This window comes from Astatotilapia calliptera, chromosome 8 (genome assembly GCF_900246225.1).
Source record: "Astatotilapia calliptera chromosome 8, fAstCal1.2, whole genome shotgun sequence".
NCBI lineage: Eukaryota > Metazoa > Chordata > Actinopteri > Cichliformes > Cichlidae > Astatotilapia > Astatotilapia calliptera.
The window spans coordinates 11,448,147-11,726,166 of record NC_039309.1 but is presented as its reverse complement, the minus strand read 5'-3'; the positions used below and the strand labels follow the sequence as shown (position 1 = coordinate 11,726,166).

Sequence of the window (278,020 nt, the reverse complement as noted above, 5' to 3'; positions counted from 1 at the left end):
CAGGATTTAGGCTGATCCTTTATATTGCAGCTTAAAGGTACAGGCTTTGGGCTCTTAAAATGTTCCAACATTTCTTAGAACAAACACAATCATGATTTAGAAATTTCTGTCCACGGGTAGACTTTTCAAACTAAATTAAACTGAACAAAAAGTAACAGGATAAAAATATTTTAAATAGCAGAGCCTGTGCATGTGGGTCGCACATGGCTATTTATGCAATGACATTTAGGTGTGGTTGTGTGAGTATTAGCGTAAATATAAGCACAGTTGATATAAATCAATGGCCCCAGTGTGCACTTGTGTGAGGTATGAATATAAGCTGTTTAGTGCATTTCCCCCAAACACTCCTGTTTTCCCTCACATGAAATATGCTTATTCACTAACTACAAGTGCCAGAAAATAAACCGCCCTAATTTTGAAATAAATAATTTATTTACTAAATAAATAAATCATAACAACCTGTAAACATATCACTCTTGAGCAAACATTGTTTTTCACATCTCATGAATGATAGGATGTCTTTGTGTTTAATGTTGTTGCACTGTTACATACTGTTTGCTTGTTCCATTTTGCAGGTACCTTGCACAGAATATAGCTCCACAGTTGTGCCATAGGGTACAATGCATATTTATTTTTGTGCACTTTTTTCCAGTCAGGCCATTGCTTTTTGGATTTTTAACATGAACTTTTGCTCAGAAGTGTTTTGCTTTTTTTGTTCTTAAGTGCTTGCAATAGTAGGGTGGTACCTCTGTAGTTATTTCTAACAGGTCTCCAATAGTACTTATGTACTCTGCTCTCTTTCCAGCCCTCCTCTCCTCGTGGTGTGAGGAGCTTGGACGCCTCCTCCTCCTCCGTCACCAGAAGAACAGGCAGAACGAGCCTCCAGGAAAAGTGCCCATGCAGCCCCCCATGAGTTCCATGAAGCCCAGCCTCTCACATGGGTCAGTGTTCACTGCTGTGCTTTTTGGCTTGTGTGTGAGATGTGTTTGTGTGTGTTGGGTATGCGAACAGACAGACTGGGCCCTTGGGGAAAGCCCTTCCTCTCTGTGTGAGGCCCGTTGTTCCTTATGGATCAGTGGCTAGACAAACTGCCAGACAAACTGCATTTAGCACAGTCAATAGTGGCAAACAGTAACTCAACCATTTGCCTTTCAAGAAGAAGAAGAAAAAGACGCATTCATATTTTTTTAAGCTTAACCACATAACTTGCCTTTTCCTGTCTTTCAGCAGTTGCAAACATACTTACTAGAACTATACTGTAAATACTTGTGCTGCTTGGCAAACCATTTTGTTTTGCTTAAGTGAAATGTGTTTTCTATTCCCTGCAGAGATGGGTCTTTTCCCTATGACTCAGTTCCCTGGCAGCAAAACACCAACCAGCCTCCTGGTTCAGTGTCTGTGGTGACCACTGTGTGGGGTGTGACCAACACTTCCCAGAGCCAGGTGAGATCCCCTTTTTGCTTGAGAGTAAAAATGTGCCTGTTCCAAGTCTTTATATTTAATAGCTGTAATAATACCACCTGCAGATTTGTGTATTTGGCAGTGGTATTCTGAATTGAACCTCATCTGAAATCAGTGAAACATTTACATGTGTTTTTCCCTCTATTCCTAATGTGTAACAGGTGTTGGGGAATCCCATGGCCAACAGTAACAATCCCATGAACCCTGGTGGTAACCCTATGGCCTCGGGTATGTCTGGTAACACTCCAGGTATGAACTCTCCTCAGTTCCCCGGTCCGCAGCAGCAGTTCCCCAACAAAGGCAACTCAAACCCGGCCTATATGCAGCAGGGGATGTACGGTCGACCCAACTACCCTGGAGGAGGAGGCTTTGGTGGCAAGTAAGTAACCAGTAGATGGATTGCTGATGGTCACTGGAGTGATTAAAAATGCTTAAAGAACTAATTCAGACAATTACTTTAATTAATTCTCTTCTCTAGAACTTCTTTAATATCTTTTTGCTTATTCTTATAGTTACCCTGGAGGGCCGAATCCTGGACCCGGTGGAATGGGCATCCCTCCGCACTCCCGTCCTCCCTCTGACTTCACCCAGCCTGCCGCTGCTGCCGCCGCAGCTGCAGTTGCTGCTGCTGCTGCCACCGCAACTGCCACTGCAACAGCAACTGTAGCTGCCCTGCAGGAAACCCAGAATAAGGACATGAACCAATATGGACCGGTAGGATGACGCACAAACTGATAGCATAAACTGTTGCCTTTTGTGCACGTGTGAGACTACGGTACTTAGAATTCATCAACTTTGACTTTTGGCTCTATCCCTTTAATGCTAACAATAGCAAGCTGGAGTACCACATTTATTTGCAACAGAAGCAAACAAACTGTTTCTCAGATGTTGATACCATTTTGTTTCTTTCTGGTGGAGTTTTTTTGTTTGTTTGTTTGTTATCTATAAAATCTTTTGATTCAACAGAAACTGCGTAATATTGACAGTCAAGTCTGAGGTGGTTGATCAAATTCTTTTTGTCTTTCAGATGAGTTCCTCTTTCCAGATGGGGCCAAATCAGGCATACAACAGTCAGTTCATGAACCAGCCAGGACCCCGCGGCCCTCCATCCCTTCCTGGAAACATGGGCACAGGCATGAATGCATCCAACATGAGCGGGCCTCCAATGGGAATGAACCAACCCAGGGGCCAAGGCATGGGGCCTTTTGGGGCACACGGTCAAAGAATGCCTCAGCAAGGCTATGCAGGTCCTCGGGCTCAGGGCATGGTTATGCAAGGCATAAAAAGACCGTACCCAGGGGAGGTGAGTGGATTCAACAGTGTCACCTTAAATATGTAGCTCCGTTGCTATATGCTGAATGTATGTCCCGGTCACTGATTCCACAGCCAAACTATGGTGGGCAGCAGTATGGACCAAACAACCAGTTCCCTAACCAGCAGGGCCAATATCCCACACCAAATGCCTCCAGGCCGCTGCCATCCCCCAACTACCCTGGCCCGAGGATGCCAGGACAGCAGCTGCAAGGCCAATACCCACCACCCAGTGGTGCCATAGGCCAGTACTATAAGGTGCAGTGTTAAAGCTATTCAATAAAATGTGATGGTGTATTTCATATTGTATATGCAGTTTTATCAAAGTCTCACTGACATTTTTTTTTAGCTAATAATGGTGTAAATTTGACAAATTATTTGTTTAATTAAAATCACAGCAAGAGCCACCTTTCAATGGCCAAACAAATAACTTCTCTGGGAGTGGATATCAGTACAACCAGGGAAATATGAATGGGGTAAGTCTACTTTGGTACCAGTTTATTAAAATTTAAAATTACATTATACTTGAATGTACTCTTTAGTGATTTAAGTAGTTGATTTACAACTCAATTTGTGTTTTATATAGCCTCCAAGGCCAGTGGGGAACTACCCTCACTCGCCTGTGCCAGGGAACCCTACTCCTCCAATGACACCAGGAAGTAACATCCCGCCGTACCTGTCGCCAAACCAGGATGTGAAGCCACCCTTCCCTCCTGACATTAAACCAAATATCACCGCACTCCCTCCCCCACCAGGTCAGTAATTAATCAATGAACAGTAAGTTCAAGCGTTTTAAACTTTTTTTTAAGTCTGTGATTTAAGGTTGGTTCTTATCTCCAAAAACAGCAAGCCACAACGAGGAACTGCGTCTGACGTTCCCAGTGCGGGATGGAGTAGTCCTAGAGCCCTTCAGGCTAGAACATAACCTGGCTGTCAGCAACCACGTCTTCCATTTACGGCCCTCTGTACACCAGACACTCATGTGGAGGTAACGCATATTTATGTGCTACTGCTTTTTTCCCCCATCCACTTTAACAGTTATATGGGTCTTTTAGGCTGTAAATATTCTCTTATTGATTTTCATTAGTAGCCAAGAACATTAGATTAATAAAAAAAAACAACCCTTTTCCCAGGAACGTGACAAGTAAGGATCATTAAGGCATTAATTTTCAGAATTTTCTGGAGTATTGCAATTTCCTTCATCACTATCTTAAGTAAAAGTCAATTCAAGTCAAGAGTCCTGATATGAGGATTTCTCCTGCTGCCAAGCTGAGATTATATCCTAAGTTTAGCATCCAATTAATGTTATATATTACCTCAAAAAATTTCCCTGTTAATGTGTGAGAATGAATTCCCGTTATTCTAACTCATGTATTGCATACAGTAACCCTCCATAACTGTAACCGCTTTATATTTTATCTGTGCAGGTCGGACCTGGAGCTGCAGTTTAAGTGCTACCACCACGAAGACCGTCAGATGAACACGAACTGGCCGGCATCTGTCCAAGTCAGCGTCAACGCCACGCCGCTCACAATCGAGCGGGGAGACAACAAGACCTCCCACAAACCCCTGCACTTGAAACATGTATGCCAGCCTGGAAGGAACACGATCCAGATCACAGTCACTGCCTGCTGCTGTGTGAGTACACACATTTCCAGAGCTAATGAAAAAAATAAACAGGTTCATACAAATCCACTCAAGTCAAATGCAAAATGTTTCCCATCAGATGATATTTAATGCTAAAAGAAAGAAAATAACAAAAGGGATCTGTCATGTCTCCTTTTTTTTTTTCACAACTGATCAAACAGTAAAGAATGGATAAAACAGATACACCTTAGGAGAATGTCTTTGATAGTCACTTAGATGTTTTTTCCCCCCAGTCGCACTTGTTTGTGCTACAACTGGTCCATCGGCCCTCAGTTCGCTCTGTCCTCCAAGGCTTACTGAAGAAGAGGCTTCTGCCTGCAGAGCACTGCATCACCAAAGGTATTCACATTCATTTTGCACCCTTATGTCCTCATTGCTCTGTACTTGTTTACTCACTGCATGCCACTGTAGCTCATGGCCACTAGGGTTCACTCTGGGCCTGCAAATGAATTCCAGTCCTTCCCTTCTCCCCACCTACCTACCACTTGGTTAGGTAGCTACCACAGAGTGCGTTTGATCGAATCATATGCTTTTCATCTGCAGTGCATGTGTTTGTACTGTGCCAACTACAAAAGACTCACTTTTCCCTTTTCTCTCCCTCTCACTTCCTCTGCCTCCTTCTAGCCTCTCTCTGTGGCTGTCTGAGGAGAAAGGGAATGTGGATTCAATCAAAGAGCAGGGCAGCCACCTCCTCTTATGATTCACAGCACTTCTAGGCTGAGTAAGGAGCGGGAGGGGTGGGTGAATCAGAGTGCTTGGTGATTTCAGCTGCGGTTCGCGCAAAAAAGCCACGTCAATATGACAGCAGACAGTGCGCGCTGTCCTCGCAGGCAGATGCACCCTGCTGCCACATGCAAGGGTGGGCTGCCACATATTACACGCACACACACACACACATACAGATGCAGACGCACAAGGGAGAAACAACCGAGATTAAAAATAAAGAAAATACAGAAGGCTGAATGAATCAGCGAGAGAGGAGACATCAGTCTAATGGGGCTGATAGGAAGGAGGAACAAACAAAAGCTTCTGACTCCCATCACAAACATGGCAACCCAGACATCTGACCACACATGGCTGCTTGCAAACCATACAAGCTTACCAGCACACTCAGACAAGGAAAGAAACAGCACGAGCTTATAATAACACACACACACACACAGGCGTAAAATAAATAGGACACAAGATGTCCTCTGAGTGTGGCGAATTTTCCGAGGACAAAACTGAGTTTCTGCTTCGACACACAAACACACACCTTCTCCTCTCAGAGCACTGCACCCCAAAAGGCACCTCCTATCCTTTCATTTGAACACTGAGCACACCAGCCTCACTCTGTGTAAAGATGAGGGCTGGAATACAAAAGACATGTACAGATGGTGCCAGCAGTCTCCTTGCTTCTCCCTCTCCTCTCCCTCCCACTCCTTTAAAAGCAGCACGGGGCTCAGGCACAGAGGCAGCTGGGTTTTTCCTCTTTCCCACCCGCTCACGCTCCCTCTCTTTTTCTCTCCTCCTCTTCCCCCTCCTCTTCTTGGCAAGGCAGGTGCCAGGAGACAGGCTGTGCTGTTCCTCCAGAGAATTGATCTGACTTTACCACGGCTGTGCTTTAGTTGACGGAAAAGGCCGCTCAGGTGCACTTTCTGCTAAAAGCATCACGCTCAAAGGTAAAGGCGCAGATTCCTGAGTTACTTTTAATTTGATAAAAACCGGATCCAAGTGTGGCTAATAGGTTTACGGGTTTCACATCTATGTTAGTACGTCCTGCAGTGTTTTTAACAGCACCCTCCCTCTCCTCAGACCCCCTTCTGATGGAGAGAGTTTTCAATTCAAGGGCCTGGCGACCAGCCAGCATGTTACAGCTCAATTAGGTCCCATTATTCTCTTCCAACAAGGGGTAACTTGCACTTCTTCTATGTTGATAAACATGTCTCCACAATTTATCCCATAGCTGTGCCACTGTGGGGCCGTCTGGGTAAGCAGACAGCGTCCCTGTTTCACGCCGACATCAACAGCCGCAGGACATAAACAACAACCGTGTGGAACATAGCAGAAAGATGACAATACATCGGCTATCTGAGAGAAACAGGAAAAAAAAAAAGAGAGAGAGAGAAAAGGAATCACAAGTGTTGCCACTTAAAGAATTATTCTACCCCATCATTAGATAAAGGGCTTATCTCTGCACAAAATTACCACCTCCACTAAGCACCAACCGGTTTAAAGGAGAAGCCCTGTCATTGACTCAGAGGATAAACTTCAGGTTTCAGATGACGGGAGGAGGAACAGCCAACTCGTTTCTCTTCAGTCGCTCCCTCCTACTCGTCCTACACCCAAACACGGCTCAGGACAGTGCAGATGAGGAACACAAAAGGATTACTGTTTCTCCTCTCCACTCCTCCCACAGACGGCCCTTCAATAGACTCATCTGTCTCTCTGAGAAGAGCCAAATCTGGAGATAATTGTCTCAGGTGTTGCACTTCCAAATCTCAAAGACCATTCTGGAGTGAATCAAACTGGCATTTTGTGCTAGAGAGCATCCTTCTGCCATGTTTACATTGGTCTCCCTGGCGGCAATGAGTCTCTGCCTTCCATAAGGAGACAAGGCTATCCTGTTTGCCTCGTAGATGGTCCCAGGGGCCCAGCTGAGTCTGAGCCGTATTGATATTCTGGTGCTCAGCTGCCCAGCCTGATGGTCAACCATGGCGAAGGGTGGTAAACGCATCTGCTGGGACTAGATGGGTGGTTCAGTGATTGGGTCTGCAGCTTCCAGCTTCACTTGCTGTCATAAAGCCCCAGGGAGACATGACAAATGACATGGACTGCATCCCTGACAGTTATTCAATGCTCTATCCAATGATAGCCTAATGCTCCCCCAACCTTCCATCCATGGCCCATGCAGACACGAGGCAGAGAGATAAACTGTGCTGATTAAACACTCTGATTTGGGCTCTGCCGTGCTCTCCCGAAAACAAAGAGCTTTTAATAAAAGGTCAGTTAACCCAGATTGCAACATTAATATTTTTGTCATTTGACTGCAAAGTTAGATGTTCATCTTTCGAGATATCTGTATGGAGGTTGATAGAATTTATTTTGTGCTGTTAAAAGATTCTTAAAATTTTGCTCATTTCTAAGAGTTTCATGTATCAGTTTGCTGTAGGCAACAAGGCAGCTATATAGGCATGTGTTAAAAAAATGACAGTGACTACCATATACTGTTATGTAGGCCAAGTGGCTGCACTGTAGTACCTTAACATGTGACTATCAGTGCTAGAGAGATCTCAATTAAAATTTCAATTGCAAGGTTGTGTGTAAAGTTATTTGCTTTTTGGGACATTAGCTTATTTTTAAGGTCTACTTTCTTTCTGCACTAACAAGGTAATTAAACAAAATATTCTAACACAGTTAAACCAATAAAGGTCGGTTATTTAGTGAGTTAGCTTGCTGCTAACCAAGCTAGCCAGCATTACCTTCTAATCTCAGTTTAGTAAACCGTATTGATTTTACACAGTACATGTGCACGTGCAGTCCTTTTACACCACAAGGCATTTTCCCATTCACACACGTGTATACAGCACATTATTCTATGCATCAGAAGCAATTTGGAGTCCAGCAGCTTACTCAAGAACACACTGACATGCAGACTGGAGGATTCAGACATTGAAACGTCATCTTTCCACTTGCACAGTTGCCCCACTGTAGCCACCACAGTGGTGATGCCCATGCCCAACATACCATGGACTCATCTATAAATACAACACAGACCAATCAATTTACAAAATCTGGAAATAAACTCGGCAGATGTTCCTGTGTCAATATCATTCATCCAGTAAAATCATCCCCAACGCAAAGCTTCTGCCCGCCAGACAGTACCAACTTACCAACTGTCACTCATATTACAAAGTAAGTCAAAGTATGCAAAAACAAATACCGTGATGAATAATAATATTAAATTAATAAGAACAAAATACATCTTTTTTTGCAGTTGCTACTGGATGGCAAAAACTTCCATGCAGACTTCATGTATGCTACAGACATTAACACTGTATGTCATTACACAGTGTATATTAGTGCTTTTAAGAAATTGTTAAAAAATAAAAAAATTGAGCACCATAATGATTAAGGACCATGTGCTACAAGGGAGAATATAACCTTAAACACATGAATAGCTGCTATTACAAAGGTCACCCCTACACTTGCTGCTGCCTCAAGAATAGTTTCCTCTACTCCTTTTCATTTTCTACCTCCCTCCTTTTCCTTCCATTATTGGCAGGGCACTGCAAGGGAGGCAGCAGGTAACGCAGATGCCAAGAGTTTCTATGATCCTCATCCGCACCCGTTCTCTGCCTCCCCCTCCCTCTGCTCTGTATGTAATAGACACCTGCTCCCTTGTCAACCCTGGAGTCCCACCTGGCATTGTCCCACATGGTTTGGTCACTAACTTCCCCACAAACGCACAGCACATATCCTGTCATCACGTCAGAGTCACATTATCGACAGTACTTCCTCGCTTATTCCCTTATTAGCCATAGGAGTGAAGTCCAATTTTCGCAGTAAACCTGTCGTAGAGAATCACGACCCCTAAATGGCTTGTTTGAAGACGTTTAGCCAGAAGGGCTGAAAGGAGAACAAAGACCATGAGCAAACTAACAAGAGCAGCTCTAGTGGGCTGCACTCTTTGGTTTCTGAGAGCGCTCTATTCACATTCGATTCCGCCCACCCTCCCTCCTCTGCCCAGAAAGGATTGAATGGACACAAGCCTCCTGCAGGCCAAAGTCAATTAAAAGAAGACAGAGTCTAGGGAGCCCCGGTATCCCTGGTTACTGAAAGCACCTAAGAAGCCATGCAAAACAACCACTTTTAGTTTTAGCCAAAGAATCCCTCACTTATGTGCCTCATGTAGGTTTCCCAGAACTATAAAACTCTGGGATTTTCTTCAACATATGTATGGAAAACTACATGAATAAGTAGTTGCTATGGCGTCGCTTATGAAGGCCCAGTCACCGCTGAGCTCTCCTGCGTAAACTGCAAGCTGCATCGTAAATCATCTCCCGCTCTGCCTGACATGCACACAGTAACCAAAGAGCCACGGATGCCAGCCTGGCAGGCATCAGGTCTCTCTTTGTCTTCACACAGATGCCACGAATTATTCATTGATGCCAATTTGATAATGAAATGGAAGCGACATGTTCGTCATGCAGGCTTTTTCACCAGCAAGGCGAGTGTATAACAGGTTACGGACCTGTCACCCCACGACAGGCCAGAAGATTGCTACTTGTTCATCCATGTCTGGATAATTAGGTAGAAGCTCACAGGTGAAACACCTTAAACACATGGTGCACATTTCACTCCCTTAAACTGTTGACATTAGAGGCAAACTCGAAATGGGGGCTGTCAAATTAGTTTGAGATTTTAAATTTGGGTGGCTATGCAACATATTTGAGGGTTTTCATAAACCCAATGAGGTGGGGATGATGTATAAAGTAGGCACATGTTGGTATCATGGCTGCTACACGGCATCAAAGTTAAGGGGCGATTTCAAAATGACTGCTATGCATCTTTCATTGAAAGAAGAAAGTTAGTGTTAGCAATGCAAGATCAGCTTTGATGTGGATTGAAAGTATTAGTGCTAACAGCTATAAAACAGCATGTCTGTGTAGGCCAGACAACTGCCTCCTGTCTGTACCTCTTCTTTTTTTTTTAAACATTATTCCCTCTGCCACTCTCCCTTTCGGTAATATTGGAGTCTTGTCAATGAGTACTTAGGCCCGTTGCCTCACGGGGAGCCAGACTTGCTGGCTAGGTTTTATGGCCCATTTCAGAGCTGCCCTGGCTTAAATACAGCCTCCTGCTGGCCACATGGCCACAATGTCGTGCCATGTCCATCCGGCGAAGTGAAGAGGGGGGGACGCTTGGACTCCCGCCAAAAAGGTTTTACTGAGGCCACAAGCATATGTGGCCATGTGGAGGCAGGAAGACAAGGAGGTTGCTGTTTTAACATCCTGTGTTCCTTAATGTCGCACCAATGGTGCTGTAGTACATTTAAAAAAATAAAGTTTATAATAAAATATCCAGCTAACCTCTTTGACATGCAAATTTATCTATCTATATAGAAAATGCAGGAAATTTAAAACATGTATCTTCAAAATAATAGCAGTGCTCTCAGATTTCAGATAAGGATTTTCAGATAGGATTATGATTTAGGACTAACTGGATGCCAACTGGAACAAGATACAATATATGCCACAATCTCCAGATGATTAATGCAGATCTCATCAGTGGGACTGTCATTTCTTGGTCATGGTAACACAGAAACCAACCCTTGCCTAAGCAGGGCAGTGTTTTAAAAGATAATCTCCTTTGGCACATGCAACAAATCTCTTCCATTTAAAACAGGGCACGCCATTCAGTGTCTCTTTTAAGCATGAAGGTGGAAATCTAGCATTGCACCCCCTGCTGAGGATTAGTACTCTATGCATTAAAGCCAAACATCTCCCCAGCGTCAGTGTTTAGTCTGTTAAAATATACATTAAGCTGATTGGCAGCAAAACTCCTTCCAAACCTACATCTTTATGTCTTAATGTGGGAGTTAAGGTCTGGCAACAAAAGTGCCTGAGGTCAAGTTTCATAGCTTTTTTGAAAAACTGTTCTTAAGATCTGTCACAACTAAAAACGTGGACATTTTTTTTTAAATTAATCTTGTGCTATAAAAATCAACATTTTGTTAAAGTCACACTTGCATTGCATGGCTCCTTAGCCAGAAACGAATAATCAGGACTGGATTATCACACAGTTATAATGCTGTAATTTTATTCTATTGTATTGTGCTGTGTGAATAAGTTAACTAAACTGAAGTCTCAAGACATGCTAACTATACCGAAATTGGTGGAAATCAAAGGAAATATGCAGAAGAAAGAAAAGTAAAACAGCAAATATGTTTATATTACTTCTAGTTTAAGTAATTACAATTTGAAAACAAGTAAGACCCAGCAAATGATGGAAATCCTCTTTATTCGATGAAACGCATTTCACTGACTAAAAATGGCCAATATACCAACAGAGTGTTGATCTAACTGTAGAGTTCTCCAACCAGATTATCAGTTGAGCAGACCTGCAGAGAAGCAGCTTACAGGGGCCAGACTGTTTCCCCAAGCAACAGGCTGCTATTAACAAAGGCCCAGCCTTAAGCCCTTGTCTACAATGATACTAATTAGCAATGGAGCAGATGTGCCTGGAGTTGTGCCCACCTCAGGGTGCTGGGCATGGCCGGCAGTGTCGCGACTGCATTCGCTGGTGGCTGATTCACCTGTGACCTTTACACAGTAGGCCTGGGGTCAAAGCTTCTTTATAAATACAGTAGAAGCTGACACTAGTGGAACCTGGGTCTGGTCTTGGCACCCCTCTAGGCTCATTAGAGACTTCCATATGTGCAACAGATCAGGATTTGAATAAAAAGCCCCCTCGTGATAAACATTCAAGCCAAACGGAAACAATGAAACTCAAACCTGATCCAAGCCGACATTATTCTGACACTGAGTGCTTCTTGGTCTTTGATGATTTTTTAAAATATTATACAGTGCTGTCCTGAGCCACCCCTTATTTCTTTATATTTTGCTAGCAAAATGCAAAATGGGTCCTGTGATTTACCGACACATTTACATATACATGGAAATAGAGTACACAGGGCAATTCTAACAAGCTTGTAAGTCAATACTTGGTATGGCCACCTTTATTCTTTAACACAGCCTCTTATGCAAGCTTCCTTATAATTTCTCTGGGAAGTCTTCTGACAATTTTTGGCGTTCTGACAGTGGGCTGTCAGAACGTTCTGACAGTGGGCTGTCAGAACTCTTAATGTTAATTAAGAGTGTGAGCAGGCTTCTCCCATACAGTCATTCTGTCGCTGCTATTGATTGGCTATGTTGCTGCTATTGCTACTGACTGTGTCCCGTCCAATATCTTGGCAGATGTGCAATTGCCATCCCTATCTTTAATGACCATGGCCCTTCCACCCTTATTTATTATATTATATTATGATGCCCTTGTATACACCCCCACAATGTTTCCTGTAACTTCTACATAGTGGAGGTTTTTTTTGCACCTTTGTGGTCTTGTTATCTAATTTCGCTGTGCAGGCAACTGTACAATGACAATAAAAAAAGTTCAAGGTCAAGTTCTAGTTTTCCAGGCTTTCTGAAGGATAATCCTGTAGCGCTTCTATGGATGTGGACTATCTTTTGTTGCATTCTCTGAGAAGATGATCGCAGGTTTAATACATTAATAGTGTGTGTGGGATCATTGTGATGCTGAAAAATGAAGCTAATTGGACACTTTCTATATGATATTTTATAGTATATAAAAAAATTTGATGCTACTTTTCTGCATCAGTTTTGACAAGAGCTCCAAAACCACTGACTGAAATGCAGCCCCAAACATGACAGAGCATCTACCATGCTTTACATATGGCTCTAGGCACTCACTTTTTACCTCTCCTTAGACCTCCTCAGTACATATCGAGGAAAATTTGAACCAAAAATTTCAAATCTGGATTCATTATTACATAAAACCTGTTGCCACTGATTTTCAGTCCAGTTCTTATGTAATTTGGCCTCCTTTCCTTAAGAATGACCTCTTGGTAGCTACCCTTCCACAAAGACTATTTCTGATGAGATTTTGGTGAACTGTAGATGGATCAACTGAAGTGCCAGATGCATCTCTCAGGTTCTGTGTCTGGTCTTTGCTGGATTTTTCCCTATTTCTTAAGGACATGACTTTCAGATACTGTTCACCTGCTGCAGATTTGTAGCCGTGCCACTTCTTCCTTTGCCCTTCATTTATCCAGTTTCCTCAAACTTTTTAAGGATGCACTGCACACCATGTCAAGTTTTTGGGTAATAGGTCTTTAGGAATCAGCTTGTTGATGCCAAAATACTTCTTTATGTCTATCAAACAGTTTTCTTTACATTCAACTGAAGAAATGGCAACAAATTACGTGTTCTGTGACAGGCTGATAGTAAGAAAGTGCTTAAAATACAGTTCAAAACGTTTTTTTTTTTAGTTGACTGTTATTTTTAGACACAAGCTTTGAGTTAGGTGTTTTTTTCATGTTTGAACAGTTAGGCCAGTGGTGTGTTTTACCAAAGAAAAAACATTCCTTTGAAAATAGTCAGGTACAGGGACTGGACTGAAAAGGAATGACAGAACAATAAAAAGTCCAAATGAAAAATCAAAAGACCTTCAGAAAGCCTGTAAAACTACTTTAAAAAACCTTTTAAAATCACTTACAAGAAAGTCTGACTCCTTGGAAACAAAATATAAAGAAATGACGGGTAGTTCAAGAGCAGTATTGTACAATTGACTGATAGTGTGGAATTTTAAACTAGATTCCTGCAACAATTTTATCATCTTTTTTCATCTATCCTATTCTATACAGTCCATTTATTTCACAAAGTGTATTTTGTATTACTATTTTCACATCCTCTACTCATATCCATTTTACTATTATCTACATATAAAACGTCAGTATGCTTGTTTCCGATCGATAAAGTTTCATTGCATAAGTCTGAGGTACGTGCAGCTTACCCAAGTCTTACTAACTTGTTTACAAAAGTGGGTATGGAGAGGTATAATGACTTCAGGAACAGCTGATTATGGTTTGGACAAAACGCCGAGAACATAAACATGAACTGTGACACAAGCAAGATGGCAATACATGTGCGACATGCTTCATACTGTAAAACTCAGACAGACAACACAACAGCAGCTACAACATGAGTATGTTTGCTTGGACTGAGCCAATGGGTTTCTGTGCACCACTTTAATATATGGCAAGTACCTGAGTCAGACTGACATCTCCTGCAGCAGCTGGTTTCTGTAGGGTTCAAATTTTACAATTTACTTCACAAAATATTCATTATATGACACACATTTGATTGTGAATTGCTCCCCTTTACAAACAAAAACACACGTCAGTGACCAGATGGTAAAATATATCTTGTACGCCACTGACTACCTGAGAATCAGCTATGACTGAAAATACTACTATAAGCAAAATTATAGACATTTCTTACTGTTACGTCATGTCATTCCCACCTGAATAAGACATTTCCCTAATTTCTTCAGTACATGAAGATGAAGTGCTTTCCACCTTCGCACAACTCCCTAAAAAAGGACCAAATGTATGATTACTCGGGGGAACTAATCAAAAATTAAGATAAAATTAGCTGCTGCAGTCTGCTCTCAGTTGGTCTTGTTTGTTCTGTCAGATAAAGAACAGCAAGTAGGCGGAGGCCCTCGTGTCCCGCTTTGACATGAGGAGGAGAATCCACCCACAGTAACACCTGGCAACTACATGCAAATTTAAAACTAAGATTATCTATATTTTCAGGTGCGGATCACACCATGAAATAAGCTTTGGTTTTCTAAAACAGTACAAAAAAAGTCTAATTATTTTCATAAGAGGCCCAGTGTTTTCCTTCAGCAGCACTTATAATATCACAAACTGTATAAACCACTACAAAACTTGAGACTCTTTTCCTCATTCTGTCTTCAGTCACAGTTTAACATCTGTTATTTGGAAGATTCAATATCAAATGCGATCAAAGTCCCATTTGAGGTTTCACAATATAACGAGAAGTGTAAACACACTACAGCCTATAATTACCTACAGTGCATTTTCTTTGATTAAAGTAAAGCAACAAAGGGCCCTGCACTTTCCACGAGTATACAAATGGCATCAGCAATCGGCATGCTCCAGCGTGCTGTTATTTTGATTTGGAACTCGAAAAACTTCAAAGAAAAAAGTCCAAAAGTGCAATTTCACAACTTGGTGTGAACCCCCCCCCCCCCAAACATGTTCAATACAAAGAACAAGAGATTCATTGAAGGTGACAAAGCAACAGTTATGAACAGTTGGAAGTGTGGATGCCTAGTTTTTGTCTTACCATGTTGGTAATTGTCCCAAAGACACATTTTTAGCAAAGAATTACTTGAATAATTGCCCAAATGCTGTACTGACTGACTGACTTTGCTGCACTGCTAAACAAAAACCCTCTCAGTGGAGAGAAAGCCAACAATAAACAACCGAAATTCTGGAGACCGAAGTGTTCGATTGGCGTCAGTGGGAGAAAATAATTACACCTGACTCTTAATCGTAACAAAAACTTCATTTTGCAGTTTGTGCTAAATACACGGCGTTGGGTTTGACAGGTGACGCAGAAAATAAATATAGTACAGGACACCACTTAATCACCACATTAATAGATATGTAATTTTATATTAGATTGTATTATTTTATTAATTTAAATCACAACAGCTGTCTCATGCTTTATATTGTAAGTTATGATCCTACAATAATAACACCAAGAACCCTTCAGTGCCTGATACTGGATAATGGGAAGTCTGCGATACCCACAATAGTGCTTTTACTGGTATCTCACTTGAGTCGCTGCAGTCAGATTTTTAAACTGAAACCTGTTGCTCCCGTTTAAACTCTTGGACCGTGACAGAACAGTGAACTGAACCCAGTGAATTCCTTCATGTGCCTCAGCAGTGAGCCTGGCTGGTTGCACTGTGTGGCACTGAGGGGAGTGGGTGTGATAAACTGCCAAGAGTCTCGTGGAAAAACGCTGCCTCAAGTAGGTCAGAGCAACTCAGAGAGAGATAATCAAGGCCATTTTGACCCCCTCTGTGTGAGCTGTAAGTGGGTCAAATGCAGCAGTCAGCTGTTGCAACTCTATCACGCGGGGCGCTGCGAGGCACTCGTCATACTGTCAAAGCCCATTCCGTTAGTTTAAGACATGGCAGGGTGCCTGCTTGCACCCACCAATGCAGGAGTCAGCCTTCTATCTGCCCCCCTAGGGGTGAAATAATGTGAAGTTCCTGTGAGTAGCAGCAGCAGCAACAGCAGTGGCAGCAGATCCACCTTCCCTCTTGTCACTGAGTACACCCTCTACAAACACAGCAGTCTTTATCTGTTGTCTCCTCCTTTTGACAGCTCACAGCTTTGCAGCCCGGTCCTCTTCGCTGTGGCAAAGACTCTTCCTCAGTCTCCTCTCCATGTCTAAAATGCCACCCACATTTCTACCAGACTAACTCCAGCAATGTCCCTGCTTATTTCTCACTCTTCATTGAACAGAAAAAAAGGGAACTCATGTGTCTAGAAACACTTCTGAGCACAAATCTGCAACAGCAGAACAAAGACAGCCTAATCTTTGCACTACTGAGGGGCTATTTTAAAGCTCTTGCTCTGTGTTTCTCTCCATCCCTCCCACCTTTCTCTCTTCTCTATAACATTCTTCCTCTCTCCGAACCCCTCTCCTCCCCTTCCCTCCTTCTTTCCCCCCTTGTTTCCCTCGGTGTCTGAGGGCAGCAGCTTCTGTTTTCCTCTCTTCTCTCCCTGCGTGTCCAGTGACTGACTGCACAATACACATCAATTATTCATGGCTGCTCTCTGTGTTTCGCAGGCAAAACCAATCACAGATGGAGTCACTGCTAATGGGCTCCTGCTGTACTTGCCACCGGCTTCTTTGCACTCAAGCAACAAATACCCCAGAGACAATGAGAGGAAAAACAGGGATAAGCTGTTAAAAAAAGAAAAAAGAAAAACAGCAACTTCACACAGCACTAACAGCAACGAGAAGGAGAGCAGGACACGCGTTTGTGGTCAGAGGAGAATGCAGGTACGCATCGTGACAAAAAAAAAAAAAAAAAAAAATCACCAAAATTAGGAACCGGCTTCTGCTGCAGGAAAGGGTTAAAAGACTGAGAAGGGGGTGGGGAAGGGGTGATGGTGGTGGTGGTGGGTGGGTGGGGGGGGGACAGAGAGCTTGAGAGAGAGGGTGGGAGGACAGGCAGAGAGGGAGAGAGAGAACCAAATGCTTATCTCCTCACCTCGGATGTATGCAGCTGTTATTGATGTATCTTCTTTTTCTGTCTAGTGATCCATTGCTTGCTCTCCCAATACACACATCACACAGAAGCAGCCACAGCCACTTCGCCAGAAGGGAGAGGGAGAGAGAGAGGGAGGGAGAGAGAGAGAGAGAGAGGGAGGGGAGGAGAGGAGAGGAGAGGGGAAAAAAATGCAGGCAGCTCACATTTCAAACTTGCAAAGGGGGGTGGTGCCTAATGTGCTAGACAGCCTGTATCTTGGCCTGAGTCCAGAGCAACGAGTAAAAGAAGCCTCAATCAATTCATTTAAAGCAACATTTGTTGCAGTGGAGAAACACTGCGGGCCCCGTCAGAAACGGTTCAGGCAGGTACACGAATCTGCGGTTTCAGCCCTCGAACCTTCTCTTTGCAATACAGTCGACTTAATCCATCAAACTAGTCATTGTAATTAAGGGGCATGGAAGAGGAGGGGGGGAGGAGGCTGGGCGTTGTGGCTTCCTGATGCGCAGAGGGTTGGTATCAGCGAGGGAGGGGCCAATTAGACCACATTTGTCTTTCAGCACACATGAGCCCGGGTAAGCTTTTGGATAAATAATTACACACTTATAAAACATGTAAACTGTGAGTACACAAGCCACCTGAGGCAGCGCAGGGGCTTCCATTGTCATCCGCTAATAAAAGTACTTGCACTCACCACAAGCGAGTCAAATCGGGTGTCAAATTAATGAAACTGATCTCTTGCTAAAAAAAAATTGCAATAAGCATTTAATTAGAGACATAAGGTACAATGTAAATCAATTTTAGTATGCAAACAACCAGTTTTCTTGTACAGTAAATTACTGAGCCATATGGGGCATAGCTGAAGATGCTACACCTCCTGCTGCCACAGACATAATAACTGCAACAACTACAAAGGAGGAAGGACAGACAAGCTCAACAGCTCTTATCTCTAGTCTCTCCTGTCTGTATTTGCTCTCCTGGTATTTACTATCAGCTAAGTGCACGGCGGGTGACTTACAGCCCAGCACCCCTGCTGCAAGTTAACACATCAATCACGGTTGGCTGGAAGACTTTCACGTCTAAGTGATTACAAAGTACAAAAACCCCCCACACAGATTGTCCAAAGTGGATACAGTGTGGATTTAGTGATTCTGTAACCAGGCCTTTAAAACTCATCTTTAAAATACCACAATAACTGGAGCCAAAGTCTGTTTTCATATCCATCTCCCTTATTTTACCCAAAAGTTCCCCTAATGTGGTTCCCCGAATCTGTATTTGGCTTTCTTTATGTTTATGTTAGCTTGCTTGAGAATGATAACAATAATGGGTTTAAGACTAGGTATCACAATAGTGTTTATCAGTGCTACCTGCTTCAGGATCTGTGCACGCTTACATAAAAAAGGGGTATGTCATGCATCATGTGACTCTTCTTCTGTACAGAATAATGCCTATGAGTGCTGTGTCCTCCAAATCATTAAAAAATGTAACAGTAAAACGCAATGCTGATGCAAATAATATGAGATAAACGCAGCAGAAAGTCGTTAATCATGGAATTTAGTGCACAGAGCAGTAAAATAAACATTTTAATTTCAGTTAATATAGTTATTTTAACGCTGAGTGCACTCTCTGTGCTGCTGTTCATTTCTACTGTGAAGGCTGCACATTAGAGCTCTGAAACTTTCGACTGGATAGATTTCTTCACGTATTTAAACATTAGAAACGGTTACTGTCTCATAGGCTACTTAAGGAGATGTGGAACTCTTTAGATTGTCATCAGATCAAAGTGAAATTTAACGTATTGATTAAATTTAGTTATTTAATATGTGTTCTAGTGCCTGTAATTTCAGCAGTGTGAAGTAGACTTAGCAGCAGATTAGAACCAAGTGTAAACAACATCTATACATTTTCTATGTCACCAAGTGAACACATACAAACTCCAGTGCTGAGCATCATTCTTTACTTTCACTAAGGTACGGGTTAATCAAGTTGCGCATTTAAAATGTATTCCCTCAGCAGAAAATCTATAGTTCTAGTGACTCCATTGCACTTATAACGTGCTGAAAATAATACAATTAGTAAAAATGTGGTTCTTCCAGCCTAGACAGGCTGCGCTCAGCATAAGTTAGCCAGATAAAAAAAAAAAAAGAGAGAGAAAGAGCCACTTTTCTGGCACAGAAAACTCTGACTTTAAGGTCGCCATAGCTTGCTAACCCATTAGTCCAGCTTTGTAGCACACAGGTCCCTCAGGTAATGGTAGTGATGGCTCTACCTTGATAGAGAGAAAAACAAAGCCCATTTTCCAACTTCTATTACTGGCACACTGTTACCCTGGGTACGAAATCACCACCAGTGCCAAGATCTGACTTCCAAATGAAAAAGAACGCAGCACAACTTCATTCATGAAACATGCTTCTAACAATTGTTATTGTTTGAAAACTCGTGCCACTGACAGCGCATGTATCGTCAAGCAAATATTCAGCAAGTATTAGCAGGCTCCTGTCATTTCAACGGCAGAATCAGATTTCTTTTAAGAAAAATTAAAGCATACAAGTGTTATTTAAAACTTTCCTTTTTGCTAAAGCATATAGTTAGGGCTGGACCAGGTGACCCTGAATCCTCCCTTAGTTATGCTGCAATAGACGTAGGCTGCCGGGGATTCCCATGATACATTGAGTTTTTCCTTTCCAGTCACCTTTTTTACTCACTGTGTGTTAATAGACCTCTCTGCATTGAATCATATCTGTTATTAACCTCGGTCTCTCTTCCACAGCATGTCTTTATCCTGTTTTGCTTCTCTCACCCCAACCGGTCGCAGCAGATGGCCCCGCCCCTCCCTGAGCCTGGTTCTTCCGGAGGTTTCTTCCTGTTAAAAGGGAGTTTTTCCTTCCCACTGTCGCCAAAGTGCTTGCTCATAGGGGGTCATATGATTGTTGAGTTTTTTTCTGTACCTATGAAGCGCCCTGAGGCGACTTTTGTTGTGATTTGGCGCAAGATAAATAAAGTTGAATTGAATTATTTGAAATCATATTTATTATCAAGATATTATTCATATTTGTAATAATGAAAAACATTTTTTATTTTTTGCAGAAGCTCATTTAAGCAGCTTTTTAGCTCCACCAAGACCCTGAAATAAAGCCACCAATTGTTTCTTGAATTGACATCTCAGTTTGATTAACCATCCATCCATTCGCTTATCCTTTTTCAGGGTCTATTTTTTCTGGAGCCTATCCCAGCTGTCATAGAGCAAGAGGCGGGGTACACCCTGGACAGGTCGCCAGTCTGTCACAGGGACAGACAACCATTCGTGTGCAATTTGGATTAATCAATTAACCTATCCCCACAAACTGCATGTCTTTGGACGGTGGGAGGAAGCCAGAGTACCCGGAGGGAACCCATGCAAACACAGGGAGAAGATGCAAACTCCACACAGAAAGACCACGGCCTGTTGTGGTGGAATTGAACTCAGGACCTTCTTGCTGTGCGGCAATAGTGCTAACCACCGTGCCACCGTGCTGCCAACCAGTGATCTTAATTGGATAGATTGTTGGTTGCTTGGTTGGATTCATTTAACCCATTAACCTCTGAGTCATACAAGGTCACCAACAATGTTTTTAGCCTTCTGTGTTAATCTCCATTTAGGAAAAGCCACAGCTAAACTATATGTTGAAACCCGTTGAGTGAAAGGAGACAGAAAAAAATATTTTGGTGTGGAAAGCTCCAAGAGTAGAAATTATAGCCCTGCAGAAAGGCATGTGTATATTCAACTTCTCTATTATGTGTAGAAACTGAGACCTTTCCACAGCTCACCAACAACATATCTGACCTCATCTTAAGCACCGCTTAACTGGAAGGCATAAGCCGCTGAATGATCAGCACTTGAAACGACAGTTTTAAAGGAAATTTACACATGCACCCAAGAATACAAAGGAATTCAACCAAGTCAGTACTTAGAATAAAAGTCTTAGACATGTTCATTTTAACCTTAGCTTTGTCTATCTTCATCTTTGTTCTTTGAAAAGAATATCCCATTCAGGGGAATTTCCATTTAAAAAACAAAGTTCACTTGAAATAAGTTACATTCCTTGCATCAGTATTATCCTCCGCTTTTCATTTAACTCTTGCAACACAGCTTTGGGGGGCAAGACTTGCAAACTTTTGAACTCATTTGACTTGAAGGTTTTTGCTTTTTCAAGCCAAGTTTACATTATTTCCTATAAAACTGACTTGACTTACAAATTGTGATAGAAAATGTAAACAGAGCTTTGACTTTTCTACACGTGGCCACATTTCCTTGTCTTTAGCAAACAAACCCAACACCCCTCCTACACTGTCTCCTGCTTGTTTATGCTTGAACCGATTAAAAAACTGGGAAACCACCTTTTGATTTTAAACACGATGAAACAAAAGCAAAAATTGCTTGGATATTTTTTTCTATATCAAGCTGACACTAATAACTAAAACCAGCAATGTCTACTGATCGTACTTGAAAAACAGCCTGGCAAAAAGGTGTAAAAATGAGTGTAACAAGCCCAACTAATTATCTGCTGAATAGCTAGTTCACCAGGCGTTTGTTACATGAGAGAATGAAAAGCTTCAGGGGCTGAAAAACTTCAGCTGGAACCTCCTTTCACTCTTTAGAGCTGAGGAATTCCCAAAGTTTGCTGAAGCGCAAACGATTGGGAATGTGCCACTCTGTCTCTCTTGCAGGAAAAATCGTCATTAAGCATTTTGCAGAGGCTCTCGAACCGGAATGAACCGCCGGTGACGCTGATGAAACAGGCCTAACGGGGCTTGTAATGTACCCTGTGGATGGAGAAGGGGAGAGGTGAGGCCCTGATGAGTTTTTGCAGACTGAGCAAGTGATGTCTTTGCTTTGAAGTCCTCAGAGCTCCACGTGCATCGCTTTGCCCTGCAGTAAGACAGTCCGAGTAATCACAGATTAATAGAGCAGGCTAATCCCATTGACAAAGAGGTCACTACTAGCAGACAGACGCCCCTCCCCCAGATCTGTTCCAACACTGTGGGCCACAAAGGGAAAAGAACTACAACCGGACAACCCCCCTGAGTCCATCCATTACAGAGATCAACTCACAAAAATCACACTGCATGATGGGTTTTCCAATTCCAGTCTGCTGGATAGTTTTACAATATCTAACAAACATTGTCTAAACTTCTTATACAGCTACATTTTGAAATCAATAGGATATTATAGCTAAGTTTTGCTCAGGTGTCATGAAGATAAAGGTCTATTTCTTTAGCGCTTTGCCTTCCTAAGCTTTTTTTTTTTCCTAAGATGGAAAAAAAAGAACAAACTAATGCCTTAAATTGTTGGAGGCATTTCATGATTAATCAATTTGTCAAAGCTACAACCTATTTCAGCTGTAAGCTGACTGTGAACATTGATTTCCTACTGCTGAAATCAGCTCAGCCTCCCCTTCTGCTCAATTTTCGAACATGTTCAGGAGAGGAATTTTAGATGACATAACAGAAATGTAATAGCTTGACCGCGCCGTGCGTCAGAGCCAAGACAAGTTAGGTCTGGTTAAAATGGGATGCCAAATCTGATTTACTTATTAGCACTCATCCGCTGACCTGATGTTTTCTGAGGCAAACAGCCCAGCTCGTAACCGCCAAAAATCGTGTTTTTCGCCCACTTTTAACGGAGACATTTCAGAGCAGATTACAAAATGCATGATGAGACTGAGCAGGCCAGCAGTTACAGGATATTCCTTGAAAGCTCTCGGGGCTTGGTGTAGATAGGTTGTTTTGTATATATATAAAAAAAAACAGTGCAGAGAATTTATAAAACACCCTCAGTACAAAATGAACATTCACCTCCAGGGACACAATTCTGCAAAAACACAGGAGACTATATTCATTTCAGCTCTTCCTCATATCCTCTCAACACATAAAATCTTTTCAGATTTGTTCTCAGCTGTTCAAGGCTTCCCAAAGTCTCCTCTGCCTACACTAACTTGTCTGTCTTTGGTCTTGTATGGCTGACCCCGCTGTTGCCACTCTGGCCCCCGTCATGTGACTTACTCCCTTCGTTTGTCGCTCAGCAACACCGCTGCAGGATGTCGGGGAGCAGGTCCTCCCTGGGGCCCCGTGGGAGTGTCTTTTAAGAGCTATCTCCCCTGGCTGCCAGAGAGGGTATTCTCTCCACTTTAACACCCTCCTTGACTCAGGCCTCCTCTCTAAAGGACCTGGGAGCTTTGCAGGAGAATGCCTCTGCATTGGTTTCCACTGCTCTCTCTACCTCTCTGCAGGCCTCTCCTCTGGAAATATTCATGCATTTACAGGTACATAATTGTCCATGAAATGTACTTTGGGATGCTGCCTAGACTCGAGAACTTGCCGCTTTCCAAATAACTACTGTTACAGGAAATTACTCAGACAGAGAATCAATTGGCAATTTTATCTAAGCCCATAAAGTAGGCCCTGAGATTTGATTTAGCATTAAGTAGAATTAGAACATTTGGCAATGTGAGTTAACTGCAGGCAGGGAAGGATTCCCCACCCATGCCGACATAATAGTGACATTGCATGATTTGAAGCCTCTTATAATAGAAAAAAGGCAAACATGAGTGAAAATTCAAACAATATGTGCCTCTGACTTTCATGTCCTGGCACACTTAAGAGGGCTCAGTGTAGCGGCCGAGCACACAGAAGCAAATGCACGACCCAGCTTTCCCCGTAACCCAAGACAGGTGGAAACCACAAATCACAAACTGTAAAACAGCACAAAAATATTTCTGTTATCTCCTCTGAGCTGCTGACAGCCTATGCGTCTTCATTCTCATTGTGCTTCAGCATGCTTTTGCCAGCTCGATAACAACATTTAGCAGTCTGCATCTGCTCCAATAATCCATCACAGGACCGGGATGATAGAGGCGTATGAAAACAGGAACTCGTCATCACTGATACAGTAGTTCTTGCCGCATGTGACAAATGGAATATTCTGCTGTACGCACTTTATCTAAAACCCCAGAAAAGGTAACAAATTGAGTTGTAGTTCCCAATGTTGTGAACAAGTTCAAAGAAAACAGGTCAAGTAGATATTAAAGGGTAATGTTCAGTTGAACCTGGACTAAAACTATGAAGGGATTTTCTTGGATTGCTCTTTATATTGAATATTGAACTGTTGGTCTTGTTTAATCTTAAAAGTCATAAATAGTCAAGACTTAAAGGAATGAATTTAAAAAGATCAGTGCCCATACATCTGTGAGGGGAACTAGTCTAGAAGCAATAAGTGGAGGAAAAGCGGCAAAGAATGCAGAAATAAACTTGAGCGGGCCAGCATGGCCAGATGGCCTGAGACGGCGGTTGAGAAAACTCCGGTCTTACCTGCTGATTTTGGAGTGAACTTGTCCCTGTTGGCAGCGCACACAGCCAGGAGCCGATAGCCCAGGTCCAAGTCAAAGCCCTGCTGCGCTGCTACGCGGCTAACCACCTGAAAACAACAACAGCATGCAGCACAGAGTCAGTATGGCCTGAGGTATGTTTTCTCTGAAGAAAAAGCTGAACGACACCAAGTCTAAACCTCTTTTATTTCTCAGAAAACTTCACTTTCTAAGCATTATGATAGCTTACACCTACATATAGGTCAACAGAAGAGAGCAGAGGTCAGCATACAGTGCTGAATAGGGACATTACTGCAGAAAGGTGTTTCTGCAGGCTGTTTCATTATATTTCCAGCTCACAAACAACATTTTAAGAGCAGATTTTGGGAAATTTGCATAAACTCAATATTTCCCTTTGTCTCTAGCAGGGAGTTCCTAAAAAGGCCAGCTGAATAACAGTGGGGGCAACTATGAGAAATTTCCTCACTTGTTCCAAGCCCACACAAACATTCTAATGTGCTTATTTTCCAAACAGAAAATGTTTACATTTTTGATTTACCATCTGCAGCGCCATTTGCTTTGACATCCACATACAGAGAGAGCATCACGGCCTCATGCACACGCCTCCTTTTACTCACTCCAGTGCAGCAGCTGATGGCAACAAGCTTTGTTTTCATGATAAATATTGCAGATCGCCATCATAATCTGCTCAGTTCTTTCGTTCCTTCTCCTAAAATTTCCACAATTGAATCTTGAAAATCCTGCAAACTAATGACAGACACTCGCAAAGCTGTACGACTGCATCCGTATCTACTCAATACAGATCTGTGCTGGGTAGTTAAATCCACCACATGACGACTTTTCCCACAATCTGACTGTTAAAGGACAACCTCATTACAAGTTTATCAGTTCCATATGAGTAAGTGGACAGCAAGATGAGGAAAAAAATACTGCCTCCAGTCCAGAGATGCCGACTGAGAGGAAACATTAAGGGGAAGCATCAACATGCCACAGGAGGCCGTGTAAATCACCCTTACATCCCACATGTTGCTTTGATTTGCTGTCATCATTATCAGCTCAAAAAGAGCCACTCAAATCGTTTAGACCTTTAGGACATACTAAGGTCTGTGTGGACCAACGGGCCCCACTAGATTCCCCTCGCTGCCTGGCTTTTCATAGCAGCGATCCCGCTGTCACACGCCAAACTTCAGTACAAGCCCTGAGGTAGCACTGCTGCTGGGACCGTATCATTATCTTCTGTAAGTATAGTCTGGATGTGACACCAAAACAGATTATGTATATCTGGCCTTTATTTATGGGAATCCCCCATTAAGAAGAAGAAATATAGAGTACAGGCTGCCTAATTAGAATCTAAACTTGCGAGGGACATTTAAATGGTATTTTTAGTGTAAGAAGTTACAGTTCTAATTTCAGGACTTTAATTGTACACAGTCAGAGGAGTTGTGGTGAACTGTCTACCATAAGGCAATCATCTAAGCAGGCACTGCAAGGCTTGAAGGCAGGGAATTGCTACTCAGCTGTACATGTTTCTGTAGTTTCAAGCTCGATGAAATGAATCTTTTTGTTAAATTTGCTTGTTTTTTCCCCTCTTAAATATTTTGGAGATTAATCAACTTGAAACAAGCTTAAAAAATCAATACTGCGTCATACATGAATGCTATATATTGTCATTAAAAATACGATTTTAGAGTTATAACATGATAGCTTAATTGATTTGGGGTTTTTTTTCAAGAAAAAGCAATTCAACATCCAACAGAAGCTCCAGTCATAATTAAACATAAAAAGCCTTATTAACTCTTACATTGAGATGAATTAAAAGACTAGTTTTGAGTACCCATCTCCTGTTTTGAATACTGTATTACCTTATTAAGTCGTTTATTTTTTTTTTTTAAAAGTCCTGTAATTTCCTGGGGTTTTTTTCCTCACTGCTACAGCAGCAAATTTCTACAAATGCTATCACCAGTGTTTAAGTGCAAGCATGCAGGCAAAACTGTAAAGTGTTTACCATTAAAGTCTGTGACCAGGTAATTTCACAATCACATCAGATTCTCTGTGCTTCCTCCCAGTGTGGTTCACACCAAGGTTTACACAACCTATAAACTAAAAGGAAAAGCTTTGAGATTTTCACGGCGGGAAACAAATTGAAGTGGCGAAATGGAGGAGAAGGCACCTGCTGCTGCACATTAAAGCAGGAACACAATCGCTTGAATGGAAGGACGTGTCACAGTAGTTTCGCTGAGGTCCACAAGCACAAACCTCTCGGGCTTCTTCACCTGCTGCAGCCGAGCTCGCTTGATGGGGATACAAATTACACCTAACAGGTGTGTCTGTTATGTAATGCTGGAGGCAGCATGTTAAAGCACAGTCAGGCCCACTGTGACAGGTGATTGACACACCCACTGTCTATTCACTGTTCTTTTGGCTGTTCTTTCTCTTGGTACTTGATTAGCTAAATTTGGAATCAGTGCATCAGCTCTGAGCATTAAAGGTTTTTGTAATAGTCAATGGTGAATGTTGGTTAAAACGTGGCATGGACAGCTATAATTATACTGGTTTTAATGGTGGCAAAATGTCATAAAAACAAAAACTTTCAAGTGAAATTTCACATAGCACAAATCTGCCTACGCATTTGCCTCGTATGGTTCATATATATATGTATATATAGCGTTAGCTCTGGTAGTTGTTCCTCACACATCTAAGCTAGCATAGATAAGTGCCGCATATTACAAAGTAAACAGGCTGTGTAAGCAGTGTGTTAAGTTTATCTTTCAAATTCTATATGTAATGCAAAACAAAACAAAAACAAATAAACACCACATATAGCTAAATGGACAATTTTTCAAGAGAAATTAGTCTACTATGTCAGTTTACCATTATCATATAGAGCTACACTTGCTAACTGGCTAAGGGTCATAGCAATAAACGACTATGTAGTTGTTCAAAAAATTAATTGCTAACTTCCAATTCAAGATTAAGCTATTATTCCCAGTGGAGCATTTTATTAAGTGAACATTAAACTCACTAGTATAAACAATATTCAGTCAGGGTTAAGAACTTAGCTCTTGACATATTGGCTGTGTCTGATTAAATTTAGTTGAAAATATACAAACCCTGACTACTTTGGGCTAAATGTTTTCTCCAGAAGCCTTAATTTCAGATGTCATAGGACAGTAATTATTCAATCAATCAAAAATCCATAGGCATTTGGTAAAGACACAGAGAAGATTGAGAGCTGATTGCTTTGTGGTTTGAGAATGTTTTTGACCTTGTGGATTTTATATCAAAGGCTGGAACTAAAGCAACAGAAAGGTGGCTAAATGGGAGCAGTTTCTACAAGGTTAAACACATTTTACATTTTCAGTGACCTCACGGATGATCACCAGGCTAAACATGAGTATTCTTGCATCCCCGAGGAGGTTATGGAAAGAGTGCAGCAGTTGTTCAAGCGGCTCATTCTTGAAACTCTGAACATGAGATTATGGAAGGTGCTCACGACTGGTGACTTACCGTTAGGCATCCCATCAGGCTTTGCTCGAAGGGGCGCTGGAAGGCTCTGGGGTCACCACACCAGTCCAGCAGCTCTGTGGCTGCTGTTTGGAAATTTGCTGGATTTTGTAGGTGCTATACAGAAGAGGAGAAAGATGGAAATCAATGTGATTCCAGTAATATTCAAATACTTTAAGAAAATGGGACAGATAACAGGTAACTGCTGTAAGTAATAAGCATTAAACAAAACAATAAAACAAATAAGATGTTATGCTTGAAATAGAAGCATGACAATAAAAAATTGTAATAAATTTGTGCTGTCCTCTATGTTCATTTAGTCATTAATAAAATGTATTATCTTATTAGAATTCAATAAAAGCATTTGCTCGTCTAAAATGTGTGCAGTTACATGTTTTCCCACCTGCTCTGAAAAAAAAATCTAACCAGCTTTTAATATTTAACTTTTAATTATGAGCTCTCGGAGTTGAGCAAATGAGAACAGCATTTTTATGACCAAATGTTCTGAAATTTTGCTTATGATGCTTTGGATTAATTATTTTAAATGGGTTCAAATATGACCGCTCTAGGCTGATAGTATGTCCCAGTTCCACTCAGCTACTATCTCAGGTTTCTGTTGCAATAAATCTTCCTTGTATGGCTGCATGAATCCACGAGGAAGCCCTATTTCAGTAGCCAACCCTTGGCTGTTCTCTGACTTTATCTGACAACAAACTCCTTGACCTACGGACACCCTTTTATGGCATTCGTTCCCCTCCTGCAGCCAGCACTAACCTGCATTGTCTGTATTGCTGTAGAGCAGCACAGAAAACTGAAAAAGGACCTCTCTGGGTCTCGGTATCAACCTTACTGTTGGTCATTTCTCCTCTAAAAGCTTTCGAACCACAATACAAATCACTTTATACATAGCAGAGCAGATGCACCACCACCACCACTCTGCTGTAATCTGTTGCCTTTGGAAAGATTATGCACACAAGCTTTTGTAGTGCACTTGTACAAAACAGGAACAAATGGACTCCCACTCCATGGCATCAAAGGTAAATAGAGCGGTTTGTCAGCTTAAAGTGAATGGCTGCCTTCCTAATACGTCTGCGTGCTTTGATTTCACTGTCAGAGAGAGAAGAAGAAGAGGAAGTGACAGGGGTACAGTCACTGCTGTGCAGTGCTTTTTTCTTGCTTGCTCTTTAGGGGGCAGCAGAGGTTAGGATTTGATAAGGCTGCTTTCATATCAATTTACAAAGCTGGTGTTTGACAAGCAGTGGATGAAACCAGTCTTGTTTATTTCATACTCTGTCCAAGACCGTTCCCCACTCTTGTGATATGTCTTTGTTGGGGGAGACTAAAAGGAGATGTGGTGGGGTAGCAGAGCATTCAAATTCTACTGGTGGATAAAAAGTCTCCTGGAGAAGCACACACATCCCCAGATGCTAAATTTAGATGAGTCTGGAAGCTAGACAACACACGCAATCAGTGCACCAAGGATGGAAAAAGGGAGAAAAGGGGGAGGGAGGGAGAATATGTAGAGGGAAGAAAAAAAAATACACACCACCACTTGGGCTTGAAGTGATTACTGTTCTTTGCACTCAGAACAATTGGTCCCACCAGTGTGGCTGTCACACGGAGAGCTTGGCACTACCACGCCACAGATGTTCCCCTTTCTCTGGCCAAAACCCACCAATCAAACCTAAACTAGTGGCCAAGAGACCCTCTCACACTCTCCTATCCCCGTCCCCTGGGTAAGAATGATCCTCCAACACGTACACTCTTGTTAATGCTCGGTTCAGTTCAAGGGAAACAAAGAGAGACGGCACTTGCAGAGTCCTGAGAACATAGCTTTTTTCTTCTGACACAACTGGATCTGGATATAACTTCATTTATGTATCAGAAGTGATCGGGCAAAGACTCTTTCCATTCAGAATCACAGTTCGTAGTTTGCTGCTGTTGTTGCTCTACATTCATCGACACCCCCAGAGCACTGAAAACACGTTAATGGAGACAATTAACACTGGAAAGAACACAGCGGCAGACAGAAACAGCTGCACAAGCAGTGTAGGAGCGGTGCAAAGAGGACAGTCCTCCAGTTTGTCTTGAAATATCGCCGCTAAGAATGTGAGGAAGTGTTCCTGCGGCGAGAGGATGGTTCATAGTTTCTGGCGAACCCCTGTATGTATCAGCGAAAGGAGAGTCTGACAGAAAACTGGCTTCCCCACCGTGAGAGGAAAATACTGTCTCTGAAATAGATACCAACATTATCAGGCAAGCCATCTTCCCCAAAGTGCTCGCAATGGTGCAGTTCTGAGATGCAGGAGGAAAACAAACAGGCTCTGAGAAAAAACGTGTTGGGGGAAAAATCAGATAACTGTTTTTATAAATCACTTTTTAAGCATACTTGTCTGTTTGGAGGTTAAACAGGCGAACATTTGTTTTTCTGTATCACTTTCGAATAAATACAGATATATATATTTATATTCTAGGGTTATACTGTACCAACATCTCAAGCATTTTGTCTTTGTAACCACAAGACCCGAAACAGGCAAATTCTCACATCTGGAAGCTGTTTTCTTAAATTCTCCTTAATAAATAATAACCAAAACAAATATTCAGTCTTGCTGAGCAAATTTCTGTCTGCCAACCTATTAATTAGTCCCTTATCTTTCCCATTAACTGCATAACCTGAAACCAAAACAAAGTCACTCATTTTAAAGTCAGATTTAGCGCAATGTGGCAAAAAGAAAAGAACGAAAGAAACAAAAAAATCCCCCAAGTGTTTGGTCGAGTTTGTTTAAAAATCATATTATTGCAATTTTACAACAAGACAGTAATTTAAAAATTACCACAGTAATGATTTTCTGATTTAACTTTCAACCCGTGATTCAATCAGGTTGACGGATTCCAATTTCCTCCACTTTATCATCGCGCTCAGCAGTAATTTATCATTTGAGCAACAAAATCAATTTGTTCCCCTGTCCGCTGCACTGGCTGGGAGTACTCAGAGAGACATGTCACATCTCCCAGAAAACAACAACACAATGGAGGAGGCTTCATTTATATTCCTGCTCCAAGTCGGTACTGCCTTCGAGATGCCAAATTTCAGCATGTGCACACTTTCAATTAAAGCAAACAGCTGGATTGGTTTACAATATTTCCTTAATTATTTTAATAGCTTGGATATTGGACAATGGGGAGCAGGGGGAGAAGATAGTGAGTTAATTGTTCTGATCTCCCCTGATGATCATCTTTGTGTGCGGGGAGGAGAATAGACGGTTGGCTGAATGGGCTCGCTGCTAGTCTAATTGGCAGGACATAAATGGTATTTATTATGCGGGCCTTCCAAACCCTGATTGTCTGCGGCACAAAGCTGCCTCTATTAGCAGGGTGCTGGCTCTTACTGGTTGGTTTGAAATGACCCAGCGCTTAACCATTTATTAGTTGGACTGAAGGCCTCCTTGTACGCCATGGATCTCTCTAATTGGCATGTTTACCCATGTGCTGCTTTCCTGGGTGCTAACATTGGGATGTATTTGTTTACATTTTTGACTTGAGGGGTCAATACATTTAACCCCACAGCATTTGGGATTGTGTAAACTACTCTCAGACAAACACAGGTTCCCTTTCAAGTTCTGTCAACTTCCTTTACAGACCAATTCACCTGCTATTAGTAATACAGCGCTTTAATAGAATCAATTTTCTCTCCTCTTACAAGTAAAGGAGGGGAAATTGAATTATTTAATAGCCTGCTGTGAAGAAGGTAACCAGACTGAAGACAGAGAGTGTTTACCTCTCCTTTTCTCTGTACCTTATTACTTAAGAACAAAAGGCCTGTTTCTACACATAGAGAAGCTTCGCTCTTTTTACTCCCCAAATGCTTGCCTTGTCTCTCTATCCGCCTCACCTTGCCTTATTTTTGGATAGCTGGGATAAAGCAGTTTACCACGTCCACATTTGCATTTAAGTGCAAGCCCCCATACAATGTCCCCCGAAGGCTTTCTGATGCACTTTTCAAGGAGGTGGACTTTGGCAGCACAGAGCCCAGAAACAAAATGGACCAGCAGTTAAGAGAAGAGATCAAAGGAAGATCCCTGTAGCCTGGGGTTACACAAGTATGCCTGCCTAATTCTGCCGAAGATTTGTCCTGCAGTAAATGGTGCTGAGAGGAGAACAAAAGGACACGCTGGGAGTCAGCAGCGGTGGAGGCAGAAAGCAGGGCGATGACGGGGGGAGGGAGGGGAGCCTCTGCTCTTTGACCCCAGTCGGTAACCTGAGTCACACCAGAGTCCTGATAATAGGAGCTGAACAGATTAGTCACTTAACTGTGGCCAAACAGGAAGATAGAGAGGCAGTCTCACCGTGGATGTGACTCACTACATGTGTGTACTTGGAAAGGTGAACAGGGCTGGTGAGGGTTTTTTTTCCCTGCTTGTGTTTTTCCACCGGTAGCAGCAAAAAGTCCAGTACCTTACTAACTTACTGAACATGCTTTAGCCTGAAGGCTTTAAATGAACTATAAAACTTCATAATCAGTGTTAATAAATGGCAAATTAAAAGAGCTACTTTACTGTTAACAGACCACAACATGATAATCAGGAGGCTTACTTATTGGCTAATAATTCTTTTGTAAACCATTTATGTAATTCATCTGTAAAACCGCAGCTAATGTTTATAATATACCATGCAGTGTGTTTATAAAGTTTTCACAGATGTGTATAACACTTGTTTTTAAAAGCATATAAACAGATGTGCTGTAAATCACATGAATGTGAACCTGCAGGCTGCTGCCTGTGTGCTGTTTCACCCACCATAGACTTTCATATTCACTAGCAGTTTTTTGGGTCTACGGAGTAAAAATGTTGGATTCCAATGCACCCCTTCCCTTTATTAACCCAGATTTAAAAAGACAGAAAAAAAGGGGCCCTGTCACAAAATCAAGGAATAGGCCACAGTATTGCACAGACGTGTATGTCTCTGACACACCAGACTGAATAAGAAGCTCTCAAACTGCAGGGGCATGGCACCGCTGTGATTTTTTTTTAGAGAAGTAAACAAACAAGAGTTTGCTGATGCTATTGTGTTGATCTTTATTTTGCTCACATTCAACTTGGATCCTTTTTTTACTGTTAGCAGTCAGTTAAAAATTGTGTGTGTGTGAGTGCAGGGTGAGATTTTCATTAGTGCGACAATTAAGAGTTTTACAACCGCTGGACTAAATGGTTGTAATCGAGGCCCTGGTAATGAGAACTGAGACATTTACAAAACGACTGGATGATTTACTAACCATTAATAAATATAGCACAAGCACACATATGTGCTAATGAAGTTACAGCCTACAGTATATAATTTAAAATCTGTCATTTTATATTTAAGAAAATAACAAATACATTAATAATGATGCTTAATTATTGGAAAAAGTTATTAAATATCAACTTGTGATGATGCTAATCGCTGTCGTTGTCATCATCACAGTTTATTTATTTCGTTTTTTAATTGAAATATAATATTAATGTCTGAGAGCCAACACCTTCAACACCTCCTCACCTGTTTGATACACTGCAGACGGTCATTGGTCTGCTGTATGTGTCTGTCCATCGACGGAATCGAGTTCATGTTGATTGTCCCTCTTTGGCCTCTACCTGCCAGCCATTAAACTGGAGACTTCTGTAACACAAACACAGACAAATGTTAAGGCTCACCTCTTCCAAGTGAAGCTGCCAATTCCATCACCACCAGGATATTGCTGTTATAGTGTGTTTGTGTGTGTGTGTGCTGGGTGCTGTGAGCTGAGCAGGGAGATATTGATTTGGCAGGTGACAAGCACCTCAGAGAGCCCAAAGGATGACATTCCTCTCAGCTCCTGTGACACCCTTAACAAGCCCTGGCGGTTGCCCCGAACGGTGCCATACACCTTTGGAAATGACACACTGGACGTAGACAGGATGTCTGACTGTGTTTAAAGCACCTTGGGGTGAAAATGAACAGAGGTAGAGGGACACACACACACACACACTGAGTCGTAGCACCTCAGTCTGTCAGCATTACCTCAGAAAGCTGCACGAAACCCTTCCATCCTGGCCTGTGAGAACATTAACTTGGCATGTGGTTCTCTGTTTACATTACTTAGCCATTATGTAATCTTTGGTTAACAATTATCTGTACCCTGGGCCCAGACTTGCTCTACATTTTACTCCCCTTTCTCCTCCCTTCTCGCTCCAGCTACATAAGAGTTCCTCTAACAAAACCCCTTACAGCGCACTATTGATTTTGGAGTAGCAGCTTATAGAAAACCTTCTTCTTTTAGCAGAGAGAATAATATTTTATGGAAGGCAAACAATGAGGCTGTGAGCTGACATGCTACATACTATTATCACGAGTTAAAAAGTATCACCGGCTACATTAAAGGTTATCAATTTCGCCTCTAGGGGGTTTGATTTAATGTTGCATTCAGTGTCAAATAAATATTACACAAGGCTGTCGGCCAGAACTCGTAGTGACCTGCAGCTTGAAGTGGAAGGTTTAGTGAATTAATAAGCGCGTTTATGGGTGGTGAAAAGTGTAACCTCCATCTTCTCCTCCGCCTCACTCCCCCTTTATCTCATCCTGTCTCAATCTTTCCTTCTCGCTACTGCAGGGGCATCTCGTCCTGCGGTGCATCATCTCTCACTCAAACGCTCTTTCAGACCCCTCCCTCTCCACGCCATCCTTCTCCATTACCATCACACAGTGAGAAATTTCGCCGTACAAAGTACCTGAGAGATGAGGGAGCGAGGGGAGGAAAAAAAAAAAAGGAGAGCGGGAGAGAGAGGAGGCAGCATGCTGCACCATACTGATAATGCTCACTTAGGGGTCTCTAGCTGGATTTAACGGCAGGGCCAGTAATCTACTCCACTAGACAGCTAAAGAGCTTTTATGCTACCTATTGGAGCTGCTCATGCCTGTACTTGAGAGGAGAGAAGGGCACACTAGTGCATTCCTCTCCATAAATTAGAAAGCTCATAAAGGGGGGGGGGGGGAGATGTCCGAGTATTTTTTCCACTCCTCTTTGCAGATGGAAAGTGTTTTGTTTGTTGACATGTCTGATGTCTCACAGACTTACTGAATCCTCAGATGAAACATTTGAAGTGGGCGTGGCTGAGTTCTGATAATGATTTGAGGAATTTAGCATAAAAAAAATGATTGGGCATGGGTTTAAGTGACTTTCAGATATCTATAGCTTAATCAAATAACGTTCACATTTTATAACATGTGGTCATGGATACTCCTGTCAAACAACAGCTTCCTTAGTGACACATGTTTTATACATCCATCAGGTGTTTGCTGCTATAATACTCCCCCCAGTCACCTCCTTCTGCCAGCTGATAGTGAGCTGATCCTTGGCAAGGGTGTCCCCAGACCACTGTGCTCCTCAGCCACCAGCAGGTGTCTCCCTGGCCCTTCAAAGGCCTGGCTTGTGGCACAAAGAAGGCGGAGCAGTGTTGCTTTAAGCCTTTACAAGCTCTACAAATCCTCAGCTGCTGCTTCCTAACAGGGCCCACTCAGCCCGGCACTGCCTGTCTGACCTTGTGGTTATTGATGAGCGAGTCGACCTGCTCCCTCCGACTCTCTCTCTTTCTCTTCCCTCCTGCCCTTCCCCTTGCTCTCGCTCTCTCACTCGAGCTCTCCCCCTGTCATCTCTCTTACCTCCAACAGTGAGTTAAAATGAGGGGAAAGAAAGGTTGGGCTGCCATTCACCTCCTCCGTTTTTTAACCGGTTAAACACACGGTGCAGGAATCGCTGTAAAGCCTACGTGTGCACACATTTACATGCATTTTCTTCCTAAGATAATGACTTTTTTTTTTTTAAATGGCATGGCAGTGTTGAGGTGTAATTTAATTTCCAGATATTCATTTGTTCTAATTAAACACTAGTCCTTTGTTATATCTTTGATGACTAACAAGAGCCAATTTACAGATTAAACCCATGATGCTATGGAGATATGACAACAGTGGCAATTATGAGCCCGCCTCTATTTACAAGCTCTCATCTATCTTACAGATGCTATCGCTTATTATTTTCTGTGTGCTGCTACCTTTACGTGATGTTATTTGCCTTGATTCAGATAGTAACTCCGGCAATCCTGCCTGACGCTTCTGAGCGTGTGAGGGGAAATCGCTGCAGATATGTGCCTTACTTGAGCTTAATTTACTGCAAATTGCACAGCAGGCGTTACACAACAAGTTGAGCTGTGGATTCCTGCACAACAAAAGACTCGTGGGTGTGGGGGGAGTCGGAGAGTGGGACGAGAGCAGGGAGACCCGCTTCCCTCTCCTATTCAAGGGGGAGCTAAAATATATGTATTGAGTGGGAGCTGTAATAAAACGAAACGGGTGAGGAGATGCAGGCTGGGAACAAATATGAAAGGCAGTGGAGTATGGCGGCAAGGCGATGGAGCACCACCGGAGGATTGGATGAAATTATCTCTTTATAATCAGGGGGCTTCTGCATGGCTGCCTCCTCCATTGCCCAGTGACAGATGAGGCCTACCTCTTCAGATGGGCTTTTCACAGTGCTATCAGCCCACCTCTAGGGTAAAACAATGTTTTTCTTCCCCCTGTAACACTACTTTAAAGCTTTGTTTTTGCACGGCACCCCGCGGAGAGAGGACCGTCTCCTGTCAGACGGGGTCCATGTTTGTCTCATTACGTGATCATGTTACGTAAGCGTACCTTGAAAAGGGCTGCGGATTTAATTTGATGACAAAACTGTGCCACAGGAAGGGCTGGAAGAGGGTGACGCTAAACAATGTTGAATGAAGACACTAAAGTGCAACATTATCTGCAGTAAGTAAGAGGGAATTGCTTTTTGAACTGTCACAATCGCACAGTTTGGAATCTAAACATTATTTCAGACACCCAAAAACCTTCAAAGAGAGTTTCTAGCTTGTTAATGTAACGTAGATGAGCTGCGCGTCTCCGCTCTGCAGGATAAAAACAGTCGGAGAGGGAGAAAAGTAGACAATGATTAGCTTTATCCCGCCATCACAGCAGAACAAATGGATCACGAACCCGCGCCGCTTTACAGTCTCTCAACTGAGCTGTTGAGGCGCAGGGAAGTGGTAAACAGATTTAATTTATTCATATAAATGGCTTGTGAACCAAAACAGTCAGGCCACTCTGGGAGCGAGCAGTCTTGTTAAAGGATATTTCCAGTTTATTACATTTCTTATTTCCGTAGTTTTGGCCATTGCTCGTGATAATATTGTGCTCTCCAAAGTAATTGCTGAGATCTGGAAGCACAGTGACAATGCAACTACAAAGTGTGATAGGGCAAGAAATAAGATGTCAGACAAGTCGACAGGCCATCAATTCAGAAAAGATATTTGAAGGTAATAAAGTGTGCATACCTATGATATGGATTAGAGCGTTTTACTTCACAGAGAAAACAGCACATATAATGCAAGAGCAGTGAATCAAAGCTGAACTGGCACATCAGTCACTAAACTATGATGGATGCTGATAACACACAGGCGGGGTAATAATTTTAGCTCATGTGGAAGTTTGCTTAAAATCTATACAATCGCCTGAGAGCGTTTCCTTCGTGCCCTCCTGACTCATGTACCACATTTGAATGGAGACATTTTTCTAAAGCGCATCTCCCGAGGCGCTCAAAGTATTCGTCGACATGAAAAGGTGAGAGAGTGAGTGCGGCTACAGGTGTAGAAAGACAGCAAACCACGCTGGCTACCATCCCGACCACACGCGCGCACACACACAAGCACACAGATCTTCTCACCTTCCCTTGAGTGCTGGGCCGGCATCATGATACCATAACAACACCCTCAGTCACTCGTAATGTGCTTTACAACAACACTACAGGCAGGGTGTTACACCTCCGCAGAGCAGTGTGAAACACCCCCCTCTCCTCGACACACACCAAAACACATGCACGCACACACACCTCGCTAATCGAAAGCTACTAAGCTAAGCACTGCTGACACTATTAAATCTGAACACGGTGGCCTCAGTGAAGAAATCAGCATCATTCTCATACCTTATGGGGACATGTCAAGACTCAAGGTGATCCAAGTCTCCATGAGTCATCTGTTGTAGGTGAATTAGGCAATAAAGGACTAATCTGCACCATCATTGACTAGGGGTCTGCTGTTTGCAGCACTTGCTTAAGGGTGATAAAGATGAGGGAGTAGGAGGAGAGAAGGAAGAAGAGGAGGAGGAGGAGGGGGAGGAAGCATCTCTTTACCCTCATGATTTTAATGAGCTTTGATTCCGAGATATGTCTTGTTTTCTTCCGACTGTCGGCTGAGGCCGGCGTGAAAGCTCTCCTTTAATTATCTCAACATTGTAGAGAAGACCGTTTTTGTTTTTTTCGCACTGAGGGATGGGCGTTCAGTTTAGAGAGGGCACCTCTAGGACTCCAGGTGTCTGCCTGGTAAGTGGCCAGGCAGGCAGCGAGGACAAAGCTGTGTTTGTTCGACGGAGGAAAAAGCAGAGAGGATGGAAATGTGTACGTAACAGTGCTTCTTCCATTGTTGCCTCACAGAATGTGCCATAATCCCCGGCAGGCTCCATCCAGAGCTGGCACGGAGGATAATATGAGCTGCCTCCTGCCTGTCCCACCTCCCTGCTCTACCTCCCCTCCCCTCAGCCCTTCTCCAGCACCTCCTCCTCCCTTCCCCCATGTCTCTGCTGCACACACACACATATGGACACGCAGCCACTCGAGTGCACACACACGCTCACACCTCCCCACATGGCTCCTTAACAGGCTTGGGAATGGATTTCTTTTATTTAATGTGGTTTGGTCTGTAGCTCCAGAGGCAACCGTGAGCGAGGGCGGGCTCGCACTTGTGCCACCCGCTCTCGTGCGTACACGCGCGCACACACTCAATCCAAAGGAGCCCTGCTGTGTTGGTCGCTGTTCACTGATCTCTCCCTCTTTCCCTCTGTCTTTCTCCATCTCCCATTCTCCCTCTAACTCACTCCACTCCCTCGCTCTGTCTTTCACGCAGATCCACATTCACTCTCTCCCTCCCTTTTTGCCCTCTCACTTTTTTTTTTTTCATGACAGCTCACATAAGCAAGCCTCCTGGATTCCTGCGGGAGCCCCACGTTCAGTACACAGAGATTGTTCAGCCATCAGGCACATCTGCAGCATGATTAGAAAAGCAAAGGGAGCATGGTATTGGAGGCAGGAGGCCGGGGTGGCAGAGACACCCCCCACCCACCCTTCATGGCCACCAGCAGAAGCAGAAGAAGAAAACAGAGGGTTGGGATCATAGAGGGGCCTTAGCAATATCTCCTCTCTAACCAAGTGTAACATTTCACCAAGTCTCAGAGGCTGATCTCTGACTACGATTAAAAAAAAAGGAGAGAGAGAGAGAGAAAGGACAAAGGCAAACGGGAGCCAGTCTCTCTTCACTGCCAAGCCACCATCCATCCGCTAGCCTGCCTCCCTCATGGAGCTGGCAAAAACTAGAGGAGAACCTGCAAACATGAGTAGCATCATTGTTTCTCCTTCTCCTTCTCTTGTTTGCTCTGCACTGCCTCTTCCAAAGAGCTACTCTTTTAATTTCCTTCCACCCTTACACTAATAGCAGACAAGGGGGAGGGTCAATTCCCCCATGGCGCTAGAGGCAGCACAGATGAGCCACATGACTGTGCGAGCCCCCACCAAATGCAGAGCAGCGCGAGGTGAAACGGCTAGGCAGCTAGCCCCGCTCTGTCTCCCTGTGCCTGTGGTGCTCCATCAGCCTCACTGCTCGCTGCCAAGCTCCTTTCTCCTTCACAATCCTCCTGGAATTTCGGAGGCATGTGACGATGATGATGATGGTGATGATGAAACCAGTGAGCCAAAGTGTAAACCTGCAGCCATTGTTGAGATATGAGGTAAATTCAGAGTCTCACAAAAGAGAGCCATCACTACCACCCCTTGGAACACTTTGTCTTAAAAATTGCCTTTGATTGCGAGCATAGAGGAAAAGTCAAAGAGGCATTTTATTTCCATTTCTGTGAGTGATATTGTTGCCACGAAGGTGCCGACACTGCCTCAGACAACTTCTGAGCCCCCCCACCTTCCTTTCTCAGTTTTTTTTCCTGCCAGTCTCCTGGTTTATTATGCATTCAGCTCATGTGTCCCTCCTGTGAGTGGCTGTTCATTTTCCACATACCATGCTTAATCCGGCCAGCTAAAACTTTGAAATAGCGGGAGCTGCAGACGCAGCCGCTACCCAAGAGGAGCCATTATGAGGTCTGGGAGAGAGAGACTGATAGCGCTGGGGGGAGGAGTGACAGGCGAGCTGCAAGATACATGGGAAGGAATTCAAAGAAGGCTGAGAGCAGAACAGGAGGGGTGTGCGTGTTTGTGTGTTCGCTGCTTTACAAGCATACACTGCGTGAGAGTAGCTGTGATAAGTTAGAGGCAGTTGTGGGTGTTTGTTAGCTGGCGTGTGTGTGTTTGAAGGAGTTGTTGGTGTGGGCAGGGGGATGGAGGACCTCCTTGTCTCCATTGTGCCAGTGACCTTTGGCCTTTTGTGACTTTGAGTGAATGGGAGGAGAGAAACAGAAAGAAACAGAGAGTGAGGGATTTTAAATAGTGCATGAGCTCAACCTGCCTAGACACTGATGGACAGCGGCAACATGAGCTTTCTCTGTTTCACCAAAGGAGTCTGTGAAGACATACCATCAAACTGCCAGACCTTATAATGACCTCGCTAACATCTCCATTTGGAAATTTCATCAGCAGGAATATCGGCTTGAGAATATGTCTTAAAAATCCTGATTTATTTAATCAAAAGTCCAAAACCTGAATTAAAAAATATACATAGGAAAACAGCAACTGTGACCCTGTGACCAGTTATTTTGGATGTTACATTTTTAGAGAAAGTTTCATTGTTAAATAAAAAATACAGTCAACATCTGAAAGAAGGAATGCCACAACCTTCATCTTACAAATCAATAAAGCAACGATTCCCTTCACAACCATTTTCTGTTTTGTTTTTTGAACACTAAAAGCCATCTGAGATGTTACTTCATCTTTTTTGTTCCATTTTTCCAGAAAAACCCCCCCCCCCAAAACATTTTCTCCTCCAGTCCACAGACGTGAATTGGAGTGATCTAGCTGGCATGGCTCATAGAAATATATTCTTTTTTAATATTTGCAGATTGTTTGATAACCTTGCTGGGCGGACTGATCCCGTGTTAACAGCTTGCTAGTATCTACAGCCATCGGTCCCTCCGGGGAGAAGCCTCTCATTCCACAAATGTGCTCAATTAAAAAGAGCAGAGTGCTTAGAGAGGGCCAGTGAGAGGCCATTCCCTGCACCCGTTTGATCTGGATTTCCTAATTGGTCAATGACAACACATTACCAGACAGGCGGATGCTTGATCTGCAGAGAGGAGGCTTTTTGACTAGGGCAGTTCGACCTCTCTTCCTTTCCCTTTCGCCCCCTGCACCTTCGACGTCCTACCCGCCCCCTCCGTGACCACGCAGAATGCGTGTGAGTCCGAGTGTCTCTGCATGTAAAAAGGGAGTATGGGTCTGACGTGTAGGAGGAGGCTGATTTAGAGGTTAGACAGCACAGGCTGCAGTAAATCCGTGTCACAAATCTTCCTTATGGAACCGTGGGGGGACACACGCGAGCATGTGATGAATCCCATGCAACACGCAGACCTCTGCCTCCCCTCCTCGGCCTCTTCTGGAGCCCACACCACACTGCTTGCGCTGCACTAATTTGCCAGATATCGTGGGCTGTTATGTTTTGATTGCCTTTGTGTAAATGAATCGGGAAGCCTCTCATTTCACGTGCAGCTGTGAAGAATTCCAATGTGTCAGGGAAGAAAAAGGAGATTCTCCAGGGAGAAAAAGACTTAGTGGAGTCTTCGATCAAGCACTGAAGACATTTATTCATTTATTCATCTTTCTTTCTTTATCCAGGCATCCTTGGATCATTTCACTCAGTGTATATTATTTCCCTATTGTGTGCGGCCCTCTTTAGGGAGTCGCTACAGCATAAAAACACCAAAGGCAAACCGTATCGCATGCAAGGAGTCTCAGCGATGCAGATCAGATGCTTGCACAACAGTATGGTCTCATTTTATATAATCCTACTGCTAGCTAAAAATAGTATCAAATTAATATTGAATGTTACTGTAGGAGAGGGTGGCAGAGTTCCAGCTTATGGAAATATGCTGTCATATGGAGCGATAACAGTCTATCCTTTAACACACCCATGTGAAAAAGAAACAAGTTATTAGGAATTTCCCACTGCCTCTGAAGTAAAATGTTTATATTTCATATATAGCTCTTATACTTGTGAAAGTGTCCCCTTGTTCATACAACACAATGTTTACTTATTCATACATAATTCTTAAAATTACGTTTTTATGAGGGAAAAATGCAAAAGGAGCCCGTTTCGTAAATAAATCACAGTCTTATGAGACATTAAATGGATATAAAACATAAAATTAGCTTTTAAAATCTCTTCCATACGGACATATACACTTTATATGCATAAACATCATCTGCATATACACCCCTAACAAAAGAAAAAAAAAGCAACCAATTAACAAACTTTAAAATGTGAGGACCTACCAAAGTGCTTAAAGCTTATGCCTGCATATAAACTCTTTATAAATAGGGTCAGTGGTCGGTCTGGAAACCCATAAGCTTCTCTGCTGACTTAGCCTCTGGGGACAACAGCCAATTTCTCGGCGCTTCCAGTGTAGCCGGCGGATATCCAGGCTAAGAGTTCCTGTTCCAGTCATTGTTTATGAATCCAGATACATTTGAAAAAAGCTAATAAAAAGCTAAATGAGAAGCAGTGATCCAGAGAGTACATTTTGGCAAGTGGAATCCCTCGTTTTGCTCTCTACACAGACCGTTTACCTCCATGCAACCAAAGACTGTTCAAACAAACTGATCAACTTAACTTGTATCACAAAAGGACTACAAATGAAAGGCTTCTGGTAACAGAAGAGTTTGCCAACATTCGTCTGCATATTCAAATGTGGATATCACTTTATAAAGATTGGGCAATATCATAATATATCCATATCACATTTAAACATACAGGTGCAACTGCTGATCATTTAAAATGAATTTGTTATGAACTGAGAGCAAAACATCACATTTGGGAATTATGGCAACAATGAATACAGTTTTGACTAGGGCTGAACGATATATCGCATTTGCGATAATATCGCGACATGATCAAGTGCAATTTTCTAACCGCAAAGGCTGCGATTATACTCTGGACATGTCCAAATTCATGGGCTGCATCCTCCTGAGGCCGCATTTGTAGACCGATTACGTCACAGCGACGCGCCGAAGGCTGTCCAAATTACTACCATATCCCAGAATTCATAGCGCGGCCCAGCCAAACTCCAGTTTCCAGCAATGGCGGCCGCTACTAAGTTTTAAAATTACTCATACTAATCTTTCTGGGTCACAAAATAAACTTTTAACATATTTTCAGGCGAGAAAGTAGTTGTGTAAACATCAAATATCTGCTCGGTTTATCAAGATATCCCATATTTGCAAAAGTGCTTCGACGTTTTCAGAGGCGTCTGCTACCCACCAGCTCGACAGCTAGCCGGGAGCTCGAGGGTTACTGATGCGGCCGAGAACGGCACAACTCCCGGCACATCATTTTCAGATCACCGCGGAGTTTCGCTGCTCGGGTTAAACGTAATATATAAGTCACTTAGACAACCTAAAAATGTTATTGTTGGGCTTTTTTCAGTGTTTTGTTTGTTCGTGAGTAAATCGGTTTGGCTGAGATTAAAGTTATTAGATTAGATAAAATAAAACTTTATTAATCCCCCGGGTGGGTTCCTCCTTGGTTTTCACACAGCTGACTAAACGTCAAACAGAAAACTTATTAAACAGAAGTATGAGACAGTCGAGAATTTACACCAGTGTCTGGTTATATTTTAGATAGCAAGAAGCAGACGGCCGAGTTTATTAAACTCCACCGAGACAGCGGTGACGCTAATCAGAACTAGACCGTCCAATTTCACGCCTTTAAACTTTAAAGGCGTGTTTGTGTGTGTGTTTATACAATTGCTATTATGTTTGCACTTTATGTGTAATGTTACTGACTGCAGAGATCAGTAAGATGTGTGTATTTTTTATTTATTAGTTTTATTTATTTAATATTATTTTTTAATTGAATGACTGTCTAGTAGTTCACAGATGTCGAAAAACTGAGTGTGGTAAAGCCACTGATTTTTTTTATGTATATTTCTGCAATCTGCACATTGTACTGACTTTCATTATAATGTTTACACCAGGGTTCCTTGTCAGCACTTTATGCTCAGATGTTTGTAAGCTAAAAATAAACTATTGTGTATGTTCAAATATACTGTTGTGATTGAAGAAGTTAAATAAAAATGTCAGTCATCAATTCATGCATCACCTCATGTCATCATAACAGAGGTCTGTCTTCCAGGAAAGAACAGTTTAAAATTAATGTAATATAGTATTGGCCATACTATATGATGTATTGCTTGTCTTTGTTTAATAATACAGAAGACAAAGACCTTAAAAAATAATCGCATATCGCATCGCAATTGCAATATTGGGGCAAAAAATCGCAATTAGATTATTTTCCATAATCGTTCAGCCCTAGTTTTGACTGAAAGTCCAGTCAATTAATCAATTTCCCAGCAGCAGTTCACCTTAGTTTTGTAGACAGGTATGTTGTTTGGGGGTATAATTTAGCAACAACTTGTCTCTAGCTGTTGGCAAACAACAAGCTCCACATCATCCATCAGAGAAGTTGAGGTAGCTTGACAGGTGAACATAAACAAAGCTGCCTGCAGTAGCATTTCCAGAAGTGTGCGGGAAACACACAGAGACACGCACATAGCTAAAGACAAACATGCACAAAAAGACAGAGTGGGAAGGTCTGAGAGGCAGCAGCACATTGAGGAGGGAGAAAGAGAGAAGCACTGGATCAGAAAGGCTGAGGAAATGAGTGCTGCAAGAAATGGAAAAAGCTGAGAAATTCTGTATCCTCCTGTTTCAGCCCCTGAAAACTGCTGAACCATCAGCAATTACAGGCTGGCTGGGTCATGAATCTCCCTCTGCAGTGGTCTGCTCTCTCTCTGCTGGCTGATAGTGCAGAGGTGTGTGGCCCAGTCACCTGGCCAGCAACAAACACGGAGACACGAAGCTACGTGGCGCTGCAGCTCCTATTAAGACTGTGCAAATCGCGCCCACACTTTGCATCTCCTTTTTCCATGACAGCAAAGTTTACGATGTTGGCGGTGCGAGCTCACATGCAAAGCAGATGTGTTTTTTTCAGGCGCACAGGTGAGTGCGATCCACGAGTGGCGGACCAAACATTACAGGCAGCCATGGGACAAAGGCGACAGAGGGCACACGCACATATGTCCGGGCACAAGTAAAAAGTGCTGAACATATAATTAGCTGCTCCAGTAGAAATCCCAGATAGGCAGTCACTTAATTAAAATGACTAATTACGGGCAATAAAAACTTCTTTCCAAACTGCTGTCTATAATTACAAGTCACTCCTTTTCTCTGTGGCAGCGTGCTTCAATATGTGTGCGTGTGAGCTTGCAGCCGAATGTGTTTGTGTGTGTGCACGTGATTGTCGCATCTCAATGAGTCCGTTTCTGCCGCTCATTCAGCGTTAGGATCCTCGGCTAATGAGATTAGTCAATAATGGATTGAAAGCAAGCAGCCTCCCTTCCCTAACACAATGGCCGGAGAAGCCGTCCCTGTCAGTGACACGTCGATATTCACGCACGCATACACACATACACAAACACACTCACACTTCCAAACACATCTAAACAACAGGGGCCTCCTTTTTAACATACAAATTGCGTTATAATATCGAGCGGCGCCTTTTTTGAGACAGTGACGTGCCTTGCAGACCACAGACAATTCCCCAGGATTTGAATTTAAATTGGGAGTATATCTAGTCTTGATCTACAGAAAAATGGATATTCCGGACGTCACGCCGGGCCCTCGAAAGCCCCGGATCTCTTTCATCACATTAATGAAAACTCCGTAGAGAACACCGAAAGAAAACAGTCCTACTAGATCTACGACTGCTGAGTGTCTGAGCCCAGGAAGGACAAACAAGTCTTGAGAGTTGAGAACTCTTCTCTTCTCAGATAAACAAAGACATGAAACAAGCTTTAAGGCCAGCCACAGCACAAACAGAGCTCCTTTCAAACGTGCGAACAACCTGTTCGCAAGGGTAAAATAAACCTTGCACAAACACGACACAGCGAGCTGCCGCCACTGTGCAGAACCCTCGTGCATTTACAAGAGAGACTTAAAGAAAAAGGAACTTGAAAGTGCAACTCAATTGCTTTTTTTTTAATGTCGACAATCACAAATCTGATGTTGCATCTAGTCAAAGTTCCTTTGAATGGCACCTAGCAGTCGATAACCACAGCCGTAATTTAGATTCAGACAGATCCTTTTTCTTTGTCGGCCCTTAACTTTTATAGTTCCAGTCCAATTTACTCAGTAAAATCACTTACTATCCTGCAGTTATAATCCCATTGACGAGTGGCTGAGTTGACAAAAATGCTAATTCACTCATCTTTTTTTTCCCTTTTCTTTTTTTTTTTTAACAATTGGCTCACACAATAAGCTTTACAGGCAGCAGAAAGTGCTCTTTTGGCAAATTTTATTAGATCCCAACTGACACTGACTTTCTGGGGCCAAAGTCAATATAGAAATGCTGTTATCCATATGCCTGCAGGTTTCACTTACATGTATGCATACATATACTGTACATACTGTGTTAGAGCTAACCTAGCATCTAAATAAACACACACACAATCCTCACCACCATCTGCCTAACTGTGATGTATGGAAGTGTGTTTCTGCCACTGGAAAAAAATGGAACAAAACTAAAAACACGAGAAAACTCAGCGAAACACTCAAGACAGCTACACATGATAAACTGCTTTGATATGTTATTACATTACATTTAATGTTAATTTATAAGTTAATACTATTTTTTTTTAATTGTATAATTTATTTAGCAAATTACATTTATTAAATATATCAATAAATAGGATATAACTAAATCTATTTATACCGCGCCAAATTATTTGTTCTTAATTTAGTGTTAAAAGTTATATATTGCCATTAAAAAAGCCTTAAAATTGCAGAGGATATCTGCATTTCCTGCGAAATTGAAAACTTAGTTAGCTTTTAAGTAAAAATTTAGATATATGCAACTCAGAATTTCAAATTACTGGCCTGAAATTTTGACTTATGGATGGCAATTGCTTTTCTTTTCTCTCTTTTTTTTAAACTGGTTGAAACAGCTTCCTTAGAGATGCTACTGTGCTACATGTGCTGCGACAGAGCTAATAGGGTAAGGTACTCTAGTGGATAAACGACTTCCAAACAACTCAAAATTTGTTTTATCTCTGTAAATAAAAGATGGTAATCAACATAAACACTATCTGTCACATCTGTGGGACACTGAACTAGCCTTGGGCTATATGCACGCTGCCCTGTGATTGGTAGATTGTGTTAGAGCTTTGCATAGCCTGTGTGTAAAATGTGTTCTCACCATTTAAGGCTGAAAAATGTTATTTAGACTATTTTATCTACATTTTATTCAGAAATGATGTATATGTATGCTCACGTATAAGGCAGAGTATGTAGCCGAAATAAAAAGGCCAATGCATTAAAGCAATTAACATTTCATAAAACACATATGTGTGCAATTTGCAGTGTAATTTGCTAGGGTGATACAATGGTATATAAATGTCGCAGACAGTATAATAACTAAACCGACACCCCTGTATGTAATATCCAGACTGGTTTATGTGGCACTGTGGTGTGTTAGTGTTCCTGTCATGCAGCCTCCCTGCCTGGGGTCAGCACGGCGCTACAAAAGGTCAACCTCCTAGTAATTTGTTTCGCCGCCGCCCCATCACCGACCAAACACAGGGCATTGTATCAGGTAAACCAATTATTATCTGACATGAATCGGAGAGCAGAGAGGTCCCATACGACCGTTTCCTCTATTATTAGCAAAATGTCTCTTTCTTCCAGCAAAAAGGCGCCTTGTCTCTGATTCCCAGCATGTCTTTGCAGCTACTTATCAGCTGCCAAGTGACTCATTTACCTGCAATGTGCAATTCTGTGTGAGATTTAAAGGTAATTTAACCTACATTCAAGACGAGAAAAGAAATTAAGCGATGCCGTTTCTCTCGCTCTCGTTTTACCTCCCTCTTCCTGTCTCCAAAGCATAAACAGCAGTCAAAACTGAGAGCTTTCTCCTGCTTAGTATTCAGCTCTAATTCTCCTGGGTGGACACCCCACTGTGTAGACAATCTGCATTTTGATTGGTGTACACTGGAAGTTTCCGCAAGGCTCTTTAAAAAGCCGCTACGTTGGAAAACAACATAGGACAGCCATTTAGAGATGCATTTCTAAGAATATTTAGCAGACTGTTCAGTGGGAATAGCAAATAACTTGGCGAGATTTATCTTGTTTCATTAAACAGAACCAGCACTGACACGAGGATATGATCTGAAACCGATCATTTGTTGCGCCGCGACTGTGTTGGCCAACATGAAAATGCCAGCGATATATAACCCTTTCAGAGAGTCATTTGTACAATCTCTCCATTAGGAGCCACTTTGTTCCTGTAGCCCCTCTGGCCTCAAACCAGGCTTCAGCCTCCGATGGCTGTAGTCATGGCAACTGCCTTCATTGTACACTTGCAAATAATGAAGACAATGTGTTTTCCATTTAGAAGAGCTTTTTTTAGTGCACAAAGATATGGAGAGTCCATCCTGACTGTTTCATTAAGGGGGCTTAATAACGCGATTCCTTCTGCTGGCTAAACTGTGCGAGCTGAATCACAGATTAAATTGGCCTGGTGGGACGCGAGTCAATACCGATGTTCACGATTTGATGTTCGACAGCTAAACTTGGAAAAGTTGTTTTTCTTTCTGGCCTCGGTGGACACGAGCGTAGTAAGAAGAAACATCAAAGAACAGAGGAGCGCCACAGGCAAATAAATTTGTATCTTGATCACACAAAGTGAAAAAAAAAAGTACTAGAGAGGCAGGCAAATGAAAAGTAGAAGAATTGCCTCTCGCAGGTATTTGATACCCTGTTGATTTTAGCTGACTTTAAGCAGTTTAGGCTGTTTTGAAACTTTTTACATGATTCTTCAAGTTTCACAAAATCTGGAACTTATTTTCATGTTTTAACCAACAGCTCTGTTAACAATCATATCATAAATTTCCCAGAAACCAATACCTGCTGACATCTACAGTAGCTTTCTTAAATGATCTCTCAACTTTGTCACTTTATTTTGAGAATTCACAACCGCTAAATAGTGCCACAAGGTGGTGCCTCATTCCAGTTTGTTTAGTTGAGGTGGCACTGCGAGTTGTAAACAGGCACCACGCTAGATTCTGACTATGCATGACTAGCAACTGTACCGATCAGAGATCTGGCGATGTATGATTGATATTCAGCACCATAAAAAGATAGAAGAAGAAAAAGAAAGCAGTGTGGAAGTTTCCTTATCTGTTTGGGTAAAGATCACAAGCTAAAAAAATAGCGCCAGTGCTCAAGCTAGGCAGCAGACCAGCACATTGCTAGTTAACACTAGAACAGGGTCATTTTGAGCCCTTGGCATTTTAGTGCTCATGTAACACTGTTAAAATAAAAGCCTCTCATTTCATTTTTTATGACTTTTCCCAAAAGGTTTTATTCATAATTCGCACACAGTGAATATTGGGGTGTGTGGAATAAAAAGAAAAAACCCCCCAAAACATTATAACCACTTATACCTAGAACCACAGAGAGAATCATTTAGACATCCATCAACGTTTGATGTGCCTGCTTGCCTAGCAACACGTATTGTTTACACACATTTTGTGTGATGGCTGCTATAAAATGAGACCGATCTAGCTAGATGTGATTGATAGATAAATATATATAATCAGTGCAGGGTTGGGCAGGTCAGGGATGGGCTGTTGAGCCATGGCAGAGTGGGGAAGAGTGTATGACAGGACGCGTGGGGAACTGGGCGGGTTGCTGGCAGAGCAGCAGGGGAACCATAGCTGAACTGGGCCAGAGTGTGGAGAACTAATTGGAGCAAAAGAAAGAATTAAATCTGGGTTTCAGGCCTAAATTATTCAGACATGTTAGGTATTGTGTTGCTTATTATACTCGTTATTTTATATTCCATTCTAATATATACAGATGTCCTAAAACTTAATATTAAGGTCTGACCTTTTAGAGGCTACCAGGCGTCTATTTCATCTGATTTCTACATTTAGGTCTTTTACCCTAATGGGATATTTAGAATTAGAAGGAGGTGGTGGGTGCAGGGGATGTTGCTCTTAACACACAACACAGCAAATTTATCCCCAGTTCTTGATTGTTCTCTCGTAGCTGAACTACTTTAAAAAAGTCAGTTTTCTTCAGATATTTTTAATTAAGATACAACATCATATGCAACACCTGTTTTCTCGTATCTCTAAATAAAGTAATTAGGATTTTTTTTTAAACTTGTTTCATGATGCAGCAGGTTTTTCAGACCTTGCTGCAGAAACGTTGCTGGTTTAAAACCTCTCACAGTTTTTGAAGATACTGTTACCATAGTCATCACAACAGACACAGTGGCCAAAGCTGTGGAAATACACCCAAGTTGTAATAATTAGGAATAGTCCTTTAACTAAGCACTTCCTGCATTAATGTTACTGCTGAAAACAGTAGCAAAAACTCAACAAGCATAACTAATTTTCAGACAACGCAAAATCCAAATCGGGAATAACGGGCATGCTTGTAAATTAGTGTTAGTTTTGTGAACATGTGCAAACACACAAGCACACACACACACAAAGAGAGCGTGGAAAGAATGGAAAGAACTTGAGGGGCAGGAATCTCCGTTCCACTGTTTATAGGGAAAACTCCCTGTAAGCTGAGCCAGCTTTCCGGGCCAAAATTAATTCAAGAGTTTTACAAATCACTAGACAGGAAACATGGCGTTGTTCTTCACTTCCACTTCTTCTCCTCTGCAGCCCCTGTAAACATTCTTTTGATTTGCTGTGTTGTTTGCTCGCAGGGAAAACACACAAAGCAGATAGTTACTCTAATTCCTTGATGACAACAGTTTATCTTGCAGAGTGGAGCGCGTTTCATAGAGTGTGCTGTGGTGCTTCGCGTGGTGTTTGTGTTAACACAAAACCCTGTAAAGACTATTGACTGGAAGTGCTGCTGTCAATAGAAATCCTATGATTTCTATTCTTGCTGTTGCGGAGCTTTGTGAACCTACAGTCTGGGGACTCTGTTCTCCTGCTTCCCTGACAACACAGCAAGTAACCTTTATGAAAAAATATTAAAAAAAAACCAAAACAAGGGCACCACAATACCACTTCAGAGCAGTTTTGTTGCTACAACAAACAAAGCAGTAAGCTCTGGCACTCCTGTGTGTGCGGGAGCCACAGTGCACTGTGATTGATATACAGGAGATAAGACGCTGTTTGACTCCCGAATCCGCCTCCAATCGCGCCGTCCCTGTGACGCAATGGCCGTACGTTATCTCTGCCACACACAACCCGCGCTGCTGATAGGCGAGGCAGAACCGCTCGTATCGAACACTTCCGGAAGAGTTTCTTGTTGAATAAATGAGCCACTTATACAAAATCTCTATTAACAGTATTGAGGTGCTTTGCTGATAGTCAGCGCAGACAACGACAGCAATTCAAACACTGAACAAAGACAAGCGCATTTGGAAAAAATGCTAAAATCAATTAACAAATCCATTAATAATCATCATAACTTCTAAAACGTTTTCTTGTTTTGGAACTTGTGCACTATCTTTAAAAATCTTACGGCCCTAGCATTAAACTATTAACCCAAATAGACTGCTTGATAATAACAGCAATCCCTTCTTGCAGCCAAATTTTCACCACGGATGCTGAAAAATGTAGAAAATCCACTTCAGCCCCTAGCTGCTCATTACCTGCTGATTGTAAACCAGCACAAGGAGTTTTCATGGAAAGCTTGCATGATTGGTACACTTCAGCTCAATACACCGCATGTATTTTTAATGAGACAAGCCTTTTTGATAGAGCGAGATTGCTAGCATGACTGATGATGCATTACATCTCAACTGGGTATTTGAGAAATCTTTTATGTGGGAGGCTTTATGTTTTGAAGTGATCGCAAATAATGAATTAGCTTTTAGTCATTTGTGGTCCCAAGGCAAAAAGAAGAGGAAAAAAAAGACTCTTCAGAAATCATTTATGCTTGTGATGGACACCGGATTGCTGGACACTTTTAAGTGCAGTCTCTTAGCTCCCTGTGGAGATCTAAGTTAGTCATTTGTCACCTTGTGGTAGTGCTGAACACATCCTTACGAGGCCCTGCCCAACGCAGAGGCTCGGCTAATGCTTCTTACTGGCTCTCAATGCCATTGCTTCGCACACATACACACACCGCCACATGATAAAAGCACAAGCACTGTTCAAGCACTTTAGAGAGATGACACGAGAGGACACAGTGTTGCTAAAGGTTAAAGAAAGCACAACAAATATGAAGACTGCAGGAGAATTTTGATTAATGCTAGACCTCCGCCATACACTCAGAGGTGCACACATATTCCCAAACCACCACCAGAGAGGGACAGAGGCTGCACTGAACCTCTAAGAGACCACCAGGTGTGACCTATTCATTATTTACCAACATAGGCAGGCTAGCAGCATCTGCACGCTGTGCACAACCCCTTGCTTTTTGTAGGGGAAATGTGTCGGGATCAGATGGGGAGAGGGCACCTTTGTGGATACACATCTTTGTTCACACACTGCCTGCCTGTCACCCTGCAATGCTCTTCGCAGCAGACAAAACGCATCTATGATTGTTCACAGCTATAAAGACAGTTCCACTTGTCCAGAACAGTGGCAGCTGAAGAAATCTATGCAGACTAGTACAATTACTAATTTCCACAAAGGCACGATCGCACAACTAAACATTTAAGTGCCTCTCCATATGGTTACTTTCTGGGAGTTCTGTGGGGCGATAAATACGCATCTTGTCGTATTAGCTTGGGTGGGAGGCAGCTAGCACATCCCCAGTGGAGGGGGAATATGTTGTCTGGTAACATATGTTTCATTTACTTGCCATTTTCTTCTCATCTGTTGAGGACTTAAAGGCTTTTATTTCATGTATTTCTTGTTTAGATTTAGTTTGAAATTGTGAGAGGTGGGGGGTATGTGCTTGTGCATATATGCACACACATGGATGCTAAAGTAGGCACATACAGATTTCCTAAATTAACTGTGAAATAATATTTTTATAAGGAGCCTTTGCAAAGACCTTAATAACCAACTGCTTAAAGAATAAATAACAGAATGATAGTACCACCTCTATATCCTCTTCCCACAGTAAGACTTGGTAAAGGTGTTTGAAGGCATCTGGTGACAGCGGCGTATGGACCGTTCTCCACCTTTAATTTGAATGGCCCTCCAGCTTGCAATGGATGTTCAGGATAGAACATCTTGGAATGCCAGCTGCAGTCCAAGATGGTGGTGCTGGAGTCTCTTGGTTCATGTGACCAGAGACTCATACAGCTAAATGATATCAAAGAGCACCACAGCTGCAATGTGGCTGGAGGAAGAAAACATGAGACGGAGAAGGGGAGCAACTTAACTCTAACTAAATAAAATAAAAGGCAGGGGATCGCACGCTAGAAAATCAATTTTGGAATCTGTTGTTCTATTGGAGGGGTAAAACACATAGATAAAATGTATTTGTGTGAAACAATGGATTCTAATTATAATTGTGAGTTGTCACTATGAGCAAAATAAGCACAACAGTGATTTTCCTCATCGTTAATGTAAAGCTTTCCATTCAGGCAGCTTTAAAGAACAGAAACATCGTCTTCAAAGTTGACGGTGAAGGGGAAAGCTGCGCTATGTCAGGGTGCAACACAACATAAACATGCAGCAGAGCTGATAAGCGCCTACAGATGTGTATATGACATCCCACACAACGTCAGAACACAGAGAGAAGTCAGCAAAGGTCGCTACCTGTGAGGATGGAGCGAATTCCAGCAGATCACTGAGGATATGAAATGTTGACAGATGGGAAAAAGCCTGATGTCAATAACAAATCTGAACGGGGAGGGGGGATCACCTCATATCAGTGATTACTTACGTACATTGTGGACCACCACACTTGAGATGAAAGCCTTTAACAGCTCAGGTGAGATAAACAGGTGTCATTACTATGAATGATCCATTTTATCCTGTGTGTATTCGATATTCTTTTGTCTTTTGTATAACCACACCAGCAGAGATAAATGGCCCTTCCATGGACAACTTGGCAGAGGTTCACACACATCAAGGGTCATTAAGGTGGCTGACAAAAGCTTTTTTTCTTTAATGAATCTGGGTGTAAGTGTTCAGCCTCTTCTTGTTGAGACTATGTGCGTGTGTGTTTAGGTGATGCATTGCAGTGTGTGAAGAAACCTGGTTTCATTTCTTCTTGTAACACCCTAATGACTTTATTGTTTCATTCTTATCCAGCCTCCAGAAGCTATTACCATATAAACACCTGTGTTATCAAAGCACTGCAAACAATTTCCTGGATAATTTAACAAAGATGCGATTGTTGATTCCGTATGAGGTTGTGTGACTTATGAGTCTGTGTGTGTTTGTGTGCATATTTTGAGATATCTATTTTCTCAGTGAGTGTGTTTGTGTGTGGACGTTTTGAGATATCTATTTTCTATGTGAATGTTTGTCTCTGAGTGCATTTAGTTATATCCATTTCACGGTGTGTGTGCTTATGGGCGTGTGTATGTGTGTGCCTGCCTGTTTGTGTGTGTGTGTGTGTGTGTGTGTGTGTGTGTGTGTGTGTGTGTGTGTGTGTGTGTGTGGGCAGAGCGCAAACCTACTGGAACCTGGCTACAGCTGGCCACTTTTCAGCTCCAATTGTGAGGGAAAATATGTCTGAGTAACCATAAATGGAGGCTGTTTTGGTGAAGAGGGGACAGAGTGAATGCTCGGCATTACCATCATTCTTCGTGCAATCCGTATCAAAACCCTGGGTGAGGCAGACAAAAAGGGAACACTTGCATAACGTAGGAGCCTGATGTTACCCTGCAGATTTGGACCTCTAGTGCCCCCCCCTCCCCTTAGTCCTCCCTTTTTCTGTCTTTGACTCTCCCTCTGTTTCCCTCCCTGCCTCTCAGTCACAGGGGCTGGATTGTTCTGCTGAGGCTTGGCAGAGGCTGCGGATGGGAAAAGTGCAGGGGAGGCAGCTAACACTTCCTGCCTCCCTGAATCAGAGAGTTAACCTTCACTGAGGGCACAATGGCTTCTCGTTAGCGAAACCACCCCACATGCAGGCAGCCTGTCACCAGCCATGTTCCTGTTCGCTGACCACCTTTTGTGTTTCTCTGTCCTCTGTCGGACTTCATGTCCGACAGCAGCTGCACCTCAGATGAGCACAATGGAGCAGTTTTACAGTATAGCAACTAGAATTAAAAGTAAGCATTTAGTCTTTTTGAGGACTTGAGAGTGATGCATACTAGCAGACAGCAGCCTTACTTGGATTTGATATTTCGACTTGAATTGAGGTTAAGATTACAAGAGTGAAAACGAAATTAAATAATCTGCTGTGCACATGTGCATATTTGAATGGGTTAGCACTTTTGAATGGTACTATAGTCCAGTCCAAGCCACTTAAGTTGCAGTTCAGACATGCAGTCCATGTCAGTGCAGATGCGGATACATATCACGAGTTACCGTGATAGATGATGGCCAGAAAGTTGTTTTTGTACAGCACTACGACTTCACAGTTAGGCTGACCTTTAACCTTTTGGATATCAAATGTCATCAGCTGACAATTTGAACCAATCAGGCATTTCATTTTTGTGGCCTGTTGTTAAATTCTAAGTGAATGTTTGTGCTGCAATCGGATTTTCTCCGGGTGGGTCCCAGTGACCTTGACCTCTGGCCAGAAAAAAATATGAGCAGCTCATCCTTGGGTCCAAGTACAGGTTAGTAACAAATCTGAAGTAATTTTCTCGATGCATTTAGGACATATGAGGTTAATATTGGGTGGATGGATATAGAGACAACACAGGAAAACAATGTCACCAGCTCACTGGAGCAGAGGCACTGAAGAATAACAAGGTATGGAGTTTAAAAACAGACCTCTGTGGCCCACTCCTGATCCTTGAAGCAAGAGACTCAAGGCTACTGGAAAAACACATCTTAGTCTCAAACTAAATTTTCAGCACAGAAGTTGCTTTGTGGGCAAAAAAGTCTAGACAGACTCTAACAAGAAAGTGTCATTTGATTTGCCATTTGACATATCAAGGAATCTCATGATGCCTGCAGTTTCAAGCACTCAGGTTTATCATCCCTACAGAAAATCGCTGTGTTACAGACCTTCTTTGTATAAATAACAGAAATAAAAACCTTATCTTCAGAGTAATAGACAACCTTAGACAACTTAGGACAAGCAAACACTATACTGTACATTCCCCAGGATGGATTACGAGACACACACACACACAATCTCACAGAACTACCATAGCACAAACAAGAATGATATCACCCACCCACCACTGTAAAAAGGTCGATTCATGCTGGTGTATGTGATTGAGATAAGGGGTACAAAACAATGTGGGCTGAAGAGATGACGGGAAACAAAGCTGAATTTGTCCAGATGAGTCACAAAAGTCAACAGAAAAGAGTGAATGCAGTGGAGGTAAATGGTTTCTCCCTTGGTTTCCTCTCATTTTCACTGGCAAAAAAAAGGAGCACGAGGAAGGCTAGCCTAAGAGAAAATAAAGCATTGATTTTGCACACCGCCCTCTCTAAGGCAGAGGACTCCAATCAATAGGCTCAAGTAATACTCTGCACAAGTTTAATGCTTGAGCTGTACAGAGGCAGACAACTGCTTTGTCTGGAAATTATTCCTTTTTTTAAATTGCAGTGGCATTGCTGTTTGAAAGCGAAACAAAAGTAACTAGATCTGTTTAAAGAAACCATACCCTGGACGCCGATGACCAGAAGTCTGAGACTGGTGAAGCAGTTGGTGCACGCAGATCACCGTGTGGTCAAGGGTTCATCTAAATCAATTGGGGAAGTTACATGTGTTAGCCACTTTGTACGGTCATCTGGAAGAGAAAGGGAGGAGGAGGAGATGGGGGAGGGGTTTAAGGCATCAGGAGAGAGGGTCATGTTGCAAATCAGCAGCTGACCAGAGAGATGACCTCCAGCTAAAGGTGTGACCTTTGACACTGAGTTCTAGAAAAGCTGGAGAAACAGATACTGTCACTCTCCATGAATGGAGATTGAGTCAAGATAGGCATATGCTTCTTTGAAGTAGCCACTGAAAACTACAAACTGAAGGGTCTGCAGGTGATCCAATGCCTTCCACTAACATAAACGACCCAAATAAGTCTGGCTGAGCATATGGGGAATCTGATGAACTGAAAACCCCCCCCCAAAAACAGTTCCTCCACTTTCATTTCCTGACTCCTTGCTTTTCCTTTTAAGGTGCCTCCCAAGTTCCTTCACCACCTGTAAAACGTTAAAAAGCCTTGACCCAAAGATTTGAACACTCATTAAGCTTTTTAACATGGAGAATTCTCTGATATCCATTCTCTCAGATGTTTCTCTCTGTGCTGACCAAATGGTATATCAAGTTCAGGAAATTAGCCAGTTCCTGTCGGGGAAAAGAAAGAAAGAAAGAAAGCCGAACAAGGCCAGTATCAATGCAACACAGCTTTTACGCCGATGCTTCTCAGGCTTCTCTTACATCCCTCGGACAAAATCAGAGAGAATCAAAGCTCATCTACTCTTTTATGTTGGCTTCAGAAACCATTTTGGTATGTTTTGTTGAAATTGAGACAGAAAATGAAAATATACAGCTGCATGCATGAATCTGAGCTTTCGCGGTGCAGTCAATTGCATGCTAGTCAAAGGGCAGACCTCTCAGCACCTTAAAAACACCTGGATATTCCTCTGGGCTAGTTCTTTGCAAATAATATGGCCATTAGGTCATTTAATATCCTCTGGATAAATTGCTTTGGACCCTCGAGACACAACTGCTGTCCACACATCAGAAACCAATCAAAGGTCTGTCCTAGTTATGGCAAAGACTCTGTCAGGCTTGAAGCCGCAACATGTCTCCAGGGAAATAGAGAGAGGCAAGATAATCAAAGACAATCCACCACTTCCTGTTCTTTATCAGCCCAAAGAATCTAAATGGGCTGTGATTAGGGCCTCGCTTTAACTAAATTTATCATAAGCAAGATTAAACTTTGAATGGCAGTGAAAGTTGACCCACTGAGTGGTCGGGTGAATGACAGCAGTATCGTTGCTAGAGCCACCACCAGCACCAGCCTGGGTTTGGCATGTCACACAACTGTGACCCCAGTCGCAGTCACAACCCACACACACAGTGTGGCTGTAGCACTGGTTGAAACACTAACCCTGCTGTTTCCATTGCACTCTTCAAACAGACAACTGGCCCCTGCAGCATGTGGTGAAAAGCGCTTTCTCGTGCATGAATAAACAAGTGCACACAAAGACAAAAATACAAGCTAAAGTGAGAAAATCGAAGTCGTTTACATGAAAATTTTTTTTAAAAAAAAACAACAACTTATCAATGAGAATTCGCCCAGTTAGCACCCGATTCTTTGCTCGAATCTGCACAGTGTCTACTTGAGCTCTGTTGACCTGCAGGCGTCGAGGCAGACCTTTGCATGCTGCAACTGAAATTAGGTTAGGAGAAGTCATTTGTCTTTGGTGGAGGGAGCACGAGGAAAAAAAGAGAGGCTAAAGAGGCCAGATTGAGCAGGAAGGCTGCAAAGGGGAAGGAGTTCATGCAGACTAACATCTGTGATATTTCTTCACTTCATACTCCTTCTCCCATCCCCCCCTCTTTGCGTGTGCCAAATGTTAAGGTGGGGCTTACAAAAGCAGCAAAGTGTGAGTGTAGTATTTTTGGTGAGTGTTGTGAATAACGCTGATGGCCACATGTAATCATAAATTCTTAAGAGTTTGAAAAAATAAATCAATAAATCAAACGTTTTTATATTCCTACTATTAAAGTCAAAGAAACTATATAAATGTTGTTATTTGCAATCCCTAGTTACATGCAACTTATGCATCTCCATCGTGGTTTCTTGCTGCTTTGCGAATGAGAATGATGTTACAGCTCATTGCTACACTATTTTGCAAATTCAGCAGAAGGTTAGGCGAGCTTATTGATTATATGCATTTACCTTTTCACCAACAGCGAGCTCTGAAAAGCCTCTGCTCGATTTCCAACAGAAAACACTAAACATGCAAATATACTTGATATTTCTAGGTGATTGCCTTGTAGTTTAGCTGATTCTGTGGTATTAAGCTACTTGCAAGGAGGTAAGACATCTGGATATTTCAGAAACTGTGAATTTGGGTTGATTTTGTGACCTTGAATAATATTGTAGATGTTAGTGCACTAACTCATCTGTAAGAAATAATAAAAAAAACACTTTCTAAAGATGAATCAGATGATTAACCAAACACGCTGTATATTTCTTTATTGGTTTCATGTCTGTTACGCTTCATTGTTTAGACCTGCAAGCCTGAAACAGAACATAAACATATAAAACTCAGATTTAAAAGAATTTATGTAGAAGTACAGAATAAAAATACAAATATGAATAAAAATAATTCCCTGTACTGTTAATTTCTCTTTTCCATTATAATTTCAGTTTCCATTATTTTTTCTTCTTCACCTCTGTGCTTTGACCTCTGTAAATGTATTTATAATTGTAGTGTCTTTACCTTACAATATAAAACACCTTGAGGCGACTGTTGTTGTAATTTGGCGGTGTATAAATAAAACTGAATTGAATTGTAAACCAGTTCTACTGTTATTATTATTCTTATATTACTTTCAGTAAACTCTATGAAAAAAGTATGATGTAATGATATTTTAAAGCGTCACCACAGATTGTACAGTCATTCCCACTCCTGCTCTCTTAAGTACAAGCTAATTATGAAAATTGCCCTAGAACACAACTGTTGCTAGTAAGTAAGAGGTGTACGAATATCTGTGATAACTGCCAATGTTTTGTCACCATGCCATTGCTGAGTTGTTTATAAATGGAGTCTAACAGGCTAACTAGCGCAGAGTGCTAACAGCTCATCCCTCTGTCCACGGTGGGGGAAAACCTCACTTACTCCACTATGTTGGCTCATTATCTCAGCCTCCTCTCTGGGAAAAGCAGAACCGCAAAATGCCTCAGCTTGCTTGAACAGATACTTGCAGCGTGTTGTGGGCTTGCCCCACTTTGTCTTAGATACATTACATACTCGCACACAGGTATACACAAAACCTCTGTGCCCTATCGCTTGTTAATAGGGCTTTTCTTTAGGTGGATGTAACAAGGAGCCATGCAATGCCTGGGATTTTTAATAAACACAAATAGTTGCTGTAGGCGACTATAATGGGGCAGTTTGTCTTACTTTTTTAAAACAAACATATATTATGTTTAAGTTTAATAGTAGATTTAAAATGCATATGATTTTCAACTCATTATACAATGTGCACATGCTAATATGGAAGCCCCAGTAAATGTTATTAAGCCATGTTAAGACACTTATTCACATCTGTTAAGCGCTTATAGGACTACATGAGTGTAGCTAATAGCAACATGTTCATGGTTAGATTATTCATGAGCAATTATAACAATGACTGTTAAAAGCAATGATAAAAGTCTTGATTTTTTTTTTTTAAAAAGAATTGCTTATAAAAAGTTGTTGAAAATGACTGAAGCAGTTTAACATCTTCATAACATTTGGCAAATTTGTAAGTTTAAGGAGCTTTATTCTTAGACCGTAACAATTAACTGATGATCACGCTCGTCTTAGATTAATTCTTTAGTTAATTGATTAATTAAGTAGTCATTTCAGCATTGCTAATTTGGGGCTTAAGACAATGAGTGAGCATCGCACCCTTACCCACACTGAGTGGGGGGAGGACACTATTCAGGAAGAAAATGCTTGGCCGCTGCTGCCACCTTGTTCTCGTGACTGGAAACATTATTTGTCTGCTGGCTCAGATGTTGCCTCCCGTCTCTAGGATGAGACCCCCCCCCCCCCTCCTTTTTCCCTCCCTGTGAGCGCTTGTACCCCTCCCCCCTTCACAGTTTAGGACCCACCCTACAGGGGGGTTGAATTTAATAAAGGCTCCCTCAGCCACATGCTAAAAAGGTATGCAAATGTGCAGGTCCTTCTGTTTTCTGCTGTGTGTGTGTGTGTCCCACCACCACCCCCCCCAAAAACCAACTGACTGCTCTTCTCTCGGAGCCAAAGCCAAACACAGAGGGAGGGAGAAAGACAGCGTGTGAGAGAGAGAGCGAGACAGAGAGAGAGTTTGGGTGTTTGTTTTTCAGAGGGATGGATGATTTTGTTAGGACTGCTCCTGGGTATTTGATCTGAAAAGCTATTATGATCATTGCGATTAGAATTAATTACATTACGAGCTACAGGAATTGTGAAAGAGGTACTTGATGTGCCTCCTTGTAGAGAGAGGAATCATAAACGCGCACACATCTAATAATTCCTCGAGAGCGGCAAGATGAAATTAATAGCGCAACAAAATTGGCAACCTCAAGGCCATTGCTAATAAATAAAATAATAAAAATTAAACACCCTTGCATATGTGTGCTGTAAAAAAGAAAAACAAACAAAAAAATAATAATACAATATTGACTTCTCCAGTCTTCTGAAGCAGCTCCTCCTCCCACATATCAGTGATCCCTATCTAATACAAAGGCCCCAGCCTTTGCGTGGCTACCATGATGACCCGTGTTCATGAGGAGGTGAGAGCTGATCATTTTGTTCCGATGTAGTGAGCCGTGACAGGCAGCAGTGCGGGAAGGAGGTTAGGGGGTGGGGGTGCAGAGGGGAAAAGGGAGGAGAGGAAGGCCATAGAGGGACCCACCAGAAGCAGCACAGAGTAAGGCCAGACTGAGGGGACCAGCCTTTCCTGCTGCTTCCTTCCCGTGCTCTTGGCCAGCTGAGCAATCAGGTCACCTCTCTTTCCCGTGTCGCTTCTGGTCAATTGTTCTCCTCTTTCTCCTCTTTCTCTCTCCCTCCTCTCCTCCAAGTGCTACAGCCTGCAGCTGTTGCAGCTGATGTCATTTTTTGATAGGATTTTGTCTGTGCCTGCTTGTTGGTTGCTGCCTCTCTGCCTAAACAAATGCAAACACGGTGAGGGCTCATTTAAAAAGGCACATTCTGCGAACGTGAGGATCTTTCATGTGGGACACGTGGAGGGGAGGAGGAGGAGGAGCAATCGCAATGCTGCTCTCATGCAAACCCGGGATAACATGCAAATATAGATTTGTTCTTTCGAGTTCTTCCTGGTATTATCATGAAAAGATGCTCGCTTAACTATGCAACAACACAGTAAAACATTTTGTCATGCGGCCTTTCCATTCATACAAGCAACGTTTTTTTTATTCTCGATCCATAAGCACCAATGCGCTACTCACTTCCTACAACCACTGTTAAGCTCAGTTAACTTCAGTTGAAGTTAAATTTGCAAAACAATATCAAGGCTTAATCCTGGGGGTGCTTGAGGAAAATCCATGGCAGAAACTAATACAGCACTTGCTTTAAGCTATGAGGGGAGATATATAGAGGGAGTTGTGATGATGCTAGCTGACAGTTAATTCCCAGCTTTGATGTACTCCAACACGGTCATGTTAAAAAACTCCCCTGTGTAAGTGTGCCGGAGACTTAGCGTCAAAGACAGATCAGATCGTGTTCTGGCTTGTTCAAAGACCAAGAATATTTACATTATTGGCTCAAACGGCATTCGAAGCGACTACATCATCGTCGTCATCAAGGACAGAACGGGGCATGCCGGAAAGTTTGGCACATTCTCATCCCTAAAAAGAAAGATAAACGCAATCTTTCTTCTCTTTTGCTTTAAAAATGAGCAGTCTCACAACACTGAACAGACTCTAGAAACAACAATCTGGTGAAACCGAGAAAGAGATAAATAAAATCTGTGTGCATGTGCAACAATGTGATGCACACTATTTCCTGACCTTGAAATAACTGCCACTTATGAAAAGCTGTTTTGGTATGAGAGACACCGATTATAGCCCATTTCTAGGACAGCACATAATCAGTGTCCAAGTTCCAAATCAATGACCTACTTCCAAGCACACACACACACACACACACACACACACACACACGCATATCCACTGAACATATGCTGTCAGGCAAACTCTTTTTTTAACAGCTTAATGTGGAGAAAGACAGAAATCAAATCGAGCCGACACTTTGTTTTGATCTGAAATTTTAACCGCAAGTAGACTTTTAGACACCCAAATAAGGGCAGCGTGATTTCATAACAAGCAGGCAGAGCAGCCGAGGCCCTCCGCCGAGCTGCTTGTGTTATTTTGACACTGGCTGGCAGCGAGGGGGGCCTGTGGGGTCACGAGCGCCAGTGCTTTACTAGTGAGAGTAGTTCAGAGCTGACCTGGATAAACTGAAGAAACAGTCGACGCTGGCTTCCACAGCCTCCCGCGCTGTGAGGAAATGTGAGTGGCGGCTTGCTTGGTGAGGTCAGGCTACACAGAGCGCAGCCCCTGCATGCCAGTTCTTAATGCAGGGTGGGCTATTTACAGAACCCCCCTCCCACTGCCTCTCCTGATCCCCTCGACTCGCCTCTACAACCCCCTCGAGCAGATTCACCACCACCACACAGCTCCATGTACCATGCATTCATGCATACACATGGCGAAGACTTTTCAGAGGATCGAGCTCTAGTCTTCCAAAACCAGGAAATACTTCTGAGTGTATCTTTTAAATGAGACCTCGTTTGACCTGCGGGTACAAACAGTCAACATGAGACAGAGGAGACTGAGAGGGTAAATGAGCTGTCCATACATACACATGCAGCTGTCATGTACCGCAGCCCCAGACAGACTGCAGGCGGATGACAAAGACAGACAGGTCGCCATGATTTAACAACTAGAGGACGCTAGGTTACACGTGCCTTGGGTTTGTGTTATAAAGCTTCCCTTTTTCGATGGGTTAGTTCTCGCAAATGACAAAAATAGATTTCTTCATTTAGAGAATAGGTGCACATTAACCATCTCTAAACTCCACCCATACATTAAAATAACTTGCCTTCACTGTTCCTCCTGTCCATACTGCCTGTGGAGAGAACCCAGTCTGATTTCAGCATTCTGATTTAGACAAACCATGAGGTTTATTTCCAGAGTTACAGTCACACTGAGATGGTTTTGTTTGAATTTTTTAGGCTTTAATATATGCATCCTGGAGAATTTTGCTTATGCATATCGATGTAAGCTGTTTTCCCTTGGCTATTTTACTTCTACTAAGTCTTCAAGTTCATTGCGGTGGACTGGAGCAAAAATATCATGTTGCATCAAGAAAACAGTTTTATATTGCAGGCAATAGCTGAAGAATATATAGAGAAAAAAAGACACCATAAAGAAAGCTAGACTTTATAAAGATTTTAAAAGAGACTAGCTGGACTTGTATAACTTTTAGACTGTTTGGCTGTATTCTCTAGGCACACGTTGCTGCCATTAATTTTTTTATTGTACTCTTATCATATTATTCCAATATCTACTTATAGGGACAGGCCTGTAGATTATCCACATAAATCTTTTAATGCCTTGTGCATGCATTTTAAATCCAACTCCCCGTGATGAACTCAAAAACTGGGCAAGTAAAATCAAGAGCATCTGCATAGCTACTAGTAGCAAGTGCAAAAATACAGGCAAGAAAAACCTGAACCCTTGACCCCCTGTGTGAGGGGATCAGGTGGCTCCGTTATGCTCCGGGGGCTTTTTGCTGGCGATGGTTTGGGTCCACTTGTTCCTTTAGAGAAAAGGGTCACTGCAAATCAATACAAAGTTGTTCTGAGCGATCACCTTTATCCTGCGATGAAACATTTCTATCCTGAGCGATTTCTTCAGCGTAACAATGGCGGCATTGAGGGGGGTCGCTGAATGGTTTGGTGATTATGGAAATTATGTGAATCATATTCTTAGGCCTGGGTAGTCATGGGAGATTTTAGTGCTCTCCACACCATATTCAAAACGCCCATTTAGGGAATACCTTTAGGAAGAATGGCATTTCTTCCCTCTAGTACAGTTCCGGAGATGTGGAAACTAAATGCCAAGGTGCATGAAACTCTTCTGGCAAGCAGCTTCTCACTAAGACATGCTATATGGGGCTTTCCTTTAATTTGTCACCCATCGCGGAAGATGTTTTTTCAGTCATTTTTCATGAAGGCGTGACACACATTAGATGAATTAGGCGAGCTGAGTAAAACTGCACGTATGTGATTTGTACTTTGGCCCACCAAGAAGAGGCCTCGGGGCTGTTAAGATATTTTGACGCAATCCTCCACGGCTGTGTGTGGCGTTCGAGTCTGCCGTTTCTCCTGGGAGCATTGATCCCGCATAATGACTTTTGTGGAAAAAGCTCTTTCCACAATGGACAGCCTTGTCTTGTGCCATACTCGTTATCAGGTTTAGACAACACAGGGATGGAATATGAACATGCCAGCGAGTGAAATAATCCTTTCCTCTTTTTCTTCTGAAAGGTAGATCAGGTTTTGTCACTGAATCACTGCAGAAAGCTATTATGCTGAAATGATATAAAAACAAATCAATTTTTCCTGTTCATGCATGGTTTCACAAAACTATTCCTCAAGCCCGGAGGAACAGGCACAAAATTAGTTTGGCTGAGCGTGGCCGTTAATACGGCGAATGGGGGGGAACCATTTGGGAAAAGGGATGGTGAAATACATTTTTTTTTTCCTTTTATCAATGAGAAGGCAAACAGAGTTAACTATTCATCCAGGCTTTATCACTGGAGACTAAATGAATGACTTCCTTTCTCTGTGCTTTGCTGGTCTCCAGAAAGGTTAAATGGGTATATCCTGCTGACCCTCTTCCCCACTTAAACCATAAACTTGACCTTCTTCGGGTTCTTGCTCTGCAGCCGAGCCGACTGGTCGCCTCCTGGAGGAAAAGTTCAAGCTGAAAGTAAAAGACCGAGGATGTTTTTTTCCCAGCATGTTAGGCACAAAGAAAATAAAACAGGTAAAGCTTTAAAAAGTGATTTCTTATTAACAATAAACAGCAAACTGGCATACGAGTGGAAAATTCAAGACAAGAGCATTACGACCCACTGTCCTGCCCAGTGCATTGTAGTCAGACAAAGACCTCAAAGCTGTGTTTCTGGTGAAAAAGCAGAACAAATGGGGATTACAATATTTGAGGAAATAGAGTCTTTCAGTTGACCTACATCCCCCAAAGAGACTCCAAATTATAATCCGAGCATACATGTTCAGCTATTGAATTTTTAGATTCTGTATCAACACCATGAAATTGTGTTAGATGGCAACTAAATGGGCAAAAAAGGGAGATTAGTAGCTTGAGATACTGACAGCACTCACATGAATCTAAAGGTTGAAATGAAGGCTGAGGGCTCATGATTTCAATTGATTCTATTCTCTTCTAACTCGACAGCTTTAGATAAGAAAATCAACACATGCAGTTACATTTGACTGTGACGCTAAAAACAAACAAACAGAAGAATCCACGACTAAAAAAGTGCAGGCTGTATTAAATCATTCTTCACAATTTAGCAGCAGCCTCTGCAGTTTTGATTAGAGTATTCACCGAACCCTGCACTTTAACACTCTAAATCAATTAGATGAACGAGTGTGCACGCACACACACACACACACACACACACACACGCACATTTCAGCTGTTTAAATCCAATAATGATTTAATGCATGGGCATCCTCTAGCAACGACCAGTCCAATAATCATACACGCACACAAACAACATCCATTAACGGCTTCGGCGATGATAGCGCAATCACTAACAAAAACCCCCAAAACTTTTCAGTTATTTAAATGCGTAAAAAATATAGATTAAAGTGGCCACGCTGAAACTTTCAGGCGCACAATTTTAAGGCTTTTATTTCTTTGTTGATTAATGTCAGAGCATTAAAAAGGAGAAGTGCAAAGTAAAGTTGAACTTCCTTCTGTTTTTCTCGACTATTTTAAGGTTAGAGTAACCACAAGTTGGAAACAGATTCGCAGTTATTCCACCTACGACAACCACATCTCCAATATGTATGAGACTTACAGAGTCGCACAGAGACTTGATTTATTGATTTGTTAATATGCAAATTAACTCCTAATTTGTTCCTCCTTGTTTTCTCATCGCCGTTCTTTGTGGGAACTGACTTTACTTTGCTTCTGCCCTTTGCCTTCTATACAAATACGCACGATCATTATACTGTATTATTGTTGACTGTTTAAATAGCGTGTCTCTGTGTGTGACAGAGAAAAAGAGAGAGAGAGAACACTTGTGTGTATGTATGTTTACGAAGCCTCAGGAAATACCAGGACAGACATGCTGACTCTCCAGCACTTCGGGCCCATGTGACTGGAAACACACAGGCCAGATTGTTTGCATGTTTGCTTGAGGGCCGTGATAAGAACATTGGGTTAGAGAGAAATATCAAAGCAGAACTCGGCATCTGAATCTGGCCTCGCACCAAAAGAAGCGGTCCGGTTTGGCTGCTTATCTCCCGTTAAACTTTTGTTTTTGAGCGATCAGCCACCCTGATAATTTGCGTGATGACTCTTGCGTTCGTGTCCCCGAAGCGATCCAGTGCAGTCAGCCTCCATTGGCTCCCTGTTCTCATTACATTAGCATAATGCAAATGCATTTAGAGTCGGTAACCTTGCTGTTGCTCAGCACTATTTACAGCGTATACACACAAGCGCTGTGAGAGCTGCACTGCTTGACAGTTTCTCTTTGGCTACATGCCTCTGATACATTAATACATTAGTGCATCTGTTTATATAAAGAGAGGTAAGACGAGCGGGAAACGTAGCACCCTTTAACGTAACAAATAGCCATGTGACTTTTTTTGCAGTTAAAATTGAGTTGCGCATGATTAAGATGTTACTGGAGCTAAAAGACAGTTTCCTCTTTTTTCTAGCTGACATCAAAACATTTTTTTAAGTCATTTAAGTCCTGCCCTGTCTTGTTAGAGGTCACTGGAAACCCAGCCGTGGATCGTTATGAAACTCAGGGGTTTTGAGTATTTTGAACAAAGTATCTAGCCTCTTACCTTATCTCTTAATTAACTGCATGTCATCATTAGAAGCAAATAAATTAGATTAACATTGAAAGAGGATGTGGAAGATTCATTACATCCTTCGGCCTGTCAAAGTTGGTTGTTGGCACTCAGGGAGCTTTCTGGCTGGTCTTTTGTGCACTTCCTGCTTTGATACTCTCACATCAGCAGTAACATCTCACATGGATGCCATTATAATGTCATTAAATGCTGTGTCCAGCAAAAGGTGCAAGCAGCCAGTCTGAATAATTAATTCCTCCTGTTCGAGCTGCGGGGACTCTGATCAGAGCTCAACCTGGTAACACACTCTGTAATGATTGGCTAAAGCAAGGTCAGTGTCTTAAGAGACCTTGCTCTTAATATCCAGCAGCAATTAGTGGCTGCTGTGCGGGTGTTGCACATGTTATTATGTGATAGGGGAAGGAGAGTGACCGCGGGTAGAGATTTAATGTTATGTTTCTGCACGCTGTCACCAGGCAAAATGAAGCACAAATCAAGTGGCTAGCACATAAAAACACTGTTTCTAAAAGGAAGCAGGGTTACAAAAACTCTGGAAAGCTCTGGAAATAAGCAGTGCAACAAATAGTGACAGCTTAAAATGTGAGCATGGCAGTTCTTGGTAGAATACCTAGCATGCCCATCAGCATTTTACACCCTGGAAATGAGGGTGTCCTCTCTCACAGAAATGACGTCTTGACTACCGCTGGTTGGTGCGTTTTGGTGTTATTTTGGCTTATCATGCACCATTCACTATTTCTGTCCAGGTGTGTGAAGAGGCCTCTAAAGGCAGTTAGGTGATACATGAATGCAGGAGCGGAGGGATTTTACTATGGCACAGAGGGAGACTTCTACATCAGCTGGAAAAGGTGTTCTACAGAAAAATGTGGAAAAATCTCTACAAATGTTTGGTTTCCTTTCTTGTATTCAAATTCCAGCAAATCAAAGGGGGATATTTCTTTCGTTCTGAATAGCAACACCTATCTTTTAGGGGAAGACTACAGTGAGTCAAGTAAGCCTCGAATTTGAATAAAACACTTTAGGGTTGTGTTAAAATCACAGCTGCACAAGCAAAATTAACCATAACCTTAGAGTCAGTGGCAGGGTTTGTTGGGAAACCAGACGGGTTGAAGACGTTCAAAGGGTGATGCTGGTGGGATGCTAATGTGGGAACATGTCAGGTGAAAAGAAGCTGCTAATGAGCCGATGACCGCTTCGCAACCCACGAAGGACAAGGGTGTGACTAGGTATCGACTGAGGATCGGAATTGCAGGGAAACTATCCATTCCCACTTGTAGGAAAGATAAAACCGTGCAGAAAAAAAACAAATACAGTCACAGAGAAGACTGCTGTCTCCATCCGAACACAACAGCAACAAAGGAGTCAAACAGAAACTTCCAGTAAAATGACCATGAGACGGACTCCGCGCAACTGAGCGTCGACTCCCTATGAGTCAAGCCATTGTGAGGCGTACAGCGCACAAGTCTAGTTCCCAGTGAATCAGAGCAGTCAGCTGCCATCCACCACCTCAAGGCACAAGGCAGTCTAGCACAGGACTGCAGACATGTGACCAGATGTCTCACACAACCGCTGTTACTGTACTGAAACACTAACAGTGAGCTCTTAGATAGGTCCCGCCAGTGTACTACCATCTAAACATGTTTGAACAGGTTTTCTCAGTTTATGCAGTTTGGATACATACTGTGAAGATATAGCAGGTGTTTGTAAATCTATAGATAACTGTGACTTTTGATTTACAGTCTGCTGTCAAGAGGGCGCAGTGACATCAATACTGTAGCGGGAGTTTGTCTGAGGCCTTGCTGAGGACACCAAAATATCTCTCCACTTCTTCTGCCCCCCTTCCACTGACAGTGATACACGGCATTACAGCTGTCTAAATATTACTTCTTTTTTCCCCTCTTCATCTTGCTCCTCTCTTGCCTTTTCTGTCCCTGTGTGAGCTCGCAGACTTTGACCAGGATGAGTTTAGGAGGGACAAATGTTCAACTGGCGCAACTGTGGATGTCCACATTTGGGGCACCGTTGTCTGTCCGGCGTTCAGCTATAACCAGCCACACACCTGTGGTGTTACTAATCTTGCAGCTAACCATGATTTAATTACTCCCAAAAATAATGTTTTTACAAGGCAGTACCAACGTGTCAGTATATCAGCTTTTAATGCAGTTTATATAAGAAGCCACACTAACGCTAATCTCATAAAAGGACAAACAGAGCCATTGAAAGTCCTCTGCTCTTTACTTCATTAGTGGCTCAGCTTGCTCTCCTTATGCAAAGAGTCCCCAGGTGCATGAATGTTTCATGGCCACCCTTGCTGCCTGCTTCCCTCTGCTCAGATTCAGTCTTTCCTCCCTCCTCCCTGAGGAAGCTCAAACTCCACTGTCAATTGCACTCACTTACACTCTGCTATCGTCATCAGCAGCCAGGGGGAGAGGCGGCACATAAGACAGCTGTTTTGCCTTGATGACTCAATCATCCCCTTTAGTGGGATTAGCATCAGTATCATCATCCTTATCATAGCCTTTGATCCCAAAATTACCAAACAAGTCTGAAATTGATGACAATCAGCCTGTCAGACGTAAATTCACAAGTTGTCAAAAAGATCGGACTTCGCTGTATAACACTCAGTCATGCCAGATGCTACATTATACATTTGAAGTATGAAACGTATCAAGTATGAAGCTACTTTAAGGCATTTCACACTTTAATGTGACAAAGTTGTGTTTGTCGTAAATCTATAAATATTAAGATATCAGCTCTAGATCATTACTATTTATGGCCCATCCAACATAAGACTAGTGCCAGCAGAGAACCAGTTGCTAAGTAGTAAACAAGAAATGTGTGTCTAACCACACCTCTGAAGCATTTCATTGGATCACATAAATAACAATTAACTTTTTAGAGGTATTAGTAGATGTATTTTCAACTTCTAAAGAGGCACGCTAGGCGTTTTGCATTCTTTTCAGTTGTTATGCTAAGCTTAGACAGTTGCCTCTAGATCTTTCTATAACACATCCATGAGAGTCTCCTGGATTGAGTCTTTCTCCAGACAAGAGGACACTATTCCTTTAAATCTGTAGCTCATTTTTCTGGCCACTTTTTGCACTTTTATGGATTATGTTTACGTTTAAAGGTTAAAAACTTTTCCTTTTGTACAAACGCAGGTGTTAAGGAGCAACATCATTATTCATTCAGAGCTGTTTGTGGCCACCTGATAAGTGCAAGATCAAAATCCATGTTAGCTCTGTTTTTGGTCTTCACCATCTTCTGTCGGTTTATTTGACTTTCCAGACATTTGAAGACATTTGAAGACAGTCTGTTTTTAGGTGAACAGCTCCTTGCAACAGCAAAAGGTCAACTGTGAGAATGAGTGAAAATGAGAGCGTGAATCAGACAACTAAGGTGTCGGTCACATAGTCATTAGGGACTGGGAAAAATGTGTATTTCCTATCTGGTTGGTGGTTACTGGGGGTAGCTCGCAGTCAACAGGTGAAATTATTTGACTATGATGCACCCAAAACCTGCTTGTGATTGTGAGCGGTTGCTAGCAGATTGCTGCAGTTACCCATAGTTCACCTAAAAGACTGACTTGTCTGCAAGCAATCACCATTTAGTCTCCGAGCTATAAAGAAACCAGAACTCGAAATGGAGAATTTTGTCTTTAAAATACAAGATTTTTCTTACAACTGCAACTGACACATTGCTTAAGGTGCAACTTTAATTCTGAAGTACAATCCTCGCCTTTACCAGTTTACATTGCACTCTTCACAGATCTACTACAGCTTGGCGAGCAGTTTTCCAGTGTTATGCAAACAGATCGCAATCTTCCCATGCAAACTACTGGTGACCGCGGCAACCAGCTAGCAACCAAAAACAACTGCAAAGTGGTATTTATTGCAGCGTCGTATACCTCTCTGCAACAAATTTTACGCCAGTGACCGCCTGCAACCTCCAGCAATGACTAATCAACTAGTAACAGAATACACACTTTTCCCTTGCTATCAGCGGGGCACTGAGCAATCTCTAGGCCCACGCAATTAGGGCTTTAGCGGTCGATTTAGCACAGATACCAGTGATTTCCAGATGCACAGACTGATCTCTAGACCTGTGTGACTGGGGCCTATACAGTGCAATGAAACTCTGAACTGCTCTGTAAAGTCGACAAATATATCCGTACCTTATTATCAAATTACTGAGGGGCATCACTACGATCGCACTACAACCTCTATCACGCTATTACTTTGTTTTCCGATGACCGTTTCAAATATTGCATGAATTACGGCCACTTGATGTAACTTGATGAATTTTAACTACAGCACATAGGTTCAGGGCTCATATTTGTCATCTTGCTGTGAATAGATTTTTAAAACGGGTAATCTGAATGGCAGTCAGATCAGCTGATGTGCTAATTCAAGGCCCTGCAGTGGTGCCAGTATAATCATTTCATTAGCTTTACACAGACACTTTATAAATGGAACAGTTAAGCTGTGTGGAGCTTTAGCTTGTTGGGTCTTGGTCATATTTTACAACAAAAATGTACTAATTTGATGAGGCCCTAGTAAAGCTTTCTAACAAAGAGGAATTCAATAATACAGTAGCGTGAGGCTATAGAAAGGTTAATGTGGTCCTATTTCGAGGCAGACCATTCACAAGCCAGCAACATGTCAATGCCAAGTGTTCTTAAACATATTACAGCATGTCATTAATTAATTTGTTGGCTCGTGAAGCGTGGCTTATTCAGGCTATTCATCATGAGCAGGAAATTGACAAGTTCTCCGTGGATGGCATGTCAAAGGGATATCAGCTTCAATTTTGCAGCAGTGGAAGCAAGCACTACTTCATTTGTTTAATATTATCTGCTTTTCTTTGTTTGAGCAGAGTCGGGTTGATAGCTTATACAAAGACAGATGAGATGTAGAGGACGATTCGGCAGGGTCACAGAGCAGTGGGGAGGTGCGTCTCAAAGCCAAGTGTTGGTTAACAGCTTCCTCCTGATGTACGTTGACTCAAGCAAGCTGTGGAGAACATCTGTCCCGAGTACACAGATACTTTGTACCGCCACAGTCGACCTGTCAATCACACACGGTCAGGCAGTCACTGACATGCTACCAGTGGTTGTGACCACCTCTGAGGATACATGCACGTATAAGCTGACACATCTACATTTGCATGTGTCTCTGAGAAAGGGGATATGAAGCTACATCTATTTTTAGTACAGTACACTGAGCTCTGCCTCTGTTACGCTGGTCTGTTCCTAGGACAGGCAGCTAGGTCATCTGCAGCAACAGAGAGCGCCGGGATGGAGAGATCTGGCCGTACTATCTGACCCCAGCACTCCAGCTCCTACATCAGTGGGAGACACTTACAAGATTCCTGGGCGGCCGTTGGGGGAGGCTATCTGGAAAGAAGAGATGCTTTCTTGACGGATGCTGTGCTCATCCACCTCTTTTTCTCTCCAATGACTAATGGGCTAATAAGTCAGCTGTCACACTGGCATGCTATCTTACAATTTCTCCTGGGAATACCACCCCACCGCAGTCTCAGCCTGAAAAAGGGATTTGTCCAACATTTCCAACCTTCATTTTAACTAAAAAAGAATACAACAAAAAAATTCAAATGAGCATTCAAATTCAAAGTCCAAAAGATAAGATGATAGAGAGATCTTAAGCACACTGCAAGAATGAAACCTCGAGTGCTATCTTGTCGTGCCAAGTTACTCAGCCGGTACCGTACAGGAAAATAATCTATGCACTCATCTGAACAATGCACCTTTGAGTCAACAGTCATCTTGACACAAAGCTTTAAGTGCAAAATCCTTGGATAACTGTTCACCGACAACAAATGTTGTTCAAATAATTCCACAAGGTTTCTCAGCGAGATCAAGTAATGTTTGTTGTAGCCGCTTTCACACAAGTCGTGTCATTATAAACCAGTCAAATACGATCCAGCATTCCCCCGACTGCTTTTGGACATTCCAATCCCACTGCTGGTAATAAGCAGAGTAAGATTTTTAGAGAACTGGGATTTTATTCAGAGAAGCTTGCGTTGAAACAGAATTTCATTAAGGGGACCTGTCTCTTGAATTCTGCAGAGAGCAAAATAGTTTTGCACTAAACTCTTGGTACTGATGGTTTAGATAAGTACGGCAAATATTCACTCTCCATGGTTACTGCACTGGAAATATCTTGTCATGTCACATCATGTAAGTTTGCTTCTGTTATCTAGAGGAATAAAATGCAATTACAGACAGCAAAATGGCCCCATAAAGCAAGGTAGTGCACCGTTTACATCGAGCTTAGATTGTTGTAACCAAGCAGACAGTGACGGACAGTTTAAATTGTACTATAACAAGCGCTTATTCACGTTTTCCACTATACTCCTATGTTTTCTTTCTAATTAAGCTTGGTGCTTTTCCCTAAAAGATTATCATCAAAAAAAGATTACACATGATCTTCATTTCTGGGCCATTTTAACTCGCGCTGACTTTGGGAAGTCTGTTGTGTATAACCCTGCATTCAAAGACAATCTCTGTATTTTTTGTTGTTTTTGTTTTAACATAGCAAACACTAGTAGAAATGTAGATTCTACTTTATACTAGCTAGCTTTTAGCATGTAGGGTATATAGGCTACAACAGCCTCATCACACTAATCAGTTTAACAGCTACTCATTCAGACCTGTGGGTATTTGGGATGAACAATAAATCCTGACCGCTCTGCCACGTGACTGGTTAATACAGTACTTCCACTTGACTTAACACCAGCCAGGGGAACAAGGGAGTTGTGATTGGGCCTGGATGTGAAATGGTTGCAAAGCATTAATTTGGCCACGGCCTGTTTTATCAAAATGCCTCTCTGTTGTTATAGTCAACAAAAATCTCTTCAGGATAAGAGTTCACTCGAATAAGTGATGATTATCCTTCTAATAGGCTTGAATATTTTCAAACCTGAAGTTAAGTGGCAGGCTCTGCTCCCTTTGTTTGCCTGAGCAGGGGGAGGTGGACATGTGTGCAGAGGCAGGGGCTCTGAGGCCAGGCCCTCTATCCTTCCTGTTCAGTTACCAGAGGCCTCTCACTTATCAGTTCCAGATCTAACAAGAACAGAGAGAAAGTCAGACCACTGACAGGAAGGAGATTTTTTTCCCCCTCCCCCTTTTTCCTTTAGCGAAGTTAACAGAATGTCTGCACCTTCGGATTTCGCAGAGGAAAGCAATTACTCATTAGAGCTTACACTGGCAGTACAGAGAAAAAGACCAACCTGGCAACCTTTAGATATCAACCCGGTGAAATGAAAGCGGGTGCCTAGTCTGCTTTGTAGAGAAAGACCTAGTCGATTAATCAATTAGTAAAACAGAATGCACCCAGCCAAGAATTTTTACACTGGTTTATGCAGCAAAAATTGCCAGACAGAAGCACCAGCTCCTCCTCGCTGAATAAGGTTTGGTTTGATACTGTTTTCAGACAAGAAATCTGAATATATCCCCTTAAGCTTTTACTTTTTTGTGATGGTCTACAGACTAAAGAAATGGCTGTAAAACAACTTTGATTTAGTAAATAAGGAGTTATGCTGTAAAAACTACTAGCTGCAACCCAACAAGATTTACTCCCAGCTGATTTATGTGGCTATCAGCCACTATTTACACTCCTCTGTTTGAGACTGTTGCTATTTCTCATGGCTGTAGCCATATCATCAACCCCCCTCCACTCCATCGCTCCACAAAGGCACTGTGAGAGGGGAAAAGTCTGTCACTGAAAATGAGAGAGAACTGACTTTGAGGCACTCGTGTCATGTCCCCGTTCATGTCACATCCCCCTTCGTTTCACTTGCTATCACCGTCTACCTCGTCTGACATTTCCACAATAATCACTTTGGTTTATCCCACTCAGCTGTGTGGCAGGCAGATGCTTGTCACAGCACCGTATTCCTCAGCATTCACACTGCTCTAATCAAGATTAACTACTCTTATCTATTCAGTGTGTGCGTGTGTGTCCTGGATGCCCCAATTCCTAATCCATAGCTGCATTGTATAATACAGTGGACAAACCAATTACATTCGCTTTCCACAACATAATTCTCCCCCTTCAGCGGGATGTACACTGAGCTCCATATTGCATAAGGATGAGCTGGTGGCTCGCCGATGAAGAGGATAGTTGTGACCTTCTGCATGTGTGTGTGCGTGCCTGTGCTCGGACTGCATATGGAACATAAGCACTTTGTTACACAGAGCCTCCCAGGAGCTCCTGATGAAATCAACATGTTCTGTGAGAGGAGAGCTGATGTTGGCCACACACAAACTGCTGCCATCACATGTTTACTAAAGACCCTCGAGTACAGCGGAGGACAGCGCATGCCAGTGCAAACAAAGCCGTGGTCTTTATATCACTGTAGTGACAAGGGAGGCAGATATCGGTTTCCAGTAACGAGATTTGTTTGATTCCTGCTTTGATACATATTTTCACACAAAGCAGCATCTGAGCTAAATAGGGAGTTCCCAGCAAAGACCGTTGAATTTTAGGATTTTAAAAATAATGTGGACACATATAGTTGTGCGCTCGGCTTTCAAACTTCACGAGGTGTACATTTTTATCACCTATGTTTATAGGAAACAAAGTAAATGAAATCATACAATAATAATGCGAGTCAGTCAGAACACCTCTCCCAGATGTTCTATTTTATGTTCTATCTGTTGCAGTGTTTACTCCTGTTTCCTGAACACCACATCAAAAAAGAGATATTGACATTCTCTGACCTTGCTAGCCTGTTAACTCTGTGTAAGCAAGCTTCATTTTTGCAACACATTTTTCCAAAATGGGAGCTTTCACCTGCTCCCTTATGTCCCAGGATGTGAAGTGGATTTTACACCAGATGCCCTCCCTGACGCAACCCTCCCTGTTTAAGACCAGCACTAGGAGTACACTTGTGAGCCCCTGAGGCTTGATTTGCGCCTCCTCCAGGGATCTCTTACATAACCATAAAGCCCCTAACAAAGTTTAAAAGTCAGTGTTTTCCAAAATATTTGACTATATACTATTTGCTTACAAATCAACAGAAATGCATAGATACAAATGTGGACAGTGCAACTGAGCAATTAACCCGCGTTAGCTTCCCCCATTAAGGATTCTCTGATTCGCTCAACACAGGCGATCTCTTTTGACTTTCACACAGTTTAGCCAATTTAAATGGTAACTGTAAGCACACCATCAGGATGTAGAAGGTTAATTTAAAACTTCAAGTGGCAAACAAATGCAGCCTAAAAAGAAGGCTGGGAACAACTTTAATGAGCGCATTTGTGTAATGATAACATGCAGCAGCGAGCTCTTTGCAGAGCGCTCACACTTCCTGCTGTGGCGCAGATTTAAATCTGAGCTTGGCTATGTAAACCTCCGCCATATATGTTTCAGAAAAATAAATTACTCACCTGTGTTATTTTCAATCCTTGACTCTTCACCACTAAGGACCCCCCCCACCCATTCACACACCAGGAGGAGAAACACTCCAGTGTCTCAATTCTTCTGCCCCTGAGAAAAATCAGAGAAAGAAAATACATCAGGCGTCGCAGTATTATTTACCAATCTCCGAACACTGAATTATTACATTTGCATTATTCTCCTGAAACTCAATCTCATTCAGTGATTTCACTTCTCACAGATTCCTATGGGCTTTGAGTGGCTTCCATCTGCGCCTCGCTTAACGTGATACACTTCTTCCCAGCACGGATAAGCTCCTTCACGCTCCCGTGCCCACAAAGGACAAATCAAAAGAGCAGCCGACACTTCACACGACCAGCATGGCATCATAAACATCCACCACACGGTAAGTTCACTGCCGTGGCGCATTCACAATTCACTCCCAATTGACAGATAAGCCTATTAGGACGGTCCTTTACTATAGCTTGGCACCCAGTCTGGCAGGCAGAACTCCTGCATATACCCAGTGATATGCAGACCCTTAAAAAAATGACCATATTTTCTTTAAGGGTGACTGGTGAAGTACAAAACCTATAAATCAGTTAGGGAAGAAAGTAACCAGCAGCTAATTTTAAACCAAAATATATATAAACATACTGCTTATCATGTAGGGTCCACACAGTTCAGAATCACGTCTTTTGTTTGTTCGCACAATTAAGTTTAGAAGCTTTAGTTCCCTTTGTGAATTCATCATGATAAGGTGTCCAACTACTGGGATTCAGCAAACACTGATGTCAGTGCTCAGACAAACGGATGACCTCAGCAGTTTGTTGTCCCACAAACTCTCAAATGCGAAGACAAATTGTAGATGTTTAAGCCTGTCATTCAGATCTTGAGAGAGGGCCATGAGAAGGTGCAGAGTGCAACTTAAGTTCCCTGCTTTAAATGAAGGGCCACATCAAGGTAGTACTTGTAAATAGTCATCTCTTAAGGTAGTAGTTTCTCAGTTTGTTCAGAGAGATGAGGCTCAGTCAGGTCCAAAGAAAAAATAAGTTTTTGTCACTCTTAAAATGTTGAAGTATAAAATTCCAAGGAGCTGAATGAGTTATAGAAGAAAAGAACAAATTTAATGGCGTTTTCATCAGGTGACACGTAGCATACTAGCCATTTCTGTTCCCAGGCAGGTTTTTAGTGAGCTCATGCTTTGGTTGACAGGACAAGGCTAATACCCAAAATCTAAAAACTGTCTAACCACAAAGTGTGTTTTAGCATTCAGCGAGAGAGGGTGGTCCCTTGTGTCTCGCACTTTTTTAATCCTATTTTTATGATTGGAAGATTTTTCAGGCGGCATTTCTCCCCTGTTGGAAGTGCCGCTCTCTGAAAAGAGAAAGTGGAGGAGCGCTGGGGGCTCAATGGGTCGGGAGAGAGGAGGAGGAGGAGGGTTTGACGCTGGGTGCCTCCTTTTTAAAGCCAGATTCTCCCCAGATACCTCTGTGCTATTCATCAACAGCTTTTCCAGGGCTGTGAAAAATCAATGTGCTCTGCACTGCAAACAGTTCATAATGACAGGGGATGGAGGGAAAAAAAGCTCAACTGCAAGAGAATTGATTTGTTTAAGTACAATAACACGGCTCTGCAGCGTGGTGAGGAGGAGGCTCGAGCACCCAGACAAAGACTGACTGGCAGTATGAAACCACAAGCAGTAATTGATAAACTGCTGGCAAAGTGCAAATACAGAAGCCTGTTATCTAATTAAAGGAGTTTTTCTCAAAATTACAACCTGACAGAGGAAAATACGTGATGACTAAATGTCTTTTCTAAGATGGGTAAACACGAATAAAGAGCATAATAAGATTACTCAAAATGTGAAAAACAGAAGATATTCTCAAATGAGATGGCGTATCCAGAGGAATTCAGAGATTTTTTCGTCAGAGTTGATGAATATTTTCGAGGTCAAATTAATATCAGTAACTTAAAAATGTTTGCTTTTATTCTAACAAATACCCCCAAACGTGTCCTTGAACCGACTTGCAACTTAAAAACAAATAATTTGTACTTTCAGCACTGAGTAAGTAAAGTCACTTCAAAGGGCACACGAGGATGGTTTGATGGTACACAAAGCCGAGTCATCACAATGTTTCAGGATGACATTAGGCTTCTCCAAGGGAAAGGGGGAAAAAATCACAAGGTGAGGTTTTCGTCCTGATGCTGCAAAAGCCAGAAGCCTGGAGTAAATTGTGTCAAGACAGGCCAGCACAATAAAACATTTCTCCCTGCTGCTTTTTAAGCTGGCCACAGAGGTGCATTTATCATTGTTATTATTCCTTCAGAGAGGGCCTCCCAGGTTTAATTGGGTCCTCATGGAGTCAAAATCCCCACTGTTGCTGAAGCCACTGGAGCTGGACAAACTTATTCCTCCCAAGTCAGCAGCGGGTTTTACTGGCTGCGTCAATGAACAGTCATTCAGTGCAAAATGGCCATGAAACCCGCTGGCGAGCCAGAAGGGCAGTGGGCTCTCGGTGCCACCCGCTAAGCCTCGACAATGGCATGAGAGGGACACCTGGAGAGAAGCACTCACCTGGCTCTGCTCTCAGCGCTGTGGGGAAAGCTCTCGAGAGCCATAGGGTGTCCGTCTATCCAGCCAGTTCTCCGGGGCCATTATTCCCAGTGAGCTGCATTTGCATTTTAACTCGTAACTACAGCCGGATTTAAATGCATATGGATATGAAAGCATGCGAACAAATGGAGGAGGAAAAGGATTAAAGAGATTTTTAGGTCTTAATAAAACAATTAGTGAAAATGATAAGCAGCTCAAAAACATAAACACAGAGAGTTGCTTTAGCATTAAAAGTGATGAATATGCTGAGTGTAATTAATTATGCCATGGGTGAGCCTTCTTTAAAATCCACAGTATATTTAGCACCCGTTTCCCTTTTTTTAATCACTTCCCTTCTGACAAATATGTACAGTGACTGGAAACTAAAATTCTTAAAAAGGAGATAAAAACAGTTTTAATCAACTATATTCTTAATAAATACCAGCTTTGAAACGTTTGAACTCCCATTCACCTCCCTTACTTCTACTTAGTGTTACCTTGGCACATGAATCACCATTCCTGCTTTAGACCACTTCCTGTTGTTGATATAGTCAAGACATGCAAGATCAATCAAGATATGCATCTCCTCTTTTCACAAGCTTTCTAAAAAAGGCACTTCAAGTCAAAGGAGAAACAGACAGTAACAGACTACTTGTTTGCAATGATTTTCATAATCGAAGCTAATAAAAACTATAAAAAATGAAGCACGGGAAACACAGAGGCAATCGCCTCACTTTGCAGCACAGTGAGTTTGTTTACGTATACACCAATATTGTAATTAGAGACAAATTAATTGAGGTTTCTGCCAGCTGTCATGTGATAGCATAATTATGTTATTTTTTTGTGGAATTAAGGTTAAAAGTCAATATAATTCTTTCATATAAACCACAGTAGGGTAACAAATGAAGACTAATTAAATTATAAATTGATTGGTTTAAATGACTATTTCTGTAAATAGATCTGATAGCAAATTTTAGTGCAAATACTACAATTCAAGTAATATTTAAAAGGCAGTTTTATGGATTTTAGAACAAAAAACCAAAACAAACAAAAACACATGGTCACTAATTAATGACACGTAGTTGTAGAGACCAGAAACAATTTCCAGCTTTATTCGCCTCACATATGTCCAGTTATTTGTGGTCCACTTCATGAATAACAACATGCTCACAGTGTTGCTGGCAAATAGTCATATGCATACTCACAGCCACATGCTAATATAGCATTACCAAGGAAGCTCTTCAGTGTGCATGAAGACACAAAGTTTACCCATGTTTGCAAGGGAAGCACCATGAAAACATAACAGCAAAACCTAATCTGGTACTTAAATTGCCCTCACCCACAGGAAAATGCCCATTTTACAGAAGCTAAGTCATTAAAGCTAAAGCTAGCCAGAGCTCAAAGCCAGACACAAGCCAGCAGCCTCGGTGTGAGCAAATTTTTACTACGGAGAAAACAGAAACCAAACTCCACGAAAACTGATGCTGCTTCACAAATTACAACCTTAGCAACAAACCAAGTTGCTTATTAACATCTATGTGTGGTGGCTACTGATTTTTTCACTAGCATTAGCTAACATCTGCGTTACAGTAATCAGAAGATTTAATGGTTTATCCAGTTTTATCCAGTCGAGCTGGCCAACCAAGCACCCGCAAAAATGGCTGACACCCTAGCGTCATCTCTCCAGAATTGTTGACATGTTTCCTGATTACAATAAAAGAATTAAATGCATCTGTGATTTTTTTTTTCAATGACAGACACATACGGTACACAGACTGTTATTAGCATAGCCTGTTTTGTTTTTGTTATATTAAATTCAGTCCAGTTTATTTCATAGTTAACATCAAATTTTTGCCCTCAGTGACAGTATTATGAACCCAAGGATGCAACTTCTTGAGCGTGAACTCAGTTTGCTTTTGTAAGAAAAGAAGTGAGCTTGAAACCTTAGGATCAAGAGTTTGACCATTAAAAGTTGTTTTTCTTCCCCCTGATTAAGATTTCTTTTGTGCTTATTTCCTTTTATTCTAGTCCATAAAGTGTTCCTTGATGTCCTTGAATAGGATGTTCAGACAATCTTCTGTAAGTACCTTAAATGTACGTGGAGGTAAAGCTCATGATGCTGGTTTAGCTTTCATTTTGGAACCCTGACTACACACTGAAGAACAGAGACAATTATTAAGTGTCAAAATACTTGCAGGGATGGGAATGCGGTTGAAAATATGCTTCGTTTTGGAGAGCAAATCTGACTCTAAGTTGGCTATTACCCATCTATCGTTAACTAACAGCTACCTTCCTAAACTAGCAAAACAATGTCTTGCATGGATAAAGCAGTCCACCCAAATATGTTAAGAAATTAGCTTCCAGGTTTCAACCAGGAACAGTCTGGTGTATCTCTCATCGCTAATATAACTGAGGCTGTTCTAGGTGTTACACAGAGAACTCTGTGTAAATTAGTAAATTATAAATGTTTTGAGTTAATACATTTTGAATCATTGTACTCAGTGTAAGTTAGAAAATACTGTATAAACAACATAAAGCTCTTCTCAAGAATGAATTTAATCTGTCAATTTATCCTACAGGTTATATTGTAGATACAGTACACACTGTAGCTTAGTGCCTAATGGAGGATTAATTGGACACTATCCCAACACACATAATGCTTCCCTCAGAGGACATCCATACAGAGTGAAGGCACAAAGAGTCACACCATTTTTTAGAGGTGAAAAGCCATCAACATGAAGCATGTTGATGCACTGAATGAATGCCGTAGAGATGATTACAGGTTTAGAGATAATGGTTTTTACCATGATACATTTACAGGGCATGAGACGCCTGCTCAGTGAGCTCCCCGATCTTCACTCTCTGCTGATTAACACAAATGCTGGTGCCTACTTAACCACCATTGCTGCAATTACATGGAACCTCTCTCTCTCTCTCTCTCTCTCTCTCTCTCTCTCTCTCTCTCTCTCTCTCTCACACACACACACACACACGCGTATCCACAACACACACCCTTGTGCAAAAAGGTGCAGTTGTATATATACTGCGTGCTACCAGATCAGGATCACAGCAACTACCAATTATGTGTCTTATTTATGCAAATTCAGGTAATTTACTTCCTGCTGTGCATAACTTCCCAATGTGTTTGCCCTCTAGCATCAATTGTCTGTATTGCTAGATCACCTAAACAAGTGAAACAATTGAAGTCGCCCCCCCCCCCCCCCCTCCAAAAAAAGCTGATCTTCCAAATGAGAATAATTTAAAGGTTAATTTAGAGGTTTATTATAAGGGATTGTAATGTCTATCGCTTAAGAACCTTGATTCAGTCAATTAAATGTCTGCTGAGATCAGGGAAAGGCAACAGTCTCAATCTCAGTCACTAAAACAAAGCACTTCCAAAGTGTTCAGCAATGAGCGCTCCTCACACAGAGAAACTATGAACAAGTGGGTCACAGGGAAAAGTTAAACGGTTGCAAAGTAGACAATGGCACGTGTTTGATCAAATGTGGTCTTTACTGTGTGTTTACTGAAGCTGTAAATGGTTATTTCACTCAGTGCATCAGAAGTGGTGCCCAAATCAAGAAAAGACCCGTTTATGAAAGCCGATTGTCACTTTAACAGACTGTTTTTCTATTTCCAAAGAGTGAGACGATGCTCATGAGTCCTGCATGAATTGATGGCTTCAATACTGTTTTTCCTCCTACTCCTCTCTCTATACTATATCTTGTTTCAAAGGCGAGAGCAGCCCAAGAGGGTGCTTGTGTTTTTCTTCCTTTGTTTCCAGTCTTTCTGTATCAGAGTGAGAAGGTGGTAGCAACTCCCACAAGGGAGATAGAGCTGGAGTTGTAGACTGCTGGCAGAGCGCTAAAGCAAAGAAATGCTGCACCGTCTGACCAGCGACATAAAAACAATGCCCCTCCTGCTTCCTTTACCTTGTCCTGCTTCATCTGCAAAGCAAACCTGCAGCCATAGATTCTTCCTTGGTCACCTGGCTGTTCTTACTGTTTCACCAGCCTGTGAAGGGTTTACCAGAGGTGAAAGACTTCATAATGTGATAAAGACAAGCAAGGCAGAGAAAAAGAAGGAGATCCTTTAGCCAGCAGCAAATTAGAGGTGGATGTGACAAGCCCTTATGTGTGACAAGAAAGAACCTGTATTTGCATTTTTAGCCCTCATTCTTCATCTCGTTCCCTCATCTTTGCTTCCTCCGTCTCATAATAAGGAAAAAGCAATGTGTGAGGGGGCGGGGGGGCATATACACAGAGGAATCCAGGGAGGAAAAAGAGAGCACATTACTATTGGGAGGGGAAAATGATTAAAGGGTAAGATGAACACAATCTGCTGGTTCCAGAGGAAAAGGGAAGGAATTTCCAGAACCAATAAGCAAAGCATCACAAGTAGACCTGCCTTCATGTTATTCAACCATGACCGTGCTGGCCAAAGCACATTTTCTACATCCGACTTTTTGCACTAGCATGTATGTTTCATACACAGCCAACCATTAGAAGTCCTTGAATATTGATTTTTTTGTAAGGCACTGCTATCTTCCAATTATTGAAAATATTACAGATTTGATACAGAATTGCACATGTGGGCTTCTGATTGTTGCAGTTAACCAGGTCTAACAGTGTTACGATGACTCGGTTGCAAAGGCCTCTCGAGGCGAAACGGGCTAAGAGAAAGAGAAGGAAAAACAGCAACATCAATAATGAAGTGAAGGAGACGGGAGGAAGAAAACAAAGCCGTTCATAACAAATGAGAAAACAGGCAGAGCGTCTCATTGCGAGAACGCTAACGACAATCAATTAGCAATTCCTCATGATCTTGGGTGCGTCGGAGTATAAGGTGTCTTAATGAGTCCCATTTCCATTAGCTGCTCGACTCGAGAGGCATAAGGAGGAGGCTGCTTCCACCAGCTCCTCCATCTCAATGCCTAATGACTGCGAGAGTGGATTACTCCATCAATTCCTTGCTTCTCTTTGTTTATCCCCAGCGTAAATAATGGTCAACCATTACAATGCATTAAGCGGGCCACTCTACACAGAGCGAATGAGAGCGAGAAAGAGGAGCACAAGTGCTCCAGCAGCATCCTTCAGTGATCTCCAGGAAATCGGCTAATACCAGGCATGCCATGTGGCGGCAGGGCGGGGGTCGGGGTTGTGGGATGCGGCATCTGATGCTTGTTGAATATTTGGCTGGTGTTTACTGGGCGTTATGTTTAAAGAAAAGCATCAAAAAGGTAAGAACAGAGCACAGAGTGAGCCATATTACCCTAAAAGATTAGTTCAATAAAACCACAACCCACGCAGAAAATAACCCGATAGGCTATCTGTGCAAGCTGCTCATTACAACCCATAGCTACATTTTTAATCCCTGGTCAATCCCCAAAGCTCTTGTGGCTGCAGGTTGTGATGCTATTACAGAGGTAAAAAGTCTGTGAGAGTGGGATACTGGGGTGTGGGACCTGAGATGCTATGTGCACCTATCTGTTTTTGCACTTTCATAAAACAAAAATCATCTATTTTGATGCTCTGACTATCACAGCCTAAACTAGTTTTGCCTCCATTGTATTTTCTGACAGAATGACCCTTTAAAAAAAGTTACCCGTTTAACTCTTTGGATGATTCATAAATATCTTAGATATAATCTGTACTTTTTATGTCAGTTTGCTCTGATTCGAATCTTACACAATCAACACCACACAGAGTACTGTTCGAGTAATACGACCCAAATAATCTCTCCTCCTTGTTGCAACGCCTTCACCCCGGATTGTATCGATCAATATTTCACCCAAGGCCCCGTCCCTCCATTTCTATTTCGCTCTCTTACTCTCGTTTCCCCTCGTGTCATAGCACCGGACAGGATAAAAATTAAACGCATCAGCAGAAAAACACACAAGTGGAAATGATAGCGCTGCTCAGGCCACTCGGGTCATGAATTCAGCTAACTGTGCTTATCACAGGCTCCAGCTATTAGTCTTAATAGCTGCTGTGACAAACCGCCTTGAGAGGAGATGGGTTCTGCTTCTCGGGGCTTACCACAGACAGGTGATTCTCATCTGTGGTCTCTTCATGTCACACAGCAGAGCGAACTGTCTGCCAGATTATTGTAGCAAAACATCAGAAGCAGGCGGTCTATTATATATACCAGAGCCATATGTTTTTTCCCATACTCAGCATCCATCAAGGACAAAGTAAGTATTCAATTAACTGATGATTTAAAGACCTCAAACAATTATACGAGGAAAGCCAGTGAATGTTCTTTGGATATGCCACATGCTTGTCCAGCAAAAGTCCAGCAGTTTATCTCAGTTCTTTAATAGTTTTACTGTCTTTTAGCTAATTGTTTTGGGTTTGTTTGTTGGAACATTTTGGTGTGCTCTTCCAGCAATAACACAGACATTTATTAATGCTCATCGCAGACTGCTGTCTGATCATTCAGCTGGAAAAGTTTCATAATATTTCTTTGCAGAAAATTGATAACCAGTCACTTTCACTTCTCAAGCCTGCAGCTTAAATAACTTCTCATTCATCACTACTGAACAAATACAGCTTGTATTACATTGCACTTTTCTTCCGGTGGAGAATCGACTACAGCTCTGCAGTATTTAAGGCAAACACAATCATTTATTTCTCCCTACGTGAGAATGCTCCTAGACTACGGCGTAAAAAGAAAACGTTGCTGGGGCCAAGAAACGTTAGTGGCATAAAGCCGTACAGAGAAAAATGATTTTTTTTCCCCTCTCAAATAAAGGTTACTTTCTGCAGCCCTTCAAGGAGCCGTGCTGTGCTGCCACACAGCCGGTGGATGGAGCGGCAAAGTAAAAGTGTTAAGCTAGGTGCCTTACAAAGTAAAAACCACATGAAAGCAGCGCACAGAATAACATAAGAAGTTGGCCCGCATCAACACCCCCGCAGAACAGAAAAACCATTGAACACACCAAAGTCCTGGGTGCCCTTTAACGTGAAGCCAGACATTGGCTGTTTCGAAAACAAATGTCAGGCCGTCTTTTCAGGCAGAGTCCTTTCCCACGAGCTACGGCTATCCTCCACTTCTTGACAAACGACCAAGCTTGTGTCTGGGACCATGTCAACAAGTTGCTTTGTTTAGACGGTAGGGATGGGGGACTACTTTGATGCACTTTGAAGCATGTCTTCCTTTACTGTCGAGACCTGGTTTTAGGTTTGGATTGGGAGAGAGGACACACTTGTGCCTCCACTCATGGGCAATACTCAGGCTAATGCTTTTGTCGCTGCGGTGCTTTGAGCCTAAATTAAATAAGAGTCTACAATTTCTCACATTTAAGGATGCTATATAAGCTGCAGACCACAAAGAGAGGTGGCAGAAGCTGTAGAGAACGGTTACCGCGACTAAGACGAGACAGTATATTTAACAAATATGAGGTTCAGAAATGTGGGGCAGAATAGGGTGTATAGCTCCAGATTTGAGTGTAGAACAATGGAAGTATGTGCTGATTTCTGGCCTGAACAATGGCAGGATGACATGAAGCCTGACAAAGACACACAGAGCAGCAGGATCTACAGTGCAGACAGGAGAAGCAGTTTCACAGAGTAAAAACACTGCCAAAAAACATCTCATCTTCCTTTTTCCGCTTCCAACATCTTTTATGTGTTCTGGCACCTCTGGCACTCATAAGTCAAAAGTGAGCAGTCAAACTTTAAGCAGCACTGTGAGCACAGCCTTGTCTATTGAAATGAGCCAGTCACTGCTTAAAAATTGGGCGTGAGCTAAAAAAAAAACAAAAATCTTCACGGGAAGGTGTCAACAGTTTCTATCCAAACGCAGTGCATATTTTTATCCAACTTAACAGGAAATTTTCACAAGAAAATGTGAAAAAATAGACATTTCCAACCAAGACTTTGATGCAAATATAAGTCTTTGGGTGCTTTAGAATTAAACCACCCAAAGCCTTTCCAATCGGATGCCATGAAACGTCTGCAGAAGAGAAGGGCTCAACTTTATGACAAAGGTATGAGAGCATCTGTCACACCTTGAAACCATGTGGAAACCAGTGGAAATATGTAATTTTTTTTTTTTTTTACTGTATTCATTTCAGGAACAGCACAGACTTTTTGGTGGTCCACTAACATCTGTTGCAATTTTCCATCTGTCCAGTGTGGAGAAACCTCACATCAATGTTTAAAATGTACACATCTTCCACATTTTTAAATATTTTATTAATTATCTAAGCCTGTTTCCACTGCAATCTGTTGTTGTTTTCTATATTAATAGAAAAACTTCTCCACCTCAGGGAACTATTTTGACAACTTGAAAAGATATAAAAACAGGGCACATGGAAAAGGACATAAGGTTATGGTAGATTTACATATTAATTTGGAGCCAGCATTTTTATTTAAAAAATATGTTTTAACAGGGAATAAAATGATAAATAAGTTCAATCAAACCATGGTTTGTGGGCACCAGTTAAGACAAACATGATTTTATGAGGTTGTGTCTAAATTATCAGCATTTCTAAGCATAAAGTTGATAAAATAATAACACAATTATAAAGCAAACAAAAGCTATACAAAAACAGTTGTGCTAAATGGGGAAGGTAATGAAATCTCTTGTCTCCCATATGCCACTGAAGGCACTCAAAGTGCCCTTCATTATTAATGTCCTCAGAGCAGCATTTGAAGCAGCTTTGCTTCTCTTATCAATCATTCATCTGCTTTCCATTGAACACGCTCTGATTCTCTAGTGTCAAATCAGACTTAAAGTGGCTGAAGGACCACCAATCTCAGGTTTTACTTTAATTAAACAAGGCTGTGAACCTCCAACACTTGCTTGCAGTGCCACACAAATGGGCCCTGAGTCATTTGTTATATTAAGAGCCCGTCTGCCTATCGGTTTGACTCGTATCTGCACAACCTTCTGGTTTTTGTCAACACTGAAAACTTGAGATTCAATCAAAACAAAATCATGTCGAAAAAAAATGGGTGGAAAAACAAATATGTGTATTCAGCCAAAGCTGCTTCCTTCTCCCTTTCCTACCTCGCTCTCTGTCTGAACAAGATCCCATTTCTCTGTACTGCAGCAGGCGTTTGGTTAACAGCAAACATAATCAAACTTTGTGGTCTGCCCTTCTGTGAAGTTGAATCGAAAGCATATCGTGCGGAGTTCTTCAGTGGCAATCTCCAATTACCTTCTGCGTACAAGCGTTCACTGCTCTGGAACTTTTCCATTTCATTATTGCACTCAAGCTGCCCCCATCGAAAGCCAACCGGCAGCAGCGGCAGTGGCAGCAACACAGCAGACCGTGTCATCCGTGCACAGCAGGGGGATCCTTCCAAGCTGCAGAGAATTCCTCGTTTTTGTCTGGGGGAAAAAGATTCATGTCTATACAAACCACAGGTGCAAGTGATTTAAAAAAAAAAATAGCGTAATGGGGCAGGGGTAACGTTCAGGTCCCCCTCGGCTTTGTTTGTCGCAGTTTATTCAGTAGGTCAGCTTTCCCATACTTTCATTAAGAGGTAAAACAGTGGAGGCTAAAACAACTGCCTTTTTCTGTCGCCCGCAGGAAATGTTTCAGCTCAGTGCCTCACGCTCAGAAAACCTCTGATGAAATCATTCGCCAGCCCTCACAATGGATTTGGGAAAGTCGAATGAGGGATTATTTGATGCAACTTCCACTCAAGAGGCCAATTCAGCCTCACCAATCAATACTAATCAACAGGGAGATGACAGGAGATGAAATTCCCTCTGCTGCAGCCAACGTAAAGCGCACAGGCTCTTCTCTCTCAAATAACTGAGTCTTCCTACTCAAATATAGCGTACTTATTCTTTCCTTTCCTCGAGTATTCCTGCAGGAAGTATTCTTTAAACTCAAATCATACCCACAAAATTGTTATTTTTCTTATTTTTCTATGATCACTAAACAGCTGAACACGCATGATGCAAACTAAACTTTCCCTATCAAAATCAGCTGCATCTCAAATGCTGATACTTCAGAATAAGCTCCAAACAAGACTTTTAAGTTATAAACCTCTATAACTTAGTGCAATGTAACCATTTAACTAACAAACAGACTTAGCTGCAATCCATCACTGATCAAAGCTCACTGCAACACCATGCAAATGAGTAATCTACAGCACAGACGTGTTTACATTATCGAGCTCTGTCTGAGTACAGCCTGTAGAGGGGGGCCTTTCATCTTAAGAACCAACAAAGAGCATGAGCTTTTCATCTTACCAGGAAGCATATATTTAATGAGACAACCTCTGCAATCTCTGCTGCCATGCAAAGAGTCTGACCCTGCACCGCGGCTCGGCAGCGCTGCCGAACAACAGTCACGGCAGTCTAGACGAGGCCAAGCGTCAACTGGGGCCTCCCGAAAGCTCTTGTAATGCACAAGGAATTTGGTGCGATTTCCCCAGAGCGGAGGGGAAACGCATGAGTGAGAGTAAAGAGGGGGCGAGATCCCCGCAGAGGTCAGAGCGTGTCCCTGGAGGTGTCAGGGAGAGTAAATGGGCATGACTGCAGTACACAGGGTTATACTCGCTCTCCTCCCTCCCTCCCTCCTTCTCCCTCGTCGTCTTCGTGGGGTGCCCACTCTGACTCGTCCCCAAGCACCTCAAAGCGAAAAGCAGCACAGCTCTGCTCGCATGCCACACAAATTGGAACAGGAAATGGTTGTCAGCTCCGGGCACAATCACCACCTTATTTTCCAACGATAAAAAAAGTCCAAAAAACAAAAAAAAGATAACGTTAAAGAGGATCTCTCGGACGACACGGGGATGGTGCTTGTCTGATGACTGTAGAGACGGCTGCTGGTTGTCTGCACGGCTGGCTGAAGGCTGACACCAGTATAAAGGCACATGAATATTCAGTGACCAAGTAAATGAAGCAGATAGCACTTGACATGTTTAACATCCACCTTTGGCACCTTCTCTCTGCAAAGCCAACAAGGTGAAGCAGCAGAACAAATATGTTGGTTGTTGGTAGGCGGCAACAATCCCTGCTGATGAATTGGATGCTTTCGAACAAAGAGAATGAGCTTCAGTGGGCGAGCTACATCAAAATAAGCCGGACTTAGAAAAGCAATCTGGTTTCCTCAGTGGGATTTGAGTTGCTAAATTGCTACTTTTTGGAGACAGGCATTAAAATAAAAATTGTAGCATGATACCTTGCAATATGCTGATATTTCCATTCTTAGAAAAGCATGTTTCCCCCAACTATAATCCCTGCTGGTATCAAAATGTTTGCTCTCTAAATATTTACCAACCCAGAGTCACATCTAAAGCCGAACACAGGCACCTTGAGACTTCCTTTTTTTCCCCCCCCAAGTGTTGTGTCCCAAAGGAAATGCAGTGAAAGCACTACAGACTATCTGGCAAGTGAGTAAACTAAGCACACGATGCATTCCTCCAACAACTCAAACAGCTCTGAGAAAGCAAAAGAAAAAAATCTGCCACCAACAAACTGCACTTCTTGAAATTGTACCTGTGTGAGAGAGGAGGAGAATTCATGTGGTTACATGCATGCAGTTTTGATGCCGAAAAACGGACACAGTGGTGCAAAAATATTACTGCAATTGGTAAAGTAATGTAAATATTGACACGTTGATAGTGCTCACCAGTGCTTATCCGGCTGACCTGACCGATGACAGCCATTTAACATCTGCTCAGTAATATTCCAGGGTTAAATAGGTGGTTGACTAAAATTTTCCGCATCTCTCTCTCCATGCTCGGGGACTTTAAAGCATGGAAACTGTAACTCCAGACTTTTCAGAGCTACCTTTTAAGCCTGCTATTGGACAGTAAATCAGTGCTGGGATTCCCTGATTGTCATCAGGCGCTTGATTCGTGCATCACAATCATTGGTTCATTCACACTTGTGTGACTACCAGCTGGCTAATAAGACCCAATCAATTAAGCAACACTTCTCATTACGCCTTAAGTTGAATTTTTTTAAACTATTTGTTAGGACAACAATATTTAAGACTTCAAATATCAATGATCAAAACTCTGTCTGATTAGTAAAGCATTTCATTTAACCTCAGATTCTTTCCCAATTACTCTGCTGATGCACCAGCCCAGCTTCTTGCTCGTGTGGTAAACTCTAATATTGTTGATCTAAGATTTAACATCATGTTAACATTTATGCGAGATTAGCTCTCTGCAGATTTCTTACTTGAATTCTTCGGCTTCCTCAAAGAAGATTTAAGCCTTTCCAGCCAAATCCAGTTATACAATAATTTGTAATAAATGGTAAATGGGCTGGTACTTATATACTTTTATACTCAATTTGAGCACTCAAAGAGCTTACTTACTACAAGTGCCTTTTTTAAAAATACATAAACACTCCAGTAAATTCCTTGGGGGCAACTCGGGGTTCAGTGTCTTGGCTGAAAATACTTCAACATATAGACTGAAGGAGGCACGGCTCGGAACAACAACCTGCTGATCAGCAGATACCCTGCAAATATGGCACATTTTCAGTGAAGCAGTGCTACTTGTGCTGTGGACACGGGTTCAAGGAAACAAAATTTTCACTGAATTCATCACCTTCTGGTCTAGGACATGCAAATGCCACTTGCCACACTGATTTATGATATCACATGATGGTGGCACGATTGCTAAAACCAGGTAGTTTTTTGGCACTCACTGTGTTATTCGGTAAGATTTTTGGTGTAGTATTCCCTTAACGGTATTGGTTAGCCGTTAGCATGCTCCACATGATCGAATACATAAACGTGTATTCACACAAACACATGCAAGAAAAACAAGAGGAGCCATGAATTAATTAAGAGGTCAGTGCTTCTGGACAAAACAAAGTAACACGCACACACACAAAAACACATACTCTATCCCCCCCCCCACTACTCAGTGCACCCTGCCTCCTGATAAGCTGGTTTGCCAAGCTTGCCAGTGCCACTGATGGCTCCGTTTGCACAAGCGCTCCATTGTTGCTGTGCAGAGTGGACAACTGCACTTTGGACCTTTCAGAGGGGAAAGCCTTTTATTATGTTTCCCTTAAGGGCATCCACTGTGTTTTATCTGCAACCTGCCAGCCACACACACTTTAAACACAGCATTAAGGATATTCAAGGATAGAAAACATAAACAGGAGCTGCTGCGTATCCTGCGCTCCCGCTGTTAAGTAGTGTACAGTCAGTTTTTTCCTGGGTGCTGATTTTTTTTCTCCTTCCGGAGCTTTAAAAGACTCATAAAAGGCAGCTGAATTATCTGTGTTGCTGGAACCTGATCCACTGCCGGCTGACCTTTTCCCACAAAGCAATATTAAACATAATAGTTGGGCTGAGTTAAGTGATTGCAATTTATGAGTCCATTTAACTTGATTCAATATTGGATGACAAATGATTACCTCTGTGAAGTAAAGCTTACGTACACAAAAATAACCCCAGCTACACACAAACGCAGAGCTTTATCAAACTTAACAATCAGCTCAGTGTCTGTCGGCTGCAAGTCTGGCTCAGCGGAGGGCTGAACAGAATTTTAAAAATGCATGACAAGACTAGAAGTAGAGGAAGAAGGAGAGGTTGCATATTAAATACACACAGATACCCTCATCTCCTCTTCTTCTTTTTTTTGGCTCCAGCTCCATTAAGCTAAAACTGATGCGTATTGAATAGATGTTTCCTCACAATTTGGTCAACTGGCCAAATGGATTAAGTATATGAAATTCATTTTCCTGAGTGCATTGAGGAAGTGTCAAAATGAAACATTTTCAATTTAGCCCCTTAAGGTCCAAGATTTCTTCATCCTCCTGTACAACAAGCTGCTTACGCTGCAAAAACAGGCCGCAACACGTTGCTAAACGTGGCCCAGGCCTTAAATTAGCCCGACACAATCCACATATTTGATTCACTATTGCAGCCTGAGAAGAGTTACATGACTTTCAGGCATCCAGCTCAGACTATAAAGAAACAATGTAGCCTACTTTGCACACTCCTCACTGCTCTCTTTTCAGCCACATCCTCTTGGATTTTATGACTCTGGTTAAAATGCAACCATTAAATATTCATGTGTGAGGGCTTTCACCCGTGAAGCAGCTTCCCCCTCTCGCTCTCTCTCTTTCTGTGCGAGCTTTAGAGAAAGTGAGAAACTTTTTGATTTTAACTGACAGGAGCTAAATATTAAAAAAGAAGCTTTGGGAGTTCGGCAAAGTGTAGACTACTCCTTTCCAATATCCTCCTCGGCTGATATGAGCCTTGCCTTCTTGGCTTTCATCCTCATTGTTCTTAAAATCTCACACTGTAGTGAGACTTGTCGAGTAAATTAACATGACAATACAAACTGTGGAGATTAATGAAAATAAATACTCCGTAGCCGAACAATGACGTTATGAAAATTGATGGTTGACAGTCATTCCAAAAACAATAGAGTTTCTTTTCTTTCTTTTCTTTTTTGGTCATCAGCAAGCATCACATCACACACATCATAAACTGTATCTTTGAACAATATTGCTCATTAATTTTTCACTTGTTGTCTCGGCTGTTTATTATGCAAAACATTTCAAACTATCAGCAGCAAAAGTAATGACACAAATAATTCATAGTTTCCTTCTTAGAAGTACTGGCAAGCTCAAATCCATAATATATAGCAGGTTAAGAGAGTGTATAAAAATTAGGTATGAAATTATGTCTTCAGGTATAGACAGCAGCATAAATAAGGCTGAAATGTGATTTTGATGCAGTGAACATTAGGGAAATTTCCAAAGCTTTATTTGGGTAGATGTTATTCGCATACAAATCAAGGGATGCAACATTCAGGGCTTCTCCAAACAAGTGATTTTCTAGACAAATGAAGCAACTGCTCCGACATGTGAGGCTTGCATCCAGTCTTTGTGCTCAAGAGTGGCAGAACGCATGTATGACAACTCGCTGCTGTAAGTTGATTTAACTGCTGAAAATTCATGAGGGACAAGTAAAATGAAACCTAACAATACTATTGTTGTCTGAGAGCAGCCGAAGTGCAAGCAGCATGAAAAGTTTATTCATTCTGAACTAATCTTTTTAGTGACTTGGGAGTAACGATTCGTACCACTTACTAATGAGTGAGGAGCCCAGCTAATCATGAGGATATTTATGAATCTCACTGTGGCAGCTAAGTCCTGCCATAGGCAAGAGTACAGTCCATCACTATCGTAGTTTGGACGCCGAGTGTATGTGAAACATGCAAAACCAATTACTCTTTCATCAGTCTCTCCTGCTTTGGCACTCAGCAGCTGATTGACACACACACACTTTTCTCTCGCACTTTCCTGAAAGAAGCCCCTTCCCAGAAAAAGAGTCAAACTTTCCATCGGTGCTCATCGCCGTCTTTGATTCCAGACAAATGAGAAAACAAAATGCGCAGGACGGCTTGTGAAACACGAAGCCTTTCAGAGGTATTCTTTCACTTTTGGAAGGCTGCCTGCCCTTTTGAAAGGGATTTTCTTCAAAGCAAACATCGGTGACATTACCCATTCTGCACCCAATTAAAATTTATTGAACACATGTAGAAAACACTGTACCGCCAATATCAGGCACAACTAGCTTGTCACAAACAAACAAATACAGCGATCACAAGGACAAAAAAATAAATAAAAAGAATCCTTTCCCGGCCTTTTGAGTTCATAACCAGCATTTAATCCGCTGTAATGATTTACAATATGACAAGTCGGGCAAAATTTACTGTGACAGATTGAATGGGGCCCAACATAAATATAATTACAGCTCACATGATCTTCTCCACCTCCCTCCTCCGAAGGAAGTGCACACAAAGACGACGAAGGATACGCAGCCCGCAGTAATTTGCTTTTTCAATTTGCTCCTTGACATCAGCTGGTGCCAGAAAAATAAAATCAAGAGCAGCAAAGCCACAAAGTGCTGAGGATTTAACGGTGAACTCAGGTGGTCCTTGTTACAGCAAAGCCACGTTGTGGTGTTTGACCTCAAGCAAAACCTCAGAGTTAACGTAAAAGCGGTAACTCTTAACTTCCTGTTTAGGGATCAGTGCGTTTAAACAGAGTTCAGGAGGCGTGGTGTTACACTCATGCTGATGGTTAAAATAATACTCTGGCTCACTTCTTTAGCTCTCGCTGAACTGCTTAAAAGTCTTTGAACATTTAGCCAGCACAAATCTAATGTGACACCTCAGAAAAACACTGATACTGGCCAATATATCTGTGCATCCCAAATTAATAAAATTATTGTCATTAAGCCATTTCTTGGATAATTGCTTAACTGTTAAAAGCCAGCTTGAAATACTTCCCCTCTAAGCAGGTTAAACTTTATTTCTGAGTTAAAACATCATTCAGTTTAGAACTTACAGATGCCATCAGAAGCTCTCTGACAACTGGGATAGATACTTCTCTGGCATTTTATGGACTAAATAATTAAATCACTTAATCAAGAGAATGGCTGATGCTGAGAGACAGCAAGACAGCGCGTGATTACTTAGTCTTAAAGACGTCTAGAAAGGTAGAAATCTCCACATCAGAGAGGATAAACATTTGTCGATATGCACAAATGCTGTCGAAGAGCTAAAGAAATATAGGCAGTTTTAAAGGGATGCAAAAACAAATAGCACTTTACAAAGTAGTTTAACGGCCCGACTACTCTCCAAAGAAAGAAGTCGTAAACTTTGTGAGAGGTGGCGACACACAGGGGTAATTCTCTGAAAGAATCCCGCTGTGACTCCCACCCACCCATCCCGAGAACACCCCAGATTTGGTTTCGCATTCCTGCCTCACAGATAACGCAGACGCACACAAGAAAAAGAGATGAGACGCAGACACTTTTTCTGACCTCGCACTATTTCATCTCACTGACGATGTTTACGCCATGAGTCAAGCGCAAGGATATCTCCTCCCTTGTTCTTCCTCCAAGATGTGAAGGATCAACCACTCCCTGGCACCCCTCGACAGCCTCCCCCCTTTCATCACCCTCCATGCTAATGTAATACACATTAGTGAAACCAGCCGCACACTGTGCACTTCCACAGTGACACGGAGGATGCTGGGCCCTCGGGTGAGCCATCTCTCTCTATCCCTCCCTCCCTCCCTCCCTGACTCTCTCCACATGCCAGGCACATCACGGGCACAGCCTCGCACCACAGCGTCTGTGACTCAAACATGCCCTCGTTTCGGAGCAGATGGTCAAAAATAGCGTCCACTGTCAACATTTTTGTAAGCCGTGGGACCCATTGGGCCACACACGGTATGCCAGGAAGAAGTGCAATATACGTGTGCGCGCGTGTAAAAATAATCTGGTCAGTTACAGTTTTTCTCGGTTTGATACTGACAAAGTGAGAACACCCTGTTGTTGCAAAAGAGCTTATGCAATCGGCACCTATAAATAGGAGTGTGAAGTGTTTCTGCATATGTGTCGCACTGCATGTTTACATTCAGGAACACTGCCCAATTAATTAGCATTCATCATCAGCAGTGGTGGCTGTTAGGATATCACTGATTACTATTAGTGTGAAAGAAATCTATTGTCTGCGGTCGCGGTTCATTTGCAGAAGCCAAAGGATGAAGGAACGTAAAGAAACATGGAGGACATGTTTACACTAGAGTTATTTAAAGCTCTCTAGGATCTTTGCCTGTAATTTACATAAAATGCTAGATGGTCAGATATGATGAAATGTCTGTGTGCTGCAGATAAAAGTAATAGTAATGTAAATGTATAGAAATTTTGGATTTGTGCTACATCATGCTTTGAGTGATGCAAACCAGGTGTACTCTCACAGCTATGCCAAATTAGCTGAGGGCTACACCTGACCCTGGTGTTTTGGTAAATATTTGCTTACTTTGGAGCAAATCTGCACCACGGAAATGTCAGACTTTAGCTTTCTGCAGTGCCTGTTTACACTACTGACAACATTTGTCTGCCTCATATTAACACTGAAGAGAGGTCTGAGATTTGAGGATTATGAGATGGGAAGTTACAGAGCTTAAATCCCAATCAACTGAAAATTGTGTACAAATAAGGCAAACTCAGAACAGAAGGCGTGCTTTTTGCGATCTATAATGCATCAGTCGCATGTTAAGGGTTAACATATTCCACCCTATCCAGCACCGAGACCTCTCTCGTGATCTTCTTTCTCTGCCGACAGCTGTCACGTCAGTGTATCAGCTCCGGTCTGTGATGCATGCCTTGCACCTGGGTAACCGACCGCACACAGACACGGCGTTAGCATGAGGGTACAGTGTAAGCTGACACACAGGCTGTGGGTGTGGTGTCACGGCTGTCCACACTTCATCATCAGTAAAGACTTTGTTTGAGCAGGGAGGAGAAAATAAAGTATGATTGGGTCACAAAAGAAACAAAAATCATTATGGATTAAAAACGCAGCAAGAGAATTGTAGCTCCGGTAAACAGATGCTTAAAGGATTATTCAATTAAACAGTTGATCAGCAGCTGTAAAGAGCTTCTGTAGTGTGATGACTTTTTCTGTTTTCTATAATTGAAAACTGAATGTGTTTTGGTTTTGGACTGTTGGTTGCACAAAGCAAGCAATCTGAAGATGTCACCTTGGACCTCGGCAGTTTGTGCAAGCTGTTTTTTTCTATTTGTGCCAATTTTAAAGATTCAAACGTTAAATTATCAAGAAGAAAAAAACGATAAATGAATAAATAAATCAGCTTTTGAGTCTTTGGTGAGATGGATTTGCAAACAGGGCAAAAAAAGGACTTAAATAGGAGCAAAGAGAAGATCAACATTTTTTTTATTAATTTATTTTCTTGCCAAAAACTGCACAAATATGAAAAATCCCTAAAAAGCAAGCCTGGTTGCTTACTCAGAGTACACATCTGGCTATAACTGCTGTAATCTGCCATGTTCAGATTTTATGAAGGCTGCTGATGGTTTTGCACTGCTTCTCTGTGTGTGCACATGTATTTTTGTTACCTTGTGATGCTTATAAATTTAGGGTCTTGTCTGGCTGATTTGTGATAATACTATGGAAGTCAAGTTCTACCTGTTCATCTGTAATAATATATCCAGTATCTTGTATATTTTGAAGCAAGGGCAGGATTTTCATACATGCTAATTTTACAAAGGTAACCTCACAGTGAGTACACAAGTGCTCTTAACATGCACAGCAGGCAAAAGGCTTGCAAAGATTTATGTGTCTATTCTTGTCTGGGTGCTTTAAATGAAGTGGAAAAGCATGCATTATAACCCACCAATCAAAATATATTAATGCAAATTTTATATTTAGTCTGTTGTTGGGTTGTTGTCTTATGCCAGCATCAATCAGATTTAATCAAACTGCACACAAGCAGTACCGACGATGACAATTTATAAGCGTGAAACTCACAAATACTCAAAGATCCCATGAGAATAAAAGCCATGGAGCCCTATCTACTTTGGGTCACCTGCACGCTTTGCCGCAGTGACTATGCAAAGGAGAACAGGTGAAATGCAAAACAACACTTAAGCAGAACGCGTCTTTTGTGTCAACATACGGCAACAGATGAATGAGAGATGGGGCAACATGTCAGGGATTTTATCTACTTATGTTTTACATCTCGATAGCAAACTTGAAAAGATCTGACATTTGTGTTTGGGAAGGGAGGGGGCGTGGGGGGTGGGGGTGCTTGGGAAAGAGATTACCCTCAGACCTTTTCTTTGAGCGCAGGAGAGAATGGGGGAAGGACATTCCCTGTGTATTAGTAAATCCCAGTTAATTTTCCCTGTCACAGAACAATAAGATATGGACCCCCGTGGGCTCTGTTGAATGTAATTCCACCACTTGCTCAGAATCACCTTCATTACTCATCAGAGATGTAGATCTCTCTGTCTCCCCGAAAAAAGAAAAAAAAAATCCTCTGGAGCGCACACTAGACACTGATGCTTCAGCAGAGCCCTCTCGGGAGCCTTCCCGGTGCCCATTTCTTGATAGTGAGATTACACCTCTTGAGACATTTTCAAATTTTGAGAGCTAGTTTCTCGGTCTTTGCTCACATTTAAGAGGGGAATATGCCTGCTATGCAACACTTGGAAGATTTGACGGGATCCTCGGTTGGACCTTGTTTAAATTTATAAAGGCTGAGACTTTGTAGAACCGGATGTTTTCCAAGATCCAGAGCCTTTCATTTACACTTAACACTGCGACAATGCACTGTCATCATCCGCGTCTGTTTTTCACAGCATGTCACATTTAACATGCATGAGCCTGCGACTGGTGGGGACCCCACAAAGCTCCAATTACATCCAGTGTGGGTTAAGACTCACAGATTGTATTCTTTTTTTTTCTTTTGCTTTTTGCACAGCTATTTTTCAGTTTGCGCTCTAATTTGTCCACTGAAATTCTAAAACCCTGCTGACAACAACAAACATGCAAACAAAGAATTAGTAGATTTTAATTGCACTTTAATTATGAGCAATAAAGGAAGGAATTGTTTTCATAATCAATTAACAGTTATAATGCTGGGAATTCTTAGAAAAAGATTTGACTGACATCTTTAAGGAGATTGTTTTGTCCATTTGGTTGTCTGAATATTTAACTTACTCTGCAGAAAGTATTTGTATAACTTTTAACAAAAATAAATAAGTAGAAAATCAGTTAATCGATTAACCCTTTCATCTGTTTTAGATTTAAAAAATGTATTTTAATTTCACATTTGCTTCCCATGCCTACCAACGAGCACAAACAACTAAACAAAACTTGAATGTAATCTATATTTTTAATGATGTTGTGCCTTCTATGAAGCTAACCCTGCTGTCTTTAAACCTATTAATCAGACGGTGTGTGTCTTCTGTTCTGGCAAACTTCCCCTCCAGCATGGCTGCAGCTGTAAGAGGAGGCAAGCCTATTGTTCAGACTAACAAGGGGCACAGAGGTCACATGCATTTTCACAAGAGCTTTGCCAGAGGGGTTGGGGAAGCAAGCAGCACACTGGTCTGTTTGGTATGGATCTACACTAAAGCTTTTTCTATAAAGTCACATCGTTCCGAGTCTATTATAAAAGGGGATAGATTAGATTAGGTGAGATTATGTAGAGGGGCTCTTTAAAAAGAGCAAAAATAACACACTCAGTACTTAGCAGGCAAGTCAACAGTGGGATTAAGCCCAAAGAGCATGCTGAAATCCAATGCTAATATGCACAATGGTCATCCTTTCACCGGCTCACATTTAAATGCTCTCAAACGTGGTGACTTTGGATTTCTCAAGCGATGTTAATAGTTACAGCAGCAACTGAAAATCAGACTCGGGCTGTGTTATCGCTTTCTGCCATAAAACTGAAATTTCACAAATCTAAAAAATCCAAAGAGCTATTTATTTTGCCTCTCCTGCATCAAACTGTCATCTCTGTCTTCCCTCCTGTCAAGCCATCTCTCGCTCTCTCTCGGTGTGAGTACAGTTTGTACAATAACAACTCCTATCACCAATGCAACCGAAAATATGCACAAAGTGGTTGCACACGCTAACATGATTAAATGATGTGCGGTCTGGCGTCACTCCCAGCACCTCTCCCATCCCTCGCTATGCTCTGTATCTCCCTCCTGCACAAAGCAAGTACGCACACACACACACACACACATACAGATTCCCTTTCCCTGAGCTGTGTTTTGAAAATAGAAGCTTCATATTAACAGTCAACAGTCAAGCTGACAGGTACAGTCAGAGCATTCTATCCACCATAAAACCCCTCAGTGAATATCTGCGCGGTACACATGTTACTGCAGCTCCGTGTCACAGAGGTGGAGCGTCGCGAATCATCACACACACACGAGGAATGCAGAATAACATATGGAAGAAGAATACGCTGGTATGATGTAGCGCAAATGGTTATTTTGTTATTCAGATCAGCTGCATTCAGTTCCCTTTACCGAAACAGTACAAGATGTGTAAAAAAGATACTATAGGTAAAATATGTTTTCTGTGTTGTAGCTGGCTACGGTGGAAGTCAGTTTCAAGCCTTTATGCTGCCCTGTGATTAACGTGTCTCAACCTGAGGGTCAAGATCCTTTAATGTGACTCCAATCTGAAGCAACATGTCTTACATAGACTATTTTGTTTATTTTGATTGATTATTTATCAACAACCAACCTGTTGCTCCCTCCCCCAAGTCTGTTTTTGCTGTGTGTATAGTCTTGTTGAAAAGGACATTCTTTTTCCCCACTCTCACCATGTGATTGCTACAGCAGATCCCTGAAGTTCTTAACAACTTCCCATACAGTTAATTCTGTTTATTTTAAGTGAGAAAATGGATTTCTTCCTCACCACATTCGCTGATCATACTAAGTAATCGTAAAATGAATTTAAATGTTAGAGGTCACCATGTGTGAAATGTTACCTGTTGCATTTTTGGCGCTTCCACTTAGTCACAATAAGCCACGAGGACCAATAAGGGCTTCATTTGTAACAATGTGTTGCTTTTCATCAGTTTTGTATGTAAAATTTATATCTGCAGAGGATTCGAAGTAGCTTGAGTAATGCATTTAGTTACTTTCCAGCACGAGTTACAATCTCAAAGTCACAGCAACACTGCACAAGGTTGTAATTACTCACAACTAACATAACAGGACTATTAAGTGCTGTTTGACACAAAGGTAAACCTCATGATTAAACTGCTATATCTACCAAGTGACATACTTTCTACCCCTCGACTCTCCTTACCATTTGAAAATAGCCATACCAGCAGGGTGATTCATCCCAAGAGTTTATTCTCTTGAGTAAAGACAACACAAAAAGGACCTTGAGCGAAACCTACACAAACCTCCCACAGGCTCTGACCGCGGAGGAAGAGCTTTCGGTTGCTTACTCGTTCACCTTTTTTCTGTTAGACTGCTTCAGAGAGCTCGCCATACACAGGAGCCGCTCACTGCAAGTGGAATTCCCAAGCTGAATCAATAACATTATGATATTATACACAAGCTAACAGGCCTATTTACCAGCTATTTAAGTACATACTGTTGGTAAAAAGAGGCTTAGACTGCAAACCTTTGAGACTGGTTTTCTTTTACTGTTGTATTACAGATCAAAGTGGTCATATTTCCTTTCTGAAAACAGCATTTATTCCTAAAGTTTTTGGGTGTATTTCTGTGTCACGCGTCATGTGTCATGCGTTGGATTTCTTTCAGATGAAAGAAGCATATGATACACAGGATTGTAGTAAGTGAGATCAGCTAGTTAAGACACACCAGCTCTCGGTCTTCTCACAGGCTGACCAGCAGTGCTGCTGGAGGTAATGAGGCCTCTTGTGTGTCCTCTCTGATCTGAGAGTTGAATAATTTCCCATGTGGCACAGTCATTTCCAGCTTCCGCCTTTACTCTCAGCCCGTCGGGCGGGTGGGACAGCAAGAGCAGAACCCTCCACCCTGCGCTGACAACGTGTTGCCATTGTCAGCCTTACGGTGCCACATGCAAACCTAAGCCAGCCTGGAGTCTGGACAAAAAGAAAAGATTTGCTCAAGTGTGTAGAAGATGCTTTATGTATGATTTAATTTAAAAATATATATATTTAGCTTCTCTTTATTTTTAGATTTTGTTCACTAATACGTGTATCTGCAGAAACTTGTCCTTTTCACGACTTTAGTTTGTTGTGTCGACAGTTTCCATTGGTCAGCAAGAAACTGAGAGTTAATAAATGGTCTACTTCAGCACTCAGACACACGTGCTGGGTTGCAGATCTCTGTTTCAATGTGTCTTTTGTTTGACGGCTGGTGTTTCAACATCCTCAACTTGAATAGAAGAAGGTCAGCCTGGTGGGGTCTGTGGTTATTCAGGAGCCCAACCTGGGGCCCCACAGAGGTGGGGTGATGGGGAAGGAGGGGACAGGACCTCCTCTGTCTGACCAAAATTGTTCCAATAATTGAAAGTTTTAATTTTCCCAAATACAGGCACTCATTCAGTGTTTATGTGCCATCAAGTGCTTGTGAATCAGCCAATGATAGCCTCCTTCTTTGACATCAACTCAAATCTTTCATTCAGCTGTTATCTCAAATTCCGAAAACAGCAAAGTGAAGAAACTCAACAAGACCCTTGAAATTACATGGCAAACATGTAAATAAGCAAGCGAGGGTGCTTAATAACTGCAGTCCCCACGGAGGTTTTTTATGACCCCCATATGTGGCTCGGTGCAAAACACTCTGCTCGCAGGACAAACTTGGATGCTGCAGCAGCTAAAAGTAGATATGAGCCGAATGAACTTTTCAACAGCATAACACAAAAGCAGGAAGAGCTCTCCTGTGCATCTTAATAGGGGGACGAGAAACATCTGCACAGATATGTTTGCTTGCTTGATGCTCCAAAACTTGCATTTTGTAACAGAAAAGAAAATTACAGATGACAGAAACTCTCACTCGCTCTCCTCTCTCTCTCTCAGTCACAATGGTTAGGAAGTAGAACAGGAGCAGAGTCAAGCTTACTTTTTTTCCACTTGGCCATGCTTTTTTGCTTCCTGGACAGATGTACTGCAAGTGAAAGGCAACCTAGTTCTAAATGAGAGAGCCCCCCCCCAACCCCAACCGGTTCCATATATTCAGACAGCTGGAATTTTGGGAGTCAACTTGTTAAACCTCTATGAAGCGCTAATGACCTACAGCAACAAGATAACTGCAGGCTGTCACAGACATGCTTGCTTTTTTCCCATTATCATTTAATAGTATACATGTGCTGTTGATATCAAAGTTCGGAAATTATGATTTTATGTGACATTCATTGAAAAATCCCGAACAGTGCTGTGACCGTTATTACCACGTCCAGTTATTCTACAGCTTGCACGTATCACCCAAAAACCCATTTTAGACAGACCATGTGCTTTGTGCGCATCAAGAAGCTGAAGGTAAAGCAAACCCCACATCATGAAATGACGCACACACGCGCACCCAGACACGGTTCATTCTGCGAGCGAGAGCCATACAGCCTGCTACAGTGTAGCCTCCAAGCCCCAGCGCGTTGGAGATCAACGCGGCATCTGTTACTAACGAAATGCACAACCTGCTTATTAACAGCCCGCCGGTTCAGTCCCGACGCCACGAAGCGGCGTGATAGTAAATAAAAAGCTGCGGTTTATTATTACAGGCTCCGACGTGCCGCTCGGTGCCAGTTCAAGTGGTCACTCTATTGTTGAGAAACAATCTGAGCTAAAGTGGAAACAAAACCTTTTCCGAGACAAGAGCCTCGCAGCGCGACACCGGGAACAAGCAACGTTAAGTTTGCAGCTACTCACCGGGTTATTAAGCGCAGAAAGTCCTCGGTAATTTTCGACTCTTGCTTTTTTTAAATATCTTCCCCCCTCGCGGCCACTGAGAATGGGCTCGGCGTCAGTGGGTGAGTAACTGAATAGACTCGGAGAGAGCACAGTAAGTTGAAGTGTCAAATTACATTGGCTATTCTATTACCAAAGGGACCCATGCTCGGTGGCTGCTGACAAAATGTGTCGCGGAGTATACACGCGGAGAAGCCATCAGGAGAGAGCCGGGAGCGGAGTCGGACTGTCGCTCAGCACAGCGGCCATATGGTATCTGGATGTGCTGGAGCGACCCGCTCTGATTGTGGCTCTGACCGGGTCTACCGCATTGTGTAGTTATGATTTGGGGATGTTTAAACAGGAAGGTACATTTAGATTCAATAATGAGGCTGTTAAAGCGTCATTGCTGGTTATTTTAGTTTGCATTTCGATACTGATTTAATAAATGCTATTTATGACAGTTTCTAAGGAAGTATTAACTCTAATGGCCTCTAATAAATTAGGTTTAGACTGATCAGAATAGACGAAAATATATGTTTTTAAACATGACAGCAACTACTTCCGCAAGTACTTGGCCACTGATGCTAATAATAATAATAATAATAATAATAATAATAATAATAATAATAATAATAATAACAGTGGCAGTGAAATAAATAAAATAACCATGCAAGGACAATAATATTTCCCTCTGTAGCATAATCTGTCAGTTTATCAGCTGCATTATTATAAGCTAAACATCTAAACATAATTAATAATGGGTTTAGTGCCTATTTAATGATCTAATAAATAGCAGTAAGAACGTGCACGGTCTACGACGAGCGCATTAGCGCACACGCGCGCTGTCACGCAGCGATCCTTTCCGGCGCTGACGCCACCCTCCATGTTTTGCAGGTCGCCGCTCTCTGATGGAAAGCTCTGAATAACAAAGACATGTTTGAGAGCAGCAGCGGCATCAGCAGCAGCAGCAGCAGGCTGGGCTGAGAGCTGACGTCAAGGAGCCATGACTGTGCCAAGCAGCATCCAGACTCCCGGCCACCACACACGCAAACAAACACACATTGACCTGCTGCTCCTCACTGTGGCCTGTTTGGAAGCAGCCATGTCAAAAGTTAGAAATACAGCGCCCTGCTTGCTGTGAGTGACTCTTCACCTGCGATCATGGTCAGACACGAGTTTTCTTAAGATCGCACTTGTATTATAATTACAAGTCATCACACAACAGAAAGGCAACATTTCATCTATCTGGACAGTCTGTCTACCCCAGCTGTCTAAGTTAGAGGGAGGGATGGGCGTAACAATAGGCGCCATGTGTCCTGCTAAAAGGTGACAGGAAGCATTGATTTCAGTCTGTCCCAAGCTTGTAAGCCAACTGTGAATTAGCCAGGGATGAATACATCCCTTTAAGGGAGATCGTAGACAGCTGATTAGCAGCAGTTACTTCAGGAAACAGGATCAAAGTTTTGATTGCAGGATACCAAAGCTCCATCAATTTTACTGAGATGTTAATTGCAATAAAGCCCTCTAGTGTTCAATGCGTGATTGTTGCAAGGTGCACAATAAACAGCAAAAATCTTTAGTATGCAAGAAACCACTTTATTAAATGATTGTGTGTAACAAACAACTGTTTGGCAAGCAGACAAAAAGCAAAGCAAATCACTAGCAGTTTGGTTTGATTAAAGCCAGCCCAGCCAGATAATGGTTTTTAAGCTACTTTAGTGCTCAGCTGTTATATTCTTTTATACTTGTTGACTTCTAATCATCAAAATGCTACTTTTTGAAAATCTAAAATGTCATTTGAAAATGTTCTAATACTTTAGATCATTATTTTCAGGTAATATTCAGTGCATTTTGGAGCCTCCCTGCTTCTTAAATTCTTAAATTGCTACTTTTTAATGAGGCTAATTCTGTTAAGTGAGTCACACCCAGCTGAAAGAACTACAAGTATGCAGTGATTACCTTTTTTTCACGCACGTGAGCTACCAAATTCAGCAGATTCATGCTCCATCAGAATGTGGAGCGTGATTCACATTTCACCCTGAATTTCTGACTTCATTATTTATAATTCTCAGTAGTTTTGTAGATTAATATTTGGCTATCATGATATTAAATCTTTACTCTGGTAAATGATTGGGATTTTTAAAAAGGAATCGACCACACAGACCTGTGATCTCAATGTTGTAACACCTCCCGAGAGATGTTCCGATGAACGCCAGTGCAAGACAGAAGCATTGATCCAATTAGAGGGGAATTTTCCTCATCACAACTGGTTCAAGGAGACCTAGTCAAGCACAGTCTGTCTGCGAATGCTTATAAAATCATATGCAAAGTGATGCTCAGTGGTGCAGCATCATCTGGCTTGAGTGCAGACTCTGTGTGACATCAGATTTACTCGATATGCTTTACTGGCAGGGGCGTGCTGGTCCAGCAGTTAACAGTGTCACACCACAGCGAGACACACACAGGTTTGATTGCTGGATTTTTCTGAATGAAGCTTCTGTATCCCATTGTGTTGACTCTGGTTTCATTCTCTTGTCAGCGGTGTATAAAGCTTGAACTCGCAAGGAGGCACTAAGGACAGCAGAAGTGGAGATCATGTAAAATTCTGCTGAGTTAAATATACGTGAATCAACATTTTTATACCAACCATAAAAATACATCAGTTCTATCTATCTATCTATCTATCTATCTATCTATCTATCTATCTATCTATCTATCTATCTATCTATCTATCTATCTATCTATCTATCTATCTATCTATCTATCTATCTATCTATCTATCTATCTATCTATCTATCTATCTATCTATCTATCTACTGATTCTTCATCTAATACTAAATACTAAATATATCTTAGCTTAATTACATATATCTGTACATTTCTGTTGGTCAGACTGTGTAAGGAAATGTCTCATGCAAATCATATTCTCACATGATGAATTTTCAACAGGTTTTTAAATAAATGAGTTGTTGTCAATGAAATATATAAAAATATTCAAAATATTTCAAATGCATGAATTCATAGAGCTGCATAATGTTCATGCTGAACCTGTCTGCAAACTGTCACAATTGTAGTGAAATAACTTGTTAATATTGGGGGAAATATTGTCGCCTTGGTAAATAATGTCAACAGTGGTGACAACAGACAGTCTTGTCTCACATTTGTAATACGAACACACTGTGTTTTTTTCCAGTGTTGTCACCGCAGTCGAGCGCCGATCACACACAGGGTTTTGCATACAAACAAATGGTTTTGGAGGCAAGAGAAATTAGATTTTGTTTGTTTGAATTTCTTTCTTTTTTTTTCCATGTAAAATTTTATTTGAGCCATTATTTGTCAGAGAAAGACTCGAGGTCTTCTGTCATATGGCTGCCATAAAGATAGCTAAATGACTGATAGGTGGAGGAAAATCCTGCCATATTTTAATTTAACTTTGAAAAGCTAGATAAATTTTAAAGACCCGATTTAAATGGCTTAAATATTTTTTAATTTCCCCACTGACATCTTCTTTTATGAACCTTCTAGGTAAGACATATATGCTGCTGAACCTTTCAAATAAAGTACAAAACATGTTGCTGATGTTGGACTCCTGCACGTCCTGCTGCTCCTTACATAAAAACAGTACAATATGATCTTTGAAAGCGTGGGCAGGGAGATGTCTGTGTTCTCATTTACAGTTCCCACCTGGTTTATGAATGAACAACCACCGGGCTCCAGAGACCAGCCCACATCCTCCGCAACAGACCAACCACTGGCTGTCTTCCAGTCAAAATGTGCTCTCAGTGCACACTTTACTCCACTGTGGACCATGAGCTTGTGCTGCTCAGCGGTATGTCCGAAAATATGGAGAGAAAGGATAGCCTTGGAATCATACAAACGCTAGTGTTCGACAACTGTTCCTGCATATTTCATGTCGCTTCCTTTAGATCATCTTAAAAATGACTGCTGTGGATGACAGATTCGCTACTTTGATATTTCTGAGCCCTTATCATAGGCATCCTCGTGTGTGTTACTGGGGTTCTTTGGGGCTCTGTGTGACCTGATGACAGCACTGCAGACTGTTAAACTGTAGAGTCTGCTCAACAAATAGGAATGCAAAGGATGGAAGGAAACAGCAGGGCAATTAGGAGCGAGAGGACATGGCTCTGCAAACAGAGGAGACAATTGCACTCGATTTGACAAAAAGGCATGAGGGAAATGTGTTAAACCCCATTGATTCTCATTACAACAGGAGAGGCAGACAGGAAGAGAAGAGACATACCTAGACAGGTTGTGGTGAAGCCTCCTGACAATTTCCTCCCCTCATTTTTTCCCTTAGACTTTTTTTGAGCAGCACCAGCAGAAAGCTGGCTGCTGGCACCCCATGCTGCTCTGCTTTGGGGGAGCAGAGGGCCAATCAATGTGTGCTCACAAAGGGGGAAGAGTACTCAGAAAGCCAACTGTTCCCCCAGGCCATGGGCAATGAAGAAGTGGGATAGACAGAGGCAGACAGTGCAAGCAAGGGGGTTGACAACATGTTTCCTTTGCTACTATACTGAGAGGAATAACATGATCACTGCACCAGTGACGTGCAGCAAATATAACACTGTGAGACAGACAACTGTTCATTGCACCTACATAGGGGTTATTAAAAGCATTACAATAAGACAGTACCAATAAATAATTCTATAGTTTGTCATTTTATGGATGTTTTAGTTCATAAAATAGCAAAAATAAAGAAATTCACCTATATTAAATAAACAATTTTGATAACCAGATGCATAAAGAAAAGTTATTTATTCGGTTTGTAGGATTTGTTTAGCTGCACAAAATATATAAACCTACATATATTCAGTTTACAATGATATTTAACAGAGAAAAGTGCCAGAAGGGTCCCTGTTTAGTCCAAAGATTTTCCTGCCAATTGACAAACTCGCTCTCCTCATATATACCAAACGCTCTGGCAGCCTATTTAAACCATTTCCCACCACTCTATCTGACATTCCAGCGCAGCTGCTCGTGCTGCCTTGCTTTACTGCCTGCTGTTCCGACCCCTCCACCACCCGGCATCCACCTGTAGGTTGGGGGGATATTTACTCATTACGCCTCAGTTTCTGTAGAGTCATTGGGAGTGATTAACTCAGAAGCTTGCTACCGCTGTTTAAATAAATGTTTTCAAACTTGTGTCGTCTGACTTAACTAATCCTTCAAATGATATTTGAAAATCATAATAATAAGAATGAGAAGCTATTAATGGTTCGATTAATAAGGACTGTAGTTTTTTCCTTTTTGTCCTTTAACATTATCAAATAAAACAGATTTGGATTGTGAAATCTCTCATCATCTGGGCAACTTGTAACTAGAACAGTAGACAGAGACGGCCCGAGGGTTTACAGGGTCTTAAACAGAATTTGATTTGGGGACCCGCTAACCACCCTCCTTTACATTGCTAGTAATAACTTTACTTTTACTTAAACATTTGTGCATTTCACATCTAACACAACCAATATCATGGCTTATTAGTGTGCTGGAAAGAAATAAATCAGCAGCCAATGCATTTTAAAATCAAGTTAGGCCTAAATATGACCTTTTAACAAAATGATGTAAATGTAAAAGCAGACAGTATTAAAAAATGAAAACTAATAGTAACAGCTACTAGTAGGTTACCATCCACTTTTCCCCCCCTGTTTCCACACATCATTTAATCTCGCGAAACTGAAGGCTTGTCTGATGCTTCTGTTTAACTAATGTCATGATTAGTGAATCCTAATGATAAATAACTGATAAATGATTATTCATGGACACATACCTTTATTTTGCAGTTTTTTACTTCCTTTGTGTTTTTTTCTTTTCATCCGCAGAGGGATAAATGCTTCTTTGAGACATACTTGTTGCAATCATCACTTACAGTGTGCACGTTACTCCATCTATGATAGTGAAAAAGATTAAACAAGTAACAAGTTAGGTTTCTAGAAAATATTTCATCATCGCTTGTATGATTCATATATCATATGTACAAATATATATATTTTTATCTACCAGTCTTAGGTTACATTTCAAGTGCTCTTGTAGGCCCCCTGCTGGTGGAGGCAAGAGGAAAATGTAATTTCTGGAATTTTCAAAAATTTAAAAACTTTCTAACTTCACAATAATTTAGAAAAATGCTATTTAACAGATAATTACAACCACTGTATACATTTCAGGGGTGTTAATCTTCAATTATATGGTTTAACTAAATGTATAACATGTTGTTCCGGTGGTCCAATGGCAGTTGTTGCCTCACACCATTGAGCAGTTCAAGGGATTACCCTTTAACCTTTTGACGCATACACTTAGGTAAACATTTAAAAATCGTCATTTAACAACACTTTATGACTGTTTGATTCAATAATTTTATAATTTCACTGTTTATCCTTGGCTCGACTCTCTCATGCTGGCAGACCCTGCCATTTTTAACAGGGTAACACAGGAAGACAGATAACCATTTACTATCATTCCAACAGCCACTTTATACCAGTTAACCTGACAAGCATGTCTTTGGACGAGTTGAACTCTAGAACCTTCTTGCTGCAAGGTGACCGATGCACCACTGTGCTGCCCAGCTATTGTTATATTGGCTAACTCATTTAACTAATCAAAGAACACAATGAAATTTGTGATTTTTGTGTTCTCTGTGTTCTACCCTCTCCTAGTTTTGGCCACGGTAAATGGACTTCACTTCATATAGTGCTTCTTTTGCTCTCACCTAGCACTCCGCGCACTTTTAAATCTACAAGTGGCATCCATAGACACATTTTTGATGTTCGTATTTGGGGTTCAGCTGCTCTAAATCTTGAGTCACCACAGCGTGAGAATAACCAGTGAGGAGTAATATTACTACACTGCATACTCCTCTTAGCAAAGTAAGTAAGATACTTTTTCAAAGTATTGAAAAATAAACATACACCAAAACCCTAATAAACTAAAACTAATACCTGACTATGGATTTAGTTCAATTTATGTGTTTTATGTTCTTTAATGCCACGGTGCTATGCAATTGATCCCTACTATATGTGTGGGATATAGATGTTTTGTCATGCAGTAGGAATTATGTATAATTTGTGTCAAACAATCCCTGCGTGGCTGACTGAGCTCACAGCGGGTGTTCCACTTAATAAAATCACTTAGTATAACAACTCCCACCTTGACATCTCTCTGTTTCTCTCAGAGGAGACAGTTTAGGTGTATTTCAGTGCTATGGAGACTTTTTTGTTTTCCTTTTATGTATTACCTGACAGGAGGTTAACTAGCTATTTCCAGCCCCATTATTCTTCTATAACTCCAGGGCAGAGTGAAAAGTCAATTATAGTCTAAGCATACTGTGTTTGTTGGAATCCCATGCTTGTGATATACCCTGCTGAATCATTTTCTGCTAAGTGCAGGCGTTTAATTATTAGCAAGACATTACAAGGTTTAATGAGATACTAGAGCAAATTGCACTGTAGTTTCATACACACCAGTATCTCACCATGATGGCAGTTTCTCGACAATATCAGAGCCAGTCTGTCCAGCCCTGTGACATTTAAGTAAGATGCTCTCCTTATCATAGCGGATGGGTTTCAGCTCCTCGACTGGGAAATGTCACATGTTTTTTAAGGTCAGGTTGAATCTCTCCAGTTATTTTTCATCAAAAGAGCTTAGTGATTCTCTCTTATGATAATGTGCGTCTACATTATCGACATACCTGTACTGAGATGGTGCCGATCTACAGCATGATTCAAAAGGTAAAATACAACCCTGGATATGCTTACACTGATATAGATTTGCCAAGATGTGACGGATTAAGTGTTTCTCAACCTGCTTGCATCCATTGTCAGTTAGTGATTTTTCATTTTTCATAGTGTCGCACCAGAACGCCATTTGTGAACTTGTGAACTTGCAATAGGTCTTACTTGTAGGTGACAAAGCAATATATGTAGCAGAGCTTTTCCATTAAAGCAAAAGCATGGGAAATTCAACATATTGTGCTGCTTTATTGCATCACAGTGTCCCGAGAAGCTATGGTTCTGCTTCTTCTATAATGGAGATCTCCCCCCAGTGTTATTGAGTGCACAAAGAAGCTGTTGTTGTTTTTCAGGGAACTGACACTAACAGCTTCCTTTTTCCTCTGATGTTTCAGACCTTTTCTACAAACGTCCGCTGCTGGGTATTTGCATAAATGTTTGGCCAGTTAATTACCAGAACAAGAAAAATGCACAAGGAAACCGCAAGAGAAGATTTGAAATGGAAAATATAACAGTTGTGTGTTAAATAAGGGGGATGTGCTAATGGTGATGTATCACCAAAACGTGTGGAGTAGCTGAGAGAGGACACAAAACACAGCTTCTTCTTTTTTTTTTCCAAGCTACTCTATAAAGTCTAACAAAACATGAATCCAAAATAGAAAACATGTGAAGCTAAGGAACACAAGAGAAGGAAGTGGTCACACACACACATACACAGAGGTGATTGGTAATTAGGTGCTGGTGCAACATATAAGCAGGATAAACCAGAAACACCTATAAACAGTAGGACTGGCACATCTTACCAAATAAGTCCCATTTTCTGTTTTTTAGCATTTTTGTTTCTCAGCAAACATTCAGAGCATCCATCTGCTCTTGGAGAGGGCAGCACCTCTTTCCTTTTATGTACTTGTGGACACAGCAGCAGAATGGCAACTCTGTGTTTTATGGGATCTTCACACTTCCTAAGTTGAAGTTAAATTTAGCGCCAAAGCTTCTTGCGTGCTTTCATGAAAACATTTGAGGGATTCATTCATTCATCAGTGCTAATGTCTCTTAAGTGAATGTATGTGTTTGGAATAGTCATTGTCAGTAGCCTCAGGAACTATATATCATGATTTGTACAGTTATCATCAATTAATTTTGCAGTAAACTTGTAACCAGGCACAGTTAATCCTGGTTCAAAATGAACCTTTTTGGAGTGACTATTCCCATAAGCATAGTGTGTGTGTTACTTTACCTTACAAACACTTTTTTCTGTACACTTTTTCCAGTTACTTTTTGTACATTAGATAAAAAATGTTTCTATCATAGTCTTAGTGATTTTCCCGGCATCTCTTATATGCTGGAAAAACCCTGGCTATATATTGCATCACCGTGTTTTTTGTAAACAATAGAGGTGGTTACGTCATTACGCGCCTCCTTTGGGATAAGACTGGTTCATAATTGTGGCTGATGATGGGAAATTTTACAGACATTGTGGAGGACCTCTTCTATTTCTAAATGCAGGTTTGTGAAATCTGATAACTGTATTATCTGATTGAAAAAACAAAACGACAAAAAACAGAAAACAGAATGCTTCATGTGCTGCTACTATCATAAAACGTCAGAGTCTCTGCTGACTGTTGCACGCCACCTTGCATCATGGGTAATGACCAACAGGTTTTGGTGTGTAACAAAAAAGACAACTGTTGCAGTGCATTATCATTTTTAAAATCTGCCAAATCTCAGTCAGACAGTAAATTAGTAAAGAACTTTTAAACCACAGACTTGTCTCATTTTCACAAGCCCTAACAAGAGAAGATGTAATGGATAGGTATGGAAACTTTAGGGCTGTTTAAAGGCTTTTTTTCCCCTGAGCCAGCCTGAAAATAAATAGCAGCTATTGTCTATGAAAACTACTTCATTTAGCAACACGTAAAGAGTATTTTAAGTAACTTGCACAGCACTGTCTGTTATGTAATTCTGCCATTAATAAAGAATAGAGAGTGTTAGTCCTTTACAGGCTTTGGCGTGTACTTTCTTTGACAGTGCACTTGAAATGTCATGCAACATAAGTATACATTCTGTTTGTTTCTTCCTGATTAAAGGCAGGGCAATTCTAAATCACATCAAGTACACTTAAATGTACTTTGATTAGTCCACTGTCTCATAGAGAAATCCCCAAGACAAAAAATGCCAAGAATCTGACCTTATGTTGGTATGAGTAACCCTGATTCAATTTATTCCAAAAATAGTTTAATTAAACTTTGCCTAACAAGAGGCTATGATGTTCAATGCCTTATTAGATAATGCGAGGTTAAAAATTCAAAAGGTGCAGCAGCTTGTTAAGCCCCATGGAGGGCAGCAGTAGTACCTATTCATACTTGCACACACGCAGACACACACTTGTACAAACAAGCCCATGACACCATCTAGTTCTGCTGCTTTGCAGCTTCTCTTAGCCACATGTCTGTTTGGCAGAGGTTGCTGGGCAACAGGCTACGTAAACCTGGCACCTGACAGGCTGAAAGAGAGAGCAACAAGCCATTCTCTTATCATGCTGAAAAATGAAACTCTCCTATATGCCCACATGGTACAGTTACAAATTTGCATAAATGCTGGAATAATTCAAAGTCACCACCATATTTAATGTCAAGTGTTTTAAAATAGATGAGCATCAGTAACAGGTAACGTTTGAATCATCATAATTGAATTTTATGTCCAATCTAAGTCAAAAAAACACACAAAAAATGACCTGTTATCACAACAGTACAGGTTTTATTCCAATGCATGGATGTTATTGAAATGTGCTTACAGATCCCTGTCCTCGCTCTCTCTCAACACACACACAGACACACTTTATGAGTGCAGAGTGTAAATCACTTCAGTATTTCCACTTTTTTATTCAACATCAAGGTTGGGGGCAGCTTTATTATCATGTAAAGAGCGCAAAAAGAGCAGAAAAATGCAGTTATAGCCTCCACACATGTTACATACTGTGTTTTAGAGAAAAAGATTTACCACAGTTATAAAAGAGTAAAAATGAAATTCAAAGTTCAAGAAAACAAGCAAATAAAAAGTAAAAAAAGCTCACAGAATTTGAACTAGTCTGTAAATATTAAACTGTCAGGACTAATGCAGCCGTGTAGCAGTTATGGAGATACAAACTATGTTGCTGTGTTTTTAAGTTGCACGTTAGTGTCCTATTACAGTGTACTGCACCATCCTGAACTCATAATGGCAAAAGAGTATATTGGTAAAAGATATTGCACTCTATAACAGGGTGAAGTGTTTTGTAATGACTTCATGAGGGCAAGGAGGGAAATGAATATCCAAATAATTCGTGCTGCCTATGCAACATGTAGCACAGTTTTAATAGATGGGTATTTAAATGTTGTCACACTAATATTGGATATTGAGGAGCTTCTGATACTTTAAAATGGAAAATACTCAAAGTCGTGGGTTTCATGCCAGTTTATTATGAGATTAGTCAGGCTTGTGGTTTATGAGACTTTTAAGAGTAACTACTTCAGGCCAAAATATAACACTTTATGTAGACTTTCATATATCTTGGAAATGCAAAAAGTCTGCAAAATGTGTTAAAATGTGACCTTTGAGCTTGTGACCTGTGACCTTTACATCACTGTGTTGCACTTTCAGACAGGTTGACAGATGAGGTCATGGAGGAGACTATGATGTTCATCGCTGACACTGTGATCTGTAGTGAAAGGAGGGTATAGCAGGTGGAAGTGAACTTGGAGAGGTGGAGGTATGCTCTGGAGAGAAGAGGAATGAAAGTCAGTAGACGCAGGACAGAATACATTTGAATGAGGGGTAGACAGGTGTAACCGTGAAGACGCAGCAAGCAGAGGTAGTGAAGGCAAATTAGTCTAAGTATCTGGGGTTAACCAATCAAAGCAACAGACAGTGCACAAGAGAGGTGAAGAGGAGAGTGCAGGCAGGGTGGAGTAGGCAGAGATAAGTGTCAGGGGTGATTTGTGAAAGAAGATGGTAGTGAGACCTGCTATGATGTATGGTTTAGAGATGGTGGGACTAATACAAAGACACAGGAGGTCGAGCTGGAGGTGGCAGAGCTGAAGCTGATAAGATGTTTTTGGGACTAATGAATAAGGACAGGATTAAAAATGAGTCCATCAGAGGGACAGCTCACATTGAGCGGTTGAGAATTTGAGAGGCAAGGCTGAGATCGTTTGAACGTGTGCAGAGGAGGGAGAGCAGACATATTGGACAAAGGATGTTTAATATGGAGCTGCCAGGCAGGAGGAGAAGAGGAAGACCACAGATAAGACACGTGGATGTAGTGAAAGAGGACATGCAGGGTGTTGGTGTGACAGAGGAGGATGATGGGGGTATGGTGAGCTGGAAGAAGATCATCTGCTGGGGCGACCCTTAAAGAGAGCACCTGACTATTCTGTTACACAGATATGTTGGCACCCCTCATTTAAAAATTGGTTTGTACACATTTGGCAGATTTATTGCAACTTTGCCTTTGTTTCATGTTGGGTTGTTTAACAGTGTGTAAGGTGAGAAGGTATGCTCAAGCTGCCCATGTGCAGCAGAAGGGTAGGTGGAAGATTTGCATATTCATATATCTACTAAAGGCCGAAAAGATGTAGAATTACTACTGAGCAATCTCAAGGTATGTATGTAGGAAATGTTATTTAGTTCTGATATCCAATCTGCCCTATAGACACACAATGGTCATGCAGTTGTATACAGCTATTTGCTAATTACCTCCTGGATAAATTAACACGAGTTTTAAAAACACTGGAGTGGTCATATATGATCAATATAGGGGGTTTGCATTTAGTTGTTTATTTACTTTTGATTCTATTACATTTATTCCCATAAATAATTAACTACTGACCACTTGTACACTTTACTTTTTGTTAACCTCATTTTGTGTTTTTGTGTTATGGATGATTCAAGGGAAGGGTTTTCATTGATCTGTTTCCTACAAAGGACAGAGTTCAGAAACAAGATGGATTTCATATATCTATTATCTGATGTGACTTCTCCTCTTTAAGAGGATATGGATTTTCTGCCACTGATTCAAGCAGTTAGGATGGGCCAAGGATCTTCTGCTTCTAAAGGTTGCAACCAGTGGATTTTCTGTGCTCTGTAGGATAAAAGGTTACACTGCACTATATAAACTTTAAGCTGACATTTATCTTTGTGGTAGGCCTGAAATCCTGTTTTCTAACACTAAAACTAATGCTAATGAATTGCTCCTTTTTAGTTCATTGAGTAAAAAACAACAGCAACAATATTGTATTTTCACTTTTGGCCTGATTAAATTAGGTGCATCGCCCATCCCACTTCCACGATGTATTCTGCTTCCACAATGTGAACAGCACGCGGTTTTAGAACCATTAGTGTGCTAGACTGTCTAAAAATCACCTCCTTAGCTCTTCCATCAGGCTCCCCGCATTTGGCTGGCACTGATAAGGCCCCGCCAGAATGACCAGGGGGTCACAATTTCACCACTGAAGTCAACGGCAGAGATAGACCACTGTGTCCATCAAAGTGTAACTTCAGGCTGTCTCCACAGTGTTGTCATTTCCCAGGCAGTGGGATGCTTTGAATTAATCTGAAAAACATGGGGAGAAAGATAGCTTAGGCAGTTGTGAGGGCTGACACTCCTCTTGGCCTCTATTTCTAACACATTGTCAAAACGTTCATGAAGGCTGAATGCGTTTGCAGAATTTCATATCTCAATAAAGTGTCTGTAGTGATTATTCCATTTTGACAGAGATTACATACAAACGAACTTGTCAGCAATATCTTAATTCGGTAAGAAAATAATACATGATGTGGTCGTTGCTCCAGGTATATATGAATATAAGTAGCCTGTATAGGTGTGAGTCTGTATACTCTACAGTACTGCCAGTTTTTGTGTCATAGGTAAAATAATCACGCTTACTGTCTTGTTGGCATTTATGACAATTATTATAATACAGTATTATGCATTTATTTAGAAATAGAGATCAGAATAAAAAGCAAATTTAATGAGATTTAGAGGTGCTTCTTAATGTGTTGAACTTTCTGTGGAATCATTTATAAGTTTATTTGGTTTTTGAGCAAGAGCTCCATGACACTTTAGGGTCTGATCAATACTCACTAATTATACAAAGCCTTTCCCCCCCACTTCTGTTAATGACATGCACAACGAGTGAAAGACAAAATTTATATGTCACTTTGCACTTATTATTATTTTACTTACAACATGACACGGCAAATATGTAAAAACTAAAAAAAGCAATTAAGTAAAGGAAAAGTACTATAGACATACGGTATGGTCAGCCTATTAGAAAATAACAGTTTTAACTCTTTCATTATATTTTCAGCTTAAACTGTCATTATATTCACTTGCGATATTTTTTAAAGAATACATTTTATGCAAATGTGTCTACACTGTCTGGATGTTCAGGTCAGCGGGGTAAAAAAAAAATGTAGCTACAAAACTTTCACCAGTAGATAATTTGCACTGAGATCCTACTTTTGCATTACAAATTATCTGGAATTCTGTGTTTCAGTGGGGTGTATGCGGTGCAAATATGTGCTAATATTCACACAGTTTCTCAATCAAATTTTTTGTGTCTTTTTTTTTTAATATTCTGTTTTTATTAAAGTTATCACAAATAAGAGAGTATTAGAAAGTAATGTGAACTGTCAATGTTTAATATAGATTTTGAATATACATTAATAAAATGTTAAAATGTTTAGAATATGGTAAAGAATAAAGCTGGAAAGGAGAAGGAAAAATATGTCCCATATTGTTTTCTACAAGCTCTCACATTTTGCAAGATATTTACCTTCACACAGCCTTTATGTCTGTACTTTAAATTAGATACATTGTACTGGAAAATCCAGCTTACCAGTAGGAAAATTATCAGATATTCCCATGAAAGGTTCCCCAGGTGATTACTTACATTAGGACAACTACTAACTACAATCTAGTTTTCTCAAATATGTGCAAATATGCAAAGAAGGCAATATCTCATTAAATTAACATCACTGTAAATAAATCCTGAGATGTGTGTTTTGGATTTTGTGTATTTTTCATTCCAGTAGTGTAAAAGAAGGCATGCTAAAGGAGGAGCAAAATAGCCCCCAAATCACAAAATTGACTTGTGCAATAACAAACATGTTGTTGCCTGCAGTGCTAAAGCCTAAAAACAGCATGTTAATGATGCGGTAAATTCTATAATTTTTAGTTTCAACGCTTGGCAGTTTTTTCTATTTTCCCCTGTTATGTGTTTATAAGTACTTTGTAGCAATTTTCCAAATCTGATGATTACTTTAGGATTTAGAAATGCACACAGTCCTTTAAGTTACTCCATGCTGCACACGGGGCACAAACCAAATTATTTATGACATCAACATAACTTCAAAGACCATATAGTTACATCACTATAGCATCTGCCATGAAAGGATTGCAAGGATTTTGCAGAAGTTGCGCCAGCCATAAAACTGTATTAGAGTGCTGTGTGTGTGCATTGTCACGGAGTTGAGCCTCTGTGTATAGAATTGATTTGTAAATACCTTCTTGACAATACCTTTCAAACGCAGTGAAATAAATCCCATTCAATCCAACAAGCTGCCAGTACAGCCATTTGTTTGTCCATGACTAAACAAATGGTGGCTGAAACACTGCTTTAGCATGTGTGGTGTATACATGTTTGACAATGACACAGCTAATACTAACACGAGGAAGGCTCAGAGTTCAACTTTAAGTTTTCTGTTTTTGATTTTTACAACACTCATAAAGAGGACAGATCTCTTTGTGTGTAACGGCATAGTCATGTAAACAGCGCTTGTAATATTTGGCTAAAATAAATTAAACTAATAAAGGAAGATCTGGAAGTCTACAGGATTAAGAACTGAAACTTTGTTCTTTCTTTCAAGTTGGTCATTTGGCTTAACGTGTGCTAATGCGACACAGGAAATGACCTTAAAAGTCCTGCTATAAAGAATAAAATATTAATGATATGGTCTGTACCATTAATAGTTTAATCTTTTTAGTAATATGACAGTTAGACTATAAGTAAGACTATAAGTGCAGCAATATGTCAGCTGTCTACTATAAGATATGGAAGACAGAAAATGTATCTAACCACAGACTTTAATCAAAGAAAACCAGCAAATTTGAAAAGAATGTGAGAGAGGGGTGCAAAATAGGTCGGGACAATGGCTCTTTAGACTTTACTAAAACTGCTTTCTGCCAAGAAACAGCACCTAAATCCCTACAAGCTAAAATATGCACAGGCTGTATTTTAAGAGAAAAATTGTTAATTCGTATTGGTAATCGTATCAATATTTATAAATAAAAATCAAATTACTATACTGATAACAATTATAAATAATTATAAGTATGATAATAAAAGCACAAAATGAATTGCCACATAATAAAATGAGAATATGGTAATCGTTCAGATATATCTAAAAGGCATACTGGTGCTATGACTATGACAATCAAATGTACATTTATCTCAGCTGTATTGTGGTGAGGGCAGAAGACTCAGAGCTTAAAGACTTGCTAATTAAAGGTAAACCAGTGCAATCTTGTTTTAGTATTATGATTATTTCAGTGCACTAATTCTTTCGTTTTAAACTCGCCTTTAATCTGTGTGCGTCGTGTGCATCATACATCTGTTATTATTATTGTCACCTTTGTTTTGAGTTTTATTTCTGCACTGCACATGTCATCTTATGTATAAATGAGCACATGCTGTACAAAAGTGAAACTTGCTGAGAAAGAAAGTTAAGGTGTTAATAGCACAAATATTATGATGAAGCGTCTAAATAACAACAGTGAACAGCAGAAAGCCAGTCATGCTTGAGGTCCAGCAGGACACTTGACACGACACAAGGACATCCTGAGGACGCTGGAACAGCTACAGCGAGCACACACACACTCACACAGGCGCACACACTCACTCCTCACCTCAAGACTCTGGAGAAGCTAAACCATCCTCATTTCAGCATTATGCCTCTGCCAACTGCCAGAGGTGGCGCTTGTTGTTCTATAATGATGATCAAGTACTTCAATCCACGACGCTTTTGTCTTTTTTCCTTTTGCTCGGATCCCTGTTTGCCAAATGATAAAAGGCTTTTTATTATCCTACTTTTCTCTTCCAATTTGTACTGTTTGACATATGTTGTCCCTTATATTTCCCTGACCCCTCCTTGAACTCAACACGTCCATTTAATGCGGTGGATAAATGGTGGGTAGCAGGTCTCTGCTCTGGGACCTCTTGGCACTCGGCTCGGTGCTGAAGGAACACTTATCCCCACTCACCCACGTCAAATTCATTTTCTGGCATTGACGCGAGGCAGCACCATGGTCAGATCATTTTGAGTCAAGGTAAACTGCCAATAGTACACGCCGTGAAACAAGATGAAACATGAAATATGCTGGCACACAATGCAGCGGTGTGGATCTCCGTCACAATCTTCCCCCTAACTTGCTCTCATTTTCTCTCACTCTAAGTCACTTGAGTTTAAGTGGCGCCATAATCCCCGAAAGGCAATTACCATGACAACAGCAGTCAAAATTTGAACTGCAGTAATTAGCGTGTTTAAAAAATTGAGGAAATTATGTGTTTTCTATGAGAACTGGTATGTCACACATCAGCGTGTGAAGTGAAACGCCAGGGATGAACCTGCGGGTAGAAATGAGGGAGTGAAAACTATCCGAGCTCCAGTTGTACACAAAGAGAAAAGCAGAAGTCTAGGTCAGTGTATTAAGATCTCCATTAATCACTGTGATACAGTGGAAGCAATGACTTGAGCAGCCCTTCTCGGTGGAAGTGATGTCATGCCCGTGTCTGTAGTAAAAAATGATGGTGGAAAAGGGACTGCTCTGAGTCTCAGCAGGGCCGCAAAAAAAAATCATAAAACATCATCTGATGAAGAGGCTCTTTCTTCGAGTATGTAAACACTGGCTATGGCCCTTGATTCCTTAGTGGGGAGAGAAAGTGGGAGGGCTATTTGTTTTCTTTTTTCTCATTCTTGTTGAAATTCCCAGCATGATGCATCCTGAATCTCATTGCCCTGGATAGCAGCTTGTTGGAGGTGCGTGCAGGCTCACCTCCAGCTTTGCTCAGCTGCTGTAATAGATGTGTTTGTTGCTAAGTGGCGGTTGTAATGGGATGCTTGTTTGCCTTGCTCGGTGCACTTTCATCCTTCACTGTAGTGCAAATGCCACGCAGCAATTTGTCTCTCGGCTGCATGGCTTTTCCGTTAGGCAAAGGAAACAAAGAGTCTTGTGACATCTTACACTCTGTATGCACATCTGAATGTATGTCGTACATGCGGGTTAAGTATTTGTCATAATTTGCCGCCAGTGGGCCGTTGGGTGTAAAAGGCCATAGCTGTTTCTGCCTAGCCCTATCATTCCCGGTGCCTTTGTGCAGAAAAGGTGCAGGCTGTACGGATTTAAAAAGGTTCCATGTGGGCTCCAGTCCAGTTCTGAACTACCATACACACTGCAGTGCTCCATAAATAGAGAAGCGTGAGACATGGGCAGAGGTGTAGAGAAGGGTAAAGATAGCGCCAGGTCTCCTCCCACACAGTTAGACTGTCACTGGCTTCAGTGAATCATCCAATCATGGATACCGCAATCTTCATCACTGCTTTCCAAAGAAAAGTCCCCGCTGGTTTCTCTCAAACACTCCTGGGAGTTATTTTAATTCAGGGACCTTCCAGTGTTGTGTACAGTTGCATCATTTATATATCTGAGTATCTCGGTCTCTACAGAGGATCACCTGAGGTCAGACTGTTGTGCTTTAAAATTTTCACCGTCTTTCAAAGCAGAAATAGGTTTCTTTAATTTTTTCTACAATGAATTGAAATCCGCTTTTCCGCAGCATCTTGAAGGCTTTTTAAAATTTCTATAGTTCCTATTGTCAGATCTTGCTGCCACGCAGAGTGCGGAGAGGCTAAGTGACATTTAATTTAATTAGACGTAATCATTAGATGGTGCATTCTTGTGAGTCGCAGCCATGACCTGGATTTGTAAATCTGTGTAAAGAAATCTGGAACATCATGGAATATGTAACCTTGTTTGCTCAGGAAATGTGTGGTTGGCTTTTCGCAAAATAAATTTATTAATCTCAAGGGACATGCGTTTAGTGTATTTGCACATGATTATTATCGTGCTATATAAATAAAGCTCCCTGTGCAGTATTAAGGAAGCAGAGTGATGGCTGAAATGTTTGTTTGGCTCATCTTTCCAATGTAAACACTAATTCAGAATGTTTCTGTAAAGGTTGTGTTTCACTCTGCACGTAAATGAAAATACTGCCTCCCGTTTTGCCATCTATTTCCTTTTGCCATTTCATTTTAGTTGCTTTTGTAAGTTGCAACTCTATCACTTCATCACCTCCCGCCACTTCTGTATTTTCTATTTTACATGTGGTTGCTGGACTCGTGGGCAGCAAGGAGACTTAAGTGATTTCCCTGCTGTGTTTTGATAAGTGGGCAGTGCGAGTCCTCACAGTGCACTCTGAGGAGGCTCTGATTTCATATCAAAATGGGACCCAGCTGTCAGAAACAAAATCCAGACTTTTTGTCACCGAAAGTATTTTTCCCTTGGTTCCACTGTAAGTCACACCCATGACTGTTGAATGTAAAAGCTGCCCATTTCTGAACACTGAATAACACCGGTTAGAAAAGCTATTTCATGTGTATCACTCTTCTGGTCTATAAAAAAAGTGTAATGTAAAAGTGACTCTTGCTGTGCTATAAGGATTTGACTCGTGGGTTTTACATTTATTTATTTATTTATTTTGTGACGCAGTTTTAACCACCAGGTAATAAAATCGCGGTGTCCTGCACGCCAAAAATTTCAGAGCGGAACCACAGGAAAATACTAAAAACAGGAGGAAATTTCCACTCGCTAAGAGTCACTTTAAAACTGCATTAATAGATTTTTCTTTTAGGTGGCAGCATGGAGAGACACAGGAAACGGCTTAAGAGACTGGTAGAAAGGGCCAGCTCTGTGCTGGACAGTCCCGTGGACTTCTTCCATTGCGCTTTATGTGCATGTGTGAAATCTATGAGTGCATAGCAACCATTTCTAAAAAATATAATTTTTTTTTTTTATTTGTACACTATTTTGTTTTACTTTTTTTTCTGAGACTTTGTCTTTGAACTTTTTCTTGTTACCCTTGTACTGCTGTAACAGGTAAATTCCCCCATATGGGATTAATAGTCTAGGTCTAATGTCTTGTCTGCTTTGACTGCAGGACAAAAAAGGCGGAGAGAGGGAAGAGACACTGAAGAGAGAAAAGCTCCAAAAAATTCCTTTGTTGTGGTTAAAGATTTTCTATATTGTATTGATAAAAAAAAATAAAGCATTTTGTATGATGAGTTTTAAAAAATAACAGCCCCAATGTTTCTTCAGGGAAACACTGACTAGAAGCAGAGAACAATGAGCTAATCAGTTTACAGTCTGTAATTTAGATAATACCGATTTACACACCAAGCAACCATGGAGAAGAATTACCTTTCTGGCCATATTGTGAAGCTTTTTCATTCTTCCTTTCAGCTCTGCTTCTGTCTGTGACAAATATATCATTGTTGAGCTGGATATTTGGATGTCTTATTAGTTAGTCACAACCCTTGTTTGCCTGCATAGCTACCACACTGTGGGTATACACAGGACAAATGTGACAATCAATGTTGTAAAGTGCTGAAGTGAATCCTCGCAGTGGGCCTCCCTGTCTGTTCACTCTACAGGGCGCTTCCAGTCAGTTTGTGTACAGCGAGCTGAATATCTGAGGTTCACTTGGCGCCACATGCAAATGGGAAGTTATCTCCAAATGGTACCGGAGCTCGGCAAGGTCACAGCCTGCTATGGTAATTAATTTTGGCAGCAGTGTGTTGTAGTTGTATCTTAACATGGCTTGGATGTGCCACGCCTTTGGGCTCACATGTGTGGTCAGATAGTCTAACAGTAGCCACAGTTTGCAGCCCAGGGCTATAGCAGTAATAATATGCCACAACTGACCATTACAAGAATCAAAGAAACCACAGACAAGCTCATTCAGCGAGCTCAGTATAAGTGGTTATTGCCCCTCTGCACAGAACTTGATTTGAAATGGCAGGAGAGGACTCCCATATCCCAGTAAAAAAAATGTCAAGGTACAGCTTGACTTGGCGGTTTGTATAATAATATTACAAAGAATTTCTGAAGAGCTAGAGTTTATTTTTTCTCTAAAGTTTTGCATTCATCATCAGGAAATAAGTATGGGATAAACTGCTGGATGTGTGCTCAAGGCCATGAGTCAGGATCCAGCAAAGGAAAGTGTAATCTGCCAGCACTGACACTGAGCACTGACCCACAACCAAGGTCTGATGGGATACAATTTCAATCGACAGCCTCAGTCATTGGTAGGTACAGACCTGAAGCGCTCCAGGTCATATTTCTCTGGCCTTCATTAATTGGTATTTTGACTACAGTCCTCTCTCTTGTGGTAGACCACCCGTCCACCCACATGAAGTCCTTGAAGTGTGACATTGCAATTACACTCACCGTGACACATGGGAGAAAATCCCACTCTGCTAATAGAGATCTGGCTGGCCTCTTCTCCCCTCTGCACTGAAAGGAAAAGGGAATTTTCAATAACATGGCCATTTATAGCTGCTACCACATGGTAGAATAAAGCAGAGGGCAGAAGCACTACTTTTCACTATTGATGGTTGTATAATGCTAATGGTTTGGCAATCAATACGGCATTGCAGTGGCTCTGGTAAATAAAATTACGATCAGGACACGCCACACAAATGACCTTATGAGTTATGCATTTAAGTACTAAAGCTGTACATAATGGCATGGCTATATATTTAGCATAAATATCAGTGAAATGGAAAGAAAACTACACATCATCTAGTAATGGGACCACTTTAGCGAGTTCTCCAAGAACACCCATCATCCAGGTCTGTCTGTTTTTTTAATGGTAACTATACTTTTGTGAAAAGCATGCTGGCATCTTGCCGATATGTTGACATAATCCACCCACAGACATAGACTTGTAATCACATTTACATTTAATTCACATTTTTTTTGTGTTTACACTCACTCTTTCAAATGGATGCAAGTAAAACACAGCAGAAAATAAATAAAGTCAAAGACTAGCGGTCCTTTTGCTCTATTTTCACCTGTAAAGCAGGAGTAGGGTAGGCGAGGTTTACCCTGGTGCAGGTGTGCCGCAGCGGTCAGTTGAAGAATCCGCGAGTTTACTTCCAGAGACAATAGCCAACTGTCGCCACACTATGGCAGAAATTTACAGGATGAATGCAAAGAGGAGAAACTTGTTTAAGCAGAATGCTGTTTGAGATTTATTATATTATATATATTCTATATATTATATTATATTAAAGCAATGCATTATCAGGGCGTGTAACATCTAGTCCTTTTTACTGAATTAATGACAGATAGTCAGTATGGGTTCAGAAACAACAGATCAACAGCTTTGGCACTGATAGATTTAATGGAAAAGATAACGGAATGTATGGATAATAAGAGGTATGCGCTCGGAGTTTTCTTAGATCTAAAGAAGGCGTTTGATACTGTTAATCATGAAATTCTATTAAAAAAACTGGAAAAGTACGGGTTTAGGGGAGTGGTTTTGGAATGGTTAAAAAGCTATGTAGGGAATAGGCAACAATATGTACAAATAAATGAATATAAATCTAATTTGATGGATATAGCTTGTGGAGTACCTCAAGGTTCAGTACTGGGTCCAAAAATGTTTATTATGTACTTAAATGATATCTGCAGAGTATCGGAGATTTTAAAGTTTGTAATATTTGCAGATGACACAAATATACTGTGTTCAGGTGTGGAGTTGCCACAGGTTTTGGAAATGATCACACAGGAATTAACGATATTAAAGAAGTGGTTTGATATAAATAAATTATCATTGAATCTCGATAAAACCAAATTTATGTTGTTTGGAAACCAAAAGAAAAACATCGAAGTAGAAATATGTGTTGACAATGTATATTTAGAAAGAGTAAATGAAATAAAATTTCTTGGGGTGATCATTGACCACAAGCTCTGTTGGAAGCCACACATTACTTATGTTCGGGGGAAATTGGCACGGGGCATTGCCGTCCTGGGAAAAGCAAAGCATATGTTGGATCAGAAAGCACTGCACATTTTATACTGTGCTTTACTACTGCCTTAAATGAGCTACTGTGTAGAGGTCTGGGGAAACACATACAAAAGTAACACACAAACAATAACTATAATACAGAAAAGGGCCATTAGATTAATAAATAATGTAGGGTACAGGGACCATACAAATGCACTCTTTGTCAAAATGCAAGCTATTAAATTCCAAGACTTGGTGAAGCTTAAAACAGCGCAAATAATGTATAAAGTCAGAAATAAATTGCTTCCCAAAGAAATCTGTAAATTGTTCATAGAAAGAGAAGGTGGGTATAACTTAAGAGGGAAATGGAATTTAAAAATACAAAGTGCTAGAACAACTTTAAGAACTATGTCAATCTCAATTGCAGGAGTTAAATTATGGAACAGTCTAACAGAAGAAATAAAAGACAGTCAAAACATAAAACAGTTTAAAGTAAAATATAAAAACCTAATTTTAAATAAGTATAAGAATGAAGAAAACGGGGTTAACCCAGGATGGTAATGTTGCTGGTAATGGTGTTGCGGTTCTTTTTTGGTTGTTTTTTTGTTTTTTTGTTTTGTTTTGGTTTGTTGTTTTTCCATAACTTGTGTATCTGCAAATATACACATTCTGTATTTTTCATATGAAAGAAACTATACTGTGGTGGGGCTTGCTAATTTCTTGTTTTTGATTTATGTATGTTATGTTTTGTTTTACTTCATATGTTTATATGTTTCATATGTTGTTTGTTTAATTTAAGACAAAAAAAAAATTAAATGAATGAGAGGTCAAACTTGAGGGGGTAGGGACAAATAAGTAAATACTTCAGCCTACTCCTTTTCAAACAAATAATGGAATGATATTTTGTAATGATTGTGAAGGCACATGTTTGAAATGTTTGAAATAAAAATGAACTGAACTGAACTGAACTGAATTATTTTTAGATTTCACTGGACAAGCAGTCCTTGCTTTTAATTTATATATGAAAAATATTGATGCTCTCCTCTGGAACTGATTTCATTCAGTTTGTACCTGTTTCTTAAGAGGGATTAATATGGAAAAACTGTATTGTGTTTGAGCTTTTAAACCAATACTAATCGAAATATTAGGCACTATGTAAACATAGGTATAGTGTCGCTGGTTGATGTTGAGCCTTTTTCAAACCAATAGCATTATTCATTGGCAATGAGTCTCATTTGCATCGTCCAGGAGCCTTTGTGATTGCCTGTAATGAAAACACACTTCTTTGGTGATAAATAAAATGAATGCACAGCAGCTTAATGCAAATTCTGTTGCCATTATTCAAGATGATGGCAAATATATGCAGTAGGACTAGCAGAAATACAGTGCATAGTAATTGTATATATACTGTGTCGTATGGCATGAATAAAAAATAGCTGTAATTTTTGCACTACATAAACCTGCTCATGCAAACACAAAAACAATATTCTATTAAATTGTCATAATAAGTAGTTTTGCATATACAGTTCTATTTATCTGAAATACTGATGTACCAGCATATTGAATGTCTGCACATATAGAAACATGATGTGTATGTATGTGTGAGAGTGAAATAGAAATTTGGCTCATAGGCAGAACTTTAATTGCATGACTAATATTTAATGAGCTAAAAGAGTCTCTCTTATGTAAGTTGGAATTATCCATTTTTTTTCTAATTAACAAGATTGCTGCAGCCCCCATGCATGAAGGAGGTCTCGCATATGATGTGTGATGTGCAAAAAATATAAGACTAGTTACTGTCATCAAAGTCTCTGATTATAAAATGTTCTGAGCAGCAAGATAGCCATTCTAATGCAGCTTCACATTACTTTTAATTGTTTTATGCACAGTGACTCGTAGCCTGTATGTTTTGGCTCTTCTCAAAAGCACCTTTTATCCAACGTGAATTTGTATCGGCTTTTGATGGATGATTTGACGGAGCCTGCCTTCACTTCCAGTTGTTATGATTAGGATAAATATCGCCGCAGCAGGCACAAAAGTCTGGACTGGACATTCATGGCTAAACACATTATGCGGAATCAAATTAAGAGCTGACCCATCTCTACAAAGTGGCTGAGACGGAAGGACAGCTAATCATCAATAACAGAAAAACACCTCAGAGACGAGAGCTGACAGCAAAGTGTCTAACACAATCCTCTTTCTTCTACTTTTTAAAAATGTATTAATTGCAAGAAAGTTATCATCTTTTCATTTGTCTGCAATATTTGATGCTTTCATCCAACCTCTCAGTGTGCTCTCGTTGCACAGCATTTTCCTTTCCTTTTTCTCAGAGGACTCACTCCCTCCTGCATCTTGTTTTTTGATTTTTTTTGTTTTCGAGGAGTGGTATGCAGGACCCCATTTCTCTCCACCTTCTTATCCCTAAATCCAAGCTGGTTTCCATGAGAAACTGGGAGGAATGTGTTTTATTAACATTCTTTGTGGAATACATATGCACTTCTTGTTCATCAAATCCAAAGCAGCCCACCGCCTCTCTAATCAAAAGCAGCCCGTGACGCCTTTTAAGTGGGGCTCAAGTGTCTTCTAAGAAGCAGCATGTCCATATGAATGCCACAAATGACCACATGTTAAAGGGTGTTGATCCACAACCAGTTTCGTGTGATCCCTTCCTGAGAATGATACAAATCATTTTGGCGAGATTATGACACAGAAACGATGTAAATGTGCGCATCACTATCAAACATTTAGCACCGATTAACTAACTGTATCTCAAAAATCTAACTTCTGTTGTATTTTTTTTTAAATTCTTTTGATTCTGTTTTTCTTCTCTATCATAGCTTATTCCGTCTTCGATGTTTTAAACCTGCTCTTTGGCATTCCAGAGCTGAGGGGCAATTTCAAGCTTAGAAAAGTGAAGGAGCCCAGAGATCAATGGACCTCTGCGCTGAAGAAACACACGGGCTAACATGGTGAGGGTCATGGCAAACATGCATGTTTAAACACAGGACTGGGAATCATTCAGCTGTCAATCATATGCAGATATTTCAAAGACAGAAGGATGAAGTCGTACAGTAGATTTTCACTTTATATCCAAGTGGCTAATGGGAAATGTTGGATGGACACCATGATGGTAGTGGTGATGTTTCATTAGCATCTTGTTTTAAATGTGCTATGTCACTTCAAAGCATTTTGTCACATAAGAGCTATTATTTTAATATCATTTTAATTCAAATGACTGAAAATGTGCTGCCTTTATTTGACCACAAACTTACTGTTGATTCAATTTTAATTTTCAGTGGCCAAATCATACAGCATTGTGCTATCACACACAGTATTAGTCACTCTGGATGATCTACAAAACTCACTGTCAGTAGTTTTTGGTGGTAGGATTTCTTCAGTAGCAGTAAAACCTGTGGTAATGGATTATTTTACGGTTTCCACTTTTTATTATGGATGCTAGAGCTAGAAAGTTATCTTCATTAGCATAAAAACTGGAAATAGGGAGCATAACTAGAGCATAACCATGGTAAAACCAAAAAGAGTAGATTTTAACAAGCTGGAACATCCAGTTTTAGAAACCTTTTCTTTTTCAATTGTGCAAAGTCAAACTAAATGTTACAACCTGTTTTCAGTCTTTGTGCCAAACTTAATCAAACAATTACCAGCCTTTAAGGTTTTGCAAACACATTTTGGATGAGTAATAATATAGTGTTAAGTGAATAAGACCCCTGAGATAGAGGCCTAGGCTGGTCCCTTATCATCCTGCAACTGAGGGGAATAATTTATGTTCCTTGGTTGATTGATGCATGGTTACTTGAGGCTGATGGCAGCACCTGTAAAATCAATTCCTAAAGACACAAAACGATGGTTAACTAGTGAGTGGAAACCACCACTCACTAGGTAAAAATATGTATTACCCAACTGATTACTGGTTAATGTCGCCTTGTGACTGACATAGTTGCCCATCACAGTCTCCAACTTCTGTCCAAGCAGCAGTGAAACTGTGAAAAGTGCAACACAAGCCAGAAACTGAATGAATATTATCCTTTCTGGTTGACAATTGCACTTTTTCAAGTATAACTACCGCTTGATTTATACTTAGCAAGTACTTGCATACAAGAATAACTGTTTTCAAAGCTGTGTAGTGCACAACAGTAAAATAGTTGCAACAGCTTCAGAAACACACTGCTTGATTTAGGTAAGACAACGATAGCTTATGCTGGAGGCCGAACACTTGCTAGTAGTGTATTAATTTAGTTAACTAAAACCTCATCACAGGGAAATGTCTGCTCAAAGGCTATTTTGAGTTGTAAAAAGTATCTCCATCCAGTGATGTCTACAAAAGTTCTGACTGCAGTGAAAATGGCTTACCTCTTGGCAAAAAGATAAAACTGAAGTACCACAATGATGAAAATGTTAAATAAAGCAAATCAAATTCACTTTTATCTCAGTTTATGTGAGTTGGCAAAAGATAGCTGACAGATGGAGCTGAAACGAACAAAACCTATCCGATCCACATGGTTAGATACCACTAGAGGCAAGTTAAGAGGGAAAAAAAAGCCCTTTTTAAAGCCATTTGAGCGGTGTCACCTTTTCAACAACCACATCACATCCTTTACCTCTTTTTAACAAGCTAAGCCTCAAACATGTACTCAGTCGGTATTTGTGGAGAAGCTGTGACTCAACTAGCCACTGACACAGTGACTAAGAGCCACTTGGTTGCAGGAAACACAAAGCAAATCAAAACAAGCACTTTTTGATCTGTGTGGTCTCTTTGTGGAGCGGCGGACGTGGTGAGGCAGTGGGGAGCGAGGGGGAGGTTGCCGTGTTTCACCTCCTCGAAAATCAGACAGAAAGTCATTGATTTTCCCATGACATACCCAACCCCCCCAAAACACACCCTTCAGAGTCAGACGGCTGGCGTGGTGAACATGCACACCATCTCACATGAAAAAAAAAAAACCATGCTCCTTAAACCCAGAGCCCTACCCCCCACCTTGGCCCAGAGACCACCCCCTCTTCTCCTATCTCTCCCTGGCTGTCTCTCTCTCGCTCCCCCTGTCTCATTTATGCCTTTGCAGAGCAGCTGCTGCCCAGAGAACTGAGGGAGCAGCATTCACATCTGAGCACATTAGTCACCAGATGTCACCTTTTGCTGCCAGCCCATCGAACATCCAGGCAGACAATGCCCCATGCATTCTGAACATCTGACTTACGATGTCTCCTACAAAGGGGGCTGGGTGGTGCTCTGGACTCCCAACAGCCATGGCTGGTAAAGCTCAAAGCCACGTCGACAGTGACACCTACAGCTTGTCCACACACACTTAAAGTAGTAGCTGTTCTTGAGGGATTACTATCAAACGCCACCTTGAGATACCCAAGCTGATAGGGGATGAGATCCCTCTGCAGAACGGATGAAGGCAGGCAGATTTTACACTAAAAACAGCTACTTATTTTATCATCACCAAACAGTTTATTGAGAAATGTGCCCAGAATTTGGAGTGTTTACCTGTTTTCCTGTATCCTAAATATGTCTGAGCTGCTCAGAGATCTGAGTCATGTGCAGAGATGCTTTCTGACAACCCTGATGCTGCTTTTGACACTTGCAACAGATCTGGTGCTGTCACCTTGAGGGTATCAAATCTGTGTTCAGGCTGAAAGACAGCAGCTTGGCGTGCTCTGCACTACAGACATAAGGAGACAGTTTGCATGTATTTGCCAAGTAGAAGGTCTCTCTCAGAGATGTAAACAGTGGTAAGAGCACACAGAATAGAAAAAAAAAACACCCCAGAGGCATAAAATGTGTGAATTGCAGAATTCCATTAACCAGCACATGTACTTTTTTAAGCCTCGGGTTGAAGTGAAAGTTTTTGTTTTGAAATATATGCCTTTTTCACTCTAGTTCACATGTGCTTTTAAATAACTTTTTTGTAAATAACTTCTTCATGACACTTTTGTGACATCACTGATGCTTAATATCGCATCCCTACAATTATAATTTAGCGCTTTGCAATTTTGGTATTTCCTACTATCAGAAAAACAGGTGTAACAACTCTGTGATAATCCCGGGAATTGAAGAGTCCTCACAGACTGACTGCGTGGTCACGGTGCCGAACAAACACTTATTTGTAGATCTCCTCATTCAACAGCTGCTTCTGGAGGAGTAGCTTCTAGACATCAAATGGATGTTTTACAAAAACACCAGCAGCTACCCACCCATCAGAACTTCACCTTTCAGGCAGTGTGCTCAGCAACGTCATTAACAACACTGCTCAAGCCCAAGTCCAGGCCCTATTCTTCTTCTGCTCTCTTCTGTCTTTCCTCTTTTGGCTAAACATAATTTACTCTATAAGACACGCCAATAAATACTTGCATATTTGACGTCATCAGGTTTGCAGGCATTTTGTTAAAATGAGAGGGAGCAAGTTCAGGAAGTACAAGTAACATATTTCTAGGCATACCACTCCACCATAAAAAGCTTTCAGAATAGATACCTATATTAGTCAATGGGGTGTAAAATGGATAAGTAAATATTTGCAGCAAAGATACATTTAATAGGGAAACTGCATACTGTATAAGAAAAGTTAAGGGTGCCAAAAACGGGTGCTAAGGTACTGTTTAACAGACATTTTGGCGAGGTCCCTCCCACCTTCCTGCCTTCTTGGCCCCCTATGTTGTCCTGGCTGCCCCATTGGACATTACACCTTTAAAGTAACCTGAGGAAGTCCATATCATGGGGTCAAATTTAGCTCAAACAGATACATAATTTTTTTAATGTATTTATTTATTAATCTTTGCTTCATGTTCAGCAGGGCATGGGCTCAACAGTCTTAAATTCTTAGATTCATAGTTTCATCAGACAAAACAACGATTTAAGTCCTGTTTCACTTCAACTGTTTATCCTTGTTACACCTTATCAGTAGCATCATCCTCCATCCTCCGCCTGTCTTTGCCGCTCTCCATATATTAAACGAGGGGTGGCACTTTCCCCTCATAGCTCTATCTGCTACGTCGAGTCACCTCCAGACATATTAGCATATTTATCATCAGCTTCACAGACTTCAAAGTCAGTGTTTGCTTCTCACAGCGATGAGGAAGCGCCACCAGGAAGTCAGCACAGATTGCAAAGCACTAGATGTTCCCCAGGGATCAAATATCCATTTAGGTAAAGGGGGGCTGGGCTATAAGCAGAATTCAATTCATTTATTTGCAGTGGTGATGATGTCTTTAGCACTGACTTTAAATATTTGCTCAGTGCTAACTGCAGCTTTCACCACCGTTCTCTGATGTTAACACGCTAATGCTGGAGGAAGCACTTAAGATTTTTTTTAAAGATTTGTTTATATGCTACACAGCAAAACATACATCAACAGAGTAAACAGAGTGTAAGCCAGACATATCATAAGATGCAAATGAACACTCTCGACATGTACTTTTTTTTTTGCTTCTATTTCTTCATAAATCCTTTAATCTGTATCTGTGCTGCCAGAAAACTGGATAAACAGTACAGTAAATCTTCTGTAAACAACATCAGTCTTACCTGTGCTCCGTCCACCCCTGAAAGCTGAGTGGGTCAGGCTGCATTTGTCCTCTCTGAGTGCACACTTGATAGACAGCTTGTCTCAGTGTGCGGCCAGTAAAACAACTACTCAGGTTAAAGAGAGGTCAGCGAGCAATAGGTTTCCCACTGCACTGCAGCGTATTGCTGTACGTGGCAAGGTTCAAGTTAGAGGACAAGGTGTACATTGACCAAAGAGTAACAATACAGTCAGGTTCAGTAAACCCATCAGTCAATGCATCCACAATATTTTAAGGACTGAGCAATGAAAAAACATGTGTGATAGGAAATTTTTTTATTATTTATCCTTTATTCCAAATTACTGAGTTATTAATTTGAGATAGCAACACAGTTTCTTGCCTGTCCTGTTTGGCTCTTTTGCCATCAGAATTATTGTCTAAAGGCGAAGAAAGATGCCCAATGGATTTACTTTAACAAATGGACCATCCCAGCCTTGCCGTAATGGTCGATTTGATTCACCTTTTATTGTTTATTTGTTAATAATCTTCTGCAATTTAATGCACATTTTGTGCAAGGTGATGTTTTTAGATACATTTTTAGATGTTAGTGGCAAACCTTTAGTGGATTTGTAGCAATGCTGTTTCACCTTTGGCACCTTAACACGATGCCAGTGTTTGATGTTAAACCATTTAATTTGTGATGACAGATTTGACAAAATTAAATTTTAATTTATTATTATTATTATTTTTTAAAATATCTAGCTTTTTGTGAGTATGGGAAAGGCTACTGTAAGAACTTCACAAATAATCTGCAAATGGCACACATGAAGTTTCCTCTCATGGACATTATGCCAAATTACGTGACACAGCACTAAGCTTATAAGTTTAACTATAGGTAACTGAACTTCAGTTCACAAACTTGTAAACATCAAGGGCACAGTTGAGTTGATTTTACCCTTATCTGGAAAATATCCTCTTAAGATCGAAGAATACAGTGTTTTCCATCCATTCATCAGCTGTCCATCCGTCAGAGGATCACGGGATACTATAATGGCTACTCCAGCTGACACCTCAGACAGGTTAACACTCTGTTGAAGGGCCATCAGAAAGAGACAGAAAAATATCCATCCTCACGTTCACCTTTTCTGCCAGTTCAGAATCCCTGATTAACCCTCCAAAAATGTCTCCCACAGTGGACTGTGGCTGGATGTGGGAGCACCAGGAGAAAACCCACACAGGCATAGGGTGATGAGGTTAGCAGCAGGTTTGAATGCAGAACCCTCTTACCACAAGGCAACAGTGCAGTAGTGTGCTGTGCAACCACCAAGAAAATCAGTCTTGATGAATAATTAACAACTAGTCTACACTGGAAGTCTAAACAATTACTGCCAGAAATGCCAGGAAGGGGCTCCTTGGAACAAGTGACAAACTTGTGACTAGAAGGACCAGAAGGGACGACTGGTTCCCTTCAATCATATTGCCATTAAAACAAGAAGGTTTCGCCTGAAGTGGATTTTTTGTGACATTAACACAGATTCTCTGGTTTTTGTCAAGAGAGCAGTACACACGTCTCTAAACTGTGTAACTGTTTTCTTGTTTAACACCACTGATAGCTTACCTTGTGTTATTCACTATTTAGGCAGTTTCTTTGGTACTTTTCTGGTCAACAAGGCCTTAGTTTTGGTTTTCCCTTCATCTATGCGGAATAATAATGGATCTGTCTATTTATCACAGGCAGCACGGGGCTCGTGTGTAGGCGCTTCCTGTGAACCACCACAGAGTGAATTGCAATCTAACATGTTCTCCCTTGATTTTTAAACATACATGCTCTGTTAATAATGTGCTTTGAATCATTAATATGCTACATTGTAGGCACCCATTGTAATTGGAAAATTAGTTACAGAACAGTGTCTAACTGCTTCCTACATCACTAATGCCAGCCCTCTCTCTGTGTCATCTAAACCCAATGCTAATGAAGCCTGGGCACACAACATGCAGAAGGTTGAATATCAATTTAATCAGTCCCTCCCTGCAGGGGCTTTCAGAGAGAAATGACAGCCAAAGTGCATTAGTAATTCAACTGCTGTCACCTCTCATAGCTGCTTACCTTGCAAACAAACTGCTCTAATGGCACCTGCCTGCTGGGCAATTTCAGCACTGTAGAGGCAACAGAACATGAAATGGACTGGAGACCACTGACCTAAATACAAAAAAGGATGACTCTAAACAAGGAGTAGCTCTCTTGTTGTCAAAGTGGGAAATATCTGGGTAAAGTGTATGCACATCGAGAGTAGTTCACTGAGATTGTGTCTCTACTTTCAAGGCACACTTTTAATGGAAATGGAAGAACAGTAGAGTTGTATCAATATATATTCTTTTCAGGAAAAAAAAAGCTTCTTGATCTGAAATTCCTGCCAATTATTTTGTCATTAAAAACATCTTCCCCTCACATTTCTAATTAATATCTACAGATAAGAGGTGCAAACAATACTTAAATACAGAAATGAATAGATAAAAGAAAGAGTTCATTACCTCCACTCATACAATTGAATTGCTTTGAGATAATCCCCTCTTATTCCTCAAGGGGATGGGGGAGGGAGAAAGCTCCACGGGAGATGGGATTGGGTGCATGTGTGTGTCCGTGTGTGTGTGTGTGTGTGTTGGGAGGTGGTATGGCTCATTTCAGTGTCAGCCTCTGTACGTCAGCAAGGGGGAAAAATATGCAATTTCTCACTGCTTCTAGTGTAGCAGTCCATGTTTTCATTCATGTGTCATCATAACACACTGATGCTGCTCAGTGTGTCAGCTTGAAGGGCTGATATGAACTTGATGACTGGTGAACTAGTGCCACCTGTTGTTAGTAGTCACAAGTGTTACATTTTTGAATTGCTTTCATTTTGAAATTAATCTGTTTTGCTGTTTTTGTTTTAAATTTTGTGTGCGCGCGCGCGTGTGTGTGTGTGTGGTAATCTTTCTCTCCTGGACTGCAGTGTGAGTCCTCTCTTTTCAGCCAACTGCATGCTCAATATGCTGCGGCCAGATGCCTCTTAGCAGCCAAGCCCCTTCGCATCAATATGTCAGGTCAATAGTGTTGGTGGTATTGAATGTGTCAAAGAAAAGAACTTCACTCAGGGAGGTGGAGTGGTGGTGGCAGAGAGGATGGGATCCAGGTCTCCTCCGGCCAAATATATCCATTCCAAGACAGAAGAAAAAAAATCAAGGCCAGGCACGGCTGGGCAGAAAGCAAGAGTAAAGATGAGTCAAGAGGTAGTCAGAAATATAGTGTCACCCCCCCCAAAAAAGAAAAAGAAATGCTAGTTTTGAACCCAAAAGCGCATCCGTGGTGTGACTTTGCGCTGCATGGTTACCCCACAGCAACAGACACACCTTTTCAGTCGCTCATGACATGATGTTATATGCTGCTCTCCGGTTTATAACATAGCAGCAACATGGTTGGGAGTTCTCTCAAAGCCATTACGCAAACCTGTAATGAGGAGCCGCCTGGCGTGATTAGTATTATCTTGGACACCTATTAAGTCCTGATTGGATGACACAGAACAAGACTAAACATTTCCCATCCGGTCGTAGCGACTGCTCATTTAATCATGGCAGATACTGAAGCAAAAGAGCATTTGCTTGAGTACCCCGGCCTCACGCATGAATATTTAAAATGCTGCACGCAGTCAATGAAACTACCTGATTGTCTGTTTAACCAAGGCCGGCTGCTTTTTTAGTAGACTCCCTCTCGTCTTTAACTACTGCAGCGCTCCAGTGAGAATCCCCTTGAACACAATTGATTCATAGTTATCTATCTCATAGCTGAGGGCTGGGTAATCACAGCCAGAGAATCAAATCTCCCACACTACTGGTCCACAAGGGAGAAGAGTTTGTAAAGAAACAGCCCTCCTCCCTGCCTTAATTGTGTTTTTGGCCAGTGGCATACAGATTTAAGTGGTGTTATTGTTGTTTTTTCAATGTTGGGATTACGGAAAATGATTTAATTAATCTCGACAAGGGTATGTGTTATCAAGCTTCTAATTAATCAAGCCAAAAAATGTGCAGGCTTGATACGATCAATCTTTTATATTGTAGTATTCCGGCACGGTGGTAGTTTTGAGTTGTTTACAAAGGTATTAGAGGTATCTGCCTCGTCATTATCTGCAATGACAGTGATACAAAGAGATGGATTTTTTAAAACCTAGCAGCTACGTAATATGGATAATAAAACCATAAATGGTAATAACAGTTATCATGAGGATTTTTTTGGGGGGGGGGGGGGGGTTGTGGAAATTGGTTGTTATTAGTGGACATTTTCAAATGCCCCGTGCAATAAAAAAAAAAAACGAGATTATACTGTAGGTTAGAGCTGTGCGCATTAATAAACACATGCGGATTCACGCATGCACTTTCACACAACTCTGATCTCTCAGATTGTGAAGTATGCAAATGTTTTGCCATCGACTCGACCCAGCGGAGAATGACAGTAACATTTGATGCAGCGCAGCTTTTTCGTGGAGTCCCTGCAGAAAGCTATTTTCACAGGATGTTATGTATGCATTTTTCAGACAGATTGCTGCAGGAGACAGGAGCTCTGGGGGGTGGGGGGTGGGAGCAAACACGACTGGAATGAAACACAAACCATATTCTGCTGAATGAAGCCAACCACAGGGCAGGCCATAAAGAAAGCTGCAGTCACTTCATATTTTTACACAGCAAAAATAACAATTTTCATACATTTTTGAAACCTTTATCCCCCCAAGATTGAGGAAAATACATTTTTATAACCAAAATGTTTTACTCTCACAAGCACAGCTCGTTTTTGGTGTACCATAGCTACTAGTTCACTCAAATGAGCTTCCAGTAGTTGCTCATTTATTGCACACAAAGCTACTTTCAGCTGCTCCCGTATTCACAAGGGGTTGCCACAGCAGGTAGCACCACATGTTTGATTTGGCAGATTTTTTTATTTATTTTTTTTACGCTGGATGCCCTTCTTGATGCAACCACAAACGCATTTGTTTTTCCTCCCGGGATCGACCCAGGGATCTTTAACTTGTTAGGTGAATGCGTAGACTGCTACACTGTGGAGCCACTTAATTTATTGCACACAGCTATTCAAGCAATTATACAAGAAACTGTGAACCACTTTGTATCTTTGACTCCTTAAACTGCTACTGTACCTTATTTGCATAATATAAACGTGAAACCATTACAGTGAGTGTCATGCAGTCCCTTATTGAATTATACAGCAAGACACCATTACCAAATATCATTTTCACAGCGTTCCATTTTCTTGAGGACTTCAAGGTGTGCAGATCAAACATTGCAGTCTGAGCTAAATATTGAAATGCATAATGAATACTGTACATAACAAACTGCTTTATTGATATTAGACGCTTTATATGGGTTCCTTGTTGCTAATCAACCAGTTTTTATTGTCTTTGTTTTGCAAAAGATTCATATCTGTCAATTAAGCTCATATATGATTGAGACAGTGAAATAAAGAACCAAATGAATACATCAGGTTCTTGACATGTTTGTTCTTGCATATAGATACAGCATAATAAACACCTAATCAGCTAATCGCACGCATTTAGGCATGTAAAAAAGTAAAGATAACCTGCTGAAATTCAAACTGAGCATCAGAATGGGGAAGAAAGGTAATCTATGCAGCATCTTTGAATATGGCATGGTTTTTGATGCCAGATGGGCTGGTCTGAGTATCTCAAAAACTGCTGATTTATTGGGATTTTCCCACACAACTGGGAACCACTTTCATGCCAGAGGTCAGAGGAGAATAGCCAGTCTGCTTGGAGCTAATAAGAAGAAGTGACTTTTTTTTTTTTTTTTACAACCAAGGTATACAGAAAGGCATTTCTGACAGCACAACATGCTGGACCTTGAAGCAAATGGGCCTCAGCAGCAGAAGACCACACAGGGTAACGGTCCTGAACAGGAAACTGAGGCCACACTTCCAAAAGCAGGCAGTAGATGACTGGAAAAATATTGCATTGTCTGATGAGTCTTAATCTGCGATAAATCACATAGTGTCAGAATTTATATAAACAACATGAAACCATGGATCCATCCTGACTTGTATCAACATTTCAAGCTGGTGAGGGGTTGTATTAACATGGGGGATTTTTGTTTTGTTTAAATACCACAGCCTCCCTGACTATAGTTGTTATTGCTGATTATTATTCTTGCCATGAATCTATGCCATGAACAGTTAAGGCAGTTTTAAAGGCAAAAGGCGGTCAAACCTGGTACTAGGAAGGTGTACCTAATGAAGTGGTCAGCAAGGTTATCTTAGATAATAATTGTTGCAAGTAAATAACAAACAGATATACTGACTGAAGACACGTTAAAGTATCCATGTGCACATATTACTATTAGTATTATGGCTATGAGGAGTACAAAAAATAAACTATTTTACATGAACTTAGCAACCTAGACTGCACTGACTTCACTCACAGAATAATGAATAAAATGATCAGATTTTTAAATTTAAATTCTCCATAATATATTTATTACAGTGTGTTAGAGGACTTTGTATATATCCATTATCTATAGTCCATTATGTGTGTGTCTCTTTTTCATTAATGACAAATTGAGAGTAACCCTAAGAATCCCCTGCAAAGCCCCCATCTCGTGTGTTGTGCTGCTGCTGAAACGACTCTATATGCCCCAGATATACTTGGGCAAGTATATGAATAGCTTCATTTTTTTTCTGTGACTTCAACAACCTTCACCACAACTGTGACCTAAACAAATCAGACAGTTATACACTGAAATGCTTCCATACTCCCGCTCTTACAATATGTGGCCACTTCTACGTGGTGGATCAAAGCAACACATCTAGCGAGTGCCAGTGAAGAAAAGCGTCTTTTTTCCTCGCCTTTCTGCCGTCCTTCCCTGGAGATGCCCGAACCCAACCCTGCCATCTGCTGGCTCCATCCAGGTGAACAAAAACTCATACCGGCAGATGACCCAAAGCACCTGGTGTTATGAAGATAAGATGCCAGACATTCCCATCTCCCAGCAGCTTTTTGCACGAGCTTCATTATCATTAGGAAAAAAATACACTTATATACAAAGCAGCGACAGCTTTTAAGGAATCTCGGCGAGCACAGATCATTTACAGAGGAAAAAATAGACTGTGCATTCAGGAGTAAGAGAGTAAGGGAGAAGTGTGTGGAGGGTCGTTGGAGGAGGTTTCAATGCTTCAGAGAGGTGCCTCATTTTCCAGTACCATCTGTTCCTGGTTCTGCGAGCTGGAAGCCTTGTTTATGTCAAACACCTCCCACATGCTCCGAGGAGCCAGACACCAACAGCAAGGACTCCATCACCTGTTTCAAACAACTGCACAATGTGACCCTCTGCATTCGTTAACTACTAATCACACCATGTTTGATGATGTTGTTAACCCACTCCTTGCGAGGTTCCCAGCCTCAGGCTTTTTTTCCTCTTCTTCTTTTTTTTTTTTAACTTACAGCCAGCCCTGAGCAACTGCTAATCTGTGCTTTGGACAATGAAAGGTTTGATGGAGGGAGAGAGGAGGAAGACCAGATCTGTGCTGGAGGCTGGAGTCGGCCCTACTTCCCTCAAGGAGGACAGAAAGATAGAAGGAAGACAGAGGCGCATGAACAAGGCCACGCTCCTCCATTTCAATCAGCTGCTGCTGTCTCACATGGCAGCAGAGCATCCAGAGGGGAGGTGCCGCCATGAATCCTAATTGCTCCCTTTTCGCCACAGTGTAGGGTGTTTCTATGCAAATCTGTCTAGAGAAGTATCTAGTTTATGCAAGACCAACTGTATGAACTGAAATGTGAGCAGGAATCTCACTCAGACAAAAGCCTTGGCAGGGAGATGCAGCTATTATAATTCATTTGGATAAATTATTCATTTTGCACATGGCCCTCCTGAGTGCAGGACAGAGCGCAGTTTCACACATGCAGATGTTTTGGCATGTATGTATTCCGCTACATCGATGGGCACTGGCCTCAAGTTAAGATATATGGCTTTAATAAGAGTGACGAAGATGCAAAATAATGAGATGTCTGGGAGCAGTGCAGACATGTCCACCGAGAGGACGAGAGAAAGTAACATTATTCTTCAGCGTGTGGCAGTTAGAGCAAATTCTGCTACATTTTTACCTTTTATTAATACCCAGTGATGCACATTTGCAACTGAAATGAACGCACACACTGTATTACTAAGTAACTCTGTAAGTTCAAGCTTGAAGAGTGAGGGCGCTGCTTTGCGACCTTGCAATAATTTTGGTAAAGTGACATGAACTTAGCAACATAACTGCTACGTTAACATCACTGATTGTGAAAGCATGCACCATTGCTCATGCTAGCATGGCTGTGACACCACGCTATTGTATCTTATGAAACCACTGCATGTGTGGCTATGTCTCTTCTCACCTATATCAACAATGGCTCATCTGATCTACTTCAGACTTGGCGCATGTATCGATGGGAACATCAGTAATTGCAGTGTCATGTGTAAAGTCATTATAGTGAGTGATGGTCTCATTTTGGGGGGTCTTTGTGACCTCTGTGTGTGTGCACACAAAGAATGCCACGAAAAAAGTAGCTGGTAATATCATGAAATTGAAAACAAATTGTACAATCATTAAAGTATTTTGCGTTTAATTTTAATCATTGTTTACTTGCGTCATATTCTTTGATGTTTCAGCAATCCACTATGCACTCAGGGTTGAATAGTCCTAACATTTTTAAACTGTTATGCAGCTGATGGCTTGACTAATATGTGATGACAACTGAATCAGAATGTCACATTATTAGTCATGTTTACCTGTTTGCTATCGTGCCATTTACAGAAATAGGACAAATATAGAAGGTTATATTCCATTGCTCTGGCTGGAAGGGAATACATTTCAGTGTTAGTCATTTTAGCGTTGGCACAACGTGGTCTCATTCCCAAATCAGCACTGGGAATAAGACAAGACTCTTGGCTTGAGCCACTTGTAGTCTAGGTAGTTCTAAACTATTGTTATATTATTACATGTAGTGCTAGGCAACAACTCTTTACATCAGTCATAAGGAGTCACAATCATGCTAGCTGGCTATAAGATACTGTTTTCAGCAGGCAGATACAAATCCATCCATCCATCCATCCATTCTCTTCTGCCTACCCTTATTGCAGTGTTGCAATGGGGATGGGGCCTGCAGCTACCATAAGATGAGAGCTGGGGTAGACACTCACATTTACATGCATGGGCAATTCAGAATCACCAGTTATTCTAACCTGATGCATGTCTTTGGACTGTGGGAGGAAGCTAAAGTTCCCACACAGAACCCACACAGACATGGGGAGAACATGCAAACTCCACGCAGAAAAGCCTTGGCATGGAGCGATCGTTAGCACTGTTGCCTCGCAGCATGCAGACTGTTAACCATGTTAACCAAGTCACCAGCAGCTCCAGATTAGCAGAAGTGAAGACTACCAGACACACATCGGCTCCAGCAGCCTTTACATTGTTTTATACGTACCATAGACTGTATAACATGGCTGTAGCTTCCTGGTCAGAAAAATTAAGTCAATACAGCAGAGCCTTAATACTGAATTTTAGCTGAAATTTTGATCATACTGTATTTAAAAAAGGACGAGCATCTCTGGCATGCTTTTTGGCTACTGACTTCACTGGCCGTCAATCATCAAACGAGCAAGTGATTTCACAGTCACACCTGCGCCTCCTAATCACATCTAGTTTTTTGAAGCCAAGATGATGACAGTGGATTCAAATAAAAGGATTCCAGAAACCAGTGGATGACATAAAGGCAGCAACATCCATCATTCACACTGTCTGTCAATCTAAGCCGTAACGCCCTAACTGCATTACCCACATCGATGACTTAATAAAATCACACCCTGTAGAGTTGGTTTAAAGGTGGTAACCGTCCATAGAGGCTAAGCCCAATTTTTCTGTCAGGCTGTAAACATGATTTTTAGTGCTGCAAAATTGGGCATTTTAGCATTGGAGTCTATGGGGATTTACTCAGTTTTAGATGTAGCCTCAAGTGGCCAGTAGGGGAACTGCACATGTGGCACATAGACCTTGGTTTCAGTTTTCAGCTCTAGAGTTCACTACTTACCTGAGGAAAGATGATTGTATGTCTTTGAACTTAGAATGGCTGTCCAAAATGTCTTTTTTATGGTATTCCTGGACCACCCTGCCATTACATTATCAGCTGATTCTCACATAGAGTTCTGTACACTGTAATAGCCTATACTAAGTGTCACAAACTACAGTATGTGTTGATTCATACTGACGTAGGGTCAACCAGAGCTTGTAGATCAAGCATTACTGTCTTTCAAATGTAATGATATGCAGCTCTGTGTGCGCTGTGCTGATCAATGAGAGTTGTGAGAAGAATACAATGAAGCCTGTCCCCATCCCCACCCTTGGTACATACACAGACGTATACAGAAATGCACTCTGACACCTGGCTCTTATTACAAACCCGTCAGTCACAAATGACCATAATCTATACTCTTCTCCCAATGGCCCTCCTGGGAAGCTCTCTCCCCTCATTTCATTTTTCACATCATCCTCTTTCACTTTATTTTCAGTAATTCAAAGCTACTAAATCCAAATATGAGTAGACACGGAGCCCTGCTGTTTTGACAAGTTAAATGACTACAGGCAATGATGTGCTTCCCAGCCGGTCTGTAAGCAGCACACGTCGCCAGTCGCCACATTGCTGTGAGTTTAACAGAAATATGCTCGCGTGTGTGTGTCGATGTGCATGCGCTCTCCTTATTCCCGCGGCCGCGTGGCCCTCTGCAGCATCTTTTTGAGGTGAAATTGAAATGGATTGGGTAGCTCAATATTTTATTGACATCAACTTCACAGAATGTTGCTACAGTGACACCGAGGATAATTATTTCACCACAGATTTCTTCCTCCCTGCATTTCTTTCCCTCTCTCTTTCAGCCTTCCTCCAAGCCCTTCCATTCCTGTAGAGAATTAGTTCTGCATAAATTACCCAGTGGAATATTGAATCAGTCTCCAGCCACCAAAGGCGAGTCTGTGTGGCTGATTACCGAGCAGTACACGCAACACGCGTGCAGACACACACGCGGAAAGAGGAAGAGGGGCCTCTGAGCGAAGAGATGACACCGTTGCAGAAAACATGGTGAGGAGGAGGAGATGGAGTACGGGGGATAGGGTGGAGGGAGGGGCACCAGCCAGTCTGGATATGGAGAGTGAAAGCTGTATTAGCCACCCTAGCCATACACTATCTCCTCATTACTTAGTCATTAGCAGGGGCATGGTTTTAAAGGAGGAAGGGATCAATCAATTGTCTTGGGTCAATGTTTTGTAGCCTGATTATGAACCTTGGGTGGCTCTGTAAATTAAGCACAGTAATTACTCATGTTAATTACACAATGTTGGTGGCTACATTGATCTACAAATACGTTTAGAATAATGTAAATGGCACGTGTGGCGCTCAAGAATTAGTATTATTGGGGGGCTTATGAGTGCTTTCTATTTACACATATAAATAATTTAGGTAATTTTGCATAATAGTACGATTTAGATCATCAAATAAAAATACATTAAATTGCTTTGTATCAGCTTCTTAAATGTAAAGATTAACCATGTCTGTTTAGCTTTGATGTAATTGAATAATATAGTGTATTCACCATATTAGGATTTTTGTCCTTGGTCTCTGTATCGTTTCCTTTTTTCGCTCCTCTTTACCCTCACCTCCTAACTGCTTGCGTTAGATGGCTGCCCCCACCTTTTTGTTGGTCTCGTCCTGTTAGAAGGGAGTTCTTCCTTTCCACCATCCCCGAGTGCTTGCTCAAAGACAGCTGCCTATTCATTGGAGCACTCTCTTTAATATTGTATGAGGTTTACTTTACAGTACAAAATGCCTCGAGACGACTGTTGTTGTGAGTACTGAATACTAATAACGTCAATTCATTGTGTTAGACTTTTCACCATTTTCAGTCTTAATAAAATACATAATAATCTAGGGACTCTCTCAACTTTAGTATACATCAATCCTGCAGATTTTGTGGAAATTGGTAAAGTGCATTCATACCCTAGAGCTTCAGCATATACAAGGGAAAAAGTTGCATAATTCATCTAAAAGCCTTTCTCTGAAACTAAATCTATCACAATTTAGCACAGTGACAGTAAACAAATCCCTGGATCCTCCCTCCTGAGAGATGGTTTCCCTGAGCAGACCTCGGATCTGAGATATTCAACTCCTCCATGGGGAGTGCTGCGTTTGTGAGGTTGTGCTTCTGCTCATGATTGGACGATTAACCAACCGTACTCTATTTCATACACAGTTTTGTACACATAGATGCTCAAGGGGCACTTTAAAGAGCGATTACTGTGTTACCCCTTAAGCTGAAGGCGTTGTTAGCAGAAGTCCCTCAAGTGTTTATCTGGATCATTTCTCATGCTGTGTACGTATATGTATATGTTTTAAGTAGTGGACTATCCTTTTAGAGACCAACCTTTTCAGGAAGCTGTTGTCACGAAAGGCAGATTGAAAAAGGGCAGACCTTGTTAAACACTGTGTTAGAGTTTCAATTAGAGGCCTTCTTAGATTCACATGTCAGCAGAATTAGAAAATTGCAAATCAGATTCAGTTGGGCAATTTTCGCTGTCAGTGGTTATAAGCTGACAGAACAATTAATCAACACAAGCATGTTGTGGGAGGAAATTTTCATCAGGAAGTCATCAGTCGCCATCAGTGCCTCAATGCCAACGCATCACAGCACACAGGTACAACAGCAGGTTTGTTTAGCCCGAGCTGCCTCCCTCACACTGTTTCCAGCGGCTGGAAAAGCATTTGGTGCCATCTAGAGGCTGAATTGTTAAACATACATTATATGAAATAAGAGCATAGATCGATGCATTTTCACTGAGGAAATATTTGAGAAAAATTGTCATGGAAATCCATCCATATATATAAATATATGTGTGTGTGTGTGTGTGTGTGTGTGTGTTTATGTGTGTGTGTTGAATTGATGCATTTATATGAGAATCCCTATGTTGTTATATTTAAAAAGATTTAAGAGTACATTAATTTTCTGAACAGTCATCTGGAGTCCATTAATATACTTCTCTTCATTTATTTTATTTACCTTTCATCATATAAGCAACCATTCAAAAAGTCATAGTTCTAATTTAAGAAGAGGTTTATTTTTTAAAGAAATAGTGTTTTTTAATTTAATTTAATTACTTTTTTGAAGATGAGCTAAATTCACCACAAATCCCCCTGGAAGTAGTACTCCTGTTAGCCGCTAGGTGTCAGCATACAGGTTATACTAGCTGTATCCGTACTTCCGTGACTTCTCTTTCCGCCTGTTGTTGGGTGTATGCTTACGATGCCTTCAATGGCTTTTATATACTCAGATTATTATTATTATTATTATTTTTAATAAATAGGCAATTAAAAACAAGCTTTGTAGGACTAGGCTGAGAAGACAATCGAGTGTAAATTTTAATAACAAAAATCCACAATATGAATATTATAAAATTAGCCTTTGTTAATTAAAATTAACTCAGCATATGATCGCCACATTTCTTTAAGAAGGAGATACTATGCGTATTTTTATGTCTATATTCTAAGAAGCTTAGAAAGAAAAAGTGGATTTTTATGTCTATATATTCAAATAATTAAATATATCCAGTATTATTCGGTGAAAGCATCTTTTTGTAAGTTTCCTATAGTTTTGTTTTTTAAATCTGTAAGGGCTAAAACAATCAGAGTACGTGTTGTTAAATTTCAAATAGACCCTGAAGGCAGCACTGCACGGTGGCTCCCATGCATGCTATCAACACATTGCATGCTGCTGACTGCTAGCATATTCACAACATGACAATATGCTGGCTATTTCTGTAGCTTAGCATCCTGCAATGAGGACAACATAACAATTTACTTTCGTGTAATATTATTAATGTAGTAGAAGCAGCCAAAATGGTGAAGGAGCAGTTCAGAGAGACAGATGTGGCCAAAAAAATGTGAGTATGACCGAGAGAGGACTCCTGTTAGCCTGGTTAGCTCGCCGGTTATCCACACAAGTTGTTTAGGTAGTTAATATAAGAATAGTTCTGAATTGCCGGATAATTTAGTCGTACTTACATAACGTAATTGTGGAATAGAGTTGAAAGCCTCTATGGACGCATTTAAAAAGTGTGATTAATGAGTAAATAAGCTTCATTGAATCTGCATATTGGCAACTAAGTGTCACGTAAACGCTAGTGTCACCCTGTAAGCATGCGTCACCCAATAGTTCAGTAAGTTCAAGATGGGATTTTATAGGTTTTCTTGTAAGCTTTGCCTGTGATATGCTAGAAAAAGTGGTTCCAACAACAATACAGCTGTGATCAGGACACGAACGAGCCAAATACTTTAAGGAGAAAAGTTTGATTCGAATGACAAGAGGTGTGTTTGGATAAGGACAGGTGAGGCTTTCAAACCTACGAACATGGTACCAGCTGTCAAGCATAATAATGGCAGCATCATGTTCTAGAACTTTCTGCTACTAGTTTCATCCACTTTTTGACAATGTACAAAATGGATGGAGTAATAAAGGAGGAGGCCTACATTTAAATCCATTAAATATGCGTCCTGTATAATCATTATGAGAACAGTTCAAAGAAATCATTTAAAGTTCAAGATTACTATGACTATGACATTGGTTATAAACTTCTGACCAAAGCTGGACCAGAGCTCAAGCAGTCCTGCTTATGTTTTCTCTTGTTACCAACTGAGGTATTAAACTCTTTAATTTGTTTTTGCTTTATTTTATGTCATTGTTTACAGAAGCCACATCTGCTTCGGCATGAAATCTGCCGAGCAGATGCGGCAGCAGGCCCACATCCAGGTGGTCAGTAAAAATCTCTACAGCCAGGACACCAAACACACTCCACTGGCCTATGGAGTGTTGGACCACCGTATGGTATGACATGGAAGACTTTTTACTTCTGTTTGCAATGACTCAAGAAAACACCTGAGAAATGCATAAATACAGAAATACAGGGCATAAGATCTAGTTAGAAGATATACTTTTTTAAATATACATTTTGAGATTTAGGCTCAAGGCTTAATGGAAGCTGTGGTATAAAGGCATGCATATGAGAGAGACATTTTCTTTGTGTACACGTGTGTATACACTTGTATTTATATAGTTTGCCTCTACTTTTCTAAAATTAAATAAAGGAAAGTTACTTTATGAATAAATAAGAACATAATGGTATTGTTTTAAGAGCTTTCACTCTTTATTATGACATATTTAAACATTTAACTTCAAATATTTTAACATTTGCACACTAAAGCTTCTTTTGGCTGCTCCTTTATTCACAGGGGGTTGTCACAGTGGGGAAGTCCACATGCTTGATTTTTACACCACTGAGCTCTTATATGGGTGTTTGGTAGATTTGCATTGGTGCATCAAAAACAGTCTTGAATTACCCATTGAGTTAATCCTCATATTTCAGCCTTATTTCTCCGATCTCGTGCTTTCTGCAGGGCACCAGTGAGAAAGACAGACCGTGCCTGACATGTGGGAAGAATCTGGCTGATTGTTTAGGACATTATGGCTACCTGGATCTTGAGCTGCCCTGTTTTCATGTTGGTTATTTCAAAGCCACAATAGGAATCTTACAGGTAAATCCAGTGTTTTCTTGTTGTAGTGACTAAAATATCTTACAAACCTTTCATTGTTCCAAGAGTACATGTTTAAGGAATGGCAAGGCACATTTTAAAATAGTATTTCTCCTTTAGGTGTCACTAGAGTGCCATAAATAGGCGAGAAATAAAGAGATTCTTTATTTCTTGAGTTATCATTTGTTGTATTGCCAAATGTTAAAGGTGAAATGATATGCAATGCATTTCATAATTTTAGACTTGTGAGAAACGATAATTCAGTCCCCTCTTTCTGATGGGTTGTGTATCCAGATGATTTGTAAGACATGTTCAAGGATAATGCTGACGAAAGAAGAGAAGCTGCAGTTCATGGATTACTTGAAACGGCCTAACCTGGCCTACCTCCAGAAACGTGGGCTGAAGAAGAAAATCTCTGATAAATGCCGCAAAAGGACAGTCTGTCTAAATTGTTCTGCTTTCAATGGTGAGAAGAGACCTTTCCATTTCATAACTGGTTCTTTTTAAAAGCCACCCTGACTTGATTGCTAAATCAATGTGTGTGTGTGTGTTTACTCTTTAGGACCAGTCAAAAAGTGTGGCCTACTTAAGATCATCCATGAGAAGTATAAGACGACCAAGAAAGTGGTGGATGCTTTTGTGTCAGATTTCTTGCAGTCCTTTGATATTGCCATTGAACACAACAAACTGGTTGAGCCACTACTGACCAGAGCACAGGTGAAGTTTTTTTACTACTAATTTCGTCATATGGCAACACATGGGTCTTATTTTAAAAAAGGACCAAAAAGTAGACCTAATATATCGACATGGCTGTGGCTTACAGTCACTGTATGGTTTATGGATAATTTAGAAAAATATTAAAAGCAATTATTTTAGATGTAAGGGATTTTTAAAATTTCTTTCTATGTATTTATTTATGTTTTAGAAAAATCGATGTATTCTTTGAACTCATTTCTAATTCCCTTTTCAGGAAAACCTGAATCCTCTGGTGGTGCTGAACCTGTTCAGGAGGATTTCTGAAGAGGACATCCCTCTGCTGCTGATGAACCCCGAAGCAGGGAAACCCGCAGACCTTATCATCACCCGTCTCCTTGTGCCTCCTCTTTGCATCCGACCGTCTGTTGTCAGCGACCTCAAGTCTGGCACCAATGAAGACGACCTCACTATGAAGCTAACAGAGATAATCTTCCTTAACGATGTCATTAAAAAGGTATCTTTCAACTGTACAGGTTAACAGCAGGGGCAATTAAGATTCATCTTCAAATCATCAATCCTTTAAAAATAAAAAGTCTGTCTGTAATAGAGTTATCAAATGTATTGTTTAATTGGAGATGTCCCACTTAACAAACTCTTCTCTTGCAGCATCGTATGACAGGAGCAAAAACCCAGATGATCATGGAGGACTGGGACTTCCTCCAGCTGCAGTGTGCCCTTTACATTAATAGTGAACTTTCTGGTATCCCCCTCAATATGGCACCTAAAAAGTGGACTAGGGGATTTGTGCAGAGGCTCAAGGGAAAGCAAGGTATAGTGTGTAATAAAATTTTGGCTAATTTAGCAACATTTAATTAAATTTTTACTTTTTTTGGCACTTGGCAGATGTTTGCTTTTATGTTGCTTGTACATCACACTGAGAAATGAAGAGTTTAAGTATCTAAATGACTGATTTTGTCTACTCTAATGGCGACTCAGGTCGATTCAGAGGAAACCTCTCTGGCAAAAGAGTGGACTTCTCTGGCAGAACTGTCATTTCTCCAGACCCAAACCTGAGGATTGATGAGGTGGCTGTCCCTGTGCATGTGGCCAAAATCCTGACATACCCAGAGAGGGTAAATCTTCTCCCATGATTAGCAGAAATAACACTAAATACCCATTTTTGATTTTAATCCTTGTGAGTGTAATACTGTATCTGAATTTGGCTTATCTCAAGGTAAACAAAGCCAATCTGGAGCTAATGAGGAAACTGGTCCGTAATGGTCCTGATGTTCACCCTGGAGCCAACTTCATACAGAACAGACACACTCAGATAAAAAGGTGAGGCTTAGGACTTTGTATTTATTTTACACCATACTCTGTTGTATTCTCTCTGCTTTAATATTTAAAATATCCTTTCTTTTTATTAGTCTATACAGCTCAAGTTCATTATTCTATTTATTTTATGTGATGATAATCTTTAGTGGGCACACATGGAATTTAAATGGTTTAAAAGTACCACTTCCCAAATGTTTATACACTGACAAAATGGAAAACCGGTAATAATCTAATTTATGACATCTATGATGTGAGAATGTCTGAAAAAGGAGCAAAGTGTTTCAGTATCGCTGCCTGTGGGCTGTTTAACTAGAAAGAGCAGATCGTGCATGTAAAGTTTCGGCTGACAAGCTGCTTGTCACAATTCAAGATCTGTATCTTCCAAACTTTGTTATCATATCCTTTGAAGAACTGAGGCATAAATGTAATCTGAGTAGAAAACTTTCATTTAATGACTGCAGCTGAGAGGTTTTCTTGTGAATTGTTGTTGAATTTCCTTTTATTTCCCTTTTTTGTTTAGTTTTTTTTAATTAATTAATCTTTTTTATCTACTGTTTTTTGTTTGTCAGGTTTTTAAAATATGGAAACCGTGAAAAGATTGCCCAGGAACTGAGGATTGGTGATTTGGTGGAAAGGCACCTAATAGATGGAGACATCGTCCTCTTCAATCGACAGCCTTCTCTGCACAAACTCAGCATCATGGCTCACATTGTAAGATGGGTTTTTTTGCCCTAAATACTTGTTAAACTGGTATTGTAACCATAATTTTCACAGCCACACAGAGAATTATTAACGTATTGTTTTTCTAATGAAAATGATAAAGAAAACAAGATTGAAAATGTTTCATACGATTCTTTTGCTGGTGTGCAAACACACACAAAATATCTTAACTAGGTTTTAGGACTCCTCGTGTTTTATCCGCAAAGATCGTAGTTTTGCGTATAGTTTTTTTGACGTTATTTCTTACTTTTTACTTGCAAAGGTTCTTTTAAACCCAGTGCTAAGTCAAGTCAATGCACGCACATCTAGAAATGTTTAAAGTAGAATACAGTTGCAGTCAAAATAATCTATTTGCACTTTTTAAAATTTAATAATTACCTGTTACACACTGAAAACATGGTTCCTGAACATGGTTCGCATTTTAGCTTTCTCTCTACTTTAAAAAAAATCTTGACTAATGAGAAATATTTTAGTTGGATCCTTTTGAATGACATAGTTTTTGGCACTTTTCAAACTAACACACAGGCCAGGGTCAAACCTCACAGGACATTTCGGTTTAACGAGTGTGTGTGCACGCCATACAACGCTGACTTTGACGGGGACGAAATGAATCTCCATCTACCTCAAACTGAAGAAGCTAAAGCTGAGGCTCTTATCCTCATGGGGGTATGTGTCATTATACTACATGGTGTTTAAACAAACTGCACACAGACAGATGTGGTTTTTGAACACATGAAAAGCTGTCTACAGGAAACTGCAGTTAGACAACTCATTATCTTTTCTTTCAGACCAAAGCTAATCTTGTCACTCCAAGAAATGGCGAACCCCTGATTGCTGCTATTCAGGACTTCCTGACAGGTCAGTGCAGTGATGTGTGGTAGCCAACTGTAGATGTTTTTGTATGATACGAGTGTCCCGGTTCTCAAAAGCATCATACATAGATGTATAATGTATGGAAATATTAAGAAAATAGTTAAAAAATCGGGAGGTATTTAAAAAAAAATCCATTCTCTACCAGATGGGTGTGCAGCTTTGCAATATTTGAAAGGCACCTGTTTTTTAATTTCCCATGAATTAACAATGTGTTTGTACTGCCTAGGTGCTTACCTCTTGACGCTGAAGGACACCTTCTTTGACAGATCAAAAGCCTGCCAAATAGTAGCGTCAATCCTTGTGGGTAAAGATGAAAGAGTTAGGATCTCTCTCCCTCACCCGGCCATAATAAAGGTACTCCACACTGCTGAGCTGGTTACATAAGTCTATATTTGTGACCCAGCACTAATAATCTATTCTGTGTCTGTCAGCCCATGGCTCTGTGGACAGGAAAGCAAATCTTCAGCCTAATCCTGAAGCCAAGTAAGGAATGTCCAGTCAATGCCAACCTACGCACCAAGGGCAAACAGTACTGCGGCAAGGGAGAGGACCTTTGTCACAATGATTCGTGTGAGTTTCTTAAGTAAAGACGTCCACCTAATGAAACCAAGTGTAAAGCTTTTGTTTGACTACATCTCACATTACAAACACGTCTTTATAGCGATGAAGTTTCAGGAGGAGGCTTTAAAGTTTGATTGTGATTGAAATTAAATACATTTAATGGATTACATTTGTTTGTCAGCAACTACCTAGAAACGTTTAATGAAGCCTGTATGAGCAGTAACATATGAGCAAAAAATAAGATTGAGTAACTGCCCGTCGCTAGGAGAGTTCATCAAATTTTAGTGTGATTCCAGAAAATGTAGCAAAAACAAGAAGCAGTAATCATGTTCCTGAAATTCCTTTGAGGTTTGAGAATGTCCTGTCAGATAGGTGTCAGGTGTCTCGAGGCGAACAGGGTGCGATGTTTTATTCACCTGGTGTTTCTATTCTGGATTTAATAGTATCGCTGTTTGTCCTATTCTTGTCATATCCCCAGTTGTGGTGATTCACAACAGTGAGCTGATGTGTGGTAGCATGGATAAGAGCACCTTGGGATCTGGCTCGAAGAATAACATTTTCTACATCCTGCTGAGGGACTGGGGACAGCTGGAGGCTGCCAACGCCATGTCTCGCTTGGCAAGACTTGCTCCTGTGTATCTCTGTAGGTGGTCTACAAGGAATTTATTACTTATTTCTTAGGTCTGATATATGCCAAGATATCTTCTAGTGTCTTGGTTTATATTAGAAAATTCAAAACCCTTTAAGAACAATAAACGATTACACAGAAGGGTTAGCCTGAAGTAATGCAGAATTATTTTTTTAACCTCAACTTTCAGCAAACAGGGGTTTCTCTATTGGAATCGGGGATGTTACACCAGGCCAGGGTCTGCTGAAGGCTAAGCAGGACCTGTTGGATGATGGCTACAAGAAGTGTGACGAATACATTGAAGCTTTGGACACGGGCAAGTTGCAGCAGCAGCCAGGCTGCACAGCAGAAGAAACCCTGGAGGTAGGCATGGACAATCTGCATCATTGCTGAAACATTTCATCACCGCACGAGACGAAAGCTTTTTCATTTAATTGATACCTTCCCACTACTTCTTGAACACCACACCAGTTGTGAGTCATTCAGTTCTATTCAATCCAGGTTTATTTACATAGTGTCGAATTACAACAACAGCTGGCTCAAGGCACTTTATATGGCAAGGTAAAGAGTTAGGAGGTAAAGAAACATAAGAGCTAAGGGAGATGGGACAAAACAAACATTTTGTCACATGCTGCAGTGGTGTGTAAACACCTGGGGAGTGAAAAGAGTTCCGTGAAGAAGAAATGCTCGGCAGCAGCAGTTTGGGCTGATAGCAGTGTAATCGACGGATGGTTCAGGTTCACCTGATCCAGCTTTAAGTATAAGCTTTATCAAAAAAGAAAAGTTTTGAGTCCTAATCTTAAAAGTAGAGAGGGTGTGTGTCTCCTGAACCTAGAGATTTATCCACAGCAGAAGGGTCTGCCTGCCACTCTGCTTTTAGAAACTCTAGGAGCCACCAGTAAGCCTGCAGTCTAAGAATGAAGACTTCTGTTAGCATAATAATAAGTCTTTAACTCCATCTTCCAAAAGCGAGCATGTGCTGTTGGAAGTAGACCTGTTGTAGAAGAACAGAAGAATTAATCAAGTGTTACAGCTGTGGTTTGGTCAGTATTTGTGTGAACGGTAGGCTCAGTTTCATGTTCTTAGCTGACATGAGTGGCACCTGGTGTTGTCCCCTGCAGCTATAGTCAATCTGGTTCAAGGTTTGTGCATTCAGAGATGCTGTTCTGCCTTCATTGGTTGTAATGTAAAGTTTATTTTGCCTTCCTATTAGCTTGAAGCAGCCTGGCCATCCTCTGTCCTGACAGAGTCATTTTCAGCTAGAGAACTGGAGCTCACTGGATGTTTTAAATTGCTTTTCTTCTCCATTCTGATGCAGCTTCAGCAGATCATCTTGACCATTTCTACATGCCTAAATGCATCACGTTCCTGCCATATGATTGGCTAATTAGACATTTACATTAATGAGAAGATGGACAGATGTAACTAACAAAGTGGTCTGTGGGTGTGCAAAGAAAAGAAGCAAATTGTTCGATTCATTTATGTTATGGGTTTACATTGCAGGTAATAGACCAAAGAGGATGGCAATCATTACCTCAGTAGTAAAGGCCCAGATGCACACAGAAAAATTAGTCTTCTCTCATTCCACTGATGGATAATAGATAGAAAGTAGGTTTGGTGACAAAGATGCTATTTTCAGTGCAATTCATGTTGCCAAGGAACAAAGAGTATTAAAGTTTTTCTTCCGCACTGGCAAATTAACAGAGTGACATGGCGAACAAGCAGTCTGGCTCTCAATCCAGTTGATGTGGAAACTACCAAAAAAAAAAAGAAAATGAGTCCATGACAAGGTTCCATCCTGCAAACCTTGAACTGACTGCTTGTGTTCGAGAAAGTTGGAATCAGTTTAAGGCCTTAACTCAAACGGTTAAGGTCATTATAAAAGCCCAGGGAGGAGCAACAAAGTACCTGATCTGATGTCTTTTGTTTTTTTATGAATCCCTATTCCTTTTTTCTTCCTCTGCTTAATTGGAAATTAACACACCATTAATTGATATATCTAAATTATAAGTTTTTTGAGGTTATTAAACCAATGTCATTTTTTGTCATATCTGTTATTTATTAGCTAAAAACCTGAGAAGAAAGCTGAATGAACATCATCCAGATGTGGTGATTTCATTATTTTCTCGCATGTTATAGCTCAGTAGGTAAAGTGGTCGCCCCATGATCGGAAGGTCGGCGGTTCGAATCCACTTAACGGCTACCCTGAGGTACCCCTGAGCAAGGTACCGTCCCTACACACTGCTCCCCGGGCGCCTGCTTAGTGGGCTGCCCACTGCTTCACTGAGTGAATGGGTCAAATGCAGAGAAAAACAAGTAATTTCCCCATGGGGATCAATAAAGTATCCATTATTATTATTATTATTATTATTATAAGCGCTGCCAGTAAAACCCAAAACTTTTCTTCAGTTTCTCAACAAATTGACTTTTTACGATCTAATTTCTGTATCTCTTGTCTTTCCAATATTTCCTGTTTGTCTGCACCTTTTGTTCAATAAAAGGCACAAATACTTCCAAAATTGTTCAAGCTCTGAAATCGACTTGACGGTAGGCTGCACATTGGCAACAACTGACCTTAAATAAGATCTTCACTGACCGATAGTCGTCATATCGCAGAGGGGCCATTTCCAACGATGATCCGTCCAATCATCGGGGTTTTCATAGGCTGAGAAAGAGCAATGTGTTTGGGCTGGGCTAGTTTTTGGAGAGTACAGCACGAAATCCAGTTTGTCTGTGGAAGCTTAAAAAGTAATGTTGAATGCTGTGATTTTTTCTGTTCATATTTATAGGCTCAGAAAGTTTCACAAGATTTTATTTAAGGTATTGAAGAAAAGGAAGTGTGATATTAAATTTTTATTTTGTGTATAAGAGAAGACCAAAAAAGGATAGATGTTGGTGTGCCATCTTTCAAGATCATTTTGTGTGTGTTTGTTAAAAGGCTCTCATCTTGAAAGAGCTGTCTGTCATCAGAGACCGAGCTGGTAGTGCCTGTCTAAGGGAGCTGGACAAGAGCAACAGCCCTCTAATTATGGCTCTCTGCGGGTCCAAAGGTAAGCTAACTGGAAAGCAAACAAAACAAATCGTAAAATCTTCATATAAATGGTCGATGAAGGTGTTGCCGTGTCTACGTGCAGCTGGAAAAAAATATTTTGAAGAGCTCTGAGACACAAAGTGGCTTCTTCTTGTTGTCAATACAATATTTACATGGATGGATGTTTTTTTTTAGCTCTTTGTAATGGTAAATAGTGAAGGACTTGACAGAAAAACTGTAAGACAGGAACCAAAAGAGCCTGGTTACATAATCAGATAATACCACAACAGTCACATTTTTGTCAGGCTTATTAGCACTAACAGACTTACAACGACACTCAAGGACTCAAAGGACAAAAAGCTATTATAGAAGTTATACAGTTATGTGTATATTATGATTGAAAATTCATAATCATTGCTGCCAGAACAAGAAAACATAATCTTAACTCAAAGGCAATAAAGAAGTAAAATTTCTTCCATTCATATGCACTCAGAGCCTGATTGTTACTGTCAGAAGACAATTTATGTTAACATACTTATACACCATAAAATCCAGGAATATGCTGGCAGTGTTGTCCGTTAGCTACAACATTCTAGCGAGGATGGCGTTGAAAGGTGGGCAGACACAGGAGTTTTATTAAACGTGTGATATGCTAACAGACACTGCATTTTAAATGACAGTTTTAATTGGCCTCACTGCACAGCCAGAATCTGCGAGTGTTCTCTCTTCACAAATCAGCTACAAGAAATCACAAAGTGAAGCTCGCATTGAGCATAAATACAAGGCTCAAGGACACTTTTGTCCACCGCTGGCTCTAGTTGAGTGTTTTGGTTTTTCTTTTCTTACTATATGATTTCAAACAAAGTCCAATATATTGGGTATTGCAGACACAGCCATGGAAATAATGACACACTGTCTTCAAATAAAGTGTGTTACAGCCCTGTCACAGCACAGTTACAGCCCTAATCTTTAATGTTTGAACTAACTTTAGTAGCATTAGTTACATTTAACATTTTATAACACTGTTCATGAGCTAGGCCCTGCGTCACCATGTGAACAGGTGGATGTAAGATTGCTATATTTCTTGTTTGCATGACAAAACTCAGTAGGCTTGATAAGCTGTTAATAAAGAGACCGTTAAACTACAGTGTTTCTAGTTGATAGATTTTTCAGGGCTTGCCAACCTGTTAAGTGCTAAATTGTTTAGTGTGTCTCACTTTTTCATCTGTCCCTGCTGTGTAACGCAGGATCCTTCATTAATATATCTCAGATGATTGCCTGTGTGGGCCAGCAGGCCATAAGCGGCTCTCGGGTACCTAATGGGTTTGAGAATCGCTCCCTGCCTCACTTTGAAAAACACTCAAAAGTAAGACCTTATTTATTTGTTTTAATTGTGTTACTATGTATTCCTTAAGTGCCATTCATGTTGTAGTTCTGGATCTGTTTTTTGTGATTTATTAATCAGTTAATTGTTGAGGCTTGTTCTTGTAACTGGAGATTATACGCTACAAACTTTGGTGTTTGACTGTAGACCTGATGTGTTGCATCCAAGGCTCTGACGCACTTTGATTATTTCGTAGTATTATTTCATTGTGCTACCCCTGCATCCAATACTCCAAAAGCTTTCATCAATTCCAATGTAGCTTTCATCAATTTCATCAATGACTAAACATCATTATGTTTAGTCTCTTTGCTTCTTTTTTTTTCTGAGAAAATAACAGTGCAACTGGATAACAGTTTCTTAGAGTACTCAAAGCTCTATTAATAGCTCACTGATGATTTCTCTACAGCTGCCTGCTGCTAAAGGGTTTGTGGCCGACAGCTTCTATTCCGGTTTGACACCCACAGAGTTCTTCTTCCACACCATGGCTGGTCGAGAGGGTCTGGTGGACACTGCGGTGAAAACTGCAGAGACTGGGTACATGCAGGTAAAGCTTTTTGGACCCATTTCTTTTGAGCCTTTTCACACAGTTCACTTCTGACGACTACTGCTGACACTGAGTCGCTGCAGGTCTTTACTTTGTCCCCAGGATGCTAGCATTTTTTTTGCGTGTTATATTTTAAGTTTTTATTGATTTTTTTTTTTCTTTCCCCCCCCCCCCAGCAAATTTTCTATTGCACAAAGTAATATTGCCTGTTTCAGTGTTTTATTTATTAATCCATGAGATCATATAAAATTGTGAAAAAAGGAAAAATGTCATCCCACATTCTCCTTGCAGTATGTCGTGTTAAAAAAGCCTCATTCCCATAATTTAATTTATTTTTTAAATCAGTCTAACTTTGCACATTAAATATTAAGATTTCATAGTATGTAATATTATTATATAATCATATCTGGAGCACTTTCATCATAGCTAATTAGGGTTTCTTATTCATTTACGCGGACTGTGGTTACACACTCATAGTGCAGTGTTGATGCAATTTGCAGTTCCATCGCATGTGTCAGTGTCATTATTATTTTGTGTCGTTTCTCTGTATTTTAATAGAGGCGTCTGGTGAAGTCTCTGGAGGATTTGTGCTCACAGTATGACCTCACAGTACGCAGTTCAACAGGCGACATCATCCAGTTCATTTATGGTGGTGATGGCCTGGACCCCGCTGCAATGGAGGGGAAGGATGAGCCACTGGAGTTTAAGAGAGTCCTGGACAACATTCGGGTGAGTTAATCAGAAATCGACAGCTTGACAAGCAGTCAATTTCTGTGCACTAAATATGTGCGAACCAGAGTAGAAGTTAATTTCTTCAGCCTTAAAATAACCCTTATTCTTTGTTTCTGTTGCAGTCACGTTTTAATTGAATATTTGTCGGCCATTTTCATATAGTTGAACTTTCATAAATTGTTTATAGTTATAGTTTGCCTTTTAAAAGATCTCCTTATTTCATTTGGTTTATTTCAAGGAGTAATTTTAAGATGAAAAAGCCGTGAGAAGCCACTTACTCTGGATAAACAAGAGTCCTTCTCATTTAGCTAAAAAATTCAGTGCAGGAATTAATGGGGTAAAAAAAAGGCGTAAGCACATCCCAGCCTTTAGAATCTCAATTTGATATGTGTTGATGATTTCATGCGTTTATATAAGCAGTGGTACGATTTATGTAATGTAACCTTTAATTGTTTTGCCTTGACGCATGCTCATGCCCAGTTAAGGAAATCCCAAAAAGTTGATTCTGTTCATCTTTATATTTCATCCCATGTTCTTTAGATGAGTAACAAAATGTTTCTCCTACCAAAGACGCTACGTCCAGATGAACAGAATCAACTTTTTAGGACCTTTATTGTTTTATTGTAGTCAATAATGTAGACATAGTACATTTGACAACTTTCAGCCCCCCCACAGTCATTATTTTAGCTTAAAAGTACATTTTCTAGGGTTGCGTAAAGGACATCATCCATTTAGAATCAGCCTTTTCTATTCATTGTATTCAACTTGATAAAGATTACTTTGACTCTTCAACCGTTTAAACTTTTAAAAACGGTTGCTTGTTCCTTCCTACAGCTGTCAGTGTTAATATCATTGCTTTATTGTAGCAATGACCATGATATTTTAATATTAAAGCAGACATGAAGTTTCTGAAAAATCTAATGTTTCTGCAACTCCTTCTTGGACCCGGTGACTGGTATGATGTGTTACTAATTCCAGAAGGTGGCAGTAATTCACCCACAGGTTACGACAGAAAAACATCTTACTAATTACGAGTTATCTGTTTAAAAAGCCAGGTACTTTGATGTTATAGGCTACTCTACAGACAAAAGTGAAATGCAAACCCAAATACTATGACCGAAAATGTTCATCAAAGTCCTTCAAGTAATGAAAAAACATCTTGCACTGAGATAAAGCGCAAACTATGTAAAGGTAACAGATGGGCTGTGGTCAAATGGCACTAGTCTGATCTCTGCTCTCCAAACCTTGACTGTGCAGGTAATTTGTTACCACCTTGTGGGCAATTGGGTGTTACACAAACTAAAGGCTCAACTGACCACTTGAATTCAGCGGATTAGCTGAGACTCCACCCACTAAACATGGCAACTCCAGGGTACAAGAGCCCAACGTAATGTCGGCCATAGTGTAAACTCTTAGACTTTAAAATGATTCCACAAGGCAGTGGATGTACATTGGCTACGTCCATCTTTAATGTGTACTTTGTCAAATATACACACAAAAAAGCTGTGATTAAAAAACAAACATAGTTTAATTAAAAAAGGCACATTTTATGGTTTGGAGTACTGGTTTTGTTCAGCAGTACTGAAACTATTTGAATATTATAATGTTGCTGTTTTCTTTTCCTGCTACTGTAAACAGTCTGCTTTTGAGCTGGAGAGGCAAAAAACAAACAGCTGAATAGTTGAAATTGCAGCCAACTAATTTCTTACTAACATATTTTTCAGAATTTCTGACCTTGTAAGTGTTTAAAATGACTCAAATCAGTTTACTCTGCCCGCTAAACTGCCTTCCACAGAGAATCTTTGAACTGACCTGTAGGATTAACGATTAATTGCTCTATTCACCGTCAGGTCATGTCTCATGTGTACACAATCTGCTGCTTGTCATTGAGGTTAAAAGCGTTGTTGTTTTTCTGAAATCACTCTCTAAGATCCAAATAGAAATCACAAGCTTGCAGCATTAGAGGTTCCATATCTCTTAAACGAGGTCTTTTTAACTAGGATAACCAGCAGAGAACAAATACAGCTTTTTGCCAGTAATGTTTCAAATAATTACGATAATTTAATGAGTTTAATACATTTAATATGAATCTGTTACTGGAAAGGTGTTCTGATTTGATCCGCTCATTGCCAAGGGCTGTCAAGTCTGTAGACAAATTTTTAAAGGATAAATATGAAAAAAATAATTAGAGTGGCTGTCTTTTACATATTATATGCTCAAAGCACTGACCCTTAAACTGGGACAGAAAGTATATAGTACATTTTCTTCATGTTCACTTTGAAGCATTTTCAGCTGCTATTAATATCAACCATCATGAGCTATTTACAGCTGAACTGTGAGTGCTTCTGATCTTCTCTGTTCCTCCCAGGCGGTCTACACGTGTCCAGATGAGCCTGCACTGAGTCAAAACGAGCTGGTCCTCACTGCAGACGCTATCATGAAAAGAGCTGACTTCTTATGCTGTAGAGACAGCTTCTTGGAGGTAAACCCATCACAGTATTTGGTTAACAATGTTTTATAGATTTTTTTTTTAATTAGGAAATTATGGCATAGCTTATTATGCTTATTATAGCGTAGCTTATTATGAATAGAGTTTCAATTGAAACTGATTCACAGTAAGCTTAGTGGTTATATTAGATGTTAAAATAAGCACGAAAGTAGCTAGGTAGTGTTTTTCTTGGGAATTGTAAATCATGACTACTTACCACTTTTCTGCCATGTAACTGCAGCAGTAACCTCCATCCATCCTTGGCTTTTGCACCACCTGATTTAGTTATTTGGGTAACATATCACTGGCTTGTAGTCTGTGTTTTTCGTCAGGTGATGGAACAAAATTGTTTCCACCTTTAGCGAGAACAGGTTAAGTATTATGCTTAGTTGGAGTTTCTTGAAGAAGCTCCCTTTTTAGGTACCAAGTTATTATCAGAGGCTGACACATAACTGTTATTTGCAGACATGCCTGAGGTTGTGCACTAGGCAAATGGCCTTGCTATAGCACTAATATCGTGATATGACAGTTTTAAATGAATAAACATAAGAATTTATGCTGGTATTATGGTGGATTGATATGATATAGCACAACGCTTAGAGGCCACAATATCAAATACACTGAGATAAAAATTCAAAATAAGCAACAACAAACTGTTTTTTATTTAGGGTATGAGAGGCTAAGAGTATGTTTTTATTTATTTATTTTTGTTTTGTTTGGTCTTTGTTCTTTTTTCTTTTTTCTTTTTTTTAGTAAAATGTAGCACACATCAGATCTTTGGTTGAAACGGAAGACTGATAATACATGTCCTTTGTAGTCTGTACTTAGAGGAGTCGGACGGTTGGATATAAGTCAGGCGTGCCAAATCATTTAAACTGCTCTGTTCCTCGTTCTGCAGCCAGATGTAACCCTATAAGACAAAATGAATCAATATGTTGATCAATTATTAAATCATTCACTGTTGGAAGTGAGAGGGAGCCTTAATAATATTCTCCAGAAAAAGCTGAAAAGTAGTTTTTACCAAATGATACCAAACGAGAATGCATAATTACTTTGTTGTGGACTAGCCGAATAATTCATTTAGTGCCTTTGTGAGTAGGGCTGTGCGATATGACCAAAATCTCATATCCCGATATAAGAATTCTATCGTCCGATAACGATATGAATCACAAAAATGTAACATTTTCTGTAAATTCTGTGAATCTCGGGCAGCTCGACTTTCTGGAAGTGTTTCCAGCTGCGCGTCATGTTGCTGGAGTCGAGTGTTTTAACAGATGCATGAAACTACATTATTAGACATAAGTTGTAACGGCCGCCATTTTATTTTTCAGTATTTATTACACGGCGTGCTGCGGGGAAAAGCCTGTTCTAACGTTTGAGTCTAAGGTTTATTTTTTTAGCACCTGGCGGCTCTTTTTTAATTCTCATCCGTAAATAATCTGCTCTTTCAGGTGATTCAGTTTATTTTGAAAAGTCTCAACAGGATCTTGAGCTTTATAGTGAAAGGTTTATGTGGAACATAAACAAGCGGACACGCGATGGTGTTACCGTCGTTGTTGCTAACGTCGTTGTTGCTAACCACAACCCATAAAAACAGGCGCTTGTCCGTCCTAGTGTGGTTATATTAAATATAAGAGAAAGAGAGAACTTTAAGAAATTAATATAGCCACTACAGTGACCATCAAAACGATGAAAAAATATTAATAATAATAATAATTTTTAATCAAATACAGAGAGACATGCTGTCATCCAAACCCAAAGCCAGCTGCATGCAGTTAATGGGTTTTCTGATGGTAACAAACATGACTCTTTTCCCTTTTATGAAGGAATTAACTGACACAGGCGCAGAGAAGTACCTGGAGGTACAGTTATCAAGCATGCGGTGAATTTTGAATGGCGTGTCAGTGACAATTGGAAATCATTAATGGAATAATCCTGCTGATGCTGTTGTATAATAAAACAGCACCTGATGTTGTTCTGTACTGATTTTCCAACATCTGATTGCTCATTTTAAAGTGTTGCTGATGTTTAAAAAAAGACTTGTCAGTGTGTTGTACTGGGCGCTTGAGTTCTCCACTCCTTAACAGTTTGTGATTTCTAACAGCTGCATGACAGCAGCATTTGTTGTTGAGGATATGTTTGAGTTTGGAGGTGGAATTTATTCTCTCCTCTCTACTTTAGGAAATAAAGAAATTCATTAAGAGCATTTCAGAAAGGATCAAGAAGACTAGAGACAAGTACGGCATCAATGACAATGGGACTAGTGAGGTAGGTGTCACGCAAGGCTTAACAAACTTCAGCCTCACAGCATTTGAAAAATAATTGGTATTCTTTCTGTCTTGTATTTACAGCCAAAGGTTCTTTATCAGCTGGATCGTGTAACTCCTACCCAGCTGGAGAAGTTTCTTGAAACCTGCAGAGACAAATACATGAGGTACAAGACTCATATCCAAGTTTGAGGCTTGTTATTTTTGTTTCTCGGCTCCATCTGTCCATCCATCCTTCCATTAGGTAACCACAGAGCCAAAAATGGTTGCTCTTTGGTTTTTAATCATAAAAAAGTCCCTGTTACTACATACGCAGCCCAAAATATAGAGAACAATTGAGAGGAAATTTGTAATCAATTCTGATTGTGCTTCAAAAAGCTTTAAAGTAGTTGAAGCTGGGGAGGAATGAACAACTCATCTATTTTAAGAAAATGAAAAGGCAATGCAACAAACACTTAGAAGTGTACTGAAAGGTTTATTGAAAGTTTGGTAAGGATGTGGAGGTGCCAGAAATATTCACTCAAAACCAAACTATAATGGTTGTACTAGAGAAAAAGTCAGAAGGCTTTATGCCATCAGAAACCGTGCAGAGTGACTGGCCATCATTGTTCCTTTGACAGCACTGCGCTAAACTCTGCTGGAGCTTGAAATAGCATGCTGTGTTAACCATGTTTTTTGTGATTTCTGTTTTTAGAGTCAGCCTGGGGTTAAGATTTAGTTTTATTTTTTTAAGTGGTTGACTTTGTTTCCCAAATGATCATTCATCTTTTCTGAGAGCTGCTAAAATGACATTAGTTTAAATGCAACTCCAATTTTACTTGTCAGTTTGATGAAAGCTGATTCAGCTTAGAGACTCTGTCTTGTAATATATATATATATATATATATATATATATATATATATATATATATATATATATATATATATATATATATATATATATATATATAATTTTTTTTTTTTTTTTTTTTTTTTTTTTTTTTTCTCGTTTCTCGATAGAGCTCAGATGGAGCCAGGATCAGCAGTTGGGGCCCTTTGTGCCCAGAGCATTGGAGAGCCGGGTACTCAAATGACACTAAAAACCTTTCACTTTGCCGGTGTTGCATCAATGAATATCACTCTAGGAGTGCCTCGCATCAAAGAAATCATCAACGCCTCCAAGAACATCAGGTATGATATTCAATTATGGAGATGTCTCATTATATTCCCTCTGTCATTTGCGCCAAGGACAAAAAGACAAATATACCTCACAATTCAAAGTTGGCCATGGGCTTTGTCTTGATGTCTTTGTAACATCGCTGAAAATTACTGCTGCAAGATGGAGTAAGAACGATTTCAAGACCTCCGCCTTCCTGAATGGAAGCAATTCTTCTGTTTGACATTTACTGTCAGACGCCAGTGCTGGATTTTGCAGCTCTAAAGCTGTCCATTCCACTTTTATTGTGAGAATATATTTGATCACTTGCTTCAATCCATGGCTTACACACAGAATTAGAGCAGTTAGCAGAGTAAGCTATGCTTGCCCATGGTGTTTTGTGTCACAGTAGTGAATACATCCCTAATTTGTTTTGAATTATCTATTGAAAATCCACTCAGCACTCCTATAATCACGGCTCATTTGGATGTGGAAGATGATGCTGACTTTGCCAGGCTGGTGAAGGGGAGAATTGAGAAGACTCTTCTAGGAGAGGTAACCTGAACCAATCAGATTTCCCTCCCTTTTATTTACAAATCAAAGCTTTGAAATCATTACTAAGGGATGTCAATGGTTCAAGTAGAGGTGTTGTTTTAAAAAAAAAAGAAAAGAACAAGCTGTACAGAGCTGTAATAAGGTAGGTTCTCATTTTGTCCTTTACAGATTTCTGAGTACATAGAAGAGGTTTTCCTTCCAGATGACTGTTTCATCTTGGTGAAGCTGTCACTGGAGAGAATAAGACTGCTGCGACTGGAGGTACCACAGCTTTATTACTTTTACTCCCACTTTGTGTGAACATCTCAGGCACTTCCCCCTCCTTTCACACATCTAAATTAGTTCTGAATTAGTGCACCTGGGATGTTAATCTATAGTTTTAATTGTCATTTTACGTAAGCTGGGATACCGTTGTGCTTGTAAAAGTACGTATGAGGCCTGGGAACTCGGGGATAATGTTAAAACGGACTGTCCAGCGCTGCTTAGACTTCGTTGTGTCCTCATTTCTACTATTTTTAGCTTCTCAATTATATTTGAAGAAGAAATAATGTTCATTTTTATACCTTCAAGGTTGATTTCAGGATGTAATTCATCCTGCATATTTTCAGTACATGTTGGGGTTTTGGTTGAACTGCTTTAGAATAAGGGAAAATCAAAACATATGTTTTTATACTCTCACTTTTTGCTTTATGTGCAGTTACAGATAAGTCTGCATAGCTTAAACCATTGGAACACTGAATTCTTTGTTTTCTCTACCTACTAAAATATGATAACACTGCATTTCTTTAATAGTAGCAGCTACAGCACAGTGCTCTGACTCATGAGTGCCTGCAGGTTAAAGAGAAGTGCGTTTTGTGCGGCGTGGAAAAGAAAACAAGCTGTGCCTTTGATTTCTCGTCTCTTCTCAGGTAAATGCAGAAACGGTGCGTTACTCCATCTGCATGTCTAAACTGCGAGTCAAACCGGCAGACATCGCTGTACACGGGGAGGCGGTGGTGTGCGTGTCTCCTCGAGAGAACAGCAAAAGCTCCATGTACTATGTGCTGCAGTCACTAAAAGCAGAACTTCCCAAGGTGAGAATGTCACGTGTGCAATGGTTATTTTCTTTTGTGCACACATGCTTTCTGTGTGCAAATTGAATTCAAGGTCAAGGCCGGTCAGGGCTTCTTACCTATGGAAAATTCATGTTTAGAAAGCACAGATGCTGCACTGTGATTTCTGCCGATGTCTGAGAATACTGTATGGATGTGGAGCAGCTGAACACTGGATGGCAAATTTGTTCCTTTGTGATACTGGGCTTTATAAATTACACTGAATTGCCTTTTAGTTTAATTGCTCTGTTCAATAAAATATTTAAGAGTGTTTTACACTGGACCTGTTGTGCTCATTTTCACTGCTTTACTTTTATTCTTTCACTCTGGTTTAAGCACTAAGTCATGCAGCGTTACTCCATTAAAGTATATTTATTGTGTTCTTGGCCTTGGTGGAAACCTTTAGTTCATCCTTTATTTAAGAGCAAAAATCAACTTTATTTTCTCTGCCTTCCTCCTTCCCTTTGAGCTGACTTTCTTATCATTATCTTACCCTTGTAAACAGATGGTCTGAGCAGCAGGTGGGAAAGGCTGCTGTGAAAGTGATAACCATATTAAACCTTTAACATAAAGTGTATCGTATTTCATATCATGTCTTGGGTTTTTGAGGCCCCTACATCATCAGTGTGATTATTTATTAACTCTAACTGTGACCCCCCCATTATGTTTTTGAGAAATAAATTGACCCATAAAAACAATATATGCATTTAACTTTATTGTTGATGTTGTTATTGTGTTGTTTTGTTTCTTTGTTTGTTTTTACCTGAAGGCTCAATAAACTCCTCGGTTTAAAAAATATATATATAATTGAATTTTTTGGCCGTTATTATTTTGGTAAAGATTTAATATGTCACTGTGAATGTATGACAGAATATACTTTTCAGTACATGTTCTGAACTGTTTAATGCTTAAAGTGCTCTCAAAGCAGGGATAACATGGAGTCCTGTGTATTTTCTTGTCTTAACTGTTTGCACTTACTCATTTGAAAGGTGGTGGTTCAAGGGATACCGGAGGTTGCCCGAGCTGTCATTCATATTGACGAACAGAGCAGCAAGAGTAAGTACAAACTCCTGGTGGAGGGGGACAACCTGAGAGCGGTTATGGCGACACATGGCGTGAACGGAAGTAGGACCACTTCAAACAATACTTATGAGGTATGAGTCTTTTTTTTCCCCCCAGTGTCAAATGTTTGTACATCATACATTTTTATTGATATAAAAAAAGAAGAATGGGGTGCAGAGGTTTTATGGTGAATTTTCTTTTATGCACACAGGAGGCTCAAAAGTATACATACAGGCTCAAATATATACACAGGCTTGTAAAATGGACCGATTCTTATATAGTGCTTTTCTACTCTCCTGGAGTACTCAAAGCGCTCTATACAACATGCCTCATTCACACCAGCTCATACAAGCACATCTAAAGTGCAAACTAATGAACATTCACACTCCGATGAACACATCAGGGGGCAACTTGGGGTTAGTATCTTGCCCAAGGATATTTGTCATGCAGACTGGGAAAGCCAAGGATCGAAGTGCCAACCTTCCAATCAGTAGCTGATCTGCTCTACTATCTGAGCCGATGGCTTTAGCAAATTGCATCTTGACCACAATTTTGGCTGAATATCTGCCCACTCTTGGGAGAATTGGTAGAGTTGATTGAAATTGGTTGGTTTTCTGCACAGACCCTACGTTTAAGCACAGTTTAGAAATTACAGACCCAACCATTATGCCACCAGGGTTAGCTGCCACCTGTCAGCTGTTACAGCACTCTTTGATTTTCTTGTTGTTGGAATGGTTAAATGCTCAGAAATGGGTGTTTGTGTGCCCAATTCCTTTTGTTTTTAAAGTTATTAAAGATGTGTCTTGAACACTTATTTACCCTGGAAAAATAGCAAGTGAAAAAAATTATTAGAAGCCCAAAATTAACAGGCTATTCATTCCCATGATGAGAGTAGGATCACTCTGAAAATCCAAGCTGAAGATTTAAAAAGAAAAAAACTGCACAACTGAAGCATTAACATTTTTGCTGTCATTGATGGGCAAAAACATTTGCACAGTTTTTCATTCACTTTTAATTAAATTGTCATCATATTTGTGTCTAATATTGTCCCTAAGTGTTATCGTTTGGTTAGAAATTAGTAGAAATATGTGTTAGAGGCTCATCAAGTTTTCTTGTTATATGATACAAGTTAAATAAATTAATTAATAAATTAATTAAGATAAGCAAAGCTAGTTTAAAAGTGTTTCAGCCTAGATCAGTTCTCACTACTTTGCATTAATGCTTTTATCTAACAACACAAAGCCTGGTCCATGACACACAGGCTGTGAGACAAAAGGACTCTAAGAGAGCTGGAAGTTGTTGCTGCTGCTACACTGAGTATTCAGCTGTCCTTGTAGGCTGGCAGTTTTTGATATTTCATCACTCAAATGGAGCACTAAGTTTTCTAATACATCCACTCTTGTGCGTTTAAAATAAATAAATGAATTTCTTGGATGAACCTGTTGGCTCAAAGTGCATGAAGTAACGGACACGTTTTAAAATGTCAACTGTAAAAAAAAAAAAAGAAAAAAAAGAAGGAAAACAATCGCATAAATTATGCCAGCTGAAGGAACTGAGAACACTTTCAATTGGCTGTGGGGAGTCTGCATCAGGGCTTTTTAAAATGTGTTTGTTTTTTAAACAAGCTTTTCTGTGCACTTGATAGGTCGAGAAGACCTTGGGCATTGAGGCTGCTAGATCCACAATCATAAACGAGATTCAGTACACCATGGTGAACCACGGAATGAGCATTGACCGACGTCACGTCATGCTTCTTGCAGATCTCATGTCCTATAAGGTAAGAACCGCTGATCTACATACATTACATGAATTAATATCCTTTCATCTCCTTGTAGGGGAACTAATGTAACCATCTTCTATCCTTTAAGGGTGAGATCCTGGGAATCACCAGGTTTGGTTTAGCAAAAATGAAGGAGAGTGTCCTCATGCTGGCTTCTTTTGAGAAGACAGCCGATCATCTCTTTGATGCTGCCTATTTTGGACAGAAGGACTCAGTTTGTGGTAAGCTGCTGTTTCATCTGCATAATGAAATTGATCTTCGTGACTTGACTGGCCTGTTAACATCCCCCTGTGTTCCTGTTTCAGGTGTGTCTGAGTGTATCATCATGGGGATTCCAATGAATATTGGAACAGGACTATTTAAACTGCTTCACAAGGCTGACAGAGATCCCTCTCCAGTCAAAAGGCCTCTCCTCTTTGACAATCCAGACTTCCATTTATCTTTGATCACATAGCATCAAAGGACAAAACAGCAGGGATATTTAAAGGTTTTTTTTTCATAGCTGACAAATATTATCTTCAACTAGTACAGAAGTGCCTGCCAATGTGTCACATCATTTTCTGTTTGGGGATTTAACAGAAAATGGGATTGTGTATTTTTGTTGGTTGATAAACTGTGAGAAGACTGAATTTCATTTTAAAAGGCTAGCAGCGCTCCAGGTAGAATTACTTATTTAAGTTAAATTTTGGGTAACAGCAAAAAAAGCAAAAATGTAAACACTTTAAGGTCATAATCTTGTGTTCCTGCACTGATCACACTGTGAAAAACATTGTTATAAACAGGTGTCTCGCTAACATGAGAAAGATTACCTCTTAATTATGAAACAGAATGGATTTCTTCTGTGCTGGTACTTAGTTTTGCATAATATATGAACTGCTTGCATCTTAGCGTTGCAGCTTCTCCCACATCGCAAAGCTCATATTTGGTTGTTTGACATTTTTATTGGGTTTATTTTTTCTTCAACATTCAGTTCAAGAGAAGTTCAGTTTCAGTTCAGAAGTTGATCTTTTTACATCTTGTAAGAAACCTGTTCTTATAATAATGTAAATAATGTAATAAATAAATTACTCAAAGCCATGTTCTTTGGTATTTACAGTGATTTCTACAGCAGTGTTTTAGGGTCATACCATCCAATTTAGTGTGCTATTTTTTTTATTTTATTTGAGTAGCCTCAATTTACAACTGTGTCTTTTTAGAGTCCTTATTAGTGTTTTTTTTTCATTGTATCTAGTGCAGAGTCCAGCCATCCAGTGGAAGGATTATATATGAGGAGAGGTAAAAAGAAGTTCCACTTTGCACCATTCACACTTAAAGCTATAGCCCACTGAGACTCACCTGATAACCTAACGCATACGGTCACCTGCTGAACAAGTGAGCTAAATTGGCACCTTCTTATTAGTTTACCTTTAACTGATTAATTCACTCAAGCTGCTCTGATGGCAGCTGTAGCTTGGCTGATCCCCAGTTTCTTTCATTTGAATGTCTGTTACTTGAAGTAGCTGCAAATAAGCACTCATATGACTGTATAGCCTAAAAGCTCATGGTTAAAAAGCGCTTTTAAATGGCCTCCTTATATTTCTAAATTAAGAATTTGAGTGCAGTTGCATTCGCTGAAACTAATGTGTAATGGCTAATGAGTTATCTTTGTGCTTTTCCCCATGTAGTTAAATTTGTTTTTCAAGGAAAAGCCTTGAATTTTACTCATGTTGTTGGTAGAAAGAGGTTTGACATCAAATATAGAGATGATCAGATCAACGTTCAGTCCAGTACACCTTGTGTGCTCAGTAGTTAAAAGAATCATTCCTGTCTCTGTGCTATCAGGAAATAAAAGGCTTTTGGAGTGCTATAATGGAAAATACAGTAATATGGTCAAAATGCTTTTTGGGGCCCAGCTGGCTTGTTTTATCCTTTTAACTTGTCATTGGTTGTGGCAGCCTTCGCCAGTGAAAGTTCTTTTAATCTGAATGCAACAACCAAAGGTTTGTGTTTAACCTTTTTCTTGCCCATAACAGTGTATGCCAGTCACGTTCTCTGATTCATTGGAAACTCATCTGTGAACTTCAGAAGACCCCTGGAGCTTGCAGGCGAAATCTTATCGTTTTATCTCCGATGACCAATTACGCCCTCTCCCCTCCCCTGCTGTGACTTTGGGTTAACACTGGAATCCTTAATGGCTTCCATGAATAGAATAATTGAGAACTAATAATAACAGAATTTATTGTCTATATGGGGTAAATATTTGATATTTAAAAGACTGATTTTAGGTGGCATATTCTTTTTGACTCTTCAAATATAACTAAGCACTTGCGTATTTCATATTGCTGCAAGGCATCTGTTAGTTTGCTTAGCATTACAGGTGCTACAGCAAGATATCAGGTTGAGCTGAATTCTGATGAGTCCCATTAATAACCTCTTTCAGAAATGTTTGCCCCTGTGCGTGTGTCCTTAAGCACATAACTACTCTGGAAGAGAAATTCTGTTCTTTTGAGTAGAAGGGGAGGAAAAAACTGAAACATCACAATAAGGTTTAAACTGTCTCACTGTTCATATTCTTTTGCTTAGATATTCACAGTAACACAACACATTTTTTAACATTGCTTTTCTTTCTTTTGAGATCACAAGTAGAAGGTGTTTCCTTTCTTCAAGCAACAGGTGAAAACAAAGTAGTTACACTTTGATACCCAGCCTGTTCTCTCCAGTATTATTCAAACTGTCTAAATTTAGCACTGAAAAGGGTGGGACTTAAGCATAAAACTTAATACACTGCTATGAAAATTACTTATTTTGCTTCTAAATCTGTGTATAAGCTTTTCTATCTATCTAAGCTGTTTATAATCAAGTGCCTAAAGATGCAATTTAAAATGTTTTTTTTTTTGCTAAGTTGTCTGCTGTGTTTAATTATAACCATGGTTCAAGCCTTGACTATAGAGCCTTATGTATGCTTGAATGATTCATAGGTAAGTGTTAACTGGTTCAACAAACAATAAGCATTCCTCCAGAAATGTTCGGCTTCATGGACTGGACTAGAGGTCTGCATTCCCGCGGCTGTCCCGCGGGAGCCGCGGGACCCGACCAGATTTCTTGCGGCGCGGGAATAAATTTCCAAATAAAATGCGGTAGCGGTCGGTAACTCTGGTGTAATTTGAACGGGAGCGGGCGGTCTGAAAATATAGCGTGCCCGACATTTTTTCGGAACAGCATATCTGTGATTTCCTCATTCTAATTGAGCACTGGTACAGCCAGTGCTCACGCCTGTTACACGCACTGAGCGCATTAAGTGATGACGTGACGAATCCTGCTTCCGGGCCTAAAGTAGTCTGCGTTTAATATGGCTTTTGTGTTGTTAACATGTTTAATGTTTTGTATTTTCTTCTATTTAATCTCAAAAAGCTCCTAAAACACTCAGTGATCACTGTTGACCTCCCTCGGCTTTTATTACCACTAATCATTTATTTAAGCTCAGTTTTTAAAACCTTACGATGTAACTACAGCCCAGCCCATGCAGCAGTATATGAATGACTAACCTCGTATTGTGGATGGATTATCTCAGTTGTTCTCCTGACTGAAGTCTGGTCCGTTTACAGCCTCCTGCCATGCGATTACATTTGTTCCTGACTACCGAGAACCCTCACGTTAACTTTTATCGAGTGGAAAAAAAGTTAGCTTGTTTATAGCTAACATAGCTGTGTCACTAGCGGTCACGTAGCACATCATTATATACCAGCTAGCCAAACTTCAGTAACCCTACAAACGTCACTGCTGTTTAGTTTTCTGTCTTCATTTATGTTGGAAGTGATAGCAGAGCTGTACGTTTTAATTTGTTTCCAAAACCCCACAGTCAGGACATGCTATATTGTATTTAGATAGAAGCTAGAGAGCTAACTTCCTGCTAACTTCTAACTCCGTTAAATTCCGTTTTCACGGATGGCTGGATGTTAAACTCAATTGTTACACCTGGTAGAGCAGAACGCTGATCATTTTATTAAAGATGAAAGACTTTAGACAGTTTTTCAACTCTCAGTAATGCCACAGTGATTGTTTGATATATGGACCTGCAGCGGAGTTTAGGCCCAGACACGGCTAGTGACGTCAGACTTAAAGACCGGATTGCTCAAGACCACTTTAAATTTTAACATTTGAAATTGCTCAGACTCTTTGGAAGCAAAAACTGGAAAAGATGAAGTGGCACAAGACTTTTTTGCAGTACTGTATCAAAAGTGAGTTTTGCTGTCAAAAGGAATTCTGACTCTAAAAAAATATCCAGAGACCTGGAATTTACAGAAAGAGCTCTTTAATGCACAAGAAATAATTCATGAAATAAGCAGTAATCGATCCGGTCTTCTCGTACACAAATATAGCCTGCTCATGCTTAAGTGATAACATGTCGCAGTGAATTCCCGTTCACTCCTTTAAGCTTCGTCTGGTAACATCCTTCAGTCCAGTCACGGTCTTTTAAATGAACGATGGGTTGATTGTCAATGAAATCTTTAAATCCTGCACAGTTGTAAAAAGTAAAGTCAAGCTATTGTTACCAGCACAGACTACTTACCACAGAGCGCTTTAGTAACCATAGAGAGGAATATTTTACTACATCAAGAGCATAAAATACTACTGCTTATGTGAGCTTTCTCTCCAAGAGCTAAGATTTGACAGACATTTATAGCCTTTTACTTCAAAGCCATAAACTACAGGATAATAAGATATAAAGTGGAAATACTACTGAAAATGAACAGCATATTTCTGATCTCCAAAGAAAAACAGCAGGGGCTTTCTCCTGATTTACTCTTTTATTAATCAGAGCATTGCTCAGTGCTGTGTAAATTTGTAAATCAAGAGGTCCCATGACACAAAGACAGTGCTGTTTCAACAGCTGAAATGATTCAAAAAGGCTGCAGAACACATCAAAATTAAAGCATCATTAGGGCCCAGCTGTTTAAACTAAACATAGCTTTAAGCACACACGAAGCATCATCCAATTACATTTGATAATCCGGGCAATCACAATCAGTCAAAAATCAGAAAAATACTAAAACTGATGCAAAGCCTGAACTTCATGCTCAGAGAACACAAAAGGCACATGCTATGCACCTTTAGGCGGCTATCAATGGGATTCACCAATAATTCATGTAATCTGAGTTTGATAAAAGATTAAAAGGAGCTGAAATCATGTGTTGCTGTATGCTGCTGTAGGAGTCTTTCCTCAGAGTTTAATAAGCGTCTCCAGTTTCACAGATTTAACTACAGCTGACACGTTTGCAAGTGGCTGCAAGGAATAAACACAATTTGAGCTCCTATTAAAACTTTTCTGAAACCCTGATTTGATTCTGGTGAGCACGCTCATATGTAGCATGAAACTTGTGTTTAGGATCGTGGATTGTGCGCATCCTGTCATGCAAAGGTTGTGTGTGTTAGATAGTAGAAACGGGCAGTTTTATATCCAACATGTTGCCAGCAATGAGATAAGAAGGCTGTCTGATTGTTCAGTACCACTGAGGCGGAGAGATGCTGCTTATTTACAGTAGTGCACTCTATTGCAAATTTTAGCATGATTCATGAAAACTCAAAATGCATGCTAAAAGTAGCATATTGATAATATTTTTAAAGCTTCCACAGTTTCACAACAGTACACCGGTAAGTACCGGTAACAGCCATGGTTTAAGAGAAGCTAAGCTCCTCCCCTACCCGGGGCTGCACTAAAGACTAAGCCTGGTCTCGTTGCAGACCCTGTCTATATACAATACCATTATCTTCCGCGCTGACAGGGATTATTTAAGGCTTTGGAATGAAATACTTAAAAACGTGCAAAGCAAATCTAGGCCAAATATAGATAACCTAGAAATATATATATATATATATATGTATTTTCCCTTAAGCACAATTGATGAGCTCCAAGACAGAAAGTTTAACACCAAAATGAACAGGTACTTAAACTTTAACACTAAAGACATCAGAGTCGCAAAAATATTACATAGACCGACTTTACAAACTCTTCTGTTTGTGTTTTTATAAGAAGTCCACAGTCACAACTTGTACCTCGCTTACTCGCTCGAGTATATCCAGCAGGTTTAGGCTGTTTCAATCTTTTGAACATCTCATTCTTCCACAGTCGGTGATAAAATAAAAGGCAGACAGACTTTCTGTCATGATAACACCTCATTTTGTTTACATTCATTGTTCAGCATTCAGTATGCATTTCTAAAACTCTTCAGACGGTCAACAGAACAACCACTGATCACTTTCTTTGTGTTCGCGTTTGCATTGCTTTTTGCACAAAAAACATCAGCGACTACAGCCTTCACACATTACATTGTGAATAAATGTGGAGTATGTTTTACCCTCTAAATGTTTTACTCTGTCTGCATCACTTATAAATGGAGTCGATTTGGCTTGTAGTCCAAAGCACTTTGAGTCATTAAGAAAGCCTTAAATTTATGACCACCCACTTCCATTCCAATTTTCATTGATGTTGTCAGATGGACAGCCATTTAGGAAATGAAATATGACTGTATGTTTTGTTAAAATACGCTTTGCAAGCTTATTCAAGTGCTATTGTTCATATTTTCATCTATATTCCTGAAAGCAGAATTCTGTTTAGTAGTGGCTGGATAAGATAGAAGATTTAAAATGGCTCACAGAGGGAGACGTGGTGGACAACAGAAGAGAGAACCTTTTAGATTAGGGCAATTATAATGGATCATGGTGTAAACAATGGCCAGTGAGAGACTGAACTAGGGATACAGCCCAGTCTGACTGTTCCACAGTTAGAACAGTTGTGTAAACTGTGATTCATTCTGTAAAAGCATCAAAGCAAAGCCCATTGAACCCTTTCCTGCTGTGTTTCTGTGACTTAGTTCCTGTATGATTCTGGTTTCTACAAAGAGGGGCAGATCTGTGTTTAACACGTTGTGCAGATTTCTTCCAGTTATTAAGACATAAGGATGTACAACTTCAAATGCTGACATAATGTGTTGTGCATGTGTTGGGTTTGCCATGTTTGTGTGTTCTGATTGACGCACCCGTTGTTGTGAGCTCAGACGAAGATTATTTTTGTATGCAGCAGCAACCTTGCAAAGCAGTGTATTAAGACAGCCGACAGTGCGAAGAGGTTTGAAAATTAGTATTCATCCCTTCATGTATTGTGAGATTTAATCTTATTAAACTGTACAGTGGCTATATTTACTTTCTTATGATTTCACCTGCTCAGCTTATGATTAAATAGTCCAAAATAGGCTTACACACATTCTGTGATATAATAAAAATTTGTATCTAAAGGATGGTGACTCATGGAAAGAGGTTAATCTCTGATCTTAAAGGTTTTCAACTGAATTAACCTGAAACGAGGTGTTTTTGCTGACTTGAATGCAAATGCAAACTTAATGCGAATTTAGCTGTCGGTGAAAGATTAGGCATGTCTTCTAAAAGCATAGCTCTGCAACGTCCTCTACATTTTCATTTCCAAACAGTTCCTGCTGTGCCGTAATACAATTTCAGATCATTTGGGGTGACATTGAACACTCATGCATTATTATGCTTTCACGAAGAACTGCTGAATGTCCTCCAGATTTTAGAGACAAGCGGAAATGATTTCTCAGTAGGGTCTGATCACCCTATACTCAGTTTATAGTTAAAGTGTCTCTTTGTGATATTCATTAACAATCTTTCTTCTGCGCTCCTGACCAGCATGGGAATACATTCCCTAACTCCTTGCTCTGCAGAGATAAATTATCAAGCTGTTGGACTTTTGCATCTTTCAGCCACATCAGTGAAACCTGAAATCACATTTGATGGCCTTGCAGCTGCTGGCCCCAAGTGAAAATAATTGACAGCAAGTGTGGCAATCCAAGGTAAGCAGTTAAAACACCTCAGATCCGGGACAGTTCCTTCTCATTTTACTTGAGAGGAGCTGTTTGCAGGGAGCTCCGTTTGAATGGTGGAGATTTTCTCTCCCATTATTTCCAGGGAGCTCTCTCCGTGTGATGACGTCGAAGGGCCCTTCTCTGCTGAGTGCGGCTCCAGGCTATTGCCTTCGTCTGGCTCCAGGAAGGCTTCTCTACTTTGTGGTTTGATGAACTGCACACTCAGTCTAGGCGCCGCCACAGCGCCACTCTGCTGGGTAGGCTTTCGAACGCAGTGGGAGAGGGTGGAAAAGCAACTCTTCTTGAAGTTCTCGTTCATGAAGGCGTAGACGATGGGATTGTTGAAGCTGTTGAAGAACCCGATGGCCTGAACAGTGGCGATGATCATGTTGAGTGTGACTCCGTCGTATTTGTTCTCCAGGTCATCTGGAGGACAGGATAATTACACATAAAGAGGATTGAGGCTTTTAATAAATGGAAATGTGCACTTAAGCAAGATCTTTTTTTATTTACTCCTGAAACCACAGACCCCTTAATGCACCAGGCAATGCTTACAGTATTCAAACAGCATGTGGACTGTGTGGAAGGGTGCCCAGCAAATTGTGAATAGCAGAACAATGGTGATCATCATTTTCACAGCCCTTTTCTTTTTCCTGTAGAAGGTTAAAAAAAAAATCAAAAAATCAAAATCGTTATATAAAAAAATGTAAACTACACAAATGTAACACGTCTTATTGCAGGGAAAAAGCAGGTGTGACCAGGAACATTAATCATGGCACTCTTCTTGCATTGGAATGTACCAGAGAGATGCAACAGTGAGTCACTGTGGAAGTGAGTCTGTATTTGTGTGAATTTCTTCAAAAGACGTAATCACCTTTAGCAGCAGTACCTCGAAGAAGCTGTTTTCTGAACTCTCACATCTTTGTGGAGAAATTCTAGCCTATTCTTCTTTACAACGTTGTTTGAGTTCATTGAGGATTTTGGATATTTGTTCCTGCACAGCTCCCTTAAGGTCCCACCACAGCATTCCAGTAAGGTAGAGGTCTGAACTTTGTGCATTTGTGACACCTTGAGTAATTTCTATTCTCAGCAAAACTGTTGGAGATTTGCTTCTGTGCTCGGGATCATCGTACTGTTGTATGACCCAGTTTTGGCCAAGCTTTAGCTGTCGGATAAATGGCCTCAAATTTGACTCCAGAATACTTTGGTATACAGAGGATTTCATGGTTGACTTGATGTCTGTAAGGTTTTCTGATCCTGTAGCTGTAAAAAAAAGTCCAAATCAACCCTCCATCACTGTTTTTGAAAGTTGGTATGATGTGTTTGTTCTGATACGCTCTGTTTGCTTTTTGCCAAATGTGGTGTTGTGCATTACAGCCAAACATCTGTGCTTTCTCCTCTGTGCAAAGGACATTATTTAGAAATTTGTGCTTTCTTTAGATGAAATCTTGGAAACACTAACCTAACTTATTTTTAGAAAGATGAGTTTTTCTCCTGGCAACGCTTCTACCAAGCCATATTTATCCAATCTCTTTCTAATTCTACTGTCATGAACATTAACATTTAACATGCTAACTGAGATGTAGCTCCTTGATCTTTTCTAGTTTCCCTGAGCATTGCACAGTCTGACCTCGGGTTTCATTTGCTGTAAAGAAATCGGCACTGTGTTGACACACCTAAATACTTTAGAACACCAAACTGCCAAAACCTCAACTTTTATAAGGTGCTCGAACATAGCTGATAGTCAGTTAATCAAGTGTATTTGATTAGCAGTACTTGGCTGCTGCTTGATCTCTTAATTCTGATGGAAGCTTTAAAGTTTTACTTAGAGTCCTATAAAAGCTTTCTTTTTCACAATACAATAAATCTTTAATGAACTCAGCCAGTATCACATATTGCAGGTCCAAACTATGCTACCTGGTGGCAAAAGTATCTTAAGTGCAGTGCCCTTTAGGGCCACGATTCTCCTGGCCCTAAATGTATAAACATATACCCATTTCAGTCTCTGCCTTTCACATGTTCTCTCCACAAGAGCAACAACATTGCTCAAATGACTAATAGTTTATGTCCAGGAGAGTAGAGTGGAGTACAGCGGAGAGCAGGTGTTGCATCTTCTTGCAAACCACCTGTTAATGTTAGTTTCAGTCAGTAAAGATAATGTTCTGTCCTTCCCTTGAATCTAACTGTAATTTCTTTGGATTGCTGTCAGTCTTGCACTGATATTAATAGCGTAAAATGAACAACTAACATGGCATGCAAGTAGATGTCACCTAATCTCCTTATTTTTTAAATACAGGTGTTCTTTTTCTTCTTCTTTCTTTGCTTAACTGTTGAATTAACCAAAAAAATAAAAAATAAAATAAAAGTTTATAGTTTAAATTATTATTATTTTTTTTTGAAGAGCAGGTTCATTTCTTTTTGTAAAGATGACTAGACCATGCAGCAAGGGCAATAATGCAACAACAGTGCCCCCATTCTTGACCTTCCACCCTCAACTATTGACAGTTCAGTTCTGTTAATTGGAATGCAAACAAGGCCAAACTGAAACGAAATGTCATCTACAAATAAATATGGCGGTTAAATATCTCCATCAGACTTGTCTAACCCACCTTGATATCTTACTGATCTCCCTGTGGTTCATGGTGCTGAGGACTGAGGCATCACCCACCCTCTTGCGGATCCACAACTCTATGCCAATGCATGTGTAGAGGAATAGCATGGCTGCCAAAGGGAGCAGGAAAAGGGCCACCATGATGAAGGTGGTGTACGCCTGCCTGTGAGTCACCGAGCTCCAGCTCTCCTGACAACACACATGGTAGTGATCGTACAAGAAATCGTACTTCACCTGAGATATGGAAAAAGAAAAGCTTTTAGTCATGGAAGAACGGTCAAGACAGCTGAAGTAGGTCTGACTGACAGGGTGGTTTTTATCCAATGCTTTACTACATTTGATTCACACTGATGCATTTTTTTTCTGACAGGTTTGGTGTGCCAAGGAGGCCATCTGATAGTAGTAGGCTTCCCCGAGAGGACATAGCATATGGTATAATCATGTTATGCCATCCCACCAACTAAAAATGATTACTTTTACAGCTTTAATAAAACCAAACCCCAAACACAAGATTAAAATGAGGGTAGTTTAAAATTTTAATTAAATCTCAATTAAAAAGCATCTATTCACAACATTTGTGGCTCTGCTGTGAGTGAATTTAGAGCCTGATTCAGGTGGAAAGTTAAGATAAAGCCAACATGTCTTTTCATCTGTTGTGTTCAGAGGGATTACCAGGAATGTGAACCTTCTTCAAGCTAAAAAAGGCAATCTTATGTGTTTTTTGAAGGGCACTTACCTTTAACTGTTGCACAAACAGCATTGGTGAGCCCACTATCACTGAGGCAATCCATACAAGTCCTGCAAGAAACAAACAAGTATTTAATACCATCAAATAGAAAACCTATAACTTTAATACTGTGTCTGCTAAGGCATTTCAAGGAGAGCAACTTTTTAGTGACAAACAGCAGTCGCAGTAGCCCTATAATTAAATACCTCTCTTACGTAATTCATAATCTGTCAATCGTGTGCAATCTCTGTGAGATACCTGCATTTTTCTTTCTTCTTTATTCCAATAATGCAAAGCCCAACCCATAACACCAGACAGGGTACCCATTTTTAGATATATAGCCTAAGGATTATTTTTTTAATACTTGGATGAAAACTCTTTACAGTCAATGACTGCCAGAGATCTAGAACCCATGGACATCACCAAATCCTGCATTTCCTTCCTTAAGATGCTCTGCTGGGACTTTGCTGCAGCCATCTTCAGTTGCTGCCTGTTTGTGCTTCTTTCTGCCTTTAGTTTTGTCTAAAGTAACTAAACACAATGTCCTGTTGAGTTGAGATAAGGTGAGCCCCCTGCCAATTGAAGAATATCCCATTTTCTGCCTTCATAAGCTCCTGGGTTGCTTTTGCAGTGTACTTTGGATCATTATCCATTTGCGCTACAAAGTGCTGTTTGATCAATTTTTCAGCATCTGGCTGAATCTGAGAAGAGTGTAACTAAAAAGATTTCACACGCATGTTTGCTCGAGAGTAACACTTGCTTTATTTGAATCTCTGATAAGTGTCTTGTCAATTTGGCATGCAGAATTCTGAGCTTTGCAGTGTAGGCAACACGCACATGTAAAACCCCATGTATTTCTATCTGTGAATCAGCATTGCTGCGATATTTCTCACATAACAGAGGATGCATAAGTACAACATGCCACTCTGGTAAACAATCAATACCTAGCATCTTGTATGCTCTTCTGGACGAATACTGCCTCCTCATTTTCAGTGGGAATACAATACCCTGGTATCTCTCAATAGCAATGCAGGTCATTGTTAGGATGCCTGTCACTATGGCTGTAGTCTGTATGAATGGAACAGTCTTGCAAACCAGAACCCCTGCAAGTAAAAAAAATAAAAATATAATAATGAATATAATGCAGCATGCAGAAGAAACATTTTACAAATTATGATGACTATTTATTAAAATGACAAGCTCAGACCTGGCTATGTTCTTGCTATGATAGGTTGTTTGTCAGCTTTTAACAATATTTCTGCAGGTCAGTGTTAAAAACTGTTTAATATATCAGCTCCCACTTAGTAACCACATGCTGATTTTTAACATCAAGCCCAAGAGGTAATGATTCATATAGTGTTTTTAGAGGTTGTAGATTTAATGCTTCATATCACTGAGAGTTAATACAGTTATGTACAAGCCTTAAGATACTATAAGACATTGAAATAACACCCTATCACACTGTGAGGAGACAGCACTTTAAAGACTCTGCAAATAGAATCACCCCTTTTAAAAATAAAAAGCAACAACAACAAATTGTTCTAGTTATATCCATTATCCAGTATTCATTATATTCAGTATCCATTGCATTAAATAAATGTTGATATGAGCATGAGCTTTCATTATCTATGCTGTAACAGAAGTGGACATAACAAGAAAACAGTCTGTAATTTTAGAATAAAACATTATAAGTGTGTTAATTTAATTATTTAAATGTTCACATCGACAGCCACTTATCCACAAATACTTCAGTGCATGGTTTGGGGGACTAAATATGATCAACTGGCAGTCTGGAGCCAGCGGTGCTTCACTTGCCTCCCGCTGTGACTCCCTTCAGGTTTCTGACTCATAACCATCTGGGTTTTTTTTTTTTTTTTTTAGCCTTTAAGAGACAGGAGGTCTTTATCTGCCATTTAAAGGCATTAGCTCATGGTGAGGTTCCAAGAATCTCTTTAAAAGTTCATTCCTCCGAGGATGTTTTTCCCACCCTGTACTGACTCTCTCTGGTGCCTGAAATGTGCACATTTCTTTTTTTTAATGTGCTGCTGTACTAGATTTCATTCATTGCATTTTTGAAGCTGTACTGTGGCTTATAGAAAGGGACATCTTTCTGAGGTGCAGCATGTGTCATTATTATTCAGCTTGTGCGCTTAGTTAAAGTCATGGATAATCCGAGGTGTAACCTAATGGCACATTGTATCCCCTCACAGCAGCAGTCTCGCGATTTAATATTTAAATCTTATTCTTATCGAGAAAACGATCCTCGTGCCTGACGTACTGTTAAAAAGTTGGTGGCTTAATATAAGTTCATAACTCACCGCCGAACCATTCAGAGGAGATGTTCTGCAGCAAAGTAAACGGTATGCAGAAGAAAGTGATGAGCAGGTCGCTGACCGCCAGAGAGCAAATAAAAATATCTGTCGCCGTCTGTATCGTCCGTTTCTTCACAATTATGTAGATGACCAAACTATTTCCAGCGAGAGCCAAGACGAAAATAACCACATACATGATCACGAAGGTGGTTTTGGCGCTGTACGGTAACTCGGGGATGTAGACGAGCGGCTGGATGTTGTAGGCGTTGATAAAGTCCCGACGGCTCAGGTTGTAGTACTGGAGCATCTTCTGCAGCACTTCAGGAGTTATTTTAGTGGAGCCCTGCCCCGAATTTGTCGAAGCTGCGGCCATCCTGAACTGTGTCCTCAACCTTGAGACGAACTTGGCTGCACGGGGAAAGTAAAATAAAGAAATCAATCAGCGGGAGCTCTCAGCGGAAAGCTGCTTTTTTAACCTACAGGTGCGCATCTGGGTGTTGCTGCCTCGCCTCGTTCATCCACCAGACCCCGATGCTGTTGCTGCTGCTGCAGTTATGTAGTGCTCCGTGTGCGCGTACGGGTGAGTGTGTGCGCCCGCCCTGGTCAGAGGACAAAGTGACAGGCCAATGGACGAAGTTGTACCATAGGCTCTCTAAATGCCTCTATCCTCAGATTAGATCGTTTAGTCCTGTTAAACTATAAATACACGCAGTTTAAAACAATTAACCCGTCTATAACTTTCTCTTTTTAGTTAACACTCCATGCAGGGTGCTAATTAAGAAAATTAACTGGACATTTTTCAAACCATTTTGGCAACTCCATGAAGCAAACTAGTACAGTCATTTGCAATTCAGTGAAACCCCATATTTGCTTGAAAATAGTTCAAAGCCAACACATTCATTGAGAAAAACTGTATTGCTTTGGAAATTTGATGTCAGAAAAAGATTTCAAAAAACTTTAACACGGTCTTGCATCACATGCATGTGTTTTTCTTCACAACATAGTAAAGGCGTTTGGGGATGGAGCAAACCATTTGTTGCTTCTGGAGTCTTTTAAAAGTAAATACGTCTCACCACTCACAAAGACTGCCTGAGAAAATAGCAGCCATAAGACTGCAAAGAAGACCAGCATATATTACTTACGTTACAAGCCATTAAAAATAATGGACAGTTACAAAAAATCTCTGGAAGCAAGGAAAAGAGACAAAAACATTGTTGAATAGCTGTTATCAGTGAGCTCTTCAGACAGCAGTGCATAGGAGACAAACATAGCTGAGTGGAAACAACAGTATCTCCTAAAGCACACTTCTGAGGAGTGTTGTCTGTAAACACAGTTTACCACTGCATTCACGATTGTAATCTCTACTCAAGATTGACTGAGGGGAAGTGATAAGACATTCTAATGGATCAAAATTTAAAATTCATGCTTCCTCCAGGCTAAAGAGGGAGCAGGACTGTCATTAGACACTTCCTGAGCCAGTAAGTTAGGGTGCATCAGTGCGGATGACACTTGTACATCCCAGAATGTCCCATTAATAGCGAAAAATAAATACAGATGTGGGAGCAATATGTGCTGCTATCTAGCTAACATCTTTTCATGGAAGGTCAGGCTTATTTCAGCAAGACAACCTTTTGGACATAAAACAGCAATCTAGCTCACAGACCACAATACTGTCTGCGAACATCAAGGGCATGAGTGTCTATGGACTATGATGCTTGCAGAAAGCATTGTGAGCAGTACTGAGTTTAGGGAGGAGGTGAAAGAGAGCCAGGCGAGTTGGAGGTACTGCATGCTCTGTTGAGAAAGGGAATGAAGCCAGGAGAAGCAAAACAAAATGTGTTTGTGAAGGTGAAGATGCAACCAGGTAGCAAGGAGGTGGATGAGTTTAAATACCTGTGGTTAACCATCCAAGTGTACAAGAGTAGTAAAGAAGAGAGTGAAGGCAGGGTGGAGTGGATGGAGATGACTGTCAGGGGCGATTTGTGACAGACATATAGCAGCAAGAGTGAAAGGGAAGGTTTACAAGATAATAATGAGACCTGATGTATGGTGGCACTAATAGAAAGACAGGAGGCAAAGCTGGGGGTAGCAAAACTAAAGTTCATTTTTAGTTTTTTTGTGACCAGAAAGGACAGAGACAAAATTTAGATGATTTGGACATGTGCAAAGGAGGATAAAGGGGTTTAGTGTTCAAAGGATGTTGAATATGAAACTGACAGGCTGGAGAGAAAAAGGAAGGCCACAGAGAAAATTCATGGATGTTGTGAAGGAGGACATGCTGAGGGCTGGTGCGACAGAAGAGGATCCAAGGGTGAGATGGAGGCAGATTATCTGCTGTGGGAACAGCTGAAAGAAGAAGAAGTCTGGTACAAAACTGCCATAACTAACAGACATGTCAACCATAATAGTCGCCTTATAAAGTGAAAGAGGAACAAGGCATCTCCAAACTGTGAATGAGTCATATATCAAGCAAGAATGGAAAAACATTTTTACTTCAAAATTACAGCAATTTCTCTCCCCAGTTACCAAATGGGAGTATTCTTGAAATAAGAGGCCATGTAATACAGTAGTAAGCATGCACCCATCGCAACTTTCCTAATATATCTATATCATGAGTATATATTTAAATAATAATAATTTCTTGGGTTTAACATTTTATATGCTATTGGGCTATTTTCAGTTCAATATGGATTTGAATGACTTTACATGTGATTCAGTGTTTTTGGAAATAGTGTAACTGCTGCCAGGAGGACTTTATTTTGTCTTTAGTCAAAAGGAAAAAAAATCTGCAGCATGATTTGAGATCCACAATTTGCTTCAATACTAAAATGATTGTTACAGCCTGACTTTTCACTGTAAAGTCATATAAAAAGAGATTTGAATGACAATGTACAAGATTGTTTGTGATTTTCAATTAAACCCATTAAGCAGATTGTGCGTTAAGTCTGGATTTCAAACCAAATGTATTTTGTTGTCACCCGCTGACTCCACCCCACGCTGTGTAAAAAGCGCATCTACTCTTTTTGCTTTTATCCAATTAAACTGCCCCATAACTGCTCCTGTAATTTCAGAGCTGCATTCATCAGCCATCACTGCTGAGTTTTGATGAGCCTGCTCATCATTTTAACAAGAAATCTGCACTACTTGGCAATTTTCAAGTCTCAGTGTAAGGAAGAATATGAGTTTTTATTCTTTTTTTCACTTGCTGAGCTGTGTTATAGTGGTCTGCACAACATGAAATATTAGAAATACCTTATACATTCGTGGGGTTAGGCCAGTTGGTGAAAATAAATTTGGATGGTACATTTAGAGGCCTATGGTATATGACGTAAAATAGTACTTGAATCCGGTGGTACTAATGATCATCATCATCATCTTAGATTGTTATTATTTTTTTCAGCATGCCAACATGCTAATTATATGCACTGATGACAATGTCATTTATTTTTATTAAAAAATACTGGACAACTAGCAAGCGAACAATAATGACGCTAATCAAAAATGGTGTTATTGCTGGTGGTGTTAGGGGAAAAAAACTGCTTCCACACTAGTCATCCATGTAGTCGTGCTGTTTACAAGATAAAGCTGACAAAATATAAGCCCGGCATAATTTAAATCCCCAGATGGTAATGATTTTGTTTTATTCATAGAAAAGCAGAGATGCAAGCACCAATAAATAGTCTGATTAAAAAAAACACATCCATGCACGGTGGAGTAATGGTGAAGGCTAAAATGAAAGCGTTGGGTACATGTGGCAAGCTGAGCTTAGAAAGACTAAACTAAAAATACAGTGCAGGTGCTCCTCTACATTCAGCACAACACAAAAACCTGTGTTTTACTACGTGTGAGTAAGAAACAGGGCTTGTTCAAAAGGATGAGCAGTGGATTGTAAATTTTTTAGATGTTAGTAAGCTTTCTGGGGTTTATGCTAACCCAGTGCTACAAATATTACAGCTACAAGCATGTATTTGTTTTACATAACAATCACATAGGTGGCTATGACTGGCAGATATAAAAATGCCTTACCTGAGCTCCTTCTTTAATTTGTAAAGAAACAGCCTTGAGATCAGGGTCTTGGTTCAAGTGTTCAATGCATACAAATATTACATTTGTCTTGTTTTGTTGTGATGGTGAAAAATACCTCATGCTTTACACGCATTTCCTAGAAGTACACGTTTATCTTTAATAACAATCTTTTTTACAACCTTGAACACAAAGTTCGAAAATGCAGAAAATCCATAAGGGTTATCAAGATGACTGGTCTCTAGGAATCAAAGACTTTCAAAGACCACTGACAGAGCTGTCTGTTTGCAATCTGTGCTTTTGCTTTTACAGAGTTCCTTTCTTGCCCATCTACTGTCCCTGGGTGTTTAAAGTAAGGGCAGAGCTTCACAAACTTCACAGCATAGTGTAACTCTGCCTTTTATAATCTCCACCATCCAATAATGCCACAGAAAAACATAAACACAGTAAGAAGAGATTGTTTAAAAGAACTGAACTAAATTTATTACAATAAATTATTTGGCAACTAGACACTGATGAAGCAGAATAGAGAATCCCGACAGCAGTAGGAAGTAAAACATGGGGTGGTGATGAAACGGGTAGAAAACTCTAAGCAACCAGATTGGGAGGCGGTTCACAGGAATGAGACACTAAAATCCAAAGTGACAGAACAGCACAGAGAACAGAGACCGATTGACTCTCAGATGATAGGCAAGAAAACTAGTCGACCAGAGTGATGAATTAAACAATGTGGGAAGGTAAAAGCGATGAAATGGAATAGAGGCAGGTAAGTGAAAGCAAACATTCCTTGTTCATTTTGTGCAAAAGTTGTTATATTAATCCTGCATGCCTGTTACGCCTTTTCCCAACCTTGATCTACCGTGGTCACATAGTGCTCATTGTTCTGTCAGCGGTTTGCCCCCCTGTGACACTAACCAATCATACGCGCCATTGTTGACAGATTTTCTAAACATGCTAAGACCACATGCCAAGAAAATCTAAATTCTGGGGCTGTACTTCTGTGATTGACCGTAACAAGCCTTTCCCACCTTCCTTGAGCCAACATTGTCATAACTCACTGTCCAGCTCAGCCACTTGTGTCTTTTTTTTAATGCTTTCTTGGCTGCCTCTGTTTCCTGCTGAGGAGCTGGGAATTGCAGCAAAAGTCCACATCCACTGTTGTTGTGGGGATGCTAGTGTGTTTTTTAAATTTTTTTTAACTTTTTGCTTTACTTAAATAAACTTTCAAATCTCTGATTGGATAAGATTTGATATGTTTTCTATGTTTCATTGTAATTCAAATGTGGCTTTATGAGATTTGCAATTTATTCCATTCATTTAATTCGTATTTTACACAGCTTCACAACATTTTATTTGAAATTCGGTTCGTAATTTAAGTGTGGTTAAAGTTTTTTCATTAAAAAAAAAAACTTAGCTATTTTGAATCTCTTGTGGTTAGATCAACCTTGGTACAACTCTTCTGTCGTCTGCCTGCTTGCCTGCATCCCCTGCACAGCTTTCTCTGATTGTCCCCAACCCCCCTCAGTTTAAATGATCCACTTCAAAGATAAATACCATCCTTCACTCTTCTACTGGATCATTCTCAGTAAAACCTGTATTTTGTTGTACAGTTATTTTATTTTCAACTTTAATTTATATATTTTATCTTATTCTTCCCAGTTAAATTTACCCTTCATTCTAATTTGTGTTGTACAGTTATTTCATTTTTAACCTTAATTTATATTTTAGTCCTTCCTAGTTAAATTTACCCTTTTTAATTTTTCATATTTATTTCCTATCTTATTCATAGCCTTTTCCTTTTTTTGTTTTCTTTAGGTCACGAGCAGTTGTCCAAGCATTTCACTACATATCGTACTGTGTATGACTGTGTACGTGACAAATAAAAATTTGAATTTGAATTTGAATTTGAATCTTATCTGACTTTTTTGGTGCTGAAAAAGAAATAGGGAATTGTAATGTAAAGAATTTTTTTTTAAACTAAAACACAATCAGCTGCCAGGAAACTAGTATACTTTAATGCAATACTTTTGTCCACATTGAAATATCCCTGAAATTCTAGATGGATTTTGTTGATGGATGGATGCAATTTTCTTTTTTTTACAGATCTTTGTGGTTTCAAGACAATGTCATCTAATCACTTGATGACTTTTTCTCTGGCATTACTCTGATCTGCTCACACGTTTCTCTTATTAAATTAGCTTTAAATGAACTGAAATGAAATTTTTTGGTTCTTATTTGTTTCATCTAACACCATTTTTAGTTTCACTATAGTAAGCTTAGTCTCCTCAGGGAACACCACTCAGTACTTTTGTTATTTTTGTAGACTGACACACACAGAATTCATACTACTAACACATTCTTAGATTAGCTTTACTTAAAAGCTTCACTGTGAACAGGGTATTTATCGGACACTGGTTGCCTGTTGCGTCCTGTCTTATTTGTCTTATTTCCAGGGTGAAGACCTTTAAAGTTTTTTGTTTGGCATTGCAAACTTCCTACAACAACATTTGCAGGAACTAGCTCAGCGGGCTTTTGCTACTTTGATGATCAAGGAACTCTCTGAGTTTCTGTTGTGTTCATTAAATAAAAAATAAATAAATTACATTTTCTGGAAAAATGAGTAGAATTGATTAGACAGCTTATTAAATGCATGAAACCTGAAAACACTGCATCTTATCTAAATTCTCATCAAGTCGTTTTTTACATTACACTTTCAAATTTCATTGCTTTTGAAATTTTCTCCCTTTCATCACACAGTCGGTGCAGACTTGTCAGCTGTACATCCTTTTATGCTCATCCTGTGAGCTATTGTGCTAAGATCTGACAAGGGTAGTTCACTCATTGTCATGGTTAATCACATTATTTTATTGTATGATACCTTGGTGCCACTGGATTTTAACATGTCTCACACTCATACAGTAAGACAAATGGTGGGGGTCTAGTAAGGAAGTTGGGGGAAGCAGACAGCTCCACAGGAAGAATCTTTTGTCTCTTCGAGGACTCTGGTAGGTAGCAAGGGAGTGTGAACCTTAAGGTGTGAAACAGCTGTGTACTGATTTATTTATGATTCTAGATTTAGAGCAGAAGTTTTTTGCACTGCATTTTAAAATGAAAACAATAGCATTTATTTACAATTAAAGACACAGAGCAGAAAGTGTGTTACTGTTTTACATCCACAGACACACAAGAAAAGAAGCAGGCAACATGAGGTCAAGTTATGGCAATTTTATTTGTGTATTTCAGTACATGTATTTAGATTAGAGTTTAAAAAAAAAAAACGTCCCAAGAAGAAGGATGGGGTGAAAGAAAGGTGGAGAGAGGAGGAAGAAACTATTGATCTCCTCAAACTTGATGCTGCTGGGTCAGTTCTTTCTCTTCTTCTGCTGTTGTAGCTTATCTGCTTCAAGGTTGAATGAGTTGTGCATTCATTTGATGCTCATTTGCATACTTTGGTTATAACGAGTGGTTGTTTGAGTTACTGATGACTTCCTATCAGCCCCAAGCAGTCTGTCCACACTCATCTGAGCTTTGGCCCAGAGTCAACCGTCTGGGAAAACCCCAGTAAATCAGCAGTTTCTGAAATATTCAGACCAGTTTGTATGGTACAGACATCCATGTTCAAAGTCACTTAAATTGCTTTCTTCCACATTCTGATGCTCGGTTTGAACTTCAGCAGGTCATCTTGACAATGTCTACATGCCTAAATACATTGAATTGCTGCAGTGTGATTGGCTGATAAGATGCTTAATGAGTAGTTCAGTAGATCAGGTGTATCTGACAAGTGAATATATATGCAAGTGAAAAAAAATATTCACTGAGGACAGCAACTTAATTTGTTTAACTGAAGGCACTGGAGAAAAGGTAATTTTAGAAAATTAGATTTTGATGCACAGCATACTGTAAACAAGAGGTGCAAAAATAGATATTCTGAGTCTTCGGGTATGATGGTGCATGGCACAAAACATCCACGAGTTACAGGTGTGTGAATAGAAGAAAGGAAGGGCTACAGAAATGATCATCTAGGAGATCAAATAGAAGGAGATCAGTGTAATTTTTCTTCACATTTTCAACAAAAATGCTAACACTCATATTAGTTCTTACATGTGATGTTTTTCCTCTGCCGGCACACCTACAAGTGCAGGTCAACAGAAAATGACTACACCCGCTGTTGGTTAAGAGGTCAGTATAAAAACACAGTTGGACAGAGATGGACAAGACAAATTTCTACCAAGGTGAAATGAATCAGCTGAAGTAGAGAAAACATATAATTTCCCCCCTTCACTTATTTTTGCAGTTTAAAAGAAAGACATATTTAGAAGTATTTCGTGTTTAGTCTAGACAATATTGAGCCCTTATGAGGAGATGATAAAATGCAGACTGATTTTTAAATTATTATTGGCGACTGTCAAGCCTTTGAGTCGCCGAGCAGTTGAATAGGGGAATAATGTTGACGCGCCCGCTGTTTAAAATGTAAGTCAAAGTTCCAGGTTTAAACTCCTTTATTTGTTATCAAATCCTTAAAATCCGTAGAAAAACAGTGATCAAAAACATTCTAAGCTTGAGCGGTCAGCAAAACTCGACTTCCCCCTGTTACGGTTCGGCGTTGGCAGTGTATTGTTTTAGGCGTTTTGTTTTGGCGTGACTGTTATGTGTTTCCTGTTTTACTTTGAAAGTCTGTGTTATCTTAGTGTGTAACACCCCCATCACCCACTAATTCACAAAAATTCCCTCGGGACGTGAACAGGTGATATAGCAACCACTATCACTATTACCAACACCACGTGACCCAAAGCTACGCCTAACCACAACAGTTATCTTTCAAGGTTCAGTAGAAAAACACAACTGTCCTATTCAAACCAGACAGGGATTAAACAAATACTGATTAATGATTCATTTCTAATCTTGTCTGACTGGATTTTTAACTGACTTGTTGAATATTTATGTAAAAATAACTTTGAGCTCTCTTGACGACTTTACCAACCAGATGATGATTGATGTCTCTCTACAGTTCTGTAAAAAAAAAGGATTTGCTCCCTTTCCTGAGTTTCCTGAGTCATTTATTAAGGGAAAAAAAAAAATTGCCCCCTAAATGTCATAACTGGTTGTGACACCGTTGGTAGGAGTAAAGTGTGTGTGATAAGTCTAATTTTGCTTTGGAGGAATTTCATCCGACAGAAAGAAAACCAAATCAGGAAGGGGGAAATATTTGCTCACAGTACTGCATAAAGTTAGTACATGCAATAAAATACTGCATAGTTTGCAAATCAGCCAAAAACAAAAGAAAAAAAGAAAAAAAAAATTCAATCTATGAATCTATACCTGGGACTCTTTATATTTGAAGTACAGTATCCCAAGACGTCTCTTTAGAAAAATTGTTTACCTTTTCCACTTTGAAAAAGATCAACTCCTTCCTTCCACATTCCTTATTAAGTTCCATCCTTGTCACTGTTAACTTTACTCATTAGTCTTGTTAGTGGAAAAACTGCAGGCAGGAACTGCTGCATCTTTGACATGTGTCACCAGCTGTGTCTTTTTACAACTAATGATCGTAATAATCACACTGTCACCAGGAATTTTATTTTAGATTATTCTGCAAGACCTCGTGTTAATTTTTTTTTTCTAGAATTCTAGAATATCAGCCACATTTTTCCGACTACACTAAAAGTTTCACCAGACTTTCATAGTTCCTGGACGATAGGTCCTAATGGCTTATGCAATCCAATGTATTTCATCTAATGTCATAATGAGGTTGGTGGTTTTAGGTGAAATGTACTGTCAGTTATTAATAGAGTGTCATTAACTTTGACATGCTGTATATTACCCTATGTCAGCTTAACTCTTTAACATTAGCATTTTTGTACTACGTGCTTATTTAAATTACTCTACGCAATATTTCTTTATGGCAGCCAAAGCATGCAGGCATGCAGTTGGGGATTCACGCCACGAAGTTAACCATAAACTCTTTTTACCCACCGATAGAAATGAGATTTCTGATTAGATTTTTGAGTCCTAGTTTGGTGTACACCCTCGTTCAACTATTTCAAGGACAGACTTACATAAAAAAAAGATGTCTCAGCAAGTATTGGAGGCCTGTGATGATGAATGCCCTTACCTTCAGAGAGGGATATCTAGTTTTTAATAAGTTCCATCCACCAACCAGACAGGAGATTAACCCATAGAACTGCATCTCTATCTGACAGAAAGCAAACACAAAACCTATACATTAGACAGCAGTGATGTGTCGCATTGTGCTGAGTGATTTGTTGCAGTGGTGGACATTTTATTTGGGATTACATTTTTGTTATACTCAGCCATAAGTTGGCCATATAATTTTTTAATTAATTAATAAATTAAATTTTTAATGTTTCTATAATAGTTACTGCAACTGTATGTTCAAGCTGTGCCAAATTACAGTTATTTACTTGCATTTTTACTGGCATTCCTCAACATAAAAAAATGTTTTAGTGGTTGAATGTTATGCTCAATTAATTTCTGACTTCTCACAGAAATTCAGTGGGCCAGCTCAAATTTGTGCATAAAAAAGTAAATTTGTTTTCTTATTTGTCTGATAACTAAGAATAGTTTTCGGTTTTAAACAATTCTCATGAATGCTTTCTAAAAAAAAAACTGGTGTTTTCTTGTTTTTATAACAGGTAGTCTAAAAAATTTTATTGCCAGATTAAGTTCAAAGCACTTTAACTTAATCTGGCAGTAAAATGCAGCTTATACTAAAGCAACAGTAATAGGAACCAAAAATAAATCATTCATTATAACACAACACAATATAGATCGGTAACATTCCCGTAACATGAATTAGGTTTGTAACATGAACATGAACACACCCATCTGAAAGACGAATGTTTCTGCATTTTAACAGTAAGTAAATCTAAAATTGCAAATGGTTTTCTCATCTGCAACACATAATATCATTAAATGCTCCAGAGAATCAATATGTCTGTATGCACGCGTGCAGGCCATTTCTGCTGTCAACTGGTGACCTAAATACTGCTAGGATATAAGTGGTAATATAAATAAATATGATCAATATAAAAACATTTCCATTGTGTATGAAAAGCATACTCATTCACTATTTGTCTTTTGCCTTATATTCTAAATAAATGAGGATCGCTTGATCAAGGTTCACACCTGCTTTACTGTGAAAACGTCCTACACTCTCTGTATCCTTCCTATTCTATTTTATCTAACTCAATCTTGAAAAGGACATCAAACAGCACCTTGACCCTGCTTCTGGATCATGTGGTTGACCCTGAGTCCAGGAAGAAGCTTAGACATATTTTCAACTGCCTTTGTTGAAATGCTGCCCTGTGTAACCTGGCGAGAATAAAAGGTTGCTGTATTTCTCTTAAAGTTCTTGCAGTGGTATGAATCACTAATGTTTCTGAATACCCCTACACATTGTCTGTGTTCAGTGAAGCGTATCCAAATACAGTTTGCACTGACAGTTGAGATATGGATTGGGTTATATCACATTTCTTCAACTGTTTATTGAAAAGTGAGGCTGCAAAATGACTACTCCATTGATGGATCATTCTCAAGACCTGACAATATATTCACCTAAGTAGTTTAAATTAAGCTAATACAAAGCAAAGCACACAGAGCTATGACCTCACCTACAAACAACAAGAGGAAGGAATAATAAGCATTGTGCACATTGTGTATTGCCTTGAGGTTCACTCTACCTTACTTCTACCTCTAAAAGACGTGTCATATATACAAGAGACTGTGAATTTAAAAGAAGGCTGCTAATTATTTATGGCTATGCAAGATGTTCAGCACTAATAGACCGCACTGGCTGAGAATGAGTTTTATTTTCCAAGAAATAAAACAAAATTGCAAGATTTTAGGAGGGACTGATTGCTGAAAACTCTCATAGCCGTCTAATATTGGCAATAAGCAGTGCCCATGGGATGCCTCTCTAGCTACTGTAAACTAATCTGATGCTCGTCTTATTAGATGCAACAGATTTGCCTGCAGGGGAGAACTGTGCAGTAGAACTGCTAATAAAATATTATTAGAGAAATGAAAGATAATTTAACTTAAAGAAATGCAAGTGGTTTGTCTTTCATGTTGGATCTTTAATGTAACTGTCATGTAACAAGTTGCTATTGTTCCATTTGCAAAACTAAGAGTTTTAGTTTTAGTAATAGTCCTGCAGTCAGATTTCCTGCTGCGCCTACATCTGGTCACATGACCCTTGGCTTGCAGTTCTTTATTTACGAGTGTTGAGAAGGTTGTATACGTCGCAATCTGAATCTAAAGCGAATAGGTTTTTTTTGCTAGAACAATACAGCAAGACCACATTAAAACAGTCAAAGGTAGGAAAGTAAATTCAATTTTGTGGTAAAAACTAAGCGGTGCTTTTTTTTTCTTTTTTTTCTTTGAGATTTGCCTAAATCACTGCAGAATAGCATGAATATATTCTGCTTTGCATATGAAAACGGTGTCTGAATGAAGTGGCTCAGTGTCGCAGTGCTCAGACACCTTTGTTTAGTTTAGGTTTCTTGGCAACAAAAACACCACATAGCACTGCAGACCTTAGGCTGTAAGCTGGTGCCTGTTTTCAGAGGTAGGGTGCTTCTTCTGAGCAATTTTCTGGCTAAAGTTGTAATTATTTTCATGTTATACATTTAAGGGCGTGGGAGGTGGGTTTCAAAGGAAAGTTTGGGTTCTAATGGTCTTAGTTCTTGATTTTTGTTTATTTATTTATTTATGTTTAGCATGTATGTTCATAACTTTGCAATCAAAGTAGTTTTGAATGCTGGGGTTTTGACATTCTGTCACCTTATTTCAAAATAGGACTTAACTCAACAACTGTTCCTTCATTCATACAGACTGAGACAAAGCTTTCAGCCCAGACATGTCGAGAGCACACAGCCTGGAATCGAGGGGGATGACAGCTGAAGGGAAATTCGCTCAGATTAACCATTTCCCATTCACTCCTGAATTTACCAATATGCTTACAAAAAGCAGTCCATGTTTTGGTGCCTTGAGTCACCACTCATTCTTCTCCCGGCACAACCCTCATCCACACAGGATGAGACATATTCAAGGTGAGCAAACAGCTGGGCAAGCGGAAGATATCTATTTATTTTATTAAATGTATTATTTTTAAATAAAGCCCAAGATATGTTTTTTTTACATGTGTGTTTGAGGTGCTATAAATAAGAAGCATCTTTAAGAAGTAAACATAAGACAATACTCTAGCTCCCATCTTGATTCAAATGATCTAACTGTAACACACAAAAATCTCAGCTAAAACTGGGCCTGATGCAGCTCAGGTTCTTGAAGGTTCTTATGTATGTCTCATATTATGTTGTATTTATGTTGTTGCCTTGCAATCACCTGCCAACAGACTAAATTGCAAGTGATTTAGTATTTATGGACTTAAAACAGTTAAACACCTTATGATAAAATCATTTAATTGTAATTAAATATTAAGTATTCATGCTAAGTATTCTGAAATAAAAATGACAACAAGGTACTTCAGTAAAACATGGAGTCTTTGAATCTATTAGCAGTTGTTCAGCAGGAACCAAACACAGGCCCTGGTAAATGACTTCAGCATTTATCAAATAGTTGTGTCTCTTTTTCCTTGGCCAGAGCTGTTGAGGTAAGTCTCTATAAAACAGAATTGGCTCGTCTCCTTTCCTAAGAGCTTCGCTTTAATGCTCTATGAAGGTAAGTGACTTTGGCAAGTGGGGTGAGAGTGGGTCAGACAGGCTGGCAGGTAAGTGGTTATGTCAGGTGGGGAAGAGTGGGTCAGGCTGGTCTGTGGGTATGTCTTACAGCAGCATCCAACAGGATGGATGGAACACAGGGGTGCCTGGCTGGGATTTTCTAAGCCACACCCACCACTGCAAGAGAGGATGGGTTGGGCGTGACTGTGAAAGACAATCACAATAATAATAAAATAATTTAACAAATATGGAATATACAAGTTTTTGATGTAACAATGTCAAATTGTGATTGTTTTCCCATGTCAGTATTATTTGTGTTTAGCGACTATATCAAAATTTTAATATAGGATAACTTAGTGTATAAATGTACATAAGGGACCTCATGTGAATTAGTCCAGTCTACAAAATTACCTACATGCCATTTTATATATGCATTTTTGTAGGTGCATGTTGCTGTTAAGCATAGGTAATTAGGCGTTTTGTACTGCGGTACTGCTCAAAATGTTATACAAACTTATTACGTAATGTTGTGGTAAGTTTCGACTTTTAATGATTTGTTCATTATATCTGGTTAAATGTCCCTAAGCATTTAAACATTTAATTTAGACATTTAATCATCCAGATTTTTGTGCACTTAATTCAAGTTTATTAACATTATCAAATATGTATGTTGTGCAATCATTTCACCCCGAATGAATGATTCAAAGAAATCACTTAAAGTCCAAACTTACCAATTTATGCCTGTGATCAGTGGATGTAATCTGACCACAACTGTGCATGGGTGCACCGTATATTCAAATTTTGCATGCCATGTTTTCATTATTGGAGTGGACAGTATCTGGTTGATGAGTCAGTGGACAATTAGACAATGGACAATTGACTTGCCACTTTTAGCATACATAGGTGTAAATGCCTTTTATGGCACAGTGTGTATTTTTGTCAGGTCTTTCCATTGCAAAGTAAAGAGCCCTAATGGGACTGTTGTTGTGATCCATATAAATAAAACTGAATTCTATCTATCTATCTATCTATCTATCTATCTATCTATCTATCTATCTATCTATCTATCTATCTATCTATCTATCTATCTATCTATCTATCTATCTATCTATCTATCTATCTATCTATCTATCTATCTATCTATCTATCTATCTATCTATAAATTTGTTTCCATTGAGAGGCAGCTTTTATTAAAGCTGCCCTGATAATTGGACACACTATATATAATTTGTCAGTGATATTTAGCGTAATGCTTTGCACTGTTTATGCAAACAAGAAGTAAACAACTTATTGAAGAAATCATAGCAAATAACTGAATAACTGTTTAACTGAATCAAATTAAGTGTGTCCAAGAAAGTATCCATCCATCACTGAAATTCAGTTAAAGTAAGGAGTAATAAAGTCTATGAAGGTAGGAGACTGTGCTGGAATAATTGCTCAAAGATATTTTCACCCAGGAGACTGGAGTTTGTATTTGTTAACTAAAGTCAGTGCTGGCTTATTATTTTCATCTTTTTCCACTTTGATCCAGGTTGTTAGGTTTGGGAAAAAGAAAAAAAAAACACATCCAAATTTAGGTTCAGTAAAACCCTTTCCCGTGTCTACCATGTGTTAGAAAGCCTGGCAGAAAGTGCTGAAGGCAAACTTCTCCCACAACATGTTAGAAGTGTGTAGTGGTTTGTGAGGCTCTTTCATAAGCTCGTGTTCATAAGTAAAATTTAGTTGCATCATAAATACAAATGTAATATGATTAAAACAAACAAAACTATACCAAATGATATTTTTTGTGTCTTGCAAGTTAGCTATAGTACATCAGCGTTTTTAGAGTGTATCTCCTACAAACCTTTAAATGTTTTGTTAACATCTTATCCTGCTGTCCTCAATTAGCATTTTCGCTTTGTCATTACCAAATGCTTTTCAACTTGAGACTGCAAAGTCTCTTTGCTGCATTAATTTAGAGGTTATTATCTAATCTACCTGGGACACACTGAATAACAATCTGTTTGCGTACTAATTAATTCTGACTCGAGGTGATTACCTGTCAGAGCTAATTAAAGTTAATATATGAGCTAAAGCCATTAACAAGGTCTTCATTCTTGAAGTCTTCCTTCTTTCACAACCTGCTCTATATGAAATATTTCAAGCAGCTGTTTGGGCACCTGGAATGCTAATATGTAACATGAATAGACAAATTTACTGCACTACTGGTAGAAAAGAAGGTTACATCCCTGAGGTTCCCATGAACTCATCACGTTTATTCTCAGCAGGGATTCTGCTGGCTCCAGTTTTTTTTTAAAATTGTACTGCTTCGATGGATTTGTGCCTCTAAAGCACTTTTCTGTGAGCAGGGTGAATACTGAGCATTTCTAATTCCCACAGGATTCACAGGCAGACCAATTTGCATGGTAAGAGATGATTGGTGTGTCACGTCGTCGTTATTTCCTCATCCACTTCTCAAGAGCCACATAAACAGGAAAGCAGCAGAGCCAGCTTTTCAGCTTGCTCAAAATCTTTATGGAGTCTGCGGAGACAAAACTAAATCAGGTATGTCTACTAACATATATGACACCTAAATGTCTTTATGTCTTTTCTAATGGCCCCCAAAGAAGCCAATTTTGAGTAATGGCTTTAATCGTTTTGTAATTGTTTCTTTTTTCACAGCACTATTGTCAGATGCCTGGAGAGATGAACTCAAAGAAATGGCTGCAAAAATCAGTCTAACTTCCCAAACACAAAAGAACAAAAGAGAGGTATTAATAATTGAATTCTCATGTATTTTTACAGTACTTGACACACAGTAAAAAATCCTTTGTTTGATTATGGCTATCCAGTGCCTGATGGTAAAGGGAATTTAGAGATTGGATGTGACAGTATATGGACAGTATACTTATTAATACCTTCACATTTTTACATTATTTTTTACATATTTTCTAATTTAAGTTAATTTTGTAGAGTTCTTCAGTTTCTTTCTAACTCAAGAAGATTTCATACTGGAAAAATGTATCCATGTACTGCAGGAACAACCAGAGGAAAAGTTTGTCCGACGAAAGACTCAATATTCAGCTCAGACTGGCAGACTTATTCCTCCATCCTCCAAGTCCTACCTGTGCAAATCTCAATACCAGCGCATGAGCCATCCTCAACCCTTCCATGATCAAGAACTTATGGTAAAATACTGGTTAACTGATCCTGAGTTGTACTGTATAATATGAGGTGTTTTGGGGTTAAAACAAACAAACAAACAAACAAACAAACAAACAAACAAACAAACAAACAAACAAACAAACAAACAAACAAACAAACAAACAAACAAACAAACAAACAAACAAACAAACAAACAAACAAACAAACAAACAAAAAGGGTTAAAAAGGCAAGATCCAACATCACAGAGGGTACAGCTTTTGGTCAAAGTTCCACTTAATTAGATATCTGAAAAATATCCTCTGGCAAAACACTGTCACCAAGTTTCTTGAGAAGTTCACTAATAAGTTCAATAAAACTTCATGTGATCTCTGAGCTACTGTTGTGACGGTCTGTCGCTTTCTTGTCAGGTTTTGGAGATACTTTGTCAGATCCTGCAGACAGACTCTCTCTCCACAGTACAGCAGTGGCTTCTTCTTTCAGGCCAAAGAGGTAAAAATCCTCATTCCACACACACAGCAGAGATATGCACACTACCATTTCCAGTTATAAATAAGCGTTCTTTAAACCATTTCCTAATACATGCACTTTCAAGAGTCTGGCACTGCATCCCCCTCCTACTTTTTTAGCAATTAATTTGTCACTTAGGATTTCTTCTTTGCACACTGGCCACTTTTTTAGGTTGCTCTTTTAACTGCTTAGTAATGCCAATATCTCATCATCAGAGTTGGGCAATTTATTTGACATTGAACATGGTATGGTTGTTGGTGCCAGACGGGCTGGTCTGAATATTTCACAAACTGCTGTACTCCAATAATTTCAATAATCACATGACCCTCTATGAGCATTTACTTGATGAGAGGGGCAAAAAGCTTGTTTTAACAGGAATATACTTCTGACAGAACGAGATCAAGGGAGGGGCTGCCATCCACTGTGACCGGTGGGGGGTGAGGGGAAAGAGAGCAGAGAGAGACAGGATGACAGACACACTGTAGGAGAGCTAGAGATGAATAATTACTAATGTTTAAATACAGTAGTGGAGGGAAAGTTAGTTGGGAAGAAATGCTCAGTGTACATTTGGAAGCCTCTCTGGTGGACTAGGGCTATTGCAGCATAGCAAAGGGATTGTTTAGAGTCACATGATCCAGCCTGATGATCAGCTTTAAAAACCTTTCAAATGCCGTTGAAAAAGATTGTAACACAGAACCACCTGGTGCTTAAAGGTACATACATTGTTTTTCTTCGATTCAATTTACTTTTTTTGATATAGTGTTACATCACAACAATAATTGCCCCAAGGAATTTTATATTATATGGTAAGGACCATACAATAATGAAGAGAAAACCCCAACAATTAGACGACCTCGTGTGAGTAAGCACTTGGCCACAATGGGAAGGAGAAAACTCCCTTTAAACAGGAAGAAACCTCCGACAGAACCAGGCTCAGGGTGGGGCAGGAGACAGCACAAAAATAATGGTTATAGAATTACCTTAATTCACTTTTATGGTAAATATTTACATTTTGTTTTTACTCTTGTTGTACTGTTGATCAACTGCAGAAAAAGATCTGGTGATGGGGATGATCAGACAAGCTCTGGACGGTGTCGACCTCTCTGTCCATAACCAGCGGAACTTCCAGCAGCTACAGCCGTTTCATCCAGGAGCGTCTGTGTATGCAGCATCATTTGAGCAGCCATGGGGAAAACCACACAGGAGGAGGTTAGAGTGAAGTGTCAGATTTTGCCCTTTTTTGGCACAGAAATGTTTCAAGCTAAATGTGTTTTAATCTTGTTTATTCACTTCCACAGTTCACACCAAGTCAATCAAACTGCCATTGATGAAAAACCAGGTAATTTGATTATGCTTGACTTTCTCTGTTACGTATGTATTTTTAAAAATGATTTTAACATGTAAAGTTTTGCACAGTTTAATTTTTCTTGTCTTTCGGAGTATATTTAATATACAGCTTGGCCTTTACATTTTACAAAGCCACCCTAAGCCACACTGTTTATGTCTGTCCTTGGCTTGAATGGCAGCTCTTCTCTGAGCTTCTTTTGCTGGCATGAGTTTTTTGGACTGACATCCTCAGCCAGCCTCTTCTTATAAATGCTCCTTTTCCTCCAGTGATTTTGTCTTGATTGACTTAGGCTTCTTTAAATGATTCCTTTTTGTGAAAGTTAAAAAATAATGCCCTATTTAATGCAGAACTAACGGAAAGGCATTTGCGGAAATAAGTAATGCATTTTAGAAGGGATCCAATTATTCATATTAATATTGAGCAGCTCAAATAAGAGCAAATTTAAAATCTGCTGTGAGTCAGAACCAATAAATTCAGAAAACAGCTGTGTAACATAATGAGTTTCCACTTTTTTTGATATGTGGATCTGTAGTATGTGGAAAATTACTCTCTTAGCATGAATCTGACATGAGTGTTCTTTGCAGAGCGGATTGGTGATGCAGAAGTCCTGGCAGTCCATTCAGAGGCCGAAAGTGTTCAGGTTCCTTCACTTCAGGAGGGGGATAATGCATAGAGCTCAATAATCTTCCTAGAAACTAGCTATATTGTATTATTTCTGTGCTATGAGAAATGTAGCCTAATACCTAGTTAGCTTATCTTTATTTTCATTTGTTAATCAATAGGATTATATGCTGTAGATGTGATTGTGCAGTGTAATAATTGTGGATACTGTTACATAATTGCTTATTAGCTTTCAAAGGTATCATGGTTAGAAACTGATTGAAGCAACATTTAATAAATAATATATATATATATAAATTTAGTAATCTGAAGATTTGATCAGTTTTTCCTATTTTACTTTTCAAATAAAGCAATAAAAAAGGAAATGTCTGTGTAAAGAATAACAATTATGTTTACTTTTGGCAGGGTGGCAAACCTCGATAAATGGAGATATAGCAGAAATTATCTTCTTCTTTTTGAAAAAAGTCAAAGAGCTTACCCTAGCTATTCTGATTTTATATATAAAACATATAAACATATAGGAGTGGCCAGACAAAATAATGTGAGTTTTAACTTATACTAAAAGCTTCAGTCTTATTTTAGTATCTTACTGTATATATTTCTACTGCAGCATGGAAGAGAATCAAGAGCAGAACAATGAAGACTGTTAGAGAAACAAACAATGAAAATCAAGCCAGAGTCAGGTTCTGCTTAACAGATGAAGTAAGAAACAAGCAACAGCTCATGAATAAATCAGTTCATTTATGAAAAATAAAAGTACCTATTTGATAAGTGTGCCTGTAATTTTATATATACCAAAATATTTATTGCTGCATTAATGTGCAAAGATCTTTTACAACTACTCCTATGACTAAGTCATTATTATCATAATTTTAGCCCTTAATATATATTACGCTACATAATGTACTGCATTCCTTTTAAATTATCCGCTAATGTGTAGGCCAATACATTTAAGTGATATACAAAACTATCAACTGTTTTTATTTTATTTTTTTGCAGCAAAAAAAAAAAAAAAGGCAATCGAGTCATAAACTGGTCAACAAAAATTATGACATATAGATATGATAGTGAATACTTTTAACAGTTTATGCTATGTAAGATTTTCTGTCCTGAACCAGCCTTTCTTCTATATCTCTTCTTTTAAAACTAACATAGATGCCATGCTTTTCCTTTTCAACCAAGGACTTTGAAGAAAGTAAATTTCAGAAGCTCTAAGAAGTCAGAGTTTTCACATTCACCATTGCAGCTCAGTGCCGCTGCTTTCTCTCTTCTTTGTGTCTACCAAACACTACATGCGCAAGAATATTGCCCCCTAAGGCATTATTGACGCTGTGTGGTGAATGCCTGCATTTTGTCATGTTTACAAGTTTTTGTGTGTAATGAAGCCCATTATAAAATCTTTCATAATGTTTTCTGAAACCATTAGCAACCAACAAAGTACTCCCTGTTGCCTTAATTTTGTTTTTCATCTGTTATAAACCTAACTGTAACAGCACAGGGAAAAAAACAACAACAAAAAGTTAAGAAAAGAAGAAAATAGATCCCCCACCTGCAAAGCCTTTTTTTTTTTTTTTAGTTTATGCAGCTAACAGATTAAATGTTTTTTCAATTTAGGTTTCATATTGCTTCCAGAATTACTTCAAAGATCAATTTGTGTAATTAAGTCACTCCGACATGTGATTTAACCTTTAATTTAATCCTCGAAGACAATGGCATTACTAACACCTTATCTGACCAGTGTGGACCAACCTAACAAAGTGGCTGATGAGTGTATGTCTATTTATATATTTAACAATAAGGAGCAGACAGTGTGTTCCAACCTTAGGGAGATCATAGTTATTGGAGTTTAGCCTGCCTGTTTGTCAAAACTGTGATTCAGGAATGAAAGTGTTGCTTCCTTCATGATTGTGTTAAACTGGAAAAGCTCTTTACCCTCTCAAGGATGCTCTGGGGTAGGTGAGAATTAGCTCAACCATATAATGTATAGACTTCAAGAAGTCACCTTTGTGAGGATGATTCAAGAGTAGGAGGCATAGGGCACATTACAGGTTTTTTGGTCCCTGTACGCCTGAAGTGAGAGTTTGGTCTTCAATAACAGCAATAACTCACATCTGTTACGAACTAACACTGGATTCCATCAGGACTGCCTTCGTTCAGAAATTAATTTTTGGAGGCAGCCAAGGGGCAGAAGAAAAATAATTGTGTTTTGCAAACACACCAGAGCAGTTTGCAGCTCAGTGTAAAGTCACAGTGATTAAAAACTCTTGATTAATAAGTAGTGACAATTTGATGGTCAAATAGTTCAAATAAAAACAAAAAACAAAGCAAACCCCCCCCTGCAGTTTCAGTACTTAGTAGGTTAAAAAGACCAATTTTTAACCTACCTGTTACGGCCGGGCGGCCGGTGTGTTTGCAAAGTGGACATGGAAGAAAGAAAAACTAAGTGTAACACAAACCGAGCCATTTATTAGGCTGAATACAAGAAAAGAAAACAAGACAAGGCGAACAGGGGCATAACCAAAACTAAACTAAACTGGGGACAGCTAAACTAAACATAAAAACGAGAACATGAAGCTGAACAGGTACATGTAAAACTTTAGCGTGAAGTAATCTAAACATGAACCTGAACAGCAGCTAAGAAAATCCTGAGACCTAAGGTCACATGAAGCAAGTTGGACAGATAAAGCAACACTGAACAGAAGGAGACAGAGGACTTAAATACACAGGAGGGTAATGAGGGAAGTGGAAACACCTGGAGAAACACCGCTGATACAAATGAACCTGACACCACAGGGAAGTAAAACTAAACACACTGAACATAGAAACACTACTCTTCAAAATGGGACTTTGACAAGACAACACAAGCTTGACAACATGGAACATGTAGACACGAATAAGACTACAGACTGGGGAGACACAAGGAGAGACACGAGACACGAGCAGTGACATAAATCTGCATCAACACTTTAAATTATGTAGCATGATGAGAATTTCTACTATTGCTAAACACAGACTCAAGGACACTTTTGCATGCTGTCAAAGTGATTTATTACATTGCTCATCTCTACAGAGTCTCTGACTATGCTCCAGAGGATGGTCACTTTCTGCTCCAAACCGAGTGCCACATTAAAATAAGGTTCAACAAATTCACAAGTAGATTAAAAGATCATTTATAATATTTTTATTATAAATTCCCAAAACAATTTGTAGATTTCTTTTTACAGAGTAAGTAAAAAAGCTGGCCAGCTGAAAGGGAGAAGTCAGTTCAGTCAACATCTGTATTACTGTACATTTTTCAGTAACCTGCCCTATAGTCATTGAGTTATATTTCAGTCTAAACCTGACTAAAAATCCTTAATGCCATTCCTGGGGCCAAGTCCCTGGCTGAATTTTTAGCCATATTGATCTTTTGCTACATATGATTGACAGCAGTAGGCTGGAGATTAAGTGCATGTTTAAATTCAAAAATAACAGCTGGGATATTTGCATTCTCTTTTTGGCAGAAAAAGAAAGGCTCTAACAAAATCCTGTACAATCACACTTATTGCTTAAAAATTGCTAAAGTGGTATCTTATATAATACAATATACAATATAATATTTATATTGTACGAACTTGATAATTATGTATATTGTAATAATGTGATATTATGTTGTTCAAATGTGAAACGTATATTGTTAGAACAATAAACTTTTTCTTCTATTTTTCTTTTGCCTGGGTGGCAGCTCTATGCTGGAAGCATGTAAATATAATAATAACCACTGCAGCCAAGAAGAGTGCCTGACGAGCCCAGTTGTAAGTAAGCTATTAAGACTCGACTGTACGCTGTGTTCGTGTTTTCCTCCGAAACAACAAGTTCCTTTGGAGCAGCCTTTCAACACCTCTCTCTGTCTCTCGCTAGCAAAGTTGACCCAGACAAAGTAAAGCTAGTTTTCGGCTACAAGCCCGACACGAACCCGATATATTAGCCAGAGGTCCCTTTAGGGTTTTATGCCTTTACAGTTCGGAGCCGCTGACCTGTTTTATATACGCACGGAATAGTTTTCTATATGAGATCGCTGCAAAAAGTGCAGCCTTACCTAATGTCTACCCTACTGTTACTCATTTTATATTAAGATTTAAAAATCTAGTTGGTATTGCTATGGCGAATAACCTTCAGTAAAAGTAATAAATCACACAGCAATAGTACATTAATGTAGTTGTAAAAAGTATGATAGCATATTAAGTAATCCAAAGTATTCAGAATACGTTACTCTCATTGAGTAACATAATGGAATACGTTACAAAATACATTTTGGGGCATGTATTCTGTAGTGGAATACACTCATTCCCCAGTGCAAATGGAAACACTGCAAAAGCGAACCAAATGTTCCTCAAGGTAAATGAAATGGTATGTTATGTAGAATATGGTATATTCTTGAGTGGAACAGTCGGTTTATCTAATTTCAACCCATGTAAGCTGGTTTTCAGTTACTGAAGACAAAACTGAACAGAGTATCTCAAGGGAGGAACCGCAGTATTTGTTCCACATTTTAGTCACTGATTTCAAAGTATTTCAAAGTATTTTCCTCTTAAATTTGTTATAAATATTAGGAACAATTTTTCTGTTAAAAATTATTAGTTTGTCCAAATGTTTCGGAGCCTCTAAAAATGGAAGACAGTGTATAAAAACATTTGTAATTCCTAAAAAGTACATTTAAAATCTTTGTTAAACCCCTTATTAAAGCTGGAAGTCGCACTTCGTTCGCAGCCTAATATTTTCAAAATCTTCTGCAGTGATGCACAATGGAAAAATGAAAGAGAAAAAAAACCTAACTGTATATGAGTTTCATGAAAAGGAGACGTGTCTCTTTGTGGATGTATCCTGACTGAAAGAGACCAGCCATAACCACGCAGAACAGTGGCTTCAAAATTATTTCAAAGCAATTCTAATGGGATCAAAAAATGGAACACATGAATGTAAGAAGACACTCAGAAAATCTAACTTCAGCTTCCTTTTATTATATTAAAATTCGAGAGCTAGGAAAGTGGAACAAAGGCTTCAAAATAAACAGTGCAACTAATGTATGCATAAATCACTGCTATAAAGCCATACCAATATGTTGCCATAGTTACCACTGGTGAGTCTTGTTTTGTTCTTATCAAGCTTCTGTTTTTGTGCCATAATGTTCTGTTTTCTAAAATTTACCTTTGTTCTTCAATATGCATGACAAGACAAAAAATAGAAAAAACTAACAAAAAAACCCTTTGACCTAAGGATTGAAAGTACTGGTTGGTTGGTAAGTACAGGTCTTATGTGCAGACTGACCATTTATGTATCTATCATGAAAATACGTGTGTAAAATAATAAACTGTGCTAAAAGAGACCTTTGAGCATCGCTTCATGGTCAAAAAGTATCTGAATGACATAGTTTTCTGGCATAGCACACAAATTGTGATGAAGGCCAATCTTGAAAACAAAGTTTTTGGATGTTTTCGGAGGTCATCCATGCAATTTACAACCACATACCTTACGTTTCTTCCCTGGCGGTGTGACTGCAGTTTGAGGTTGCTGGCCTGGTCAACGGGAGAAGTTCAGCATTTACGTCATGAATCCTTCTCACAAGGACACCTGTTGGCTTGGAGTGATAAGAGGCAGCTGTTTACTGGTGCTCTATCAGCAACACTGCAAGGCAGCATTGAGAAGAGAGGGAGGCACTGGGCCTTCTGCCAAATATTTTACAGATATGAAAGCAATTCACTCACACACATCCACACAGAATCCACAGAGACCTCACCAGTGTAACTCATATCATAAGATGAGAGACAGATGCAGCCCCCCTCTAATATGAGATTATGAAGTTCCCACTTTTTTCCAAATGCATTTGCTTTTAACTCTGTAGGAAACGGACATCTTTCTTATTAATTTTATTGTATTTTTAATAATTTTATTGTATTTTTAATTTTGCTAGTAGTTTTGATCTGTGTTGTTCAGCACTTTGGTCTGCCTGGTGTGTTCTTAAAGTGCTATACAAATAAACGATGATGGTGATGATGATGAAATGAAATAATCTCATATTGCATATCACTTAAGCCAAGTCCACTGCATGTGCTCATGCATAGTTATGGTTAATTGCATTTTGCACTTAAAAATATGTATTTTAATGTAAATTATTTGTGGACTAGTCGTGGTGGTTAGTGGTCACAGAAAACTGGCAGGCACAGGAACTTCCACGCCAACCTTTGGGGTCACTGTCTGATGATGAAATTTATGTCATAGGGAGTGGTCTCGCCATCTCGTGGACACGGAAAGCGTTGGAGATCTTTTTGGAGAGCAGATTTTTCCTCCCATCACTGTCATGAACACCATTGTTGTTCTAGTTGTGGATTCAAAAACCATCAACAGCACCATTAGTTAAGTTGAGAGAGGATTAAATTGATAAAAGCTGCCCTACTTTTGTGACCTCCTCTTGCATACCATTATGTTCAAATCATCTTTGTTGATTGGACCACTTGTGGTTTATCAGCGTGACATTTGTCCTTACAAGGCAGCTATAATCCTTGTGTTTCAGGGACACATTTTAGTGCTCTGGCCAAAGTGAGCTTCGATTTTTTTTTTTTTTACATTCTCTCTAGTCCATTAAAACTTAAACCACCTCTCAAGCATCCCATAGCTATACGCCTTGCCAATTATCCCCAAGGACTTGCACTTTAACTGCATGAGCCAACTTAATCCCAATAAGAAGAGATCATTTGGAAGACTTCAACCTGATTTATTAAGAGACTGAATTGGACTGATGAACCAGTGAACATAACAGATCAGGTAATAATGGTCTGCAGTTCTTTCCATCTTCATTACTTTCCTTACAAAACAGTATTTTATGCCATTTCTATTTTTTTTTTATCCACTTTTAGAAGTTGTGTCAAAATTAGACAATTTTCTAAGTCTGGTTCTAAAAGACTGACAACTAAGTACAACATTATAAATTAAAGTTAAAATGAGAGCTCTTTCAGTAATTCACAAAAACATGCTACCTAACTACTGGCAAAAGCCACATTTTCTCAGAAGACGTTATGGATAGCCAAATGAATGGACTACGGAAGAGACTGAGAAGACCCTCAGTCACAAATCATGTTTGTGTGACGGTATCGCACCTTGGTTGCAAGCTATTAGCCATACAAGAAGAATGAAGAAAACAGCAGGGTAGACTGAAGAAACCTATTATTTGTGTATTCTTCATTGTTGTTAATGCATACATGCATGCACTGAATAGAACTCAACAAAATTAGAAACATACTGTATTATGTTCTTGTGAATGAGCCATAGTCCAGATATGGCTGTGCAAAAAACCCCCCCAACATTTATATAAATACAAACAAGTAGACACTCTTTCAAGAGATTAACTTGTGTTTCGTCTCTTGCACAGAAAAAAACAAAAACAAAATTTTACATAACAAGTCAGTTGTTATGTATTCATAGTGCAGACTGATAGGGAATTGGCCTTTATTTCTCTTTTCTAAGAGAATGTGTTCAGGAACGAATGAACCTGTAAATGAACAAAAACAAAAAAAATCAAGCGGTGCCTGACACGACATGTACAATCTCACTTTTCAGTCTCTATGACATCTAATTACATTTCATCTTACTTTATAGGGCAGAATTTCCACAGTGACAGCAGAGGCCTTCAGGTGCATTATCTTATGTAAAATCTTATAATCTTATCTTTAATCTTATAATAAAGTTTTATAGTAAAGAAGATTTGGAGCGACACGAGAACCAGTAAATCTATATTTTTATGTTGTAATGTTTTACAGTTCAGTTTATGCATTTCTACACTAAAATATATGCATCAGGCTTATTAGAACATTATTAAGCCATGGACATATATTTATATATATATAAGTATATATCTTTTCACATTATCCACTGCTATTCAGTGCAACAGTCGTCCTTACAACAGAGATCTAATCTTTGTCTTTCAGGGTCACATTTCACGGCTCCAACTAAATGAACTGAAATTTCTACGTCCTCTCAAGTATCCTGCAATAGTAGGTCTTGCCAATTATTATAAAGGGCTTGCACTGAGAATCGCTTTTTGGTACTTGTCCTGATTTCTACTAAATTACTAAAGCATTTTTTAAATTTCCCGGATGTGTCATAGAAAACAGATTGATACCTGGGGCTTTTCATTTAAAATTTCATCATCTTTGTGCTACTAAATATTATTGTGGGATTTGTTTTTGTGATGTTGAAATAACACAAAATCAGTTTGTGCAGCTTGTAGAAAAGCATTTATTGTTAACTCGAGTTTAAGCTGTCAGCACACTATTTATTCTCCATAACAGAAGTCTTTTTTTCAATAAATAAAGTATGACATCATGACTGCTGACAATTTAATCTTGTTATCTCTTCATGATGGCGCCTGTTAGTGTGTGGGATATCTTCAAAGTTTCTTAAAAGTCGATGTGTTAAAAGCAGGAAAAATGGGAAAGTGTAGGGATTTGAGCGAGTGTGACAAAGGCCAAACTGTGATGTTTAGGTGACTGAGTGAGCATTTGCAAAACTACAGCTCTTGTGGGGTGTTCACAGTCTTTGCCCTCCCAGGAGTGAAGGCTGGCCCATATGGTCTGATCCAACAGACAGAAGATTGCAAGATGATGAGGGGAAACCTCGGGTCCTGCCATACGTGTGGATGTTACTTTGACATGTGTAAGCATTGTTGCAGATAATGTACACCCTTTCGTGGAAATGGTATACCCTGATGGCTGTGGCCTCTTTCAGCAGGATAATGCAATCTGTCACAAAGCAAAAACGGTTCAGGAATGGTTTGAGGATCACAGCAACAAGTTTGAGGTGTTAACTTGGCCTCCAAATTTTCCAACTTTCAATTCAGTTGACCATCTGTGGGATGTGCTAGACAAATAAATGGAAACACAGAGGCTTCACCTCACAACTTACAGGACTTAAAGTATGTGTTTTGCCAGATACCACTGCACATCTTCAGGGGTCTAGTAGAGTCCATGGCTCGATGGGTCAGGGCTGTTTTGAGTTCAATAAGAAAGAACAGTGTATATTATATATATGGTTAAACTGTTTTTACTGTTAAGTTATATAGATTTTTTGTTTGTTTTAATAAAATAACTCACTAAGGCTACCTTTATTCACTTACAGGTAAAAGAGTGGCTGATTATTCATCAAAGATGAATTGATTCTAAAGAGTTGACTTCATTCTGAGTATTTTGAGGGTTTTTTTTTAAATAATCTTTTTATTATCCAATTTATTATCCAATTATCTGAAAGGTTATTAAAAATCCATCATGCACATATGCAATTTCAAGATGACTGAAAAATAAGTTTAATAAACCATGAGTCCTATTTAAAATGCCTCATTTAACTTCCTAAGACCCAAACTCTTCCACGGCATGCATTTTTAATTTCTCTTTGATATTTGGGCTGATTGGGACCTGATTAATGTAAAAACAAAGAATTACCAGATTTTTTTTAACCTGATTTTTGTTTCTAAGAAAAATAAGAGCCACATATGAGGATATTTGTTTAAAATCTCGATAGATCAGTGGCAGTATGATGTCCTCATAAGTGGATATCAGGCCCTTGTAGAGCAAAATTGAGTATTTTGGTCTAAATAACCCAAAATGTGATGTCCACATATGTGGGCGCCAGGTCCTAGGAGGTTAAGCTTATTTTATTCTTATTTAGGCTTATGCATTTAACCAGTGTTCTCTAAATGTGACAGTTTTGATCATGCACTGCTTTTGTCATTGCAAATCTAAATAGGACTGCTTTCCAATTTCCAAAATCTTGCCTCAACATATTTAAGATTAAGTATTGGATACATTAAATAACTGGGTTGTCCTGTGTGGGGTTTTTCTTTCAGAGAATTTCCTCTCTGTATCACACCCAAACCCTTGTCTTAGTTAACAGTCTCAAATGTGGCCTTCAGGACAGAATTCAGAACAGGTCCTATCTTCTTCTCTGGCCCTTATCTCACTGGAGTGTCCTTCGCAGACCATATAAAGATCAGAGACACACTTTACTTTGCTGTCACTGCCAAAGACAGACATGCTGCCTGCTGTTGTAAAGCTCTGCTGTGGAATTTCCTACCCACATATAAAGAACATAGCAGGTAAACCTTCCACAACCCACAGAAGGACTTTCTCCTTTTTATTCCTATTCATGCAAACAATGCATTCTCAGTAAGTCTCCTAAGCTGTTTTATTTTTCATTCAATCATGCAGGACTTCAACGCACTGCCATGGCAGTGATAGGTCAGGAGATCACACACCTGCAGCAGTGGGGACAAATCGAGAACCACGAGAGACAGCAAACTGGTTTAAATCATAATGGTAAAATATAACTGTGTTATTTTCATTAAATGTTTTAGATTGCGTTTCCCAAAATATTACAAACAGCTGTCTTTTGCAGAGGCCAAGCCAAAAGATATAAAACCTGTGCCAGCAAAAGAAGATCAGCTGTACGTACAACATGGACAAGAAGCAATGAGGAAGGCTCTCTCTGTTTTGGAGGAGAAAGAAGGATGGAAGTTGGAGGTTGCTGAGGTAACATCTAATTAATAAAAATGCCATTAAAGCACTTTCATCAAAGTTCATCAAAGGTCACCGCACTCTGAAAAAATCTTGCTTTAAGTAAACAGTGGATCACAAACCTGTGTTTTTTTTCCTCTTTAGAGTAATGGCGATATGATCTGTAGCAAAGTGATTCCAGGGGGCAGGAAAGTCTTTAGGCTGGAGGCAGTGTTGGACGCCAGTGTGGATGAGCTCTATAACATCCTGTTTGTCAGAGTTGAAGAAATACACCAGTGGAACCCAAGCATACAGCAAATCAAAGTGAGCAACTCACCTTTCAACAACTTGGAAACTGGATCAACTGCAAAACTTTAAGCTATAAAAATACCAGAGTTTAAACATACACAAATACTATTTAAGCTATATTCAAAGTTTTCCAACATGTCCTGTCTGCAAATTAGTCTTTATAACCAACCTATAGTTGTCATGCTGCATATTCACATCAACAAATGCATTTTCCGACTGCTACAAAAAATCTATACACAGGTTTTGCAAACGAAAAGCAAATGCTGTTGGTTTCGTGTGTTGTAGGTTCTAAAACGTATTGGTCTACAAACAATTGTCATCCACGAAGTTTCAACTGGGACAGCAGGAAATGTGATTGGAAAGAGGGATTTCCTGAGTGTCAGACACACCTGCAAACAAAGGTCCAGCGTTTATATTGGAGGAGCAGCAGTTCAGCTGGAGTCATTACCCCCTCAGGCAGGCTTTGTAAGGTACGTCTGCAGACGAGGCACTAATCATTCATTGTCATATCTAAAGTGATACTCAACAGCTTAATTGAACTTTTTCTTATATAAAGAGTCTGAGTTAATCTTAGTCATCCATGAAGGGAGATAAAATAACACAAATGGGTGGGGAATTGTCTTGATGCGCTCTGACGTTTTAATTTTTCCATACAACCTCAGCTAATTTCAGGGGAGAAAAAAATATGAGGAGAGCTAAAGTTAATTTTCATAGCCAATTATATATTAAATGCTGCTGGGATGTGTTTTAGGGAAGCTATGCGGCAGTGATGCCAAACTAAATATTAATACAAGCATGATTACTTGTCTACAGTGATCAGTGATAGAGTGATGTTTAGTAGGTATAACATGTTCCACAAAAATAATAGCTTGGGTTAACTGGGAAAGTCATTAGAGCTGACATCATTATGTATTAAGTAGTGAACAGAATTTAAAGTTTGCTAATTATAAAATGTAGGAGTCACCAGTAGGTGAATTTCATTTGGAGGAGATCATGGCTATTTGTAGCAAGTTTTATTCCAATTGCTGAGATATTTTATTATGTACGGTAATCTTAAATGATCAACAGATGGGTCAAAGTTGGTGGGAAGAGCAAGGTAAATCTTAGTTTAATACATTAAAATACATTTCTGTCTGAGGGCAACCAACTCCTCCAAACCAAACTATGCACATAGATACATCTTAGGCCCCTGAAGGTTGTTATATATATCATATTTTATCATACTATTGCCAATCAAACCACCTAGCAACAGGCTAAAAATGCCTTTTTTTTTTCTTTTTCTTTTTTAGCATTTATGCACCTTTAATAGCTTATAAAAGAAATTTGAATTCCCTGGCCAACAGCATGAAAAGGCCAAAGAACCACATGCACTGTATGATTACTGATAATTAAAATAAAGACAGGCGAGGCTAAAAGAAATTTGAAAACTAAAACACATTTTTTTGCGTGAGTACAGAGCTGAGCATGGACCAACCTGCATCATCATACAGGCCCTGGATGAAGATTCAACGAAAAGTCGCTTCACGTGGCTTCTTAATATGGACGTAAAGGTAAATTCATTAATTAATAAATGTAAATCTGCACATGCAAAATAATGCAGGGTTCTATTATACATTACACGTATACAAACTGGCCATTTCACACTGTATATGTTAAACAACTCATGAACAAAAACAATGTACACATTTCCTCTGTTTCTGTAAAAGTGAAGTAAATGAGAAGATTTTTCTTATTGCATTTCTCAGGTTTTCCTTTTTAAATCCTGTCAGTAAATGTAATGCACTGTGTACAAGTCAAAATCTCAGTGTTTGCTTTATCAACTGCATCTCATGGTGTTTTAGAGCTGATCGAGAGTGCTCTTCCCTCATAGAGATGGTTGAGCTAAGAACAGCAAGAAAAGGCCATGAGATGTGGTTCAAAGCTTGGGAAAATAAGTGGACTCTGTGTTAATATTATTCAAAAGCGAACAATATCTACATATGAACAATGCATAATTATTGTACAGCAGCAGACCACCTACCTGCACCTCACTCTCTCTTTTTGTTGTTGACTGACAGTCAACAAATACCATTCAGGCGTCTAATAAATGTCACTTTATTCTCAGGGCTGGCTGCCAAAGTCTATTGTCAATCAGGCTTTGCCTCGGGTGCAGCTGGATTTCACCAGACACCTTCGCAGACGTCTCAGCCTTGGCTGACTCATTCACTCGGTCTGTGTGACACCCACACCACAGTACCACCTTGTCATTGCTCACAGAAGAAGATGGGGGGCACAGTGAATGCCTGGTTACTCAGCGAAATGCTACAGTTTTAAGGAGATAGGAAATGCAGCGTCTTATTTTTACACAGCAGAGCTGGCAGAGATCAGTGCCAGCCTGGCAGAAGAAGACTGGCAAGTATTGTCACATTGTGCCACTCAAACCTCATTAAGATTTGATTAAGAGGCATCACTTGTCTCTTGATACACCCTGTATATGACTGGACGTAGTTAATAAAGTGCTTGAATGTGTTTCAGTGCCAGTGATTTATTTCTAAGAGTTAGATCAGGCAGAATGAATGTGTGAACTGGATGTTTTTGATTGAAACACACTTGGTCATGATGAATGCACACCACTCAGAGGAGTAAAAAAGATCAAAGTAAAATATAACTGCAGTAAATGGATATGAGCAGAGAAAAGAGCAAAAGCAACATCTTTCAAATGTGTTTTACTTTGTTCACCATACCACTTAAAAATTCAATAAATATTAACATTAAAGCTTTCATTTAGGTACGTATATACAAGAATTATACAAAAAAAATAATGACGTTATGAACCGCAATGCAGGACTGGTGTAACAGTACGCCCAACCACAGTGTGTAGACAGCATGGCCTGTATTTTGCAATTGCAACACAACTTTTCATAACTTGAAATTTACACTATATACATTATTATCTGAAAAACATCAGTTACAAAAAAAATATATATCATAATGCGTTATATTCTGAAAAGCATTTTAAAGCATTAATTGACTGACGTCCACAAAAACAGACAGCGGGCATGCTACAGTGGGGATGGCTTGCAAACGGTCATGATTTTTCCTGTCAGTGAGGATAATCAGCGGTATGTCGGACACCAAAAAAGAGCACCAGGGATAGAGAAGCCACTGAGCTCCCTGCCAGGAGTGATGGCATGAGGTTTGGAGGGTACCTCCAGGATAACTGTAGAATTCAAGAGTGCTTGATTGTGATCAGTTAGTAAGGTAATACGATTATACCATTGTCTTGGATGTATATTTAATAAGCATATTCAATTTGTTAAAAAACAAACAAACATCAAGCTAGGAGGAAAAACAGCTAGAAATGTAAGAACATCCGACAATCTGACAGTTGGTTAAATAATAATTTGGTGTAATGACTCTCTGAATTTAGCTTCTATCTTTAAATACTTGTTTTTAATCATTTAAGTTCATTTGCTTTTAGATCATGTCATGTATTTTAATTCCAATTCACTCTTTACCTGAATTACCTGAATGCAGTTTTTACCAGACTGGTTGAGCCGAGATTAGCAGCTCATAACAGATCGAGGGTAAGCGACATGACCACATGGCTAATTAGCATATCTTATATATGCACATTTATCAAGCTATTGCTCTTTTGTTATTAATGGAGCTAAATTGACACTCATAATCTCTGTACCGACACAAATTGAGTTTTTTAAAGTAAAAAAAAATGTTCAGTAGATGCTTAGTTGTATTTCCCTGCAACGTTTGACTAGGCCTTTAGCTAGCAACTTAGTCACAACAGTAGCTGAGGTGTCAACTGATCATCACCTAGTGGTGAGTTGGATCCTGTGGCAAGGGAGGATGCTTCACAGGCCCGGCATTCCAAGATGTTTAGTGAGGGTGCGCTCAGAATATCTGCTAGAGGCCCTAATATATGACATCTTCCTTTCCCACTCAAACTTTGGCAACGTTCAAAGGAGGCAGGGGACTTTAGTCCGAACAGACTGTTCCACATCTCCTTTGCCAAGGTGGCTTTACAGAGCTGTGGCTGCAAGTCGGTTTGACACCTGTTGTGGCAACAATGGGGATAAAGGGAGCTCTCAATTTCAAGAAGGAGCCCTATCAGGATGGGTTATCATCTGGGACTCCAAATGAGCTCGAGTAGGGGGCCAGGGAGGTTTGTGATTAAACTACTTCTTCTGCAACCCGAACTTAGAAGAGTGGAAGAATATGGATGGATACTGTATCAATAAATGGAATTAGCATGGTATTTGATAGAATACGCCAGGTTAATACATAAGACTTTTTTTGCCAGGGCTTTTTGAGTTTAGACCAATAACTATTATGTACAACATAACAGCTAACCTGCCAGTCCTGTAGCTACTTCTTGCATTTCATATGTGGGTAAAGCTGTCATAAAATGGCATCTGGCAGAGACAATGACACTACACAGGGATAAGGATTTTTTTTGTCTTTAAAAAATGTTGCTCTATATTATAAATACAGTATAAGGTTTATAATTATTCTGGTGGCACACTCCAGACCCCATAGCTGGCACGTGCACCTCCAAAACCATAGTCTATGACCTCCTTATGTTCACGAGTTTAATAGTAGTTCTAATGCACTTGAAAAAACAACAGGCTTGCACAACTGTACACAGATAAAAACATGAATGTAGCAATGCAGTCATCACATTTTGAAGTCATTTTAGTTTACAGCACCTTTGTTTAAACTTTTTTTTTCCATTTCATATTTGAAGCACACACGGCCGAGCGACGCCGTGCACCAGATCGCTCTGAAGTTTTGATGAGGTAACCACCACTGGGCTGGTCTAAGTTCACTATCATGGACAGAAAAATAATAATAATAATAAAAAAAAAAAGAAAAACTTTGAGTAAATCACATACTGCAAAGGGTGTGCTGATATTTGAGACCATTTCACCGAACAGCACATTCACAACACTGTTCACTGTTCATTTCTGAGCCGACAAGTTTCTGTGACTGGAGTCCCTCTCTGATCCTAAAGTGTCCCTTCTTGATCTTGCAGCAGCTGGGCCTAAAGTGCTGTTTGGGCTGTGCTCTTTAGAGGCACCTCCACTTGAGTCTGCTGTAGGCCGTGGCGGCCCCGGAGGTAGAACTGGCCCAGCATCTGAATCTCTCTTTCCAGCAGTGAGAAAGGATTCGCTGGTGGGATGCTGGGGCGGAGCAGCATTTGTCTGTGGTGAAGTTTGAGAAGTGGCAGCTGTAGTTGGCACCGGGGTAGTGAAAAGACGCCGTCGAGTGATGGCTTTAGTGGTTTTTGGCGGGGTCTGTGTTGTGGTGACATGAGGTGGCTTGGAAGAGGCAGGATGAGAAAGAGCTGAGATGTCAGGTTCAGCTAAGGCTACTGGGGTGTGAAAGTCAGGAACATGGGTAGTGAGGCTTTCTTTCTTGTCACAAGACTCACAGCAAAGCTTATAATATCCAGGGATGGAACAATACCGGGAAAGGACTTCCATTTGGCAGAAAATTGATTTATCCCCCAGACATGGCTCATCTAGTAATAACAGGACAGAGAACATCACTAAAAACTGCGGTGAAATGAATATTTCTACTTCTACTCTGTTTATATTGATTTCAGAAAAAAATTGCATTGTAGCTTACTTGAAGAGATTTTTTGGACAGGGTTTTCTGGAACTCTTAGATAGACAGCTTCGTCTTTTATTGTAGAGTTTTCCATTATTTGTTCGTCGAGAGAAGACCCTGGATGTCCTGGAGAGTGTAACAGCAAAAAACAAAACAAAACTGGGGTTAAAAAGAAGCCATGACAGAAAAAGCTTCTGGGAATCTGTTTCTTTTACAGGAAAACAGAACTTTGTTGTTCACAGGACACGGAGTGCAAACTGGAATTCTTTGTGTTCCTTTGTGTATTTTCAAAGCACATAATTTCCCACTTACTACCAATGCAAGGAAAAAGAAAAGAACTGAAAGAACTGGAGGCACTCAGCTCTTTGAAGAGGAAGCAAAATGAGAAAGGCTGAGGAAGGGCACTGGTGCAGAAATATTTAAGGTCTTAAAGAAGTGTCTTTGTGTGCACAGGATATTTAATACAAAGAGCATTAACAGAAAATGTATTCAGTCCTGAAAAAAAGTGTTTGCCTATGTGGGTCTCAAGGGTCTTATGCAGCAATCTTGTAACCATTAGTGAGACAAAGTTGTTTTTGGAAGATTTCTGCTCATGTTCACGAGGCAAATCTTGTGTTACACTACACTTCTCTAAAATCTACTGCAAGGATTATGATAACATGTGCAAGACTCATAATGCATTTACTTGTCACAAGTCAGAAGCAGAAGCAGTGTCCTTTTAATGGTGTATGTGAGACTAGTAGCAAGGTGGCCAAATCTCTCCTCTATTAGCACGTACATGCATGTGCATCTCACCTGAACATGGTCCCAATTTGCAAATGAGGATTGTTTCTGGTTTCTCGCCCTCGCATTCTCCAATGGTGTTGTCACTGGTCTTGCATACCACCTGCCTCTGCTGAATGCCTTCGCCACAGGTCACTGAGCACTGCGACACACCCAACGCACACAAACACACACACAAATATGTTTTATTTTCATCAGCTTTCATCGAGAACACTGAGAAGAAGAAGAAGAAGAAGAAGAAGAAGAAGAAGATCCTGTCTCACCTGAGACCATGCCCCTGTCCTCCACTGGGCAGGACATACAGTATGGTTGCAGGCTTTCCTTATCTCTGGACGTTCATCAGTGCAGTGTTTGCTGTGGACCACTTTGTTGGTACCATTGTGAAGCGCCTGTATGCACTGCACCACCCTGGTTTGGTACCCGAGTTTTCCACAGGTCTTACTGCAAGGACTCCACTCTTCTACCACCCACCTATCAAGAGAGCATTGTGTTTGAATAAAACTATCCCTCTCATTCCAAAATTAAATAACCTTTCTACACTAGTTTTTACATCCTCACTAAAATGGTAAAAGTCATGTCAGAGTGGACATACGGTATGAAAGCAATTTTAAAAGTGCTCATGCTGATAGAGCTGCAGTGCTGTAGTTTAAAGTCACTCACGTGGGCTGGCTGCAGTCTTGGGTGTTGCAGCGTTTTCGGATGGGTTTGGGCTTTTTGCTGGTTTCACAAAAGTTACGATGCACCAAACGGCTGTCACTCTTCCTCCTGCATCCATATTTGGTGTACTGTATGCCTAATGGATATAAAATTACACAAGGAATGTACCAGCAAGACTATAGATCATATACCATGTGACCTCCATAACTTTGTAAAAAATAATTTTATATAGAGTCCCAAATTTTCAGAGATTCAAAAGTAATTGGACAAAGAAATTCAACTTGTAAAAAATCGAATTTGACGTTCTTGTTCTTAAATGTGTAGCCAGTAGGTTGCAGCTTGTTGTAAACCGTCTGCATTGATTTATTGATTGTAGTCTTTCACAATGATACCTCCTTAAGGTGCTCTTAGTTCTTCTCCTGCAGAGAAATAATTCTGCAATCATGCATTTTTGTTGTTTTCTGCAGTCTTTCAAGCCTTTTGGTGATGCTGAGTTGGCTAGTGCATTCATTCTTGTAAAGACTAGAGTCTCGATTTAGACAATCCCAAAGTTTTTGCTCTCTGTCTGAGGGGTTCATTTTAGTTTTCCAATCTAATGATGACCCCCTTTACTTGCATCAATGTCTCTTTGGACCTCATATTAAGAGTTTCAGCAGCTAAAGAAGTTCAACAAGTTCAACACTCAGAATCAACTCCAGATCCAGAACACGGAAACAGGCTTCATCTGGCCATGACGCTTCTTATCAGTCAGTTGTACAATTAGCTTAGAGCCTGTGAAAATAGGGGACTGTGTATAAAACTAGTGGTAATAATAAACAGTTATTATTGAATTAAAGCTGAATATCTCCACTTCAATCACATCTTGATCGCTTGATTTAAAATTGCCTGTATGGATGCACAGAGGCAAAAACACAAATATATAGTAGAGTCCAAAAGTCTGAGACTACACAGAAAAGCTGTCAAAGCTTAAAATAATCAAAAAATGTGAAGTTGAATGATTCTGGACTCTTTGTTGGTAACTATATCATCCCATCAGTGCATTTAGATAACACTTAGGTGTGTTTGATCAGTGCATCAAAAGTAAACCCTCTAGCAGCAGTTTGCTTTTTAGAAATATCAAGTTTTAAGCTTAAAAACCTGCTTATTAAGAGACATTTTGGTGGGAGGAAACATGAAATCAGAGCTAAGTAAAAGCTTCAGAAACTAAAGTCTCAATCTAAGTAAGGTGGGGCTTTCTCACAGTCAAATCTAGGCTTCATGCAAAGTTTTCTAAGAGAGCACTGCATGACAGTCTACGCCACTTTGAAGAAACTGGATCACTTTATCTAAAGCAAAGGTCAGGCAGACCAAAAGAGATCACAGCACGAGGAAATCAATGCATCCAGCTTTGTTCCCTAAGAAAGAAAAGCAGCTGAAGAAACGAAGACTTCAATCAACTTCAATCAAAGTGGTCTAAATTAAAAGGCCAAAGACTGAACTAATCGTCTGCAAAGACAATAAATGCTTGGACTTATATTTCTGTTATTTTTTCATGTCTCCCCCCCAAAACAGATATTCATAATTCATAATTAATTCATTCACAATTGTGTGTTTTAAGTTGGAACATCAGAAGCAAATTAAATGCAAAAATATAAGAAATAAAACTCAGGTGGAATGGGTTTATTATTGTTATATAATTATGGTATATAGTAAGCTATTAAAACCTTGAACTGTTGTGAGTCGTTTTATTTCTTTAACTCATTAATTTCTGTAGTTGCCCAGATTTATCTTTACTTTTGTTTGAGCCTACGCAAAAAACCCGCAGCTTCAGTACATTCACTGACCTCCCCCACAGGGTTTGGAGCACTGAGACCAGCTTTTTAGTGCCCACTCATATGTGTCCAATTCGGCGAGAAGAACATTATTGTTGGTAATAAGTGGTAGCAGGTCCTCATGTATGATGTACTTATATGTTAAGCTAACTTTTGCATCTTCTTCCTGAGGAATGATCTGCAGCAAAGTGAACAAACGTTATTAGAATAAACAGAAATTTGGAAGGACAAACTGAAGCTCGGAAAATTTACTTGATACACTCACCAGGACTATGATCCCTTCATGCAGAGGGCCAGTTGTTTTCAATGTCTCCCTCTCACCCTCAATGGAATACTCCCACTGTAAACCATTTTCAATGAAGGTCTTTGATTTGGCATCTTCACTTTTTTCATTCAGTATGAAGTTTCCAGTTACTTGATTCTTCACAGCTGTCAGTAATGAAGAAACAGATATTTTATGGAGGCAGAGGGAAGTCCAAGGGAAGGGATGTACAAATTCAAAGTTGGGATTAATCCATTCCCATCACAGAAAGTTTGCTCTAAGCAGAGAATGTGTCAATATGCCATTGTGGCTTTCTGACACCAGTTCTTCCAACTTGTGTTTTGTTTTGTCAGAGGAGAGACGAGTGGCCCAAAAAGGAAGATGGTTGGCTTGGCTGAAAGCTGTTTGAACCTGACTCATCAGTCACCCCAAAGCTCATACTAGGATAAAAAAAATGATTACTCTGTTATTTTGTCTCCATAACTGAAGACATTTCAGAGTGTCCTCCTTTTTCACATAGAGCTTCACACTGTAAACTGCATGCAAGCAATTTGAAAGTCATTCGCTTTGAAGTAAGGCATAAAAAAAACATCTGCTGTTTTCAGATCACTGGAGTTGCACCTACGATGTGACCTGTCAGCTGTGCTAATTGCACTTTATATTTCACTATAAGAAATACACTTTTTCCTGCCAAAGTTTATCTATAAGTAGTGTCTGATCCTCCTCTTAACATATATTAATGAAAGTAGAGCTGAGTCTCCTGCCATTCTCTTTAATGTCATATTTAATTTTAAAATGTACATTTCGAAACATCAAATGGGCTTTTAAAACTCCAAAATTTGCTCTTCAAAGTTTGAAGTTTGCTCTTTCAAAAATGTGGAGTCAAGATCTTTAATCTCTAAGGCAGTCGATGTCAAAACATTGTTTATAAAAATGTAAAAAAAAAAAAAAAAACTTTAAAGAGAAACATCTCAAACTCCTCCTGAGGTTCACTAAACATAGTCCCTAAAAATGGATAAACATGCTATTTCATGTGGTAGGCTACAGAAGCAGAGGGCAAAACAGAAGCAGAATATTTACAAATGGGGAAACAACAGTAAAACCAACTCCCTAACTATGCTCTCATTACACTTGTGCCACCAAAACATATCTGAGTCACAAGATCACCAGCACATGAACTATGGGGTGTCCTGTTGTGTCTGGTACCAGGAAGTTGGAAGCAGATGCTTGACTAGACAGAGAATCCAAAGAGTCTGAGGCTGGTACAGCATCATTGGCTTCTTATTGTGTTTTCTGAGCAGTTCCTGAGCAATTTGTGGTGGGGTGTGCATGCTATAGGAAGCTATATGAATTATTATTATAACATTTTGTAGTTCCTGATGCATAAGTGTTATTAAACTTGCACAAACAAAAATAAAGTCCTTCTTCTTTTAGGGGTCGCTACGCCAGATCATCTTCCTCCATCTCATCGTAGCATTCTCTTCTGACACATCAGCACGTTGCATATCTTCTTTTACTGCATCCATGAATCTTCTTTGTGCTCTTTGCTCTTTTACTCCTGTGTGACAGCTCCATATATTCACACCCTTCCTCTGCACATGTCCATACAATCTCAGCCTTGCCTCTTTAACTTCACCTCCAACCACTCAACCTGAGCTGTTCCTTTGGTGCACTTATTTCTAATCCCATCTCTCCAAGTCACTCCCAGTGAAAATTCTCCTATTCTCACACATCACGCCTGACACTCATTTCCACCCAGTCCACCCACCCTACGCTCTTTTTTCCACCTCTCTTGTGTACTGTCCATTGCACTGTATGTTTAAACCCACGTATTTAAACTTATCCACCTTCACTACATCTGTTCCTTGCAGTTTCATTGTTACTCTTGCCTCTTTCTCCTTCATATGCATGTATTCTGTTTTGCTTCTGCTGACTTTCTTTCCTCTTCTGTCCAGCACATACCTCCACCTCTCTAGGCTCATCCACCTGCACACCGCTCTCACTATAGATCGTGAAGTTGTCTGCAAAACCTATAAAATCCCTATAAAGTTTCTATAAGATGCTATTAGGTCATATTATTCCTAATAATTCCCCCCTTATTCACTTAATCACTATTCTGTAAATTTTACTTCCATCAAAGAAACCTCAGATACTTTCTGTGAGCTGACTCTGAAATCTCTTTCTTATTAAGAAAATATGTTGCAATCTGGTTTACAAACCCCTTGACTTCTAATTCTGTTCACAAACCAGCCCTATTATTTTCAGTCAAAAGCATCAGATGTTTCCACACATGACAAAAATGTGGGACGTACTCACCAATTATATGAGGGGAGGTCTCGTTCTCCTCAATGACTATGTGGCGGGCCCCTATTGGGATGTCAAACATTTTCAGCATTCCTAACAAGGCAAAAAGAAAGAGCACAGTTTAGCCCGGCACTTTAAACAAGTTGTATTTTTGGGGGGCTCTAAAGAAGCCAATTATTTCTAAATCAAGATAATAAGACAGGGTTTTGATTGATGATAAAGGCTGGTACATAGGTAGACTGTGGCTAAAATATAGAAGAACTAGTCATTAAATTCATTCTTAGCTAAGGGTTAACATCCATTTCACGGCTGTCCTGCCCCTGCAGTTGATAGTTACCGTTCTTTTTAGGGGTCTTGGTGAGTGTCAGCTTCACAGTGCGGCAGTGAGAGTTGTCTCCTTCACAAACTCCACATTTATCCTCTTGCTTGTAAGACCCAACTTCCTTGTCACAGCCTACATGCTGTAAGGAGAAAAGGCACAGCCAGTCAATCACATCAGTGGAACACTGTGACTGACTTTTACAGAGACGCAGATTATTTTGCTGGGAGAATGATGCCACGGAAGGACAAAGCACATGTCTGATTTGGACGGTGCCTTGTAAAATATACTGCATATTGGAAACATGTCTAGACATAACAAAAGAGTAACCAAAACACTGACTGTCTTCTCTACAACGCTGCCACACTGGGCCTAAGGTGAAAATGGAGCCAAAATAAATACCATGTCAAGGGGCAAAAGGTGATGTATTCTATTCAATTCACTTACACTTCAGTAATTAAATATCTATATATAATTTTAAACAACATTGCCATCATTAAAATAGAATCTACTAAAGGTCACAGCAGTGTGACCTCTGGTGTAAAGCAATGCATAGATAGTGCATTAATAAAACATAGGATTTATTTTGAGGTGTGAAAACAGAATAAAATTGCTCTTATATATAGCTTTTAATTTTAAATTGATAGTGTACTTTAGAAACTATTGTTAAAAAAGGCAAAATACTCTCAAAAATTTGCCAATTATGAATTTCAAACCATAAGACAAAATCTATTCCATTTAATTTAAAATGTAAACAGCTTACTGCTAATTGTATCTTGGATGACCGACCTTCCCAGTGCAAAATGATATAAATGCAAAGTCTGAAGACTTAAGGTCACTGACTTTTTTGTGTGTTGTAGTATAAACCACAAGACGTGCCTGATTATCTCATTATGTCTTAAATATGTCAAAGTTTATGTTTTTGAGCAAACGCTTACCAGGCACTCTCCTCGAGCGCAAACACTGAATGGGTCTAAGTAGCTGCATCTAGTCCCATCATGCATCACCTGGTTCATAGATACCACCTCTCCCGTTTCCTTTGACTGACAGCTCAGCTCACATTTACGGGCCTCTGAAAGCACATGAAAACACATTCATACACACCCTGATTATCAAATGTGATAAAGACATCCGCAAGCTCTGACAGTCTGATAACACCTCCATGACTCTTAATGTTCCTGTGAAAAGCTGCTAATGCAACTACCATCTGTCCTCTTGCTGCTGTGCAGAAAACTTTCAAGCTCACCAATGAAGCGGAGAGCCAGCTCTTACCATCTGGGTGCTCATAAGGCAGCCAGGTGTGCTTGATGTTTTTATGGTATTTGTTGCTTCTCTGGACGCACTGCTGAGCACGGAAGTCCTCGTAAGGGCCTGCACACTCCTCTGTGTTGCACATCTGGTAGTCAAACGCAGACCCGGGGCAATCTCTACCACCGTAGGCAGGTCTGATCAAGGACAAAAACATGATGCTGTTGAGCAAACTTCCTTCATAATGTTCCCAAAGATTCAAATGTCATTTTTTTTGGGCTGTAATTGAACAAGACTAAAATTAGTCTGTAACTGAAGAAGCTTCTTATATGAGAGGAAACATCTTCAAGCAACTTAAAGAATTCCAGACGCTTTTCTGTCCAAGCTCCTTAGGCTAAAATCATTTGTAAGTGTATTACTATTAAATATTTGAAACCTGATCCATCCTCCTAGCTTTAAAAAAGAATATGGATATTTAAAAAAGCCTAAAGAATATGTTTGAATTCTGTAATTGAAATTGTAATACACCAAAGCTGTATGCAAATTTTTGACCTAGAATAGACACTTTGCTTTTGTTTGTTTTTTTCAAGTCAAACAATACAAATAAAATCACTTTAGCCAAGAAACATTAAAAAGAAACGTGTTGAAATCTTTAAAACATTTTTAAAAAAATTAAAAATGTTCCAGGCACAAACGTTTAGGAACCCAAAAGGTGAATACTTAGCATAACATGCTCTGTCGCTGATATCACAGCACACAACTACAAAATGTTATAATAATAATTCATATAGCTTCCTACAGCATGCACACCCCACCACAAATTGCTCAGGAACTGCTCAAAAAAAACAAAATAAGAAGCCAATGATGCTGTACCATGTTGTTCTGAACACACAACATGCTAAAAATCACTTTTCTGTTTGACTTTCTGGAAGGACTGCAGGAAACTTTCCAGTTTCCAGTGCAATTGGCTGTCGCACATCAGTGGGATTGACTTACAAATCCTCAGCCAGGTCCACAAAGTTAATTTATTTTCATTTCATCTAAACATAATAAGTAATAGTGCACTGACTTTTAATGAAAGACAGATTTTTACATCTTAAGTTAACAAGATATTATTTTCTCAAGGGTATCCAGATGTTTGCATACAACTAACCATTAACACTTCAGTGCTATTTGTACAGTTATTGTCTTTTATTGTAAAAGTTTAATTTGCCAGAGGTTTGAGTTACTGATGTCAGAACACCTGTAAGAACACCTCCAATTCATTCAATGAGCCCCAATGAGCCAGAACTATATCTAAGGGGACAACAATGTCAGAAATCTCTAACTGAAACATCATGCTGTAAATAATGTCACGATTTACACCAGTACCTTTCCTGCAATGGAAAATCAAACTGTCTGCTGTGCTAATCAATCCCATATATCAGCAGACTACATTATGGCCTACATACTATTTGTCACGGTATGTTGTTGTGCAGTTCATGCAAGAAATCAATCTGCTTTACTGACAAGCTCTGATTAAAGCACTGAGTGACAACTTTTCTACCAGTTGAGTATAAGAAAAAAAGAAAGTAAATTTTTTGAAGTTGAAGCTGTCTTGTTATTATCTGCAATTTCCTTTAGTTTTTACCTTTTGCTTTTGTATCATGCGAATCACATGTTGCACTCTCGAAAAAGGATCATCCATGTAAACTTTTTGAGTTTACATGGATGATCCTGTAAGTGATCCTGTAAGTGATGATCCCATTTAAATAAAATATACAATAAAATAGGGCATGAGAGCCTGTTTTAGGGTTTGGCTGCCTTGTCTTTTACAAGCTGATACTGCATTAGCATCGAGTATGTGTAATTCCTTTCTTTGTTTCTGATTAAAAACAAACAAAGAAAATCCTAAAACGGTAATGGCCAGAATGTGAAAGCTGACACTTCAAAATTTAACTTCAACAAACAACGCGTAGTATTAGAGATGCAATCATAATTATTGTAAGTTTTTTACTCTAGTTAAAATGACTTACATCCTCCTTAAAATCATTTTCATTATCTTTTGTGTCTCCTTTCCTGTAAAATGCACCACTTAACTTCTGTACTACTTAAAATTACTTACATTATAATATTTCTTCTTTCCTGTAAACAGCTGTTGTTGTTAAAGTTACACTGTTAAAATACAATGAAATCACATTTAATTCTATTACACCATCATAACACCTCACTTTGACCTTTCTCTTCATTAATAGTATAAACGCAGTATGAGGTTTTTATAGTTTTATAAATAAATTAATGAAACCAAATCTAAGTCAAGCTTAACAAACCCAGGACTGGATTAAAAAAACGTCCCTGAAGCTCTTCATTTACACTTATATAGTACATTAACATCTTTTAGATGAATACTGATACTGATGATACTGTGTGATCAAATACTATTTTTTCACTATCTGTATAGCTGTTTTATTTTCTGTTTTTTTCTTAGTTTTGCGACATAGATTCAGCTTCCTTGTTGCTGTAGCACTCACGGAGGATTGTTGCACAGTCTGCTGCGGGAGCGAATTCCACCTCCACATGTTCTGGAGCAAGAGCCAAACTTTGACCAGGAACTCCAACTTCCATCATGGCCCTGAGGCTCCTGGCTGGTTCGCCAGATGCAATGACCCTTGAAGCACCACTGAAAATCAGTGTCCATTAAAAATGAGAGACAGGTGGAAAGGAAGAAGAAAAGAAAGGTCAACAAGTCCAAACTGATGACATTTGGCTTCTCTGAAAATATTGCTCCGAAACTTTATTTCCGCTTCCTATTTTTAGAGAGTTCCACTTAGCAATTATTGTAAAGAAAAAATAAAATTACAGATGATTCAGAGACATTTCCTACCTTTCCTGGTGCACACTCTGTTCCATCCACAGGAGGACCTTTTTTAGTTTTACAAAAGTACTGGTTGTCAGGGTGGCTGCACCACAGCTGCTTGCAGGGGTCGTAGGTTCGAAACTAAACGAGCAATTAAACAGCAAATCTGAGCACTAATTCTTTTTGGAAACATAGATAAGCAAACACAGTTTTTCCCTGTTAAAAAACAGAACTTACTCCTTTGCAGCATTAAAAAATACTGATTAAAAATTGTTGACTATTCTAATTATTTTAATTATGTGGTTATTATATGGTAGAATAAATAAATAATTCAAATGAATAAATATATATATATTGGGGCCACAAAGCTTACTTACAGCAGTGCACATTTTATAACCAACACCAAAATCAAAGCGGCACTGTTCATCCATTGAATAATTTATTCCAGGGAGCTCAGGAAGCTTGGGCCACTTATGTTCAAAGGGATCATCCAGCAAGCAGTCATAGGAGCTGAGGAAGCAATAAGAATAATAAGGACATAAATGTTATATGCAATGCGAGGTCAGGAGCAGACCACATATGAAAAGAGAAGGAACAAATTAATTTACACAACAGCTGTGCAAAGAGCAAACATACTGGATGTATCTGTTGAGCTCCTGCTTGCTGCAACGTGACCAGTGATAGCGGTGAAAAGCTGCTTGGACAAGTGGTGCCATGATGCTACCCATGCTGGTCTCATCAGCACAACGATTCCCTTGGCCATCATGCTCCATACCCAACCTGAAGGGCAAAAGCACAGAAGAGCATAGATTGTGATCACGGCAAGAGATAAAGTCACAGCAAACAATATTTTCTGAATTCTTTCTGTTGTTATGCACTACGAATACAACAGGATTGTGTAGGAGTAAGCAGAGTTGTGTACTGCACCTCTGCACTTTCTAAACACTGATTGAAATTTGGAAACTGTCAGCTATCATAATTCTTTTAGTTCTTTTCAAAATTACAAGCTTGTTCGATTTTATCTAAGTCACAGCAGGTTCCCCAGCAATACGCGTGTGACATTTGAAGCAGTTCGGATAACAGCTGTCAGTATAGATGAAGAACAAACACAGAAACATCAATTTATAAAACATTAACGTCTACAAATTAAACAATTTAAAAAATAACTTCAAGTACTCTTTAATTATTCTTTACATGGAATAAAATCTGAATTCACTTGTCTATATGCTAATTATGAAGGTACAGGTAGCAGACAGCAAATATAGATTTGCATGGAGAATGGCAAGAGCAACAGGCTCTTTCCCAAAGGTAGAAAAAAAAATCAGCCTACACACACATTACTGAGTCACTACTATCACACTAATGCTACAGCACTTATTAAACTGTTACATACTGTTGACATTTGATAGCATTAAAAACATCTTACTATTTTATCCTAAAAATTTATGACTTTTCCTAAAATGAAAATATTAAAAATGCCATAACATACAAGTTATACAAGTTTTTGTGAATTGACAATATTATGGGTTAAATTTGACTTGAACTGTATCCATTCAGATGGATTTTAGATCTATCACCGTGTGTCTGCTTAAGAAACTTTTGTGGTTTTAGGAAATCTCGATACTGTGTTGTCTCTGTCTCCGTGTGGGGTTTTTTTCTTTTTTTTTCCCTGTGATTTTTGATGTTTTATTTTGTTTGGTGGAATACCTCAAGGGGAACCTTGACACTGTCTGTATTCCCACAACCACTGCATAGGTCCCCATAGAGGTTATAGTTAGGTTTATTTTATGTTTTTATGTTTTGGGTAAAACAGGACATGATATTTTGTGATAGTAGATGTTTTCCCAACTAAAACAAATGCTGTAAAATCAAAAAATTATGGTCTCCCTGCTGTAAATGAATTCATTAATCATCTGTTTATTAACGTCAGATGGAATATTTATACGTCTGAATAGATTTGCAGTTCAAAATGCGGAACAAACACTTTTTATGAGAGAATTCTTGACCCAGCAAAGCTGACTGGGACAATACTGTGAAGAATTAAAATGTGAACAGTATGTAAGAGTTAAATCATACAAGTGTAAAAATGTCACTTTGCTATTTTATTGCACCAGAATCTCTAACCAATAATCTCCTAGAAGCTCTGCTGCCTGGAAACTATAAAACAGCCATATTGTTTATACGCTTTGATTATTGTATAAAGTTATGGGGGTGGCTGCCAGTGGTAGATAAAAATTTATCATAAAAACAATCAAAATGTTGTCTTTTAACATTATGCAACAAAGAAAAACTATTTTCTAAAATGTTGAAATATTTCTTTGAGCGATAAGTTAGTGGCTTAACTGATAGAAACTGGACAGATAATGCTTTACAAAAACAGGCATGGTCAAAGCAGGCTAAATGCTGGACAAGTGAGATTAGAGGAGAGTGCATGTGCAGGTGGTTATCAGCATCGGACTTATGATTCCCTTAGACATTTTTATGGAAGCTGTGCTTTTTAAATGTTAAATTTTTTTACTGTTGTTTATTTGATATAGAGTAATTGCAAGCCTCATTAAAGCTGCGCTCCAGGAACACCAACCTCCAGTAAGAAAGTACAGAAGCTCGATTAACAGGGGAGGTAAGCTCTAAATTGAACTATCAAGTTGGTGAAGCTTTGTGGACACTGTATTTGAATGCCAACAAAATAATTGAATTCTTTTCTTCTTTTTCATGAGTTATTGAAACACTGAAAATGCAGCATCACAGCAGGATATCCACATGTAGTTTAAGACAAGTGGACAAAACCAAAGGAACAGTCTTCAGCTGTTAGTTAAGAATACATCAGTTGTGTCTTGCTCCCAACAAATAACTGAAATACTGCCTTTAAGGGGTTTGAAAATAATACCTAATAATATATCATGGCAATATTACTGCTGTCAGTGACAACAATATTTTTGATATATAATATATTCTGTCATTTAACTTCTATTACCTTTATTAAAGAGTCACAAAAAGCTTAAGCTGGTCCCTGTGTGCACTGGTCATAAGGAAGAGAATATAGTGGAGAGGTTGCCAGTCTTTTACAGAGCGCAAACTCATATTCACACCTACTGGAAATGTGTAGCTTTCATTTCAGCTAGCTCTCATGTGTTTGGATTGAGGAGGCCACAAATAAGCCCACACAGCCATGAAGACACAAACAGGTCGCAGATGATTAGATGTGATCTTATCCCATGATGACTGCTGTGAGGTCAGCAGGTGTTTGAATCGCAGAAAAACAACGATGCTGTAAAACTAACTAAGGTCAAACTAAAAAAGAGGCAAACTTGGACTCAAAACAAGAGGTTGTTTTTAAACATATCTGATAAAAGGCTTTGCTGTGTAATAAATCCATGCCCCATATGCAAAAAATAAATGTATTTCAGACGAAATGCTGCTCAGATCTGACTGCTTCTGGCAGGAAAATACAAAGAAAAACAAAAGAGAAAAAAGAAATCAAGTGGGTTTCACTTTCTACAGGTGTTGTTTTGCAAAGCAACGATAATTGCACCTGCAATTAACTGGTGCAATTAAAAACTCTGCAGGGTGCAATGACACCAATCCAACTACCTCTGACTATGTCTGTTGCTGAATAGTTCTGCATTCATAGGCTCGTGCCTCACGCCTCAACCACTTACTGAAGCAGAATATAAAACTTCAATCAATCATTTTCGATAAAAGAAACAGGCAAAATATATTCAAACCATTCTCGTCTAAATTGTTTGAATTTTTTAAAAAACAACTTGACATTCTGAGTCATGATGAATAATTGAGTAAAACAATCACATTTTAATATCAAACACTAACAGTGTAAAATATATGATGTATATATTGCTCGGTTTTAACATGTTTTCTAATGGGTAGGTTATGAAAAAGCAAAGAAGACTTTCATCCTGAGCTTTCTTGTCATGCGTTGTTGCATGCAGAGTCCTGTATATCCTGTTGGTTGATGAGTCAGCTGTGGAGAGGGTTTCAGGAGATTTTTGACAGAGTCAGTCCATCTGCTGAAAATATATCATGTGACAATCTAAACTGTCTGATTTTAAATTTAAAAAATAAATAAATTATAAATACATTAAAAAAAAGATCCTGGCACTCAAACTATTAAAATTATTTTAAAAAGCATTGCACATTATTATTATAGCATCTGTGTTCCCCCGTTTTATTAAGTTTTTCAGTCACTGACACAGTTATAAATGCTGTGAATGCAGTTCGCTCCCCTAATTCACATTAAGGACCTTTTTCGTTTTTTGCTCGTCTATTTTTTTGTTAAGCCACATGACACTGACCTACGAATAAATCAAATATGAAAAAACCTTGTGTCCTTGGGCACTTTGTTACTAGCAGCCAGTTACAAAAATACATGATTTTTCCCCCTTTTTGTTTTTTTAGCTGAATCTACAAAAATGCCAAAAGTGACACAGTGTGACAGGCATAAAGTTTCTGGATTTTTTGCATCAAGAGGTTCCCAAAGAACTATTAACTGAAAACTTGGCATATTTCAGCATGGTGTGCAGTGAGTCCTTAAAAAGATTGAAGAAACTGGACAAGTGGAAGACTAAAGAGGAAGTGGCAACAGAGGAACAGAAAGTTGTTTTTCTCAGAAATAGGAAGAAATCCAGCAAATAGATGACACAGGACCTGTCCCAGTGGTGTGATGGATGGGAAGAATCCTAAACCATGAAATAATTGCCAGAACATATATGGATATTCACTCAAAATTATTTCGGCCAAATCTTTCAAATGGTGTCACTGCACACACATTTCGAATTCATTTCAATCGCACAAATGCAGAAATAATTAGTTGCAGTATTTTATCTGATTTATTATGAGAATGTCGTGCCTGACCATTTGTCTTTGGTGCTTAACTTAAATGTACCACAAGCATTTATCCTGTTTTGCCTTCACAAGTCATAGTATGATTTGTCTATCACATAAAAGTGGTGAGCATACTGCATGCCTCGACTGTACATTTAATTCAATTAGATGTGAGGCTCAAATGAGCACAGACCGTTTAGATATTACATTCCTATTTCTTGAATACTATATTCAGCCACAGCTTCCACCTGGTGCATCTCTATTTTCTATAGTTCTATAATATGACAACCTGCCCAAGTATCTTTGTCACTAGTTTGCTTGCAGTTATTTTTATTCATTAAATCAAGCAAAAAAGCTTGTTTTCTTCACTATTTTTTTTATACCCTTTAGATAAATAGAGATTTATTGAACTGAGAAACACTCAAATAAACGCTCAAGTTAAAAAATATAAATATCCCCATTCCAAAATGTCATGTGACAAGCTCATTGGTGAGTGTCAAGTGTCAAGAACCATCTGTGAAAGACAGTGGAGGCTCTGTCGTGGTTTGGCATTTTAATCTGTGGTGTTGGGGAGTCTCTATCTAAAATTTATGGAATTATGAACACAGAAAAAAATGTATTCACTGTGTTCTTACAAGAGTTTGTCTAAAAGAGTCTGTTTTGAACAATAAAGGTGGTAATGCCAAATACTAATCTTAAAGCTCATTAAAGCTGTACTAACTTTCCATGAGTCTGCGTTTTTTCACGTGTTTCAATAAGTCAGTGCACCTATTTTCCATTTTCCCTCCAACATATTATGAGGGGTTACTAAAGACTTTTGTATAGCACTATAACTGTTAATAAGCAGCTCCATACATTTATTGAATACATTCAGCCTATTGCTACAGTAACTTTTAGCCTGTTGCTACCTTAGCAACCATTGACCTTGACAGCAGGAGTAGATGTATTGATCGCATAATGGTTAAAGTATATACTGGTTAACCACAGGTTAACTTAAGCACAAAAAATGAATTCTTCCCGTTCTCATGTTTTGTGTCTACACAAAAGGCACAGAAAGCACAATGTTAAAAAAAATACTGCTTTCATATTTATGTGTAAAACGCAGCTGGAGATCAGATTAAATGCTTTTTCACAACAACAGATCACTGTTTATGTTCACAAACTACAATCACACAAAAACTATTAACTTAAATGCACACAGAAAGATGTTGTGAGTGGCCCTGCTGGGCATTCATCATGATGCCATTACTCACACATGGCCGGTTTCATGAGCAACCACAAAGGCAGAGGAGAAGCCATCCTCATGGTTCAGAGTGCAGCTCCTCAGTGGGTGGCACATCCCCGTCACTGGAGCATACCCTGAGCGACACAAAAGACCACACAGCCCTGATAATCAAGAATGAAAGTGGTGACATTCTCATGCAGTGCAACGAAGTGGAAAAAGATTTCTAAATATGGAGTAATTGCATTCATTGTGAAGGTTTTAATCTCTTTTTGGTGAGCAGCTGGCTGTCACACTGGCTCTTGAGTGTGTGTGAGTTATAAAGAGAGTGATGGTGATTGCTCAGCTTCTTTCAATGAAAAAAAAAGCCCCACATATCTGTGTGTTTACATTGTGATTTATCAGAGTAGGCTACATTCACACAGTGGCACTTTCATTCATTTAAGGTGAACGAACCGAGGTAAAATACTTCTAGCAAATCCCTCAATAGCAGCAGTAGCTCTACACAGCTTGCATATCAAACATAAAGAAACTCCCAAAGCAGTTTCAGAAGCCTGCCATCATTATTACCCAGCAGACACCTGGTTGGTACCACAACATTTCACACAGCTCACGAGGACGACAAACTTTTAAGCAAAGCACAGACATCAAACATAACTCGATCAAGAGGTGTGCAGCAATTCAGCTTAGTGCGAATCAGCTTGGATCAGAAGCACGCCCATTCTGGCCTTCTTTTTTGCCACAGCTTTCAGATAATTTCCATGCTTTCTGACCATCAGAAGACTGTTTTTTTGGCATGCAGGTAAAAAAGCAGAAAATGCAGCAGGCAGACAGCTGGTGATAAAGCCATGTGTACATGTCAAGTTATTTGAATGTCTGCAGTGGGTTATTTCAGTCACAGCAGAGTGAGCTTTAGCTACAGCATGATGACGATGCCTTTATGAAGAGAATGACTAAAGGCTCTATTCATGAATGAAAACAAAATGGACATATTAACACTGAAAGTGAAGTTGCAAAACATGAAAGCAGATGAGGAGCATGACCCTTTATCTGAAAGGCAGATAAAAGGAATTCAGGAGAATGCTGATTACATTCCCATGAAAGGCCATTTGGAGCTATGCACACTGAAGCAAAAAGGTGCAGCAATTACTACAGTAATAAAAAAAAAGTGTTTCTCTATGGCTGATGTGAAGATTGAGGAGAGAGGTGGTGTCCGCCATCTGGTTGATAAACTCAAACACTGAACATCTTGGGAACATCATGTTAAATCTTTTGGTGCCAAGGAGACCAGATCAAAAACACTTTCAGAGGATTTAATCGGTAACATTTTTAAAACGTGGCAAACTCAATATCACCTAATGACACCATTTAAGACAACTTTCTGCATCTCCTGTTGCTCCATTAACTTACTCTATTTACCCAACAGCCCATTACTTGTTTGGACACAAAATCTACCATCTCACCGCTAAACTTTCACAAGAATGTGTGAGGTCTGCTTGTGACCCTGAGATGCAGCACAGGGTTCAGCCCAACCTAGCTCAAGGTATCATAGAAACTAGGTTTGTTATGAACACAACACAACTGCAGCTATGGTAACACCTAGAGGTGTGACAAGCAAACCAGGTAGCCCCAGGCTGTCCTCGAAACATGACACGTGCTCTATAAAAGTTAAAAATATACACAGGTCAGTGCAAGATATCGAGTGCATGCAAGCACAGAGGTTTGTTCATTCGGGACCCAGTGTTTTCTGCAGGTTTGGCTGTTCACTTCAAATTTTGTTTTGAAGGACTGAAAAGAAGAAACAAATGGTGAGGCATAAAACTAGGAGAACAACATGTATAGCACAAATTTGCTGCAAAATGACTGCATACATGTACAGTAATATTTGGATTGACAATAATCTACTGAAAGTACAGAAAAGTTCAAACTGAACTTTCCAACAGTCACTGAGTAAAAAAAAGAACAATTAGTTTATATAACTGGCAAACTAACAAACATGTTCTGTTTTTTCTCTACATGCCAAAAACCTTCTTCAGTATCTCAATTTTTCATTTTTCCAGGGTGGCATCAATGTCAAGTCAGCAAGGTTTTGGAAACAACTCAGCAGTTATTTTCTCATGAGGTTGCCATTTCCGGAATTGGGTTCAAGACCTCAGCTGCAGCCCCCACTTTTATATTTCCAGCAACCTTACCTGGGCAAGACTTGAAGCCAACCCCTTTGTGAATGGAAGCAGATATCAGCACTCAGTCTGCACAGGCCTCGATCGAGAAAAATACAGTACCTTGCATACCTGCGGGACCAAAATCTTGCCTTGTGAGGAAGATGGCGTGATCATGGTACTCGGCATGGTCAGGGTCGCGGCGCTGCTGCGTGTTGGCCCATCGGCACACCTGCTCCAGGCTGCGAGATGGGTTGCCACGTTCGATCAGGCTTATGGACTGCAGAATGAACAGGACCAAGAAAAAAACGTTAGCAGACTGTAAAAATAAATAGGAGGGTAACCATGCCGTTCGCCTTAACAACGGTTAAGGTTCTTTCTAAGATGAAAGAAGACTCATCACCCTTTTACCTTTACATCAGTGCAGTAGATGTACTGTCATTTGAAAAACTGTCAAAGAAAATAACTGAAAATAAGTTGTATTTTTTGTGCATTTGAGGACAAAAAGGGACATGTTGGTTAGAAAAACAGGGGAACCTTTAGGATTACAGGTATTAGTTTTACCTTTTGCTAAATTGCCAGTGATTATGAAACAATTAATAGGTTTGTAACTTGTAACTTGAGCTGTAGTGGCTAACAAACCTCTAGTTGATACACAACTTGAGACAACACAAGCCCACAGGCAGGTACACAGCCTGTCTGCTCACTAGCAGCTGAAGTAGCTGAGTCTGCAACACTGAACAACTTATGAGAAATTTCAAGAGATCAGTAGCTGAGAAAAGTCTACCAGCGACTAGACAGAAATAGTAGCAGGCTATACCACCAACTCTATTTGATAGGCTATGAAATATGTCACTAGAAACACAGCACTATTCAAGCTGTGTTGCACTAACTATATACTTTTAAAAAGACCTACAGTGGGGCAAAAAAGTATTTAGTCAGCCACCGATTGTGCAAGTTCCCCCACCTAAAATGATGACAGAGGTCAGTAATTTGCACCAGAGGTACACTTCAACTGTGAGAGACAGAATATGAAAAAAAAAATCCATGGATCCACATGGTAGGATTTGTAAAGAATTTATTCGTAAATCAGGGTGGAAAATAAGTATTTGGTCAATAACAAAAATACAACTCAATACTTTGTAACATAACCTTTGTTGGCGATAACAGAGGTCAAACGTTTACTATAGGTCTTTACCAGGTTTGCACACACAGTAGCTGGTATTTTGGCCCATTCCTCCATGCAGATCTTCTCGAGAGCAGTGATGTTTTGGGGCTGTCGCCGAGCAACACGGACTTTCAACTCCCGCCACAGATTTTCTATGGGGTTGAGGTCTGGAGACTGGCTAGGCCACTCCAGGACTTTCAAATGCTTCTTACGGAGCCACTCCTTTGTTGCCCGGGCGGTGTGTTTTGGATCATTGTCATGTTGGAAGACCCAGCCTCGTTTCATCTTCAAAGTTCTCACTGATGGAAGGAGGTTTTGGCTCAAAATCTCACGATACATGGCCCCATTCATTCTGTCCTTAACACGGATCAGTCGTCCTGTCCCCTTGGCAGAAAAACAGCCCCATAGCATGATGTTTCCACCCCCATGCTTCACAGTAGGTATGGTGTTCTTGGGATGCAACTCAGTATTCTTCTTCCTCCAAACACGACGAGTTGAGTTTATACCAAAAAGTTCTACTTTGGTTTCATCTGACCACATGACATTCTCCCAATCCTCTGCTGTATCATCCATGTGCTCTCTGGCAAACTTCAGACGGGCCTGGACATGCACTGGCTTCAGCAGCGGAACACGTCTGGCACTGCGGGATTTGATTCCCTGCCGTTGTAGTGTGTTACTGATGGTGACCTTTGTTACTTTGGTCCCAGCTCTCTGCAGGTCATTCACCAGGTCCCCCCGTGTGGTTCTGGGATCTTTGCTCACCGTTCTCATGATCATTTTGACCCCACGGGATGAGATTTTGCTTGGAGCCCCAGATCGAGGGAGATTATCAGTGGTCTTGTATGTCTTCCATTTTCTGATGATTGCTTCCACAGTTGATTTTTTCACACCAAGCTGCTTGCCTATTATAGATTCACTCTTCCCAGTCTGGTGCAGGTCTACAATACTTTTCCTGGTGTCCTTCGAGAGCTCTTTGGTCTTGGCCATGGCGGGGTTTGGAGTCTGACTGTTTGAGGCTGTGGACAGGTGTCTTTTATACAGATGATGGGTTCAAACAGGTGCCATTCATACAGGTAACGAGTGGGGGACAGAAACGCGTCTTACAGAAGACGTTACAGGTCTGTGAGAGCCAGAGATTTTCCTTGTTTGAGGTGACCAAATACTTATTTTCCACCCTGATTTACGAATAAATTCTTTACAAATCCTACCATGTGGATTCATGGATTTTTTTTTCACATTCTGTCTCTCACAGTTGAAGTGTACCTCTGGTGCAAATTACTGACCTCTGTCATCATTTTAAGTGGGGGAACTTGCACAATCGGTGGCTGACTAAATACTTTTTTGCCCCACTGTACCTTTAAATGAACCAAAACACAATTTTAGTATTTTTGCCTTGTACGACACCAGTATGAATTGTACATCAAACAAACAATATGTGACCAAAGACCTTCAGCAAGACCTTTGTAGCCAATCACTGCCTGAAGTCTCTTTACTGCTGCCAGCTTTGTTTCTGGGTCTCTCTGCATTCACTGCATTTGGAAAAGCATGCTCTGTTGGGTTGAGATCAGACAGACTGACTTGACAATTGAAGACTATCACTTTCTTTACCTTCAGAAACTCTTCAGTTGCTTTTGCAGTATGCTTTGAATCATTATCCATTTGCACTACTTGTTGAGGTTGCAGCATTTGGCTGAATCTGAGCAGAAAGTAAAGTTCTGTACATTTTATAATTCAACCTGCTACGTCTACCAGCAGTCACAAACAGACAGACAGTAATGTAACAAATTATTATGTTACTGTATTTTTTCAGTTGTTTAGACAATTTAAAAATAGTGTTGCCACTGATGTTACTCTTTGTATTGTTGTAATTTTATTTGTCTTTCTTGACACCATCGTGTCAAAAATGCTATCAAGATATTTAGATAAACCTAGTATGAGCTCATCTGGCTCCTTTCTATTGTGAGTCAAACTGCCCACATCCATGTGGCACGAGAGGTCACTCGCTGGTTAGATCATTAAAAAATATATATTGTGAATCATATGTTCTTGCATTTGTTGGCCAACAAATATAACCCAAATGAAAATCTTGACTGAACAATTTTCTCCAATATTATCATGAAAACATGAAATGATGGCTTTGGTGTTCCTTCCCTCCAATGAGGCTGATCTGACAGCCCAACACAGTAAAAAAAACACTGTTTCTGTTTTTGCCAGTGTCCCCAGTGTTTTGTTTTGGGTTTTTTCTGTAAAGGAGTATAAATGCATTGTGGTTTGTATTTCGTGTCATAAATATACAGAAAATTTCTCAATAAGATTCAGCTCTGGATGAACTGCTCTGGAGACTGATAACCCTACTACTATTACACACACCGACACACACAATGTGAGGCCAGGAGAAATGAAGGCACCCAGGAGGAACTGGCCAAACTTTGTCTTTATTTTCTGAGTGGGTGCTGCAAGCAGGGCCAGTGACACACAGAGCATGTTGGACCTCATCTAATTGGTGTTGGGTAAACAGCATCTCTCTGCTCTGACAAACAGACAGAAGCTGAATAAAAATGCCCAGTTTCCAAGCAGCATCAGTCAGACATGCAGGTAATATGACACTTGTGGACAGATGGATACGTGCGTAAAGCAAATGACTCACTAGCATCTGCCCCCACATGTATAATATACGATATTTCATACCTCATTATAATGTGTTCAGCTGATAACGAGCAAATATGCCAAGACTGGCATTAAGTGGCGAGAGGTGAACAGAAACACAAACACATACTGATGTACAACTCTATAAACTGAAGATATGGAAGATCATTTGACCAGCTAGCATTGACCAGTTTGCTTTTTTTTTTTTTGCTTGTTTATTCGATGTTATTAATATGTTACGTGAGTATTTACCACATGGTGCAAGTACATTTAAATCATTCATTACACTAAAGAAAGCCTGAGCAAAAGTGAAAGTGACTGAGCTTTTGTACAATATTCATTCGTCGCTTTCTTTCATCAATCATGTTAATATAATATGTACTCATTTATTTCCTCACTATTTATGTATGGTATGTGCCGGTACTGGGCTTTAATATGTTTTTGCATCAACTTTAGTGTTTTAATGGGGGCTTTTTAAGGTTACCTTTTCTTATAATCAGGCAATCAGTTCTGTATTGCCCAAAAGAAATACAAAAAACATCTATTTTAACCAGACAACTGAGCTCAATTAAATGCTAATATCACACCGACTATTTTCGCACACGTTTTGTTAAACTCAGCATCTGAGAAACAGCCTTTCTTTCATCTCAGCCTGACCCCAATTTATGATCTTAAACTGATATTTTTCTCTTTTTCTCACTGTACGTCTTTTTTTCCTAAGAAGTTGTTAGCTAGAAGAAACAAAAAAGCAGCTGTAAGCTCCAAAACAAAACTTTGCTTAGTTTATAAATTACTGCATATATAAATCTCAACTGTTTTTCATCTTCACTGCTCTTCCTGATTCTCCTGTCACTCAAATACTTGAGAAGATTGTTTTTCTAAAACTGGTTTTTTCTTTTCTCTCCAAAGGAAAGTTGAAGAGAAACAAGTTGGATTAAAAAAAAAATCTGATGAAAAGAACTTTCCTCCCGTGACCACATAGGGTATAATCAATTATTCGATTCTACACTTCAAGTCGGTTTAGTGGAGCAGTAAAGCTATGAACTCTCATTTTTTTATGTTAGTTTCATAATTTAACTTCACTTAAATTATGTACTCAATCAGAATTACCAATCATTATTGCTGGGAGAGATTCACGGTCGCTATAAATAAGTTAATAAGCAAGTTAACAGGTACTAGAAAGTAGAAGAGCAGTCAGAGCTTATTTCAACCATGGCCTTGCTCTGTTTAACAGTTGTAAAGAAAACAATTTAAAATAATTTGGATCTGCATTGAAATGTAACAGGTTCTTCTTTTCCCCAAGCTTCATCTATCCACTAAGCTTTTCAAAATACAACCGGGTAGTTTCAAATGCATCATCTAAAACAGACAAAGAGAAATGTTTACAAGCCCTAGCTCTCTCCTTGGTTGAAGTATCAGCTTATTCAGAGAAATCAGATCATATGATACCAAACAGATCCTTTCTTTTAAACTGCAGCATAAAGGCACTGGCTTTGGGGAAGGATCCACTCGCTTACAGCCATTCTAGTTTTAACCAGTCTATTGTTAGAATACTCTGCACTAAAAATCTGTTTTTTTGTTGTGTGCACAAAAAAAAAAATTAAAAATTGGTGTAAAATAAGGAAGCTGTGCTACATGTAGTGGTGTTTTCTTTTATCCTCATAAATGATATCTTCTTGACAAACCTACACTTTACCCATCTCAATTTTTTATTGTGTCGAATATGCAGTAATGGCCCAAAACAACTCTTTTTCCAAGTAGAAACCAAGCCACAAGGCATGAAACTCAGCTTTCCATATCATCTTAAAGTTAGCTTGTTACTTTGGTGCCTCTACTGTGAACTCAGATTTAAATTATTTGTTTGACATTATGGGAAAAATCCTTATTCACCTCATTGCTTGGACTTAGAAAGATAACACCACTCTCATATCTGTACAAAGGACTGATATTTTAGACATCAGTGGATTAACTTCTCTTAGCACCTGCTCTTCTACCTCCCAGTTTTGGGTATAAGGTCGAGTGCTACTGAATACGGTTTCAGGCCATAACAATACTTGAGCCTGCATTCAGTAAAACATGTTTTTTTCACTGAAAATTCTAAAAGGGTTTGCTGCCTTTCTCTTATTTTCTCTTGAGTCATGGTGGTGAGTTCAGCCCTTCTTGTTTTTATTCCAAATAAAATTGAACACAGTTAAAAATCTTGCTTCCTGTAGGCAGTATTACAAAGGCTGAAATCACAGGTGTATTCACAGACAGCTCAGACAATGAGAATATGCCTTTTACACCAGCCCTGTGGTATAAAAACCTTAAAAGCTCATTTGAAATGCTGCTTGCACAGACACAAATTGTGTGGCATGGCTCACCTGCCGGTACCCCACCATTATCATGCGGACAAGGACAATGTTGATGTTCGTCCCCAAAGATTCATCATGGTAGATTTCATCAACCTGAAAGGAAATTAACAGCATGTGTCAGTGATCTGAATGACAAAGGGCATAGAGTGCTTTTGATGAAAGTGACTTGTGATATCAAGTTGAGCACCCAAAGGCCAATAATACAATCATGAACATGGTGGTTTTTAATCCAGAACTTTAATACAAAAACAGTCTGCAGGAATAAAATTACACTCGAGTCTAAAAGCTAAAAGTTGTGTGAAAAGGACCTTCGACTGACCATTACAGAACGATAGTTTGCGCTCTAGCTTCAGGAATTTCCGAGGGAAACTTCACTGCTCTGCATTACTAATTACTTAATTATGGCTGCTCTAAGTATGCAAATCAGAGTCACAACTGTCAAGAAAGGAAGTGAAGTGACACTATTTAAATGCATAAACTGATGCTTTCCGCTGAGTTTAATTAAAGCCAGGTAAACAATATAACTTTGATAGAAACAGCCTCCACAACTGCTGCTGCTGCTCCTTTCCAGGCTGCTAGGAAAACATTTAGGAGAAGATTAATGTTTGTAGTAATCCTTTAGGAAATAATAAAGTTTAATCAGTAAATCAATATTAAGTGAAAAACTTCCCCCCTCCCTTGAAATCATCCTGCTCTATCTAAAATCTTACAAACCAAGAAGAAAACAGTTGTTTTAAACCACTGAATTGCACTAAAACTCTTGATCCAACCAGTTCTCCTTTTTATGTCTGAGGTGCAGGGCCTAGCAGCGAGTCCTCAAACCATTTTTTAATCTCTTACGACAATCCTAGAATCATGATGAAATATGTTATTAAGACTGGCAACTATTTAGTGAAACTAGTGCTGTTATGCAATGGCAAAGGAGCCTGACCCAGAAATATGTGGACTGCTATTTGGCTTCGTAAGAATGCTGTGGTATGTAGATGCATAACCCAGGACCAAGCTAGGATCCCGTTCAAACCCAAGTCCAATTTCCACTCGAGTGTGTTTTATTTTCATCAGATGGTCGCTACATGTCAGCACTCATTCCGGGCCTCATAAAGTCAACCATCTGCTTTGCTTTGTGGTGGATAAATTAAGTTCAGAGCAAAACAACGGGTATTTATTTTTCCATACATGATTCATTTAAGTTTTGGATTGCAATCAAAAAATAAGCAATTTGGCTTCATATTTCTCCATGTGACTTCAGGGAAAAAGCTGTCTAAAACTGGATTTTTAAAGCATGTGGTTGACACAGGCTCATATTAAATTTTGTATTTTATGTTACAAGCTTGCATAACGTAGCTTCACTTTCCTCACGTAAGATTTTCCTGAGAATGAACACTCTTATACTCCTAAAACTTTGAACTGATTTGACCAAAATCACAAAATGCACGTCTATTTTCTCAGTGCAAAATGAGAGGACATCATAACAAGTGCATTCAGTAATCACCATTAATACGAGTTATAATATTCTAAATTGCTACCTTATGAAACCATCGAAGAAGAGTATCTAAGATATATTTTGATTTCCTTCTCGAAGTAGGCTCTCTTCTTTGGGAGGTACCTTTTCCTTCCAAGTATTGATACTAAATGTTTTATATGCAACTTCTCTGAGAAGGTCTGTGAGATTATTTGATAAACTGTATTGAAAAGATGAAACCGCATCAACTTCCCGTCTCCCTACACGACTTAATTGAACTTTTTTTTTTCATTCATCTGTCTCTAACCATCCTGCAACTGTTTTCATATGGTTTCCAATGTTTCTGTTGCTGTTGTTAGGTACCTCTTTGTTTAGCCCATGACAGCTCTACACACGATCTAGCTTTATTAATCAACAAGAGGTAGTTACAAAGCAAATATTCCAAAATAGTGAACAATATCTGACAAATTCTCATTTGTTTTTCTGTCAACAGTGCCACACTTTAACTGCCTTACTGTAGGCCACTAATAGTAATTATATGAGTGCAGCATGTGGTTGTCACACCACTGTAATAACACTGAGTGTAAGTATATTGACTCCCTCTCTGTATTTAAGACACAGCTCAAAACACATCTGTTTAAACTGGCTTATTCGCTTTAATGCTGATTTTATCTGTTGTCACGCTCTGTTTTGTAATTTTAACTTATTTTATGTATTTTATGACTATTGTTCCTTTTATTAATTGTGTTTTTTGTAAGGTGACCTTGGGTTTCTGAAAGGCGCCCTCAAATAAAATGTATTATTATTATTGTTATTATAGCCCCTGATGGTGTCATTTGCACTTGAGAATCAAGGCGCTGTGTGGGCTTGAATGAGACTATTTTCTCTTTTGTTTTTATCAACTGTTTGTTTAAAGTGTCAACTGGAAATTCGAGGTTTAGCATGATCTCCAACAGCTAGGCATAAGATATAAGGCTTAAGAACTTAACAATACGTGTCTTCATTTTCATAGTTTTATAGCTTTTCCTAATGAAGACATCCAGAATTACCACACCAGTGTACTAATAGATGAACAATGAAATAGCTTTTTCACTGCTATAGAAATTTCAGATTTTCTGTAAATTAATAGAACTTTTTGTTTTATAATTACACAGTGAGCAGTGAGCTACCCAAAAAATTTCTGTATTTACACATGAAATTCTTATCATTTAAACCCAAAGAGTCTTCCTCTCAAATTTCTTTCACTTAATACAGCAGTATTTACTTTACACGTCCAGTCATCCACCCATTCACACACACATTCATACACTGGTGATGGCAAGCTACATTGTAGCCACAGCCACCCTGGGGCGCACTGACAGAGGCACTTAAATTAAAGAACATCTTGTTTTTTTAGAGAGTACCAAAACATCAATACAAAATAGTCTAATAGGTTTACTAAAAGTTAAAAGCTGAAAGTATTAATTGGCTTGATCAGTGATTTACTCTGAGCCCTGTTTACTGTCCATGCTTCACTGTATCTCCCCATCCCCCCACCAGATGTCCTCAGACTTCCATTCTCTTCTGAGTCCCTAGTCTGCCACACCCACCTCACCTGTCCCCCATCTACCTACCTCTGCTGTAGTCCAATAAACCAAAAAAGTTATCTCCTAAAAACTTTTCCTAATCGCTATTCCTCGATCTGAATAGAAAATGCGACAGGGTCAAGGAAAGGTGCAAAACAGAATTTATAAAGAAGTGTGGCACGCAGAGAATCCACTTACACCAGGTTCCGTAAAAATGTGATTGGATACGTTATTGATCTGGGTCTACTATGTTGAAAAGACAGTGTCACAGAGATGGACAAGCTACTTCATCCAGCATGTTTTTAACTTTGTTGTTTAATGCAAGTCATGCGAAAAAGAGCCTGTGAAAACAGAAGCATGAAAAATACCAATTCATTACCAAGGCTGTAATTTTAAATTGGAAGAAATATAGTCTATACAGTAAAATGAAATGCTTGTGATAATGTCATTAGTTTGTCATCCTGCCTGCTCATATTAACCCAGTCTATCTTCTGCTTTTATATATGATAACTCTAAAGCCTGGCAATACAGCAATGGACATAGCAAGAGGTGGCAAAAGTACACACATTCATTGGATAAGTAGAAGTACAGATTTGTACTTGTGTGTGTTGAAGTACTGATTAACCTTGTTTATTCAAGTAAAATTGAAAAAGCAAATTGAACTTTATGTCATATTAATATCATAATGGAATAATATAAATACAAAGAAATGGAAACAATTTAACTAAAACTCAAATTGTAATTATCAGATTATCTTGAACACCTGTTATGTAGAATGCATAGAAACACACAAGAGAACTTAAAAAATATGTCTATATCTGCCAACGTAGTAGTTGGGTAACAGCACAGATGAGCTCATCTGTATTGTTGCTCTTAGATTCAGCCAACTGAATTCAACCAGATGTAAGCAGATGTTACAATAAGCTATAATACATTAGCTGATTTCCAATACCTGGACAATATAAAAATAGTATAAAGGTGGAATTAAGTGACGGAATCTAATCCACATCATTGGCTTAAATTTAATTTGATGTCTGTTCCTCTAACATTGACCATGAACATCACAGCTGCTCCACCGGTCCAAAACAATGCACCACTGTAAACTTCACAGTACTGCAAACTAACCAGTGTTGCTTTCAGGTTGTTTATGCAACCTTTGCATAACTGAAAAATGTTCTATTTCAATTGGTTGTGCAGGATAATTCACAATATTTAAAAAACCTAACTTCATATACAACTGAATGATGAGATTGCATGTATGCTTTAAAACGTCCAGTTTATCATATGACTGAGAAGTCCTTACCTTTAAAAATAATCTCTCTTCTTCTACTTGTGTCCTTCCTGACTTTTATACATTTTTCTCTGTCTCTGAGTTCTTTCCTCTCCCTTAGAAATCCAGCAGCTGAACTGTTAGCTAACAGACACACTGTGTGACATACTGCACAGAAAAACTTTGTCTATTTGCTGATATTTGTCGAGCTATTAGAAATGTTGCATTTGAGATTACCTGCCACTTCACTGCTTTTGTGCCTGCTGCTCTTCTGTTGCATTAACTATAGAAGCTAAAGTAGCGTGACCACAACTCATTAGCACCTGTACTTTTAAAGCTAAAAAATTAATTTATTAAGAAAACAAGTAAAAGTACATTTGTGTTAAATTTTAGGAAGTAAAAATTTGTCAGAAAAGTAAAATAAAAGGTTAAAGTACAGATACCTGAAAAAAGTTTTTTTGTTTTTTTTTTTACATCCATCTGTAAATAACTAATGCAAACTGAATTAATTGAGAGAGATTTATGTATACATTTCTAGATATGGCCTTGTTGACTCCTTCCCATAACACAACTTCATGAGAAGCAGATTTCGTCACCGCAGCATAATAATAATAGTTCAGCAGTGGATTTAACAGCCTGTCATTGAAGTTCCCAAATTTATCTACAAGTTTTGGCATGAATAGTGCGTCATTGTGGATTATGAGGTGGCATTATTTGCTTTACCTTTATAAAGGATGGGCCTGTGTACCGTAAAGAAGGTAATAAAGGAAGCATTGAAATGCCTTTCCTTTGTATTACCTCACATGGTCTGGAACAGTTCAACCCATGTACTTTTTTAGCTTATCCAGTTCAGGGTCATGGAGAGTCTAGAGCTATCCACCTCTTAAGTCTGACGTCATTAGTCATTTCTGGGTCCAGACTCCTCTTTGGTTCCCAAACTCAAACAAACACTGCGGCATCACTGAGAGTTAAAAACGGCTCAAATTCTTTCATCTCCAAGAAAATGTTCAGTGTGGCCTCTCTTCCAGGGGTTACAATAAAGTCTGACATTCAGGCATCTGTGAAAAAAGCGGATTTATGAAGTTTAGGAGAGTTAGATGTTAGCAGGAAGTTAGCTTGTTAGTTTCTATTTAAAGCTGACTGAGGAATACCTAAAATAAGAATACTTACAGTTCTGAGGGTCAGAGAAATGCAATCATGTGGCAGAGAACAGTCTTTGAAAAAGGACCAAAATTCAGTCAAGAGATCACCTGATCCTATGCTAACCAATCCTATTCATGACCCTATGGCCACACTGACTCTTACTTAGTTCACAGTGATTCTTTTCTGAAGCACTGAGATATTTGGTGTCTGGCAAACCGTGAGGCCATGACTTGTAGTTACATAAGGTTTTAAAAAGCTTTAAAGAGCTTAAAAATAGTGCAAATAAAAAGCCAACAAGGCCAGCAATGACCACTGATTATTTTAGAGGGTTATTTGTATTAAATAACACCAGACACAATGCATTACAACACGTTAAAAAGCCACAGCCTTAACTTGTTGTAATGCATTGTATCAGTTGGAGCTCGCACTGGCAAGCAGTGTTGATACGTCATTACTTAACAAGCAGATTCCAGCTGACACGGAACAAAAGATTGGGACATGCTGCCAGTCTATCATAGGGCTAACACATACAGACAAATACTCACATTCAGACCTATATCCAGTGTACATCCAATGTAGAATCAATTTAGAAACATTATGAGAGATTCTGGAGGAAGTACCCAGATAAATGCAAAAAACATGCAAACTTCACATGAACAAGTTCAAGAAACTTGTTGCAAATTTATACTTTTAATAAATGATTGGTGGAGTGGAGTCTTGCTCCATGGTGGACAAGGACCTAAAAAAAGGCGTAATGCACTGTGGTACATCATACTTTAAGATGCAGAGTAATCCAATCCACAATGTATTGAAGATACTGTAAGATATCCTTAAGCATTTAATTTATTTTCTTTGTTAACCCAAGATAACAACAAGCTGTAGCTTAACATTTCCAGGAAGAAATTGGATTTCTGGGAAAGTATTTTTATTCCAAGTTAAATATTTGTAGCATCACATTGACCACCACAACTCATTTAATTTATCTTCAAAAGCACATGTGAGCCTTTGGCAGAAGTATAAGGACAAATTTTACTTCTCCATTTGGCCTTTACTCTCTAAAAATGAATTTCAGCTTTTTCCATTGCCCACATCACCATACAGTAACATTTTATCAGTTCAGTGGGTTTGTTTCTGGATGCTTTTCTTTAAATATGCCTAAAATTGTGCAATCAGTGTAGTAGCTAAAACACATTGAAACCCAAGATTTTAAAGATATTGTCAAATTAAAGGTAACTAACAAATGAATGAGAATTGTGTTAATTCTTTATTTTCTTAATTAGAAAAGTGTCATATAATTTGCAGTCCATTTGCCATATTTACTAACAATGCCTTACCCTGTTCCTACCTCCTAATGTCATACAGCACTGATCTACAAAAGGTCATCAATGATTGGTTTCACTGGACACTGAAGCTTGCAAGAGCCCTGAGGTGAAGTCCAACGATTTAACTGATGCAACAGCAGCAACCCTCTAAAATAGAACAGTATATGAGCATAGAAATCTACAAGAACCAGCTACCCAACACAGGATGAACAGGAAACGTAGGAAGCAATTAGATGAAAAAGAACTGATAAAAGCTTTCACTGCCAAAGCATCAGCTTTTTTGTGTGTGTTTTTTATGGAGAAGTTTCCTTTCTACATTCAGCTTTAGAGTGTCTTAATTACCATGAGCACTGATGTCCACACTACAAGTAGAACTTTCCACTTTCCAGATACTGCAAACAGAACAACAGAGTGCCACTCCTTTGCTAAGAAAAAAAAAACCCAACAAGTATGTGTCAGTAAGCTTTGAGCAGGTAAAAATTATGACCATGCACAACAAAAGCTCCGTCAACACAGAAAGGATATCCTCCAAGTCCAAATTTGTTCAGGGACACAGGGTTACACCCAAGAATTTAAGCAAATATTCTATTCACAGAAGTGCATGCAGGTCAATAAATGCAGTAAAGAACCCCTGAATGACCCCAAATTCTCTTGGATTCATTACAACAGAACTGAGACTGGTCTGTACTGACCTATATATTGTACTGTATGTGTGTTTATAGTAGATCAAACTGAGGACTTATTAAAGTACTGGCATGAAGTTATGACATTTGTAAACACCAAAGATGGTTTTCATTTATATATATCGTTTTACTCATATCTATGCAAAAGGGTTTTTTTCTGCCACGGGGATAATTACAAAGCCATGAGGAGCACAAAGAGGACTGACAGGACTCTTATGGCCAAAAATGAGAGTAGCAGCTGTTGGTTAAATGCACTAGGTGTCCCTGGCTTGTGTATAGCATCACATCAACATGGACAAAACCTGGTTCATGGTTAAACAACCCGGCCATTGTGTAGCAGGCACCTCAGCAGTCAAACTTGGCTTTGTGCAGACAGGATGTCCAGTAATCAATCCCTTAGGGAGAGTTTCTCCAGGTGGTACTACACATTCTGCAGCCATGGACCAGGGATTCAGAGGGATTTTAGTGAGCTCTTTCAGACACAGCAAGCTTGTGGCTTACCATTGGAACCAAAGAGTTTTGACCTTCGTTTGTTTAAACTGCTGTTTTCTTGCACATTTCTCTCATCAAATTTTACTCAGTGGGAGATGGAGTATATGGATACTACATTTAAGACCTTGACTTGATTTCAGTTTGAGGTTCAGTCAATTTTAGCTTTAAGGACTTCCTCAATTTCACTACTCCTGTCTGTGATGTGAAATACCCTTAAGTGCTAATCAGAGAGTACTAGACACCAAGGACTGATAATTACAGAGGGAATTACAGAGTGCATTTGCAGCCACTTCACAGTATAATCACCTAAGGTCATTAAAAGTCAAGCATTTCTTTCTGAAGAAGACATTTGGGAACAGAATGTGAATATAATATCCTAATTAAATAAACACATCATTCCATGTAAGCAGAGTTTGGCAGTATGAGTGGACGTCTGGCGTTGGTTTCCATGACTGCCCTGTACAGCTCCCAGTCAACTTTCTAATTGGTCTAGCACAGCTAATCAGACCACCATGCAGGGTCCAAATGGTAACTGTTACAGAGTGAAACCAGCACCCTGTGAAAATCTGACTTGAGGGATTTGGGCCCAATAAGTAGATTATGGTGGTAGGAGCTGGTGGAACCCATAATGAATGAGCTGAGAGTTTCTCCCTCCCTCCTCTTTTCTTATTAGTAATCCATGAACAGCAAGAGAGTGGGGGTGATGGGGAACAGTGTGGCAAGTTCTGATATCAAAGAGGACATGGGGAAATTATTGCAGACTTAGCATAATTTAATCTCAAGAAATTTGATATTTCTATTGTCATGCTTTTAACAACTATGCCTCTTTATATGGCTATTTGGCTTTTTTTTTTTTATCTGTTTTGGAATCATTTTTGAACAAAAATGGCAAAACTATAATTTATTTTAAGGTTCTTAATGTTATTTTGTTGTTTATATTGTCTGAGTGACTGCACTAGACCTAGCCAACAACAGTATCCTTACAAATTAGTTACAAATGACATAACACATAGACACTCTGTGTTCCAGCGCAGGCCAAGAAGTCAAGCTTAAACCCAATCTCGGTATATCAGCTCAGAACATCTGTGTTTCTGCCCCAGCAAGCTGGTTTGGAACCTACCTCCAACCCAGTTCCACCTTTTCATGCTGTCTTATTTAATCATTCTCTTTACTAGTCAGTATTCTTGATTTATTTGTCCTCTGTATTTGGGATCCTGCTGCTACTCTTCCCATACGTTTTCCATGCATGCACATGGTTCCCAAACATCTACGCTATGAAATATTAATGACTACAGATTTAAAATAACAATCTGCCAAATTTCTTACTACAGTGGTCTGTACAGTACAGTGTTTGTTTTACAACTGTAACTGTAAATTTTATTACAATTTTTGTCTCAGTTTAAAGTGTAAAATTAAACTATACTTTTCACAAATTATTGATATGTATTTTGATTCATAAATATGAATCTGAATAGAATTTTATGGAATTCTCAGTCCAAATGTTATGCATATTAGTCAATGCTGCAGCCTTAAAATTCTTTATAATAACACTTACTATGTTCATGAGTGTGAGAACGTAATTCTGGACATGCTCCTTGCCGTGGAAACGGACCACCGAGTCATCAACAGCCAGCAGCACCTCGATGTTGTAGTCATCTTTCTTCGCATGCCTCCTCTTGCGCTCAGACTCAGAAAGTTTATGTTCAACAAGATCCAGAGCTTTGGGGAGGTCTGCAATCCCAATGTCTGCCACTGCAAAATATGACAAGGATGAGCAGTTAATGAAAGCCAATGAACAGATGGTGTCAAAGTGACATAAAGCAAATGCTTTTCTTTGACTCTAAGCGATGATCAGATGGAGTCCTTTGGGATTATTGACAGGGGTAAGGGCTCTACATTTTTCTAGCACATCTGTAGTTTAAACTGTTGATCATTCGCATCTCATAGATAGATAGGTGCGTGTGTATGTGTGTGTGTGTGGGTGTGCATGTTAAGACATCTTTGTGATTGGCACTAAACTTGTGGAGACCAACAGTCACTTGACAAAACGCTCATCCCCACCAGTATATATGGTATTTTTGAGACTCAAAATGTGGTTTTAGTGCCAGGGTTACAATTAGGTTATGATTAGGATTAGGCATTCATTTTTGATGGATAACACAAGCGGGAAAGCATTATGTAAACTAGATGTCCTCACTAAGATACGAAAATGAGTGTGTGTGTACAGGATGATATCTTTCTGTGGCTGACATTGTTAGAACTGTAATACTAATTGGTAAACATAAACAATGTGAACATGGATTTCACCACCACAGAGGCAATGAACACAAAGATAATATTCAGAGGAAATGTTCCGGTGCTGAAGCTGCCAAAAATGCCAAAGCTGCACAAATATTTCAGATATTTCTATATGCATGAATTATTTTCATCGGCAGATCTTTTGTAAACATTAATCATGTCTTATCATTTTGTCAGATTTCACAAACATATACAGGCTTTTAAAGCATGATAGCTACACCGAAAATCAAACAAACACTATGTTGAAAAATTTGACCACGTAAAATCATAGCAAGGTCTTTCAAAATATCAATTTGATTATTTTGCAAGAGTCCACATTTTGTAATTTCACACCTTAACTGGTGATGTCTCAAGCCTTTCAGGTGCAAATGCAGACATTGCATATAATTTAACATAGCAGGAAAGGTATTCATAGAAGAACAATGCATATGACAAACAATCAGTATGCTGCTCTGCAAGGCCTATTTTAACAGCTGTCTCCAGGCAAATCTCTTGGAGACACAATTTATTCTAAATTTAAGATAAAGAATTAAATAAATTAACAATAGATGCATCAAGCATGATAATTCATTTCCACCAGATGTAGCTGATTAACTTGAATTAAAATAATTGAATTAAATTGAAAGGTAGACGGCAATAAGATAGCATTTAACAGACCTTTTATTTTTTTGCACTTCAATTTACTACTGCTAGGAGTTGGTTACACCTTTATACACCTATTGGCTAGTTGTAAAACCTAGTGTGTTTTGATTGTTTTCACTAAGAAATTAAATCTGCTACTAGGCAGGAAATGATCAGAAATAAGACTCTATTTTGAAACTAAAATAGGAATCTCATAGAGCCTTTTTCCCCATGAGAGCTATTGATAGCCTTGAACAGGAAGCTACATCAGGAGGCAGAGTAATGATGGGAATTTCTCTAAAAATTGTACCTGAGAGAGGTAAAATGAGCACTAAAAAGTACTTTTAGTGTGAGCTTAGAGACAGCTTTTTATGTCATGATCATGTGTCTGTGTGTGTGTATAAATACTGCTGTCTTTCCTTTGTCACAGTGTCCACTTATCCTCCCATTGTTTTCCAGTGTTATGCCTGTGTGTGGGTTTAATGCATATATATATATATAAATAGATAGATAGAGCAAAAGAAGTGGATTTGGACCAGAACCTCTGTTGCCTTTTTTTATATGCACTGTAAAAAAAGATCCTAAAAAAAACAGTAATATTCCGGCAGCTTGGGCGCCAAAATAATACTGGAAAATAACAGAAAATAAAGTTCTCAAAAAAATCCGGTTATTTTCAGTAATGACAATACAGTTTGTTGCCCTAATTTTACATGGGATTTTGCCTTTTTCAACTGCTTTTAAACATTAAATTAGGAACATTTTAATGTGATTAAACAATGAAATTACCTTTAAACAAGGTCAATGAATGTGGCAACATGAATAATAATACTTAAATGTACAGAAATATACAGTTATACAGTTAACAGTTGGTTTAAATAATAATAATAATAATGGATTGAATTTATATAGCGCTTTTCGGGGCCCTCAAAGTGCTTTACATTTCCACTATTCATTCACTCTCACATTCACACACTGGTGGAGGCAGCTACAGTTGTAGCCACAGCTGCCCTGGGACAGACTGACAGAAGCGAGGCTGCCATATCGCGCCATTGGCCCCTCTGGCCATCACCAGTAGATAGGCGGTAGGTGAAGTGTCTTGCCCAAGGACACAATGACCGAGACTGTCCGAGCCGGGGCTCGAACCGGCAACCTTCCGATTACAAGACGAACTGCCAACTCTTGAGCCACGATCGCCCTAAATAACATTATTTGATGTTAAAAAAAAAAGTTTATAAGAATCATTTTTTATATATTTTTCAATAGTATTACATTTGAATTTAACAGTTCAATCTTTCAAATAACGGACAAATATTTGTGAAATTATGATACATTTGTGAATGTATTTTAACAATCTAAATATGCATATGTACAGACAAATATATTTAAAAAACAAGAAAATTATGTTTTATTACATTTACAGTGATTTTATGTTATTTTACATTTGAAATGTAAAACCACAGTCTATTTATGTAAATTTAGTGATATCCTAGAAAAACAGTACAAAGCTGTAAAATACACAGTAAAATACTTTTATATTACAAATTTTTTTCCAGTGTGTGTTAAAATACAGATTACAGAATGAATACAGACATCAAATAAAAAAGCATATATTTTAATTTTGGTTTAAGTTAATTTTGACTCTGATCATATGATTATTTTATGTATGTGATAGTATGGAAATCAACATCAATGACAGATATGCTACTTTATATGAGAATGCATCTACAGTGAAATTCACAATGGCATTTAAAAAAGAGAGGATTGGGACTGTAAATTTGTGACTTGACAGTTGTTACAAAGAACATATGCACTAGAGAGCAACAGATTAAAAGTAAACCATAGAGGCTTATAGCTACAGAAAATTTGTGAGGTTAGTAAGAGTCTCCCACCAGATGCTGAAGCTATTTTTCAGGAAGAAAGGAATAGAGAAGGAATTCATGATGAAATTGAATCATTTGGCTGCAAAGGAAAGGTCACTTCCCACTCTAGCTTTCTTAAATTCCCCAGTCCCCAATAATACCACCAAACCCCAGCTTTCCTCGTTTTACCAGCTGGTGTATTGAGCACTGCCTCTGCTGATAGGTCTGTATGGAGGCGCAAGATAAAGTGAAGCAGTTTATGTGAATTTCACTGTGTTGACAGCAACAAATTAGTGATTTTCACAATTTATCACCATTTATCACCAAATTACCACAGAGTGAATCTAATTGAAAGAAAAACTTAATTTATTGGGCAGTTACATACCATTACTACACTGTAGCACACTAAGAAAATCAAATTTAGTTTCAGTCAGTGGACAATAACGTTAATAATGTTCACTAACAGGAAATAACAGTCAGTGAGTTTCATAATATATTACTACACAGATACAATAGATACAATAATGAATAGAAACTAAAATGATTAAAAGTTCATGTAATAAATAGGTCAAAATATGTTGGTTTTTTGCTCTTTATAATTATAATTATGTATGACGTAGGTACTTTCATTATCCTCTGTTATTCTGTCCATTCTGTGACTAATGCGCCAACCTTCAGGACATCAATTTTGCTGCTCCTGGTATATAATGATGTATTCAGTTCTGCACTTACTCATATGTCCTTACTTGGCCGGAGCACACAGTTGTTGCACTCAAACCTACATATAGGTTTGGGGGTTTTTTTGTTTCCACTTACGTCACACTCCCCCTCCTTGCCTACCTTCATTGTGGAGGTCTTCCCTTCGCTGGCCTGTCTCCTGCTTTATGGCTGATCTGCGGTAGACCACATGGACACGCCCCTTCACTTCCACATCCTGTTGGCCTTTCTCAAGGGGTTCAATGAAAAACTCCCCATTATCAGTCCGGATCAGGCCTGCCTGGAAAAAGAGAGCTCAAAATGAATGTACCACTCCTCCTTGAAAGTACAATTCTTCCACTGGAGCCAGTAATTATGGAGTGCCTGATCAATTGGAAGATTTAGTAAAGTGCTCAATAAGCGGAATGACGCAGGTAGACATAATTTGGGGCCCTTTAAGATTCATTGAATGTCAGTCTTCTTTCACCCTGTGTTAAATGATGAGTGGTGATGTCAGTGTTATATTTCCATCTGCTTTAAGTTTTTCAAAGAGTTTATAGAAATCCTTTCAGCTGGATACTCTTACAAGCGTTGATGCCAGTCTGGGATGCTCACAGAATTCGAAGCCTGTGGTAAAGTTTACAGTTTGCTTTGTGATATACTCAACTGTCTCAACCTGGATTTTTTTGTGTGTTCTGCTTGCATTAGAAAATACCAATATCCAATCATCAGCTACCCACTGAGAGGAACTCTGACCTTGCTGTTTACATTCAAAGGTAAGTATAGACCAACAAGAATAGTAGAGCAGTAACTTTGTCCACACCAGCATGGAAATATTGACTTATCATCCTCTTTAATCAACACTCACCATTTATTTTAGCAGCACTGAATTATAGGTTTGGAAAAACAGTCGTGTTTGTCTCTTCGAAAGTGGATTTCTTTGTGTGGAAAAGTGGGAAAAAAAATATTTGATTCAGTGGGTAAGCAAACCTGATATTTATTTGTATAACTAGAGTAGGTCTGTTGCTGTACTGGAAATATTATGTTTAAAACAAACAAAAAACATAGCATTTCTCTCTATTAGCATAATAGTATCTGGATGTGACTCTGAGAAGGGAATAAAGGAGCTTAATTTGCAAGTAGACAACAAGGAATTCAAGACAGGTTTTTGTTTCTACTTCAGGTTTCTCTTTGTTGTATACCTATTGCAACTCAGTACATATGCAGAGTGAATGCATCACTTCTGTCGGTCATGATAAAAGTAAGAAAACAGAATCAAAGGTGTCTTTTAACTATAGTTTGTGTTTCCATACTGGCTACCTTGTTAAGGTGCATTTCTTGGGAATATTGGTTGGTTCATTATAACAAAATACCATCTGATAGGTTTTTAAACCTTTATTTAATAATGTTTCTGTGATTGATTTCATTTTATGATTTCATGAGCAGTAGCAAACCTTCAATAGTGTATACTGTCACTTCCCAAAAGACAAGTGTTGAGGACAGAGGATTTTTCTATGGAAACCTTTAATGAAACCTGCAAAAACTATGCTTTGGCCAAGAACAACCGACACATAAACAGAATGAAACTAGACAGCGCAAACTCTAAAACCAAACCGAAACGAAAAACACTCAGGTACAAAGGAAAATTCTGAAAAATTACATAGTGGCAATTAATGTATTTGTGACTACCAATATGTGGCACTGTCCTAGGCTTTCATTTGTCTCTTTAGTTGCTAAATGAACATTAAACTTTAAACATTCAAAGCTCAAATGCAAATTCTGAGCTTTTAGCGCAGTTTAAACACACCTGCCTGGAATGAATCGAAACAGTAAAAGACCTGAAAATCAGTGGAAAGTAGTGTTTCTAGATTTGTATAGATGCAGTCGTGGGGGAAAGAATGAGTTTTCACACAATTCCATACAATGTGCAAAACAACTGTCATCCTGACAGCTAGTATGAAGTATTTGCTGTGCACTGTGGCCAAATATCTCCACTCATCTGTCCTTTATTTGGTTCTAGAAGTCTCGTGGTGTGTTCAGACGCATCATTGCTGCCATGTTGTTTAACAGAGGAGTCTTTCTCCTGGCAACCCTTCCAAACAAGCCATACTTGTTCTGTCTTTTCCTATTGTTATGAAATTTGAAATTTAACATGCTTGGCCTGTTGAGTCTGAGATGTACACCGGCAGTCAAATATTTTGATATCACTAGCAAATTTCTCTTTTTTCCCCCAAAGAAAAACAAAATGCAATTCACAAAGAATTTGATCCACTTCACAAACAATTAAAATTAATCAGGTGATCTGCATTTTTGTATATTATCAACAACTGTGATACTTCCATATCAATCTCCTGATATGGATCCATCCATCCATCCAGCTGTTGTTTTCCGAGAGGTGGGTGGAGCCTATCCCAGCTGTCTTAGGACGAGAGGGGTATGGGTCCTAATCCAAGTTAATTATTTAACAAGGCTCATTGATTAATAGAAAACAATTTTGCAATTGTGTTGCACAGCTGAAAACTGTTAAAGTAATAAGGGAGCAAAAAAAAGGAAGTATTGCTTTCTTTACGGTTAGATTAGTGTTGGAAGGATAAGCTGTTGTTTGCTTGTTTACAGGCTAAAAATGGCCAGAAAGAAAGAACATTTTTTTATAAACCTATCAGCCTATTGTTGGGCTTAGAAAGGAAGGCTATTCAATGTGAGAAACTGCAAGGACACTTTAATTCTCTTACCATGCTGTTAACTACCCCCTTCAGAGAGCAGAACAAACTGGATCTAACAAAGACAAAAACAAAAGAGTAATTGGCCCTAATACACAACTGTGTAAGAAGACAAAAATCTGAGTGTGTCATTTAAGACCGAGATGCCTCACAGGTTGTCAACTGACAGCTGCAACTTCAGGATGCTGGACTTCATGGTAGAAATGTCAAGAAAAAGCCAAATCTCAGATGAGCAAAAGAGCGCAGACATTGGACAGTGGAAGAGTGGAAGAAGGTGTTCCGGACGATTGAGTTCAAGTTCTTCGTAACGTCTTTGTATCAAAGAGAAGAACAAATGAATGACGTAACATGTAAGAAGTACTTAACACTATCAGTCAAGCATGGTGGAGGCAGCTAAGTGTGCTGTGGAGGTGGTAAAGTTATTGTGCGACCAGCTTGACCATATATTACAGAGGGAGATTCCACCCAGCCAATCCATTTTGTGGAAGATTATCGAGGAAGCATTGGGTGAAAGATTAGCCAGGCTGGGCAAGGTTTGAAGAACACATTCGTCATTTCCATTGAAATTATTATTTCTAACTCTGACGATGTCTGCATGTCCTATTCGTTTGCTAATTTCTTATTCAGACTAATTTCATGTGTTACTTCTCAGACTATTGAACAATCTGGCCTTGAGGTGAAATTTTTAGAGCATCCAGTCCTGGAACGATTGTGGCACTGTGTAAACACACCCCTTGATGCTCCAGACTAGCAGACTACCAAAACTTTGGCTTTTAAAGAGACAGCCACACTTACTGATCATCAGTTAATGAATTGCATTTGATTAGCAGCTCTTGGTTGCTACTTACCTGCCTAACATTGTACTTAAGTTTTCACAGGGCTGCATAAAGTCTTGTAAAATCTTTTTTCACATCGCTGTAAAATGAATAGCAGAAAAGTGACAGTTCTCAGATGCTGTTATTCAACATCAAAACAGAGGAGAAGTTCATCAGTGCAGTAGGTATAAGCAATCACCAAACATTCGCATTCTGCATGCATTCACATCTTGTTACTTACAGATGTGCATGGATCACGTCACCCAAGATCCTATGCAAAATTAATTCAGGGTCTATACTGAGTGTGCAATCATTTTGGTGCTCAGGACCTAAGAGATATTTGCTTGTTTTACAGCACACTTCACAGGCTTTGCTTTTAACTGAGACAGTTTATTTGACTGAGTCACACACTAATGGGACACGGTACTGAATAAAAGCAACTGGAACGCCTCCTTTGTAGAATTGCTGTAATACTTTTCCTTTAAAAGGTGAGTTTAGCTCCATTTTCTCTCCTACCCATTTATTTGTATATATACCCCCCCCCCATTCTGAACCAGATTCATCTGGCCTGGGGCAGACTGACAGAAGCGAGGCTGCCATATCGCTACATCGGCCCCTCTGGCCAACACCAGTAAGCAGTCTTACCCAAGGAGACAACGACCAGGACAGAGAGCCCGGGGATCGAACCGGCGACCTTCCGGTTACAGATGTGCTTCCCAAACCCCTGAACCACGGTCACGGCTGTGTCTTTTGGTAGCAAAGAAAAGCAAATATGAAGTTGACACTTTGCTTCTGTCTGATGTCTTGTTTTTATTAAGCCTGTACTCCCTCTCTGTGTGTGTGTGTGTGTGTGTGTATGTGTGTGTGTGTGTGTGTGTGTGTGTGTGTGAGCACGCTGTATTTTTCATAATTCTGCCCTTAACGAAGAGAATAAAGCTACCCAGCCTATCATTATCCTTCTGAAGAAGGCACACCAACAAGACTTTGGCAAGAATGTGTGTATTTACAGCTGTAAAAAGAAATCTAAATACAGAGCTGTAAATAGAGCAGTGTGCCTACAAAAAAACAGGAAGAAACAAAGTCACTTAAGACAGATGATACAAAAGCCATGACTCTAAGGGTGGACATGTGACAGTTAAGCCAAAGAGGAGTGAAAGAATCTCTGCAGCCCCTGACCAGGAAATGCCAAGTAAGACATGCTCCAGTACTTCCTCTGTGGTCTCTTATTTCAGCAGCGGGTAAAAAGTGAAGTCAGGTCTGTTCGGAGAGAGAGAAGCAGCATCTGGACCTGCCTACAGAGACACACCAGACATAAACATTTGTAAAATCTATGGTCAAGGCGGATCTAGGCAATGACATAAGTTTTGTTACAACATCTATGAGCTACAGTTGTCATTTAAAGAGCAGTTTATCAACTGTGCCGCTAATATAATACTTCCTTTTTCATTTATTTCTGAACTTTTCTAAAAAGTTATTTTCTCGTGACTTGAATGAAGAAGTATACTTAGCAGCGACACTAATAAACAAAACACAAACACAGCTTTTCTATGTCAAGTGATACAGTGGTTTAAAAGCCTGTTCCACATGAATAAGTGTGCATTGACCTCAGTGTGCGGTTTGGCTTGCTATGCCTGCCTAAGTAATGAAAAACACTCTGAACTTGAGACATTCAGCCGTGTCACAGAGACCACACGAAACAGGTAAATATTGCTGACCCTTAAGCTCACCAGTGCTCTAAATTCCACACATTGGTTAGAGCAAATTTGAAGATGGATATTTACTGTATGTAATTTCTTAGTAACTGTTTTTGGTGAGTCACCTGCTCAGTTAGTACAGGTGAAAAAACTCCACTCCTGGAAGATGGTCTTGTTTAACAGCAAATGTGTGATTCTACGGCTAATTTGATTGGTTTAAAAACTGTGAGTGCACACAGTGAAGTAAAAAAGTTCAATATTATTAACAACCACAAGCAAACTCCCAAAAACTTGATTTTAACATGACAACTTTGCCTGCATTGCCTGTGTGCCTGTTTGGTATTCGTGGTTTTCACATGCATCTCTGATATAAAGACACATGTGTTTTACTGAGTGATGGTCAATCTATATCAGTAGAGTCCAGGAACCAATTTTTGAAGCTAAAAATAAGCATAACAATCGTCCTTTCAAAATAAAAATAAACTTTTTTTCTTATCAAAAAGTCATCCGTGGGACATTTCTACAGCTATCAACAGCTATGAAGCGCCTTGAGGCGACTTTTGTTGTGATTTGGCGCTATATAAATAAAATTGAATTGAATTGAATTGAATCAACAGTATCAGCAGATACTGCAATAATTTCAGTCTGTCTTCAACAACAAGCAGTCAAAGTGAAAAATGACTTTTTGCTGCAGAGTTGCAGAGAAACTCTCATTGAAAATCTAGTTGACTACACTAATAACTAAATGCATAGCACTGGAAAAGATACTTTGGTCACACAACTCATATATGTTTCTGTCTTAATGAGTTACGGCTGTGTATTAATAAATAATCTAATATATTTAATGCTAATTATCTTCCGCCTTATTGAACTTTGGTTCCAACCACTGAAAGAGAGATAAGCAAAAACAGGATCCCGGTCCAGCGAGTGAGACATGTCCCCTACAATCCTCAGAGAAAATTGGGCCTCACTTAGAGAAATTACAGCCCGGGCTGTTTTTCAGTTAGTGCATTACATATGAATAGAGACATGCATGCTGCACACAAAGGCAGTGTCACAACATGCTTCTGGGATCATTCACAGCAATCTTATCTACTTAGATAATCTGATGGAGGCATGTCCATGAAAGGAAAACGCAATCTAAAAATGGAGCAAGTGCCAAGGGCTGCCGATGCTTGTGCTGCAACGTGTAAGGAAATCAAAATCCAGCTATCATTCCTGTAGCTTAACCTGTAATTAGAGAATGTTTATATAATTTTGGTTTTACAATCCTTGCCCCCAGTCTCTGAGGGCAAGTTAAGTCCTCTTTTTATCGTGAGGTCAGGCGGTTCATTTCATGAACAGGCCAAAGCGAGATGCATAACCTCAGCGTTGTTGATGGATAGAAGAGATGGGACTTCTGACTCAATATTCATAATATACTGGCAGCAACAGCCATGTCAGTGACGCTGGATAAAAGCTTTTGTGGCAAAACCGGGATGATCAGTAAGCCAGCAACTAAATCGTGGCTCAGCAATGCTGGACTCAGCAGAGTCGAGGGTTTGAAATAATCATATAAGACAGGTTGTGGGAGCTGGGGATTACTACATGATTCCTTTTTATCAACTTTCACATTTCACTGTGCTGAGCCAGAAAGGGCACGCATACCATGTGATCAAGAAGATAACTATGAAGAAAATTAGGGGTATAATCGCCATAAGTCTACATGCTCTATATTTACATGCATGCACAATAATGTAGGAATAGATCACTTAAGGAAAAACAGGCTGATTTTAGAAGCAAACTCATTTGAATCTCCTTAAAAATTTACATAATCTATTAATATACTTCTTTTATTAGTATTTTAAATATTCTTAATGGGAGTAGAAGGAGAGGTAAGTAGCAATAACAGCTTCTTCAAGAATTAGAAGAATAAACTTTGTAGAAGGAACAGTTGTAGAAATAAGCATCAAGGTAAAATTGGTACACAAAGAAGTAGCAGCAGCGGTAAACGTAACTGTGTGTGTCCTGGATCCCAGTGTGTGTTTGAATGAGCACCTGTTTATGCAGACATAACACAGCTGCTACAAATAAGGATTAGAGTGAGTGGAAATAAATCACGTTATTGGCTGAGATGTTGGGCTTCCACTGATGGAGCTCTTAATTTAGTGACTTTACCTCAGTGCCAGCAAAGTACTGGAACGCCAGAGAATCCTGGAATACTGGAGTGGGAAAAGCTCAGAACAGAGTCCCTGCAAAGATTCATGAATAGAACAATTTATGCAAGCATTTTTCCATTCTCAGTGGATGGAAAACACCCGAACCCCACCACCACCACACCTACCATCCCCAACCCACCACACAAACACACACACACACACAAGTAAGCCAACTCCCAACTCACTGACTGTTGCCGGGTGGCTCACCCTCTTTTTAACTGATGGACACAGAAATAGCGCTTTTCCTCCCGCGGTTATCTGGCACTCGTGTCACTATCACACATGTAATACAATCAGCCCATCATCTTCGCTAATTCCCAACACATGAGCAGGACACAGTATCATCATAGCCATCACTCATCGCTTCGCAACAATAGCTCATGCTCTTCTGGAGCGCACAGCTGTTGCCGTCTAGCAGGAGCCAGATTCAGAGGATGACATCACAGATTCTGGCAGTCACTAGATGCAAAACACCTTCAAATGAAACTGAAAGTGTGGATCTGTTTTTGTCAAATACTTATGAAGTTATGTTGAACTTTCTATCTTTGCAAGTTCAGCTAAAAATCTGCGGACCAAATATATTCAAGATTAACAAGCAGCTTTACTCTGCATATTGTAATGAGATTCAAATGCCATAAATCTTGCACATTTTAACACAGGGTAAGAGACCACATAGTTGAATATGTTTGTAGGAGTCATCTTTCTTGGAGCAGCCTCACTGCAGAGGAAAAACTAAAGAGGTTTATCACTGAAATGCAGCTGCAGTAAAGAGAATGAAACTGCTGAAAAATTGTAAGACAAGAACTATGATGACTACTGATGAGTTCCTCACCTTTTAGCACTTTGTTGTCATGAAAATTAAAAAACACACACTCTAAAACTGTGCTATCCACTTCCCATAATTCAGGCTACACCCGCATTACTGCAATCTCCATCCAGATAATTATTTAGCACAGTGTGTGTGAGTCACTGCAATTGGGCTGTAGTCAACTACGGGTAAAATACAAAGTGAAATTACAAAATTTTTGGTCTCTATTGAAGTCCATCAAAAAGCTTTTGAAGATTGAGTGCTGGTGGTACATTAAGACTTAGAGTGCATCTTAAAGATTTGGCCCGCATTTAACAATCTAAGCATATGACTCGCATTCTTATCCTTTTCAGACTGGGTCCTTTCATCATACTTGATCTTCATTCTACGTAAAGCAGACACATCAGACTAAATAATTTGCCTCCAAGCTGTTTGTGCAACTTCAAAAATGCATCTTGAAAATCCCTGCATGCACGAACAAGTCCATGTTTATGTTGGCTCTGATGCAAGGAAACACATGTACTATATTGGTAACAGTCTGACAGCAGCCTTTTTAAAGGATAAGTTCACCTAAACGACAAACAAAGCATAGTTTCCCACATGTACTTAGTGGTCTTTAGTGATGCAGATAGTTTTGGTTTCCTGGCTGAGTTTAAGACTTCTGCCACCGTGACCGACGATAAAGTGCAATATTGTTCGTGGAGATCTAATCTCAGAGATTAGCAGCAGCATGTTTTTGTTTTGTTTTTGTTTTTTTTCCTGACACAAAGCGACAAAAAAAAAACTTTAAATCACATGCAGATTTCAGTGTTAGGATTTTTATTTACTGCGTGATTTGATCACATCAGTCTGTCAAAATGTAAATTTCTGCCTCATAACAATTTGCCTTTGAAACAATGAATCAGACATTTGCTTCAGAGTAAGAGCATACTCAAATCTTACCTAAAAATATATACAAAATGATGTTAATTTGATGTTATCTTTTATTCTGAGCCTCATATATCATACTGCTTTCCCAATGGTTTATGTTGTGAAGGACACTCCTTTAACAAAATTTTCTTATCTGCTTTTATTATTTTGTGGCAACCTCCAGTTGCTAGGGAATAATGTGTATTTCCTGACCAGTTGGTGAGCGGTTACAGGAGGTTGCTGACTCCTCGTGATTGCTTCAATTGCTAGCAGATTTTTAAGACTTACACTGATATTTGGTGATTTAAATATCCAATCTATTAGTCAATTTTTTTCTGTCAGACATAAAAAAAAAACTTAAATAGATTTCCCCAACATTTGTTATGTGTAGTTTTTTTTCACTAAACCTAAATGAGATATTACGAGATATTGTCATAAGTTACTTATTTACCTCCTACCTTACTTGGCTCAGATGAGCTTATTGTGGTGTTCTAAACACTTTTAGCCAAGTTGTATAGTGCCCTCTGGTGGACAAACTGTCCATCATCAACACTTGTAAAATGTTTGAAGGGTGTTTCTAATATAGTTTCTACCTTTGGAAAAATTTGTAAAAAAAAAACCAAACCAAAACAAAATGGTTATAAATCATAAATAGCTACCTGTAGTTTGCATGGAGGTTGTCAACTTATTTGAAAAGACTCTCCATTTACTCTCTGACCTGTAGAGAAATAATAGATCGCCTTTGACAATTCAAGTAAAATGCAAAAAGTGTGACACAAACCAGAAATGGAGAATATCAACACATTTTCAACACATTTCAAAAGATTCAACTTTTACTCTGAATGCAAAGGGTCTTTTCAAATTTCATTTTTAAGAGTTTCACTCTTGCCTGGCAAGGAGCTTGCATGAGTCTGCAGACAAGTTGGCATCTTCTAATAAAACTACCTCTAATAAAACAACAACAAAGTAATGAGCAAAGTAATGAAAATAAGATTTTTGGGTGGTGCACAGCATATCTCTTTGCGACTAGTTTCACCCTAGTGACTGCCAGCAACCTCCATCAACTATTCCCCAACCAGTTGCAAAATACACAGATTTATCTAGTAACCAGTGGTTACCAGGGGGCTCTTGCATCCATAGGCCTATGTGAATGCAGTTTTAGTGATTGATTTCACAGCAACTGCTAGCAACCACCAGGAAGCACTCAGGAAATACACATTTTCACCTTGATTTCACTCGGTTGCCAGGTCTCTAGGCCTTTGTGACTGAGGCCTAATATCCGTATAACAAAATATAGCAGGTCTAATGCCTGCAGAACAACTTTAGCTAAAAACTGGTTGGTAGTTCCTCTCTTTCTACTACATACTGTAACCAAGATGGGGACTTTTAAAGCTCACAAATGCAGTGCATTCCACACTTAACTTGTTTTGTCATTATAAATAGACCATCCAAGGAGCGTCCAGTGCAGTTTTAAATGTAAGATTTAAGACACAGCAATAGTATCACATTAACCTTGTGGACCAAGTCAGTTGACTAGCCTTAGGTGACAAGTTAGTGAATTTAATCACTTCTGGCTTACAAAAGCAAAGATGAACACAGCCCAAATGCCAAACTGGAGGCTTCAAAATGAACCACATAAACCATATGCTTGTGTCTACTAGTTTTAAACCCAGGGTACAAAGAGGAGCTTGGAAAACAGAAAACAACAAAAAAGTTTCTACCAGAATGGAGTTAGTTTAAGAAAGCTAGTAGAACAAAATGTAACTGAAAAAAGACCACAACAGAAGCTTTCAGAACACAAAATCAGAAAATAGCTAAGAAAACATGGTTTAAACTAGAAAGAACCACCAGGATTGGTCTCTCTTAAACTGTGCTTTATAACAAATCAGACATTTCTACCATGTTTCTAGGTGAATAGGACAGTGTTCTGCATAGGGCCAGTGTGTCACTTGTTGCCACTGAAGGGTACACAGTTGGCTTTCAGAAATAACTTGTGATTTCTATGTGAACACTGCATTTCATTGTCTGTATACCGCTCACTATCATTACATTCAAAAAGAAGAGAGAAGTGTTTCTATCTACTTTTTTCTTAGTTTCAGCACATTTTCCTGTGTTAATAATAATAAATACGTGATGGCGTAGTGATGGCAACCAGTTAAATACATTAGGACCCCTCTATTGTTTCTTCGAATTGTGCGAGACAAAAAGCTCAGCTGTTTTGACAAACAAGTCTGGAAGCAGAGTTGAAATATGGCTTAGAGTCAAAACAGGGTTAATTGCTGTCACCTGCAGACTTGAATCAGTATATAAAGGGTTTGTTTGTTTGTTTTCAATTGATGCATCTCTTTTTTTCGTCTTTGCTATTGTAATTAACAGATGATCACTGAAAGGAGAACTGCCCCTCAATGATCTTTCAACTCAAGGTTGGATGAACTATTTAATCAGTGTTTCACAATATGTAGTCATTTACAAAAGGAATCCTAAATTAAACATTACATGCATCTGTCTCCTGTGAAGGATTTCAAAAGCTTCCAGGTGACTTTATCTTCACTCTACTTCCACGCATGCTGTTTTTGTCAGAGGTAGCCTCAATGTGGTCAGCCTGCCATTTCAAATGTCACATGCTTGTTTGGAAATTCACTCTAATTTTCCCAACTGCAAACATCCATTAGCATCTCACCTCCCATCGCTCTGCTCTGTCAGTATAACACAGCTTTATATTGGTGATACCAAGAGACTGTGTTAGTGCAAAATGAGTCACATAGTATTGGTAATGGTGGAGTACAATGCTGCGGAGACAGACAGGCCTGTTGAGAATGTGCTCTTTCATTATGAACTAAGCCAAACCTAAGAATGTTTTATACCAGTTTCATTGTTCAACTTTTTTGGTGATGGGGTCCAGTAGCTGTTTCCTTTTAGGACCTGACTTTTAGGATCTGGCAAAGGGGTCAAAAAAGCTCAACCAAGCCTTACTTAAACACTTTTAATTTATACTCCCTAATTTTTTTATTAGCAAAGTACAAAAATATTCAAACTGCATGTTTCAAATATTAAGCCACCATTAATTGTCACCTGTATAAGTTGCAGCTAATTAACTCTCACTCACAAAAGCTACGCTAAGCCACAATTTCATACTGTTAATAAACTAAACAACTACAGCAATGTAAAGCATGGATGCCCACTGAGAATTACCGCCTAAATGTAGTTCTCGCGAGCTCTAAGAGGCATTAATACACTTTGGAGATATGTAATATTGGGCAACACTTCACTGAAATAGGTGTGCACAAGACTGAGATGAAGGAGACATTCTGAATATTTATGACTGTTTTTAGTAAGTGTAATTCTTTCAAGTATATAAGCTGAATTTTTTCGTTCTAATTGGATGGCCTATACCATCTCACCTGGCTCCTACGCCTACATATTAAAAGGAGTCATTGGAACACAGGAGACTTAATTGCTAAGTTAAAAATTAGCTTTATTATCTCAAACTGTCACATGTGGCTGGTTTATAATTAAGTCAAAGCATTAAATAAAACAAGAGATTTCCCACATGTTCTATGCCCTATAAAAGTATACTGCATGAGTAAAAGCATGTTAAGTCACAAATATTAAAGTTAGATTAAAGTATATTTAACAAAATATACAGTATATGTTGGAATATTGAAGGGAAAATGCACTTTTACTTGGTTGAAAAATAAAATCTGGCGATTTTTAATCTGGATTCTACAGCGTAGTCATTTACAGATCAAATGGCACAATAAGACCAATGGGGAAAAGATCCCCAGTTCAATCCTGGAAGGAGATCAATCAATTTTTACATTGTTTTACACAGTAAATAAGCGGTAAACCATTAGTAGAATGCTAACATTTTATGAGCAAGAACCCTAACCTATAAAAACAACGGCACCGCTACATGTGCAAAAACAAGAATAGGAGTAAATAGGAGTAAATAATGTTGTATGCTGTACAGATCCATTCACTGCTACCTATGGAGCATCACCTCAACTCTTCAAGTTAATTACAGTCATTTGTGCTACAGTGACTGTTAATAGGGTGTACCAGTGACAGCTGGGAGAAGCTCTAGTACCCCATGAACCTGTACTGGATATTAACAAAATGGATAGCTAGATGGATTAGTGGCTTTAATAGGAAGTAAACAGACCCCTTGTTCTTTAGTTCTCTCTTGATTCAAATTTGTCTTTACAGCTTCCTCTGAACTAGCTTCCTGTACACTTACTCTCATAAAGTCCAACTGTGCTGTGTAACAACTAACTATAACTTTTTTTTCAACCATTTTACAGAAAATGTAATTACATTATGTTAAAACTACACTACCACTAAATAAAAAATACAATACGAGTCTTAAGAACTGCCTAACAACTTTACCAACTTACCAAAGGTTTAAAACACTCACACTTTTTCCACTACACTATGGAAAAGTTTGACCAAGGCATCATTATAATGTCCTGTGGTTGGTTCAGCTGTTCAGTTATCAGACCTTTGATGTTATGCTTATGAGAGGTTATGTTGTCATGTCAACCCTGCATAAAAACAACATTCAAAAATAAGAAGACATCCCTGAAGCTCACTGATTTTGACATTTTCAAAGGCTAGGCTAAAGCCTGCTACATGAAGTTACGTCTATGTTATCAACACTCAGATGGTCATCAGCAGAAAGAAATGCAATCAGGCTCATCCTTTATCAATTTTTGAGATGTTTGTTCTGTAATTTTCCAAATTGGTCTGATCTAGCCGGGAAAATGAGTCTAATAACAACAACAAAAGACAGCATTCAAACTAGCCCACACAGAGCCTAGTGGGTGGGATGTTTTGGAAAATATATACAGATGGGCAGCATTGTAAAGATGTTGTGAGAGACATTTTGTAAATAACGCTGACATTTCTTTAATACAATGCAAACATGTTATTAAGTATCCATGCTGGCAAGATGACAGCAGCCTTTTAACATCATCAAAGGATTTCAGATGATGTAACCATTTTTATCTAATGTGATGATGTTATGTGGAACAAGTGCCCCGGGAGACTTTCTGGATATGAAAAAATACATGTCAAAGCATATTCTGGCTGACACAGTGTCAAAGAAGTGAAAGCATCATACTACTGTTTCACGCCTGCAGTAGTGGTACTTACCAGTCCATCACAATTGCTGATAGCCACAGAAGCATCTGGCATGTCAGTCACATCTCCACTGAAAACACAGTCTCCTTGGATTCGTTCCTTGGCCTTTTCCTTAAAGTCCTCTTGCCATTCCACAAAAGCCCCTGGGGCTACCAGCCTCCTGTTGGCCCTCAAGCGGAGGTGCAGTTCTTTCCCAAACACAGTAACATTGAAAAATAAGTGCTGAGTCGACGCTGAGGTGACTGAGGGCATCTCAGAGGCACTGCGGGCCACCCTTCTTCTGCTGCCAAAGCCTGAGACAGCATCAACAACAGGAGCAGCAGCACCTTTACTTCCAATTCCAGCTGAGACCACATGAGAAATGTACCGGCCATGGGAGTCTGTGCTGAATGGCACGATAAGACCATATTCACTTAACTTTCCAGAGATTTTTTCTGATGAGACAGACAGTGTCAAGTGAGAATGACAGTAGTGACCTATGCAAAGCAAGTTCCAAAGGAAATGACAACTAAGCAGTTTAAACAGAAACTACACATGCACGATTGAGTAAAAAAGAGAAAATATAGACAAATAATATTTATTATGACATAATGAATTATCTTAGCATTAATACTGTCTTTATGAAACAACTATATATAGCTGACAGTGGATAGTCACAGTGGAAATACAGCAACACCCTACATTGATTGAACAGCAAGGCTGTCAGGTTTAATGTATGACCCATCAATAGATGCAGGGCTTCATTCTTATCATTATTCCCCCCCACTTTATAAACTTTACAGTGCATCTCTCTGCACCGTAAAAACATGTGTAAAAAATAAAGGGAAACGGAATGGATAACTCACCATGCGCTTTTGCTGCGAAAATACACTCCAAAAATACTTGACTGAGTGAAAAGCACATCAATAAATACATACAATCCATAGCGAGGACTATAATGTGAGAGCTGCCACTTCAGCGCTAAGTTTTCCTTCTTGCTGCAAACTGAGAGCAGAGTTCTCCCTCCTGGAAAAGCACAAATGCAGGAGAAAAGTCCTCAGAGTTGAGCTCCAGCGAAGCAGCCGGGCATTTCTGAGCGTTTCCCTCTAGACGCCAAACTGACGGATACTCACAAGTTGTTTCCAATCTTTTGGCCTGCAATGAGCTGCATAGACCAAGACTGCCCTATCCATTCAGGGAGCAAAGGGGGGGACATCTGTGGTATTGATGACGACAACTCCCCGGTAAAAACCGGGACGGTTTGAAGAGGTTGTCCACTACTTTTTTCCCCCTTCCTCTTTCTCTCTTTCTTCTTAGGTAACTTTTAAATCGCAAGGAGACCAAGTTAACACACGCCTACGCTAAGAAGAAAAAAACTCAGAAGGGTTCAGATAATGTGTGCAGAGACAGACTGTCCCGGTGGTGAAACATCTGCCGTCCAGTCGTGCACCATTACGCACCAATGGCTCGGCTGCGTAAGTCTCAACTGCTCGACTTGAAGCCACAACCAGCCAATAGTGGGAGCGCCATCTCTGCCCTAGACGACCGCATATTTAGCCTCGCGACTTTTAAACTTCTAAAAGTTCTCATTCTGAAGACAAACTCAACCAGAAGCTTTGTCATAACTGCTAAGTGTTTACACACGAGTCCGCAAAAAAAAAAAAAAACCGCATAGGATAACGTCCATGAATGGAAAGGGGCGCTTTAACTGTCGAAACGTGGCATGAAAAATGAATTTAAATCTAAAAAACGGAGATAAAAGAAATTCAACGCGGCTACAGTCGTTTCTTGTTTATTTCAAGCAAAAGCTATAAAATGCAACCAAAGTTCTGAAGCTTCAGTTTTTGCCAAGGCAAATAACGTTAATTACCTTATGTATCCTTTTTACTAAAATAAAGAAAACATTGCACATTAAAACTGGTTTTACCATATGTAACATTCTACCTTCGTTTTTTATCTGCCTTCAAAGATCCTTTAAATGTAGAGTCAAAGTACATGTTGGGGTAACGTGCAGGTGTGCCTTTTGAAAACTCAGGCCTATCATTGGCTAGAGGGATAATAAGCGATTTGATATAACTGCACGTTTTCCATGTTCTGGTATCAACAAAATACACACTGCATGATCCGATTTAATGACCTCAAGTGGTTTGCGTTTAAAGTTAAATAATCATGGCGAATCCTGCAGATGTCACTGCGAGCATATTGTTCCATTTTGGAGAAAAGGAACAAATCCAAAGCCATCATTTGAGGCTTAGGATGTGTGAAAACTGTGCAGCAGATTCCATCGGTGGAATGACAGCCTATTAAAATGCTGGATCTGCTCGGGCAACCAGGATTTTGTTGGCCACGGCTCAGTCTGCTGGAGTCCAGACTTAGTCAGACATGACAACCAGCCTGAGACTGAACCAACAACTCTGCAATCCTTCTCAAAGGAAGAGAAGGGGGCTGGGCTAACATGAGTCTGACTTTCAGGTACTTTTTGAGAAAGGGGGGGAAAGTGTCTAGACAGGACCTTCTTTTTCCTCCCCAGTTCCTCGACTGCGTCTGGGCCTCAGATAAGAGTACTCTGCCCTTAATTTTGGGCTAATTAAGCTACCAGGATGGTCAATGCAGAGCAGGTGTGGGTTTAGAGCAGTCATTCCCCCAGGGCAGCAATGAGAGGATTTTGGATGGTGATCCAGACTTGTGCATTAATAAGCAATGGAAACTAACCGCAGCGTTAAGAGATGGAAACCATTAACTGCCTTGTGAGAAGATTTTATGCAGTTTTTCCATCCATACTGTTTGGAGGATTTTTTTCATGTGTTTCCAAAAGCCAGAATGACATTCCACAATATAACATAGTATTCAATTAGAAGTATTGTTTTTCCCCTCTAAAATGAATAGCTCCACTTACAGTCTGTGGTTAAGTCCACACACCAGAACAATTTTCTACTACAGAACACTCTGTCCTTTACAACAGGAGTGTAAGATCAAAACTTCGGTATAGGTTTGTCTCCAAATCCGGTTTTCAAGTACAATTAGACATGTAAGAGTCAGTTTTTCTGAAAAAAAGGAGAGAAAAAAGATATTAGCTGACAGATTTCCCTCTCATATTTCACATAGATGGGCTTCAAAGCCTAAACCATGCCTAAAATCTGGCGCATATAATTTCTTTACAGTGCCTGGTTTAACTTTGTCAGGTGGAGCTGCAAAGAATCAAACGTCTTCTCCCACACTGTGTTTTCAGCAGAGGGGGAAAGTTGCAGTATAGAGTGTGGAATTGTGGATGCCTCAATGTGTGCTGTAATGTGGTCTAGCCATGCCAGCGTGCTGAGAAAATATGTGACTTTTCATCTCTGAGATGCAGAGAGATGCAAAGCAGCTGCTAGTCTGCCCGGCAGCTTGCGGGAAGAGCAGCGTCTGAAGTGTTCGGATGGTTAAAAATGAGCACGCAAGTTTCACTTCACCTTTTTTTAAAAAGATGTGATTAATCTGGGAGCCCTGTGCAGCTCTAACAGAACTAAATCAACCCTGTCTGTTTCTTTGTATTTCAAAAACTATTGTTTTTCATTCAGTTTTGTGGGAAATGAATGCAAAAATTACACTACACTTCCTCTTTCTAGCTGTGGGTCCAGGTTAGGTATTAGGGCTTCTTTTAAATGGCAAGTAGGCGGTTGCAAATTCCAATTCTATAGAAGTGTGTGAGAAAACTACCCTTCTGCTGATTTGAATTCTAAACACTTTTCTGATTTTCTAGGGTCTGAGGTGTTTGTTTTAAGTCTTATTTATTTTTGCTCATTTATTACAATCCCATTTATGCTAAAATAGATGATAAAGCAGGGTATGCTTGTGGCGACTGACCATTCCCTATTGTATGAGTGTGCAACGTTCTTGGCTTCTCACTCCCCCATCAGCTCTCCACTCTTACGGTTTTAAAAAACTAAAAATGAGTGACGCCGAGGGATCTTCATCCTTTTTTTAATACATAATTTATAAGTCTAAATAACACACTT

General features: G+C 39.7%; 7 protein-coding genes across 15 annotated transcripts; 4 read left to right on the top strand and 3 right to left on the bottom strand.

Moving 5' to 3' along the window:
- Positions 1-12: 12 nt before the first annotated feature.
- On the top strand, positions 13-4,844 carry LOC113028385 (zinc finger MIZ domain-containing protein 1-like). The gene is made up of 11 exons (XM_026178624.1): positions 13-941; positions 1,329-1,443; positions 1,623-1,840; positions 1,974-2,175; positions 2,489-2,764; positions 2,848-3,030; positions 3,171-3,248; positions 3,359-3,527; positions 3,619-3,760; positions 4,200-4,410; positions 4,653-4,844. Exons 1-11 carry the CDS (start codon positions 784-786, stop codon positions 4,842-4,844), a joined length of 1,944 nt encoding a protein of 647 aa, XP_026034409.1. The 5' UTR covers positions 13-783.
- Positions 4,845-13,742: 8,898 nt separating this feature from the next.
- On the bottom strand, positions 13,743-105,835 carry LOC113028331 (zinc finger MIZ domain-containing protein 1-like). Of its 5 annotated transcripts, XM_026178516.1 has the most exons (7): positions 105,529-105,835; positions 77,795-77,894; positions 57,191-57,316; positions 33,699-33,818; positions 28,170-28,283; positions 24,646-24,751; positions 13,743-14,281 (listed from the first exon to the last, which is right to left on the bottom strand). In XM_026178516.1, the coding sequence occupies exons 4-7, from the start codon at positions 33,765-33,767 to the stop codon at positions 14,151-14,153; spliced, it is 420 nt and encodes a 139-aa protein (XP_026034301.1). In that variant the 5' UTR covers positions 33,768-33,818; positions 57,191-57,316; positions 77,795-77,894; positions 105,529-105,835; the 3' UTR covers positions 13,743-14,150. The 5 variants fall into 5 exon arrangements, with proteins under 5 accessions (XP_026034301.1, XP_026034300.1, XP_026034302.1 ...); XM_026178515.1 differs by lacking the exon at positions 57,191-57,316; XM_026178520.1 differs by lacking the exons at positions 13,743-14,281; positions 57,191-57,316 and adding an exon at positions 17,161-17,402 and having other exon boundaries at positions 105,529-105,831.
- A 43,850-nt stretch (positions 105,836-149,685) lies between these two features.
- polr3a (polymerase (RNA) III (DNA directed) polypeptide A) lies at positions 149,686-173,537 on the top strand. Its single transcript, XM_026178514.1, has 31 exons — positions 149,686-149,933; positions 150,739-150,874; positions 151,444-151,581; positions 151,873-152,044; positions 152,141-152,295; positions 152,549-152,788; positions 152,941-153,103; positions 153,271-153,407; positions 153,509-153,612; positions 154,179-154,320; positions 154,855-154,995; positions 155,118-155,187; positions 155,429-155,556; positions 155,634-155,772; positions 156,242-156,406; positions 156,582-156,754; positions 159,330-159,441; positions 160,670-160,788; positions 161,213-161,350; positions 161,909-162,079; positions 164,451-164,564; positions 166,752-166,838; positions 166,922-167,004; positions 167,837-168,007; positions 168,434-168,527; positions 168,696-168,788; positions 169,436-169,600; positions 170,608-170,772; positions 172,326-172,457; positions 172,549-172,681; positions 172,766-173,537. The coding sequence occupies exons 1-31, from the start codon at positions 149,890-149,892 to the stop codon at positions 172,912-172,914; spliced, it is 4,173 nt and encodes a 1,390-aa protein (XP_026034299.1). The 5' UTR covers positions 149,686-149,889; the 3' UTR covers positions 172,915-173,537.
- Positions 173,538-176,796: 3,259 nt separating this feature from the next.
- Positions 176,797-186,498, bottom strand: qrfprb (pyroglutamylated RFamide peptide receptor b). Its single transcript, XM_026177179.1, has 6 exons — positions 185,973-186,498; positions 184,599-184,757; positions 183,664-183,725; positions 182,926-183,161; positions 180,872-180,969; positions 176,797-180,742 (listed from the first exon to the last, which is right to left on the bottom strand). Exons 1-6 carry the CDS (start codon positions 186,337-186,339, stop codon positions 180,345-180,347), a joined length of 1,320 nt encoding a protein of 439 aa, XP_026032964.1. The 5' UTR covers positions 186,340-186,498; the 3' UTR covers positions 176,797-180,344.
- A 12,045-nt stretch (positions 186,499-198,543) lies between these two features.
- Positions 198,544-205,360, top strand: tbata (thymus, brain and testes associated). The gene is made up of 9 exons (XM_026177715.1): positions 198,544-198,576; positions 198,842-199,060; positions 202,067-202,231; positions 202,349-202,437; positions 202,705-202,854; positions 203,240-203,321; positions 204,389-204,548; positions 204,638-204,678; positions 205,272-205,360. The coding sequence occupies exons 2-9, from the start codon at positions 198,868-198,870 to the stop codon at positions 205,358-205,360; spliced, it is 969 nt and encodes a 322-aa protein (XP_026033500.1). The 5' UTR covers positions 198,544-198,576; positions 198,842-198,867.
- Positions 205,361-215,360: 10,000 nt separating this feature from the next.
- On the top strand, positions 215,361-218,630 carry star2 (steroidogenic acute regulatory protein 2). The gene is made up of 7 exons (XM_026178512.1): positions 215,361-215,431; positions 215,544-215,651; positions 215,731-215,864; positions 215,994-216,152; positions 216,423-216,607; positions 217,594-217,687; positions 218,242-218,630. Exons 1-7 carry the CDS (start codon positions 215,368-215,370, stop codon positions 218,332-218,334), a joined length of 837 nt encoding a protein of 278 aa, XP_026034297.1. The 5' UTR covers positions 215,361-215,367; the 3' UTR covers positions 218,335-218,630.
- Positions 218,631-218,845: 215 nt separating this feature from the next.
- Positions 218,846-276,543, bottom strand: adamts14 (ADAM metallopeptidase with thrombospondin type 1 motif, 14). 5 transcript variants are annotated; one of them, XM_026178510.1, is made up of 23 exons: positions 275,896-276,543; positions 274,892-275,346; positions 274,059-274,480; positions 259,908-260,064; positions 255,845-256,041; positions 246,362-246,445; positions 240,308-240,464; positions 238,057-238,162; positions 232,601-232,744; positions 232,342-232,474; positions 231,992-232,105; positions 231,639-231,787; positions 229,153-229,325; positions 228,819-228,952; positions 227,899-228,022; positions 227,574-227,654; positions 225,261-225,424; positions 225,008-225,173; positions 223,188-223,320; positions 222,791-222,998; positions 222,540-222,669; positions 221,763-221,870; positions 218,846-221,655 (listed from the first exon to the last, which is right to left on the bottom strand). In XM_026178510.1, the coding sequence occupies exons 2-23, from the start codon at positions 274,968-274,970 to the stop codon at positions 221,093-221,095; spliced, it is 3,726 nt and encodes a 1,241-aa protein (XP_026034295.1). In that variant the 5' UTR covers positions 274,971-275,346; positions 275,896-276,543; the 3' UTR covers positions 218,846-221,092. The 5 variants fall into 5 exon arrangements, with proteins under 5 accessions (XP_026034295.1, XP_026034293.1, XP_026034294.1 ...); XM_026178508.1 differs by lacking the exon at positions 275,896-276,543 and having other exon boundaries at positions 274,892-275,051; positions 275,159-275,668; XM_026178509.1 differs by lacking the exon at positions 275,896-276,543 and adding an exon at positions 275,486-275,668.
- Between the last annotated feature and the right edge of the window lie 1,477 nt (positions 276,544-278,020).

Coding starts and splice junctions, on each gene's coding strand:
- qrfprb (XM_026177179.1), bottom strand. CDS start 186,339: ATGGCCGCAGCTTCGACAAATTCGGGGCAGGGCTCCACTAAAATAACT. Junction 183,726..184,598: donor AAGAGCATACAAGATGCTAG/GTATTGATTGTT, acceptor TGTTTCTTGCAG/GACTTGTATGGATTGCCTCA. Junction 180,970..182,925: donor GAGATCAGTAAGATATCAAG/GTGGGTTAGACA, acceptor AACCTTCTACAG/GAAAAAGAAAAGGGCTGTGA.
- polr3a (XM_026178514.1), top strand. CDS start 149,890: ATGGTGAAGGAGCAGTTCAGAGAGACAGATGTGGCCAAAAAAAT. Junction 168,789..169,435: donor TAAGACTGCTGCGACTGGAG/GTACCACAGCTT, acceptor GTCTCTTCTCAG/GTAAATGCAGAAACGGTGCG. Junction 169,601..170,607: donor TAAAAGCAGAACTTCCCAAG/GTGAGAATGTCA, acceptor CTCATTTGAAAG/GTGGTGGTTCAAGGGATACC.
- tbata (XM_026177715.1), top strand. CDS start 198,868: ATGTCGAGAGCACACAGCCTGGAATCGAGGGGGATGACAGCTGAAGGG. Junction 202,232..202,348: donor CGGAGACAAAACTAAATCAG/GTATGTCTACTA, acceptor CTTTTTTCACAG/CACTATTGTCAGATGCCTGG. Junction 202,438..202,704: donor CACAAAAGAACAAAAGAGAG/GTATTAATAATT, acceptor CATGTACTGCAG/GAACAACCAGAGGAAAAGTT.
- star2 (XM_026178512.1), top strand. CDS start 215,368: ATGCTGCCTGCTGTTGTAAAGCTCTGCTGTGGAATTTCCTACCCACAT. Junction 216,608..217,593: donor CCTCAGGCAGGCTTTGTAAG/GTACGTCTGCAG, acceptor GCGTGAGTACAG/AGCTGAGCATGGACCAACCT. Junction 217,688..218,241: donor TTCTTAATATGGACGTAAAG/GTAAATTCATTA, acceptor CTTTATTCTCAG/GGCTGGCTGCCAAAGTCTAT.
- adamts14 (XM_026178510.1), bottom strand. CDS start 274,970: ATGGATTGTATGTATTTATTGATGTGCTTTTCACTCAGTCAAGTATTT. Junction 228,023..228,818: donor GCGCTCGAGGAGAGTGCCTG/GTAAGCGTTTGC, acceptor TTCTCCTTACAG/CATGTAGGCTGTGACAAGGA. Junction 223,321..225,007: donor CTCCAAACCCTGTGGGGGAG/GTCAGTGAATGT, acceptor TATATCCATTAG/GCATACAGTACACCAAATAT.
- LOC113028385 (XM_026178624.1), top strand. CDS start 784: ATGTACTCTGCTCTCTTTCCAGCCCTCCTCTCCTCGTGGTGTGAGGAG. Junction 3,528..3,618: donor CGCACTCCCTCCCCCACCAG/GTCAGTAATTAA, acceptor CTCCAAAAACAG/CAAGCCACAACGAGGAACTG. Junction 3,761..4,199: donor CACCAGACACTCATGTGGAG/GTAACGCATATT, acceptor TTATCTGTGCAG/GTCGGACCTGGAGCTGCAGT.
- LOC113028331 (XM_026178516.1), bottom strand. CDS start 33,767: ATGAACTCGATTCCGTCGATGGACAGACACATACAGCAGACCAATGAC. Junction 28,284..33,698: donor GTCTGCAGTGTATCAAACAG/GTGAGGAGGTGT, acceptor TCTTCTGTATAG/CACCTACAAAATCCAGCAAA. Junction 24,752..28,169: donor GCCTGATGGGATGCCTAACG/GTAAGTCACCAG, acceptor TGTTGTTTTCAG/GTGGTTAGCCGCGTAGCAGC.